Raw genomic sequence first — 288,358 nt, 5'->3', positions numbered from 1 at the left:
GCATTCTCTAAGAGCCAGGTGTTAGTTAGACCATGTGTAATAAGTCCCATGATATCCTAGTTTAAGTCTTCCAGGGTCTGCAGCGTACCAGGGACACAGGAGAAGGGATCTTTTGTTAGCCTTACTCTAACATATCATTATAATGCATGTAGCTGCAGCATATTGAGGAATCCGTTTCTTTCCTCTCTATTCAGCATATTCCCTACACAAGATGAAGTCACAGAAGAATGTTTGCTGCTTTATCCAGAATACAGTATCTGGAGAGCTTGTAAAAAGCATGGTACATAGGATTTCATCCAGTATGCCTGTCCTGCTGAATCTGTTACTCACTCCTCTTACAAAGGCAGGTAGGCTTACATGGGCTCTGGAGTAAAATCACTGCCAGAAAGATGGTTCATGCAATGTGTTTTTCATATGAAAGAGGAGTCATAGGTTAGGCAGGCACCAGAGGATCTCTCTGTCAGCATAGTTCAATCTTAAATCCACAACCGATGCCGACAGTTTTTGGAACTTGATGTTTAGCATCTTAAAATGGTATTGCTACAGTATATCCATGATTTTATTTCAGTGAGCATTCTCCAGTTACTACAAGCTTAAATCTCAGACCTTAAACCCACAAGTTTTGTTTGTCTAAAAGAGATTATTAAAGGGGCTGAAACTACTATGGACCAAAGCCATCTTTGCTGGTTCGCATCAGCAAAAATACTATCATATACTGCCAAGAATACTCCACAAACTATTTCACAGACTAATGTAAAAGCCTCTAATGATCAGGAAACGAGACTGCACAGTGACTGAGAGCAGAGTTAGCAAGAACTGCTTCAGATTGGCTCAGTGACCCTTTCCAAGGTTTGCACTGACCTTTTGATCTTTCCTTTCACTGCCATCCCCAAACACAATTTGAACTCAACCTGCTGGTATTTTCTTGCTTAAGCTTCTATGTTTAGTAGCTCTTACAAGCCTTTAAGGTACTTCAGCAACTCTAGGCACCTCTGAAGTGTTTAATGAGAGTGAATACCACCTGGCTTTTTCATAGAATCATAGAATCAGTCAGGGTTGGAAGGGACCACAAGGATCATCTAGTTCCAAGCCCCCTGCCATGGGCAGGGACACCTCACACTAGATCAGGCTGGCCAGAGCCTTATCCAGCCTCCAGGGATGGGGCCTCAAACACCTCCCTGGACAACCCATTCCAGGCTCTCACCACTCTCATGGTGAAGAACTTCTTCCTCACGTCCAGTCTGAACCTCCCCACTTCCAGCTTTATTCCATTCCCCCTGGTCCTATCACTACCTGATATCCTAAAAAGTCCCTCCCAAGCTTTCTTGTAGGTCCCCTTCAGATACTGGAAGGCCACAAGAAGGTCACCTCGGAGCCTTCTTTTCTCCAGACTTAACAGCCCCAACTCTTTCAGTCTCTCCTCTTAGGAGAGGTGCTCCAGCCCTCTGATCATCCTGGTGGCTCTTCTCTGGACACCTTCCAGCATGTCCATATCCCTCTTGTAATAGGGGCTCCAGAACTGGACGCAGTACTCCAGGTGGGGTCTCACCAGAGCAGAGTAGAGGGGGAGAATCACCTCCCTTGACCTGCTGGCCACACTTCTCTTGATTCAGCCCAGGATCTGGTTGGCTTTCTGGGCTGCAAGTGCATATTGGCATCTCGAATGAAAATCTAGGAAAGTATAAATAGAGAAGTTACTCTTTATGTAAAAGCACTGCTCCAAATCATAGGCTACGAAAGTGTTAGCATGGGTTGTCCCATATTTTACAGAGGAACTTTTGATAAAGAAAATGCAACGCATCTTGTAACCTGAAAAATAAAGAAGAAATTACTAGAAGTCAGGAATAAAGTCTAGGAAACATTGAAAGAAGATGATTTTATGATTAAAAGGGGTAAGGAACTTTGTAATTGAATTATAACATTTTAAGAGAAAGAAAAAAATGTGGTGTTTTTCAGACCTAAATATTTTTATGCAGTCAAACTAATTCCACACCCACCCCCCCCCCCCCCGCCATTTTAGTAAAAATACTGACAATGAAAGTTTCAAATGAAAACAATTTTGTGTACTTTTTCTTTTTACTGATCATCTCGATGGAATATGTCAATACTTGAGGCACACCCTGCCTCATTTTTATCAGATTTATAATCAACCAGATTTTCACCAATTTCATGTAGAACAGCCGGTAGGTGGCAGAATTGGATTATTTATTGTTAAACTGAGCCCAGCTGCTTTACAATCCCATAGAAAACGGTGTTTGGGCTATGATCAGCTGTGTAGGTCTGGCTGACTGCATGTGTCTGTTTCTATTGCTGTTATTTTCTTTTCCATTGTATTATTAAATGGTAAAATGCTAGCATGCAAGCTAGGGTTTGGGGATTTGTTTGTTGATTTCTTCAGTTGCAACATCAAGTACATCAGTGCTAAAGACTTAAAAATGTGAGGCAGAGCAATACTGATCCTTTGCAGCCTTAATGAAAATCTGTAAGAAAATCTCATTTTACCTGACTTTCAGCTTTACATATAACTGTAGTTCTTGTTGCCATACATTGTTTGAGTAGGTTTCTATCATATCTGGATTTTGGTATCTGGAAGCTGACCTGGTAACAAGGATCCTACTTCCAAAAGGAAAAATTATTGACTTTTTGAGACAATGCTTTTGTTCCTTCTACAAAGGGATAAAATCAAAGCTTCTGAAAGTTGTAAAGATAAATTAAAAAATGAGAAAGCAAGAAAGTAATCCTCTCATGGATATTAGCCTTAGAGATGAAACATAGCTTGTGGGGTAGGAAGTCCAAATACAATTTTTGTCTGACTTATACATGACCTCCATTTATGCTGCACTTTGTCTCATGCTTCCGTGTGAAATTCCAACCTCTCTATAAAAAGTATCAACAGTAGAAAATATCAAAATTGGTATAGGCCTGATATTACACTTTGTGCTTTGAAACTCCTGAAATGATTCTTACTATGCCATTGACTGAGGCCAATCTATGAAAAGATTCAGTGGCAAACTGAGAGAAGTCCTTTCTTTCTCCTATACCTCTGCTTTCTCTATCTCTGAGTTATTACCTGAACACTGCTGTGTTTTCCTGTTCCAAGGGACAGCAGCCAGCCTTTTTGCTTGTGATCCCAAAAATTCTGCCTTAAAAATACCATGCACTATAGCATTTAATCCTAGCAGAATGTTGTAGTGTGTTTATCCATTCATTGTGGAGAGAAAAATCTACCGCTAAAAACAGGATGTTTTATAGGAGCTCCTATTTTGACACTCATGAAATTTTGTTTTTTTTTATATTAGTGAGAGCAGCCCTGCGGAAAAGGACTTTGGGATACTGCTGGATGAGAAGCTGGACATGAGCCAGCAATGAGCAATTGCTGCCCAGAAGGCAAGCCATATCCTGGGCTGCTTCAAAAGAAGCAGGGACAGCAGATTGAGAGAGGTGATTCTGCCACTTCGCTCTGGTAACACCCCACTTGGTGTACTGTGTCTGGCTCTCCTACAAGGACAGGCTGAGAAAGTTGGATTTGTTCAGCCTGGAGAAGAGAAGGCTCCAGGGAGACCTTATAGTGGTCTTTCAATTCCTGAAGGGGCCTACAGGTAAGCTGGAGGAAGACCTTTTATAAGGGGATGTGGTGATAGGACAAGGGACAATGGTTTTAAACTAGAGCAGGGTAGATTTACATTAGATTTTTAAGAAGTTCTTTGCTATGAAGGTGATGAGGCACTGGGATGGGTTGCCAAGAGAAGCTGTGAATGCTCCATCCCTGGAAGTGGTTAAGAACAGGCTTGATGAGGCTTTGATCAACCTGATCTAGTGGGGTGTGTGCCCTGCCCATTACAGGAGGCTTGGAACTAGATGCTCTTCAAGGTCCCTTCCAACTGAAGCCGTTCTATGATTCTATGATTCTATGGTTGATTCTATGATATTTACTTTAACTATAGCTTTCTAGGATTGGTGAGGTACCAAGTACCTGGAGTTTGAAGCCATGATTTGGGCTGCAAAATTATGTGATTTAAGAAGCATTAAGTTGATGTTTATTTACAGATAATAAGTGAAAATTCTGATGTCCAGTATGCCAGGGCTATGAAAAGACAGGAAGACAGATTACAATCTCATTAAATAAAAATTTAAACCAGTTCTATTTCAATATTAAATAAGATACTGTGTTGTAATGCTGACTATCTGAGCACTTAATTAGAACTATACCAACATAATAGAAATTAAATCAGAAACTGTCTTCTTACAAAGTGTAAATAGACTCTGATGGTCTCCACTGGGCTCAAGAAGCACACTAGGTGCCAACATTTAACATAGGATATATTTAAAACCACAACATGCAGGAGCATCCTGAAAGCTGCATGGGAATGCCTCTGCAATCATACCTGCCATGTCTTGCACCTTTTCCTGTGGAGTGTGATTTGATGTACTCATGTGGCTTTTCTGTCTCACATAATAACTCAGTGTGAACACTGCAGCAGCAGTTGCTTAAAACAAAGTACAGAAATTTTGTGGACAGCAGGAAGGAGGACCTGGGTTTTCCTTGATGTTCTTTTCTTCCTTTATGTTCTTTTTTTTCCTATCTCTTGCCCTTTACTACTGCATTAATCATGATTTCATTTCTGTAAAAATAATTTCTTCAAGAGCTGTAAATACCAGCTCTATTAAGCAGAACAATTCTTGCTTAACTTGAAGAAGGACTTTTCTTAGGGCCTGAGAAGTCAGCATTCAACTTCCTTTGCATCTACAGATATACTTGTACAACTCTATAAAATTATGCAACATACTTATATAAAAGATTATTCCGTTAAGAAGAAATTAACAAAGAACAGAACATCTGTCAGGGCTGGATGATTCATTTAGTATGTTCTTGGATGGCAAGGCAAGGACAACAGGAGACCAGGGTCCAGAAGGCATTCTCCACCTCTGTATTAATAAATGAAACAATGTGTGAAACACTCTCAGTCAGTTATGTGGACAGTTAAACTGATAAAACAATTCCTACCACAGCTGTGGCCTGGGCATACTCATCGTGCCCAGAAACATACCCATGCACAGCTCAGAGATGTGAACATTTAAGGGGCCATTCTCAACAAGCAGCTTTCCTGCCTCCATGGGGCTTTGGATCCTAAAAGGTTTGTGAGCTTCAACATGAGCTCTAAGTTGACACAGCATCTGGAAATGTTCCTGGGTGTTGAATTCCCTAGCCTAGAGTAAACAAATTTCCTAGCTCTCAGTGATGCCAGGCCAAGAGGTGGGTCAATGGGTTCTTGGAACTGTTAGGTCTGCTGGTTTCTTGGGGATACATGGCTGTAGGCTGCCAGGCAGAGACACTTCATAAGGTTATGTTTGTGGTGCCCTTACACTGCCACAATTAGCAGCTGAGTAGGAATTTTAAGTGCTGTGACTTTTGACTGAGTGGCCAAGGGTTGACTTGTCTCCAACTTTAGGGTCCTCTACTGGGTCTGGCACTAGAATTTAGGATTCCCATTTGGCAATGAGAATTAGGCCATGACTGCAGCACATAGCAAAGTCTCAGTCCTGGTTTTCCAGTTAAATTTTTCCATTCTTCCTTCTTGTGTTTTCCTTGAGAGGAAAGGAAAAGACAAAACTGAGGGTCTGAGAGCACAGCTGCCAAGCCATAGGGGGTAAAGCTCAGAAGCTTTTGCTTTCCCTGGAGGAAGTACCCTTCATTGTCAGCAGATGGGAAGGGGAAGCTGTGAGTGGGGGCATACTTCTGAGAGTTGTGACCTGTTTGTTTGCTTTCTGCTTCCTGAACCCAAACCCAAAGAGCTGGAACCATCAGTTGTGTAAGAAGCACAACAGGATAGTTGACAGCAACCCACAGACAAGACAGCAGCAGATGTTGACAGTAGGAGTAGGTGGCATCAGCCTAGGACAAACAAGGGAAAACCTGAAAATATGAGACTGGGGAGTGAAACAGAGAGATAGGGAACTGTGGTGAGGTGGTAGGCATCTGTGGTGAGAGAGGGATAATAATATTATTATTATATACTATAATAGTGATATTGTATATATATATGATATATAATACGATATAATATAATACATATATTCTATCAGAAATTCAAAGGAAGGTATATTGAATGTCTGATACCTGAGCTATGGAAAGTACATGGCTATGATGCTCTAGACACTGCAAAAAAACCAAAAACAAACAAACAACAGAACTGAAAGGAAAGTTGCGTGAAACTTCTGTTGCATGAAAATGATTTTTCTCCAATGGAAAATGAGACAGCACCAGATGGCACTATTTCATTTTGTTAAAAACCTGGTAACCTGTTTGCAAAACAGGGGGTTATTTGGGATATCCATTCTCTTTCCTCTTTTTTTTTTTTCCTTTGTTTGTATGGTTGGTTTGTTTTTGTGGCATCTCCAGGCTTCCTAGAGAAAGATTGTCTAGTTTAAGAGAGAAATAACATTAAATGACTATTTTAGCTTGCATGGAGTTCAACATTAATAATTAGTGACACACAGGATTAAACATTAGGACCAATCCTGCAGTGCTTCTCAAGCAAAACATTGGTGAGCAATTGTATCTTTACGCTCAGGTGTCTCACAGTCAAATCTCAAAGACTTTTGACTAAGACCTGAAGTTTTGGGCCATTCCTCACACTTCACTGGTATTTGAGAAACTAATAGTTCCTGTTTACAGCTCATTATGAAATGATTAGCTATAAAGCTATAATTTAGATAATGACGCAGGCAATGAGATTGAGAACGGTTTCGAGCTACGCCAGGAGAGGTTTAGGTTGGATATTAGGAAATATTTCTTCCCAGAGAGGGTTATCATATATTGGAATGATCTGTCTAGGGCAGCAGCAGAGTCACTGTCTCTGGAGATGTTTAAGCAGTGTGTGGACCTGGAGCTTAGGGACATGGTTTAGTGTTGACCCTTCAGTGCTGGGCTGAAGGCTGGATTGGATGATCTTTGAGGTCTCTTCCAACCGGATGTTTTCTGTGACTCTGTGATTCTGGAATATGTGCATGGTGGAGCTATGCAGCTATGACAATGTTTTTGGTTATGATATTTTTACAGGAACACAGGACTTAAAATTAACAGGAACTCTGGATACCAGATGTAGATGCCTGACAGGGACCACTTACTGTGGCTTCTATTGTTCTGATGAATTCAGATGGTAAAATCACACAAAAAGTAGAATGGAATGGTTGAGGAAAGGAAACATAAACTTCTAGTGGGGTATGGGCCTATAAGGGAATTCACTCCCCCTTTCTTGCTGGTCATAAAGATGTTTAGCATGGTAACAAGCACCAAACACACATAACGGCCATGTCTGTCACCAGCACTGTATTTTCTTCTTTATATAGTGATTGTAAAATCAGGCTCATTGAACAAAGTAAAAAAATATATTTACAAAATTGTGACTACCTTTTAGACAGAAAAACAGATGGTGGGAAAAGATAAAAATTGTAATTTTTGTTTTAAATAAATATTTCACACACACACATAAAAAAGCCAAACCAAACCAAACCAAACCAAAACAAACAAAAAACCACACACATACAAAAACAAAACCCAAAAACAACCCCCCAGAACAACCCACAACCACAAAAACAACCCAAAGTACAAGCCATTAAACTCTTGTCCTTTTTCTCTTTGTCCAGAGTTAAAATAGAAGCAACTGAACAGTGGGTAACTGGACAGGACAGACTCTGTTTCTGCGCTCAGGGTGTTAAAAAATATCTCTTGGAGTCTCTCTGGCTGAGTCTTAACAGGAGAAGGGGAAGTTGTCTGCTCTTCTGACTTCAGTTTTAAGACATTTTAGTGTGCCTCTTGCCACCATGCTGCACTGAGTTTTGAGTGTGACTGAGCATCCTGGCTGCATGGATGTTATATTCCAGCTGTGTGCTTAAAATGGCACACATGCTCTAACTTACCATCTGGACCCCAGTCTTGTTTTCCATAGTCTGTCCACAGAAATCTGTGTGTCTGCATAATTTTTTGACCTCCAAATGTAAATTAATACTATGGACACCTTTAACAGCCTCCCTTTGCCTGTATTGTGACTTACCAGAATGTTTGAAGAAATATTATATTTTCTGTCCACACAGACATTAAGGAGGCCTTGCAGTTATATTATCTCATCTGTGGTTATTCAGCTGCAGAAAATCCCCTTTTCCATGATACAGTTGGAGCCCAATTTACCACATTCCAATTAACTAACTCTGTTAGTATTAGTTTTCATGTGGTCCATTGCTTTTACCTGTGACGGTCGTTGGCTTTTTTTTTCATCTTCAGCCAAGTGGTTAGCCAAGGTTCAAGAACTTACAGGTTTAGGAAAAATTATTATGGTGTGTATGTACAAACAAGTTATTCATAACTATTCCTCTAAACACAGTAAAAATGAAAAGCAGCCAGATTATTTTTGCAAAGTATGAGAGATGTCACACAGTATCAGAAACTTTCCTGCAAGTTGCTGAGACTTTTTCTGCTTCCTCTCAGAGTGACATTTCTGATTTTTTTGTCACTGAACTGGGGCTCTGCAACTGAACACCCAAACTTGGTCTATCCTACACTCAGTCCCTCCCACCTTGGTTGTGATATGACCTGTTTTACTTTATGCTGAATTTTCCTAGGATCCCTCAGGATCTCCCTACTAACAGTCTTTTGACTTATGCAACTTTCTGCATGTGGATCTAAGACAAAGCCAATGGCAGGAATGAACATAGTTAGTTCAGTGCAACATTCTTAAAAAACCTCAAACATCTCCTGTATTGATTTTTTTCCTGTCATAAACTAAGCATTACTGAAGAGGAAAAGAGGAATTCAGAAGGATATGGATAGAAAAGGTGAATGTGATATAGAAATGATCTCCTGGACACCTAGGATGATCCACTCTAAGTGTTGTGCTTTTGTAAAACTGCATATTGCCTTACTCTCTTTGTCTTGTAAGGCACTAGGTCAAATGAAGCTGATGTCTCATAAAATATGCTGTCTTGTTCTTATTCTCAGAATGGTTATGTTAGATATTACACTATTTTAAGTTTCTTCTTTTGTTTTTCTGAATTGTAGATAAGATGTCTGATGAAAACAGTGCACAAGAAGCTATATTAGCTTAATTTCCCTGTTCTGCCTGTTGAAACTGACAGTGTAGCTGTGAATAGTTAGCAATTTTCTGGCTGCTTCCCTTACTGCATGAATATTCATTTCACATCACCAAAAAGTCATGATACAGAAGATTTTCTGTACTACAAATTAGGTTCATGTCTACAAATAAGAGTGAGAAGAAATCACTGCCTCTTACACTCTTCGTACTGCAGTCCTATTAAAGATTAGTCTGTCCATGCCTCATGAAATTCACCCTTGTTCTGAAATCCTAATGATCCTGCCTGACAGTAGAAATTTAAGGATTTAGAAGATGCTTAGAACTCATACTTGTGTTTTGCACAGGAAATACATTGCATTGTGCTTTGCACAGGAAATACATTTCCAAAAGCAATCATATGGGACTTCAAGGCGCTGGGAAAACTGGTTGAGGGATCGGGGGCACAGGTAATGTTTTCATCAATACCCTTAGTTGCGAGAAGGAATACTGAAAGAAAAGGGAAAACAGGTATGATTAACAAGTGGCTCAGAGGCTGGTGCCACCAACAGAATTTTGGGGGTTGATCTTGGGGAGCTTTATATGGCACCATGTCTGCTAGCAATAGATGGAGTACGTCTGTCACAAAATGGGAGAAAGATCCTAGCACATGAGAACAACCTATCTCACAGGGGGAAGAGAGTTTTAAGAAGGGAGTTAGCAGGACTCATTGACAGGGGCTTTAAACTAGATTTGAAGGGGGAAGGGGTTGAAACCAGTCTCTCTTTAGACAGGAGGCTGAGAGTACAATAATGCACGCAGCATAGGTAACAAACAAGAGGAGCTGGAAGCCCTGGTGCTGCAAGAAAACTATGATATAGTCACCATCACAGAAACGTGGTGGGATGACTCGCATGACTGGAGTGCAGTAATTGATGGCTACAGGCTCTTCAGGAGAGACAGACGAGGGAGAAGGGGTGGAGGGGTAGCCCTGCACATTAGTGAGGCTCTAGATGACTTTGAACTAGAGATTAAGGATGATCAGGTCGAGTGCTTGTGGGCGAAGGCCAACAAGGCTGACATCCTGGTTGGAGTCTGTTATAGACCACCCAACTAGGATGAAGATGTTGATGAATTATTCTATAAGCAATTAGAGGCTATCTCAAGATCACCAGACCTTGTTCTTATGGGTGACTTTAACCTGCCAGATATCTGCTGGGAACTTAGCAGAGAGGAGGCAGTCTAGAAGGTTCTTGGAGTGTATGGAGGATAGCTTCTTATCACAGCTGCTGTGTGAGCCGACCAGGGGTAAGGCTTTGCTTGACCCTTTTACAAATAGAGAAGGGCTGGTGGGAGATGTGGTGGTCAGAGGCTGCCTGGGGTGCAGTGACCATGAAATAATTGAGTTTTCAATATGCAGTCAAGCTAAGAGAGGCATCTGGACTTCTGGAGGGTGGACTTCAGATTACTTAAGGAACTAACTCAGCAGGTACCTTGGGAAACCATCCTTAAAAACAAAGGGGTCCAGGAGGATTGGAACTACTGCAAGAAAGAAATCTTGAAGGTGCAGGAACAGGCTGTCCCAATGTGCCAGAAGATGAGCCAACTGGGTAGATGGCCTGCCCAGATGGGCAATGAACTTATGAACGAATTAAGGGGAAAAAAAAAGAGGGTACTGTATCACCTTTGGAAAAAAAAGGGAGGTAACCCAGGAAATGTTTAAGGATGTTGCTAGGTCATGTAGGAAAAAAAATTAGAGAGGCAAAAGCCCATTTAGAATTTAGTGTGGCCACTGCTGTGAAGGACAATAAAAAAATGTTTTTATAAATACATTAATGGCAAAAGGAGAGGCAAGGACAACCTCCACTTCGTAGTGGACATGGAGGGGAATATAGTAACAAAATACAAGGAAAAGGCAGAGGTACCTAATGCCTTCTTTGCTTTAATTTTCAATAGTAGGATAGGTTGTCTTCCAGACAACTGGCCTCCTGAGCTGACAGATGGAAACAGGGAGCAGTACAGTCCCCCTGTAATCCAGGAAGAAGCAATGAGAGACCTGCTGAGTCACTTGGATCCCCACAAGTCCATGGGACTGGATGGGATCCATCCCAGAGTAATGAGAGAACTGGCAGATGAGCTTGCTAAACTGCTCTCCATCATTTTCAACAGTCCTGGCTCACTGGTGAGGTCCCAGATGACTGGAAGCTGGCCAGTGTGATTCCCATCCACAAGAAGGGCTGGAAGGAGGAGCCAGGGAATCACAGGCCTGTCAGCCTGACCTCAGTGCCAGGCAAGACTATGGAGCAGGTCATCTTGAGTGCAATCACACAGCACCTACAGGATGGCCGAGGGATCAGGACCAGCCAGCATGGATTTAGGAGGGGCAGGTCCTGCCTGACCAACCTGATCTCCTTTTATGACCAGGTGACCCACCTGGTGGATGTGGGGAAGGCTGTGGATACAGTCTACGTGAACTTCAGCAAGGCCTTTGACATTGTCCCCCAGGGATGCTGTAGGGAGGCTGTAGTCACATAGGGCTTGGTCTCTTCTCCCAGGCAACCAGTGACAGAATGAGACAACACAGTCTCAAGCTGTGCCAGGGGAGGTTTAGGCTGCATGTTAGGAAGAAATTCTTTACACAAAGAGTGATTGGCCATTGGAATGGGCTCCCTAGGGTGGAGTCACCGTCCCTGGAAGTGTTTAAAAGAAGACTGGATGAGGCACTTAGTGCCATGGTTTATTTGATTAGATGGTGTTGGACTTGATGATCTCACGGGTCTTTTCCAACCTGGTTAATTCTATGATTCTGTGAACTAGTATAAGATTTTTTTTTTTTACAGTAGAATATAGTTTTAATAATTGACCTTTCAAATTGACCAACTCGCTCCACTTCAGCTGTCAATCATCCTCAGAACACAGTTATGTCATTGTATATAAAAGGCACGTGAGATAATTTCTTATTTAACCACAGTATTTTATGTCTGTTACAACTTCAGGAGACACAGTAGAATCTCTTTCTGCTCCTTTTCAGGTTCCAGTCTGTAATCAAGTGCCTGCTTGAGATATGGGATGTCAAAATGGTCCAACAGCTCACTTCTGCCCTGGGGAATTAATTTTCTTCTTTAATTTGTGATAGAGTAGTTGTTATGGTCACATATAGATTTTCAATTCTTCTGAAGCTGAATTTCAGTGGGTACAGTATTACATAATACACATATTCTGGATTAGTCAAGTCAAGTACTTTTAAAAATACCCCACACTTTCTTCCCATGCTACTCAATGAGTGTTTTCACAACCTTAATAGATCTTTAAAAAAATATTCTTTTTGTTAGATAGGATGACCACATATGGCTGTACTGGTATTGATGCTCAGTCCTGGTACAATAGAAATAAGAATTATTTCCAGGTACAATAACAATAATATGTCAAGGTAATGAGTTCATATTTACCTAGGGAAAATCAGAGACTGAAACAGAATACTGAGTGAAATCTAATTTCCATCTGATGCTAATGATTACACTTTTTTTATTGGTCCCATATTTTATTGTAATCAAAGTGTTTTCTTATTTTCTCAGTGGTAAGATTATTAAGATTATTTCAGTCATCAGTCATTTACTGTTTATTAAACAGAAACAAGTCATGAAAAACTAAGAATTCCAGAAAAAAAAAAAAAAAGAAAAGAAAAAAAGGTTTTAAAATACTTGGCAATTGATCAAATTCACATAAGGTGTCAGAAATCCTTTGTTCTATCCAAGTGACCTTCAGTGCTGAAACTGGAAAAGCCCAAATTTTGTTGTTTCATATCTTTCATCCATTTATATATCTTGTAGAGCATTTTGACATAAGAAGTAGTCCCCAATCATTCCTGAAGTTACTAAACATTTCCCTGAATGTTTCTCTGTCCATAATGCACTCATGTAACAAGCCGTGACCCCTCAAGATGAAGTTATGAAAAAATCAATTAAATATGTTATTATGAAGCATAAAAATTGATCTGAAAATATTGTGAGTTCCTTTCAACAACTGAGTTCAAACTTTGGTTGTTTTTAGCTTGCAGACAATGAAAACTCGTCTGCTGCCACATATTTTATATCAATGTGCAAAGAAGAATCTCACCCCTCCCTCACTTCAGTCATTATTTCTGCACTAGGAAACACACCTTCAAATCCAAATTCTAAAAGCCAAGTAACAGAGTAAGTTAACTTACTATTTTGCTTGAGAAAGTATGTCAAATCCAGCCACACCTCCCACTGAAAGCAAACAGTAGATTTCTGTATGTCACTATATGTGAAAAATGCTTAATATCAGCTTTCATGTATTAATATCCATGTAATATAAGCATTGCAAATGTTAAAACTCTGTGAATGTGAAGCTGGGAGGAACCAGATAATCCAAAACTCTGCCTGTCTTGTGTAATCTATATGTCTGTGACAGCAGGATCACACTTGCTAATCTTTAATATATTAATCCTCAAACATATCCATACAGGTGAAGGGAAATTAATTAATGGGCAGGAAGCATAGGGAGCACATTGGAGTGAGTTTCCTGTAGTCACAGATGTTTGAGACAGAGTAGGAACCAAGAGACATATTTCCCTAGCCTGGCTAGTCTTCCTACCACCAGATCACTCTCCCAGATCTTTGTGCAGACGTGACAGCAATTTTAAGATACAGTCTGTCATCATGCTGCTGAATGTTTTTACATGGCATCAGGTTTACATGAATGGATGATCTTGAAATAGGAGGACAGATTGTGATTCCCTAGTTCTGTCTTTACTACTCTAGTACACTAATACTGTAGCTTAGGATTTTTACTGTAGGCGTTTATCACAATCAGATTTCATAACTCCCACTCACTGTGAGAGATCCACTTACTAGCAGACATTGACCCACCAAATCAACCACAAATGCTGTGAAGCATCCTATATTTGCAGTGGCAGTCAGAGCTCAAAGTGAAATTTGAAATAAATAACATTTTTATGAATAAAACACCTTATAGATTCACAGAATGATTTGGATTGGAAGGGACCTTAAAGGTCATCTAGTTCCAACCCCTCCCCTGCCATGGGAAGGGACACCCTCCACTAGCCCAGATTGCTCAAGGCCTCATCCAGCCTGGCCTTGAACACCTCAAAAGAGAGGACATCCACAGCCTGTTCCAGTGTCTCACTGCCATTACTATAAAGAGTTTTCTTCTAATACCTAATCTAAATCTATCCCCCTTAAGCTTCATCTTCCCCCCTTGATACACTTCCATCACTTTGTTTTATTTGTGCAAGTTATTTTGCTTCCTCATTGTCGCTATTCTACTGTTCTCTTTAAGAAACAGAATACTAAAAAAATGCAGCAATTCATCCTTTCTTGTTCTCTGCCAGATAAATGGGCTCCTCCATTCCAGGTCTTAGAGTTTAGACATCATGAAGGGAGAGAAAGAAAGATTTTTTTTTTTTTTAATTACTGGGAACAGAAATGTGATACTGAAACTGCTGCTTTAGGGTGTTTTGAAACAGAGTGTCATCCAGGAACCTGTATAATAGCTGGGAAGTGTCACAGTGATAGATATGAGAGATCATAGGATATCGTATGCATTAAAGAAATTAAAGCTGCCTCATTTGATGATGGAGGGAAAAATGCATTGCACAGGTGAATGGAGGCAGTAGAAAGAACTAAAGGGAGGAAAGGGATAGACTAGAAGGAAAGCCTACTGGTTTTGACCGAGTAAGAGTTAATTTTCTTCCTAGTAGTTTATATGGGCCGGCGTTTTAGGTTTGCGCTGAAGACGGCTGTTGATAACAGAGATGTTACTTACACAGCACCAAGGTCTTTACTGCTTCCTACAGCACCCCACCACTGAGGGGGCTGGGGGTGGCCAAGAAGCTGGGAAAGGACACAGGTGGGACAGGAGGTCTCAACTGACCAAAGGGCCATATGACATCATGCTCAGCAGTGAAGCAGGGGAGTGGAGGCTGGTAGGGCCTGCTGTGGCTCAGAAGTGGCAGAGCATTGCAAGTGGTGAGCAACTTTTCTTTTGCATTAATTATTTTTCTTGATTTTACATTTGCCCCCCTCTCTCCCTCTCCTTTGTTGACTTTTTTTTCTCCCTTTTTTTTTTTTTTTAACTATTAAACTTCCTTTATCTCAGCCCATGAGATTTTTGGCTTTTATTCTTCCAGTTCTCTATGCCATCCCACAGAGGGCTGTGTGTGTGAGCAAGAGGCTGTGTGGTGCTTAGGTGGCTACTGGGGTTAAATCATGATATTTGGACAAAGGATTGAACACCGATGAATAGCAATGTGGTTAGGAGATCATATTCCCATCTCAGCCTTGTTATTTCCCTACTGTCAAAATGTTCACGATACCTAATGGAAAACCATGTTACCACTGTTCATCGATGACTTTGATATGCTATTGTGTCAATGGCTTAAGCATCAAGAATGCTCTGAATATAAGATGAATATTTCTTCTGTTCAGAATTGATGTGAAAGTCAGTGCAATGCTGGAAATAACTTTTTAATATATTAACTTCTTAATTTTTTTAAACCAAAGAAATTGTTTCACAGGAATTACTTGCTCCATCATGGCTATATAATGAAAGAAAGGCATCTTGAAAGCTTCCTTCTTTATCTGCTCAGAATCACAAGCTGGCAATCACCAAGATGGATCCAGTTCAGGCAGCTGGTGTTCTGGGCAAGAGTACTTACTCATGCCTCAAGTGGAAGCATCCAATGTGATCTCATAAATCAAAATAATGAGTGGTGGCCATCATTAGTACAGTTAGGCACTGTACATAAGTACGCTTACCTAAGAGTTACATTGGAAGACAAAGGTCTGTGCATTCCTGAATAATACTGTATATCAGCTGGAGCTGTTGAACACAGGAAATGCTACATAATGCATTAAAAATTAGGTCATAGATACCTCAAACTTGGCATCTGAAATTAATGAGTATTTCTGACTTTTGTGCAGTCTCATTTCCTTATATATGAAGAAAGGACAATATACACCATGCCTCAGGGAAGTTCTGAAAATACACAAAACATAATTTGTAATGTAATTGCATGGTTCAGAGTTATGAGCACATATAAAAGCTTAAGAGAACATAAATAATAGACACAGTGGGGAATAAAACCACCATTGAAATAGCTGCTATCCAAATAAGAACTGTCTGTTCTTTGCACTGGGTGGAAATAATGTTGTGGAGTCACAAAAAAGTATTAAAGGACAGTGACCAAAGGTGCTTTCTCTCACTTTGAAAATTTTTACTTTTCAACTTTATATTGATCTTTTAACAACACTGTGCTGTATGTACCACAACAAAATGGCCTTTAGTGTCATTTGTACTCTGAAGTGCATGATTATGTCATACAGCAAAAGGATTTTACAGTCATTCATACTAGATCAAAGGATTAATCCCAGGAAGGAAAGCCCTAAGTGAATTATGCAGATCACATCAAATAAATGGAAGTTAAACCTTTCCACTACACCACTCTTCACTTTCTGTACAACACACTGTATAGACTGCTTTTTAAACTCTTACACAAATGTGGTAATTCCCAATAAACTGTTTTTCAATCTCACAAAACCAAAGTAAGTTTTTCCTTTTTTTTTTTTTTTTTTTTGGTTTTTGTCTAACAAAATATTAAACCTTAGATGCTGTGATTTCATCTGGATGGGTGACTGGCATATGATCTAGTCTGTGGCCTGGATGAGAGCATCCAAAGCTTCACCTTAATTGTAAAGGCATCCCTGGGGTGCACACACCCATATCTGTGGCTAGGAATTTGATCAAAATGCCACATGTCTTATCCTGCATTAAGTCAAAATATTCTCTGTTTCTCTACTTTACTACACACTTAGAGCAGGTATTACAAAATACAATATATCCTATATAGTCAATCAGCATCAAAAATTCAAACATATGCAGATTAACACTTCAAGTCATCAGGTCCTCAAGCACAGGTATTTAGAAAGACAGCCATAATGTGTCCATGCTAGTCATCCTGGACTCTTTTAAGAGTCACAGAGGGTTTGCCCCATCTGTAGCCTAGCTTCTCCCTCATCCTCTTCAGCTTCTGCATCTAATCTGTAGGTCTCCCAGCACTCCCCATCATTTACCCAAACAGCCAAACACAATTAAGTTCATTCCAGGTAATATACGGCCCTGGGTGCCTTAAGATTACACCCTAGGATTCAAACAAGTCATTGTTATCCTTATAATGCAATAAGAGTGTTCAGGCTACAAAATTAAAGCAGTTTGAAAACAACTGAGAGCACCTGGGTTAGCTGATGCAGAACTAAGTAGAGCTCAGCTTCACGGGCAAACAAGAAACATTTTCCTGTCATGCCTACTCAGAACCAAAAGTTAAGACAATAGCTTCATGAAACATAAGCAGAATTGTCATTCTGACACCTGCAACTCATGAATGCTGCAAGGCTTAGGCTGATGCCTTGTTTTTCCCCTTCTCACTGTCTTTCTGTATTCTCAGGTTTACAATTACCATCATCAGGATATTAAAGCTCTGCAGGCATCATCTACATCTGTCTGCACCTGGCAAATCCTTCATTCTCCCCCTCACATAAATCCTACTGCTGAAAAGTTGGTTTATACATTCCATGCACTCAGGGTTAACCTTACCGTTTTTAAAAAGTCTTTGCCCATAAGCTATATAAAGGGAAATTAAAAATGAGAGGGAGGGAAAGTAGCAACAATTACACACACTAAAATTAATTAGTTTTTTTGAACTGTGCCAGTGACCTATGCCTGTTTCTAAACTCTTTCAGTGCTTTCATATAAGACACATTTTACAATTTCTCTGCTTTCTGTCTTGTGGGCCTTTTGGTCTTGAGTGAAGCCCTAGAGATATAGCAGTTTATTCCAGATAAGTATCCATAAGATTACTTGCTTATCTGAACCTTGTCCAGAGCTCTTTGTTTGAGAGATCAAATCATAAATCAACTTTTTGTGGTATTCCTAGGAATTATTTACTGTTGGCTAGGCTGAAGACACCGTAAAGCAATCTTTCTTGTGGTATTTTGGGACTTCAGATTGTAGCAAGATTACTGCAGGCTCCCAAAACAGAGATGGACACATACACAAAATAAACATAAAGGACCCACCACAAATCTCAAAGTCCTATGCTATTTGTGAAATGACCACCTCAGAAAGAGAAAGCTAAATTCAGTTCTCTCTTCTGGGATAAATCAGGAGCGATGCTCTTAACTTGTGGAGATATTCTGTAATTATTAATAATTAAACTGACATAATACCATAGTAAAAAATCTTCAACTAAAAGCATAGGTTGTGTCATCTTCTCTGCTGATGTGATTATCTGAAGGAATCTTCATGACGATGTAGAACTAAGTTTATTTTCCTTTACAGGAAACTAATCTGGATCCAGAAGTTCCCATTTCCTGTATCTCAAAACAGTCTCCTAATCATCTACATAGACTTTGAGGTCAATTGATGTCAAAGATTTTGTTAAAATGTGGTAGTTTTTTTCCAAGGTAATTGCATTCAGTCCTAGACTGAAACATTACCACTCTAAACACTCCGTGCATGAGAAGAACATTTCTCCCCAGAGAGAGTCTGATTGGAAGACTGTTTTCTTTTAGTGGTGGTAGTTGATTTGTAGTGGCTTGTACTGTGCATGTTTTTAGTGTCCACAAAACTCTGTAGATGATTATGATGTATTTACTTGTGTGGGATAATCTGAGATTTTTTGTTTTCTACTGTGGAAGGTGGTGAGCCAGTGGCACTGCAGAGTCTCCAAAGCCTACTTTTTATTTCTGTCTCTGTTTATTCAGAAAATAATATGATGTACTCTGGAAATAGTGTTTGCAGGAAAAGCAGTTGCAAACATAAAGAATCAAGAGAGTCCTTTGTGTAGCTCACTCACCAGACTTCAAAATCATAAATTTATAGACCTGGTACTAAGCTAATTGTTCACAAACGACTCAATGTTTCTTGTAAAAAGCAGAAATGACAGGGAAGTCAGGTGGAGTTGTGCAAAGGAGGTTTAGGTTGGATACCAAGAAAAAAAAAGTCACAGAAAGGGCATCAAGCATTGGAACAGGCTTCCAGGGGAGGTGGTGAAGTCACCATCCCTGGAGGTATTTGAAAGACGCGTGGTGTGCTTAGGGACATGGCTTTGTGATAAAGGCTTAGCAGTAGTGGTGGGATTGTGAGCTCAGGGATTCCAACCTCAGTAGTTCTATGGTTCTGTGATTCAGATGGGAATAATGAGAAGCCAGTTACTCCTGTCAACAGCCTTGTTACATCCTATCCATAAAAAACTAAGTCTGCTTCAGGAAAAGTATGCCAGGATTGAACCGTGTTCAAGAAGAGCTGAAGAACAACTGTTGACCATGCTCCACGCTCCAGCCAACAGCTGTACTTAATTACAAGAGGCATGAGCTAGAGTAACAAGCAAATAAAGACAGAAAGAGGGACACTGAACTGCTGGAGCCTGTCCAGAGGAGGGCCAAAAAGATGATCGGAGGGCTGGAGCACCTCCCCTATGAAGGCAGGCTGTGAGAGTTGGAGCTATTCAGCCTGGAGAAAATAAGGTTCCAGGGAGACTAGAGGTAATGTTTGAACATCAACCAGCTCTCTTGGGCCCCGCTTCCCTCCAGAACCATAGTCCACTGTATATGTCTGAGTCTTGAAGAGGGGAAAGTTGGTCCTTTTAAAGTCCAGGGTTGAAATTTTACTTATCACCCTGCTTCTTTGTCTATTGATATTAAACTCTAACATGTAGTGGTCACTGCAACCAAGATTACCCCCAACCTTGACATCTACAACCAGTCCTTTGTTTGTTAATATCAGGTCCAGCATTGCACTTCTCCTTGTTGGTTCTTCAACTACTTGCAGGAGACAGTTGTCATCAATGCACTGCAGTGACTGACTGACCAGTTCAGTGTCCCTAATGGGCATGTTCAGGAAGAGCATGGGAATTTTCTTCAGAGAAAGCAGCAGGTAGAGATCTGTGTGATCTCACAGGCAGAAGAGATGAAGAAAGGAAAGGAAACAAGAGCTACCAAAGACCCTGAAGTGGAACACACCTGCTATGCTCTGCTAACAATTTATGATGCTTGACTAATACAGCTAGATTAAGATGTCCTTTGAAAGCAAGAAAGTTAGAGTATGTACTTCACCCTCCATGATGTACTGAAAATTTCCCACTTCAAATTGCAGGCAAACCCATAAAACCAGCACTGATGTATAAAGTTCGTGAAACAGAAATACTGAGTGGATGTGCAGGGCAGATGATGCAGAGATGTGAACTTGATATCACCACTTTGTGAAGCTTCTGCTGTTTTAACAATATAACCATGGTCAGATCAAACACTTCTCTTTAATGTAGAGATAGGGTTTTTGGAAGGTTACTTTTAGTTTAGTTGCTCTAGGTGCCAGGACTAAAGCATCTTAAAAGCTGCCTTTTGGCTTCTATGAAATGTGCACTGGTTGCTGGGGGATGAGTAGTTTTAAGATACAGAGTTTGTGGCTCAACATATATTTGTTGGACTTGTGTCAAGCACAGACCTCAGTGAAATTGCAAACTCAAAGCCTTCCTCAGATGTCAGCCTTGCTGATGCAGCAATTGTAGCTTGCTGGATTGGTGCCATGGCGCAGGTTTGTAAACTGAGCATCTTTTTCTGGCTGATGTGAACTCATTCCTGAGCACTTCTTAATCTTCTCACACTTCCATATGTACTATTCTCCTGGGTGAGCTCACTGTGGCCTCAATGTTCTTTCTAATGCCTGTGCTGCACTTTTGCCATCTAATTCTTCAAATTCAGTGTCTTCCTCTGTGCAGACATTTTCTCTGTCCACTCTTCTCTCTCCGCCCTGGTTTAACTAATCAGAAACCTATTCCCTGTGCCATTTCTTTCACCACTATTGACATCTTCCCAGACACTCAGATTGACAACCATGAAACTATTTTTCACTCCTCACTTTCTAATATCCGAGTCCTCATAAAATTTTGTCTTCTTTGTCTCTATAATTTTCTAAACCTGCCTCTTTTTTTTCTTCTGTGTCACTCATCATTTTGACCTCATGGCTTACTTCAGCCTCCTTTTTTTTTGTGCAATCCCTGGTACTCAGCTTCCCTAATACAACCTACCCAATATTCATCAGTTCTTTACTATGAGGGTGGTGGAGGCCATATCCCTGGAGACATTCAAGGTCAAGCTTAATGGGGCTCTGGAAAACCTGATCGAGTTGGGGATGCCCCTGCTTCCTGCAGGGACATCGGGATAGATGGCCTTTGAAGGACGTTTTGAACCCAGTGTATGTTATGATTTTATGAAATAATTTCTTCTTCTACAGCTGGATCAGTCCTTTTTTAACTCTTACTCTTTCTACATTCAGTCCAAAAGCGCTGACAAATTTATTTCTGCTTTTCCCTCCTGTCTTTCATCCTGTCATGATTGTTTGCCTTTTCCACTCTTGTTTTGTTGTTGTATCCTCTCTTCACATCCTTGCATGTGGTTCTGGGTTGTACTTCTTCCAATGTGCAAAGCACCCATTTCTTCCATTTAAATGTATGCTGACATACTGCTTTTGTTGGTTTTGTACCTATTAATTTTCTCCTACTGTGGTGTTTACTGTTCCCCACAGGAACCATACATGCTTCTCCATATCAAAAGTCAGTGTTTGTGTACTTAGATCTCATTTAATATTGATGCTCAATATAATTCAGTTCTGTTTGTCTTGTATTTTTTTTCAGTTTAAATTGCATCTTCTTTCTCTGAAGAGGATTTTTTGGTACAGGAACTCTGTTTTGTCAGTTCATGGATATCAAGTACTGATGTGGCTAACCGCCAATCATTGCAAATGCCCCCAGAATCCTTAGTGAGGTAGTAAGAATAATAGCTATTTTTCTTCATCCTTCTGTGAGACCACAGCATCCAGAGTGACCCTTATCTCTTTCAAGCATGTTCCACTCCTCTGCTTTGTCAGGTTTCTAAGTGCATCCTTTGTTGAAAATATAGACAGAAATTTGGCAAGCACCTTTCTACAAGGCTTTTGAAAAATTTGCTGCCGTAGAAATTGTGCACCTTGCACAAAATTTTTGAGGGGGAATGTTACACAGAAAATACAGTGAATGATTAGTATTCACCTCTTACACCTTTCTCTTTTAATAACAATTTGCTATGAAAAATGCTAGTGCTTTCCCTTTCAAAAACACTCAGTATCAGATGTGTATAATTTTCAATTACACAGTTTGGGGAAACGTGTCAGTATTGAGCCTTTTCCACTGATGAACTGGTAGAGGTATTTGAGAATCTCATCACTACATTGGCTTAATTTAACAGCACTTGTTGAGTGAGAAATTAAAATAAATTATGCATTTAGTAGTATAAGTTGTTCCCACACAGTTGTAGCAAATGTAATTTTTAATAGCAGCAGCTACAGTCTCCGCAGTTCAAACAATTTTGTGATTGAGCTGATCTGTTTGTTTTAATTATAGAAATTATTACTAGTGATAGGTATATTACTTTAAAATAAACTTGTCAAAGAGAATTCTCTTTGTAGATGTTTTCATTAAGAGGTTTACTCTTTGTCCTAGTTTCACCTTCCCCCTCCTTCTTCCCTGGTAGGGAGAAGATAGACAGGGGAAGGTAAAAGGAGTAAATAAAAACACTTGCACAGAACTGGAAGCTAAAAAAGTAATATTAAAAAAAGCACAAGGTATTAAGGGAAAAGGAATACATATACAAAACCCAGTTTGCCAGATGGAAGTGGATTAGGCCCCACTGTGTAGCAAAGCAGCTCCCATCTAGCAAGAACCTCCCCACCAGCCAGCAAAGCAAGAGCAAGAGAGCTCTCTGGAAGTTCCTGACTCTTAAATAGAAGGAGGAAGGGAAGGGAAGGGAAGGGAAGGGAAGGGAAGGGAAGGGAAGGGAAGGGAAGGGAAGGGAAGGGAAGGGAAGGGAAAAACATGGTACATAATCTGGTCCCACCCCCTGGGTGGGGTTTTCTACCCTAGAGTTCAGCAGTTAACCCTTAACCTACAACAGTCTTGAAGCAAATAAAACTCCCTCCTGTCTAAAGAGGAAACATAGTCTGTGGGTAAGTATTACTTTGTGTCTGGGGTTAATAGAGCTTGGTCACAAGCCCCCTGCCACCTACACAGAGGGGAGGGAAAGTAACACAAAAAAAGCTTTAGGTTGAGATAAAGAGAATTTAATGAGATTACAAGATTCACAATTACCTCTGCCTATTTGCCAAAAAGTGGAGCAAAAAGCAGATGCAGAAGCCAGAGATAAAAGTTTCTCCCACTCAAACACACAGAAGCCAGTCCAGTGGAAAAGCCTAACACCCCAAACCCAGAAACCAGAATCAGCAAGGAGAACAGGAAGCCTCTCATGTTACAATCTGAACTTCAAGCCCCATGATACTTTGCTCCAGCCAGCACTTGTGTTTTGAAGCTGGCATGATGGAAGCATGGTATTGAATATCAGCAGCACACTCCAGCAGAGCAGAGCAGAGTGGCAGAATTATCTCGCAGTCTTCTGGTCACACTTCTTTTGATGCAGCCCAGGATGAGAGAGAAGGATGTTGTGGGGGACCACATCAAGGGCTTTGCAGAAGTCTGACGATACCAAACTTTGCTGACTATACCAAACTGGGAAGCTTGGCTGATACACCTGAAGATTGTGCAGCCATTCAGCAAGACGTGGACAGACTGGAGAGCTGGGCAGAGAGGGACCTGCTGAGGTTCAGCAAGGATAAGTGCAGAGTCCTGCATCTGGGAAGGAATAATAAACTCCACCAGTACAGGTTAGGATGTGGTCTGCTAGAGAGCAGCCCTGTGGAGAATGACCTGGAAGTCCTGGTGGACAACAAGTTATCCATAGGACAGCAACGTGCCCTTGTGCCCAAGAAGGCCAATGGGATCGAGTGTGTCCAGCTCAAGGGATGTTCTCCTCCCCTTCTACTCTGTCCTGGTAAGACCTCACCTGGAATATTGCATCTGGTTTTGAGTTCCCCAGTGCAGGAGGGACAGGAATCAACTGGAGAGAGTCCAACGGAGAGCTACCAGGATGATTAAGGGACTGAAGCATGTGCCCTATGAGGAGAGGCTGAGAGACCTGGGGCTTTTTAGTTTGGAGAAGACTGAGAGAGGATTTAATAAATGTTAAATATCTGAGGGCTGAGTGTCAAGGAGGGGACAGGCTCTTCTCCGTTGCACCCTGTGATAGGACAAGAGGCAGTGGCTATAAACTACAGCACAGGAGGTTCCACCTCAAGATGAAGAGGAACTTCTTTACTGTGAGGGTCACAGAGCACTGGAACAGGCTCCCCAAAAATGTTGTTGGGTCTCCTTCTCTGAAGACTTTCAAGACCTGTCTGGATATGTTCCTGTGCAGCCTGCAGTAGATTCTGTGGTCCAGCTCTGGCAGTGGGTTGGACCCAGTGATCTTCAGAGGTCCCTTCCAACCTGTGAATCCTGTGAATCCTGTGTAATAGATGATGTCCATTGCCCTTCCTTTGTCCACTGATTTAGTAATTCCATTGTAGATTGGTTGGCAGGGCTTGCTGTTAGTAAAGCCATGATATCTGTCTGAAATCACCTCCCTGTTCTTCAAGTGCCTTATGAGATTTTCTGGGAAGATCTGTTCCATGATATTCCCAGGCAAACAAGTGAGGCTGACAGGTTGGTAGTTCCCAGGATCATCCTTTCTACCCTTTTAAAAAATGGGTGTAACATTTCATTTCTTCCAGTCACCAAATATTTACAACCATGTGGGATGAGAGCAATCGTGATACAGCAGATGTAATGAAGAAAAATAATACATATGTGTATTTTTTAATTGTAGATTAAATGTTGTGTTTTCACAAAGAAAACTAGAAACAATATAAAAATAGATTTGTTATTTGTCTTGTAAAAATATTTGCTGAAGGAATAAACTCCTTAAAACCTAAATGTTTAAACAAAAACATCTTTAAGTCAACTTCTCTTCAAAGATTAATCCTGTGTGTGGGAATAGGAACTCTAGCAACAGGACCATCTTTGTTGGGCAGTTGTGATTTATACATAATTTGCAAGACAGGCTTGCCAAGTTTTTGTTCTCTATGAGATGCTGAAGGCCGAATCCTATTCTGGTGCCAGTCAACATAGATCCACTTTTTACAGACTTACCTAATAAAAACAAGCCATGCATGTCTCCCAGAGTTCCTGGAATAGCCCCTTCTATACTTTAGAGTTAATCCTCCAATGAGAAATTTGCCAGACTGGTACAAAGCCATGGCACTGACTAAGATGGAGTTTACTGCAACCTGTATGTTATTTATCACTATTAGTGTGGATGAGCCCATTTATGAACCCAGTTTAAAGAACCTGGATCTAGCAGGATGTAGTACATTTTTACATGAAATGCATGCAGCCATATGCCAAAAAGAAATATTATACAAATGCACAAGGTTATATTACTATCACCATCGACTGAAGTCAAATCTAAGGCAATTCCCAATCCATAGTCCTTGTGCTGTATTTACTGCTGTATTTCTGCCCTGGATCCATAAAATGTGCAGTTAATTTGAATGGTCAGTTCCACCTGAGGACAAGCTTCTGTTACCCTGATATGAAGGGTAAGTGGAGTTCAGAGATTTATTGAGGGCAGAATGGAATAATTTGTATCATGTCAACGCTACCCTAGGACTATCTTCTTATTCTTTCAGAAAGTAAGACATGACAAAATTACACATGCATGCAGCAAACATCAAGCTAACAACTGACGTGGTTTTAAAGGTGTGGTGAAGGCACCATATGCCCAGAATTTATGCCCCCAAATACCAGCCAACTTGTCCCAACAAGTTTTGGTAAATCCCCCCTTTCCACCCTCCTTTCCAGAGAGGAGGACAAAGGCCCAGGCACCAACCTGTCTCCTTAAGAGGTAAACAATTACATGCACCCATCAAATGGCATGCTCATGCCCTTTCCATCTAGGGGCATAATTCTAGCTTCACCCTTTCTATAGGTTTAAGCAGGTTGTTGACAAGTGTGCCCATTGGCCAGATCCAGCCTCAAGAAATCTATAAGTGTTGCCCTCTTGTTTACCAATTTGCTCTCTCCTTTTGCTTTCTCTCGCTTTGCTTGAGCTACGTAAGCTCGCAGCCCCTAAGTCTTCTCAATCCCACATGCAAGCATACTAGATGCCTCTGCAACAAGGAAAGAAGCCAGCATCTCGAGCTGCTTGAGGAACCAGCAAAGGAGATCCTTTCGCTGAAGCTATGAAAGCCAGCATCGTAAGCCCAGTTGTGTCTTCGAGAGGACTGGAACCCCGAGGGTAAGCTTTAGCCTGGAGGGGGAAGGACTAGCCTGAGCCAGGCAGTCCAGCTGACAAGCAGCAACTTGTCTTGCATGACCCCTGCTGTTCGCAGGAGATAAGCCACTGTTACCGCTCCTCAGCCCTGAGTCGTCAGGGTGTAGTGACCCAGGATTTCCCAAGAGAAAGAGAGAGAGATACCCTCTCCGTTGAGTTCAAACCAAGGACTGCATCATAACCTTAAATGGGAAGCAGTCGCCTAGATCGGCATAGTCAGCTCACTTTGAGTTGAGGGGAAGCGTTGCTTCACTGCACCCCTGCCCTGAAGCCCATCTCTAGGGTCAGAGATGGCTGACCCTGCCCACCGGGAACCATCACCCTGACCACGAAGGCCAACCCTGAAGGAACCAGCCCCTGCCGCACAGGACTACTCCCCGGACCGGCCATGCCGGGCCAACTCTGTTCAGGGAGCCGCACTGATCCTGCCAGACCCTGGTCGCCACAATTACACCATGGGACCACCCTGCCAAGAGAAGCCAGCAATCGGCGGAAAGTCAACCCTCCCATGGCCGCAGGAGGAGGAAGAAACTCGCCTCTCCTGCAGAGGCGTGAGGAGAAAGAGAATCACCATCCGGAGGCCAGCAATTCAGCTGCAACCTCAGCCCCGGGATTCTTCCCCTGCCCACACGGACCAGCCCCGTGCAGACAGACAGTGAGCAGCCAGAGTAACCCAGCAACTTGCTTTACTACAAAGAAAGATACAGTGTATCTTTTCACATGTGCAACACTTGGTAACATTAAATTCAAAGCACCTATGCCTAGCTGCATGATATTCCAGCTTAAATTGAGTCTGAATAACATTGTAAATGTCTCTGTACATAGTTACAGCTGCCAAGAGTCTTGTCGAGTCTCCATCTAGTTGACAAGAGGCAGAACTGCACCTTCTGTTCCCGTAATAGAAACTAATTATGTAAATAATCTAATCGGGTCAAAATTTATATATTAAACTAGTTATGGAATATATTTTCACAACCGTGCATTAGAATCAATATATAAAGGTCATTAATTGATTATTAATACTTTTAATAATTAATAAACAATAATTTTAATAAGTCATATTTCATAATTCATAAATTAATAACCCTCCTTCATCCTAATCACCACAAAGGAGCTTTCCATATGGAAGCCAGTCAGGATTTTTTTTTCACTTAACACCCTGAAATTGTTCATTTTTTGAAATTGTAAATTTTCAGGAAAATCTGTACTTTTATACATTTTTTTTGAGTAACAAAAAATGACCTTGAGATCAGCCATCTAAAATTCTAACTCCTCTTCCTACATTGCTACTGATCTTTTAAGGTCACCCTAGGGACTGTGTTATTTATGCAGTGGTTTAATTTTACTCTGTGGAAATGGGAGATAATGACATTATACTTTCTTTGTTGTCTTACATATTTTTCAGTTAAAAATACTATGTGGTTGCAATCTAGGGAGTGTTGACCTCAGCTGAAATCTTTCTTCTGTTTTGTCAGGCTAAGAGTAAATAGCTATTAAATGTTGCCAATATATTTTTTTAAAATCCTTTCAATCTGAAGTGAAAAGGTTCCAAATGCTGTTTGCTCCATTGGGACCTACAGATCTTTGGATAATTTTTTCTATTCATCATTTTCTAGCACCTAAAATTCTTTGGAATTTCTTGTTGTTACATTTTCACATTAGCCAGAATCTTCAAGTTGACCCTGGAAGCAAACTCCTGCAAATCTTCCAAAATTCAACAAAGGCCTCTAGGGCTCGGATTCTATTTAGCAGACAAGACTTGTGTGTGGTTTTAATTTTATAGCAGTTTCCCACAGTTCCACATTTATCATCTCTTAAAAATAATTTTAAAATAAGTGAAAGAGGGACAAATAGCCTAACAACATAACAAGGAGCCTGAAGAAGGTAAATAGTCTGTGATTGAAAACGTAGTACTGTAGTTTTAAATACCATATCAAATTGTTGAAAGCAAGCCAAACTTCAATCATATTTGCAGATTTGAATTGAAATAAACAGCTCTGTAGTAGCAAATGAAACATGCTCACTTCACTGTTTACATTTCATAAAAGCCAGCTCTGGAGGCCAACTCCGTGGTGAGGAATGGTTTCAGATTCATTTTGTTCTTTACCGGCTTTGCATTTGGACTTGTAGTCAGGTCAAATATATGACCTGAAATTCAGTATGTGCTGCCTGTCATGCTATATGACACAACTAGAGCAGCTTTCTGGAGAGAATTGTTGCTTTGACATGGCAATGTTTCTCCATAACTATGCAACATTCAGGGCATACTTACGTGGGCATCTCACTTTTTCACTTTCCCCTAGACCTCTATGCTATTGTTGCCTTCTGTATTAGAGAAGAGACCCAATGAAAAAATGGTCTGTTGGAACATTCATGGCTTAGGAGAGTTTGCCTGGTTCTGCACCACAGTATTGAAACTGTGTTTCTGCCTATATCTGAAAATACAGTTTAAAATGTTGCAGTTCAGGTATATAGTGGTTAACTAAAACTAAATACAGTGCTCACAAAACCTTAGCAGAAGGCCTCAGCAAAACAAGTATCTACCCACTATTTTCTGCAAAAATGTTTGTTGTTCTGCTAACTCTTTGCTAGAGCTATCTCTGATTTCCAAGTTGGTAAAACATATTTCAGCACCCTCTCAGTGAGCAGCCCATCACTTGCAATTGATGCCATATTTGGTGGTTTAGTGAACTTTTCCAGACCAAGGCCTAGGTCTGTAGATGTGTGTCCTGAATGGCATACTAGGAGAAGGCTTGCTCAGTATGCATGTATTTCTAACATACATTTCAGTAGCACCACAGAGTCATAAATAATCTCTTTTTTAGGAAGCCTAACTAACCAAGTCTTAAAATTACGTTTATGCTTTCAGGTGCCTTACATGTTTTGCTATATAAAGATCTTTTTCTGTTACAGCCTAAGGACCACAGTACTTACTGTACCTTATTATTAAGGTGAATAGATCAACTGCCCTAACAAGGAAGAAACTATCATTTAGATTTCATGTACTTTAGACTTCATGTTTACTAAATTATATTCAGTTTCAGACTATAGCCATTTACACTCATGATCATTTTTGTTTAAAACCATAGTCCTGAAAGAGTGAGAGATGAAATGATCATTTTATGCCCACATGAATATGCACAATCCTTTACACTGCTAGCCAGGCATTTTATGACATCCTATATTTTCAAGGAATCTTATCTTTCAACAAGATTTGTCATAGGCAGTTCAAGTCATACAGACACTCATACCCTTTCCCCTGACCTGGACAAATGCACTCTTGTCTGGTCAGAGCCTTTCAGAACGCTGTTTAAATGATCATTTTCTCATCTGTTGCTTTGATCTTGATGCTGCTTTCCCTGTGCTCATGATTGGCTCCTCGTGTCCCTCTCAAACAAAAGCAACTTTGCTCCAAGACCATTCATGCCTTTCTTCCATCTGTCCCTTATTCATTACTAAAACATCAGCCTTCTAATTGACCAATAATGTAACCTTTATAGATGTTTACTACGTTTTCAAGTGAGACAATTTTTGCACTTGCTTTCCAGTGGCTCTCACATTTAAGCAAGTCTTTTTAGCTGTGACAGTTATTTCATTTATTAGCGTTCTTTTGAATCCTTGCTGTAGCTCTCCTTTTCAAATATTATCTAAAAATGTTTTAATGCTGATGTGGTGCCAATGCCCTTTATGCCTGTCCCTAGTACATCTGTATACCTATCTTCTGCTTTGCCTTACAGATATCGTAGGTTATTTGTGCAGGTCCTGTGCTAGGCAGTTTTTTCCAGTATGGGATCCTAGAATACAATCAGAACATTTGAGTGATTCGATAACACAAACCAAAGTAATTTTCCTCCCAGAAGTATGCATTAAATTTTTCCATAACAACTAAATTAAAAATGTAGATATTTCACAAGCCCCTCAGGTGGTTTGTGCCTGTCCTACAAAGTTGCCCTGACATGACTACATTTTATTTTATATGAAAATCTCGCATGAGTCCTCCTCAAACTGATGGTCATATGCAAAAAAAATTATTGACATGAACATCACTATGTTGCCAGAAGGGAGTTCTAGTTGGCTTTGGTTAAGACTTTCATGAAGGTGGCTTAAGTACACCCACAAAACACTTTTCCAGTCAGCAAACAGTGCACTTGCATTGTATTTGAACTAAGGGATTTTATCAACACAAGTATGATAACAGAAACTCCACAGTGCAGAGAAAGGATGAAGGACAATTCACAAGCCTCTAAAATCCAAGCAGTGACTCCTCAGTTTCACTGATGTCCACGGGAATTTTGCCATTATAAAGAGTGAGGCTAGAATTTCACAAAAGACATTTATGAAGCATCATAAATGGAGGTCATAAAGTGGGAGCATACTATAACATTGAACTCTATAAATGCCACGAATCTGAATCCATGTTCTTTTAATGATGTTTCAGAGGTAGGTCAAAGTCAGAACTGATCTGAGTACTAAAAAAAGTATCTGTATTTAATTTTCAGTGATCTGTTTTTGATTTCTAACACTGAGGAAAGCTCAACTCCTTCCAAAGTATAGTAAAGAAATAGAGAAACACAATTTTCCTTAAAATTCAACTGACAGGTTGAAAAGGGAATTGTGGGGCTATTCAAACACAGCCACCTACCTCAACCAAAAAGCCTTAAGCTGCTTTAATGTTGTGGGTTTTTTTCAGATATCTAAAGTGGAAATCTATAAGACTATTTAACCCCTCAATCTGGTTTTCATGATAAAAGGTTAGAGCTAAAAATGGCCAGACCACAGGTTGCTCCTGAGGGGTGACCTGGGTATATGTGGGATAAAACTAGAAATAAGTTATCTGGTGACTCTAAGAAGTCTGTTTGAAACAAAAGTAATACACAGTTTTATTTAAATTGTAGGGAAATAACACAAGCTTGGTTTTATATGGATTGCAAGAAAATAAGGCAATTTTATGGGCCTTTTAAAAGAAGTTTTGCATGGGAACAGATGACTTCAGAAGAAAAATGAAAATGATTGTAGAAAATAAGGAAGGCAACTCAGTGATCCTTATTAAAGCAGTAATACTTTAAAAGATTCCTCTCTTAACTGAAGCATTTTGTTGTGTGCTTCATTTGCTCCAGTTTTACACATAAAACAGAAAGAAATCTGAGTCAGGATAGCAGGGGGGAAAACCTCACTGGAGTGAAAATAAAAATAGAATAATTTGTAATATTTCATGCTGACTTTTATTTAGCAATATGCCAGAAACAGGGGCTTCTGAAGACATTCCAAAAGAACGGCCTTTTAATTACCCTACTGTTGCTCCGTTATTATTCTTTTTGACAGAATAAGTGCAAAAAGCTAAGAAAACGTATTTATAATATTTTCCCTACTATCTTTGCTCTTTTGCTTCTCTCATGCATGTTTCTTTTTCCCCCCATGTTGGAGTAATATGCGTTGGCATCATGATAGGATGACACATTGAATGGTTCACTAATGAGCTGAGGGAACTGAAGGCAGAGACTTCATCCATCAGTAAGGGGTGTTTGCGATGGAGGAGACAATAAGAGTAACTCAAAAGCAGACGCAGTGCTAAATACACTCCGAGTCGGTGGGAGTTTTTTCAGTACGCATTCTCTTTTGCCTTCTGGGACAGTTATTTCAGTCAACAGAGCTGCAGTGCATGCACAGAGTACTGCACACATGGAAGGTAGTGCTTTTGCCACGCTTCAACAGTAGATCCATCTTGCATGCTAAGCGAAGCAGTTGTATGGGACACATTCCCTGGACCAGGGCACAAAGAGAGGATTACATATGCCCTGGTACTGCTACTGTACCCATCACCCACCACAGATGTTTTGCCTGCTCTGGATAGCTGAGCTGTGCTGGAGAGAAGTTTCAATTGACTGTGTTACACTGACTTCAGAGAATTGCTGGGTGTGTGGTGGCACCACAGGAAAAGATCAAGCTTAGGTTAACATACACATGTACTTCCCATTTATTCACAATGGAGACAAAATAACCTTACACTCTTCTCCTAAGACATTTCTTAACCTTATTCATGTTTGATTTCTACATACACACAGACATTGTGTTAGTGAATGAGCCTGCTGACCACAGCACTAGCTGGTACAATCATTTGAAAATTCTTTGGGAATATCCTTTGCATGGTTTAGGTGGCTATTCCAGAGATCAATGATTTCATTTTAAACTTTGAAATTGAATTGTTATCTTCTTAATCTAAAATTGCATCAGACAGTGATAGGATTATTTCAGAGAAAATTAAAAAAACCTACAGAAGGAAAAACTCTCATCTCTGAGAAGAACCACTTACATCAGTTAATTCTCATTCTTTTTCTGGGAGATGTCTTCATATTTTCTATCACTCAATAAAGTATAAATCAAGCATATTCAAATAGTTATTACAAAAATCCCTAAAATGCATTTAAATTAATAATGAGGGCTTGTCATCTTACCATTTCATAATGAGTGACAGGTAAAATGCTGGTGTTTCTCATCCAGTGACTTGTATTTTTCTTTATTGTCTGCTGGAATAGGACCATGAGCTTAGGACAATATATATGTGTAAATCTAGCATAAATTTGCATATCTATATGTAACAAAAGAAATCAAGCAAATATGCATTTATATTCAACACATATATTTCTCACAGTACTGTAGTTTTCTCAACAGGCTAATATTGACATCAGCATTATGCTTTATCAACCTGGATTTAGGAAAAATCTGAAGAGGATATAATTTCAAGTATTTGAAGTTATAAATTATAAATTATTTAAAACGTGTCTATAGCCTCTATTCAAAGGACAAAGATCCAGCATGTTATTACTTGAATCTCTCCTTCAGTGAATTCCCTTGCACTTTAAAACACCTAATGACCTTGCAAATATTTAAACACAAGCATGATCTTGACCTTATTTTTTGGTTTTTTTTTTGTATCATGTTTTATGTGTCAGTACAAGGTGGAGAATAAAAAATAACCCCCTTCCCTGAAGATCTGTCCTTTAGAAAGAACACCAGTGATTTGTTTCTGTTTTGTTTTATGGTAAGAAAACATTGCTTTTCTCTTTGCTTCTGTAAGCATGAGTGGAATCAGTTAGTTCATCTGTGCAGCCTGATACAGGCCCTTTGTTTTAGGTGTTTATCATCGTAGAATATATTTTTTCCAGTTTGCTTGACAGTAATTTGCATTCAAATTTTTCAGTGAAGAGACTACAAAGCAGTGAATAATTAGAGATCCTGACCAGATTCCCTCCTTGCCTTATATTGTGTCCACATCTCAGAGATGGGAAGTGTAAGCATTTTTGACAGAATCTAAAATACCTTTTGTGGTTTTTTTGTTTGTTTGAATTTTATTTATTTATTTGGGGGCTTTTGTTTTGTTTTGTTTGCTTGGTTTGGTTTGGGTGTTGGTTGGTTGGTTTTTTGTGTTTGTTTTGTTTTGTTTTTGATATTCTAAATTTCTGATGGGACCTGAATCATGAAGTTCACATAGTCTTTAGCTGCAATTTTCTTCCTATTTGTATTAGATAGAAGCTTTGGCCTAGGGGATGGGTATTAAAATGCTTGTAATTCTTCCAGTTCCTTTTTTCAGAGAGTCCTTTACAAACACTAGCACTTACTTTCTGGTTTTGCCTTTCTACAAAGATTGTCCAGGTATGAAGTTCTGAATCAAGGTTTTAATATAAGACATATTTTCTTTAGCCTTTTTTTTGCTTAAATAAGTCTGTGTTGAACCTACTGTAAACACTTCCATATAGTTCCCCAAGTTGTGAGGCTTGCTATTTTATCTTTATCAGTACAGATTTTATTGGCAAATTATATGCTTTATAAAATTTAACATAAATTTTCTCCTTTTGGTTTAAAAGAATGTTCAAAGCACTGTTCAACTTGACAAGTTACTTTGAAAGTTTCTGTAGGTGCTAAAAGCCTGTAAATAAAGATAGAATTTCTCTCTGAGAATCTTCTTGCAAAAATAATTGCTAAAGCTAGTTCTGATTCTGTTCCATTCACCTCTGGATCATCTTTGACAGGCCCTATTAGCCACTTTGGATAATATAAAAAGGCTCAGAAATCTGCACAAAGCCTTAAAAAATATTTTTCTCAAAATTTGTTTAATTCACATTTCTTGTCTACAGAGCTTGTTTTAATTTCATGGTCAGATGTCAAAGGTGAAAAAATAAAGAAGCAGCAGAAATTCAGAAGTAACTTTCTTGTGAGATTTTCATTTCAGCAACATGAAATCCTGGAGAAGCAACAATGATTCAGCAAGACTAAATCTCTGGCTGTTTTATGGTGCTTTCTTTATCTGCCTACTTCAGAAAGTTCTTAACTCTGATGAAGAAAGGCAAAGTATACATACAGTGCAGATACTAGTGCCCTTTAGTGTTTTGATATTGTGACTGTGAGGGTAGGGTATTGCCAGCATTATCTCATTTTTGAATGGTAGCTGGGAGACATCTAACAGCAAGATCCCAGTACCTGTGAAAAGATCGTTGACAAGATGGAGCCATCAATGAGTGGTGGAAGGATGAGAAATAACACACATCAGCTGAGAGATTCAGGCTAGAATAAAGGGAAAAAAAATTACACCGTGACTACTATCAAGAGACAGAGAAGGTTGCCCAGAAAATTTGCACTGTCTCCATTCTCAGACTTTTTCAAGATCTGACTGGCTACTGACAAGACTCTGAACAACCTGGTATGATTTCAGACTGTACTCTAAGCCAGAGTTTTAACTAGAGAACTTCTGAGGTCCTTTCCAACACAAATCAGCCTATGAGCCTAAACAGACTGGCTGTGAGATGAGTTGAGGATCATCTGGCCCAGTCCAGCCCATGGAAGGATGGATGCAAGACATGCTGCAAATACAAAATACGATAGATTCTCTTCTTCTGCCCCAGAAACATAGTAGAGGTGGTCACCCATGTGACAGCAGGCAGGATACAAATCTGTTGCAACACAAAAAATGGCAGAGTTAAAATCAGAGCAAATTGTTCCTTCTGGCATCATTTTCTATTAGACTTCCCAAGTGTCCAGATGTTTCCCTCTCCTTTCACCCTCTCTCACCCTGCTGCCCTTCTTCCCCTCCAGCTACAGTCCTTTCCATCATTCTCTATCCAAAGCAGATTCCTTTCAAGGAAAGAATTCTGCTTTTGAATACTGTTACTTTCCTCTCATTTCAAATAATTATAGCAATGTCTTTTCTTCCATCAGTGCTCTCCCTTAGGGGAATTTTTCTAGCCTTATTTCCCATACCACCCTCCTTCAAATAGCTTAAGGTTTAACACAAAAAACCTGTTTGTCAGCTCACGTCTCCAGTTACACTTATTTCTAGCCAGGATGTTTAGGAAGTCTTATGACTCCCTTTGCTGGTTGTAAAGTTGTGGGTTAGGCTTCCATTAAATACCCTCAGCATCATTTTTGCTTGCCTAGAACTCTTGATCAGTCCCCAATGAGTTTATCTTGGAAAACACCAAGCTGTGTTTCACACCTCTGAAGCCCTACAGTTACTTCTCTGAAGTTGTAATTGTGAAGATCATCATCCTGAACTATTTAATATCTGAGGCTTCTGTTTATGAATCCAGAGTGTTTTGGCTAAGACATGACTTCAAGGTCAGGCATTGCATTGAAATGAAATATTTTTTATTTATCTACTGTACGTATGGACGGGGATCAAAACACAAATTGCCCCTCTGGTGTCAGAAGAGTAGCCTCGTTTGTTTTTCACTCTTCATATTACTCTGTACTATACTATGCATCAAAAAGGCATGCATTACACATCTGTTGCTAGAAGCTGCCTTGAACCAAAATGAAATTCCAAAGGAAAAGGGCATTGTTATTGCTCAAAATCTATTCAATTATTTATTTCTATCCACGTATAAATATAAATCTATCCGGTGTATTGACAGTCAAATATTTTCTGACCAGTGCCAAACACAGTCAAATAAATTTTAACTCCTTTGATGCACTGTTTTACCAAAACTGAAGCCAGATGTTTCACATGTGACCTGACAGAATGCCATTACTTCCCAATTGCCATAAATAAAGGCAAAGCTGTCACAAAGAGTGTGCAAGGATATATCATTCCAACATTCTTGAAGATTTAACCCTTCCTGATCGGTCACAAACTGAACATCTGAAAGATGTTGCTGGGCTTGTTAATTAGACACAAGGATCTTTAGATTATTACTTCTCACTTTTGTCAATATATAGGTGCTTTGAAAGAGATATTTGAGGGGATTCCAGTCATTTCAGAAGCTATAGCCTTTACATGCAAAGAAGCAGACAGACCTGCAGCAGCACTTTGGAGCTATGAAGAAAGTACAGTTCTGACTCCTATCAGGCTCCACGAGAAGATAAATAGGTAGACTAGTGTGGTCCTTGGTACATTAGCAATAATTCCATATTTTCCAGTGCAGCTTTTTTTTCCCAAGTCACTGTTAGTGAACATTAAAAAAACACTAAGGGTTTTATGCTTTTGATTTCTCTCTGACATAAGCCAGGATGTACAAGTACTTTCCAAACCATCACGTCCGTCATGAGTCCATTCATTTAAGTGCACTGTGCTCATGGCATACACATTTCTGACAGTGTAGGTGATCTTGGTGTTCATGGTATAATACACAAAATTAAGCCTAACACTACTAGAAATAATATATTCTTCAAATATCAACCCTTACCATAGAATGGTGGACAAAAAGAGTATTTTCCAGAATCCACTAAATTAATGGATTCATTCTGACTTTCATGGACTTTCAATTAGATCCAAAAGTTTGAAGGAGCATCACATCCTAAAAGAACCTTGTGTGATGGTTACGCTGAACCAAATAGATGCAATGACAGAGTTTTTGGAGGATGAGGTCTGTACAAGCATTCACAAAGTGAAGAATGGGTGATAAAACAGTGCAATTATGTATCACTTTGGAAATTCTGAAATTCTGTTTAAGTAGCAAACAAGCAGGTTGAGAAGATTTCCAAACAGTATCTTCAGTTTATGTTTGAGATCCAGAGGACACTATTTGCTGACTAGTGTAGCATCTAGTAGGTGGAAAGTCACCTACTAACTAAGTTGATTCCATATGCAATGGATTTTTCAGCTTAGAGTCCCAAGGGCAACAGGTTCATAACTGCCACTTCAGATGCGTATACCAAACATCGCCACCAAGGAAAAGAAAAAAATCATTCCTTACTCTGAATGTACCAAAGTTCCCAAGGCCCTCCATAGCTATACTTTTCCTATTGGACACCAGGAGAACTGCATGTATCCTGAGGCCAGGAAGTTAAATGCCACAGATTCCACAACTGCCAAATAAAATTCCTGCCTACAATACTGTTTGGTTACTGTACTCAAAGGCCTATATAAGAAGTGAGATTAGGCATACCTAGACTCACAGCAGACACACCTAAAAGAGGACAATGCCCTCTTAACACACTAGATGTAAGAATAGCTGCCTTAAGTGTTGAAGTATCAAATATCCTTTTGTTCTGGAGAAAATTTAAACTTTGCATCCCTCAGCAACACAATCCAACCTAGGGTAATGGCTGTCTCCTCTGGAATTTGTTCTATTTTGAATGTATGTTTTTTGGCACAAGGATTTGATCTTCTGTGGCAGACACATCTGATGAGTTATCTAACACTAGGTTACCATATTGGTAACTTGTTCTTGATGTAGGTGAGTGAATATTTATACATTTTACAGAAAAGTGGCACAGTTTCAGCCAGCTGGATGAGGGAAAGCCATGCCACATGCATCAGTGTCCAACAAAACAGATGGTGAAAAATCTGGTTTCATGTCAAAAAGAGGAAGGGACTTTCTAGACTTAAGCACCCAAATGGTGATACTGGGGAGAATGGAATAATACCACCATTCTCTTTCCTGACCAAGAATGGTTTGTCCAGCCTTTCATTTTCTTCATTAGAATCATAGAACTGATTCAGCTGAAAAAGACCTTTAAGATCATCAAGCCTGTCAATCTAACACCACCATGGTCATTAAACCTTGTCCTGAAGTTCCATGTCTACACGCTTTGTAAACAGCTCCAGGGATGGTGACTCCACCACCTCCCTGGGGAGCCTATCCCAATGCCTGACTGCTCTTTCAGTAAAGAAATTTTTCCTAACGTTCAATCTAAACCTCCCTTGGTTTTTGAGACCAATTGAGAGCAATTTGAGACCATTTCTCCTCATTCTTTCTCATGATACTAGGGAGAAGACACCGATCCCCACCTCTCTTCAACCTCCTTTCAGGTAGTTGTAGAGAGCAATGAGGTTTCTCCTCAGCCTTCTCTTCTTCAGACTAAACAATTCTGTTTCCCTCAGTTGTTCCTCATAAGAATTGTTCTCTAGACACTTCACCAACTTCATTTCTCTTCCCTGGACATGCTTCAGCAATTCCATGTCCTTGGAGTGAGCAGCCTAAAACGGAACACAGTATTCAGAGTGTGGCCTCACCAGTGACAAGTACAGCGGCACAACCGTTTCCCTACTCTTGCTGGCCACAGGCCAGGGTGTTGTTGGCCTTCTTGGCCACCTGAGCACACTGATAGCTCATGTTCAGCCAGCTGTCAATCAACACCCTCAGGTCCTTTTTATCATGCAGCTTTCCAGCCACTCTGCCCCAGGCTTACAGCATTGCATGGGATTGTTGTGACCAGAGTATAGTAATCAGCCGTGTTAAAACTCATACAACTGACTTCAGCCCATTGATGCAGCCTGTCCAGATCCTTCTGCATGGCCTTCCTACCTTCAAGAAGGTAGGAGAAATTTCACAGCAATGAGCAAATGCAGGAACTTAACTTTCATAGGCAGAGGATGGAAGGTCTTCGGACTCGCATCTATCCTTGTTTTTTCTTACTGCTTTTTAGGCCTGTTGTTTTGTTGTTTGGTTTGATTGTTTTTTTCTTTTCTTTTTCTGGATCACTTTCTGCTCACCTGTAATTTTTAGAATACCTGGGTGAATAGATGCATTGCAGTGGCCAACAGTGTATAGATAACTATAAGCTAGGTACCGCTTTGGTGACTTCAGCCCCATATTAAACTGTAGTCATCCTTTATTAATGCTTACTCTATTGAACAGATCTGTAACTTCATGAATTATTATACCCACTTCTTCCAGTAAGTTTTTAATAAGTAGCTAAGAATAACTGGGGTTTTAGAAAGGAAATACAATAGAGCTATGCCATGGAAATGATCTAACCACCATAATTCCTGTGAATTGTAAGCAGAAGTGACCACTCTGTTCCCTACAAATACACAGGCATGAGTATGAACACAGACACTACTGTCTTTGAAAAAGCAACTTTTTGGCCTTGAAATATCACTATCTACTGCCATCATATTCCAGGAAAATGGGCCATTTGGAGCATATCGTTTAGCCTCAGGAAAGGTTTCTACCTTCCTATGTCTCCATTGAGATCCATTAGGCACAGAAGACAACGCACACATAGCCAGAAATACTCTGCCTAGGTTTATCAGGTATCAGTCATGAAACAGGAGACTCCTGTATGGCTTGTTAACAGCAAAGAGACAAGAACAGTCCAAGATTAGTTGCAACTATCTGAGCATAAAATCAAATAAACATAACAACAACAGCCATCACCTTCTGTTCAAGTCCAAGTGTTGTATAAGCTTCACAGACCTCTGCACTTTTTCAGTCACCAGATGGGGACAAAGAATCATGATGCTGAAGACTTAATTATATTTTAATTTGCCTAAACACACAAAACATTCATTTTACTGCCTTCTCAGATGATGGCTCATATTTCTGCTCCAAAGCAGTCTACTTCTTTCATTTTTTCTGGTTTGGTATATCCTCTTTTTTTATATCCTCTTTTTTTTAGGTGTTGTAACTTATAAAGACATATACTAGGTTGCAGGATAGCATAAAGTCATCAAAATAAAATCTTTCTGAAGAAACAAGACCTTGAGGTTTCCCCAGGTTCTTCTCACTAACATCAGTGATTGAGTGTTTCTGGATTGAAATATTGCTATCCAACTAGTCATACAACTCACACATGGCTTCCTGATACAGTCACTGACATTGCAGGAAACTTAGATGTTGCCAAAGATTTCCCTGAGTTTTACTGAACTCTTTCAATTCACTTTTGCTTTACCTGACCTTTCTTTTACATAATCTGAACTATGAAGCTGGTCTTCTTTCCTTATTTGGAATTTTGTGTAAAAGAAAAAAGAGTGCATAATGCTCCATTAGTATCATAGAATCATAGAATGTTAGAGATTGGGAGGGACCTTCAGAGATCACCGAGTCCAATGGCCCTGCCAAAAGCAGGATCATGCAGGATCACCTAGGGTGGTCTGCACAGGAATGTATTCAGGTGGGTTTTGAAAGTCTCCAGAGAAGGAGATTCCACAACCTCTCTGGGCAACCTGTTTCAGTGCTCCATTACTCTCACTGCAAAGAGGTTTCTCCTCATGTTGATGTGAAAACTTCTATATTCAAACTTGTACCTGTTGTTCCTTGTCTTATTACTGCACATCACTGAAAAGAGCCTCCTCCATTTGATGCCCACCTCTCAGATATTTATACACATTGATGAGATCCCCTCTCAGTATTCTCAAGACTAAACAGCCCCAGGTTTCTCAGTCTCTCTTCACAGGGGAAATGCTCAAGTGCCCTAATCATCCTCGTGGCTCTCTGTTGGACTCTCTCTAGCAGATTCCTGTCTTTCTTGAACTGGAAACTCAAAACTGGACACAGTACTCCAGGTATGGTCTCACCAGGGCAGAGGAGAGGGTGGGAAGAACCTCCTTAGACCTGCTGAACACACTTTTCTTGATGCACCCCAGGATACTATTGGCTGTCTTGGCCACAAGGGCACATTGTTGTTCCACGGAGAACTTGCTGTCCACCAGCACTCCAAGGTCTTTCTCTGTGGAGCTGCTTTCCAGCAGGGCAGCCCCTAACCTGTACTGATGCCTGCTGTTATTCCTCCCAGGTGCAGGACCTTGCACTTGTCTTTATTGGAGTTCATAAGATTTGCCTTCACCCAGCTCTCCAGCCTGTCTGGATCTTGTTGGATGGCTGCACAGCCTGACTGAATGTCAGCCAACCCCCCCAGTTTTGTATCATCAGTGAACTTGCTGAGGGTACTCTCAATTTTCTCATCCAGGTCGTTGATAAAGATACGGAACAAAACTGGACCCAGTACAGATCCCTGGGGGACACCTGTGGGGAACACTACAGGCCTCCAACTTGGCTCTGTGCCACTGATGACAACCCTCTGAATTCTGCTGTTGAACCAATTTTCAATCCACCTCACAGACCATCCATCTATGCCACATTTCCTGAGCTTTTCTATGAGGATGCTGTGGGAGACAGTATCAAAAGCCTTACTGAAGTCAAGATATATGACATTCATTGCTGTTCCTTCATCTATCCATTTGGTATCTGTTTATGGAGTTTCTGCTTATGGAGTTCCAAAGGAGATGAAAACGGTATTGGAATACTCCATTGACTGCAAAGAATATGCAAAAAACTCTATTCTTTTCCTCATGCAGAAAAACATCAAATGTATGTATCAATTTAGGACTTGTAATTGTGTAGTTCTTGGGAGCACAGTTTTGATAGAAACTTATAGATGCACCCTTAAGGATGGTGTTCTGATTCAAGAAAAATAAGGAAAAAAAGACACTCATTGAGAGGTTCTTAGCAGTTAAAAGTTGCTGCTGTTGTTGCTGCTCCTTTCGTATACCATTTCCATCCCCCTTTCAGTATACAGAGATCAGCTTTCCCCTCATTCTCATGTCCTTTTTTTCCCAGGTAGTGAAAAGCTGAGCTTCTAGAATATACAGAAGATGGCTCTGTCCAACCAAGTTTTGCTTTCCTTCATGAGCAGAAAATGATGGAAAGGTGATTATCCCATAAGAACTGTGCTTCACAGACATTTTTCTGTAGATTGAAACTTGTGATGATCTTGTTTGGTGTCATGGTCACATCACATGAGGACAAAGCCTGTCAAGTGTGCTTTTTGTCTTAGCCTATAGTTATCAGAAGGAAAAACAATATCATAATCTTGCCACATGCTACCTTCAGAGATCTGTCACGCCTGCTGCATAGTCTGGTATTTAGCATCATGAATCATTTGCTATGTCTTTTATTTGTATGTCATTACCTAAAGTACATGTATTAAATTCTCAGTGTTTTTCAGACTCTTAAAGATGCAATTTCATGCCTGACAACTCCGTAAAATATATTAGATATTTTCCTTTCTTTTAAATTTAAACCAGAAAGCTGGCTTCAGTGGATGTTTCAATTGGTTTTTTAAATCTTACCAAGCCTGTGACATTTGTAACTGTTCAGATGTTAACCCAAACCATTTACCCATTCACCTTGGTAACAGCATACTTTTGGTTTTATGTACTGGGCTGGACATCAAAGACATGTTTTTATTGCAGATTTTACTAGCCAAGTTTGGATTTGTAACAGACCCTGTTCTGTAACAGCTGAATTGTATAGACAGATCTTTTAGATAAAAACAGGTGAACTGTGATCAATCAAACCCCAAATTGAAACCTTCTCTCCATGTTTGTTCCCCACCCTGCTCTCTACTCAGCTTTTGGCCAAGCTGGGCTACTTTCTGGAAATAAATGCTTTATTTGGCATTACTCCTTGCCATAGGAAGCCTCAGTCCTCCTGCGGGAAGACCAACACATGCACACACACACGTGCACACTTAACAGTATCTTTTAAGTGTAGAAAATGAGAAGCTTTATAGCTATCTTATCCAAAAGGAACCCAGCTAATTATGACTGCATTCAATGATTATTTTTCTATGAGGGAAACAGATGCCTGTAGCACCTTGTGTTACATTGCGCTCCCAATTCTGTCCCCACAGAGCTCCTGGAGATTCACATATGTAGCTATGACCTGTCTTATACTTACTTGGAACAATATCTCCTTCTTCACTTCTTCCAGAAAATATCAGAAGAAAAATAATGGCTTATCCTTCTGTTCAGTCAAGCCCTCTTTCTCTGCAATCCACGCATAAATTTTCTACACATGAATATTAATGCTACTGTACAAGTAGGACTAAATATGTTACCTGATCTACATAGTAACTTCCACAAACACTTGATTTAATACAGTTAAGAGTTCTAGATGACTGGGCAAATATGAAACAGGATCTCAGAAATCATTTTGGCAACAGGTATCTGAACTGCATATTAAGAAACATAAAGAGGGTTCACTGTCATTTTCATTCATTGAGCTTCATACAAGAACACACTCTATTAAACAAGTCAGGGTATTAGATGTTTCGATAGATGTTATCAACCAGCTTTTGTGGTGAAGACTATTTCCAACTTATTTCCAAGAGAAAAAAGTGAACAGAAGATGATTCTGAATGAGAGTTTAATAGTAATGATATATAGTGTCTGCCATCCCAGAGCAATTTACAAATGATACTCATAAGAGTTACTGTGTCCATCCTTGAAATGCCTCCATTTCTCAGCTGGAGGTTGGAATCCAAGCAGACAATTCGCAAAAGGCAGAAAGAAGATCAGCAAGGGAAAGGGAATTTTGGCCAAAAATTCATAAACTTGGGAAACTGCATCTTTTATGGGGGGGGGGGGGGGGGGGGGGAATGTTTTTGGGAATTATCTACCAGTGAAAGATGAAAGACTAAAATCTGCCAGGTTGTGGGAATATTTTGCCAATAAGTCAAAGGTAGGCCATGCCTTCCAGGTTAAAGTACAAATTAGCATGTAATATGTACTTGAAAAGGCTTGCCATTGGTGTTTATGGATTTGTTCTTACTTGAATGTGTTGTCAATGCAGCACACACTGCTGTGTACCATGCTCACTTCTGCTATGACTACAGGCAATTACAAGGTATGTCAACAGGCTGCAGTGCCTGATCTGAAATCTGTGATGGAAATTCTCATAGAAATTCCTCCTCAAGCTGCCTCTATTGTTTGAAAGGAAAAAGCAGAACTATACTCCCCTGTTATGACAGCTATTCTTCATCATTGTTTTGGTGACTCAGGTAAGCTCTGAGTTGTTTGCAGCACAGCAGTGATTTACCCAAGAATTAGAGGAATTCTTTTTGTCACCTTTATGCTTCCCTCTAGTACATTAAAATACACATTTCATTTACCCAATGTTATGGGAGGTATAGAGTTTTGTTTGGATGTACAGTTCCTTCAGGTGTCATGCAGACCATTTACAAGACATGCTCTATACCTTGCTTCTCAGTTTCTCACCTCTGGTTTACATGATGTTTTATAAAATGCTAAAACACACTAATCTGAAGATGAAGCATAGTACACAACCATCTAACTGCCCTACAGTTTAATGAAAAATTACAATAGCACAAATGGACACTAGCAAGTGCCCCAATCCAGAGCATTAAACTACAAGAGGCCTTTAATTTTGTTTCAAGTCTGAATTTTTCCGCCTCCTTTACGCCTTAGTAGCTTTCCCAATGCAGAATTTTCCCACTAGCCATCTGGCTCTGGGAAACCATTTGAGAAAGAACAACGATAAGGGAATAATGATTTAAGAATAAAATATCTGCAGCAATAGAGAGAAAAGTCGTTGGTTTAGTGCTTGAGTATGTAAACTAGCTTGAGCTTTGAAGCAAACTTACTAGAGCAGGTTGACAGTCCAAATGACAAGTGAGGGAACTCCTCATAGGAACATTTCTCATGGTTAGAACAGGGCAGCAGGTTAACCCGTTACTGAAGGATTAACTGTTCATCAGTTGTGTGCTGACATGTCTGAAAAACATTTGGCCCCTTCGTCTATGATTCACTTCAATTCTGCCAGCCCTTTGTAACCCTGAAACGCCTAAGGTTTCTGTCTTCTCAGAGTTCTTCTGACATGACAGGTGGTTTGAGAAATACTGTTGCACTAAATTTCATTACAGAATTTATTGTGGTCTTTAGCAGAACAGCAGTCTGAAAAGTAAACTTTCTCTCAGTTTGTAAAAACAGCTCAATTTCACCTGTTATACTGAAGTATGTTCAGAGAGAGTGCTTCTGAAAAAGAGATGCCAGAGTCATCATGAACTAATGCAATCAGTGAGGAATTCACCCATTTGTACGATGAGTTGTGATGCAGGGAAGAAAAAGAAAATCATATATAAGTTTCTCTGTTTTAAAGTGGTTTGCAAGTTTGGTGGAGATCTCATTGCTACTCAGCCGTGCCATGGAGATGTAGATAGGAAAGTGGTACTATGCTCTTTTAATCACTTCTGAGTAGTTAATGACAGAGACAATTTTCTGTTCTTGCTCTTTTCTTCTCTAGTTTATTTTTCAAAGGGGAAATATTTGATAAAATGTCACAAATATGAATAAACTTTACTGAAAGATATCTCCAATAAAGATTGCAGAACAGACAGTAGTGGGAAAGTCACAGGATACAAGTTCTTTTTTATGAAGAGCTGGAATCTTCACAGATCTTCTGGACTGTACACTTAGAGCCCAGAAGGCAAATCACATCCTGGGCTACAAAAAAAGAAGCCAGGCCAGTGGATCAAGAGAGGTGAAGCCCTAGAGGGAAGGGGGGTGCAGGGCAGCTGGTCTTCAAGGATCACCTTTTCCATGTCCAGGAGCAAAGTATATTGACAAAGAGGAAGGCAGGAAAGAATGTTAGGAGACCCACCTGGATGAGTAAGGAGCTCCTAGACACACTGTCACACAAAAAGAAACTGTTCAAGGAGTCAAAGAAAGGGTGGCTAGAACAGGAGACATATAAGGCAGCTATCCGAGCAGCAAGAGACATGGTTAGAAAAGTCAAAGCTCAGTTAGAATTAAATCTAGTCAGAGAGATCAAGAGGAATAGCAAAAGTTTCTATAGGTATATTAATGGCAAAAGGAAGATTAGGGCAGGTGCAGGCCCCCTCAGAAAGGAAATGGGAGAACTGGTGACAAGTGATGGGGAGAAGGCCACAGTTCTCAATGAATTCTGTACCTTGGTCTTAACTGAACAGGGCTCCAGCCACACTTCTGAAGTCACAGAAAGTAATGTCAGGGGCTGAAAGAAGGAACTGCCCATTGTAAGTGAAGATCAGGTTTGTGACCACCTAAAGAACTTGAGAATGTACAAGCCCATGGAACCAAACAGGATACATCAACAAGTACTGAGGGAATTGGTGATGAGGTTACTAAACTGCTATTACAGTCTAAAAGCCGTGGCAGTCCAGTGAAGTTCCCACTGACTGGAAAAGGGGAAACATAACTCCCATTTTCAAAAAGTGAAAGAAAGATGACCCAGGGAACTATAGGCCAGTCAGTCTCACCTCTGTGCCCGGTAAGATCGTGGAGCAGATCCTCCTGGAGGCACTGTTGAGGCAGAATAACAACAAAGAGATGACTGGGTACAATCAACACAGCTTCACCAAGGGCAAATCCTGCCTGACAAACCTGGTGGCCTTGTATGACAAGATCACAACATCAATAGACAAGGGGAGAGCAGCCAATGCCATTTATCTGGACCTGAGCAAAGCCTTTGACACTGTCCCGCATGACATACTGGTGTCTAAACTGGTGACACATGGGTTTGATGGATGGACCATTCAGTGGATAAAGAACTGGCTTGATGGCCACACCCAAAGAGTGGCTGTCAATGGCTCCATGTCCAAGTGGAGGCCAGTGACAAGTGGAATCCCACAAGGATCAGTACTGGGACCAGCCTTGTTCAACATCTTTGTTGGTGACATGGACAGTGGCATTGAGTGCAGCCTCAGCAAGTTTGCTGATGACACCAAGCTGTGTGGTGCAGCAGACACAATGGAGGGAAGGGATGGCATCCAGAGGGACCTTGACAGGCTGGAGAGGTGGGCACATGACAACTTCATGAGGTTCAGCTATAGATGGATCTTACAAATTTGGTTAGTGCTAATGGGGAGGTTTGGAGGTGACATGGAACAACCTTACTTGCACTTTTTTTTTTTTTAGTTTCTTGTAATGGTTTAACCTCAGGCAGCAGTGAAGCACCATGCAACTGCTTGCTCGCTTCCCCACCAACAAGGGTGGGGGAAACAACTGGAAAAAAATAATAAAACTCATGGGTTTAGACAGAGTTTAATGGGCCAGAAAAGGAAGGGAAAATAATAACAACAATGGAATATACAAAAGAGGTGATGTACAATATAATTGTGCACCACCTACTGATGTCTGACCACCAATCAATGCTCAGCCAGTCTCTGACCGATAGCGTTCCCTGCCCAATTCCCCCAAGTTTATATACTGGACATGATGTTATATGGTATGGAATATCTCTTTGGCTTGTTCGAGTCAGCTGCCCTTGTTGTGATCCCTCCCAGCTCCTTGTGCACTCCTGGCCTTCACTGGCAGACAGTATGAGAAGTGGGAAAGTCGTTGACTTAGTATGAACACTGCTCAGTATTAACTAAAATGTCAGTGAATTATCAACATTATTCTCATCCTAAATCTGAAACATGGCACTATACCAGCTACTAGGAAAAAAAAATATTTTATTCAGGCAGAAACCAGGACACCTCTACACATCCTATGCCACTGAAAAACCTAATGGCATATATTTTTTCCTTCCAGGTTCCATATTATTCAGGTAATTTCCATTTCTTCACAGAATATAATTTTTCTCTGTTACATTTACTCTTGCCACCTACATATGGCTATGGGCTATATGAAGTTGCATAGAATTATCTAGACTTTTCCCACCTCCTCCACCCTTGGACATGTCTAAAACTTGTTTTCTTCATGACTGACTTTCAAAATACAATTTGCATCGCAATTCTAGAAATATCTTCTGTATATACTTAGGCCAATGTTCTTAACTAAGCATTCTCTTTCTTTAGTACGTTAGTGGGAAGAAAGTAAACATAGAGTAGCTATCTTAAAGCGATCTGCAGTTATTCATCAAAGCAGAGTTTTCTTGAAAACCTTAGTCATGAAAATCACAAACAGCTTCCATGCACTAAATGACACCAAATGCTAGCCCTGAAGCTTGAAGAAATCATGGAAACAGTTCTTCAGTGCATTTCCCTATATTGATCCATATGAATTTTCATGCTCACAATTCTGCATAATTCTCAGGTTGAAATGGATTCAGAGCACGCAATATGAAACTCAACCAAGCATTCTGCTTCCCATAATTGAAGCTCAAAACCATACATCAGCCTGACTTCTCTCAAAGTAGTTTTCACAAAAGGCATGCAAGCATTGACAAACCCCATGTTGAATTCCAAATTTATAATATGGCTTTGGTTTCATTGTAAACAGTTTGGATAGATTTGATTTTCTATATTAAAATGTTTTATGCAGTCTTCAGAAGAGCTTAAATGGGAAAAAACAAAATGAACTCTGGTGTTAATAGTCTGCAACTTCCCTCCTGGTCTTAGGAAACTGAAGTCGCAATGGCTCCTAGCCACTAAGGAACAGATTTTGAGGAATCTGCAGCTGACCTTCCAGGCTTCACAGGAGGCATTGCACATATCTTCCAGGAAAAAAACCCTATCTTCTAACACCATCAACATAACTAATCAACTCATAAATAGTTCTGCATTGCACTGCAGCATGGAACCTGCAGCTGCCTGAGTATTCATGCAGAAAATGTCTAGAGGAACACAGATTGGGTTAAGGACCTCTTGAAAGAAATCCTGATACTCAGACAATATGGATGTGAAAAAAACAGTATCACTCTTTATTTCAGAGATTTATAATCAAAACATCATTTGAGAGGCCATTCCTTTCCTGTTGTTTTAGCTAAGCTGCACAATCACTTGCACCTATACCTACAAGTATCCTAAAGAGCTCAGAACTTCCTAGACTACATTGGTTGTATCTGCCTTTTGCAACATTTTAGGAAAAAAAAAAAAAAAAAGATTATTTTCTTGGATGCATAAGAGGAACATTCTCAGTATCAGTTAAAGGGATCTTCTCAGCTGTATTTATGAGCATCCCCACATTTCTGAGATCAAATCAAAGAGATTTTTCTTGACCTCTCTTATTTTGCTTTGCAGTGAAAAGAATGAAGAATAAAGTCTCAGATAAAATTTCGACTGGTCTGAGAGGCTGTTTAAGTAAGTACTGTGTGTCAGCTACTGGAAATGGCTATGTTATTCAATCTATAGTTGCAGAATCATCAAAATGAGCTTCAGGTCAGGGCTTGCATATGTGTATTAGTATGGATAACTTCGTTACTTGAATTTCTGGAAAAGGTGAGTATAAGTATAGACCAGCATGAAATTCATGCACAATTATAAATTTGGTGCTGAATTATCCAAGGCTTTAGCTACAGCTTTAAGAAATTGAATACTAGCATTTCAAGAAGGAGGAAGACGATTTAGAGTATCCTGATAAAGGAGGACCTGTGATGTCAGAGGTGGCACGGTGTAACACCATCCTCAAGTGAACACTGGGCAGTTGGTAAAGCCTTGAATGCACTCAGAAGCTTCTGCAGCTTACAAAAGATGATTTTTTACAACCCTCAGCCTAGATTGATTCACAGTTGTTGTCAGAAGGCCACTGTCTAACTCAGTCCTGTGTAGTCCTGCCATGTAAGTGCTAACACATTTTTCATCTGTGCTTTGTTGCAGTTCTTCCTTCTGTAGAATGTATATTAAACTCTTCCATGGAAAAGGGATGATGTGAAATCTGATTGATATTTGTCCCAATGTTTTACTATTGATAAGTGGTGTCAAAGGAGTGTTAAGTGGAGCTAGGAGCTAGATACAACTTTTACCTCTTCAGAGATGGAGGTGTTTGGGTCTTGATGTCTCTAGCTATCCATTCACTCTTCAGTATTTATTCAAGACAGAGGTAATGACTCAAGATTTTAAAACAAACTTTGGAAGAGGAAGTTGAACTAAGACAAATAAGCCAATGTATTTAAAATTCCCAGAGTGAAGGTATTAAGAAAAAAAAATACTGTGAAGGAAGTCTTTCTCCCAGCTGTTCTTTCTCATGTCAGGTGAATTCACACTCTGGCTTGACTTTAAATGATCGTAAAACATCTCTAACATAAACAGTATAGTTAACAAAGATAGAAGTGGCCTCGTTAGAAGTGCAGTAGTTTCTCACAACTCCTCTGCTTTCAGGAATGAATGGTAACTTTGCAGTGGATGTGCTGCAGACACATTCCAACTCTCTGATGCTAGCAGCAGCCACACCAAGAGCTTCACTGTTGTACAGCTAATTAGCCAAAGCTTGTCAGATAAGGAAATACATTTATTTCAGCAACTATGAGTTATTGTCATCTAAAGAAAATCTTCCTGGGCTCTGATGTAAAGGTTCTGTAAAAATCTTGTTTCAGGATTCTCTTTACAAAAATTATGGTGACTTTTCTTCATATTTTTGAGGTACTATCAATATATCTATATAACTGAGAAGATTTTAGCCTAGAAGATTTACCTTTTTTGATTAACTTTTCTATAGGAAATTGCTCCTTCAGGAGTTGTGCAAAACTGCAGACCAAACTCTGTTCTGTTCTCTGACCAACTTTGCCCACACATTGATCATAAATATTTTCAGACTTTTCATTATTCAGTTATACAACCATTAGACATCCATGTATAAAAGTGCAGTAGGTTTTAGTGCTTTCTGTCAGATTCCCTGAGACACAAATTATTCTTCAAAGTGTTTTTGCTGTAAGACCTACCTGCCTACTGCTTGTTCTGAGCTTCTTCCAGACATCATCTTCTCTTTCACTCATTCCAGAATGAGGTAACTTGTGCCTTCTTTCAGCTGGTACCAAAGTAAACATCAGTCAACATGGCTCTGAGAACTAACTCCCAAACACCCCTTTCCCTCTTTCTGCTGTGTTAGACATGAGAATATTTAGCTGTTCTCTACCTTTGCCTGCTGTTCCTATGTCAGCTCTTACTCAAAATTGCTCGGTCTTGAAGGGCTGAACTCATCAGAGTTCTTATTTGAAACTCAAAAAACATTATGCAAAAGTAAAGGTAGATTTTGATTTTTGCAGGTTTGTGGTGGATTGAAATTACCCCCAAAATAAAATTTGCCAGACTAGCTCAGTTGAAAGCAAGTGAAGCTATATTTACAAGCACACTACAATCTAGAAATATGAAATGCAATTAATATGTATAAAATATACAATGAATGTGTATAAAATATACAATATTTACATGTATTTACAATAGTATTTACAATATATGAAAAACACAAGAACCCTCCTGGAAAAAAACAGGGGGTTCCCAACAGCTTCCCCCTCTCCCCACCCTTCTCTCCTGTACACAGGACAAGAGAAAAAAGGAGAAGAGCAGAGAGGAGCCTATTAGTACTTAGCCATAACAAAGAACTGCAGCCAAGGTCAGAAAGCCAGCAGAAGTACCAGTTAGTATCTGCTAGAGTGAAGAAGCAGAAAAGAGTTAGTTTACACCCTTTATGTTATTTTTCAGACCAATGGGATTATTTAGACCTTATCATTATTTTCCCTTTTATAGCCAGCGGTAATTTATTTACATTCTACCACTTTCCTACTCAATCTGTAGAAGATTTTCCTAGGCACAGCCTAAAACTACCACGAGGTTGAATGTAAGAATTCCACTACTAGTCCTTACTACCATATTTTTCTTTTTCTTTGCATCTTCATTGCCACAAATTGAATATTTTCATGACCCAGAGCGAAGGGACTCAATAGCAAATCTGAGATTCAGGCCCAACTCCTGTATGAACCAAGGCAAATCCCAGAGTTATGTGATATGTATATGACAATACTTGTAAACTCTCACTGCTTAGTGGGACTTGGTATTCCTAAATTCATGACTGCAAATAAGTTTCTTTAAAAACATTATTATAATAATTTCTGTTAAAAAAAACCCAGCAATTATAACCACTCTTCTATCCATCTTAGTTGCTCTGAGCAGGAAAAGTCTTTACAGCTGAGTTTGTTCAGTATGAAGCATGCTAGCTAATATTGAGTCATATGGGAGTGACAAAAAACCCCTGACACATCTCTTCAAGCATCACAGAATCACAGAATTGCCTAAATTGGAAAAAGCCTTTAAGATCATTGAGTCTAGTCTTTAGCCTAACACTGACAAGTCCTTGACTGAACTGTATCCCTAAGCACTATAACTACACAAGTGTTCCTGGGATGGAAGTACCTACAACACCTTGCTGGGCAAGCAGTTCCAATGCCTAATAACCCTTTCAGGGAAGAAATTCTTCCTTAATATCCAATCTACACTTCTCTTGTCACACCTTGAGGCCATTTTCCCTTGTTCTATCACTTGTCACTTGTTTGAACATGCACCTCCAACCCATAAACTGGTCCAAGAACTCTTTTGTAATACACTAAGATTATTGCACAAAGGTTTTTTGCTTAGACAGAGGTTGCACAGGTACCATGATGTGTTCAGTCAAGATTCTTCAACTGATTTCCAGAGCACTGAGAAACGCAACATAGTTTTGGGTAAATGATGCTAGAATCTGAGCAGATGTCTTGTAATTAAGTCTACTCATACATGCATAATTACCCTGCTTCATAAATGCAATGAGAGAAAATTAAATTTAAAATATGCAGGTGGCAAATAACTCTTACCATAACCTAATTTTTGTATGAATGTTGCCTTAGGCTAGGCATATGTACTCTGTAAAGACTGATATTTTCCTCTCTCTTTTTAATTATTCAACACTAAAGTATCTGCTTTTTGCTGTGATTTCACAACAAGGAAAGGAAAGGAAAGGAAAGGAAAGGAAAGGAAAGGAAAGGAAAGGAAAGGAAAGGAAAGGAAAGGAAAGGAAAGGAAAGGAAAGGAAAGGAAAGGAAAGGAAAGCAAAGGAAAGGAAAGGAAAAGGAAAAGGAAAAGGAAAAGTAAAAGGAAAAGGAAATGGAAAAGGAAAAGGAAAAGGAAAAGGAAAAGGAAATGGAAAAGGAAAAGGAAAAGGAAAAGGAAAAGGAAAAGGAAAAAGGAAAAGGAAAAAAAGGAAAAGGAAAAGGAAAAGGAAAAAGGAAAAGGAAAAGGAAAAGGAGAAAAGAAAAAGAAAAGAGAAAAGAAAAGAAAAGAGAAAAGAAAAGAAAAGAAGAAAAGAAAAGAAAAGAAAAAGAAAAGAAAAGAAAAAGAAAAGAAAAGAAAAAGAAAAGAAAAGAAAAGAAAAGAAAAGAAAAAGAAAAGAAAAGAAAAGAAAAGAAAAGAAAAGAAAAGAAAAGAAAAGAAAAGAAAAGAAAAGAAAAGAAAAGAAAAGAAAAGAAAAGAAAAGAAAAAAGAGTTTTAGTTCTGCAGGTTAAATAAAATTCCAGTTTTTATGAGTTATTTGACTATTACTTCTATAAAACTTCTCTGTTATGTTCTGAATTCACTGATACTGTTTTGTTTACTACTGAGCTCCTTTGAAACCTTTAGAGGTGTGTCAAAAATCTATGCTTTCCATACAAGCTTTGAAACCTTTAGAGATGTGTCAGAAAAATCTATGCTTTCCATACAAGCTGAGTGGCTCTTAAGTATGGCCTGTCTATGTAGATGCTGGAAAGGTTCCCTGTACTACAAAAATGTCAATTATGTGTTGTTTTTTTCTTTTTTTAATACAAAATAGGGGTGTTTAGTTCTACTTCATCAGGTATAAAATATGGCAAAGATCCTCTGTTTTAAGCAAAATATGATCTGTGTGTTGCTTTTGTTTAAATGAGACTTAAAAATAATTCTGGGACCTGACATAGTGTACATACCTTCACATCCAGAAAGAAGGGACTCTGCCGGAAAGGCTGGTGCCAGTGGGGCAGGTAATACACACCAAACAGAACACAGAGGGAACAGTGTCATGTAAATGATAAATGCTTTCTTGAAACATTAGTCATGAAGTCTCAAAAATTTAGCCAAAAGTATTGGTGCTCCCTTACGTTCTTCATGCACTGTGGTGCAGTGTGGCAAGTGGTACCAAGTGGTGAAATTTTTCCTTATTTTGAGGGCTGTGTTAATTAAAGTTAATAGAGAAAAAAAGACAACATCGATTCTATTTCAAAATATTAAAGTTTAAGGAGGAAAAGCATAAACCAGCTTTAAAAGGTTATATTTAGCTTTTTTTTAAAATAGTATGTTGTTTAGATATTTTTACCTTTTTTCTTAGTTGTTTTTTGTTTGGTTTTTTTTGTTTGTTTGTTTTATTTTGTTTTCTTTATCTGCTTCAAATTCCACTCATTTGGCACTTCCACTTCTCCTAAACTTACACTGTATCAAAATATGGGGTTCTTGTCTTGTCTTTTCTTTCAGGAAGATTTTATTGTCCATAAACAGAATCACAGAGTCACAAAGATTCACAGAGTCACACAATCAATCAGATTGGAAAAGACCTCAGATAGCATCAAGTCCAACCTATTACCTAATACCTAACACCATCCTGTAGGTGCTGTGTGATTGCACTCAAGATGACCTGTTCCGTAGTCTTGCCTGGCACTGAGGTCAGGCTGACAGGCCCGTAATTCCCTGACTCTTCCTTCCAGCCCTTCTTGTGGATGGGCATCACACTGGCCAGCTTCCAGTCATCTGGGACCTCTCCAGTGAGCCAGGTGCTGTGCCTGTTCCTGTGCCTTCAAGAGTTCCTGTTTGAAGTAGCCCCTGGAAGGCTCATGTAACAGCTGTGCCAAGAAGCTGTTCTCCATTCACTCCAAGAACCTTCTGGACTGCCTCCTCTCTGCTGTGTTATTTCCCAGCAGATATCTGGCAGGTTGAAGTCACCCACAAGAACAAGGGCTGGCTATCTTGAGATGACCTTCAGCTGCTTGTAGAATACTTCATCTACCTCTTCATCCTGGCTGGGTGGTCTATAACAGACTCCAACCAGGATGTCAGTTTTGTTATCCTTCCTCTGATTTTAACCCATAAGCACTCGATCTGTTCATCCTTAACCTCAAGTTCTGTGGCATCAAGAGATTCCCTAATATACAGGGCCACTCCTTCTCCTCTTCTCCCTCACCTGTCTCACCTAAAGAGCTTATAACCATCCAGTGCAGTGCTCCAGTTGTGTGAGTAATCCCACCCCATTTCTGTAATGGCAACTACATCATCGTTTTCCTGGTGTACCAAGGCTTCCAGTGTCTCTTGTTTGTTATCCATACTGCATGCATTGGTGTACATGCACTTCAGCTGGGCTGCTGATTTCACCACTGGCTCTAGTTTACTTTCCTTTGTCTCCACTCCGGAGAGACTGGTTTCCTCACCCTCCCCCTTCAATGTGGTTTCTCCTGTTCCATTCAGTATACACCCCTGCCACTGAGGGAACTGAGCAGACCACTTGCACCCCTGCCCCATCAATCAATTGAGTGAGAGCCTTGAATTCCTTTTTGATTGTCCTGGTGCCCTTCTTATCGAGCTCATCAATGCCAGCTTGGAGAAGTTTCAAATTAGACTGAAAGGAGGTTAAAAAAAAAAAAAGGCACAGCTGAAAACAAGCTTAGCTCATGTCTTTCTGTTATAGTTGGTGTTTATCAAGCTAAATTAACAGGGTGAGAGGACAAACAAAACTCTGAGAACCTGAGATAAACTGTAATTCAAACAGAATCACCTTTCAGTGTTTCAGTCAGTCCTAATCCCAGTACAGCAGATCCAAGATAAAAACAATCTGAACTCACAAACTTCAGCCTATTTTTCTCAAGAGACCCAGTTCTTCAGCAGCTCTGTTACAACAGGTTAAACCCTGACTGATTGCTAGCCTCCCAGAAAACATGTTTTCCAAGCAAAAGGATTCATGAGTGCTTTGATATTGAGATAGACATACAGTTTGTATCAGGACATATTTATATATTTATATTTATATTAAATATATATATATATGATTTTATATTATAATGAAAATACACAAAAGCAATTTGCTGGGTCTGGTTCTAGTCCATTTGAAGTCAGATTAACAGAAAAGCCTATGTATGATGAATGCTTTCTTTGCCATGACTACTTCCCTATGCCTGCCTGAGTGTGTGGCCTCAGGACAGAGGAAAGGGTTAATCTCAGACACTTCATTTCTAACAAGGTTCAGGCAAAAAATGGGTTGCTTGTATAAGGAGTATCCCTCTGTCTTGGAACTCAAATTCCTCCTGCCTCACTTGCATTTAGGAGTTGGAAATGTCAGAAACAGGAGAGAGGCCCTGGGTTTGGAAAAGTATCTGAAAAGCGACTGCCCTCCCTAAAGGGAGGGGCTGACCTGAATTTGTAAGATCCTGAGCCCCAGGCTTTTTGAGTCTGAAAACTAGCTTTTTGTACCTGTAACAAAAAGAAGACCAACCCATCACTGCAGGAACTGTCTTGTCTCTTTGTTTTACTACTATATTTCTACTTGGCAAAAGATTTCATATTCAAGTTCTGAAAAGACCATAGAGACTGGTTGGGATACTGTAATACCCAAATCCACTAAGCTCAATGTGCCCCAGATTTACCCTGCTGTAGGGCTCAGCCAGGACAGTCCCTCACTATCTGAGGTTGAACAAACACTTGTAAAGCAGCCCAGGTTCACACAGCAAGATCCTTAGGACACAAGGATCAGTGAAAAATTCAAGTTGACATTTTACTTCATCTGTCACTTCTTGTCCTGCTTTCTGTCACTCCAGTCCCTACTGGCCAGACTTAAAAATAAACTTTGTTGGCTCTGGAAAAATTAATTACATTCCTGTGTAAAGCAGGTTGGTTGAAAGAAGCACTATCAGGTCCAAGAAATAAACAGGAAAGTATTATTAAGAGAAAAATAATCTTTAAGAGAAACAGATCTAATGATTAACAGCTCTAATTTACCACAGGCAGAATTCTTGTGGTGATATATGGAAACCCTCTGGGACTCTCAGTTTTACTGGATAATCCATCCTGAATGTTAAAATACTGCTTTATCCCCTGCACATCACCTTTTGAACTATTCAGGCATTTTACTAATTGACCTTAGGAGTAACTGTGGCCCAGATTGTCAGAAGTATATGGCTGCCTGACTCCCAAGAATGAAATAAAAATTCAGTTATTTTAAGTCTTTTAAAAGTTTTTGGTTTAAGTTTGTCTTGGAGGCCTTGCTTAAAAGCAAAATAAAATCCAAACCTCTAAGAATCAATATCTGTGTACCATAAATATTCCATTATTCTTAAGTGTGATATTGCCCATTGTATCATGCATTTGCTTGGTCACATAATTACCACTTATTCATAGTGCATTCAATGCACAAGAATCAAAGGGAAAAAAACCCAACAGAAACAACAGACATTTTAAATAGTATTAATTGTTATTAATAACAAATGGTCCTTTATAGTCAAGGAAAAAAATATATTTTCTCCCAAATCCACCCTTTAGAAATAAGACTTTTACAATGGGAAGATTCATACAACTGTAGCCATGAAAGAACTTTACTGATATTTCTTGGCATAGCTCTTTTAAGATTTTCTTCACAGAAGTGAAAAGTGATGAAGCCTCCCTTCTAACCAGCCTAGATCAGCATCAAATTAGCCAGAGAAGAAGAGCTATAAAATGACTATAAAATAGCTGTCAATACTTATAAAAATAACTGTCTTATTTAAAGAGGTACATCAAAATCCTGGAACCTGTCAGGGAAAGACAAAATGTATCATTCACTCCCCTCCTAGAAGAGTAGGAATAAAATGCTGGCAGTTAGTTTTGTTAGTTACAGACAGAAAATTAAGCAAATATCCTCTCCTGTGTATAGCCCCAGTCACATTTTCACAGGTGAAGTTATCTAGACTCCTAGCACAACTGTGAGCCCAGCCTGGACCAATCACTACAGTGAGTGACACAGTAGAAAACCCCTGGGTCAATGAATTGGAGGAATAAAATACAGGAAGACAAAGAATCAAGAATAATCCAGATAATCTTTTGTTGTTGGTGTTGTTATTCATAATTCAGGTACAGGAGTCAACATTACTGATCAAAATCTTCACCAAGTTTTCAGAAAGCTCAGCAGTAACAAAACTAACAGAACTATCACCAGACTTATCTACTTCTTTTCTATATTTTTTCTATACTTCTTTTCCACTCTTCAAATTACACCTTTCAGGAAGTATGCAAATAAATCATAACTACATGGTGACACCACAGCACATGGTGGGTTTTTGTCCAGCAGAATAGGTCATGGCTGAACAGGACTGGTCAGGCAGTGGGATAGGTGCCACACAGGGTTGGTCAATATTACTAAGCCACACAACGTCTGTTTTGCTGCAGCTTATTATTTCCATCTGGTTTTTGTCTTGCACATGGTAAAGAAAATATGACATGAAAAAAGTAAGATGGATGGTGCTATTGCTAAGACTTTGTCGTATTTATTCACATCTTTGCCTGTAGCATTTTGGAAGACTGCCTTCTAAATTCCCATCAAACCACTTCTTATGACCTTATTTTTTTTGTTGTTTTCTTGTTTGGTTGGTTGGTTTGGTTTGGTTTTTTGTTTCTTTGTGTTTGCTTGATATTTATTTTTCTCCTGAACTCCCTGCAGGAGATTACCACTACACAAAGAAGCAAAGCAGTTAAAAAGAGAATGTCAAAGCTCTTATGTGTGCAGGAGAGTGAGCACAATGTGGCCAGAATGTGACCTGAAAAGATCTCATAGATGTGCAAACTTATACTTTTCTCCAACAGTTGGAGTGGTAAGTCACACTGATGTCTGATTGATGACTGTCATGAAAAATCAGTGACGTTCCTAATGGCCAAGTGCCAGCAAAATCATCAGCTCTCTGTGTAAGAACCCTTTGCAAGTAATATCAAACAACCTTAAAGAACCTAAGGAATGAATCAATAAGTGCTTTGGCCTGACCCTTAAACTTCAAAACTGATCTAGAACTGGGGCATTTAACCTGGAAGCCTGATACTCAGACAAAAGAGAGAAAAGGATGCTGTTTGATTTGCCTGCATTCCCACATGACAAAGGTCAGACATACAGAAGAACTTTCTGCTTGTATAGGAGGGTTCCTACCTATATGCATGCTGACAGGGACAAGAAAAGCCTGTCAGACCAAACTGCAGCTAATTATATCCTGCCTGGGAAAAGATTTGGAAGTGTGGGAAGAGTAAAGGAGGCTACAAAGGGAAGGCATTTTCTCAATTTAGTAGTTAGTCAAGTGTCCTTCACCAGAGTGTCTGCACAGCACCAAGCTGTTTTCAGCACAGAATATTGATCCTCTGGAGGGACATAACCATTTTACAGACTGTATTTTTAAATGTTTCTTCTAGGACACTGGAGGCTTCTGAGCTCTGGCTGCTCTTTTGTGGCTAAGAGATTTACATGTATGTGACTGCATGCCCACTGACTCATCTATGCTTCAAGCAAGCTGCTAACTTGTCAAAGAGAAACCCATGTGATTGCTAGTCTTCATGTACATTTTCCTCTCATTTCTGACAGGTATGTCTTGTCTATTTTGGGGTGCTATCTCCTTTTCAGAAGATGAAACAGGATGTGATCAGTGCAGTCTTCTTCATAATACAGCAGCCCTTAGAATGTCCCCCATCTTTGAGAATTTTTTTCCCCATTCATTCTTTCTCTTTGCCTTAAAAGAAAAAAAAACAACAAAACAAACAGGTGTATTGTAATCTTATGCTGGATAACTTCACATTCTGATTCAAACCAAATGGTCATATTTTAAGTGTTCCATGTTGGCAGTTGCATTTTGATTGATCCTACAAGGCACTGCAAAGGCAGTAGTCTAACCCTATGGAGCTGTGGCCTTCTCCAGCCTGTGTTGTTTGAGCAGGCTACTGTTCTAGGCTCCCTCAGCAGCTGCTCACTACCCCTGCTCTCTGATAAGTACAAAACAGCCAGCAAGACTTTCAGTTCAGATGCTGGCTACAGCAGATGAGGGGATCCTGAGATGACAATATCAGCTGAATATGTGTGGTGGTTTTAAGGGCAAAAAGAGGGAGTAAGAAAAGCTGATGAATTCGCCAACTGATATAATCAGTCTGAGAGAGTCCTTGTGCTGTTCAGGAGTAAGAAAACTGTGTGATTTTTGTTGTTCATTTAAACTGACTTTTTGGTCTTTCCTGGACAAAGTTATGGGAGTCCACTGCCATTGACATTCAATTAGCTGTGCATTTCTGCACACACTTATGGGCAATGCCTGCATGTTCAGTACAGAAATTCTTCCACATGCAACTGTAGATGTATGATTTCTAATAAAACTGCATTGAGTCTCTACCTTTGTTAAATGACATGTTTGTACTCTACCCTCAGCAGCCACATGAGGTGGCATCCTCTTTTCTTGCTGTGACCCTGTATGCTGGATAAACCCAAACACATATTGCAGCTCGATCCATAACCCTGCCTCTAATCCCAGAGTAAGAGTGAGTCTGTGTCTAATGTGATAAACCTGAGGCTAACGTGGGATTTTTCTTCAGAGCATGAATTTGATAAATCTGCTTGCCAATTCCAAGGTGTTAATCTGAGTTTTCACCATGCATGGAAAAAAAAAAAAATAACATTGGTTTTCTGGCTTTGTGATTCATTAGCAATCAAATTTTTAGATGCATAAACATATGCACAAAATGACATCCAGACAGGAGGGCATACTATCAGAGGCATAGAAATAAATCTTAGAAATCTTGAAACAAAAGTCATTAAGAATAGTTTTCCAGTTCAGCTAGATAGAGACAAATCCTGTATTCTACTGATAGACAGTGAGGAAAATTGTTCCATCTGAAGGAAGTCTTAGCAGAACAAATTGAAGCTAACTATCAAGACATGAAAATATGGATTTAGAGCATTTGGTTGTCTGTACCAGTGACCCCTGACTAAATGATTCTTTTAAAGTGTTAAGTGGAAGAGAAACCCTGCTAGGCATCAATGTGGCCTGGCCAAAAAACAGATTGTGTGACAAAGTATCTGATATAATTTGAAAAGAAAAATTGTGCTACGAATAAGTTGTTTGTTCCAAACAGAGAACCTGGTTATTAAGTGAAAGCAAATGTTCTCAGAGTAACAAGGCAAAATAATTTCATAATCCAAGTAATGAAATTTTGATCCAGACTGGAACCTTTACTGGCTAGAGCATTCAGATCACTGTTTTGTTTTTTTTTTTTGTTATAGAGGTGCTAATGTGTACAAGGACTCAACTTGTGCCTTAGAATGTTGATATTACATATGTGATAGAGGTTTGATGTATCACATTTTGACAGGGATTAAATATTTCATTTGATGTATCAGGTTCCAAACACTCAGGCATGAAGTTCCTAGTATGATCTATTTTCCAATCATTATAAGCTTACATTTTAACATGATCTTTTTCATTTTTTAAAGGACTAGTCACTGGACATACTGTGATTAAGAAAAGCCAAAGCATTTTTCTGCATTACTGAATCTGTTGAACTCTTTAATGTAAGCTGAGCAACTATATCTCAAAGAGAAAAGACTTCTTGCCTTTCAGTTAGAAGTTCAAAGTGTGTAGAGAGATTTCAAAATGTTTAGAGAGATTTCAAATGTCTATACACCCTGTCAAATGATAAATCAAATGGAATAACCTTATGTAAACATACTTTACAATCCTCAACAGCTTTCTGATCTCTTTCAAGATAAAGTCATAAAGCAAACAAAAGTTGCTTTCTCATCAGAGACACTTTCTAATTTGAAGAGTTTCAACTCTGAATTCTTTTAAACACCTGTCTCCTTCTCCCTGTAGTTACTCATACCTTGAAGGTAAAAATCTGCTTGCTGAAGTTTTGAGCAAACACTGAAATCTAAAGGACTATGAATGATGGTAAACTTTTATCAGATAAGGAAATTGTACAGGAATATAAAATACATTTCTGTTCCTTTTTATATTATTTAATTTATATGTCTAGGGAAAAGTTAATGGACATATATATTTATAATCTATTTTTTTGTTTTCTGTATACAGCAGTTCTGTATGAAGAAAATACCCACATTTTCCTTCTGTCTCATGAAGAGCTGTTGTTAAAGCTTTCTCCATAAAGCCAAATTTTTCCCCAGTTATCTCAGTGTAACATTTATTGATACCCTGATTTACTTCTTGCTCCATGTCTTTGGAGAGTTGTTTTCTATTTCACTTGTGTTCACCCAGGTACAGTATGACTTTCACCATGTATGAGAACAGTGTCACTACTAGTAGTCAGTATAAGTAACCACAATTTTAACTGCAATGGAAAGAACATCTTCTGCCAATGTGTCCATGCCTGGGCTAAGGGCAGGTTTCTGGTACTCCTGCATGCTCTGGGATAATGCCCTGCAGAGACATCTGACTATAATAATAATTTTTTTTTTAATCCCCAAACTTGTTTTGATTACTGCACACTGCAGGCTTGGGCATCGTTTTCTCAGGCACTGTTGCTTTCTTGTCCTGCTACTGTAGGGAGGAGATGGAGAAACCACCTACACCTGCACAGCAGTAGTCACCCAAGAGTTCATGTGCTTATCCCTACACTGGTGATGCTACTACCTCCCTGTATTCTTTGACCACTGTGCAGGATTTTGGGACTTCAGTGTGTACAGAAATCTGCTGGTACCCACACTGGAATTATCTGCAGAGTTGCAAGGCTACAGCAGGGCTGAGGAGAGAACAGAACGTCTCCAGACCACCTCTCCTTACCTCAGTGACATGATCATCTTAACACTGTAAAATGTATATATTACTTTAAGCAGTCTATATTTGCTTAAGTAAAATTTATAATATATGTTTTCCTGTCTCCAGTGTTTTCTTTGCAGATGCTAATGGATTTCAAGTCTGTGAATATAAAGAGTGCATAAATATGACATTCAGTCATGACTACAGAATTATGAGCAGTAATTTTATGATATCCTACATCAAATTTTAAATTGATTGGGCATTAACATAGTGTATCTCAATAAGGTTTGGCTGAACAGTTGATGAAAGCTGGTGTCTTTCCAACTCTGTTGGAGGCTTTGCTTTTTGAAGGTTATTTCCAGTCGTATATCACTTGTGTGAAAAGGCAAATGGCTTAAGCATAATTCAAGCAGGGAATATTCTGTCATAGAAAAAGGAAAGTTGTTTCAATCAACATGAAATAAGAATCCTGTAAGACTGAAATTAAATATTTCCACCTCTATGTCTTGTTCCAGTGTGCCAGCATCATGCAACAGCAGTACTGCTAACATGCCTGCTTAAACAGTAAAGAAATTTTAAAAATCAAATTTTCCCGTTTGGAAAATTGACCCTTGGGATTTTCAACTATGTCAAATGAATTTATTAAAAAAGATGTTCCAATAAAATAGATCTTTCTCATGGAAAAATAAAAACCTTAATGCCATTTTACCATCTAATATCTACTTCACTCCAAAAAGATAAAGGGTATGCAATTTAAAATGCCATCTGCAATGCAATCACAATTTGTCACTCTCAGCCTCATTCATCTTGTTATTATTAAATATCTTTACCTGGGGCAGACTCAACCTTGCCTGTTTGTATCAATCTGACATAATTTGGCAATGCAAACACTCTTTTTCTAATTTTATTTAATTATATTATTATAAAAACAAAAAATCTACTATTGCTCACATGCTTAACATTTCATTTTTCAAAAAAATAATGCTTGGAGACTGTTTAAAATTAATTTTCTATATAACTTTGGAAAGAGCCTTCTTAGCTCTTTCCACTTCTACAAAATGTAGAATAAAGAAACAAAACCAGCCCATGAACTGTAATATTAACGTTTCATGTGAAGGTTACCTGTGATATTTCCAACATGTGGGAAATAAAATTTGTTTCTGTATCAAATATCTGTGTTTAACTGGGGAAAAGTAAACATATATGAGAAAAGATGACAGAATTATAAAAGATGGCGTAACTTACAGATTTCAACATATAAACATTGTGGGGAAATTAAATAATCCACAAAATTATATTTAATGTGTTAAATGTGAAAATAAATTATATACAAAAATGTAAGAGAGGTGTTAAATATTTTGCTGTAACTCCAACCATCAACATATTTAAAAGACAATGCAACCTCTAGTAGAAGGACAAGAGGCCAGTGCTTGTCATCAAAGAATCATTTTCCATTGATTAAAGAAATTGAAAGACTGAACTGATTTGCATTGCATATATGATAGTCAGTCATAAAACACTCATCTATGAAAATGTGTATCTGGCCTCGTAATCATGTATGGCCTGTTATGCAGTCATCAAAGTCAGTTTTGATTGCAGTCATCAAAGTCAGTATCTACTGCCTAATCCCAAATAAGAGGCTAGTGGAACAGGACAAAGGCAGTGAGTGTTGTTAGGACTAGCAGAGATGTTGTTCAGTCATAAGAGTCAAAGGAAGAATACAGGAGAAATTTTAAGGGAGAAGTGTGGTGGGATACCACTCTTGGAATAGAATAGAATTACAGAATCAACCAGGTTGGAAGAGACCTCCAAGATCATCCAGTCCAACCGATCACCCAGCCCTAAGCAATCAACTAGACCATTGCACCAAGTGCCTCATCCAGTCTCTTCTTGAATGTCTCCAGCAATTGCGACTCCACCACCTCCCTGGGCAGCACATTCCAATGGGCAACCACTCTCTCTGTGAAGAACTTCCTCCTAACATCCAGCCTATACCTCCCCTGGCACAACTTGAGACTGTGTCCTCTTGTTCTGCTGCTGGTTGCCTGGGAGAAGAGACCAACCCCCACCTGCCTACAACCTCTCCTCAGGTAGTTGTAGACAGCAATGAGGTCACCCCTGAGCCTCCTCTTCTCCAGGCTAAACAACCCCAGCTCCCTCAGCCTCTCCTCATAGGGTTTGTGTTCCAGACCCCTCACCAGCTTTGTTGTCTTTCTCTGGACATGTTCCAGTACCTCAACCTCTCTCTTGAATTGAGGAGCCCAGAACTGGACACAGGACTCAAGGTGTGGCCTGACCAGTGGTGAGTACAGGGGAAGAATAACCTCCCTTGTCCTGCTGGCTACACTATTCCTGATACAATCCAGGATGCTGTTGGCCATTGTTACTGTTATTATTATTGCAGAGTTAGATTCTGGAGTCTGAGAAGGCAAGACTTCTGGCATATATTTCTTTTTTCAGGCCTGAAACAGAAGCTGTAAACCCCAGACTAAGCAGCACGCTAAATCGAAACGCTTCTGTCATTACTTAGGAGGTACTCAGCCAGACGTATGGGTGGTTTTTATACAAGTACAATAAAGGAGACATGGAAACATAAACTTCTCTCCCAAAGTGGAGCATTGTCTATTGCAGATGTGTCTCATTAGTTACAAGTACTGATAGCTGAAATTAATCAACATGGATCAAAAATTTGAAATCAATCTTTTACCTAAACTTCAAACCAAACGAGAACATTGACCACATTGGAGTACATTCACTGATTTCAGTGGAACTGTGCTGATTAACATAAGCTGACTTCTTGACCCAGGGTTCTTTTTCCTTATTTTAGGGTTGGCTTATTTTTAGGCATGAAGAAATATAGGCTACATTTCATGTGCCTTTCTCTTTGTAGGAAAACAAAAATTCATATTCTACAGATTTCAGTAATTTGTAGCAAACTTCTAACATGAATTAAAAAATCATACAGGGAAATTTCCCATTCTCCTGAGCCCAGTATTGTAGTTTATGACAGCATGACACAAATACAGTGTTATCACAAATAGCCACTAAATCAAAATGCTGTCTGCATGTTTATGCTTGCATATGTGCAAAGAATTTCTTAGATGAAGAATAAGTTTCTTTAAACAAACAAACAAAGCTTTGACTAGATGCTTGTGCCTTTGGTCAGTGAAAACTTGGTGAGTCGAATTATATTTTAGATTCATTTTTGTCAGGCATATCCTATTATGTGCCATAAAGAAACATAAGATTACTATAGCTGTCTGGAAGGATGCTGAATATCACTTGATGGATGGCAAACAGTTGTGATGTTTTTAAATTTAAAAAGTGGAATGTTTTTTAGGGTCTTTTTCATCCGAGAGGTTCTTCCCATATTTTCCCAGGAAATCCTACAGTACTTGAAGTGATGCAGCCAAAATTCCTCTTGAATTCAGACAGGACTGAGGACAGACTGTAGAAGCTGGATGAAAGTAATGATCATTAAGCAGCTATTACCAATGAAAGTATTTACCAGCCCCTTCCTAGTGGCTTGCAATTAGCAACATGCTGAGCAAAGAAAAGCACTAGGGTGTCAGCTGCCTCACAGGCAGGTACATACTGACTGCAGAGGAGCTTGCTAGATTTGTTTGAATTAGAGTAACAGTACTTTGGAAAGATGACCCTAATTTTTTCTTGTAGGCTCTTTTGATTTCCGTACAGATATGATGATCATCTTCTTTCTCTTGAAATTCCTTTTTTCATAATTTTTTTAATTATGTTTTTTGTTCTCAAAGATAAGAAAATTTAAGAGAACAGACATAGACTGTAAATTATTAATATACAAGTAGATTTTTTCAAGCTGAAGTATACTGCCTTTTTTACAAAGCAAAAGGAACTCACCACTACCTTTCAAATCATTACTCGAGGCCATCCCTTTTATTTGGCGGAAGTCACAGTCTGAAGATGCAAAGTGTAGAAACACGCTAAAAAAATATGCAAAACTATTTTAAACTGTCCTGAGACTAAGCAACCTTATTAAAAGAAGATGCAGATATGGAAGGGACTATGGTATCATTTCATGTGGGAATTCAGGAACTGCTATCAAAGATGAAAAATGCTCTGCTGCATCTATCAAACAGAGTTATTCACAAATATAAGATTTATGAGAGAAAGTGAGTTATGAAGCTTCTATATAATGCAGCTTTTTTAATGTATCCAAGTACCTTTCTTCATGCCTTTAATTATGTTCCATTAGCTACACAGTTTAAATTCCATATAGATTAGAAAAAAATTACAAGCTTTTTTTTTTTTTCTTTCTTGATTGAGTTTAAAACATTGAATGTTCTTTGTATAAGGCATTAGAGGTAGCCAATAGTGATATCTTTTCCAAAAGCAATGTAACAGTTCAATGTTTTTAAAAATAGTGTCATTCTCTTGACATGAATATTTCTGATGCTGTAATAACATTGTTTTTCATATACTGAGGCTCTGAGAACTTTGGCAGTTTCAAATCTCCATGGCTAAATATATTCCTTTATTTTATTTATTTTTTTTAACTCAAAGCAATTCTCCTCCATAATCATGAGTTTTCCATGGTTTGGAACAAAACTGTATACTTTCTGTGGATCTTGAGAGAGGATTAACTTGACAGTCAGTCTATATTTTGTAAATTCAGCTTGAGTGCATTTCAAGGATCGGAAAAAGTTGGAAAGTCTTTTTGACAAATCTGGGACAAATTGAGGATTATGAAAGCAACTCAAAACATACTTTTCTCAAAAAAGGCAAGTAATCCCTCCTGTTTTCCTTTGTCCCCCCAAAAGCCTCTGACTAACTAGTTGCTATAGAAAGAATAATATTCTATAGAATATCACAGGGCTGTGTACTCCATAAAAAAAAAAAAAAAATCCACAGTGCATTCATATGAGAAAGGCTTAATTATTCATATGATCTTTACAGTTTAACTGTTGCATCTGTCTTACATTTAGCTGATTTTTTTGTAATTTATGCCTCCTTAGATTAAAAGAAAATCAGGACTATAATTCAATGTCAATCAGCTTGTACAAAATCTCTCTCTCAAACAGATGGGCCTTTATTTTTTTTTCATGTCTGAAGGCACCTACGTACATTTGACCTCATCCAAGTAATTTTACATCTAAGTCTAGATCTTGAATAAATAACCTAAAAAAACCCAATGACAAAAAAAAAAAAAAAACAGAAAAAGAAATATCCAGTCTTTCATTATTTACATACTTAATGTTGCTTGATTCAGAAACCACACTACAAATATTTTCATTTTCAAAGGTCTGTAAGTACCAAGATATATATAAATATTCTACAAAACGCTCAGTGTGCTCTCAGCAAAAACAGATGTCTTGAAAATATTTGGCTTGTTTTTTAGAAAAACACCTAAATCATTTTTTGAGATCTAGCATCTATACATCCAAAGAGCAATTGCTTTCAAAAGAAACACTTCTAAAATGTATATTTACACATATTTCATACGTATTCATGAAACAGAAAGCCTTTACTTAACATTAAGCAATTCCACTGTGATGCAGGTGTACAGTACTTTCCAAAAAAATGGGAACAAGATGAATTTATCCAAATGACTTTTACAGCAAAGTTTATTCTGCTGTTCACAGCATTCCACAAGCACAGTGAATGCCTTCAAGTTCCTAGATCCTTCCAAGAAAGAAAGTATTTCCAAGCTCACACTGCCACTGGATGTGTACCCTTTAAGCCCAGGGGACAATGCTTGGGCTGCCTTCCCTGGCTCATCATCATCCTGGGCTTCTGGGCAGGGAGATCATTAAAACTGCAGCTTATCCTTCCACATCTAGTAGGGGCAGAAGCTGGATTTTTTTGCAGTGCTTGGCCAATATAGCAGGTGTCAGAAAAGAAAAGAATGCATACAAGTGAATCTTCTGTCTATACGGTTCAGCTGCTTGCTGAAGAAGTACGGACTTGAACTTGGCACCTGTCCTCAGAGTGGTGTGAGTCTATCCTGTGCAGATTTGCTTTTTAATAGGATAAAACATAGTTACAGTATTTCAGTAATTTATGTGTATGAATTGTTTTCTTCCTCTGGTTTATCTTTCTTTAGCTTCCTAGGTTTTTCACTGATCTAGACTATACTTATTTTCAAGGTAGCAATTTCAGGTCTCTTGTCTCTAAGTTACAGAAGAAGTAACTGGCCCTTATCCAGAAATATTCACTGAGTGAATTAGCAAATAAGGGCAAAAGTCACAACTAATCGTAAACAGATGAGGCAGGCTCCATCCCTCCCTAATTTGACAGGCTAAAATTTAGGTATCTGGCCTTCACTGGTCCATCTAAAATCCTTCTCTCATTAGAGGAGAAACTTAGCCTTCTCCAAATAACAGTTTGTTTCACCATAATTGGGTTGGGTAGCTAAAATACATGATCCTTAAGAGGTGGCTATGTCTCCCATTCAATTTTCTAAGCCTAAATAACAAACTGAAACTAGATGCCTCTTTTTGGTAGAATGAAGCCCACCATGTGTATCTGCGTCGAACATGAACCTGATACATTTGAAATTATTTAATTCAGGGTCTTTGTAACTCTGCAAGGAACAAACATTCTGAGATGGCTAACAGCAAGCAGCCCCCACTACACAGAAGTTTTCAGCATAGTTTGAGTTACTCTTCTCCTCAGCTCTTGTGAAATATATGGCTATACAATAGAGCAATTATAAAATCAATTTCATGTATAAAAAAATGTGTAAAGAAAAGATGTTAAACACAAAGACAAATGAATATATGATGAAGTAATTAGAAGCAGATTATGCTATAGTGCTCTTTGGAAAGACTTCCTTTTTCTTTTTTCCTTTTTTTTTTTTTCCCCTTGGTTCTATTGATGTGCTGAGACCCACAAAGCACTTAAACATGGGAGAAAATTTTTAGCACACAGTAAGTTTCAGAAAATAAACACATAATTTTAAAAATTCTTCCACTGCTGTTTTGATTCAGTAGAGTGTACTTTTTTCTGTATTTCTCCTAACAGATCAAATTACAAAATATAAACAATACATTTTACATAAAAACCTTGTGTATATGGAGAATTATTTTTATTGTGGAAGGCAATGTGCCAGTACTTTTAGTGTAAGATTCAGAAGGTTTTTCTTCTTGCTTTATTGGCAAAAGTAGTATCAGGCATGTACTAGGATTTAACCACATTAAGTTGAAATACTCTTTGACCCAACTGCACTAAAGTCAATGGAGATTATACTTCAGGTTCCTTGATATTCAAGGCCTTTCAATATTCCAGAGTACAGTTTGCCACTCAGATCTCCTTTTCCAGAAATCAAAATTATGTTTTGCTATTTCTCTCTTCAACAGGATAGCAAGTCCTGGATTCCCTTTTGTTAGCATTTAAGAATATGTGAGGCAGGACCCTCTGCAAGCAACTTTTTCTGTGGATGGTTTTTGCCCACTGTGCTTTATATTACATTGATTTCTAAATGTTACACAACAACGTACACTTAATTCCAGCTTTTGGGTAGAAGTCAAACATAAGAGTTTCTGGTCGGAAAACAGGCAGGATGGTTTCCTGACTATTTAATGCCATTTGGCTTTACAGTTAAACTTCATAATACACATAAAGACACTTTAGCAATCTTAATTGCATTCTTAGCAAGGAAAGAAAACAATATGAAATACTTGGATTAAATCCTGGAAATGGATGATCTTAGCAATATGTCATATAATCTCCCAAAATTGAGTGAGCTGTCAAACAGAACAGTGTAAACGTTACTGGGTTTTCTGGCCATGATCCTTTACCAGAATTTGTAATATGTTGCATGAAGAGCTCAAACCACATGGCACAAATCATCATTTGTAGAAAACTTTCCACCTCTTTGTGATCTAAAACTAATGGCTGGGTTGAATTCTCATGGATATCTGGAGGAAGAGACAGCTGACCACAGATTTGGCTCAGAGATCAACTTCCTTTTTACACAAAGGGCCATTATTTTCTAGAGGGCAAGTAAACATTTCACAGGCATGAATGGAACTGGACACAAGAATATCTGAGCCACCACTCAAAACTAAATTACCTTTGAAGTAAGATGTGAAAGAAAGAGAAACCTGTTTTTCTGATTGCTAATATTATGGTGCATTCTTGTAGAGTTGAAAGAATCTCATTGCACTAGAGAAAGATCATCTTGCAGAGAACTTACAAGCTAAGTGGCAAGAAAGACTGAGGGCAGAAAAAATGAGTTTACTCCCTAGTGTCAGCTGCAACAGGATGAGAAATGATGGTCTGTCAACAGGAAACCATTTTATATTGTGTGTGACTCGGGTGAAGTTATCAATTCATTCTGTTCATAAAAATTTTAAAAGGTCTTCTTATTTCTTGAGTCCAACCGTCTGCATCCATCATCCAAAAGAGAGCTTACTATAATCAGGAACTTGAGATGGAATAGCTGGGTTTACAGATCTTCAGGGGGGTTGCTAGTATCAATCTATTTAAAACAACATAGGTGTTTATACTGAAACCTTGTATGACATTAGATAGATAACAATTAGCTGAACTTTTAAAGTATTAACTCAATATTTTTATAAACATTGTGTACTATGTAGATATGCTTTCTTTAGACTTTACTGCCCCTTTTGGCAAGATTGGTCATTGAGAATTTTCTGTGTAAAATGAGTAACAGTTTTGACATTCCTAGTAGTTTGACATTCACATTCCCTGACCCAGGCATGCTCAGAAAATGTACTTCAGCACATCCTGTTGAACAGTCATTGTTGAATACTCATTTTGAAAATAATAGCAAAAGAAGCTATAAAAACATGAACTTTGTATTTATTTTCTTACTGAAGGTCCAAATGCTGCAGCCTTTAGATAATTTTGCATCTACATTAGAGGTAATTTTGACTTTACATTTCCAATAAGAAGAAACAAGGACTTTATCTGAGATTTGTAAAGTGTAGTATTAAAACATAAACATACTGCAAAAAGCAATCATCCTATATTTTAAACCAAATTCATATTTGGAAAAAAAAAAGGAGTTTCATGATTGTGTGTATGCGCTTCAGTCTTTAAGAGTTTTTAAAGCCACAGAATATTTTCAGTCTTTAAAAGTTTTTAAAGCCACAGAGTATTTTCATAACTTGTAAATTGAGTTGCTGATTTCAGTCAATTTTATCAGGACAGATTGTAGACTACTTCTGAAACTTTTGTAATCCACAGGTTCTATGAAAATTGCTGTCTTCAAGAATTTTTAATAAATCATTCATATAGCCAAGAGAGATTAATAAAAAGAAACAAAAAAAAAGATTAAGTAATGACAGTGATCCTCAAGATGGTATATAGATGTCGAATGGCCTGAATACCATGAAAATTACTGGGGCTTATTTGACCTGTCATGTGTAAGTTGAAAGCCAAGATGTGGCTTTAAATAGTCAGTTCTCTGATGCAGAGATCCTGACTTTATTGATGCCTGTCCCTCCGCATCATACCTGGAGTCACAGCTTGTTGTTTAACCAGTGTGAGGTTGCTTAAAGCAGCATTTTCCATCTCAGCAAAATGGAAAGAACTTAGTGCAGACCTAACAGCTCAGTAGGCTGTGATATGCTCATTTGATGGTAAGCATAAGGCAATTTTGCCTAACTTGTGTTTTTATTGAAGAAATGGCATCATCTGTGAGCACGGAAGGAGACAACATCAAGTTATAATGTTGTTTGAAAAATTCTCACTATCTGAGCTCAAATCTGCAAGCTTTACAGCTGATAGGAACCACCAGACTGAAGATGTGTGCTTAAAACACTCAGGAAAATGTCCTCTTCTTATACTACAAAGTTTACACAATTTCCCTCCCCCCTTGTCTGTGTGATTCAGACTCAGTTGCTGCTCTTACCAGCTGCCTTTATGGGTGGCATATCCATGAATTGCGTGGGAAACAATCCCACACAAACAGATACACAAAATGACCTTATATTTTTAGGCTTTTTTCTTCTAGCTGTGCTAGCTGACATCATTTGTGGTATGGCTCTCTGATTTCCAGACTATCTATATATGAGAGATAAATAAATAGAGAGAAATAAATGAATATGAGAGAGAAATAAAACATGTAGAAAACGTTTAATGGACAAAATACAAAAGCTAACAGTATCTGCAGTCTGCCTCCTTAGGCTCTCTTTGTAGCCCATGGGGATAGAGAAAGGCTCTGTTGGGGGTTATTTGAAGTACAGACATGTCCTCTGGAAGTGTCAGGCAGTGAATCTATGAAGATAACATTCCCAGGGCTAACATTGGGCTTCACAAATACCTTCCCTTAATTGTTGTTTTCAATTCTGTCAATACACAGGAGTATTTTAGTTCAAAGGAAATCATGAGTGTCTGGTCTTCAGAAGACTGCTGGTTGAAGGACTCTGGATGGTTGCAACCAGTGTGTCCTGAAGTTAGAATGTCTCTCTGGCAGACAAATGATGTGTATCTGTGGTAGTTTTAGTCTGTACCTTTAAAGTGTTCCACAGATCTTGAACAGAAAGTGGTAGAATGTAAATAAATCATTATCGGATGTAAACTGGAAAATAATGATAATTCTAAAAAATCCCATTGGAGAGATATCTACCGTAAGAATTAGTCTGGTAAACAATCTTTCTCTTTTTTTGGTTTTCTTGTTCTGGGAGAGACTAACTCGTTTCTGCTTGACCTTGTCTGCATTGTTTTGGCTAAGTCCTCACATCTCTCTGCTCTTTCACTTGTCTCTTTTGTGTCCAGGGGGGTAAGGGAGGGGAGCAGGGAGTGGAGAAGCTATTAGCTTCCCTTGTTTCTGGCCAGGGGGGTTCTTGTGCTGTTTATAAATTGTAAATACCTGTAGATATTTGTAAATACTGTGTATTTTGTGCATATTCATTGCATTTCATTGTACATTGCAGTTTCTCTTGTAAATACAGCTTCATTTGCTTCCAACTGGGCTGGCCTGACAAATTTAACGTTGGGAGGAAGTTCTAGGAACTTCCTAGAGCAACACACAGGAAACGCATGAAAATGCATTTTACCCTGTTGTAACAATTCAACTCAGCTGCTAGAAGTAACTACCTTCTACACAAGACTGTGGGAGATAGAGAATTGAAATCGCCCCCAGTCTCATGGGCAACTTCTTATTTCAGATCAGGAACATCATATACTATACAGGCTGGCCAACCTGGAGCCAGAGATAATCATCAGTTATAACTTTCTCATCATGGATTGAGTTGAATCTGCTGCTATTATTCATATCATGCTGCAGTCATGCCAGCTTCAAAAAAAGGACAGTATTATGGGGCTTGAAGTTCAGATTGCAGCATGGGGGGGGGGGGGCTTCCTCTTCCAGCTGCTGCTTCTGGATTCTGGGTTCTTGGGTGTTGGTCTTTTCCACTGGGCTGGTGGCAGGACAAGGAAGGGTGAGGGAGTAGTCTTATGGCTTGGGCTTTTGGCTCGCTTGCTTCTGCTCGCTGCTGCTTTGTGCCCTGCTTTTTCTGCAAATAGGCTAAGGTAATTGTGCATTTTGAACTATGTTTCTCTGATTTTGATCAGTAAACTCTAGTCTTATCTCACTTTTTTTTTTTCTCTCAATCCCGAGTTTTTGTGTGCTACTTTCCCCTCAGTACTGTTTTGGGAAAGTAGCCAGGTTAACTCACTGGTTTGATTTGACCCATTTTTTTCTGATTCAAACCATTACATTTATATAAAAGCTAATTGAGTTGACCAACCAATTCCTCCAGATGGTGCATGTAGACAGCTTCCAACATAATATTTTAGTCTTGTTAGGACAAAATGAGACTCTGGACAACTCTGAATGAAACTCCTCATCTTTAACTTACCCTATCACAACCCTGTGTAAGGTAGACCTTTTATTGCCTCAGCAAGCATGACAACAGAGAATCACAGAGGCATATATTTTGGTGTTTCATGCATACACATGTAAACTGAGCATCACAATATTAAAACCTCATCTTCTGACATGGAAGAAGAATTAAGCCTTACATAGATGTTTCAATTTTTATATATTCATGAAACATGCAGGCAAATTCATAGAACTGCATCCACGTATGTAGGTATCTGAGCATGTTTACTATGTGCAGCTTTCTCTTATCTGTGCTGGAAAGCTCAGAATAATAAACTTTTTTAAATAATAGCCATTCTTCCTACCATTTTGGGAAGAAATACTGGGGGGAAATAGGGTGACTCCTAGGAATACATCCTAGAGTACATATGAGCTCTTCAGGACTGGGAGAAACAAAAGGTCTTAACACAGTAAAAAATTAAACATTATTTTGGAATAAATGTCACTAGCTTTTTTGGGGTGGTGTGGAGTGAAAGTGTGCTTGCTTTGTTATTTTTCTCTAAATCCATCTCTTGGACAAATCAGCACAAATGTATTTTATGATCTGCACACTTTTGTCTTGTGTTTTGAATGCATATCTCTGTACCATGGCTTGCTTGAACAAGTACTCTTAACTGTAAACACTTTCAATTGTTTATACAGACTAAATGTCAGCCAGTGCTAAATGCATTTGCAACAACAAATACACCAAATCAAAATAATGACAGATATATCTCAAGCAATATTAAAGGATCTCAAACTGTAACATATCCAAGAACCAAAAAAAAAAAAAAAACCCTAAAAAAACACCCTGCATCAAATATAGAAACATATCTATTTAGTTAAGTGATGGCCTTAATTATTTATAGTAATTCATTACTTGCATACCCCACTTTAAATTTAGATTCAGACATTTTTCCATTTTCTAATTAAGATATATTCGTTTGTAAACAAGCTCAACGTTGACTTATCCACACACATTTACATTTTTTTAACCATGTAGCCTTAGAGAACAAGCCTTGCATGTTTTATGCATATTCATATTGCTGTACTCTTTGTTCCACCTGTAAACTGCAGCAATAGCTTGTTGATCAGTGATTTCTTTTATTAATTTTTTTCCCCACAAATAAGCTTCAAAAGGAATATGCCTAGCTGCAACCTTGTGTTATCTTTCTGGTGAGAAGATAGCTATTCTTTCTCATGCATCCCTTCCTCCAAATATCCAAGATGGAAATGTGTCTGGGTTATTATTTCCCTCCTCTTTTCCATATCATACCGGTGGTGGATGAAGCATGGAGAGATTTCAGCAGACAAATGAAATTTCCAAATAAAAGTTCCCATGTGACTGTGGCTAGCCACTGACATAAAAATCATCACGAATTTCATTAAGGGTTACACATTTGTGGAATTGGTCTTGTATTCAGTCATCTCTGGAATGATTTCTCTCAAGCACAGAATAGTGCAGGCTGAGCACATTCCTTCAGGTTTAACTCTTAAATGAACTAGATTAGACACAGAACACTTATTTGGTGGAGTGAATGTTACTGAGTCCCTCAAGATCACCTATTACAGGGCATAAAAAAGAGATTTAAGCATGTTGTCAGTTTCTCCCTTTATGTTATCTTAGTGCCCTTTTTTTAACAACCAGAAAAGTATTATCACGAATACCCGTGTTTTGGAGTGTCCCAGAAATGTGATTTATCATGTGCCAATTTACAGAGGAAAGTATTGAAAAACTTAAGTGACTGTTCTACAAGCTCTTGACTGCATTAAGGGCTCTGCAATATTCCATTACAAGAGTTACAACCGACAGAAGGTGATCCATTAAGGCTAATACTACATCTCATATGAAATTTCACAGTTACAAGCAAATATTGTAAGCAAATACATTTGGAGTGCTTTATAGTATTTTTCTCATTTAGTTTTATAAACCTCAAATTTAATCTCTTCACTTTTGCTGTAGAGTTACCTACATTTATGTGCACATTTTAGTATAATGGTGTATAAAGTATATCTATTGTTTAAACTACATCATTACATGCTACATCCTAATAAAAAGCTAAAATTTTGCTATTTAAAAAGTAACACTTATTTGGAAAAAACTGCTTTATCCTATGCTAAATCATATCTGCTCTTTTCTGTTTCTTAAATATAATCTTCATTACTGCCTACCAGTAACTATAATTAAGTCAGGTGGTATCTGGATATTACAGCCAAGCATTATCTGAACACAGTTAGAACTTCAAAAACTAATTCATTGACAATTACTGCATCATGTGCATATCAAAGTGATATAATCAGGTGGAGATAGTTTCCTAAATAAATTACATTTATTTATACCTGACCGCCACTCTCACTGGACTTACATAGTATTCAGAAAGTTGAAATCTGCAATTTAGATTCAGCTATTATGCTATTTTTGAACTATTCTGAGCAAGTAACTCTTTCCACACCATTACCACCTGTTCATGTAGCTCTTAAATTTTACCTAGTTCCGTCAATTTGCACTAAACATTTTCAAATCCAGATGTATGTATTCAGCTTGAGTAGGCTGTGAATATTGCTGTTCTCTAAATTTCACTTACAGAAGGCAGCCTTAGTTTATGAGATCAGAAAGAATCCAGGTTATAAGAAACTTACACATCCACATGGTGGGCATTTAATCTGAGTAGTCTCTTTAAAGTTTGCTTAAGGAATGGAAATGAAGTGACAAATTACATTTTACTAGCTTTGCTCAAAGTATTACCAAAGGCTCTTGGTAAGAAAAAGGGAGAGCCAAGGATAGTGTTTGTGGTTATCTTAGCATCAGGATCCGTGATGGGAACATTTAGCACATTTAAGTTTTGCAAGAGTTGAGGAGAGCTTTTAAAATCATAAAATTCAGAATGGGAGAAGAAAAAGCACTTAGCAGTCTGACAGTCATTAGAATAATTGTGAGCAGGATCCTGCTCCAACCTTTCAATAGATTTTTCAGGTCACTTATAAACTAGATTGGTTCATATCAAGCTATTGTGATTTGAAAATTAGTATCTACATCTGTGCTCCACCTAAGTCTTTCTTATCCTGTAAAGAAAAAAACACTTAAAATTGTCAGAATTGTCTTCAGACCACAGAAGGAACAGAGAGCAAATACTTGGGTTTTGGCTGTAGGAGAAAGTAAGCCTATCTATTGTTTAGAAAACTGCGTAAAAATGTGTGAATAAATAATATGTTTTTTAAAAGCCATTTAGATTTTTTGCCTTGTAGACACAGGTAATATTGACCTTCTATTTCTAAACAAAAGACAAAACACTTTTACCACCCGATGGCTATGATCAAAGTGAAAAGATGCCCATTATTTTTGCTAGCAGCTTTCATGTGCTTACCCCTGCTATCCAATTTTGACCCTATTTTTGGATGAAGATTCTGTCAACATCCACTTTTGAGTGAAGAAGTCAGAGCTATACTCACTGGGGAATGTTTTACAAGCTCCTTCATTTTTCAGTTTCTTCTGCTGATTTGAATGCATTTAAACAGGACATTATTGCATATTCATTTTCAGATGGCTGGTCTGTTCCATGTGTTCTAATAGAGGTATGTGATGATACTTTTAAACTTACTATGATCTTTCTATACATGTAACATACTTTCCCCATATTTCTTCTTTTTCCAAGCTAACATTTACCCTACAGGGGTTTTGTTTGTTTAAGGTGAGAAGTCTGGCTCCTCCAAAAGTTACTCTGAGCATCTGGTTTTGCTTTTTTTCCCATTTTTCTCCTGATCAAATAATCATGTGAATAGACCTGAGCGTGCTCTATACAATCAAAAATGTGTTTCATTTTCCAGAGAACCAATGGCAGTCTGAGGAACAGTGTCTCCTAACAGGAATAGAGAATGTGCTGAAATGGTTTTTTAAGGCACCTGCCAGAAACCTGCTGATGCATCTGTGGTGGGTTGAAATTACCCTTCAAAATAAAATTGCCAGACCAGCTCAGTTGGAAAGCAAATGAAGATGTATTTACAAGCACAACTATAATCTAAATAAATGAAATATAATGAATATGTACAAAATATACAATATTTACATATATTTACAATTTATAAACAGCACAAAGCAGGAGTTTACCAATAGCTTCCTCCTCTTCCCCCCTTCACCCCTGTACATGGGACAAGAGAAAGGGGAAAAAAAGCAGAGAGTAGCTTGCTATTACTTAGCCACAACAAGAATACAGCCAAGGTCAGCAACAGTCAAGCAAAAGCAACCAGCTAGTATCTGCTAGAGCAAGGAAACTGAAAAGAGAAAAGTTAGTTTATACAACTAACTTTATGTTAGTTCTCAGTCCAATGGGGTTATTTATACCTTATCATTATTTTCCCTTTACATCCAATGGTAATTTATTTACATTCTACCACTTTTCAACTCAATCTGTGGAAAACTTTTCTAGGCACAGCCTAAATCAGCCACAGCATCATATGTAGAAAAATATTTGACAACAGCCATTTCTTGGGTAGAGAAAAATGTTACACTTATATTCGTTAAATTTCTTTCCTTTGTCCATATTAAAAAAAAAAAAAAATCTCTTTTCTTTCTATCATGACCAGTACTTCTACCAGTACTTTGTCCAATAATTTCTGAAATGACCAGAAGAATTAGCTGAGTAGGTCTCATTTAAGTTTTCTCATTTATTTTGCCTCTGCTTAAAAACCCCACAACTCTTACGCAAGGCTCCTAGTAGCAATTGGTTTAGTAAACACTTTGCTGAAAGCTTCCTTAGTAACTCAAAGACATTCTGGCATTTTCTTGTTTTCTTTTCTTTCTCCTTTTAGTGAGTGTACTGCAGATAAATAGATAGTGAGTCTACCTGTAGATATTCTTCTTCATCAGAAGAATAAGTTATTAGCTCATTAATGGAGACCTCTCTGCCTAACAACTTACAGTGAAGACAAAACAAAACACGACGCCACAGAATGCTTCTTCAAGTAAGAACTTTCTATCCTGAAGAAGCATGACTTCTTAACACCAGTACAGATTGTGCAGGGAAACTTCTCAGCACACATTATACTACCTTCTCACCTGGCTGGTTGGACGTGCTGATAGCATCTGTCAGACTACGGCCATCTACTGCAACTTCCAGACAGTAGCTAACTATTGACCTGGGCCAACATCTCCTCTCCCTTCTATCCTATTTCAACTTAATGGAACGTGACAAGCATGGCCAACAGCAGAATATGTTGATCTGAGTGAAATATATGCGGGAACAGTAGCCAAATTATTGCATAATGTTCATCTCAGTTATCTCTCTCTGTAAATAAATTTAGCTTCACCCCCAAATGGGATCAGCTCTTTGGTCTATGCTAGGATATGGCTGGGATGTGTTTCTAAAATGATGTGATATCTTCTGCCATTTCAGGTAACAGAGAAAAGGTGAGAAAGGTTCAGAGGAGAATTATCAATCGATCCAAATAACGATGACATTTGCAATTACTAATGCTGGGAGAAAAGTCACAAAGGCCACTAATCCTCATGCTTCAAGACATAATTGAGCAACAGCTGGAGTCAAGAATAATTTTCCTCTATGACAGAGAATTGCACAATTTTATGTATTAGGCCATTTTTATGTCTAGATTTGAGATGGCTGGCACCAGCTCAGTTGAAGACAGAAGGTCAGATTAGATGGTTTGTTCTGCAGCAGTTATGTTTGTACACTGATACAGTAACAGTCCCAAGCTGTCTCAGGCGTCGTGTAGGCGTTAATGGATGCTGCTTCATTCTGTTTTCCATCTGCTTTGGATAACCCGGAAATTAATACCAGCTGAGACTGTGGTTAAATCTTGTACCAACAAGTAGCAAATTGAGAATATGGAAGTGCAAGAGACCATGCAACAAATAAACATCTTCCACATCAGCCTGATCTCCTTTACCAGTACTCACTAATTAACAAAGACCCTGTATTAAGACTCCTCTGAAAAAAAAATTATCAGGTTTCAGAGGCTTCTGTATCACTTCAGCACCTCACTATGAGCATCTATGTCTCTATGTATAGCTTTTGGTGAAATGCTAACAGGGCTTTCATGAACCACAAAATGGACATGATGGAGATGACAATTCAGATAAGAACGAGTGAGCAACTTAAACTTATCGGTTATGGAGGTTCAGTCCTGCACTCTACTTTTCTCCAAAGGAAACCTTGATGATATCGATTTTTCAGCTAATTAAGTACAGAACCTTGTGAGAGTCAGAAATGCAGATTTAGTCCTAGATGATTTGATTCATATTGATAATGCAAGGAAGACCTGGTCACCTAGGATAAGGAGAAGGCTGAAGTATTCAATGACTTTTTATCTCCATCTTCACCAACAAGGATTCTAACCATACTGCACAAGTTACAGGAGGTAAAAGAAAGAACTGTGAAAATAAAAAACTGCCCACTTTAAGTGTAGATCAAGTTCAAGACCACCTAAAGAATCTAAAAATTGCACATGTCCATGAAACCTCACAAGATCTGCAGGACCTGACAGAACAGGAGAATGCAGTTGCAAAACTGCTTTCCATCACATTTAAAAAGTCAACCTGGTGAAGCTCTTACCGACTGGAACACAGGAAATATAACCCACATTTTCAAAAAGGCAATTAAAGAAAACCCAGGAAAGTACAGACCACTCAGTCTCACCTCTGTGCCTGGCAAGATTATGGAGCAGATCCTTCCGGAAACTCTGCTAAGGCACATGAAAAACAAGGAGATGATTGGTGGCAGCAAGCATGGCTTCACCAAGAGCAAATTTAGCAGTCTGCTAAGATGAGGTAACAGCATTGATGGATAAGGAAAGAGGTAAATAAAGATTGAAGGGAACTGAGAAGCATAAAGGCACTGGAAGGGGCATGAAGTAGACAGTGGGCACATTATAAGTCAGAAATTAGAAGATTTGGAGCTATAGGAACAATCTTAATACATGGGAAGGGCATTCTGACTGAAGTCTTGCTGTTTCATGTCCACGCTGTCTTCCACAAAATGTTGCATATAGAAAGAAGTAAAGTCCAGCTTATAGCCCATTGATTCATTTTATTTTTGCTTATACCTTATCATTTACATATGTTGACTTTGTGGTACCACATTGAATAAGCCTCCAAAATCTCCATAGCTCTTGATTTGCTCCAAGAATGTTTTATTATCTCCCTGTAGTTTGTAATTACTAGTTTTTAATCACACAACTAAGTAGCATCTACTTAAATGGAGTTCTGATGAATAACTAACTGCATTAAGTGATAACAGCTGGTTTTGTTTAATTTATCTAAATGGTATCAGCCAGTTTTGTTTAATTTATCTACCACAGGCTTATTTTAGTGTTAAAAGATAGCTTCAGTAACTTGTATATAAAAAGCCAGGAGTTTTCGAGGAGGAAGATTAAAAATTTGCAATGTTCTCAGTGTTCTCAAGCTTTCAGAAAACTTTAAAGAAAACAATTTCCTGAAATATTCTGAAGTGGAAGTCAGAGAGCTATACTAATGCTTCAATGCCAGTTTCTCAGACTGAACAAGGGCAGGTCATTACATCCATAATTATTATCTTTAACCACTTGCATCACATTATTGATGCTAGTTGGAACACTCTGTAATTAACTCAGATAAAGTAAAAGATGTGTTGTTTGTGCAAATAACTGTCCTGCTTAAGGGAAATGAAAAAAGTAAACCAGGAGTAACAGAAAAGGAATTGCAGTTTAATTTTTTTAATCTATTTTAATTATTTTCAACACTATTAATTCCATTGGGTAAGCAGTTGAAACGAATTATGCCAGTTATACTGAAAATGTAACTTTCTTTTTAGTCCAACATTGAAATGTGTGTTGAAAATAGTTTGTAACTCTGAAGAAGCAGCCCTAGAGATAGACAGATAATATCCTTTTCCTTCTTCCTTTTGGCCTTGCTCAGTAACATATCAGCTATAAGGTTGACTCTTACCTAAACCATTGCCAAGACTTCGCTTTGTAATTCTTTCACTCAGATATAGCTTTTGATCATGGTAACACATGCCAATTACATCCACTGGAAAAATTCATCTGGCTTTAGAAGCTGCAAATCTTTCCTTCAGGAAGTGGAATTAGTGCTGTACTATGGCCAGAAAACTGTCTTGAAGGAATTTAGTGAAGAATTTTAAAATATTCATCCCAATGCACTGAAGGCTGTATATATCTACCTTTCCTCTTTTCCTAGGTCAGTAATTGCTATATTGCCTCCTCCTGATCTATAGTTTGGCTTCTTCTTAATCCTATGATCTGTATTCATGGCAGAGAAGGTAGCTCATTGTTAAAACCAGACAGCTCTTTTCTCTTGTGCCTTCAAGCCTACTTGGACTGGTTTGAGTAGATCGCTGATGACTGAGAGCTAGGGTATAAATCACTTAAGATGGTATTATTCTTCATCCTGCATATGAACCCCTTCATGAATTAATCCTAATGACTAAAAAAAAAAAAATCCCAAACTGAACAACAAAGTCATACAAACATATGGATCACATGATATTGCTAACTTAAAGCAGATTCAGAGCTAACCCAAAACACATAAACAAGATGTCTTTTGGAGCATGGTAAGTAAATAGAAAACCATAATATGGAAATTATTCATTCATGTGACATTGAACAATAGCCTTGTTTTATAGATGTGAGAGTTGTGTTAGGCCTCATTTATATTACAGAAAATCAATCAAAAAAATTGTAGTCTTCACAACAGAGATGGTTTGGCTTTCTGTGTGAAGAAGTCAGAAGTGTGCTTAAGGAGACTTTTGCTTGTTCTTGTTTGAACTAACACATGTAAAGCACACTAAGAAAATAACTTGAAATTAATTAATTCTGACTCAAACTGTATATGCCTCTTGAAAAAAAAAAAAAAAGACAAGTCTGAAAAAAATTGTATAAGGACAGTTTAATGAACTGTAACCTTTATTTCACAGCTTGCTGTATCTCTGTGGTCATGTCTATGCTGACAATTGTCCTTAAATGCTTGTCATTGAAACAGCATTTCTACAGCTGCCGTGCTGGTAGATGCAGTGGAGACATATAAAAGGCAACTGGATTTTCATCATCTCTTTATCTCATCCTACTCAGAACAAGACTGAATGACATGGGGAAGGGGGAAAAAAGATCACTGTTTTCATGTCTTTGCCAGTATCCTCACGATTACTTCCACAGGGAGTATTGTATTTCTAAATTGGAGAGAGAACTAAAACCAGACAAAGATGCTCAGGTGTCAGGGCCCTCTTGTTTGCTGGACTTCTGAGCTGGCTGTCCATAAACTGTTCCTGAACCTGAAGACTTATAGCCACATCACTGGCACTATTACATGAGCTGTCCTGCAGTTAGGCACTTACCACTGTGGCTGGAGCTTATATGCCCCAAATTTCTATACTTTATAGAAGATTTAATATACAAACCCAAATTTTGCTACAGAGCAGCCTGCTTTGATATCAATCAAATTCTTGACTCTGAATGTATTTTCTCAAAGAAAACTGAGACCTGGACTAATATTTTAGTCTTTCTGCAAGATCCATTTCTAATCTTTGCAAAAGAGACAGAAAAATGCATTATTTGATGAAAAGTAATTAGGTCCATTTATTTATGAGCCTCTGCTCTTAGGAATAGCATGCAATGTATGGAGGATTAAAATTGTGAACACATTGATTCTGAGTCATGGGACAAGAGAAAAAAAATAAATCAAAACTGTACTCTCTTTCACAACCAACTGGCATAAATTTCAGACTTTCCAAAAGCAATATAAGTAACTGATGCATAATCATATTGAGACTAGTCCGTGTTTTGTTTATTTCTGGTGGAATGATGAAAACCATTGAGTGAAGGCCAAGTATCAATCTTAGTTATCCACACTGTGGTGAAATAATTGCAGTTTCATTGATCTAACTCAGTCCATCAGTCACGTGTACTGTCCTGGTAATTAAGCATTTAACAGCGTTTGTTCTTGTGCCACAGAAGGCTGTGGTAAAGCAAAATTTGGATAAGAATAGAAACTGTTTTTATGATTATTTACACAAATGAATTCCATATTTTTTCAAAACTCAGTGAAGCAATTAATGATTTCTGTGCCACTGCCAAAAATGCAGAGCTTCATTTTCCTCTGTTCAGTGACTCTGTTTATTCTATGCAGGCATTTATAAGCTAGAATGTCTGCATAAAGGCTCTTTGTGTCTGTTCTGTCAAGGATTTGTTAGAAAATTAGAATATGTGTGGTTGGGGTATGATTATTACTGTGACAAGAATATGTGTTAACAATACAGTTTTCTCAGAGAATTGATGGAAAACCCAGCATTTAAGACCAAAAACCTAAGATGGAAATACAGCAAAAAATAGTCAAATAAGATCAACACTTCCATCTAGGTATGTGGGCTAGAAGGCAAAGAATATTTTTCATCAGTATTTTTATTTCAAGGAAATATTTCATAAAACTCCTTTTGAAAATATTCTTATTGAAAAGAGCTACTATAACCTCAGCAGAAAACTGGACTTTGCTTGCTTCCTTTGTGTTTCCTCTCTTTGTTTGTTGCCATTTCTATTAGAGAAAATAATGAAACAAAACCAAATGAAATTGGGAAGGGAAAGTGCTTCAAATGCATTCATATCTCCTGCAGATAGAAGCACCAAGATTTAGTTCTGTATATGAGTCCCATGTGAGCTCAAACCATTTGTTTCTTCAGGCTCCAGGTCAGTGTTCTACCAGCTGAAAGCTGTAAAAACACAAGGGAATTGTCCCCAGAAATAGCCCTTTTCTTTGTTTTCTTTGTTGTTGTTTGGTTGGTTTGGGTTTTTTTGTTTGTTTGCTTGTTTTGGGGGAGGGGTTTGCTTGGTTTGGGTTGGGTTTTTGTTGTTTTGTTTTGGGGGTTTTGGGGGTTTTTTTGCGCTTTGTTTGGTGGTTTTGTTTTTGGTTTGGTTTGGGTTTTTTTGGTCAAAACTATGAAGTATGTGTTCAAAATATCCTTCAGTACCAAGGACCTTTTTCTGTGAAGTAAAAAGAGATGAATGGCCAAGCAAATTGAGAGAGATTGGAAAGCTGAAAAGAATTGGGAAGAAGCTAAGACTAGATATCAAATTTCATATAAGGAAGAAACCAAGAAAATGTTACAAAATAGCCCTACAAAATGCTACAAGATAGTCATAGAAAGTGGGGAACATGAAAACTGTTTCCTTATTTGAAAAGGTTACAATGATGAGACAAAGATAAGCATATCCTGCATTTTAGCACTTTCATGCTATACAGGTTGTGATAGTATAAGTGCTAACATCTGGCTATGTGTTGATCTCCTTGCCAAGGAAGTAGTAAACCAGACCCTAAGAGTTTTTGAACAGCAAGCCTGGGAAAGTCAGAGCAAGTATCATCTGGAAGGGCATGAAATGCAGGTATATGCATCAAATCTCAGCAATGCCAGGTATGAAGCAACCCCAGAAAGCTGCTGCAGCGCAGCCTTCCTAGGTCAGGAACCAGAGAACACACAGACAATTTAAAGCTATTTTTGATTCCAATGGCCTGACCTGCAAGTTCCTTGCAGCACAGTATAGAAAGACACAAGATGAAGCACAGGGGTGGAGTATTTGCAGAATTATGTTAGCTAGCCAGATTTGTCAAATTCCATTGATTCAGTAAGTGTTTCTCTGGACTAAGATAACAAGGCGTATTTTAGTTGTGAGATCCAATTTTCCTTTTTTTTTTTTTTTTTTTGTTAGAATCAAATCTGTGCTAGTGGTTTGAACAGCACTGAATCTCCTTATGCTTAATTTGCTTTGCAAATACGTAAAAGAGATAGCAAGCTGTTCCATCAGTGGAGAGGAATCTTGTGTCAGTCACAAATTCACTGAAGTTCTAGATATTTCCCATTGACTGACTCCCATAATATTCAGGCAGAACCTATAACAATATAAACCTCTTCAGAATCCATGAGATAAAAGGAAGTAAGCAACCCAAATACTTAGCATATTTCTTTTTTTAGCAAAGAGTGGGTAGATAATGCCTCAGCTGTGATGCTGAAATTCAATGAAATACACATTTATCTCCATTTTCATTTCATGCAAAGAGAGCTAATTGCTTCATTCCTTTCTCCTGAAGCACAGAGAGATTTTGTTTACTGGATTGCTGAGTTGCAACGTTCTCTTCTACAGGCAGTACTGCGGGCAAAAGTTTTCACAGAAAGATACTCTATTCTGTGGGAATTAAATATGGAAACCACATTTAATCAGGACATTCCTAACTTTATCTTATACAGTATGTGTGGCAATATGGCACAATGTTAGTTTTCAGTTGCTATTGTAAAACAACCATTGTAAATAATTTTTTATAACTTTTTTGCCTATTTTACCACATCATCATAATCTGTCTACATATTGTATTTATATGAATGGATATTCATTTGTACTTAGGTATTCCAACACATTCATCAGTACACTACCACATTACTACTTATTCGGGGGAGTTGAATTTATGACACTTTCCATAAACCTAATTTTCAGAAAATGATGACTACTTAGCACTTAAACTTGCTAGTCACCTCTATAGATCTTAGCCATATATTAACAAAATAAAGGCTTTTCTGTTGTTTTGTGTTGTTTGGTTGGTTTTTTGTTTGTTTGTTGCATTTGTTTGGTGGGTTGTTTTTTGGTTTTTTTTTTTTTTTTTGTTTCCCTGAGTGTAGTCAGCTGTAAAAACACATTCCAGAGTGATTCCAAGGAGGAAATGGACACACTTCTGTTTTGAGAACATAAGGATGCGAAAACCGATACTTATGAAGGATTTTTTTGCAAAAGACTGAAATTTAGGAAATGATCAGAGTGTGTCTTACATAGTTAGGAAAGAAGTTTTTTGAAGGGTTGGAATTTTTTCAGAATAAGTGAATGTAGAAAGAAAAACATTGACATGTTGATTCACATATGCTTATGATATAGCTGTCATTGTTTTTCCCAGATTTTGGCCAAGTTGTGCATCTTGCTAAGAAAACTCAAGATACGGACTTCCAGGATTCAAGCATGAAATCAGAGTTCAAGCCCATCTCTTTTGTTTGCTTCTCTCCATCACGCTAGAGATTCAATCAGACTCATATATTTACAAGGTCCTTAAGCTTTAGTGAGGTTCTGTTTTATAGTTCTCACTCTTTCTGGAAGAACTTAAAACAAATTAATCCCTTCTCTTCCCTAGTTTTTGTTCTCTAAAATATACCATATTAAAAAACAAAACAAACACCAACCAACCAAAGCAAAAAAAAACCAAACAAAAAAACCCAAATAAACTTGGATACAAAGCATATCACCATTTCACCTTCTGTTAAACTCACAGCACATCCAGAGTTTCCTATACCTTAATCCTATATGTATTCTGTACAACCAGCCAGCTCTGGGAAGAGGCACTCCCATGATGTTAGCTGGATAAATTGTAACACCTGGTTTAAAACATCAGTGAGGTGATGGCAGCCAAAAATGCCCCAGTAGTCTCCCTCTAAGCACTTTCTTGCTGTTGGCTGCTACTCCTCCTGAGCCAACAGCATGCTGAGAAACAGCAATGGAGGTCCACAAAGGCAAAGGACCTGCCTGTGTTTGTCTTCCCACACAGCTTATCTGCCGCTTATTGAATTACATCTGCTACTTGGTTCCTTAGTTGCTGACATTGAAGAAATTGCAATGTGGCTTGATTTGGTCTAAGTAGGACGCTAGAAAAAGGAGAAGAGGGTTGACAGTAAGGCTGGTTTTGTATATGACTGGGAATATCTTTTCACCTACAGCAGGTATGTTCATTCTGTGTTTGTACCTGCTTACACGTTGACATCATCTACACACACACACACACACACACACACACACACACACAAAGCACTTTCAAAAGCAGCAGGAAGGGTAAGGCCATGGGACTGCTTGACTGGGTAGAGAAGAAGATAACAAATAAAGATCCTCTGCAATGAAAGATGGCAGGGTCGTGTTTTGTCCTGCTTTTATTTCACTTGTTCAGTGTTTATGGCAGGCAGGTGAGTTCCCTTAGGCTCACAGACCCCCGCACAGCCTTTTTATGGCTTTGAGAGTTTGATCTCAGACTGAATCATATCCCTTGTGTTCAGCCCCGGAGTTCAGCCCAAGTGTTGCAGGACAAAATGTGTAAAAGGAAATATTTAGCAGCTCAAGGCAGTTATGGGGATGCTTCTGAGCTCTTGAAAACTACCCACAGTTTTCCTCCGTGTATTGTATGTGCATCCTGATAAAACTGTATTACTGTTACTGCTTTAATGGCAGAACAGAGTATTACAACTACTACATGGTAGTCTTGAAAAACGTCTGCATGACTGTACATTACAGTAACAAATAGTTGACAGAATCTGTAGGAACAGATTGTACTGGGGCAAAGATTCCAATATATGGAGAGGAATGCATGAAAATGTACTTATTTCTGCACTTCATTTGTATATAACTCTTTTCAGGACTATCACAGGCTTTCAACTTTGGATTTAATTTGTGATCCACACATGACATTACTTACATATTAGTGAGTTGTAAACTAGAGAATTTCTTCAAGCAGCAATACCAGAGCATTCAAGTAGCTTCCTCTAGACTTTGTATCCAAAGCCAGTTCTTCTGTAGTTGGGTATGAATTAAATTAGAGGAACAATCTTCATCTCAGTTGTGTTTTTGCATAGTGTTTATGAATTCAGTAAAATACAGGGTAAAACCTGAGGGTTATTTAGTTGCTGCTCTTGCCATGCATTCTCTAGTGACGTTTTCACAGTGCATCCCCACATTCTATTTCTCTGCAATGAATCTTGTTTCCTTCAATCATTTGCAGCTACTGTTGTCCAAAGAGGTAGTCTATCAATGTTTTAAGGAAAAGTATGCACTGTATTTGAAAAGGAGGAGGATCATTGGCTTGAGCCACATGACAAAATTTCTTATATGGATATTAACAAACTGTCCTCAGAATGTCCTCAGGAACATTTATTAGAATTTTCAGGTCAAAAAAAAGCGATGGAAAAAAAATCTAAAGAGAAAAGTGAATTATTCTCACATTAGTCTGAAAAGCTATGCTAACCCAGCACCCAATGTCTCATAGACACAAACAGAATAAAATATAGAATAGCTCTATTGGGGTTTAATGCTACCAGTTTCAAAAGTGTCAAAGCACTTTTGAACAAGATCAGCTAATAGGAATAGTTTTGAGCAGAAGACTATGAATAATTGCGAATTGCTTAAGGATATTTTCATTTTTTAGTAAAGAAACTGCAATCCTGCAATCCAAAAGGAAGGCCTCAGTGATTAGAAAAACAGCCTGACTGAGAGTGAAAAATTAAAGCAGCTATTCAAAATATAGGTAAGCATTGGAAAATGAGGTAAATTGGAAGAAATTAATGTAAAACAGAAAGCAAGACTTAAAACTAAGTAGGGAAACTAAAGGCTGTAATGAATAAATAGAATCGTGGAAGCATTAATCCTTTTCTAATTGTCAGTGATAGATTTATTAATTGTAGTATGAAAAAGATAAGGACTATGCAATCAGAAAAAGCTTGAATAGAACATTATGAGGTTTAGGGTGACAGGTTGGACTCGATGATCTTTGAGGTCTCTTCCAGCCTTCTTGATTCTATGATTCTATGATTAAAATGAGAATTTCTACACTTTTCCATATTTAGTACGTAGTGGGAAAATAGAGGCTTAATTCATACTTTAGGCAGATCACAGAAAAATCATTGAAAAACATTCTGATGTGATTTTAAGAGGTTATCTCGTCCATTTCCTGACCCCCAAAACACCTTTGTGTTTGATGGCAGCTGCTTCTTTAATGTGTTTTTCCTTCACTGAAAATTCTACAGCCTCCTTTGGCAAACGGTTCTAGCATTCTACTATTCTTGGTTGTACAAAATAGTTTCCCATCTAACCTTTCCTGATATCTTTTATTTCTTGCTCCAGATTAAACCTACTGTTTATTGTCCACCATGGTCATTAAGAACAGATTATTCCTTTCATTCTTGCAAAACTTTTTTACACATTTGAGCTGATTTCAGTGTCCTTTTTGTTAGGAAAGACAAATCCGGTTATTTCCTTCTTTCATCATAGGTCATGTTTTCTAGACCTCTCATCATTTTCACCAGTCTTGTTTGGATCATCTCCAATATTTTCACATCTTTTTTGAAATTTGCTGCTCAAAACAGAATTCCAACTGAGACTATAACAATTCTAAGAGAAGCAGAAGGATTGTTTCATATGTCTTGTCTTGTTTATACATCCCACTGTGATGTTAGCTTTTCCATAACATCAGAACATTTCTGAATTTTGTTCAATTTATGATTCACTTAAACCCTGAGATGAGATTCTCAAAAGTGACTATCATCCTGGAGTTTTGGTGTTTGCTATTTTGGTCTTTGGTTTTTGGTTTGGTTTGGTTTGTTGGTTTGTTTTTTTTTTTTTCTTTGGGGGGGGGGGGAAGGTGTTTGTTTGGTTTTGTTTGGTTTTGTTTGGTTTTTCTGTCTTGTGTTTATGTGATTGATTTTTTCTTAGACTTGCTACAACTGAATTTTGTCGTGTCTTTTTTTTCCCCTGACAATTTCTTCAATTTGCTATCATTTTGATTTCTCCTCTTATTCTTCTAAACAGTAAATTGAATCTTGCCCTTTTTTCCTGCTGAAGGTCTGTTAGTCATGAAAATATTGAGCACATCTAAATCCAGGTCAGCATAGGACCAACATATAACCTGTTACTGACTGTGGACCACTGTTAACAACAGATTGAAACTGCTATCCATCCAATTTTGCATGCAGTTTCTAGTCAACACAAGACTTCTGAAGCATCTTCATAAGGTGGCCAAATATTTCATTAAGAAGAAGGTATCTATCTTCAGTATATTATCAGCTCTCTTACTATGCTAGAGAAAGAAATTAAGCATGATTTTGTTCTTGGCAAATCCCTCTTAGCTCTTAGTCTGATGAAATAGTTTCCACTTTGACAGAAGATACTAAAAAGTACTAAAACTTGACATTTCGACAGATGAATAGAGGTTAACTTGCATCCAAGATTTTAAAAAAGAACTGGTTGAGGTTTTTTGTGTGTGCGTGGTTTATTTTATTTTAATTTAATTGTTTTATTTTATTTAAATTGCTAATATTCTTTTCCAGCAAGTTTGGAAAGAGTGGGGAAGTTCCAAGAGAAGAGAGAATTCTGAATGTCATGCTAATATTAATAAAAGATAAATAAGATGAACCAGTTATAATCTTGGTCTTCACAAATATTAGTCCAGATATCTAAACAATTGATGAAGGAGTTCATTAATAAAGATTAAGAGAAGGGGATATAATAGAAGTCAATTATGATGTCCTCTATGAGAAGATTTATTTTCACAAAAGTCTGTATTTTAACCACAGCAACATTCTGATTGACAAAAATGCAAGAATATTGCCAAAACTTAAGAAAATGTTTCAGATGGTAATGGGTTCCACTTTATTAATAATAATAAAAAATTCAACAAAGGCCAAATCACAATGACAACAAAATAAGAAAACCACAATAGAAAACTAGTTGAGTAGTAACTGAAATGTAGTTAATCACAGGAAGTCAGCTCTGAGCAAATAGGTTCCTGTGGGGCTCCAGAGATAATGATCTGTCAGTAAATAGTTTTCCTCTTTTATGGTTTTCTGGAGAATCTTGTGAAGTAATTTCTGACCAATTTTCAGGTAACAAAATTATAATGGGAATGCTGATATGAAAGAAAGAATTTTCTATAAACTGAGTACAAAGAAAGCTTAGAAGTTTCAAAAGATACCACATATAAAATCATATAAAAAACATATCTCATTATGGGTAAGAATATTTTGAGATGAAATAAAGATTTTGGTTTTTTTCCTGTTCAAGGAATTCCTGCATTTCCCACAGTTCTAAAACAATATGTCTGATTCTGGTGATTACAAGGTTGGTTAATGCATTGGGGAAAAAAGTCTTGTTCTTAAAGACTCAGGGATTTCTGAGACTTATTTTTACAATCAGGTATGTAAGAAATCACTTGACTGAAGCAAAAATGTTTAAAAATTCCCACTTGCATACAATAGGGATTTTAGGATTGTTACAGTTACTATTCTCTGAACAACTTTGTCATGTTTCAGTGGTTGGAAAAGGCAGAAGGAAAAATGAAAATGCATAAACATATAGAGTGCAAATATGTAAATAGTGTGTCTGCATACTAAATGGAAACTGGCCAGTGCCCATAGGCCTACAAAATAAAAAAAGAAATACTCAGAAAATTAAAAACTTTACATTTCTTAAAGTTTTGTATTTTGCTATATAATGTGTAATAAGAAGTGCCTGATTTCCTGTCTCTGTAAAACAGAAATAACCTTCTTTTCCCCTCATTTTCTCTCCACGTTACCTCCACTTTTTAATTTTTTTTTCCCTAGAGGTTTCTGTTACAAATTCCTACTCTATTTCTGGTACTCACTTTTACTTTTCATGTAAGTCAATTAGCACAGATTATTATTTTTTTTGTTTGTTTGTTTCTCATATGTGACTGTAGAGAAATTGATAAAGCTGGCCAAGACAAAAGCTCATTGAGTGTATAATTTGAACATGACTAATAAATGTCTTGCACAATCTCTTATATGGTGAGCAATTGATCTGAAGTAGATTTTTTAAGCCCCTCACAAATGATTCATTTATCTGCCTGTGAAAAAATAACTGTGAGGATAAATAGTGATGGCATTTTTGCTCAACCTGTTAGCTCTTCCAGACAAGAATGAACAACAACACCATCTCTGATGAAACCACAAGTAGTGCAGCCCAGTTGTTTAAATATACCACAATAAGTCAGGCAGAGAAGTACATTCTTTGGAAACAAAAATGAGTGTGCGTTTTTTTCCTAACCTTTTGCAGACATAAACATTAGTCACATTAGGAGATTTTCCTGTAATCTGTTCTAATTATATGTATACAGTATATTTTCATCATTAAGAAAATGCAGTAAACTTCCATAAAGGGTTGTTTGTTTTTTTTTTCAAAACTGACAGTATTGAAAAAAAGCCACGCTGATGTAGTGTGAGTGTTCTTTGTTTTGAATTCTCCTTCAGTGTTCTGTTTATTGAGAGGCATATCCTTACCAACATTTACAACTTGTGCAGGATTTTTTTTGTTCATTGTGACATTTTCATTTTGACAATTTAGAAGGGTATAATTTATCACTTTTTAAATCTTCAATCTCATCAGTTTTCTTATATGATAAACTCAAAAGACACTTCTCTCATTTACAGAGAGCTTTAAAATCCATAGATGAAAACCACTGCTTCTCTTAGAACTCCCAAAGGCTGCTGAGTTGACTATAGTTCTGGGAACAAGAGATAGCATTGACTGATTAATCCAAAAGACCAGTGATGTATTTTCACAACAGAGATAATCCATTTCTGTGAAAGAGGTATTAGATTTTGGTTTCAAAGACAGCTGCAAAGAAGATGAAAGGAAAATGCAGGTATGGGCTGACTGACAAGATGACTGTATTTCCTATGCTGCTTGAATAGCAGCATCTCATAGCTGTGATGTTAATCTTGGGAGATGTCTCCAGTAATACATTCCCAGTGGAGATGATCAGAGTGCCACATACATATTTCAAGTTAGGCAAAGCCTGCTGAATGTAGTACTTTATGGTGTTTATTCTTAGCTGTTGATCATGCATTTAAAAAATCAAAATCCATCAGCACAGAAGTCCTAGAACATGTCTTCCTTTTCATCACAACCAGAAGCTAAAATTCACCACAAAGGAACAGAAAATGCTAAAAAAATCTGATGGTCTAGGCTTCAGCACATCTGACCTGTTAAAAAAAAAAGTAATTAAATTGAATGAACATATGCCCAGGTCATTTAAATGTACTTTTACATTCTGGTATACCATTTTGTGCACCAAAAGATGCCTGACTGGTTTAGGAAACAACATGCCACAGGGTATGTTTGCTGTTTGGGGAAATAGTGCATCTTTAATACATGCCTATCTTGGGACATTGCATCAGATTTTTTAAAAAAACCCAAAACCTACTGCTAGTAGGTCATGACTTAGGTTGAAATCTGAATGCTAGGAAGGCAGGAAAAAAAGTAGTTTTAAACATATTTGTGGAACTGAATTCCCTGAAGTGGTGCATGTGATGTTGTGATGTATTTAAAAATGTTGTGTAATGTGTATTTCCACAGCAATATTGCTAACTTAATAATGATGCTTTTGGTGCCTAGAGTGATACCCTCGCATTCTGCCATATAGATATATCACTTGTAGCTGCTGACCTATGAAAGTATTCGAGTTAGTATTTTTGAATGCTCATTCTCTTGTTGCTGCTGTGGCCTTAAAGATTTGTAAAACATAATTCTGTTACTGTGTTGCATTTTCTGGTAACGATCAGAACAAAAAGCATTTGGAGTTTAAGCTTCGTCTTAGAACCAGGTTAACAAATGTGAGTGGTAAGAGTGACACAGAGAACTTCTACCTCTGAGATATAACTTGACTACCTTAATCTGAGCCAGAAATACTCCCCCAAGTCCAGTGGCCATCAGACTCCAAACTTCACTTACGCCAGATGGTATGATGAGGTTATAACCCACATTCAATTCTTTAAGACCTTGCACTTGTCAGAGAAAGTTTTCTACTTTTTTAAAGAGAGAACTAGTAGTGTGTTATGGGGAAACATAAGACCAAATAGACTTTCCCTGCTTTCTTTTGTTCAATTAATTTACACATTCTTATTCATTCCTCTTCTTCTCCCTCTCCATCTCCCTCTCTGTCTCTCCTCTGTGTTTTGGTTTCTGAAGAAGACGACCTCTACTATTCTCTCTCACAAAATACAACAAAGGTTTGCCTTATGAGGAAAGAAATCATTTGCCTTTAACCACCCCCCTTTATTTCTGAAATATTGTGAAGCAGAGTAAACAATGAACAGATTTTACAAGAAGTCCTTTCACGCCTACTCAGTGGGCTAGACAGCTAGAACAAATTTGTCAGCATGGCATTGTAAAGTGCATTCCTGGAATATGTTGGTCCCCTAATCCCACCATTTAAAAGTACCAAAATGCAAGGCTGAAGGACTTGAATTAGTTTAAAATTGCAAGGTTTTAAATCACTAGAAACTGAAGTCCAACAACTGAAGAGAAAAAGAATCACCCAAAGCCCTTTTTCCCACTTACACGCTTCCTCATGCATATCTGTGGCTCTTATTCACTGTAATCTCCCCATCTGTTAAAAAGGTTTTCTGAAAATGTCTGTACCGAATTACTTTCTACTGAAGCAATAGATTGAAGAGTATTTCTCATTTGAAGTAATTGTATGCATGCATATTTCCTAGAATGAACTTAAATATTAACTATCAAAATGTTTCTGTTCAACCTTTTTTTTCCCTACACTTTTTACAAATAATAACACTATCCAGTACCTTCTCCTAACTGTAAAAGCTTAGCACTACTGGATCAAATTTAATTTGCAAATAAAATAATTACTTTTTAGGTGAGGAAAAAGGGGATGAGAGAGAGGTAAGGTCAGTATGAAAGCTGAAGAGTGGGAAGAGGGGAGGGAAAGATGTAAGTTTGAGATTGTCCTTGATTATTTCCCTTTCCTTTTGTTTGAGTATTTGATATTATAGCTGGGAAAGAAGTGCTGAAATGCCATGACCAACACAGAATTTGTGATATTTTTGCAAAGGGTGTAAATGGAAAGAATTAATAACCTTTCAAACCAGCCTTTTCCTCTTGATATTTTCAGCTTGACTTTGTAGTTCCAAGTTGCTGTATTCTTTGCAGATTAAAGATATTAAAGACTATTGAAATACTATTTGATATTGCAAGATAAAGCAGTGAAGTTTTACAGAGGAACAGTTTAAATGTTTATATTTTTATGTGCCAGGGAGATGTGTCTGTGGTGTGGCAAAGGTCCAAGTGGTTACATCTCAGCAATAATTTGAGAGCAGATGCCTGCAGAGAAATAGCCTTCAAGGACACATGCATAACATTTTTTTTGAGCACAACCCTCCCATACAGTGTGTTGAAGTCCAAAGCTGAGGTTCTAGCTTTCATACACTCCTTTTATACTCCTGGTCTCGATTTCTTGATTATCTTTGTCCTTACAACACTAGAGGGAATAATTCAGCTGCTGCGTTACCAGCCATTTTGCCCAAATCCCGATCTGATCTGACACAACCTGGCTTGGTATGTTTTGATGCATACAGATGAACAGAGATTTGAAGATCCTCCTCTTAACTGGACATGCAAAATATTTGTGGCGACATGTGTACTAAAAAAAGCTAAAAATAGCTAAGGCCCATGCTCTGGCCCTGAGACCTAACAGGTTAGATTAGCCACTCATATACTTCCAAAATGAGGCTGGCCACATCCAACCTGATTATTGCTAATGGCTGCTGGCCTGTGCTTGCCCTTGATTGTGTCTAGTTATGTCTCAGGAGCTGTTCTAACAATTTCACTGCACAGATAATCAAGGTTCAGATCTTGTGCCCATCTTTGCCTAGGCCTATTTGATCTACCCTGCAGAAAAGTATATTTGATGGTAATCAAAACATCTTCAACCGTAAATGTTGATATTTGCTATCTGGATGCAGTCATGTGATATATAGAACTTTGGGACAACCAAATAAATATTTAAGTATGTTTGGGGATAATGTTAGGGTGATTACTTGTTTCTTTGGGGTTTTATCCCCTGATAACATCAGAGTAAAAAGTTACCCCCACATATTTTTTCATTCTTATGGAAACAAAATACTTTTGCTTCTGGGCACACCTAGTGAAAGTCAAAGATACAAGCTGCAAAAAACCTGAAGCACTGCTTACAGAATAGGTGTGTTCTCTCTTCCTTCCTTATGTAGCCCCAGTTAAGGTGTTTCGGGTTAATCTTTCCTTGTTCTGTGACCAAGAGCAGTGATGTTGTTTAACTAAGGCTTGTCATGTGTTAATAAAGAGCTTTTATTCCAGGCTGCTGAAGATATTTCACTTTTGTAAAGCATTGAGATGTTTTGTTTAGGTCAGGATGACTATGATGAAATGTATTCTGGTTGTTAGGCTAGACTTTGCTGTTATGAAGACCTAATTTGGAGCCTTTGTTCCAACTGGACATTTGACATTTTAAAATGGTTGTTTAAAATAACCCTTTTAAAATGGATTACTAGTAATACTTCAATGCAACCAAACTAGCATTTGCATGAAATTACATTTCTTCTTATCCCAGTGTCAGCTGAAGATAGAGCCTTCAGTAAAAGACCTCCTGCTTGCTGTCTTAGAGACTGTATCTCCTCACTTTCTTGGTCACACAACATTCCTGAAATCACTGAAGCACTTGCTCATGTGAGAACCAATTTTGGTTTACTGAGATGAGTAAACAAGAATTGTGCCAGGCCTAGGCTTGAGGAGTCCAGGTGCCAAGTTATCAACATTGTGCACATATTTGTTCCAGGATTCCTGCCTGCTACTTTGCATCACTGATATAAACGTATGTGTAGCTATCTTCAATGCAGTGCTCCAGTGGCAAGCACTGGTTGTCAAGAACCTGAGCCAACAGCTCTCCACAGATGACTCCTAGGGCATGGACTGTAGTTTGGGAACAACTGAACAAGCCAATAATCACAAAGATCCCTGAGGAGGTAATTGCTATGTCATTGCTAAGTATTATTATTACTTTGCTAGCTAGGAAAACCCAAAAGATAATGATATGTTACATAATATATCATACCATATTGGAGACATACTTGTTGTTGGCTCTGGTTACAGACTTGTGGAATCAGAAATGGAGGAGAACCATATCTTTCACTGCCATAAAATGGGAACGGCATGAAGAGGGTTCAGATCTAATACACAAGTAGTAAAGAAACACACATGAAAATGTCAAGAGAAAGAACACTTGTGAACACTAACCATCCAAGATTTGGATTCTACTGACCCTTTCTTGTTCAGCACGAGCACAAGACCGGGGGTACCCCACTCACACTTCAGGAGAATAGCCATGCTGAGGGAAACACAGAATATCTGTCTCATCACATGGCTGCTCCTCACCCTGGAGAAAGTGACCGTCACATTTACCAGCATGTACTGGTGCAGACATTCTGTCAGTTAAGTTACTATCTGGATTTCTATTTGTATTCCCAGAGCTTTGTACCTGAATGCACCAGTGAACTATGTGAAACGAATTATCTGCATTCCTCATTTTGTGGAAGAAGAATTACATCACAGAAACAAGGGCCAGATATTCAAATTGGATTAGGTATCTCATTCTTTGCTGGATTCCATGGGATACTAGTTGCTTACACATATCTGAAACTTGAGTGATGGACTGAGAATCACATAGAAAGTCACTGGGACCCCTTGCAATAGTTCCCAACTTTCCTAAATCCAGATTAAACATTTTAAGCAGTGGGATATGTTCACTATACTCAGCTTCTGATCTTTAAATTTCTATTAGGAAGCTTGTATTTGCAAGCAGTAAGACCAAAGAACTCTCCAGTTTTAGATTTTACTGTAATTAGAGAGGTGCATGCCCCAAAGCTATAAGGGATACATTAAAAAAAAATAAAATAGTATGACCTGTGATGAAATTATTAGTGTTGGCTCTGTGGTGGATATACAGGGTAATACCAGAAATGTTGGTTAAATGTTGTTTGCATACTGTGCCCCTCCCTTAAGCATCAACCTCTAATAATATATCACAAGATGGCAGCTCAGCATACAGATGTCCAATTATCAGTTATTTTGTGCATTGTGCATTGCCTTGCTGAAAGTGGGTCCAGTTCCACACAGGCAACACTAAACCTTGCAAATACAGGCAGAATATATTTGCAGATAAAGGAAGAAGCAGTCAGTACCAGTTCAGGGTTTTATGATTATTTAAATACCCAGCAAAGCATCTGTAATCCCAGTCCTGCAGTTACTCTCACATGAATAGAATTCAGCAATAATGTCTCATTCTTAAAGAATACTTTCCCCCCGTGCATCCTAGGTGGCTTTACAAAGGGAGACACATATCTTTGCCCTTTTTTACAAGATGGAAAACAATGTATACAAAGATGCAATGTTACGAAATGAAAATCCAGTAGTTCAGACAGGAATAAATCTAAGGCAATCTGAGCTTGATATGCTCTTCTCCAGTGCATTGGGTGAGCTCTGAAGAACCATACAGGAGAGGAGTCATAGCTGCTTTCTTCAAATGCACCGCAAAACCCATTATATCCATAATCATTTCCTTCTGTACATCATATGAGCTCATTTGTATTACCAGGAATTGTCTTTCAACCAGCAGCTGTGAATCAAAATCTCCCTATGGAAGAAAACAACATTTAATTACAGAGACTCTGAAAGTGGAGAGACCTGAGTTATGCCTTCTCTTGATCTTAGGTCCTGATTATTCCCACATGAATAAACTCATACTTGAGGAGTCACAAGCGCTTTATTAGGGTATCTCATACTTCGAGCTACGTCATTGTATAAACGAGGAATATTATTCTTATAACTCTGCTTGTAACAACACTCAAGTATTTCTGAAGTGACTCAGAAAGTCAAGGGTGCAAGATCTACTGGAATTTGGAAGCTGCACATTAATGCTTTTCTGTCATTTGTGTGTAAACAAGCCACCCAGGATTGAGTACAAGGTGGAAAAGCATGAATCATTTATTGGAATGATGTTGTTTGGGGTAAGTAGAGTAGATACGATTTGTTTTGTGAAAGAGATTCTAAATAGTGACTTCTGACAACCACATTCCCCTCCACCACCCCACCCCAATGTTATTAGGATTTCTTCCAATTGTCATTGCAATGTCTGAACGCTCAGTCTGGTTGAAAAAATCCATTTAGTCTTGGCTGGGGTTTTCAATGGGAGGTGGGTGACTCAGACTCCGGGGGAAATCTAAGCTCTAATTAAAGTACTTAAAATGTAATCTTTTCCAGGACTCGGAAGCATCAGCTCTGATCCATTTCCCATGAAACTGAGCAGAGCTAGGTTTGTCTCTTACTTTCACAGTATCACCTGCTTATGTCATGTCTCTTCTCTGCCCAGTATTGTAGGCATAATGTTTTGGTGATGGGCACCTTTTCACATCTGGCTGCTTCTGTAGTATGGGTCAACTCACCCAACTCAGCTGTCATTCCACTTCACTCACCCCACTTCTCCTTCAGCCCTTTACATACCACACACTCCCAGCTGGAGATCACTGCTACATATAACCTGTTCCCCTGAGGTGTTTCAAAAGGAGTGATCTTTTCAAGGAAAAGGAATGGTTCAGGTTGAGGAGATGTACATAGCTTTTCTTTGTCAGTCCCAAAATTAAATAGGGCACAAGGCATTTACAGTGAGGCTGTCAGCACAACTGTGGAGCAATGAACTGAAGGCAGTAATATTTTGGCCTCCATAAAATCAACTACCGATCACTTTTCCCTTGATACCCCACTGGTCTGGTTGTCCAATTTTGTGTGTATATAGTTAACATATATGTAGTTTACATCACTGTACAAGTGTGTATCAAGTATATGCAAAATATATGTGTGTATATATGCACACACATATATTAAAAATATGAATCTTATCATTGTTGTGTTTTTTTTTTTCCCAGTCAGGAAAGTTATCCACCACAGAATTGCCTTTGCTTGATGAAAAGCGGGGGGAAAAAATGTTTAAAATTGCCAGGAAGAATGGAAAATGTTTTCAGAAGATAACAGAAGCACAGATCCCCAAATTAAAGAGTACATTGCCAGGAAAAATTACCTTTGAGCCAATGTAACAGTGACAGCAATATACAAAAGCCAGTAAGAAAAAAAAAATACAGAGAGAGTAAAAGAGAGACTCCAAAGACTCAGAAGGAACTGATGTGATAACTGTTACTTTGTAAAACTCTAAGCTGAATAATTTTAAAGGTAAAACTGCTAAAATCTGCAGATGTTTTACCATCAGTTCATTAACCTCTCTTTCTACATACTCTTACAAAAGGTACAGAACTGAACCTGGCTGCCTAAATAACGTGAATATCATCACTTTCACGGAGTGTCTTAGGAAGAAGCAGATAAGGAACAAACCTGTGATCATATCATAGAATCATAGAATTGTTTCATTTGGAAAAGACCTTGAAGATCATCAGTGTGTCATCACTGGTGGAGTCACAGCAGTGGCAGACAAGGAAAGAGCAACTGACATAATTTTCCAGGACTTGGGTAAAGTATTTGTCTTGGTCTCCCAGGAGACCTTGTACACAGTCTTCCAGTACCTGAAGAGGGCCTTCAGGAAAGCTGAAGATAGATTATTTATGTGGTGATAGAACAAGGGACAATGGTTTTAAACTAGATCAGGGCAGATATTGATTAGACATTAGGAAGAAATTCTTTACTACAAGGCTGGTGAGACACTGGAACAAATTGCCCAGAGCAATTGTGGATGCTGCATCCTTGGAAATGTTTAAGACCAGGCTGGATGAAACTTAGACCAAAGGGATGGAATTAGATGATCTTTAAGGTCCCTTCCATCCTATGATTCTATGATCAAGTCCAACCACCAACCCAACACCACCACAGCCATTAAACCATGTCCCAGAGTGCCATGTCTACACATTTTTAACACCTCTGGGGCTTGTACCCAGCTGGACACCGCAAACATCTTGCATTAGACATCTGAGCTTCAGTTCTAGTGGGAACTGAGGAACTGTTCTTGTAGAGATAAAAAAGTGACAATATTGGCAAAGAAATTAAGATCACTTCTTATCAGGGTGTGCTCCCTTTTTCCCACAGACAGGCTGCAGAGAGTTTGCCAAGTCTCCTTATTGGCATGCTAACTCGACAAGCATGCTCAGGCTGGCAAGATCCTGTATGCTCTAAAGGCTGTGTTTAAGACTCTCCTGCACAGACTGTGAGTCTGGCCAAGGTGATGCTAACCTATCCACAGTATATTCCTTTTTAAAATTTTTTTGTGCTGTTAAGCCTCCCCTGAGGGGCCACACAGAAGCTCAAAAGAGGTGCAGAAATACTAAGGGAATCTCCTGAAGTGTCAGAGAGACTCACCAGAGCCAGAGCTAGTGAGGTCAAGCAGATGCTGTCTTTCGCCACAGACCCCTGAGTTACAGCAATGACTCTTCTAGAATTTCTGTCTTCTTCTATGCTCCTAGAGAAAATTATTAAAGGGGCAGCCATTGAAACTTGCCCATAGTGGAGAATACAAAGTTTGGTATTGAAGAACTGTAGCGTTACCTGAAACTGCTCAAAAGTGTCTAACCCTTTTGTGTCTGCAGAAAGCTCATCATGTGTTTTTTCTTGAAAGCCTCAGGGATTTTTCCTTCCCTCAGGCCTGCATATAACATGATATTTCCTCACAAAACCCTTGCATGTGTTGAGTGCCTCTAAACCTCAATAGTTACTATTGGTTTGGGGCAAAATTCTTAGGGACGAAGGATAAAAACCCTCCAGTTTTCAGCCTGAATTATCTCCCCACCAAATCCAAACTTCCCACAGCCTTTGCTCATTCAGCCATCTGCTAAGTACAAGTTGCCTGCATCTATGGTCAGTTCACCCAGATTACTGTTATTTTCTGCTTTCCTTTTTTTGCAAGCTGATTTAGAGCCTCCCCTTGTTTTAATCATACAAGCAGACTCCTTTTCCTTTATGTTTTGGTTGGCAAGTGGTATGGAAATCCTACACACCCAGCTGCTTCTGAGCAAGCCTCCAGGATAGGCTGGCATTACCATTGGCATTTAACTGTCAGTAGCAAGTACTATGGTGATACCTGAGGGACAGTAAATAATTAATTTGGCATAAAACTTTACTCCAGGAAGTGCTTGACATTCTGGTCCCACTTAAATGCCTGTGTTTGTGCTCTGGTAGATGAATTCCCTGCAGAATTCTGTATTTTCTTTGGAGTCAGCTTTAGGAGGCATATCCAGCTCATAGGCTGGTCCTAAATTGTTTTCTAAAGTTAACTTCATGTCATTTGGAATACATTATTCAAAAAATCACTAGTTGGGAAGAAAGAGAGCCTGAAAATGATTAAATAGTTTAAATAAAAGACAATGTGAGAAACTACCACTAGCCTAAATTTTACTACCCAATACATTTCATGTTGTATGGTTTAACTAATGGATTTGTCTGCAGCTAGTTCCATCCAGAAAACATCATGCATTGCATTATTTATTATCTTATTGGTGTGGTTTCTCTGTTTTTATATTTTGTTTTGTTTAATTCTCTTCTGTACCTCCACCCCACTAAAGGAGAAGCATGATGTTCAAAGGCTGTTTATATTAAAAAACAACAACAAAGCAACAGACCAAAACACAGTCCTGTGCTCATCTATAGCTGACAGTTAATAGTAGAAAAACAAGGTCTAATAAAAGAAGAGTCTGCATGGCCACTTGCTCAAAACACAGATCAAGTCAGATTTGGAGGTTTGGAAAAGCTGAGTTGTTTATTCTCTTGAGCACACCTCTCAAGCTAATATAGTCACTAGGGAAGGGAAGTTACAAACCATGTTTTGTAATGAAGGTTATCCCATATGATTCTTGAATCAAACAGGCAAAAGTAGAACTGATAACCACTTACATGATTTTGCATTTATTATTAAATAAAAAATAATAATAATAATAAAAAAATCAGAAACAGCTAAATCATGTCTTGATTACAAATAGGTAATCTACTCAAATAAATTAAATGTATGAAGAATGAAATCTCCAAGGTCAATCTAATCACTTCCATCTGTTTGATGGTTGGTTGTTTTTTTTTTTCAGAATACATTATATTTTCATAAGAGAAACCTTGGAATAGGCCTACATAAAGTCTGAATACTGATTCAATTAAACTGGTCTAGAGTTTATATAAAAAAAGTGAATTGTATAGATATTGTATAATAACCTATTCTGGAATAATTTCCACTACAAATAAAATTCTGAAATAAAGTCTCCTAGTTTCACAATCATTTGGGTGCCGTGGAAGTGGAGGGTTTGTGCTACATTCCTGATTGCCAAAAAGTGCTTTAAGCCCTTACTTTTTAAGGCACAAGAGATATGAATTGAGAGAAGTGGTTTATTGCTGAAGATCCAGGACAGATTGTGAATGTCAGATAATTGCCTATACAAGTATCAAACTAATAAAAAACATGCCATGTTTTAATAGCTGTGGCTACATGGAGATGACATTGAGATGCAAATATACACTTCTCAGTCTTTAACACTGGGCCTAAACTCTTCACTCCTAACATAAAATTACAACAAGAGAGTCTCAGAGGTGCACATCCATAACAGGGAACAGCTTAAACTGTCTGCACCAACATAATTATAATTTAGGAAATATTTGTTCTATTGTCATTGCTCCTGACTTGCTCTTGATACTTCCACCCTTCAATCTTGGAGTTCATATTTCAGTTTTCCTGTTTCATAAAAATGTACTTAACTGTATGAAATGGTTTTAAATTACTATAGGAAAGATTGCATTAGGACAAGGTAGTCTATAATATAAGATCTTCTCTTAGTAATAACCTAGCCAAATGTCCTGAGAGTACTATAACTTTTTCTTATTATTACACAAGGGTGTTGGGAGGGAGCAAAGTGTTTCTTAGTCCTGCCTAACTCAGCATTTGTCTTTCGATGCTACCTTGAAACAAAACAAAGGTGGCTGTTTGCCCAGGGATAAACCAAACCAGACACAGACCATGGACAATAGGTCAAATTGTGTCAAAGTCCTGACAACAATAAATGCAGAGGAGAAGGAAAAGGATTTAATCTGCTCTAAAATATTTTACATTCTAACATTAGGCTTATACTCATTGGTGTCTGCAATGTGAACCACTGGAACCCATGCTCGTGTCACCTCTATCCACTATTTCCTGTTATTGCTGTGATTACCGAGATCGTTTCCTAATGATACAAGCCGCCACAGATATTAGGAAAGAAGAAAAAGAATATGCTCTGTCCTTCCCCATTAGATGGTCTTTCTATGGTCATTCTATGGAGGTACTACTTTACTATTAATTCACTTATATTTTCATGTACAGATGCCAAAGGACACACTTTTCTAGAAAACACCTTGATGAATTAATTGAAAAGTGATGCTGTGTGATGCACAGCATGTATTTAAACCTGGAAGCCCTAGGCTGTATATGAAGGAAAAATATCTTGTGTGTAGCTTTTGAGACAAAAGTACATTCAGTCTGCCCTTGTGCCTCAAGACTTCATTTGTCTTCAAGTCGTGAAAAATAGTGGTCAAAAATGCCACTACCATCTTTCACAGTCACACCAGAGCCATTCAGAGAAATTCAACAAAACAGTATAATTGTACTAAAAGATTGGGATATCTCAGGCTAAAAACTAGCAGGTTGTGCCAGGAAGGGAAAAATCTGAAAGGAAATGTCTTTTATGACATTTTAGAGTATCATATATCAAAATAAAACAACATTCAGAGGGCAGTATGGTTAATTTAAGATTATTAATCCATAAGAAGAGATACCACTTATGGAAATAAGAGGGAAGCAAACATGCTTTGGACAAACAACACTAATTTTGACTCTATTGAAATCAATAGCAAAAGCCTCATTGTCTTCTGTGGGCTTGCATTTCATCCAAAGTCTGCTAATAGGCAAACCACTTGGGCATGCAAAGAATGTTGAATTCGCAGCCTGTCTTTTAGCATTACAAAACTTACTGTCTTAATGAATGTAGAAGGCAGGTAAAGTGAGAGCAAATGCAGGTAATTTTTGAGGAGGGACTAGTTACAGGCAAATAGGGAGAAAAAAAAGGGCAAACTGGAAGAAGAATATTTAATTATGATTTAAGTAGGTAAGCAGCTCATGATAATGAAAAAAAAAGTGACTGCCAATAAAGTCTTCACTGGAAACAGAAACGTTGAGCATGTGCTCAAGTGAGCTGTTATTGAAGTGTTAGAATCCAGCACTTACAGTACCTGCTGTTCATAGTTTAAAACTAGTTTGTCCATGGCTCTTCTTTCACTATGTTAGATCAGAAAACCTCCTAAGTGGTATTTCTCAGCTGGCCCCAGAAGAACCACACTTTAACATTTAAGCCATCGTACAGGCTCCAGATTAAAAGGTGAGGATAGTGGTGGAAATTCTTGCGAGCCACATAAAAAAATGTGCCTATGTCAAACAGTTTTAAAAGTGGAGTGGGTTTGTGTCATCTGCAGGTGTCAAAATGCAATCAGATCTTTTCTGAGTCCTTTCTCCTGATATGCTTTAACATCTCATCAATACTAGCTGTAGCACAGACATTCTCTGTGCAGGGCAGGCATGGGGTTGAGCAGAAGTGGTGAAATGAATGTACCTGAGTAATTCTTATTAATCTTTAACATCAGAGAGCTGCCTTTGATGGAAATGTCCCAGTTCCCATACCAGTGGGTAATTCTGCCACTCACAGAGTAAAGCCAGCCAAGAGAGACAGACCTATTTTGTGTGAAGCTACAGTGCTGGCACAGTTTCTTTATTTCTGGATGAAATTTTCCCAGGAAATTTCACTGATGTGGACAAGTTCCCAAAACAGAAAGGTCACACATTAAAATACCCTCTGAAAAGTTAACACTGGGCAAAGGAAAGGAGAATAAAAATGAAACACTCCGATTCGTCCTGAATGTGTCCAAGGGTGGCTCTGGGGTTTTTTGTTTGTTTTGGGGAGGGTATTTTGTGGGAGGGGGAAGGATATGGAATGAATATTTTTATCTGTACAGAAAACCCCAACTATAATTCAAATGGCAAGTAAAAAGGCCCTAATTACAGTGGGTATTGGGATGAATGAAAAAGTTCTGTCTTTCCTGATTTTTTTTCATTGTTACTACTGATGGTTCATCTCCTCTCATAAGAGCTGTCACAGTTATTATGACAGGTTAAAATATGTGCAATGCTATCACAGTATGTTCAGAGGAAACAAGAATAGAAAAGGTGTGAAAGTTGTAGTCCCAGCTGGTGCTGTATCTACATTAGTACCACAATGATAGTACTATGTTTGGAAAGAAAAAAAAAATATTGGTATAAAAAGTCTTCTGCCTACATAACCTCTGAGAGAGTTCTGAAATATGACATTTAGATGTGGTTTTGTCAGCAATGCCAATTCTGGAATGGGACCATATGCCAACAGGCAACAAGCTGCAGAAGCTGGACACTGGGAGTGGAGTCAGATATGTTTGTTCAGTGGAAAAATAAAATTTTAAAAAAATGTCAGGAATCCTCAAAAGGTAAACTCTATCAATCTGAAAGACTGAAAAAAAAAAAAAAAGGAAAAAGAAAATTAATGGAATAGTAGAAAAAGAGGCTTAAAGGGGAACGCAAGATGATATTTGCTCCATCCCCTCACACAGAATGAGAATCACTCATTCCTGATTGTTGTCTGTACAATGTACAGCCTGCTCTTTCAGGCACCTGCCTCTCCTGCAATCTTTAGTACCTCAATGTCTTTACTACTGAAAGGCTTTTGTAGTGTCAGACCCAATCTTTCCTGCTACAGTTCAAACTCATAATTTCTGTTACTTTCTTAGGTGGAAGTCAAGAACAATGTTTTCCTCTGCAGCAACATTTTAAGTGTGTGAACATCATTGCATTGTCTTTCAGTTTCTTCTAGTATCACAGGCACTAAATATGCACAATGCTATCAATCTGGCAGTTACAATCTGATCACATTCATTTAAAGGAGCAATACGTAATTTCAGGTGCTAATCTGAGAGGTTATTTCTCTATTTTTTTGTTTTTGTTATGGTTTTACATTCATATTTGAAAAGTATTACAAGAATGCCAAACCCGTTTTCCATGTAGTTTGAAAGACCCACACAACCAAAAGAAAGACTATTCATTAAAAACCCCCAGTTCAGCTGACTCATATTGTTGAGATGTTGAAATGTGAGGGAAACTCTTTAAAATCCTTTTACACTGTTAACTGTTTCAAGTAGGCTTCAGACAGTGATTTCCCAGGTCTTTCAAGCACAAGACTGGACAGCTGTGGCGTTGTTTCCTCAAAGACTGCCCACGTTGCAATGGGCAGCCTGGTCACTGCCAAGCACAGTAGATGGAGATGTCCTTTCATGCTACTTTGACAGTACAAGTTAGAAATGCCTAGGGCAGTAGCATGAAATTTTGAACTTTGCAGTGGAGCAACGGGCTATGGGAAAAGAATGCTTCCACTGTGTTATTTAAACTGTCTGAGTCTCATACACTATTCTGATATCATATAAATTACTAAAATCTCTATTTCAGGCCTTTAAGAATCTATTTTTCAAAACCTGTTTTCTCCCTCAGGGTTCATATGTACCAAGACAGCAAAGCAAGTATGTGTATGACCTTTTACACTATTTTGTGGTTCTATTTCAAGCATCCTCATTCCCAGGTCTTTACAGGCTGCTTTTGCCACAAATATTCTGTTTCCCTTTAGAAACAAATATTGAACAACCTATGTTGGAAGGAATCTCAAAAGATCATCTGAACCAGCCTTTAAGTAACATTTCCTACTCCTCCCTTTAGCATTTATCATTTGACAAGTTGTCAAGTGATTACACAAATCCTGAAAACTCTCAAAATGAATTCTGAAGGCTTTGTGGTATTTTAAACAAGTAGTGGAAAATTTGTGGTAACATGACTATCTACCACTGTGCAAAAAGCAGTGACAATTCCAACTTTACTGATTGCTGCAGAAAAAATGGCCAAAAGCTTTCAAGTCCTCCAGCCCCTACTCCTATTACCCGAGTTGGCAGTTTGTTAACATAGCAGTCAGTTGAAGAACAGTTTCTGGCAAGTGCCAGTACCTTAGCTACAGCACAGTAATTGTGCTTACCAGTTCTCAAAATCACTTGGCTTTACAAACATCTGCCTCACTAAATGTCTATAATTTCTTTCTATTAGTTTGGGCTAAAACATATCTTTACACATAAATTGTGTCATCTCACATGACGGATTAGATTGCTACATCATGCTGGAGAGGACTTCATTTGGAAATAGCCTTTCCCACTGCGCTGTGCTTTGCACAGAGCCAATTTACAATGAAGTGGTCCCGAGAAAGCTCCTCTGTTAATCTCCCCAGCCCCTGTTCATTTCAATTAGACCTCCTGCAGGCAGTTAATAATTGCTCTTGTTTAATTTCCTTAGTCACTTCCAATGAAGCACACAACAAAGGTGACCATGCTGTGATCACCTTACTTGGCATCTAAGGAAAGACAATGTTAAGTGATCTGTGTTAATTTAGCGGTTTATGACAGCATAGTCTGGTCAGAAACATGCCTGAACACATCCTAAATTCAGTCTAAACCCCAAACATGAGCCAGTAGATACACAAATACTTACTTGGGTTTAGTTGAAATGAGGTAACAGTCCATACACTCTTGCTACCAAGATAAGATATTGCATAATATTTTTCATTTATTTCTAGTTCAGGGAAGACCTGTTTTAGACTGAATAGAAATCAAATTTAAACCGGAGCAGGACAGGAGATCCACAGATTGTTAGACCTCGCAATGCCAAAAGGTCACACTGCCTGACTGGGATCACACATTTTCAACAAAGAAATCGTATCTTTTGGAAAACTCACCCAGGAGTCATTTCAATTCTGCAAAAATAGAGAATATTGTACTACCTTGGGTTATACTAGGGGAAATCACTCTGTTAGAATGTGTCCTATTTCTCCCTGTCAGAGCCTTAAGGAGCCCTGACCTTAGTCCTTTATGTCTTTGCCCATCCCCTGGGGACTCTGCCAACACTGACCATAGCCCAGGACCCTTCTTCAGTCTCTGAGGCCATCAGCCCCTGCACCAAAGACTCTGCAGCAGGGATAGTCTCCAGTTCCCATCAGCCCTGCCTTGCCTAGGCGTGGGTCCTGCAGAGCTGCACCCGCCCAGAATCATACATCTTGGCCTAGCCTTGGCCCTGTCCCCAGGGCAGTGTCCAATGTCCCTGGTGGGGGTGCCCCAGTGCTCTTGGCTCCTGTCTAGGAGAGGAGCAGGCCCTGGCTGCTGAGCCCTGCTCTGACAGACCCCCATGGGCTGTACTCCTGGCCTTGCAGGGCCCTGATGCTGGCAGATTACAGAGAGTAGTGCTGAGCAATTTTTTCCCCAGGAAAGATACCCCATGTCAGTCAAATTGCTTCTTGTGTCTTCTGTTTGATCATCTAAGCATATTGTACTGTTGTTTTCCTTGCAAATTTTACAAGCATTCAGTTAAATCACTTTTCTGCATCTTCTCCAGTTCTAAAAAAGCCTTTTCAAAGCTTGTCAATACCCAAGCATAATCCTGGTTTCCTACAAGAATGCATATCAGAAACAAAGGTAACAGTAACTCTTTGCTCATTTTCACAGGTAAGAAGCTGAAGGTCTTTTTGGAAATGGCTTCACCCAGAGGCTCATATTTGCTTTTTAGATTGATGCAATCAATGTCCACTGTCATGTTCATGTATGAGTAATTTGGTTTGAAAGCCATACTGTTACTTAAAAAGGTGCCTTTTGCTGTGAAGACAAGGTCCAGACTTCCATTTTTGAGTTTCTTGTATTCTGATGATGCCTTTGTTAACTTTAATGGCCTGAGGCTCCCAGACCTGGCAAACATGACCAGCTTTTCATCTTTGTAATAATTAACTGTGATGGGCCACTGACATTTGCATTGTTTCTCAGCCCTAGTAAATGCTTTTGGATGTCTTTATTCACAAACTACTTCATATTTGTAAAGGAGCCTTTACAAAAACAAAGAGATGGAAAAACTGGGGGGAAATACCTATAATGCCAGCAGTAGCAGCAAACAGTGCAGTGAGTGAAAAGTGGCTGCAAAGTTCTCCATGGCGGGTCTGTTGCAACCCTCCATCCCACTGATACTGGCTTTTCTATATCAAGGACAATATTGCCAAGTAAAACAAAGTCTTTATCTTGCAGCTCTATTGCCAAAAGAAGTTGTCTGAAGTTTATTTCTGGAACAAAGTAGTCAAGAAACAAACAGGCCATCTGAGCTGTAGTAGACATTGTTTAAACGTCCTGAACTTCATGTAAAGGAGAGATGACCTGTTTCAAGAACATGATCTTTTTTCATATAGAGATACCTGAATATGCCATCCATAGTCTTCCAGTCTCCAATGAAGATTTGAAACACTGATACTGGCTTAGTTGAGTTTTTGTAGGGATGCTTTTCCATTTATTCTTCACTTTCCTGTAGACTGATGTCAGAGTGCTCCTGTCCAAGCCACAGGCTGACAGCTTGGACAGGAGTTTGCTATGGGGGATGGTGTTAAAGGCCTTGCTGAAGTCCAGGTAGACTACATCCATAACCTTCCCCAGATCCACCAGGTGGGTCACCTGATCATAGAAGGAGATCAGGTTGGTCAGGCAGGACCTGCCCTTCCTAAATCCATGCTGGCTGGGTCTGATCCCTTTGCCATCCTGTAGGTGCTGTGTGGTTGCACTCAAGATGACCTGTTCCATAATCTTGCCTGGCACTGAGGTCAGGCTGACAAGCTTGTAATTCCCTGGCTCCTCCTTCCAGCCCTTCTTGTGGATGGGCATCACATTGGCCAGCTTCCAGTCATCTGGGACCTCACCAGTAAGCCAGGACTGTCAAAAAATGAAATGATGGAGAGAGGCTTGACAAGCTCATCTGCCAGTTCCCTCATTACCCTGGGATGGATCCCATGCAGTCCCATAGACTTGTGGGGATCCAAGTGGCTCAGCAGGTCTCTCATTGCTTCCTTCTGGATTACAAGGGTACTATACTGCTCCCTGACTCCATCTGCCAGCTCAGGAGGCCAACCTATTTTACTACTGAAAATTGAGGCAAAGAAAGCGTTAAGTACCTCTGCCTTTTCCTTTTCTTTTGTTACTATATTCCCCTCCACATCTGATAAAGAATGCGGGGCATGGTGAGAGGGGAATAGTGTTGGTTTTTCCTGGTGGCACCGACTAATCTCTTTGCTTCATTCAAAAGAGGATATCATCTAACCTGTTTTACACAGAGGATTAAGGATGATTAGGCTCTTCCTCTACTTCGTCGCTATGATAAGATGTGGTGAAATCCTCTGAAAAGCAGGTTGATGCTCTAGTGAAGTTTTTCAAAATTCATGTTAACAGTCAAAATAGTTACGTGCAGAAAAAGAAATTTGTGTATGAAGAAGAAACTTGTTTATGAAGTTCTTGTCCAGAGAGAATTGGGTAGATGAAATGGGGAGAGGGAAAGAGTTAAACCTGTCTGAATGCGTTCCTGTGTGATCTGGTATAGGTGATCTTGCTCTGGCAGTGGGGTTGAACTAGATGATCTTTTGAAGTCCCTTCCAGCCCCTCATATTCTGTGATTCTGTGAAATACCCAGACTCCCTGAAGTCTATGTGTATTTTTAGGGCCATTTAGCAACAAAAGCGTTTTGCTGTCAGTGGAAGAAGACAAAAGATGTGTTACTCAAAGTTATGATGTTGGATTTTGGCCAAAAACATCAATGTCATTGTTGGGAAGTGTCATCTTGATGCCTTACTTTTGATGTTTCATTCGCTTTCATCATTGCTTGGCCAGATTAGGTCTCCCAGGTACACATCATACAGCATCCATCCCTTGTGCTGCAGCCTTCATATCAGCCAGAGAAAACCAAGGTACCTGAACCACCACATCCATGTGGCAATAACTCCAAACCTGACCTTGCTTTTTATTTTTTTTAATAGAAAGTTTATTCCTCACAAAACAGATGGTTTTGCTTCATCAATAATTCTTTTATTGTTGTTGCTATTTTGTTTAAATGTTTTAAAAAATAGTTCAAATAGAACATTTTCAGATATTCTTATGTTTATTCTTTTCTGGTAAATAACGCTAAACTGTGGGAAAATTCATGTGCCATTTCTTTTAATTTTGATTACTTTTTTTTTTTTATTCTGCATTCCTGCCCATAAAATGCCTCCAGTGGGGGATCTCACAAGAGGTTATAAAGCAAAATTAGTTATGTCAGTCATTTAAAATTTTGAATAGTTAAATCAGTACTACTAGAATTTGTTTTAATTCCTTTTAATGAAAATTAATCCCACTTATGGAAAATAAAACTGCTAAAACAAAACCAAACAGAATGAGTTGGAAAAACACTTCAAGAGACAAGAATAGAAATCATTATAACTATTTTTGTCTTAATGTTCTGTCAGTCAGCAAACCCCCCCACAACACACTGTTCAACACTGTTTCACATGGTAAGTTTTAGCCCACTACTGCTACCAACTGCTTGTTAATTAAAGTGGTTTAGGTTTATGTTGCAGATTGAAAAGCCTCATATTTTTTCTTCTTGTGCTATTCAAGTTGCATTCATCACACTTTTAGTAGATGAAAGTGTTGTTTTCAGTTTGCTTTTACTGAACAAAAAGGCAAATTAGGAGATCCATTTGAAGAAAACAAAACGTTCAAAGGTTATTGCACGTCAGTCCCAGTGCTTTGAGAATTGCTATCGTGACTTGATCATGGGATCAAACCGTGTCCTTCTGCACATACATGCACAATTACATGTTTTTATGTAACAACACACATGTTGCTTCTTGGAAATCTGTTTTTATCCACTGCAGAGACAGCAAAAGGAGAAAGAGTAAATTAAAAATGTAAATTATGTTTTTTGTATAATATATAAATATACTTTAAAGCACTGCTCTGGTACTCAGAGGAACTGGGTGATCTTTCTGGCAGTCTCACAAATATGCTGATCAACATGGCTATCATAATGTCAGCATGTGAGGATTGCAGAGTAACAGGTTGCATACCAACCTCAACCTCAGTATTTCCTGTTTTTTTGCAATCTGTACTGGTACTGATGCTTGGTATTTTTGCACGATTTTAGGGATAATGGGGAAAAGGGAAGTACATTGGGAGACAGAATTTTGGCAATAGTTGAGCAAAGTCAAATTCAGGAAGGTAAAAGTGAGAAGTTCTGGGCCCCACGGTATGTCAGATTGGGAATAAAGCACATTCATCTTACTCATACTGTCCCTTTTCTACTTATGAAACAAATGTCTTACCTCTAGCTGCATACTTTTTCTATTTGGGATTATAAATTATTGTCACGGTGTATGTTGGCTTAATATATTTTGGTTGCTCATGATGAAAAGAGTGCTTTTAAAGAAGCCCAGGTAATATTTCTCATGTTCACTATGTTCTTCTCCAATCTCTTTCCCAAGATGATAATATTTGTAATAGAACAGTTGTCACTCTGAGTTTTTCATTACTTCCCTTGAGAGACCTGTCAATGCAAACAGCCAAAATCATGTAGCAGAAACTGCACCACTGTTTTCCGAGAGATCGCAAGTTACTAGCATGTGGTTCTCATTTGGAAAGACTGAGAAGAAGTAGTGTTCTCCAAACAAAAAAACATTTACTTGAAACTGAAAAGTACAGTGAAAGTTAATATACTCAGGAATACTTTTTTTTTTAGTCAAAAGGGATACACAAAGATACATTCATTGCCAGTCTCAGTATCTGCCAAGATATGGTGAATGGTAACCTATATGTCCTTGATTAACTGAAGAAGCACAACAGAAAATGGAAGCATTTGTATCAGTGCATTATGGTGTCAGGTTGAATACATATCCTGATTCAAAATGTATTTAATGGTTGATAAATTCCAAAGCAAGGAATTGGAAGGAACCTTTGGAGATCATTGAGTCCAACCTCCTGCCTCCCCCTGCCGTCAAAGCAGAATCACCAAGGGCAAGCCACACAGGAACACATCCACAGAGATATGAGAAAGAGACTCCACAACCTCTCTGGGCAGCCTGTTTCAGTGCTCCATCTCCTTCCCAGTAAAGAAATTTTTCCTCTTGTTGAGGTAGAACTTTCTGAGTCAGCGTTCATCCTGTTACAGGCGACCACTGAAAAGAGACTGGCCTCATCCCTTTGGCAGCACCCTTCAGATAATTATAAACATTAATAAGATCCCATCTCAGCCTTCTCTCCTCCAGACTAAATAGCCCCAGGTCTCTCAGCCTTTCCTCATAAGACAGATGTTCCAGTCCCTTAGTCATTCTCATGACCCTCCATTGGACTTTGTCTAGCATTTCCCCACCTGTCTTGAATTGGGGAGCCCAGAACTGGACACAATACTGCAGATGTGGTTTCACTAGGGCATAAATTTTACCATTCCAATAGAATTGATTGTTTCTATTTGACCTTACTAGTTATATGTAAAACATCAGCCATAATTCTGAAACATCTGCATTGTTAGTGTTTAGTATAAATGCAAATTCAGTTAAATATAACTCTACTACAGAATATCATTCATACGAGGTTTATGTGTCTAACCCTTTCCTAGACTAACAAATATATATGTTCTGAGTTAAAAGGATTTTATTGGCCAACTTCAACATCTGAAAGACTCAGGTCCCAGGCCTAACTTATCCTTGATTTCCTCCTGAGGACTCAGAAAGTAGAAGCGGTCTGACAAAGCAAGAAAGTGGAGACATTTATATCATAGGTAACTCACCTTTAATATATATATATATAAAAAAAAATATATCTGTGACTATGAAGTCTGTTAGGGCTACATAAGTGGAAGTGTAGACCAGGACAGGAATCGTGGCAATTAGATTTACAACATGCTACACTTTTAAGCCTAGGCACTGGAATGTGTGAAAGAGAGAGTCTCATTAGACATCATATGATTTTCTGATAGCAAAAAGAAGAGTCAAGAAAATATTTATGAAGTAAAAGGAAATATTTATAATGCATGGCAAATAGTTTAGCGTCTTAATAAAAAAAAATGGACTATCTTGAAGTAAGTGGAAGCAAGTAACATTTTTTAAAAGAGGCAAATTTTCTGCCTTAAAAAAATTGGAAACTCCAAAAAGTCTAAGTTTTGTGAAGAAAGTTTGCATTTCTTAGGGGATGTCTCCTTCTGCAATGAAATTAGTTTTGGTTTTAATAAAGTTTTAATAATAATGCAAAATAAAAAATATCTGCCACGAATAACTTAATGAATTTTTCTTTTATTTTTTTCCTCAGTGACATTTCCCCTAGTTGGCCCAAACAAGGATAAGAGAGTTATAAAAAAACCTATAAAAGAAATTTGTTTACCATGCTGTTGGTCCTCTTCCATGTTTTTTATTTTTATTTGGGCACTTTTTAATTCTCTGATTATTCTTAAAAGGGACAAATTTCAGCTTGCACAGAGATCAGAGTCTGAGTGACCATGTTGTTATTTTTGCTAACAATATTGTTGATTACTCAACTGTTAATGCCTTTTGGCACTCTTATAGTTTTTTTTTTTTTTCCCAGGGTCAGAACCTGATGGGGAGTCAGAGAAAATATGCTGTATGGCAGCAGGTGGCAAATCTATTTATCTTGTGCAGAGTTCCTAAAAGCAGGGACAAAAAAAGTGTTTCTCAAAAGCTTTCCTGAACATGCTGAGGCAGGGTGCCCGTTCAAGGACATACCACACAAACAAAATTGTTTGGTCAGCCTTCCATTCTCACAGATATATGTGAAGAGGTCTGCTGGGAGTCAGGCACGAACAAGGAAAACAAGGCAGATGGTATGAAGAGCAGATCTGTAGGTACTCTGAATTAGCTAAAATAACTTTCTAAACACTACAGAATAACTGTGCAAGAGATAAATTATTTTGAAGATGAGAAAGTCCAGAATTTCACTCTTTAATGGATTCAGTACAGTATTTATTGGTCATTCAGGTAATTTTACTGTTCAGGAATGTTATAAACTATGATTAACATGCTAATAAAACATATTTTTATTATTGAACTATCTGTGTCTCAATAATGTAGTGTACAATCATGACTTTGTTATCTTTCTGACACTCCACGAGACAGTATAAATACAGTTACCCTAATGGCGTACAAGGATGGGCACAGAAGGCATGCTCAGACTACTAGGCAGGTATTCAGAAGAGATAAATGGGCAGAGGGAGAAAGTACACAGAATTAATTACAGTGATGATAGAAAGTCAACCTTCAGCAATAGGTTGCACTGGGAGGTAGAATAGGATGGGGTGAGAGTGGCAGCAGGGATTTCTGCCAGATGCGGAAAGCAGAGACAGTGCAATGATGGCTCACTGCAGGATGCCTGGTTCTTTCCTACCAGTTTTGAATGACTGCTGGGGAAAGAGAATACTCAAGAACATTGCTCTCTCAAGTGCCTGTGTTCCTGACAAGTACAAAATACAGACAGGAGGGCTTGGCTATACCTTCAAAAGGCTTGACTGTAATCTTACTGCTAGTAAAGAGGATTTTATCCAGTAGTTATCATGAAAAAAAATTTCTAGTTATTTTGTTTTGAGGTTTCCAGAAGAAAGACAGGATGTCAAATTAAGCTTTAAGGATTCCAAAAGTAATTTTTTTTTAATCTTTCGTGCCCAGTAAAATGTATGATGATTCTCCCCTTATCTTTTACTTTTTCTCCTTTTTCTATTTTTTTTCCTCTTTTTGTTTATTTCAATAGTTAAACCAGCAAGAGGAAATAATTCAAATTCCGGTCAGTCAGAGATTTTTTCCATCACTTTTCCATCACAAAAAACCTTCAGATTAGAAAATAATGATCCATTTTATTATTTGTAACATTTCAAACAGAATAAAAACAACTCCCTAAGAAGGCAATGCTCTAACTAGAATAAGAGGAGCCAGATTGTCTGACTCTTCCTAATATGTAGAGAAGCCCTCACAGGCTACCGGTGCTGTTATGCCATTGCCTTGAAGAAGGGACTAGAAAACAGCAGCTTTTTCTCTCTCACACTCCCGCCACCCATGGTGTAAAGTTAGACATCTTCAAAGAGAAAAGGTTCAGACAGAGGGACCATAAATCTCTCTGAAATTGTTCTCGTGGTGGTAGATTTTTAGCCTGCTGGCATGCCACTGGGTTTGCCTTTGTTTAACAACTTGGATTCTACAAAAAAATAAATCAAGCCTTTCATTTAGATGCTAACTGTGTGCCTTCAAGTTTCAATATTTTCATCCAAGATGTCTAGAGTGTACCCATTATTTTTGTAGATCACATAATCAGATAGTACTAATGACACTACCATCTAACTGGCTTTTCTTTTCATTAGAACGTATTAACCTAGTCAAGATATCAGGTCCAAATCCTAATTATAATAAAATATGTGTTGATTTTCACACAGGAATAAAATCAAAGAAACTTAAGTGCTACAATGGAATTTTCTTCCTGCTTAGGTACGACACTACTTATTCTGGCACAAGTTTGTGGAGTCTGAGTTCAATGCAATCTTAGACTTAACCTGCTGCAATTTCACCAGAGCAGCATTTTGCAAGTGACTGGCTTTTTCCTTTTGACAGCAAACTCAAAATCTGGATTCAACTCTCTGTGGATCTGGTTTCCGTGATTGTTGTATTAAATTGAGCCTGACTGTAGTGAAAAATTTTGGGTTCTGTGCTATATATGAATCATAGGTTTCAGATTATACTGGATGTCTATTCCTTTTCAGTAAGTATGTTGTGGTCTCCGTAACAGTATAACAGTTCTTAGCAGATTAGTAATTAAAAAACCCACATTGTGCATGAATCCCTCTCTAAATGTGTCCTGGGAGAAGACCTGGTAGTTAAGAACAAGCACACAATAGGAAAAGATTACCATTGATATAATACCAACACAGCTGGCATCTTTTCTTTGAGAGAATGCTATGCTTTGCAAAGCACAAATGCTAACAAACTCGGGCAGTTAACTTACTGTATTTCCAAAAAAAAAAAAAAATTGTCATGTCAGATTACAAAGGGAACAGTAACAGAAGAATTAGGGCAACTGATCAACACCAGGTATGGAAATGAAATATCAATGAAATCACTTGGAAGGAACAATTTTGTTGATTATCCTTCTGTTCCAATAGAAGAAAGCCAGCATAAAATTTCTTGAAACTTAATTTTTTTCTGGGACAGAATAATTGCATTGTGCTCTCCATAAGATGATTACGGTTTCAAATTAATTTTCATGTGTATACTGCACCCTAAGCAAATTGATTTACAGGAGTTAAACTAACCACATATAAAATTTATTCTTTAGAATTTGTTCAAGACTGAAGGGCAATGAGGCTCATGAAGAGCCTAGAGCACATGTCCTGCAAGGAGTGGCTGAGTGAGCTGCTGTTGTTTGGTCTGGAGAAAAGGAGACTGACAGGAGAACTTATCACTGTACACAACTACCTGAAGGGAGGTTGGACTGAGGAGAGAGACAACCACATCTCTCTGTTGGCAAGCAACAGGACTAGAGGAAATGGATGCAAGACGTGCCAGGGGAGGTTTAGGCTGGATGCTAGGCAATATTTCTTCACTGAAAGGGTTATAAAATATTGGAATGATCTGCCTGGGGTGGTGGTAGAAGTTGGAAGTTTTTAAATGGCATGTAGACCTGGTGCTTAGGAACATGGTTTAGTGGTGACCTTGCAGTGCTGGGTTGAAGGTTGGACTGGATGATCTTGAAAATCTCTTCCAACCAAAGATATTCTGTGCTTCTGTGAAGGTGATATTTTCTAGCTCCACTTAATTGTTGAAATGTTATAAACATAGGTATGTGGGAGGAAGTTAAAGTGGAAAAAGAAAGCCAGGCTTTCATTTCATGGTGTTATTCAGTGAGTGAATTCCATGACTAATTTTTCTTTGCTGCTATACAGACTGTAGCTATTCTTTTCATTTACTTCTGTTGAGGTGCTGCAGGGCTTAATTTGTTTTTAAATTAATTCAGATATTCTGAGGGCATTGCAGTATGGCATGCCTTAAATTCACTTTGGAAGTGCATATAAGAACATACTCATTTTATGTGTATTCAACTACCTTATGACTGAATGAAATTTGGGAGTGATGTGAACCCACATCTTAGCAGACTACACTTAAATTGTGCCAGTTAATGTCATGTCTGAATTTGGCCCACTACATGCAGAGACCTTCAGTAGATTTGCTTAATTATATTACAAATTCGTAAGAGTGTTCAGGTAGTACAATTAAAACTAAACCAAACCTCTCTCAGTAGGAGGTAAATCATGTTAAAGTTTAGATGAACATCTGAGTTCTGCTACCTTTCAGGGTGCAGAAGACAATGGAACATTTCATGTGAAAACATTTTTCATGTCACTGGCTCAGTACCTTTAACCAAAATTATGGTGGTATTGGGTGAATGTTTCATAAAACTTGACAGATTCCCTTCACTTTGGTTTGAAAAACATCTTCTTAGCTACTAGGAAAGTTAACTATGACAGCAATGTTCTAGAAATGCTATTATAGTCAAAAATTCTCATTGAGGTTTCAGCCCTGTGGGATGCTAGGAAAACAGTAATTTCTACTCACCTAACAAGATATAAGAAGAGATTATTATCCAGAATCATTTATGGCTTATTTATTACCTAGAATTATTATGGTTTATCAGAAATAAACGGAAGCTGCTCGTGTAATGTTGTGCCTGTACCACAAAACTGCCACATCCAACCAATTCCCTGGAGAGTTCATTTTATAATTAACATAGGCAGGATAAGAGGCTAGATCTCATTCCCACTGAAACCTGTGATAATTTTCTCTATCCAGAAAGACAATTAGCACAATATTAAGGCACAGCACACAAGATGAAACTCAGTTCTTTACAGGGTCAAATGAAAGTGATACATTTTAGTCTTTATTAAATCCTTATGGATTCTTATGATATCAAAGTTGCTCATTTATCTCCTGTCAATCCTCACTCTCTTGTAAATGTCTCTTGTAAATGTCAGCCAAAGACCTGGATTCATGAAATATAGGACAGTCAGGTATCTCATGCTCCTCATCACTTTACACAACATGACAGTAACAACTTAATGCTGCTGAGGTGGCTAATCCCTCTCCAGTGAAGCCCTGTGCCATGGCCCATCTCCTGCCATGGAAAGGGAATGGGATATTCCATCACATGTCTGTATATAAGGATATCCTTTCAAGTGATGTATGCAGAAAGTACACATCTAGGACACACTCAGCTTGGAAATGTTAACAGTGAAGAAACACATACTACTGATGGTTTCTCTATTTTTCTAATGGTAAAAAAGAGAAACACAAAGGCTCCAGAATGACTGTGCAATAAGTTTGTAGATATTGCATTGCACAAAGCCAGAAAGGGATGTTTTACCAGCCTAAACTGATCATTGTATGTCAGATGATAGAGAAGGAAAATAATAGAAAACAAACTCTTAGATTTTTTGTTTGTTTGTTTTGAAAGGTAAGACATAGTATGTCAAAATTGATTAGGAAACATGTATAGCCACTGGAGTAGCATATGATTGCTCCCAGCCAAAGACAATAATAAAGCTTTTCTTTGGAACAACATATTTCTTCCAGAACTGCTAAGTAAGCATTAGAAACACCCCTGAAATTCTAATGTTATAAAATGACAACATCCCAACCAGCTTGAACACAGATTGAATTCTAAAGAACTGCTGTGCTACTGTCCCACTACAGCACTAACAGTAAGCTCAGATACGGTGCACAAGTCAGCTCTCATTTATTAGTCCTGCTTGGGAAATTATGCTTAATATTAGTAAATGAAACCATAATCTAAATCAAAACAGACTTCTAGTTTCATTTTACACAATAAAAATTCTTTGTGAGCTAGTGATAGCATATTTTATAGACACTGGGACAGCGGTGGGAGGACAGATGCTTCATCTGGAAGAAAGCTTTGAAAGATGCTACGATCAGCACTCTTTGGCTAACTGAGCTTTGATAGCATGATATAAAACCGGTCAGTGAATGAAAGTTATGCTTTGGGTGAAATAATTTATATTTGTGGTCTCCTAAGTATATGTGACGTGTTTATGTGTATTCCTAACAATTTTTTAACTTCTCAGACAATTTCAGGACAAAGGAATGAGGAACTTCAAGATACTGATTCTTTAAACTTATATCTTGTTAGATACCAGAGAATTCATTCACACAAGTCAAACCATCAGAAATCAGTCCTTATCCATGGATCACTGAAATTTTTTTATAAGCCTTCTTTCACTACTCACCTGCTTATATGTCTATGCATATAATTAGCTTCATGAAACTTGTTCAAACTTCTCCGTACAATGCCAAGACCTCTTTACATTCCTGGTAAATGCATAAACAAGTTAACATGTGGGGTGAGATTTCCATCTAGATTCACATGGGTGACCACAGATGTAGGATCTCAACTGTTCAGATTTGAGAGCTATTTTCAGAATGTCTCACTTAGCAAGCATTTCAGTACATTTCTGTTATGTTTGCTGAGCTGCAGTGATGAATATCACTCCACAGGATTCAGGGCAACTTTACTTACAGACAGGGAGCAGGGGAATAAGTAAAAGTCCTTTGCCTAAGTCCATCTTTGTTGGTCAATGAGACCCAGTGCAGTCTCTCAAAACTTTCCTCCCAACGGTTGCATCTCGTTGCACAAAGGCAGGCTAAATGAAATGCACACCTAAGATTCATACTATCAATTGGAACAAGAATAGCAGTTGGTTTCCTTACTTCTAGATTTCAGCTGACAAGAAAAAAATTAATTGGGCTTTAGTAGGCCAAATGGCACGGTGTTGTGCAAAATGTTAATCTTTATTCACTTTAAAGAGAGTATGGAACAAACAAGAAATCTGAAGTTGCTTGCCTGAAACTAAACTTTGGAGGTAGCATTTCTCTCTGGAAAGCAAGCATCAGTAAAGATTAGTAGATACAAGTACTGCAAGTTAGTCTCACCTCTAATTAAAAGTTTTGTTAAAGATTTCATTTTAAATGAGTGGCATTAAGGGTTTTTCACCTTTCTTTCTCTCTATTGCATGTCTATTTTGAAATTCACATGCTGTGAAAGCCAAGAAGAACCATATGATCCACAGTCTGCCATTTGGATCTACGCAGACAGACCGCCTCTCAGTCATGACTACACCAGGCTCAGCATTCTGGCTGAGCCACTGAATATATTTAGGATACACAAACTGATTTAAGATGTGAAATTCTGTCCCTGAAGGAGCTTATGGAAAGTCTTCCCCATGTCCTGTGTATATAATTACTACCTAAATATTTGGCTATGACAAACTTTTAGCAGATATGAAGAAATACAGAGGAACCTGGTGATACTTGCTTGGCACATCTCTGTGTTTGGGATCTGCAGTGACATTATTTGATGAATGTAACTGGTCTTTAGAGCTCTGAGTAATTCTTCATTTTGTTACATGTGACCAGAGATAGACGGAGAATGACATTCAAGCACACTGTAATCTAGCCAATCAGCAGTGCTGCTACAGATACCAAACCACAAGTCAGCAAATTTATCAGGCTGCAGTATCAGTTAATTTGCAATCTGTGAAAATCAGGTTTTCCAGTAGACCTCATGACAGAACTGATTCTTTTCCAAGGTGTGAGAATAAACATTCACAGAGAAAAAAGAAGTTCTAGTGGATGTATTTTATAATTAATATTTCCTGGTAGTGCTATCTTCAAACACCACCCTAACTTGTTTACAAAATGTATTCACAGGTTCAATTACTTGGTTGTGGGTTTTACACTGTGCATATAAAGACAGTTATATGATGTAAGCACAGACCTAACACAGTGATTCGAATTGGAAATACAGGTGCTGTCATCTGTGGGTTTCCCACAAACGGGATTCAGTGGCAGATTAGTTGGGTACTCACAACTTGCTCCTCTGTCTGGTATCTTCCCAGATTCTGTGGCTATAATTCAAGCAGTCCTTGGTTTTGAGAGGGCTAAGGGGCTTCTCTCTTGCCGTGCCCAGTTCACAGTCTGGAGCTTGTCCTTGATTCAGAGAGGGCTAGAGGGGCCTCACTGGGCTGCAGCCTCTTCTGGGATTCAATTTCCTTGGAGATTTTCCCTTTTCTGCCTTGGTCCAGGTGCAAGGCCTTGGTGAAGTTGTTGGTCTGCTAGAGCAGATTCAACTGCTACTCGGGCAGCATTTGTCTCTTGTTGCTGTCTGGGTGAGAACAAGGCAAATTGCCTGACTTCTTGGCGGGTTTAAATATTGTCCCAAGACAACTAATGCGCTTTGGTAACACAGAAACCTGATAACTGGACCTGTAGAATGGGGCATATCCAAACATGGCCAGGGGCACACACAGTTCACAGCTGTGTTACAAAGTTAATTACATGTGCTGCATATTTATCTGGACCCCAGGAAGTGTCCAGGTTTGCACATCTACAGGTGCTCACAAGGATAATTTACATGTGCTACGCATTTGCCTTGACCATCTGGACCCCAGGAACTGTCCAGGTTAGCACATTTGCAGGTGCTTAGCCCATTGTGTGGGCTTGGGCATGTTTGGGGGTTTGATCCTTCAAGACAGTGGATTAATGTATAATATTATCCATACTACCAGGATTCTTTGGCTACAGTGGTTGACAAACTGTGATCTGTATCTGCTCATAGTCTATATACTATTTTGAAGAAATCCATGAAACAGTCAAGAAATAACTGCTGTCAATACCTTGTATTGACTCAACTAGAGAAAGCACCTCCTTTGAAGAAATATTTACAAACTGAAAAATGTTAATAACTACTGTTTTAGTAGACTGTTGCCCTGTCCCCTGCAATATCAAATTATTACGACGATTGACCCCCAAAAGATAAGACAAGCTGAGTTAGTGAAAAAAAAGAAAGATAAATTAATGTAGATCTGACAAAGAAATTTTTTAAATACTTGAATAAAAGGATTATGAAAAAAAATAGCATTTGTCCTAAGAATGTTGCAAGGAAATTAAATTTAATTTGCTGTTTTTCCATGAAGAATTGGACTGCTTGAGTCCATATTTGAGTTACCAGTATGGTGAGTTGCATGGAATTGCTTGTGATGAAAGGCACAAATATGTAGCATACTTTCACACCTGCTGCAGGAGGACACTAGGCTCCTATCTAGAGAATCCCCTGGGTAGTGTTGGAAGTGTTGGACTTAGTTACCACCATGGATTGAACCGAACCTGTGGCTCTTATTCATATCATGCTGCAGTCATGCCAGGTTCAAAATTGAAAGTGCTAACTGGAGCAAAGTATTATGGGGTGTGAAGTTCAAATTGCAACATGGGAGGCTTCCTCTTCTGGTTGCTGTTTCTGGGTTCCAGCTTCTTGGGTGTAGTTTCTTCAGGCACAGCAGCAGAAAGAGCAGCAGTCGGGTTGCTGCTGGTTTTGGTTTTCCCTTTTATGCTGGGTTTTTTTCCCTATATATTTCACTGCACATCTGCAAATCAGCTAAGGTAAAGTAATAATGTTTGATTTAAAAAAAAAAAAAAAGTTTGATTAGATTATTAGCTAAGGTAATTACACATTGTGCTTATGATGTTCCATTAAACTCTTCTCTCTTTATCTCAGCCCTGAGTTTTGTGTGTCACTGTTCCCCTCACTTCTGCACTGGGGGAGCAGGCAGTTTAGCCCTTGCGCTAAACCATTACAGTGATACCATTGCCCATGGATGGTGGTCCTAGGGACTTTAATAGGTGGACATTTCTATGTAGTGTATACCCTCACATTAGGAAGATAATCGATCAACACTGAGGGCATCAGTCACTTGTCCAGAACAATAGAATTGGCAGGTGTAACTTCTAAATCTGCAAAGAAAATGCATTTTCATTGCAAGGCCTCTCCTTCCTTTACTTTTTTCCATGTGTTGTATACACTCATAATCCCATTTGGAATAATTTCTGATGTTCTAGACAACTTCTCAGGTTTCACCCTACTTAGAACGTGCTGCTATACAACTTGTATTTCAGCGTCTCTCAGACAACAGGAGGAAGATACAACCAAACACAAACCCCCCATGTTTGTCAGGCACATAGAAAGCCGAAAACTTGCTTCAAGTCAGTTGAGAAGTTAATAATCTTCCATTTTTATTTTTTAGAAGTACAGTTTGCTGTCTTCTGGTGGCCAATGTTCTTTGTCAAACCTGACCAGAACTTAGCCACAGTTTTTAGGGCAATTTGCTATTTACCACAACTCTGTACAGCCAAAAAGCTTTACGGTGAAGCCTTCAGTCTCTCTACATTTTTGCTGAGAGTGAATCTGTTTCAGTATGAAACTGTTTTCACAGTAGCTAACTACATTAAACCTGAAAAATATATTATTTATTCTTTTTTTCCCCTTCAGAATAAGTGCCCAAGGGTTTCTAGAACATGTACTACTCAGTTTGTGATACAAACTGCAGATTTGCCATGCTGCTGGAAACAGATGTGTATATAGACTGGTCTGCCAACTTTGTTCTGCTACTGGAAACAGGTTCTCAGAAAACTTATACAACTACACTGAAACTCAAAGAGGATATAAAAATTGTATATAACTTCTGTAGGATAGATTTCATTTTTCGTTTTATTTTTTATTTTATTTTACTCAGCAGGATAGATTTTATCCACCTTGGAAACAGTGGATAAAACTAATTTTTTTGATTAAACCTTAAATTAGGTTATTCACTTGCTCCTAAGTCAAAGTTCATAAGATTCCTCACTTTAAAACTTAGAATTTGAGGACTTTTCATAATACATGATTCAATATTTTTTCATGTGATGAAGGCCTAAACCTGAACATCAGTGCAGATGTCCAGATTACACATTAGATACCTTGACCCTAACTACACCTATGAGAAAAAATTAATTTTAACTTAAAAAAAAAAATAGAACCAGCATTGCCTTTGTCTTGAACTTCCTATCTGGGAGCTTCTTATTACTCAGAAACTCAGTTAATAAGCACAAATCTATTCCTTTTGCATCTAGGGCCAACTCTACCCTACTCTGAGGTCTTAGTGTGAATTAAAGTTGAACTTAGTGATGGCAAATGACCATTTCTCCTCCCTGCTCATGGAAGTCAGTCCTTGTGCATTTCCACAACACTGAGTAGGTCACGTCTGTTTCTTCATGCCCATACTTATTCAGCCTGATGGAAAGGCTGCTTTGTGTCTGGCACCATTTGTGAGGATGGCTCATGCTGGGGCTTGTCCTGAGTATTGCTCAGTGCCTGAGCCCACAAAATCATAATTTGAAGCAACAGCTCTGGGGCCCTGCTTTGAAATGGACCCAGGCACCACATTTAAAATTGGCATCTAACCAGCTGTGCATTTAGTCCAATTAGCAGCATCGTCCTGACAGGATTTTAAGGCAAAGAGTTCCTCCTTAGGAACCCCATAGTGAATAAAGTATCACAGAGTAATATACTTGGTCCACTGTAGGCTGAGGTGAAAGGGAAAATGGCAGCAGCATTTGCAGACAGGTTAGCTCATGGCCTGCAGTCATTGCACTGTCAGCTCCTGCTTCCAGGCAACTAAATATATTTGTATTTCAGAGCACCTTAACTTACTGCCTGTGAGAGCATTGCATGTTGACTCTCACAGGAATAAGATGTGATAAAGTGATGCTTCCATTCCCCTCTCAAATCTGGCTTTTTATTTAAAATCCACACTATGCTCAGAGTCCCAGGCTCTGGTCTTGAACACTGGCTTAGTCATGAGGTTTAGGGTGACAGGTTGGACTCGATGATCTTTGAGGTCTCTTCCAACCTTCTTGATTCGATGATTCTATGATTCTTAGCATTCACAGCTCATCTGCACAGTGTTTTAGAGAAAGGCAGGGATCTTTATGTAGAAGCAGAAATTTGCCTGTGTGTCAGTTTGTCTGAATACACACAGGTTTTATTATGAAACACAGCACTTTTTATTGGAGGTAATTTACAAAGGATATTAGACAGAGGGCATCATTTTTATATGCAGAAACATCCCCATGCATTTTCCTGTAGCAAATGTATTAAATGTTCTCTAAAAACTGAGCTGAAAATTCATTGAAAAGCAATCTTAAGAGTAGCACAAGAAAGCGTTCTACATGTTTCCACATGTAGTTTTGCCTTTGCACTTCCACTTGGATCATTCATATTCATAGAATCATAGAATCAGTCAGGGTTGGAAAGGGACCACAAGGATCATCTAGTTCCAACCCCCCTGCCATGGGCAGGGACATCCCACACTAGATCCAGCCTAACCTTAAACACCTCTAGGGATGTGGCCTCAACCACCTCCTTGCTTTCTTTGAAACAAAGGCTGTCAGTTGCATCCAGTTATCTCATAGCTTTGTGATACACTACAAGCATGTGGGGGTTAGGATGAAAAAAGTCAGCTCCCTTATATTTACAGCAAACACTCAAGCTCTGGGAAATGAGAAATCCTACAGCATGGTAGAAACATTTAATAGATCATCATGAGCTGAATTTTGCTTATGGAAATATGTGCAAAATATTATAAACAGTAACAAACCTTGTGATACAATGCATTCCCCGGCTGAATTTAATTTTGCTTTTCCTGCATTTTTTTTTTCATTGTATAAGGAGTTAATACAACCTTCCTCCTCCAGCACCACCCCTCACCCCCCACCCAACAGGGAATAACAGAAGGGAGGTAGAGTTTTAGTTGAGATGTATGATGACTTACTACTCTGTTGCACAGATATCAGATCACACCAAAAGAGACATGGGAAAAATGAAAGAAAATGCTCAATCAAACTCATACAGGTACCTGACCCAAGCCCCAGCACGAAGTCGAAACCAGAAAAGAGAAAGCCCAGACTCTACCACAGAACAAGGAACTTTACAAACTACTTAACATCCTGTGAGCCTCACAAACCCTGGCAACGCCTACTTCTGTCATGCAGCAAGTATTGCTCAGAAGGGTGTAGGTTATGTATGGTTTGGCTCAAACCAATACACATTCTTTCTTATTTAAAAAGTAGCAATTAATGGAATCGTGCTGGAAGCTAATCTAAAATATCTGAAGAGTAAAATGTGAAAAGGGGAAAAGGGGAAACATTACTTCCATTTTCAAAAAGAGTAAGAAGGAAGAAGCAGGGAACTCCAGGCCAGTCAGTCTCACCTCTGTGCCTGGTAAGACCATGGAACAGATCCTCCTGGACACGCTACTGAGACAGAAGAATAGTGAAGAGGTGATTTGGTACAGTCAGCATGGGTTCACCAAGGGCAAATCCTGCCTGACAAACCTGGTGGCCTTCTATGAACAGGTGACAACATTAATAGATGAGGAGAGAGCAACTGATGTCATTTACCTTGACCTGAGCAAAGCCTTCAACACTGTCCCACACCACATCCTGGTCTCCAAACTGCTGACACATGGGTTTGATGGCTGGACCACAAGATGGATAAAGAACTGGCTTCATGGCCACACCCAAAGAGTGGCTGTCAATGGCTCCATGTCCCAGTGGAGGCCAGTGACAAGTGGAGTCCCCCAGGGATCAGTCCTGGGACCAGTCTTGTTCAACATCTTTGTTGGTGACATGGACAGAGGCATTGAGTGCATCCTCAGCAAGTTTGCTGATGACACCAAGCTGTGTGGTGCAGCAGACAGGCTGGAGGGAAGGGATGGCATCCAGAGGGACCTTGACAGGCCGGAGAGATGGGCACAAGCCAACCTCATGAGGTTCAACAAGACTAAGTGCAGGGTCCTGCCTCTGGGTCGAGGCAATCCCAAGCACAAATACAGGCTGGGCAGTGGCTGGAAAGCAGCCCTGAGGAGAGGGACTTGGGGGTGCTGGTGGACGAGAAGCTCAACATGAGCTGTCAATGTGCACTTGCAGCCCAGAAAGCCAACCAGATCCTGGGCTGCATCAAGAGAAGTGTGGCCAGCAGGTCAAGGGAGATGATTCTCCCCCTCTGCTCAGCTCTGGTGAGACCCCACCTGGAGTACTGCGTCCAGTTCTGGAGCCCCTATTACAAGAGGGATATGGAGGTGCTGGAACGTGTCCAGAGAAGGGCCACCAGGACGATCAGAGGGCTGGAGCACCTCTCCTATGAGGACAGACTGAAAGAGTTGGGGCTGTTCAGTCTGGAGAAGAGAAGGCTCTGAGGTGACCTTATTGTGGCCTTCCAGTATCTGAAGGGGGCCTACAAGAAAGCTGGGGAGGGACTTTTGAGGATATCAGGTAGTGATAGGACTAGGGGGAATGGAATAAAGCTGGAAGTGGGGAGATTCAGGCTGGACATGAGGAAGAAGTTCTTCACCATGAGAGTGATGAGACGCTGGAATGGGTTGTCCAGGGAGGTGGTTGAGGCCCCATCCCTGGAGGTGTTTAAGGCCAGGCTGGATGAGGCTCTGGCCAGCCTGATGTAGTGTGAGGTGTCCCTGCCCATGGCAGGGGGGTTGGAACTAGATGATCCTTGTGGTCCCTTCCAAACCTGATTCTATGAAAATATGAACAGCAAAACACTGTCACCAATAAACTGATGCTGTGTGATCTGACCTGTTACGGCTCTCTCAACTGTGTTTTCTGTTGTCCAGGAAATTGATAACACTACTTGACAGAGGCAGCAATTGGTACAAATGCAGTGTTCCATGGTGTGAAAGAGTGTTCCAAGCTCATAAGAAAACAAAAAAAACAAAAGCAAAAGTATAATGAAAGGTACACTAACAGTTGCAACCAACAAAGGCCACTAATGTACCCATTACTGGCTTCTCCCCTGTGACAAGGTCTATGTACTAGCAATACAGACTAAAGCAAGAACTGTAAGAGAAAATATCCCTGAAACCTGAAACTTGCTTCTTAATTTCTGTGACTCAGACTGTAATGACCAATTTCTTAAGCAAAATCATCAAAATTATGAAAATTAAAAGGGAGAAGCAGGATGTGTGTATGCTCTGGCATTCATTTCTGTGTTTAAGCATCTAGTTAAAATGAACAGTCAATGTTTGAGACTAAACAGCCATGACATTTGTACCATCTCTTCACAGAGACTCCTGGCTCATACTGGTGCCTTGATCCCTGTTTCTTACTGTGGAAATGATGCTGATCCCTGGGAAATTGAACATCATAGACTTCATAGACATACTGAGTCTTTCTTTCTATTGGAACATGTTGGCCAGAAACATTGAGGAGGCTCCAGCGTTGGAAGGGTACAGCGTCAGGTTGGATGGAGGTTTGAGCAACCTGGTCCAGTAAAAATTGTCCCTGCCTATGGCAGAAGGATTGGAACTAGATGATCTTTAAGGTTCCTTCCAACCCCAAATATTCTACAATTCTATGATTTTTAAAAGGTTAAAAGGAGCAGAGGCTCCAGAGTTTAAGACAATCTTTTTTTCACACATGCACACAACTTTCTGCATGCACTGCAAGCAACCAGAAAATTTGTGCCATGTGTTATTTTCTTGCATTTTATAGCTGTGCTGCTTGGCATAAAGTGAAATCCTTCCAGGCAGACATTGTCCTGAGAAGCACAGTATGGACTGGCTGTGCTGATTTCTGCCAAGACACAGGTTCTGGCCAGTCAAAATCCTCCGGAAGTTAAGCAGTGTAGGAGACACTGTTCATAAGACAGGTTGTCTGGGCAGTCTTAGTGTCAGCCTTCTCCTATTCCATCCTCCTCCAAGCTGTGTGTTGGCATGTAGCTGGATCTCTCCCTCTGTCCCAGCTGCAGCCAGGTGAAGCCACTTCCCAGACTCTCCTGAGAGCCCACTCAGCCTGTGTCAGTTAGCTATTTCCATTAGGACACCATGTGATTAACTTGTTCCTTTACCTTCCCTACTACACCACTGAAAATCTCAAGTGTGAGGCATTTCTTGTCATTAGCTATTTTTCAGCTGATTATTCAGGACTGCTGAAGCCAAACTACTTGTTAGGTCATTGCAACTCCTATTACCTTGAAAATAATTCTAGTTTGAACCTGAGATATTTTCTGCAGGCTCCAAAGTTTTCTTGAACACATTTCTTGCACTCTGTTTCTCTGCCTTTTTCTCTCACACAGAGATACAAACCTTAAAGATCAAAGACTTTTAGAAGTATTTAAGTAATTATTTAGCCACCCCAAGAGCGAACATAAAGGCAACCACAAAAAAAGACAATGAAAAGGCAGCACTCTCTTGTAATCCTTTGCATTAATGTGTTGATTAAAGAAAATGCTAAACTGTAGGGTATCAGCCAAGCCTGTAGATGATCTATTGGTACAATGAATGAAATAAAAATCATCAACAACAACAAACAAAAAAATCTAATTACACTTTGCTTGCATCTTTCCTGAGTAAGAAATACAAAAGGAAATTTATCTTTGTTGTGGTTCAGATTTCCTCATCCTGCTCAAATCTGCTCCTAATTTAGAAATATGCTGGTTTCTGCTTTCACATTTTCATTAAATGTTGCTTAGCCTTCCTGGATCCAAAGGAAGCCTTGGGATTGGCCATGAAAACAAATGTCTCCTGGAACAAAGTGCTGGAGCCACAGAGGACCAAATTCAGACCTTATGCATGGACAGGGAAGCAATCCAAGGTCAGACTGGACCTCTGGTATAAGTCAGGAAGTAATGGTGCATGAAAGAGATGCTGCTCTCAGGAAGAGGAAATTTGGGGTCTCTTCTTCACCAGTGTTTCTTATTTTTGTCTCCCAAGTCCCTCAGACTACTCCTCCTCATGGAATTCTTATGGGCAGCTCTGTTTCCTTCTGGGTTCACCATTTTGACCTTTGCCTTGTTTGCATTCTTCTTTCCTCTCATTCCTCCTGTTTTACCCTCTCCTCCCATTTCTATCATTATCTTTCCCTTACTTATTCTGTCTGTTTGCTCCTCCTTCAGTTTCACATGTGGGTTTATCATAGAGCTCTGGCCACTGGTCTCTCCAGGATCTTTCTTTCACTCCTCTCCACTCACTATTTCTCTCCTTCATTTTTCTTTCATCTGTTATTAGTCTTTTTTTAAGCTGCATATTCTTTTTCTTCCACTTCAGCGCACCATCCTTCATATATTTTGTTTTGAAAAATATTTCTTGAAATCTATAATAATGGAGCAACAGTACAATTCAGGGTCCTGGGATGATAATAGCAAGAGATGAGCTAGAGAACAAACTTTTCCCTCAGTGCAGGGCTTTCAACACAAAGAAATATGCTACAGATTGAGAGAAGCTCACCTCCCATCTGCAGAGCATTAAAAAGCTGATGTGTGCAGACACTGTTCCATCATATGGTGCTGAGCAGAAAGAGGAAATTTTTAGGTGGGATTTAACTGAGCACATGTGTCTCTGGAGAGATTCAGTTGAAGCACAACATTCTGTCACTCTGGCTACAGATTTGATGGGTTAAGAAGCAAAAAGTTAGAGTTGTATGGATGATACACAGCAGGAGTTTTTAGTGGATTACAGGCCATTGGGGTAAAAAATCTGAGCTATGGAGTAATATCCCATAATTTACAGAATCTGTCATTGTAGTTTTTCTTGTGTTCTTTGTGCTGGGTCTTGGTCCCACTGGTACCCCAGCCTGCATCTCAGAAGAGCGAACCCAAGCTGTGGTTTCAGTAAAACTACCTGGGGACCTACAGATAAACAGAATTAAAGTTGCCTCACAGGCAGTGGTCAAAGTGGGGTTTGGCATGCAGCAGCCTTTGAGAGAAATAACTGGTGAAAGATATGCTAGGATACTAGTTTAGGTTTGTGGGTGTTTGCACACAGTCCCATGGCAGACTCGTTTTCAAGGCTGGAAAAGTGCCCCATATATTTTTTCAGTCCACTAATTCACACTACTTGAACTGTGCTACTTATATACAAACTATATACCTTTATATGTATAAATACCCCTACCCATATTGACATTTTCATCATGTTCTATGTGCATACAGTGCTGAATCCATTCATGTTAAATGAGAATACAGTATTTTTGTTCCTCACACAGGGACAGCAAGGTGCTCAAAATCTGCAAAATGGGAGTCAGTTGAAGCACGGTAAATTAATTTTTGGAAACCTGCCTTCTTTCAAATAAATGTTCAAAAAGTTGGGTAAAGAGCAAGAATTCTGCTACCTTTCACAACATCTAATTTTGGGATAAAATTGCTGTCAAAATGACTCTTCAGTGTTGACAGTTCCTGTTTTTTAGATAAAGGAAAAGAAACTCCAAGAAAAAAAAAAAACTGCTAAATGAAAAAATACTTTTAAAAGTGAAATTCCATGGAAACCCTCAATCACATAAAATCAGTCATGGTTTAGTGAAAAAAAAAATCTTCTAAATGAAAAATTAATTCACCTCTTTCTTCCTTTTTCTTTCTTTCTTCCTTTTTTTTCCCTTTCTTTTTCTTTCTTCATTTTTCTTTTACTGCCTGCCTTCCTTCCTCCTTCCCTCCCTGCTGGACTGCCTGCCTCACTCCTTTTCCCTCCCAAATTACTGTTTAGAACAGAAAAAGGCATCTTCATGGATGTGTTTTAGGTACTATAAGAACTTCATAAGTCTTTATAAATGATAAATATTTGTCAGAGGACAAAGTGTATTACAAATTAGGGAAGATGAATTTGGAAAAGACAAAATATTTAATTTATTTCTATTGCTAATACACATAAAAGACAGGCTTCTCTTCATGTCACCCTCATAATTATATGTTCTAGAGAATTGTGTTGTTCTGAATGCTTTCTACATGAGTTTTTGTTTAATTAAAATAAAATGACATGTATTATTTATGCTTTTTAAACCAATGGCATATTTTCACTTACAAAATTTGAACTGAAGAAATTAAATGGGATAGAGTACAGTCTGTATCATTATTTGCTATAGTCCTTGTAATGTTTCTGACAGTAATAAATGCAGCTGGTTGATATTTAATGTCAAAATAATTACTTCAAAATGACACCAATTGCCACTCTAAAGAAAATAAAACTGATAAATTGTTCACTTTCTGCATTAATGACTCTTTGTCATTAGTTTATATAACCTAATTATATAATTTGCAAATATTCATCTTTAAAAAGGACAACTAAACTATCTTTGCCAGTGGAGATTTCTTAACCTCTATTACTAGTGTGAAAATAAAATTTATTTCTTCTGTAAAAGGAAAATATTAATTAAATCTCTCAAATCTTGTACTTCCTAGGAACACTTGCTTTTTTCATTGTCTTACAGCACTTATGAAGGACAAAAGCCTGGTCTGAATGAGAAAAGTACAATATTTTCCTTGATTCATATGCAGTGTTTAAGTCTTCTCCCTTACACTCATATGAGCTGATGCTTGTTGGTTTGGTTTTTTTCATTATCTGTAATAACCATCAAGAAAAGATTTAATTCTGAGCAATCATCTAGGTCCCAGTTCTGCAAAATGAGCATCTGAAAGCTAGGCATTTTGTTAGACTGGGAGCAGACTAAGAATAAAGTGATTTTGGTAAAGCTGAAGGTATGAAACTGGCTTACTTCTAAGGCTGGGAACAAGATGAGAAAGTTATCCAAAGTGTTGACAAAACACTCAACATTTCTCACTGTGTGGCCTGTTGACTAACAGATGTTGCAACAGGCTGGACAAATCATAGAACACAGACATTTTATAAACTTAATAATCTTCTGCTTATAGCTATATAAAAGATCTTAATAAATCTGTTCAGCAGTAGTTGGAACTAGAACAAATATTGGCCAATGAGAAGCAGAATATAAACTGGGTTTTCAATTGGAATTAAAATGGAAACTAAATTGTTGCACATCAAATAGAATAAAAACTAGAACTAATTAACTGTTGGAACTAAATAAACACTGGTACTGAGCCTAAGGGCATACCCACAGGGATTCCTTTTTGGTATCAAGGCCATGCTTGGTTCCAATTAGAAGGGGCAATGTTTGTCCAAGCTTAACTATCCTGTGGATATATGGGAAACAGAGGAACCCAAGGTGAATTTAGCAGCCTGTCCAGTGTGCTCCAGTATGGGATTTGGACTCTAACTGGAACTATAAGAACCCAGTACTGATTATAGCCAAGTGGTGTAACCGATGGAAATTAAAATGAAAATAAATGTGAAGATGCAGAAATGTGTACCAACCTGAAATACCTCATGTTTCAGTCATTACATGACTCTATGTTGTAGAAGTCTTTGGATAACTAAGAGAATTCCATTCAAGGCTGGCTGCCCATTGTATAATCAAGTGGCTACTCCACGTTTGCCTCCCCACGTGTCCTCCGGGATTTATGGGCCATCATTTCAATCCATGGACGTGGCAAAATATTTAGTTGTCTATCTTTATATTGTCTCCAAAGACCACAGTGATGGAATTAGATGACCTTACAAAACGTTGCTATTAACCATACTGTGCTCACCTAACCCAGTGATGAATATTCTCAGGGTTTGCTTCTCTCTCCTGATTGTTTCCAGTTAGGTTTGAAGTTGCCCAGCAGCTCACACTCACATGAAGGGAAAAAGGTGTGATCTCTATCTATGCCACATTGCACTTTGCCAAGAAGCAAGACACAAGGCGAATCATTATGGAGATAGTATCAGCAAAGGTTTTGGTCAAAAAATACCTGTTTTGAGAAGCAACAGTAAAAATAAGGTATGACCAATATTAGAAGAGTATTCAATAAAGGAGCAAGGAAGAAAATAAGGTGGAGCGAGTGTAAGATTGTGAGGTTTCTCGTAAATTCAATGCAGTGGTCAAGTCACCACAATGTATATCTGCTTCCAAACCATGTTTCAGAAGAGAAAACACCAGTCTAGTTTGTAACATACTGATCTTTAATCTATAAAGAAGATTAAATTCAAAGTTTAACAGTATAAGAGAATAACAAATACAAGATAGCATACAGTTGCATCTTGGTTCCTCCCACTGCCAAAGCTTAGCTTACACAATTTCTTGAGTAAGATTCCACTGTATACCATGTTTTCTATCACTTCAGCATATGTTGAAATTGAAATGAAAGTTTTTTATTTGCAAAAAAGCTTCTCCAGGTACAAGCCAGGGTGCTATTATGATTAGCTAGTCACATGTCAGATCCCACAAGTTATTTAAACAAAACAGAATGAAATCACTGTTGCAACATTCCTGCCTTTCTGTGCCAGCTCCTAGATGCCAGCAGTCCATCTATCATTGCATCAATCAACCCAGCTGCTTGTAACTCACAGTTGTTCAAGAGTTGAGCCTTTTACACCTGGGCCCCTTGCTTTAAATTCGCATCAGCAAGTTTTTATTCCCCTCAGGCACACAAACAAAGTATATGGGGAAAAAATGACAGAGAAGGTATGAAAACTTGTGAGAACTTCCAGACAGCAAGGAAAAAGCCTCAAGCAGGGGCAACATGAGTAGCCCTACCTGATGGCAATTGTTCATAATTTGTTCAGCTTTACCTCTAGTGAACCCTGAGGCAAACCAAAATGTTGATGAGGTCAGCCAGGTGTAGAGGAAGAAAAGGCTGAACAAACTGTTTAGCTTTCCCTGTCTCTTTATGGTGAAATTGATAATTCTGACCCATATAAACTCTGCTCCTGCTTTGCACTGACCACAGAAAAATGCTTTTAGAACCAGGCTGAACCAGACTGGAACAACATTACAATTCATCTTTTACAATTCATCTTGCTACTCCTTGTTGGTTTGTTGTTCAACTCAGGTGAAAAAAAACAGGAAAAAAATCCCACCAAAATATGTAATGCATGGCACCCCAAAAATGGATAAAAGGATACGTTTTTCTAAAAGTATCCTAACTCTGGAATAACTTTTAAAAAAAAATCCATTAGTAGTGGCATTTTCATTGCATCATTTTTGGAAAACATAATACTAACAATAAAAACAACGTGAAATACAATATAGCCACTAGTGAAAAATCTGTTCAGTTAAAAACAGAAAAACAAAGTAAAGAGCATTTTACACACTTCCCTCAGTCCTGCAAACCTGAAATATCCAACATTGCTTAGACAAAACTGAGAATACAGTAGACTTTTCAGTATAACTCTACTTAAATGACAGTATTAAGAAAAGCATACTATTGAAACCAAAATACAGAGAATCTGGTCTCTAAGCTACTGTTTGCCAGAAAGTTATTTTTTAAAAAATGGTTTAAATGCAAACTTTTACACCTCCAACATGTTTTACATATTTCAGACAACAAAAGAATGCACATACATTGTATGTGATAATTTTTCAAAACTAGCCATTACATTTTCACAGATTAAAAAAGTCTGTTTAAATATTTCATTTCTACAAAGTGAATTTACATTTTTAAGTACAAAGTGCAAATACTACAGTTGTTTTTATTGCCTTTTGGTGAGGAAATCTCCCACATGTCAAAGAGATCTGCCTTGGACTAGTAAGCTTTTCATCCTTGCTTCTTAGACACTTGCTGGAAGAAAGTTGGAAAAAACCTATGCATTATTAATGATGTTTTCACGTGATGAACTATAAATATTTCTCTCCATTTTTCAGCAGTGTCCACATTTCAGTATCAGAGCAAATGTTCTGCACAAATATTGATGAGGAATACAACAATCCTTTCCCTGTCGTCTTTCATGGCATCCATGAACAAGGCTATCAGCAAAATCTTTGCTATTTCTTTAAATCTATACCTGTCAAACCATTTTAACAACTTCCAGGGCCTCTCTCTGGTGCAGTACACCTTTTCATGGCATGTGACATGTAAGGAATGGGCTATTGGCCAAAGTCTTGTGACTCTATAGTTTCCTTGTAAGCATTTTGCTAGGCTGCAAAATGATCCTCTGGTCTCACTGACAGTATGTGTGCATGTACATGTATGTTGGACAGGGGGAAGCTGAGCAAGAGAAACATACCTGGGAGCTATCCCAGTTCTGTCAGATCCATCATGTATTTGACCTCTTTTAGAGCAATCACAGCCCAGGCTCAGTTAGCATACCAGTATGTGTATCTCTACCTGCTTTCTTTCAGTAAGCTTGCATGTGCATGCACACATACAGATGTGCACATAGGTTAAAAAAAAAAAAAAATCAAGAATATATCTGCCTAAGTACACACAAACATAATCTGTAACTGAATGTCTGCAATAAACTAGCAGAAAATGAGCTCTTGAATGCTCATTCCTGAGTGGTGCAAATCTGATCACTCCTTTCTAGATGGGTGGTTTTCCTCTGAGTAGCTCCAACCCAGCCCACTGCTCTTCCATAACTCCCTTTCAAGTGAAAACTTTTGTGATGAAAGCCACCTTCCAGATCCGCAGCCTTGTGTTATTTGAGTATGAAACTGCCAACAGATGGTTTGCTGAGCCAGACTGAATTCAAGGCTATCATTTGTCAGCAACAGCTTTTAAAATAATTGGTACTGAGTCAGCAATATTGTTGGACTAAATTAAAAAACATAGATGCTCTACGTCATTTTTATTACAGATTCTGCCAGTCAAGATCAGCTTACAAGAAAAGGGAGAGGGTTTGTCATGCTTCAAGTGTAATGCACGTGTGCCAGTAATTACCATTATATAATTAAAATAATCCCTTTGAATGTTTTTGAGTTCCGACAGAATAATTGTTTCCAGGCTGCCTTATTTAAAGTATAAGTGATTCACAGGGACATCTTGAAAAGTTAAGATCACAAACATTTGTTTAAACAAACAAAAACATATCACATCCCTCTAGCTGTGAGAATACTTTATATTTCATCAAAGATATGTAGGAAGTCTCTGTTACAACTCACAAACAATGTTGAGCTTTCCTCTTGGCTTGTGGGAACCTTGTGGGAAGGTTCAGTTTCTAACAGATTAATCTAGGTTTCTGATGGATAGGAAGGCATTGAACACAACTATGGTTTTGGGATATTTTTAGACAAATTCCTACTTTCCCAGCTGCAGGGTTACATCAAATATTCTTACAATATTCTTATATGAATATGTTTAAAACCAATTCATTATTTGCTGATTCTTTCACAGATACTAATCATTTAGTTCCTTTAATTAATATCGAAATGAGGCAAGAATGGTAGGAATATGATTCTTTTTTGCTAGACCATTCAGACCCATGCAAAAATGCTAGTTAGTTGTGCCTGTGTTGCCCAGAAAACTGAATGTTTAGGCTTAATTATTATAAAAATAGATATACAGAAATTAGAAGCTCTTTTTTAACCTCTTTTTCTGAGCTTCCACTTGAGTCTCTCCTTTTCAATGTGTACCCTTCTTTGATTTAAAAATTCTGCTTTTGTGTCTTTTGTAGCTCTGAATGCCTTGAGCAGCCACAATCCTATGAATGACATACACTGGTGTTATTTGGAACAAAGAAAATCAAAACTTTGCAGAAAATTGATGCAAAACCAAATCACTGATTATGTTATCAGGATGCTTGACATTTTATTTGTTACAATCACTCTGCGGACCTAATCTGTTTTAGTTTTAACATCCATCAGCAGAGTGATGCAAATCCTAAGTTCTCCAGCATCATTATGCTCAGCCAAGCAGAGGCATTTGAAAGTGACAGCTTCTTTTTCTACTCTAAGATTTTAAAAGGCATTTAAAGCCCTCATATAATAATCCAGTGGGGTTTGTGAAATGTGCATATTTTCATTTGGCAGGGAAATGCACAGCTTTCTTCATGAAGTAATCTCAATCAGTGTAAGTTTGTGTCTACAATGTGACACAGGAAAATTAATGGAATTCAGTTAAGGCAAAAGATAAAGCAGTGCACATTCAAAAGTGTATGGGAATGCTGTCATTCAGGAATGAAGAAGACTCATTTGAGAGCTCAGTTACACTCATCTAATCATTGTATTACCTATACACTAATTTACACTGTATTAGGAATATCCACATGCAGGCCTAATTCACTTTGCATTTATGTACATTTACTCTGTGCCTGTAGCTGACAGGCTCAGCGTTCCAATCATAGTCAAAATTTATTAATCAGGATCCTGCTCTACATTTTCCTGGTAAGTCTGCAGAAAGGCAGAAGAATGCAGTCTGAAGCAGCAATTATAACTTTTAAAATCCTATGAAGCAAAGCTGGAAAAGGCAGAAATGGAGACCCTTGCTCTCCTCAGTACTCACCTGCTTGCTGGATGAAGTACTTTCAGTGTTGGTTTTAGGGGCTGCTAAAGGAAGGGAAAGAAAACATTATAAATGTGATTTGCAAGTTATACGTAGTGTCCCCAAGAACCGAAGACCTCATTCAGAAAAGGTATTATTCAAAAAAAAAAAAAAAAGAGAGAGAGAAAATATTTCCTATCTTTCATGGAATCATGGAAACATCCACTTTTTTCTTTCCTCTGTACAGATGTTGCTTCTTTCATGGAAAGTTCAATGGCAGCAGTTCAATGCTAGCTAATACGTGACCCGGAAAGGTGACAGAGCAGCTCATGCTGAAGGTCATCTCTAAGCACACGGAAGTAAGAGAAGGTTATCAGGAGCAGCCAGCATAGATTTGCCAAAGGGAAATCATGTTTGAACAATCTGCTAGCCTTCTATGATGGTGTGACTGAATGGGTAGATAGAGGGAGAGCAGTGGATGTTGTTTACCTTCACTTTATCAAGACTTTTGACCTTGTCTCCCATAACATCCTCTTAGGCAAGCTCAGCAAGTCTGGGTTAGAGGAGTGGATGGTGAGATGGATCGTGAACTGGCTAAACAACAGAGCTCAGTGCAGTTGAAGACCTGTAATTTGTGGCATTCCCCAGAGGTCAGTACTGGCTGCAGTCTTATTCAGCATCTACATTAACAATATGGATGAGGGGACAGAGTGTACCCTCAGCAAGTTTGCTGGTGATACCAAACTGGGAGGATTGGCTGATACACCAGAAGGTTGTGCTGCCATTCAGTGAGACCTGGACAGGCTGGAGAGTTCTGCAAAGGGCAACTTAATGAGATTCAACAAGAATAAGTGTAGAGTCCTGCACCTGGGGAGGAATAACATCACACACCAGTACAGATTAGGAGCTGACCTGTTTGAAAGCAGCTCTATGGAGAAAACATTGTAGTCCTGGTGGACAGGAAGTTACCTATGGGGACAGCAATGTGCCCTGGTGGCTGAGAAGGCAAATGGTATCCTGAGGTGCATTAAGAAGTGTGGCCAGTGGGTCAAAGGATGCTCTTGTCCCCGTGTACTCTGCCCTTGTGTGACCACACCTTTGTGTCCAGTTCTGGGCTCCCCAATTCAAGAGGGACATACTAGACAGTGTCCAACAGAAGGCTACGAGGATGATTAAGGGACTAGAACATGTGTCTTATGAGGAAAGGCTGAGAGACCTGAGGCTGTTTATTGTGGAGAAGACCGAGAGGGCATCTTATTAATATTTACAGATGTCTGAATAGTGGGCTTCAAGAAGGTACTAGTCCCTTTTCAATGGTGTTCTGTGACTGGACAAGGGGCAATGGATGCAAACTAGAATTCAAGAAGTTCCACATCAACATAAGGAAAGAATTCTTTACTGTAAGGGTGATGGATCACTAGAACCGGCACTAGAACAGGCTGCCCAGAGATGTTGTGAAGTCTCCTTTTAGAACAAGAAGACTTGTCTGTATGTGTTTCTGTGTTACCTGCAGTAGGTGATCTTGCTTTGGCAGGGAAGTTGGACTCAATGATCTTCAGAGGTACCTTCCAACCCTTAACATTCTACAGTTCTATGATTGTATGATTCATGATTTGCTTAGAACAAATTGCATCTAGTTAACGTCAATCATTCTGAAGTTACTAAATCTTAAGTAATACATATAGCCTATTATACCTGGAGAGAATCAAGCATGGACAAGCAGATTGTCTGGAAAGGATTCACTTTGCTTAAAATATTGCACAGGAACAGCTCTATGAGCCAAAGACATTGTCCTCATTTAATCTGTAAAACACTAAGATTATCAGTGTCTCTCACAAGACACTTGGGACTCACACAGAATGATGCAAAGACACCTTATCTCTCACACCTCATGTGACAGGAACTCCTCTATCCCTAGAAATACACCTCTACTTGTAGTGAAGTGGCTATTGATTTATTTTGTGCAAGTGAAAGGATTATCAGAAAGGAAATCTTAATTATCAAGCCTGAGAAACAAAACAGAATGCTGATATTCCAACAAAAACAATTTTTACTGTCTTGTCTTTAGAAGTCTATATATCTAGGAAAGCAACCAAATGACATTCTTTAGTACTTTTTTCCAACTGGATGCCATCAGTTTTTCAATGTAAAAATACTTAAGTCTTTCCAGGAATGAATGTTCTCATCATTGACTACACTGTTTTTCAGAAGCTCTGTTGAAAATCTCCATTTAGTTTAGTTAAATTTCTGTGTGATCTTAATATAATTTCATGTATTTTACAACTTTCTTTTCCCAAACAGGCAGTTTATCTTAATCTTAACTTTTTTTTTTTTTTTTTTTTTTAAACTGGGAAAACTGGGTTATCCTTTAAGTCTAACTATAGCCTCCCTTTATGTCATGGGGCAATGATTTCAGATCCAAAGTTCATCTACAACGAGAGACCAAGGAGTGTCAGATGCAGCAGGACACAAGTAATTTGCAAATGATGTTAACAGATGAAGTGACCATGATGGCCTCCATATTAAAACACTAGTCTGCCAAACAGTGTAAATGAAAAAGGTGTTACATTCCTATTTCCACATTTATAGCAATTTTTAACCTCCGTCATGTAAGTGAAAATTGCAAAAAACACAGATGAAAAAACGTTGGATTTGATATATTTGTTTTGAGAGATCTGTTGCTGTGAGTCATAGACAATTTACTTTACCAGTGCAATGTCGATTTATTCCATTTTTCTTTAGTATTCCCTTTCTCGAGTTGAATTTTGTGGAATTAATTATATTTCTGACTTCATTTCCCACTTGACTTGCTCTCCATTTCTGTGATCCCTGGCTTCATTTTAAAAAGTCCCAGACCAAAAAAAATCAAACCAAACCAAAAGCAAACAAACACACAAAACCCCACACAAAACAAAAACAAAACCCCAACAATAACAAAAACCAAAAAGAAAACAAATAAACCAAAACAACCCAACCTAACCAAACAAACAAAACCCCAAAAACCAAGCAAAAACCCTGCAAAAAAAACCCCAAAAACAGAAAAACAAACCAACCAACTAAACCAATCAACCAACCAAAAAGAACCAAACCAAAACAAACCCCACCAATTTGTCTGTATTCTTTTTCCACAACCTTGTAAACTCTAAGAATCTATGCTTGATGTTTGCAATTTTTTACTTTTGTTTTTTTTTTTTTTTCATTTTCAGGAATTGTGTGATTGAACTCTGCAGAGGCCATTACACACCATAGTTAGTTGCTTCCCTATCTACCAGTTTGGCAGTGAGGAAAGGTGTTTGTGTACCAGTGATTGTTCCACTTGCTTGGCAGATGACCACATTCCTCACTGTGTCTCTAAAACACATTTGATAAATGAGAAGACTTTAGAAAACTGAATAATGTTCTTCCTTTCCAACAGGAATAATAAAACAAAAAAAACCAGAGGTGTGATACTTCCACTCATTTAGGGCATAATTTCACTTACTGAGGACATAGTAGTGTAATAGTATTACACTGATTTTTCAATGACTGGCAATGTTACTGTATCCTTAGGTCTCCAACTGTAACACATTTAATGGTCAGAATTAACAGGAAGTTTTTGATTCTACCATAGCAAAGTAATTATTTCATAGAATCACAGAATCATAGAATGTCCAGGGCTGGAAGGGACCTCAAAAGGTCATCTACTCCAACCCCCCTGCCAGAACAGATCACTTATACCAGATCACACAGGAATGCATCCAGGAGGGTTTTGAATATATCCAGAGAGGGAGACTCCACAACCCTGCTGGGCAGCCTGTTCCAGTGTTCTGTCACCCTCACAGGAAAACATTTTTCCTCCTCTTTCCGTGGAACTTCCTATGCCTCAACTTCCACCCATTGCCCCTTGTCCTGTCATTGGGCATCACCAGAAGAGCTTGGCTCCATCCTCTTGGCACTCACCCTTTACGTATTTATAAACATTAATGAGGCCATCCCTTAGCCTCCTCTTCTCCAAGCTGAAGAGATCCAGGCTCCCTCAGTCTCTCCTTGTAAGTAAGATGTTCCACTGCCTGAATCATTTTGCTCTGCGCTGGAATCTCTCTAGTAGCTCCCTGTCCCTCTTGAACTGAGGGGCCCAGAACTGGACACAATATTCCAGATGTAGCCCCTCACCAGGGCAGAGTAGAGGGTAAGGAGAACCTCTCTCGACCTACTAACCACACCCCTTCTAATACACCCCAGAATGGCATTGGCCTTCTTGGTACAAGAGCACATTGCTGGCTCATGGTCATCCTTCCATCCACTAGGACCCCCAAGTCCTTTTCCTCTTCACTACTCTCCAGCAGGTCAGTCCCCAGCCTATACTGATCCATGGGGTTGTTCTTTCCCAGGTGCAAGACTCTACCCTTGCCCTTGTTGAATTTCATTAAATTTCTCCCTGCCCAACTCTCAGCCTGTCTAAGTCTCACTGAATGGCAGCACAACCCTCTGGAGTGTCAGCCACTCCACCCAGTTTGGTGTCCTCAGCAAACTTGCTGACACTGCACTCTGTGCCCTCATCCAGGTTATTGATGAATATATTGAACAGCACTGGTCCCAGTACCAACCCCTGAGGGACTCCACTAGATACAGGCCTCCAACTAGACTCCGTCCCATTGACCACAACTCTCTGACTTCTTTCCTTCAGCCAGTTCCCAATCCACCTCACTGCCTGAGCATCCAGAGCACTCTACCTCAGTTTAGCTGCAAAGATGCTGGGCAGATGGTGTCAAATGCTTTACTGAAATCAAGATGAACCCCATTCACTGCTCTACCATCATCTATCCACCAGGTTATGTCCTCATACAAGGCTATCAGGTTGGTCAAACATGACTTCCCCTTGGTAAAACCTCACTGACTGCTCCTAATTTGCCTACACAAAAGGAGCTTTCCTGCCACTTGCCCTAAGCAAGAGCTGCCCTAGCTACATAGAGGTGTACTCATTCATTCATTTTCTATTCTTCTGGCATATACAATATCAGACTTCATGAGCTTTGAATACTCTAATCAAAAAGTAAGAAAAGGTTCTTACTATGGTGTTTCTTTGTTTCTGCTTTACCTTCTTCTTTTGATACTCCCAAGCAGCCCATTAATTCTTGAACTGACAAGGACTTATCGTTATTCACATCACAGTATTCCACAAACTTCTTCACACATTTTTTGGGTTTTGATTTCTTTCTTAGGAATCTTTTAAATGGCTTGATTTCTTTCTTGCCAATGTCACCACTGGAATTTTTATCTAGCTGTTTGAAATACCAGTGGACCACTCTCTCCTCCAAAGTATGATTTGGATCAGGCTCTGAAACCCTGAAACAGAAAACAAGAGTTTAATCTTAATTCTGATACATGAACCTCAGTTTACATCTTCATTTCAGATTTGTTTAAGCACTATTAGATGCTTTGCTACAACAACTTCCCTGCTTTTGGCCACTAGTTTCTTGTAATGAATCCCCACATTTGGACCAACTGTGTCTTAAATTTTATACTAAGTGCTGGAATGTGCTTTCTGCAGGTCTGTACCATAATCAGAAAACAGTGCTTTCCTTTTCATTTCCTGAAACAGAGGAGAGTGAACATAGAAATACAAGAGAAAAAAAGTTTCATAGATGTCAGACAAATGAAATGCATAATACACCTAACTGAAGCAGGTCAACAATCAGCACTGCCAAATACCTAGGCTTCAATGACAACCCATGATGGATGCTCTTGGAGATAAAACACCTAAATACATTGAATTACAAAGTAAGATATATACAACAAATGAGACCTCCTCTTCAGATGGTGAACATCTGAGCTGCAGACTATGCATTTTTAATTCTACCTGTGACTGTTTTGTTTTACAAGCAACTAGGCAAAATATGAATCAGGAAGGTAGCACACATTCATCAACTAAAGCCTGTGTAGCAGCTACACATAAACTCTAAGCTCTGCTGCTGCTGAGAATTCAGCCATAATCTGTTCATCACTGTTTAGTGAACATAGTCCACAGTAGTAGCATGAAGTAATCTCTTCTAGATAGGTTCTAGGAAATTTACCCTTTGTGAAGGCAGAAGAAGAATTACTTCTCAAAGGCCTGCACAATTAATTCACCACTGCCAGAATCCTTTTAAAGACACATTAAAAGGATCTGAAACCTACCGGCTAGAAGACAATGATGGATCAGAGACTGCGTGCACCATATCTGTGGACAATGCATCCAAAACACTAGTTAGGAACTCATTCTTCTTGGCCCCAGGACAACCTAGAAAAATAGATATTTTTCTTTTCTCATTTTCTCTTTTTACCACATTTGTATTCCAGTAGTTCAATAGTTCAAACTTAAGAGATAGATGTGAATCTCTGTACAAAAATTCCCAGAAATTGTGCCCAAGTTCATAACATAATTCAAAGACAAATGTCTAAATTCAGGTACTTATCTATAACACAAAGCAGCAATAGAAAAGATCTTTTTGAACTCATACAAGTGGAAATCTGTTTTGCATACCTTGGGTTCCTTTATTTCAGTTTTAGGCATAATTTTTCCTTTTATAAGATATTTTTTACAATGAGTGTCACATTTTAAGAACGGTTTGAAACAACAGAACTTTGTACATGATACAGAACATTTGAATCATGATATAAAAGTCCTCAGCACAACAATTCTTTCAGGTTTCCACTTTTGCTCCTCTGAACTACCATTAGTTTTCTTGATACACATTCTCTCTGTGCATTGGTTTTCCTCTCTGCAAAACGACAATCAGTTCCTTGCCTCTCTCCCTTTTCCCTTGGACAGGGCTTAACTCCCACTCCATGGCACCTAGTCCACTTGGATGCTGTTAGCTGGTATTTTGTTTCACACTGTGAGATCCTATCATCATGCTAGATCGTTCTCCTAATTACATTTCCCATGTCACAAAGCTCTTCTCTGAAAGAAACTGACTGCACATTTCAGACACATAACATGTTAAATAAATATGTATTGAAAGATCTGCTCTTAGAGCAGTGCAGCTGCAGCAGATAAATTCATAAAGCCCATGGATGTTGACACATGGAGGTTTGCTTATATAATACACCTGCTTCCTCTCCTGCTCCCTAGAGCCCTAAGCCAAACATCAGGTCTTCCTCTAGCCCTGTAATATCTCAGTTAAACTCTAGGATGATTCATGAGCAGTAACACAGAGATCACATGTTAGTAGCTGGAGCCCACAGCAGGACTTTCACAGACAATTCTGTGCTGGAGGCCTGCTTACCTCCAGCTCTGTTCTAGTGCAAAAACAGTTTGAAGTGTTATGGAAAAGGAAAGTTAGTCAATCAGTGGGAATTCATTATTTCATTACACTTCTCAGTGACCCCTGGAGCAAGCAGAAGGATTATCTGAGTTTGAAAACCTCACCTTTCCCAGCAAATTATTTTTTAATACATCCCATGTTGATCGAAGAACATGAACCTGTGTTATATTAGTCCTTAGCTGCGCTGCAGTAAGAATAGCTCAGCTATTACATATAGCAGCATCACCCACTAAATACTGTTGACTAGCACACTCATGCAGTTATGAGTTCCTCATCTCTTATATGTCTTATATGCCTGCCTTCTGCACCAGGATCATTTTATTCCAGTAACTGCAAAAGGCATGTAACAGGAATTCACTGAAGCAAGTTTCACTGCATTAAGAGTATGCACCTGAAAGCAACTGTCACTCTCCTACATATGTTACTCTTCCCCTAGCCTTTGCCCATTTTTTTGATTTCCTGTTACAATTGTGAAAAAAGTTTAAAAAAGAAAAAGAGAAAAAAACCCACAACAACAAACAAAATAAACCAAACAGCTATGACTATAATCTTGAGCTTTAGTTCAATGTGACAAGCACTTGAGCTTTCTCTGTAAGGCACAGAAACAAGAAGGGTGGCAAGAGACTGGCAAGGAGGGACAGAAGACTTTACCAACAGGTTCCTAGCAGCATTCAGCACATAATTCAAAGGCATATTCTTTAGAGCAAAGAGCTTGCTGGGAAGTAGGGCTCAGAAACTGAGATCATGCATGTAAATTGTGCACTGTAATTTAAATGAAACCATATAACTTTGCAAGCCATAAAAGCATGTTTGCCCAGAGATGAGCAGGCAGAGCCCGAGAAGTTCCCATGCAGAACTTGCATTCATCTGTGTGAGCATGGCAACCTGCCTGAATCAAGCAACTAAATCTCCAAGCAACCTACTAAGCACAGCACTACATCTTGCTAGCAAGGATACTTGGCCTGTGCAGCAGAGCTGGTTCTCTTCAAGGGACAGGCAAAAAGAGGTCTGCCTGAGGCTCACTGTGCAGACCTATATCAAATGATACAAGCTTTCTTCATTTCATGCTGGGGTTGTGCCACTGTCACCCAGGCAGAAGCCTGAATCCTGCTCCAAACATGAACTGTGAATTAATACAGGGCTTGTAGAAAATGCAGAGAATAATAACTCAGCATATAGCGATGCAGAGCATATGGAGATTACAAACTGTTTTTTTTATTTTCTTTTTTATATATATAATAACATTAATATCTAATTTGATTTAGGGGCTCCATCAGAATTTTTCATGTTACTTATGAGTGTATTCTTGAAACATCTGGAAGAAACAAAAATGTGTGCTTTAGATAGTTTTCAGTGCTGTCCAGGGAGCTGCTGAGTGTACACGTGCTACAGCTGTAGAGCTCAAAATCATGACTAAGTTTTCTATTTATGAGGTAAAGCTAGGTAAGGGAATGCATCAACTTCTAAATTCACAAGAAAACACGGGGAAAAAAAATCGCAGTTTAAAATCTGTCTCTGACAGATTTCCCTAAGATTAGGAAAGGTTTCTAAATACGTATTTTATAAAGTTACAATAGCAGTAACAGAAATCAAAATCTCATAGAAATCTTGCTGTTAAACCACACACAATTGGTTGCTGTGAAGCAGTCTAAGTTATAACTCTAATACTTAATGTAAAATGACACTCCACAAAATCCTCACCAGTTAAATACAGAGAAAATATTCAGTTTCTTGCAATTATAACTTTTGCTGATGTGTTGGCAATAACACAGCAATTCACCTCACAGTGAAACCTCTGTCCTTCACAGGTGTTATTAACTCAGAATAATTCTCTAGAGGCTTCATGCTGAGCTTGAATTTTCAACAAATCTGCAGATGAAATGGCAAAGCTGGCAGAGTTTTACCTTGATTGTAATGAACAATTCACTCTTACTGGACTAAACACAGAAAGCGAAAGACTAGTCTCTTATGGAAGCTTTATGCTTCTCACTATGTGATTCTCTTCTGCAGCTGCTTGTCCTGTGTGGATTTGACAGTTTACATAAATAATAATTTGTTGTTAAAGGTTTGAAGTTAAAACCACATGTAGTTAACCTGCAAGTTCAGAGATGTAACATAGAGCTGAATGTATGCTTTAAGGATAGTTTTACCTAGAGTAGAACTTAGACCAACAAATACATACCAAAATGATGGGAATATACAAGCACCTAATTTCAGCTATAATTTAGAGGCAAAGAATCATCATTAGACATTATATATCTCATATGTACATGTGACTCTCTATAAATATGTCTATATTTAGTACTGTGGATGGATTTTTTGAGTTAAATCTGTGGGTCAGTTTTCTATAATACTTCTAAGATATGCACCCAAGTGCCTTGGAGCTCCCTCCTTTGTTGATACTAATCTACTACTGCCATTCTTCAAAGATAATATTTTACAGCATATCTGAAGTCACAGCTAGAAAAGTATTTTGTTCATTTCTGTGAAAATATGAATACAATAGATAAGATTAATCGCTTTAAAATGGAGTTCACATTAATCTTCCTGCAAGAGAGAAAACTGTCTTGAGTCAGTCACTCAAGTAATTAAAGGCATGACAACTCCCAATTAGCAAATCTAGAGCTTCGTTTTTATTCTTTATTTGTTAATGAGAATATCAGGTTTAGTAGTGCACTCAAATATAATAGCCAATACTTCCAAAGAGTATAAATAAATTTTGATATTCCAAAAATCAGAATGATCAGAACTATTAATGTGTTATACAGGAGAAAAGAATTTAAGTTTGTTAGTGCTACTGGTTGTCCTGGTAGAGTAGACAATACAGGGAAAATATGTTTTTTCTTGGACTTTTATTCTATACACACATACATGTGCAGTTTGTGAGTTTATTTCTGTTTATCCACATAAATCACAAGTGTGTGTTTGTCTAGACATGCTGAGGGTCCACTTCACTTTTTGGAAGACTTCCTGAGCTCTTTATGAGCACTACTGCAACCAAAAAATCCCTTCAAGAGATGAGTCTGGGAACTCATGGCCAGTGGTTTATAGCTCATTGCAGTTTCTCCCTCAGTGCATCTTCTGGTAACCTCTCACAAATATTAATTACCTACCTCATAGTTTCTATCCTAGAGAGGCTGAGGAAATTATCATAGAATGGTTTGGTTTGGAAGGGACCTTAAAGATCTAGTTCCAACCTCCCTGCCTTAGACAGAGACAACTTCCACCAGACCATATTGCTTAAGAGTCTGTCCAACCAAACCCTGAAGAGTTCCATGGAGAGTGCATCATCCACAGCTTCCCTGGGCAACCTGTTCCAGTGTCTTAATTCATGTTAATATACCTCAGATATTGCCCCTTATTTATTATTTTTATTTTCTCCCAAATACTTTTACGAATGAACTTACTTAAAGTCAGTGCCAAATTCTCTTTTATCTGTTCAGAAATAATACAGTAGAACTGATGTTAGTTAGAAAGGATCTATGCTTCGTAGCCTCAGATGTCTATCTCTCACATGGAAGAAGTCCTCTTTCTGGAAAAGGGCTGGAAGAATATTTCAGGTCTCCACATATCACATTTCAGGTCTCCACATATCACAGAATCACAGAATTTTGAGGCTGGAATAGACCTCTGAGATCAAGTCCAGCCTACGACCTAACTCCACCATATCGACTAGACCATGTCACTAAGTGCCACATCCAATCGTTCCCTAAACACCTCCAGGGACAGTGACTACCACCTCCTTAGGCATTCTATTCCAGTGCCTCATTACCTTTTCCATGAAGAAATGCTTCCTAACATCCAACCTAAACCTCCCCTGGTGCAGCTTCATGCCATGCCTTCTCGTCTTGTCACAAGTTCTAACTTCAAGTGGGGGGAAAAAAAAGAGAGTTAACAAAGGATGCTCTCTCAAGGCCCTAACCTTCAGTCACAGGAATTCATATCAATCAAAAGTGCATTGAGTGGGATTTGTTGAACTTGAGCTGAAATGTTTCACTTATAACAGCCATTTAAGCTCAGTATAAAGGAATATATTCAGAAGGAATTAATTTCAACTACCTTAGACTTTTTCTTAGAATAGGACAGGATGCCTCTTAAAATGTATCTCTTCTCATTATTAAGTACTGAGGAACTCCAGAGAGCTAACTCGCAACCCCAGGTGGCATAAAACTGTGACTAATTCTCTATATATCTGTTTTGTAAATTGATTTAGGCTCAGACTACTCTGTTATTCTTTGGGTAAATGTGGTGGAAAGAAGGGAAAATGTTCAAGGCAGAAACAAATATGATCCTACAAGCAGTTTTCACAGGCAATTCACAGGCTAGGGCATTTTCTGATAGGAAAAGCAATTCCATACACGTCTTTCAGTTTTGTAATACTGTTGTTAAACAATAAAAGGAGACTCATCACAGTATAACACAGGCCATGTGAAATTAATAACTTTTGATTACCACTTTTCAGTTTATTTTTCCCTCCATCAGACTTTGACAGGCTTTTGAGAAATTGAGTGAATCTAGAACACTGTAAGCTCTCAGATGCCATCCAAAGGATTGAGAAGGCCTGCAGACCTTGTTTGCCTTTCTAGTTTCAACAAGGAAAAGGAAGAAGGCCTGATAAGGAGGTCTTGCTTCTTTACTGCCTAAATGGCACATGGCAGTTAATGTTTTTATTAGGTAGTCACTACCTACACAATATCTACCTCAGGTTTGAAGGCCAAAGACTTTTTGGTATGTTGTGAAGAATGTGCAATTCTGAGCATTTAGGTTCCGCCTAAATGCAAACTCTTCACCTTCAGGGGCTTGTTGCATTACCTTTAACATGACCTGCAACATAGCCATGAAAGTCCAGCTCCAGTGTGAAAAACACAACATATTTGACTGAAGTGTCGGGAGAATGACACAAGTCAATCAGCCCACTGATTAAGACACAGAGAAGGAGAGTTTCAGTATTAGAAAGGAGCCCAGAAAAGGTGAAGAGAAAAGCAACTGGATCCAATTTTCAAAAGGTTATACTTCTGCTTTAAATGCTGTATTTCATGATCGCCTCTCTGAGATATACAGCTGGTATTTCAGACTGCAGTAACACTTTCAAAACATCTTACAAAATTGAAATATTTTGGGATTTGATTTTATATAGTACAGCAGGCATCTGAATCTCCAATTTGTCACCCTGAGAGCCTTAACAATTAACAACCAATATTACTTAAGGAGTCAAAATGCAGTCCTTTTTAGTAGACATTGGCTACTTCCAGCCCACTGGTATTTTCATCATGCTGTTATGTTTCCTCTCAGGAGATGAGTATGAAATAACCCTATTTTATTACCTCCATTTAAATATCCATTAAAAAGGAAAAGCTATTACAAAATAATATATGTTGCTGCAATTATGGAAGTGACCTCAGAAATAAGGTGCATAATTCTGGTCTCCTGCTGGAAAAATTGAACTATGGGGACTTGCTAGTGGGGATGCTTTTTACATTACTTAATTAATCTAAGCAGCATGCTCCTTGGAAAAGTGCATGAAAAACAGTATTTTCTACAAAGTGATGCTGGTTTTAATCTTTCTGGATACCTCTTATTGAGACTTTTACCACTGGAAGCATCAGTTGAAAATCCCCAAAGCATCTACTCTCAGCTAAAGCCACAAAACCAGCTCTCTATTCAGATACTAAGAACATCAGAGCATAAAGATGAAGGAAATTCAGCTGAGTTAGAAACTGTCAGGCTGGCCAGCAGCATATATGTATGTGAGAGCTATATTCAGAGAGTCCCTATCCACAGAGCAGTACCAGATTTTCAGAGACAAGAGGAGAACCTGTGTGCCAGTCTGTGGTTCTTACAGTTATAATGCAGTATGGATGGAGATGTAAGGTCAGCACTTCTTAAAGATACCTTTCAGTCATCCGAAGAGTGTTTAACATATAAATGATGGATTTTTTCTAATGCACCTTTGAATTACTGTGTTCTTGGTTTTTTTTAAATTCAAATGTAAATGACACAGTACACCTCCAACCTGTGCCACACAAATGGAGTGTCCCAGAGATGCAGTGACTTGATGTCTCTTTACTCTGAAAATGAGAGCAGTGGCAGAATCACCTATTACAAACCTAGTTCAAGGGCACAAAGCATATTGTTGGATGGTGTAGGATGAGCTGGAAAAGGAGGTGAAGAGGGGAAGGGCAAGAAAGGAGGCAGAAGATCTAGTTATATTGTAGGCAGTCAAGTGAAGTATCAGAATAGTTACCCATGCATTATTTTCCTTATACAGATAGCTGCGAGTACTGAATTTGAATTAGGAGACAAATTTTTATCAATATTATCGTATGATTTCTATTCCCTCCCTCCCATAACTGGCAAATTAATGACTTAGAAATCATATTTCTAACATGGGAGCTGGGAATAAGGCAAGCATGGTTATTTTTTGGAACATAAGTATATACTGAATTTTAACTCAGAATGATTTTTTACAGCAGTGATTAAAAGAGGTTTATAAAATGGAAATACTGGAAGTAACTGAAGTGAAACAAGAGTCAGAAAGAACCAGTAAAGCATTACTTGAACACTATGGAATGAAACAGACCTTGGAAACCTGGCATCACAAAAATGTCTCTTTACATAGTATTTAATTTGGGAATGGCAGTTGTGTTAACTTTCTGGAAACTTTCCATTAAATGTGACAGATTCCTCAGAAAATACCATTTGAAATCTCGCTATCTCATTCTTTGTTAAATGAAAATGCTGTAAGATTACTAATACCAAAGCACAAATACAGCCAGTATGAAACTTTTACAAGGTATATTAGAATGAAATGCCCCTAGTTCCTGCTGAAGGAAGTGGGCATATTACAACAGATTATTAAGGCTCAGGCCTTAATAACTAGACAATATTAATTTGATTTAAAAATAAGGGCACACTCCTAATTCACCTTTACCCACCTCACTTCTCAAGGGTTGACAGAGAGAGATATCTCTGTAGCTAGAGCAGGTTTACAAACCAACTTTCTTTGCAAATTGACACATATTTGGAATAGATCCCTCAAGCCAAATACACCACGTTAAACCAGAACAAACTTATGCCCAGGTAATGCTGAGCTTGACTTCATCCTATAAAAAGCAGGGCGATTCAGAGATAATTATGCCACTTTTAATTTGCAATTGACAATAAGTACAGAGAAAAAGAACACACAGTGCTTGGAAGCAAATACCCTGCAATAACTGAAGCACAACTGAGAAAATTGAAGATGAAGATACATGCCAGGAAGTATGCAATGTAGCTGACTTCATGCAAAATAATTTATAGTGTGTAGTTTGATTACAAAGTGCCTCCGATCATTTCAGGGCAGGGAGATCCAATTACACGATAGCACTCCATTATGGATTATGAGGACAATTTCCTCAGTGGCCCACTACACTACACTGTATGCTAACTTCATTTGTGTGCTGCACAACTTGTTGGTCAGGAACACAACTAGGAACAGCCTGCACCCTGCCAAAGCCTGGATTTCCTTGTATTTGTGCAGGAGCCCACACTGTTCACTTCAGCAGAGGCTGTGGTGTTTAATGCTAATCAGGTGGCCTTGAGTCATTTACTTGATATTAACAGATAATACATGATAGGGCTGAGGAGAGAGTCTATGGGAAAGTGGAAACCATCTCAGGCTTACTGACCACGGGACTCAAGAGAAAACAGAGATAAAGAAGTATTGTATCACACCCTCCAACAGTCTTCCTTGGTCTGCAAAAAAAGAATCGTGACCCCGTTTTACACAGAGGCTGGCATGTCATGGACTGCTGAATGACAAACCATGTGTACACAATCACAGGAGCATCTATGTCCTATTTCTGGAGCAGGCCATGAAATCTCATTTGTTAGCAACACATGAAGGAGGTTCTCATGCATCTTGCTGTCTGCTGGTGCATAAATGGAGAAAGATGGAAACAAGCCCTCACATTATATCTTTGTGCCCTGGGCACTGAAGGGTATAGTGAAAAATACAACCAGTGTAGAACAGCAGCATCTGAAGTGATCATACACAGCAAAACTGAGTCCCTCTTGTGCATGTATAAAAACCTACTTTCCAGACATGCATTTTGCAACAGAAAGTGCTTGCCTATTGGTGAATGGAACTGGAATAATGATTCTGATAATAATTCACACATGCCCCATTTCCAGTCTAAGTCTCCTGTGAGTACCTCTTTGGTATAAGTATGAATACTCTAATATTGACCTATTAGTAAACGGTGGTCATTTTCCATCCATCTCATTCAAATGAATGAATGTAAAGCACTCTTATTTCAAATTAGAGGTCCTCACTCCAGACTGGGAGATACCAAACACTGCAAATTCCAACAGATACAGATACTGATTTTCAGCCAACAAACTTTATATGACTAAAGTAAAATAAGCCTTCTGCAGATGTCGATAGATGGGTTCACATGCCGGATTGTCAAAAATCCACAGATGGTCTACTGCTGATTAAAATAAAAAAAATGAAGAGAAAGTAATGTGAAAAAAAAAAAAAATCCTTAAATCTTTAAAGAAGCCTGGGATCAGATTAAGAATTTCAATGTGTGTGCAAGGATAAGATAAACAGTTAAATCCCACCCATTTCTTTCAAATTATATAAGCACACTTACAGAGGATTTTGCAGCAGGGTTCATCTATTTGTAGCATTGCAAAGATCAATGTTTAAGCCAGACCAATTTCTTTATGGGAAGCAGAAGGACATGAATATATGTTAAGGGTAGAGAAAGGAGACAAGCATGGATCACAGAATCACAGAATGTTAGAGGTTGGAAGGGACCTCCAGAGATCACTGAGTCCAACCCCCCCTTCCAAAAGCAGGATCACCTAGGGTAGTCTGCACAGGAACGCATCCAGGTGGGTTTTGAAAGCCTCCACAGAAAAAGACTCCACAACCTTTCTGGGCAGCCTGTGCCAGTGCAATACAAATACAAAAGAACCAAAGCCAAGCCAAGGGAAAGAAGAGAAGCATGGTAACCAGCAGGCAAAAAAACCTGCTTGAAGTTCCAAGTGAACTCACATGGTCAGCCTGTGCTCCAACACAGACATCTCCAGCAACACTTACAGAATATTAATCTTCCTCCCCCATTCTACTCCAAACAAAACTGTACTTCTCTGAGATAGCTCTGGCATTCACACAAATAGGCTTCTGGTAGTTTTATTTTCTCTGCTTCTGCCAAAGCCATGTGGATAACATGGCTAAATCTCTGCATCTTTAGTTGCATTCGTCAAGACAGAGAGGATTTTATGTCTTCCTATTGCTTTTGGTTCACTTGGTATGAGATGACAATGAAGCAGCTCACTCTAGCCCTGGCCAGGAACCAAAAACTCTATGATGTGGAAAATGTCAGGACAGGGTAATCTAGATTTTACTCTGGTGCAGAATGGCTTTCCTTTTTTTTTCTTTTTTTTTTTCCTAATTAAAAAAAAACACTCCATCCCATCTTGGCCAAATAGCTTGGTGATGAGGGCACACAAGCTGAAATGAGGGAGACAGAGATTCAAATCCTTGATGCAAACCAGACAGAGTAGGGAGTTGAAACCTGGCTTGCTGTTATCCCAGTGGAGTACCCTAATCTCTGACACTGGAGAATCAGGTTCAGTTCCCTGTTTTGTCTGGTTTGGATCAGGGATTTGAACCTAGCTCCTTTCCTCTTCAACTGAGAATCCTAATCATCAAGTTATTGTGTGTTCACAGAAGGGTTCCTTTTGTTGTGAGCAAACTCTTCAGAATAGTGTCAGAAACCACTTCTATTGATACATTAAAACGGTTTTTTTTAGAAAATAACAGCGGTGTCAGACTGAATAGCATGTTCTTTAAGTTAGGGCTTAATCCTGCATGATATAGAAAAATACAACTAACATTTTCCATATAGTCTGGCAAGTATGTCAACAGAGTGCTCCCATTAAATCAAATTTATTCATGAGTTTAAATAAAATCATGGATTCTGTGCTTTGATGTATCAAGACCGCTGCACTGTGCAGGGCTGAAGTTTTCTGCCATGCATGTTTTGGACTCAAGGCTTTCTAACTTTCAAAACAATAGAGTTGTGGGAACTAATGCTTAAGCAGTACTTTATCATTCTGCCATGTTATAAGCCACTGTTTAAGTTTTTTTCAGCAGTGCATATACACTAGAGAAGCCTTTTGTCTGATATAGGAACTCATTAAGTCTGTTGGATTTTATTTTTAACTTTAAATCCATTCTATTTAAAATTGAGTCGTTGACTTGTCTATTATTCAAGATAAATGTTTCACTCAGGAGACATAGAGGGTAGACAATACAGCTTCCAATGGGATAAAGCCGAATTCAAAGAGCAGTGGAAAAAACCAGGGGAGATGGAGGGAATCGAATGTTCAAACATCATGGGAAAGGGCAATAAGAAGGAAAGATTATTCATAGGGGCCACTAAAAGCATGGAGTACTTTGTTGGTTTTATCTCATTTTGATATTCACAACAGAGTCTTCAAGCTTCATTTTAGTAATCTTTCTTCCTTTCTATGAAAAAAGAAGTTTCAGTCAGTTGTCTATATTTTAAATGGAAAGAAAACTTGGGGGTCTCACACAGCACCTTCAGAAACATCACAAAACTTTATGCTTAATGACATGACTTAGTGTAGCACCTGGAATTGTCTGTAGTATCAAGTGTATCTTGAAGTGTTACAATGCTTGTGATCTGCTGGAGCAGAATCAATACAATCTATGAATTTTGTGGTTGTATAAAAAATAGAAGCATCTATCAAGGCCATGAGACAAGATGAGAGTTCTAGTTCAAGTTTGACAATAATTTTTTAGTGACTTTTAGTTTTTCTGTTTCCTGGGTTTTCTGCATGAAAAGGATCCCTTTTCATCTCTCAAGTATTTGAGAGATTCCATTAATGCTACTGATGTGTTTTGAAATGGTTACCAGGAAACACTGAAAAAGAATATAACTGCCTAGCTATCAAAGCATGTTTTAAAAATAAATTGCTCTTCTTTTATGACAAGCATTTATCTGTAGCCTCTGCTGAAAATATAATGAGTATAGAATGTCCTCACTTTATCTGTCCTGTGCAGCAGCATTCTGCTTTATCTGTAAACAAAGATAAATCACAAAGAAGGCAGCTGTGGGGTAGAGGGGTTGGGGAATGAATCTTTTGCTTTTGAAGGAAACAGTTCAAATTTTGGTTGGCTACAAGCAAATTAACCCAGTTAATTCCTACTTGTCTCCAAATTAAAAGTGTTACTGAGGGATAGAGAAAATTAATCTGTAAGGGGAAACTTCTCTTGAGCCTATGCACAGTTATGAATATTTAATATAAAATACCTTTTAAAATAATTACTTTAAAAGAAATATTCCTCAGTATTAGGACTTAAAGTGACCCCCACTTACAAGTGCCCTCTGAGATATAAAGCATACAAATTACCCTTCTTTTTCTGTGCACTTGAACAGTTTTTGAAATTCAGTGTTGAAGGAGCTCACTTTCTACATATCAGCCATATCTTCCTGAATTAAGAAAATTGCATAACATTACAGTTAAAGTAGTATCTAGTGGGTCTAATGTGATTGTTTTACCCTTGATCCAGAAGACTACGTTTGATTTGGAACAAGGAGTCCAAGCTTAATAAACTCATTCAGGTAGTAGTTTTATGATAAGAAAAGCATGCCTTTCCTCTTACATAAACCAGAGTTTTCTGACCTGCTTCCCAGGGTGACTTTCCTTTGACTGATTGCAAAGAATCAGTGTATTGGTTGACATTCCTCCTTCCGGCAGCTTTCCGTATGAAGTTACTATCAAATGAAGCCTGCCCACAAGATACCCCACAGACAAATATGAACGAGAGCTAGCAACAACAAAGCATTTGCTGGCATGCTTAGCTAGGTCTCCAAGCTTAAAGCTGAAGCAGCTGAGGAATTTGACAAAACAAGGCTTCACTGTGGAATAAACCATACAGTTTTTGCTCTCCCAGAAGAGTCTTGCTTTCACAAATAACCCTCATTTCATTAAGCCACCTGCCTATGTCAGGGAAATTAACAAACTTCAAAAATAAAACCAGCTTGTGATGAACAGTGAGCCCTGTTTCAAGCATTGGAAGTGACAGCATCACAGCACTGTACCTTCTGTACAAAGCAGTGTACCTTCTTTTTTACCAATCCATATAGAGAGCTGTAAATTAAAGCCTGATTCTTGAACCTTGAATATTTAGCCACTGCACTGAACATTAATCTCTTTCCTTGGTTCATTTGCCAAGTTTGCAATAAGGTTTTGTGATGCATGCATTGAACCACGAGCTTGGATCTAAGAGAACTGTGCACCCTATTAATACTGGGGTCAAAATACCTGTTTTAAGAAATCACAGTTTTATAGGAACTTCAAATGAGTAAACTTTCATAATCCCTACTGGATTAAACTTTTCCTATTGACAAACACATACAGTGAAAAAACCACTATGGATAAATCCTGCACAGCTCACAGAATTAATGAAAAGGGCTTGTATACATGCAAGACAGATGTGGCTTTCTTGAAGCAAGACACAAGAACAAGGGGAAAAGAAACACGGAAGATGAAGGATGAAATCAGCATTGTGACAAAGAAAGTGGACGATCAAAACAGGGAATATGATTGCTGATTGTAAACAGGTCATAAGAGATCAACAAGAAAGCTCAACTTGCAGTAGAAAAGCATTGGATTTTCATGAAAAACGTAGCAAAAATTAAACTACACAGGAAACAAAGTAATCTTCTGTTTATGTGAGTCTAGCTTCCTTTGATTCAGTAGGAACCAGACTAAGTTCAGAGAAACATGCTTCCTGTCAAAATTTGACATCAGGATTGTGTATTTAATATTAATTATTTCCATACATGACTTTGGTTCAGATCAATATGACAATGTCAATGACATCTGGAGCACAAACTCTCTGTAGGTGCTGTTTATGTAGTTTAGATAATCCCAAACTCTATAACCCAGCTGTCATTTTAATTATGTTGAAGAATGCTTTGCACAAGCAGATAGGAGAACTTGGATTCCACTAAATTATTAAGAAGAGAGATATTTACCACAAAATTCTTAATTAACTAAGTATCCTGACTTGCCAGGGGGAAAAGCCTCACATTTGTTATGGAAAGTAGTCCTTTGAGATATATATATAGAGATATATATACACACACACACATATATATATATATCACAAAATGTATCAATTGCGTCTTCACAATCAGTCTTCCTGCTTTTCTCAGAGAAAAGATGCTGAGACGCAATTGTAGCAGCTGGAAAGTTACATTTTCTCTCATGCTTAAGCAGACTCCAATTTGTTAATAGGTCTGCATAAGAAATCTGAAAGTATGCAAAGCAGTGAAAAATGTGCCATTTCTAGTTCTGTGCCTCGTAACCTGTGACTTGGTAGCTTTGAAATGCATGGAAATCATTGATAATTACAGAGTGTGGATATGCTCACATTGTATGTGCAGCAAACCTGATACTGCCTAAGGTGGTTGTGCTCATCAACACAGCACAGAGCAAATCTCTCTTGGAAGAATATGTCACACAACAACCTGTAGGCAGGTACATACATGTGCCTACAGGAAAAGTGGGCTGGCCTGAGCAGTTCATCCCACTTCTGGTAAAAAAATAGTTCAAAACCCCTCCTAGATCTCACTGACAGGAAGAGATACAAAGAGCTCATTCATCACATCTTGCCGCCAGTCCAGACTCATGTCTGAACAAGCTGTCTCCTTCCACATGTGGAAGGAGTTGATTGTCTCAACTTATCTCAGCACAGGGATGAACACAGCTGGTGTCACCCCAGCCTCACCTCCTGCAGCCCTTCCAGACTCTGGTGTCTGAGCTGCCTCACTCCAGAGCAGGAGTAATAAACATGCACTCAGATGCTTGGAGAGCAGAATACAACATCTACACTCAGGTCCCAGCACTGCTCTTCAGGGGAAGTTAGTATTTGTGAGAGATACCTAGACTATAACACTGACACTTCTAGAAACCATCTCACAACCCTTGTTACTGAAACTCATTTCTTCCCTTCTCTGAAATAAAAACACTAATGAAAATATCAGAATTCTCTGCTTCAAACTTCTTTGCAGGAACTGGTAGGCATACTGCTCTGATTATCAGTGTCATTTGTACCACTTTAAACCCTAACAGGATGGGTTACGGTGACGTTTTTAATCTTTTTTTCCATTTAAAGCAATGAACTAGAAGTAGAATTTGAACCATAGTTTTACAGTTTAAATAACACAAAAATATTCTTTAAAGCAAGCAACTGCTAAGCATACCAATAAACTATTACTTACAAAGTTAAGTACAAAGCTACTTTCCATCAATTACCTGTATAACCATCTAGGTTATATCAGCTAATGTTAGAGGAAGTATTGACGTAATACTTTTGACATTCATGTATTTACTTTTTTTTTTTAATTATTATTCTTCATGAGATGACACTTAAATTTTTAAAATTTGGGATAGCAAAATCAGTTTTCTTAAATTTTAATCATGCAATCAGCTTGAGGGAGGCCAATGAAAATTGTAATTTGTTTTTCTAAAGTGGCACAATGGTTCATTACAAACAGCAGAGATAGGCTACAGCTCACAGAATGGGTTCACTTCAATTCAAGGCATGAGAAAGCTTTTTATTGAGATGGCTTCAGTAGAAACTGTTTTAAGACCCTTTCATAGGAGGGTGAGTTGAAAGGCATAAGAGGATCTCTGTGTATACACATGTGTATGCTAGTATAAACACAGATTTAAATTTAGGGCTATGTAAGATCTCATATAAGAGCTTTTAATCTGCATAAATCAGAAACACATTATTCCTGCATGGTGAAATTACAAGCGCACATCACCTCAAACAAATGCCAATAGAAACTATACCACAGCACCCCTTCACATACTCTGGACAAGCACGTGTTATTTGGGGAAAAAAGGAATCCAGTGTTTTACAACATTACATTAGGAATGGGGTTTTTTTTTGCATCTTTCCAGTTCTTTACTTGATACTGTGAATTCAACTATTCAGATCTCAAAGGGAGATAAAAATTCTAACTAATGAAATACTTCTCTAAATAATTTAAAATTTACTTTCTGCATTCAGAGCCTAATGGATCAAGTACCAGATAGATGAAAAAATTTCCAAGGCTGAAAATATGTGCTACATATCTTAATGGAAATGCCCAGAATCTTCTCTTTTCAGTGGTTCAGAGATATTCTTTTTCTCCAAGTTGAAATTAAAGGGATGGAAATCTCTAGCATATAGGAAGGACTAACTTTTATCAGGCACTGGTGATTATTTGGATGCACACACATACACAACTACTGGAGCTTCTTATGATGCCTTCCTGCTTGAAATGTTGAAAATGAGAGACATGTAGGAATAATGGCAAGACTGTAGAACTGAAAGTCAAATTCTATTTATGTGGTGAATCCAAAATGTGGTATATTCTTTTACTACAAGATATATATATATATATATATATATATATATATAATGCAGCCAACTACATAGTTAAATCATAGAATCATAGAATCAAGAAGGCTGGAAGAGACCTCAAAGATCATCGAGTCCAACCTGTCACCCTAAACCTCATGACTATCTAAACCATGGCACCAAGTGCCACGTCCAATCCCCTCTTGAACACCTCCAGGGATGGTGACTCCACCACCTCCCTGGGCAGCCCATTCCAATGGCCAACCACTCTCTCTGTGAAGAACTTTCTCCTCACCTCCAGCCTAAACCTCCCCTGGCACAGCTTGAGACTGTGTCCTCTTGTTCTGGTGCTGGTTGCCTGGGAGAAGAGACCAACCCCCTGCTGGCTACAACCTCCCTTCAGGTAGTTGTAGACAGCAATGAGGTCACCCCTGAGCCTCCTCTTCTCCAGGCTAAACAGTCCCAGCTCCCTCAGCCTCTCCTCATAGGGCTTGTGCTCAAGGCCTCTCACCAGCCTCGTTGCCCTTCTCTGGACATGCTCCAGCAATTCAACATCTTTCCTAAACTGAGGGGCCCAGAACTGGACACAGTACTCAAGGTGTGGCCTAACCAGTGCTGTGTACAGGGGTACAATGACCTCCCTGTTCCTGCTGGCCACACTATTTCTGATGCAGGCCAGGATGCCATTGGCTCTCTTGGCCACCTGGGCACACTGCTGGCTCATGTTCAGGCGCCTGTCAACCAGTACCCCCAGGTCCCTTTCTGTCTGGCTGCTCTCCAGCCACTCACATCCCAGCCTGTAGTTCTGCATGGGGTTGTTGTGGCCAAAGTGCAGCACCCGGCACTTGGATTTGTTGAATGCCATCATGTTGGACTCTGCCCATCTGTTCAGCCTGTCAAGATCCCTCTGCAGAGCCCTTCTACCTTCTAACAGATCAACACCTGCTCCCAGCTTGGTGTCATCTGCAAATTTACTGATGATGGACTCAATCCCCTCATCCAGATCATCAATAAAGATATTGAACAGGATGGGGCCCAGCACTGATCCCTGGGGGACACCACTAGTGACTGGCCTCCAGCTGGCAGTGGCACCATTCACCACCACTCTCTGGGCTCAGCCCTCCAGCCAGTTCCTAACCCAGCGCAGAGTGCTGCTGTCCAAGCCATGGGCTGACAGCTTGGCCAGGAGTTTGCTGTGGGGGACAGTGTCAAAGGCCTTGCTGAAGTCCAGGTAGACTACATCCACAGCCTTCCCACATCCACCAGGCTGGTCACCTGATCATAGAAGGAGATCAGGTTGGTGAGGCAGGACCTGCCCTTCCTAAATCCATGTTGGCTGGGCCTGATTCCTTGGCCATCCTTCAGGTGCGCAGTGATTGCCCCCAAGACAATCTGCTCCATGATTTTCCCAGTCAATAGCTATGCCTAGATTCTGCTTTTCTCTTCAGAGAGCTGCTAAATATTTTTAACTCCAGGTTTATTTTCTGTGAAGAAATGTGTCCAGCTCCAGTAGACATTTTCTGTTATAACTGTGGGTGGCTACAAAACTTAGGAACTATTTGTTTATTGATACTTTTCCCCATTATAAAGTTCACAGCACAAAAGAGTCTGCAGTGATGCATGTCATAAAAAATTCTGATGAATACTCACTGATTCTTAAATGAATTTGATTCAGTTACATTTGTTTTGCATTTAACTGTGTTCCAAAGCTAATTTCAGGTTGGATCACTACCAGCAAATCTGGATTATCCACTCAAAGAACTCAAAATTCAAACTCGTAAGGGTGGATGCTCTAACTCTCTAGTTAGGGAGTAGGAGTAGTGTTGTGGTACTGAAAAACCCTGACTTCCCAGTGGTTCTGAGTGCCTGCACCTTATTTAACAGAGACTACATAGCATGTAGACTATCAAGGGTTATGGAACAAACCTATACATTCATCCTACATTATGCCATAGCTTAACTTTACAACCATATGCAAAGGCTCCTTTGATTTTAATGGAGCTAATCACAGGAAGAATGTGGGTAAGTGCTTGCAGGATGAGGGTTCAGGGGGTCATGAACTGTATTTTAGAAATATTTACAATGGATGGCTTTGTGGATGACTTACAGAGCAGGAGGATTTACCACAGGATATTTCTAGATAGTGAATAAATTCAGGAATTTCACAAGCATAAACGGCAAAAATTGTGAATAATTTATTTCCCAAAAATTATTCATGAATTTTTGCCATATGCTAGCATCAGGAATCTATGAACAGCAGTACTCCAGCTGAGCAATAGAGAAGCAAATTTCTGAATCTTGCAAAGCATTCTGAATCCTTTGTAAGAATTCCCAGATGTCTGAATAACTTCATTTCCTCCTCAAAGGCTTTCACTTCTGGAGACCTACAATTTGTAATTGAACCCAAGGAACAACATCAGTCTATACATGATCATCTTTATGAACAAGATGACTTGTTCTACATCTCATCACTGAGCCCAAAGAAACACATTTGTCTAAATACCTGATGCAAAAAAGGACCTGGAGCAAAGCAGGCATAAGCTCAGCCAGTGTGTAATGGAGGTGTCCCATGTTGGCATACTGAAGCCCTCTGAGGAACTTTTATAGCCTCTTCAGTTGATGCCATCTGTCCACGCATTGTCGAAGTGGTCTTGCCATCAGTAGACAGCAAATTTTCCAGACATCATCTTGTTATTCTGTGTTTGCACAGTGCCCAGAACACTAGGATCCCAGAATATACAACTACAAATTATCGTGATATGAACCATTAACTAGACTAAGCGTGGAGACTTCCCAAACACATCTCTGCTCTCAGCTTCTCCATACTAACAGTAATAGGTATGCTGCCCTTTATCTGTGGCTGCACCAAGGTTGCAGCAATTCCTTACCAAGGCATAGCATGTATGTCATCTTTTTTTGATCCCTCATGACTAGAGGGGAAATAACCTGGCATTACCTTTGGCCCTCATCTGGAAACACTGCTCAATACCGATATTTTACTTTCTAAAATTAAACCAATTTCAGTGAGAGTTTTGCCTCTTACACTGTTGACAGTTCTACCGGTCCTCTCAAGCGATCCATGCTAGTATCTAGACAAGAACACTGAATATACTCCTTCTTGTCAGAGACATTTTTTTTCTCAAAAGTAATCGTGCAGAAATATTAATATAGGCTAAAATCAAAATATTTTCTTCCTACTGATTTGAGATCAAAGTATGAATGATTTTGACTAAATCTTGTTCATTTTTCTTGACAAGTGAGCTAATCTCATTGCTTAACACTTTAATACTCATGAATCAAAACTGATGTTATTTTCTCTGTTATATGTTAACTTACTCAAAATGTTAGAAGTCTTGCACTGGCTTCATTTTTCACAAGCCCTAACCTCATAACTCTGCCTGTATTTAAAAAAGTCACTTTTTGATACAAAACACAAATTTACTAGGGTAGTTTATTATCAGTACAAGGTATTTTCAAAGTTGCTGAGAACTGAAAATCGCACTGAACTGACAGTTCTCATTTTATTTAAAAAATGAAACACTTCTCACGCATACAATAAACTGTTCTTGCTACCTCTTGAAAATATAGCTGCAGATGTATGCTCATTGAGAATCTAAAATTTATTTTTTCCCTGTTCACAGATTAAACATGAGAGCAGTTTCTGGCACAAAATAAACGAAAACTTGTATCCAAGAAAACACAAGATATCTGTTTTGCAGGGAATCAATGATATGTTTTTACTCACCTTATATTCTATCAGATTAAAAAAAAAAAACCCAACAAAAAAAAAGCCTCATACCATGCACCTGAGAAGAAATAGTGTCTTATTATACAACTTCTATTCACTGCCATCATAAGATTCAGGTGTCATTTTTCATTATGATTACAGCCCTGGCAAACTAGAAGGTTTTCACCTTTCCATTCAGTTATATGAGTTTTTTCTGCAATCTTTCAGATTGTCAGATGACAATGATTGAAGGCATTCTGGTAGAAAACCCACTTTGTTCTACATCAATCTTCCCCTCCTCTGTTGTTTTTAATACTCCTCACTCAAGAACTAGAATCCAGGTATTAAATACCTCTCTCATGTCTTCACCATAACAGAAATTATTTCAAGATTTTTAAAATTCATTTCTTGAAGCCTGGTAGCTTTAGGAATACAACATCAAAGTTTGCTCAGTAAGGGAAAATATTTTAATCCCTTTCAGGTTCCAATGTGATTAAAGTTTCACTCTGCTTATGACAGCATTTTTTACTAGGCACAAATACCTCAGTAGGTATAGTCATGCACTTACAAGCAGCTATTTTTAAAGGGTCTGAGGTATTTTCACTGCAAGTTTCAGACTTTTTTAAAATAGATAATCAGTATCCTTATTTTATCAATACTCATATATTTTCTGCAGAACTATTGCTAAAAGAAACAAAGTTGTTTCACATGCACTGTTTTTCACTGTCTTTTGGGTTTCCCGTTTAGGCTAATCTCTGCACCAAAGCATTTCTTAGAGTTTCTTTTCATTCTTCATATTTTTTGGTATTAGAAAGAAAAAATATAAAAGGAGAGTAAATATAGTGCTCAGTAGAAAGGAAGAGCTCTCAGCTCTCAATTCTAGAATTCATTTTGTCTCTGAAAAGGTCTCAGTGCTACATGCTTTTGAGTCGCTGAATACTGACCAGTGGAAAATACTTCAATTATAGTGTGCTAGTTCATGCACAGAGGCTTGGAGCTTGTCAGAGTAAGCAGGGCTGAGCAGCCTGTATGAAGTGCTAGTTTAAGGAGAATGAAATTTAAGATATCATTAGAATAAACTGGTTTTAGGGAGCCATTAATCATTCCTCTCCCTGCCCTCTGAGTGATATCCACAGTGTAGGCAATCTTCCAAATACTTGAGTGACATAAAGAAGTATCTGAAAAAACACCATTTTTCAAACAGATACCCTACTAGTATTGTACGATTTATTTCCTTGTTAAAAGCACTTCAGACTGGAACAGTGCAAGAAAAAATGCTGTGTGATCCAGTCTCAGGTGAATACCATCATCCACAGCAGAGAAAAGGATGCATTGTATCTTACTTCTTGTGGAATACCACAGCTGTAGATTTGCATGATCTGTTCAGTTAAAGTGGCAATTACACAATTTAACTTGAGCCATCAAATACATTCAAGTACAACCACTGCTGTTAGCCATACTTACTCCTTCTACAGTCAATGGAAACAGTCAGTTCCAGAAAGAGATTCAATCTAGAACAGGTGCCAGTGGGACACAGAGACATGATTTTAGCATAAGGATATGAATTCATTGAATATTTATATATGATAATCTCTGTTCTACCTTTAGATATTTGAAAAATTACCATTTACTTAAAGAGGTAAGAATGAATGCTTTGTTGTTTTTTTCCCTCTTTGGTGTGATGACAAACCTAAGACAGATTTTCCTGTTCTGTTGAGTGTGGTTTGACTAGTAATGCTCTCTGTGCTTCACCCAACAGGGTTGTGTATTACAACTTGTTGCTACAGGCTAATCTGCCATGACATTACAAAGTTTGGCCAAACTTCCCGTCTTGCATGATCACATATGCTTTTAGGTAAGAAGGTCTCTATACTGATCATTGCCAATGGGTGTGCTCCTTTCTATAAGCAGCTCAGAAATATCCAAGCAAAATTAAACCATGTGGAGGTAGGAAACTGCTAAATATAAGCATGTATTTATGAAGTAATTAGAACTTTTTCAGTAAAAGACAAAAAAATATTAAACCTCTCTAAATCGGCTCCATGAATTAATAATACTCCTGATAATGAGATTGTTATCCATGATGCTGTTCTGTATTTTAAAAGGAAAAGGAAAATAAATATGTTCAGCCAAAGCTTTTCCATTTCTGAATATAGAATACTGTATGTATTAAATTATGGATTAAATATTTGGATTAAAATATATAGAGAAATTAAAGGTAAGAATTAAAATATCTTTCTGAGATGTCTTTTTTTTTTTTAGATTTACTGAAGTCTTACGATGGAACAAGCTTCACTTTGTTTATTTTTTATTATTGAGGGGAAAACAAATATTTTGTATGGATGTGTATTTATACACATATACATATAGAATCATAGAATCATGGAATCATTAAGGTTGGAAGTGACCTTTAAGATCATCAAGTCCAACCGTAACCCAGCTACCATGACCTGCTGCATACTGAAGTGCCACATCAACACACTTTTTGAATACCTTCAGGGATGGCAACTCCACCACTTCCCTGGACAGTCTGTTCCAACAGCTCGCCAAAAATTTCAGTAAAGAAATTTTTCCTAATATGCAATCTAAACTTCCCCTGACACAACTTAAATCCATTTTCTCTTGTGCTGTTGTTAGTTACCCGGGAGAAGAGACCAACAACAGCCTCACTACAACCTCCTTTCAGGTAGCTGCAGAGAGCAGTAAGATCTCCCCTCAGCCTGTTCCTCTGAACAACCCCAACTCCCTCAGCTAGGGTTGTACAACATGCCCTCCAAACCCCTCACCAGCTCTTCTCTGGACACCCTCCAGGATCTCAATGTCTTTCTTACAGTGTGGAATCCAGAACTGAACACAGTACTCAAGCTGTTTATGTATGTATGTATGCCTATATACAGTAGTTCCAAAATAACCATTTCCCTAGAGAAAATGGACCAAAAGGGTCCATCTTTGTCAGAATCAATGGTAAAATAAGTGCAACATTTGTCTACATATTTACATTATCTATGGATAAACCAACAGGTTCCTAAGAGTCAGTGGAACCTTTTCTGACTTCCACTCACACTTAGAAAAAGCATTTCTTGGGGAAAGCTTTCTCTCATTTAATCATTCTTTGGCCCAGAAGGCAAAAGTCACCAACTCATTTGGAGAAGGCTGGTGCAGACAGTAACTGTACAGCTGCTGGGTGACAACTCCTTAGGAAGCCACCCAGACACAGGAGAACATTCTCCCTTTCTTGGCATGTGTCTCCTGGAGATGTCCCACTGCTCCCGCTGAGAGCAGAACCCAATGGTACAAGAGCACCACATCAGGCAAGGCTGCTCTGCTGAACAATAGATATGTCTGGAAAGAGAGGGCAGCAACAAATGAGGTAACAGAATTTATGTTCTTTGGCATAGATTCCAGCACTTTATTTAGTGCTGAGAAGCAAAGGAAGTAAGGAAGTGTTTATTAGTCCTAATACAACTTCTAAAATAAATATAAAATTATAAGTTAACATGAAATAAAGCTATTAATGGAATGCTATGGCTGAGCCAGTAGCAGCATCTTTAATTAACCATCTTTTCTCCTTCGCTAGCTGTGACACAGCTCTCTCTTTCATTGGCACTTTACTAGTAGCTCAGATGATGTCACTGCAATTCATTTTAGACAAATTCACACATAGCTTGAGCATTTGTTGTTGTTTCAGATAGTAATATCTCTGTTTCAGTTTTTGGGGAAAATATTGTCTTGTTAAGAAATTACTATAAATTGAAACAAACAAAGCAATATGAAAAACTGTGACCAAACCATTAGCAATTAAAGACAGCATAGGAAGATGGACAGAAGAGTGTGTGCAGGAAATAAGTGCTATTGATGAAGTAATTAAAAATAACTTGCAGGCCTGCCTTCCCCTGGAACAAAACTGGCTGCTGGGAGACTACAATATAAGCATGCAGCCCAGATTACAACATAATAATATGGAAGCTACTAAATCCAAAAGCTCAAGCAAACTGTGTAGATTCAAGAGACAGGGTCCTGTCTGGGGGTTCAGCCATAGTAGTGGCCTCAGGACATACTTCTGCAGACCTCCCTCTTTATACAGAGGTTTGACCAGCAGACCTATGTAGTCATGAGTACTCCCTTAGCCCAATGTCCTCTCCAGGCCACCACTGCTCAGTATTCTAGTAAGCTTTTGTGTTACAGCATGGGCACTCTGACTGAGCCAGTGCTTGCAATACCAGCCTGTGTGCTGTGTGCACACCTCTTCCCATCTTCCAAGCATGCTGGCATTGCATTAACCTTATTGCACTGTGGACACACATTGCTTCTTTGGTGACCACATCGTTGCCTGGTCACCATCCCCCTGCTTCCCCAGGATAATTGTAGTGGATGTAACATGCAGAAAGGGCTCTTCATTAAGCTGTCACTAACCTACACGTAGCCTATGATATTGGAAAGACATCCAGCTGCTCAAGATATCAGAGAGCTGAAAAAAAATCAGGCTTCTTCCTGCAATCCCACATATGACAAGAGACAGTTACTTGCTTTGGAAGGCAAAGCAGTCATTCCTCTGGAGCTTCCCCCAGCACTGTGCAACAGAGAAGGAGAAAGCCTAGCCCTCCAGCACCCCTTTGCACCTCACTGTTGAAGCTCATCCCTTCCATCCTCCCTTTAGGCCATGCCAGGCTCCAGGTGCGGCCCCTCTTTAATCCTTGCCATGCAGCTGTTCAGTTCTGCCATCATTGCTGTGAAGATTATCACTGTCTTTACACTGACATTTCCTATCATAGTTCAATTACTTAACTAGGCAAGTCAGCTCCACAGAGCATAGAGCATTTTTGCCAAGTAACTCAATTAAATAAAGTAGTAGAGGACTCAGAACAACAGTTAACAGGTTCAATTCAAAACATCAGCAACTTCAAATGATTGTTTGATGACTCAGAGTATTAAAATTCGATAGCAGAAAGGGATATTTGAAATATTAGATCATGCAGCCAAAACACTAGTTACATCATAAAAATATAATCCTTTTAAATCACAGCTCTGTGGACAAAGTTACATGCCAACTGGACTAACAATTTGAACCTCATGTATACAATCTGCATTATGATAAGAAACAGTCAATGACTTAATGGGTATCTTTAACAGTAAACAAAGTTTTAGTCATTCAAATATTTAAGAATTTGTAGTAAGATAAGATTATTTTCTGCTCCATGCCAATATTGGACTACACAGAGGAAACAAACAACTGTGTGAAACTACAGACCAGTGGTGATATCTCAGCATTTTAGCAGAGAAATAGTCTGGTACCTTATGAAATCTAACATGCTCATGGTCAAAAGCAAAGCATCTGTAAAAGTGTAGTGGAACATACCTCAAAAGGAAAAAGCAGTTAAACCTCTATCACCATCTTTTTGAAAAAAAAAAAGATGTCTTTGAAGTAAGACACTTTATATGATGGCTGTTTGGCTATGGATCTTGCATCACTGTGGTTTGACCATATCTTATTATTTCTCTTTAGCTTCAGAAAAAGAAGCATTGCCAACAACCAAAAGCAAACTGTACTTATCCACACATAATTCACCCACAACTTAAATCACAAGTTTTGCTCCACAAAATGCCAGCTGTTCAGGGTCAGTGCAGGACTACCCCATCAGAAACACAGTAAATAAAACCATTGTGATAAAGTAACACAAACAAGTCAGTCAAATAGTGGTAATGCATGGTTTTCAGAAGAAAACATTAACTACTTGAATGACAAGATTAAACTAAGATTATGAAGACAAAGGACAAAACAATAGCTAAGAACAGAGTCATGGTAGGGTGAGAAACCAGAAAACAACGTGTAGTTCAACATAATAATATTTAAGGAAGAGTTTAAAGGGAAATTTTTATCAAGTAATTTGATTGACTATACAAGGAGCATGCATTAAGACATTCCAATTAAGTAATATTTTAACATTCCCGGCTGTAGACCAAACCACAGTACTAACACAACAATGAGCAGTGCTGTGCTAAAGTTAGAATTCAAAATTGGTCTCATAGAGGCTGAGCAAAGATGCCATTTTTTCCTGATTTTGATCCTTCTTGTGTCACTGAATAAACTCGAGACACTAGAAATGGAAACTCCAGATACATATTAATTCAGTGTTATAAAAAATCTGAAATGCTCATATGTTTGGAGAAATGCTCTAGGTTTGGATCATAATGAGAAGCTTCTGAAGTGAGGCTTTTCAGGAAGATGAGGGATTGTCAGGAAGGATGAAAAACCAGAGTGAACGGATGATCTTTTTTCACAAGTAGAAATCTACAGTAACCTAATGCCTTTGATGCATTCTACTGGATTCCAGCTGAGTTAAATGAGATCAACATCTCAGGAAAAGGGAATATTTAGCAGCTGAAAGCTGTGCTATTTTTGAGAACATAGAAGGAATATAAAGGATTATCCCAGGATTATCCAGCCCGCATAAACAACAGAGCCTAAAACAGCTTTCTTGCATTTGAGGCATACTTTTTAAATAAGAAAAAGATTAGCCTTGAGGCAAATTAGCTGAATGGTCTGGCACTGCCTCAGTATGCTGCCATGTCTTAGTCTTTTATATATGCAAGGCCCTTTCTTGCTTAGAGGTTGCTTAGAGCCAAGACTAATCAGCTTATCCAAGTAGCTAAGCCAAGACAGGTAGCTTACCCATTATGTAAGGCACTGGTCTCCAAAATGGAGTGCACAGAGAAGGCACAAGACAATGAGCTGGACTGCAGGAAGAAACTATATTTTCCACTACTAATAAATTACTTTTTTAATATAAAATTGTGTTTATTTAATCCTTATTTAGTTTTTTAAAAATTCTATATTTGGGTATGTTTTACAATGTACTTAAGGTATAAGTACAGTAGCAAACTTCATGATTTATAAATAAATATCTATTGAGGGTGTGTGCTGAAAAATATTTTACTGATTATTGAAAACTGATGAATACAAGTAATGCTTGAAAATATTTTCACACAGGCTGAAAAAAATACAGTTACAGGAACTGTAACATTTCTTTACCTTGGCTGAATTTTAGCTATTATCACACATGACTTTAGGAAAATGAAGAGGCCCCTAGACCTCATTGCTTCATACTATAAGTTTAGTTATAATGTTTTAAATACTCTTGACCAGGTGTGTAGAAAATTGAATTTCTGTCTAACACATCAGTTATTCCAAAGCCTGAAATAAGCCATTCAAGACTCTTTACACAGTATGTCAGTTCATCACAGGGCTTGCACATGTGTATAATATGGAGAAGATCAAAAGGTCAAAATACCAACATTTGAAAACTGACTGTGAGAAAACTAAAAAAACCTTATGTGACTTTAATTATGCTTTTTTGGGTTCATTTTTATTATCTCAGAATAACTAGTTTCTGAGAAGGATCAAAACCACAAGTAACCTCAGAAAAACACCTTGACTTTAAAAAAATGGACTAGAAATCTAATGGGAAGAATTATTATTGCGTAACTTCCAGCCCAATCTTACAAATACAGGTGTCTTGGATCATTCTTACAAACATTAGATTAACCTTCAATTTCAGATGCTTTATATTAAGTTACTCTTAGGATGTGAGGATATATTCTTAGCTCAGTTTAGATCAATGGGAATTTTGCCACAGACTTCAAGGTGCCCTTACTTTTAACAATTTTCCCTTAACAAGATATCAGTGCCAAAACCAGCATTTCGATTTATTTGCAAATTATTGCTAAAAATATTTGGCTTAAAATGTAGTGGGTTCAAATTTTCAGGTGGTATTAATCTGTGTAGCTGCAGAACTCCACCTGAGGATGTACCAGTGGGTTTTGCCCTATTTAAGATCATTCACAGTAGTGAAGTAATTGTTTTTAAATCTTCCTTGCTTGACATGGCAGGCAGTCACATTGGTTTCACCAGGGTTACTGCATTTTTGTGGGTATAAGCTACAAATCAAACAAATCTATCCTTTCAGAAATATATTATTTCTTGAAGTTAAGTACACAATTAACCTACATTTTTTTGTTCAGTCCTGGCATCTCTCAGCAATCAGATCCTATATTTATATATGCAAAGGTCTTTGCAACACTGCTTACAACAGAGGAACTTCTAGTAACAGTGGTTCAGTTATACTAAAATTTGATTCATATTAGTCAGTTGTGCAAATTCACATGTTACTTATTAACAACCAGCTACAGTGTACAAGACCCTCTTTCAACCTCCTTAAAAAAAAAAAACAAAAAAAAAAAAACAAACACAAAAAAACCCTCAACCAGATTCATTTTTACTTGATGTAGTGATAAAACAGAAATTTCCCAGTTAAAGACCTGGACATTTAATAGATTAGTTGAGAGTGAGAAACAAGAATGCTTTAACATAGAAAAAAGAAAATTAAACACCTTAACACAACTGCATCTCTGAAGTAACCTCTTATACCTGTTACTTCTGTAGTACCTTTCTACTCCATGTTTCTACAGAATAGAACAGGAAGCTTCCTCTAGATAACCTACAAGTATCTATCAGTATTTTCCTTATTTTAAAATTATATAAACCATTGGAAAGTCAAAGATTAAGCAATGAAGCAAATTCATGTCATGTTGATAATTATGAGCTCACACTGCTGCAGGTGTTTGTCAAACTAAAGCTCACATAATGCAAAATACCAAAAAGTAGTAAAAGAAAAATTAAAATACCATTGCCTAACTTAATGAAAATTAATTTATCAGGTAGGAGCTTACAACACAGGAAGTTCTTGTTAATTATTTCCCTTGAAAAGTATCTTGACTTGTCCTGTTCCTGTCTGTCCCATCATACTTAGCTAGACATGTTTTTGAGTCCCACTTGCCATTTTTATGGCCACAGTAACTGGACATCTCAGTTAGTTATTCCTGCGAACATAGAAGTGTAATAATAGATCATTCATATCTCTTCTTGGTTTTATTATACTTTGTCATTAAATTTGTTTCATGACAGAGACTATTGAAATGTGCATTTCAACACTTAGGGGCAAGTTTAGTTCAGAATTATTGACAACATGTTTGGGTGGTTAAACAAATATTTTACAGGACACATAAAATCTGCACACATTGTTTGCCTGTTTCTGTTTTTTTACAATAGCTGACAGTGATTCATAATTTCTTCATATTATATTTGCATTATCACTAAACCTGCTACACTTCAAGTTATTCAAAAGGCCATTTCAAAAATTAAGCAAGTTTTAGTGACTTCTGTGTAGATCAACTATCCAGAGATCTCCTGCACACTTAAAAAATCTGTGAAAATTTTGAAAAACTTAATAAAAAACAAAGTTTGTGCCTACAAGAGGAAATAATAAAATACCATTATTCTGAGTAAACTGACAAGGAGATTCTTGGAGAAAATTAAGCAGATGATAAAGTTTTTAGACTTATTTGAAGGCACAGGCAAATTTCCCACAGATTTTGCTAGAACAAGGATTCTGGACATATTTGCTAACTTCTCTAGTATGACAATAACAGGGAGTAATTACAGTATGTAAATGTGACTGCCTTTAAACTACAGAGAAAAAATGAGGCTTACTTTCTCTGACAACATCCCAAGGTCCATATTTACATACACTGTTCCAAAGTCAAAGGCTTTAGTCATTGACAAATCAATACAGCTATATCTAAATTATACATTGTTTTGATATAGAGTAAGAAATTACTTTCTGATTAATTCCAGTGAATAAACAAAACACTGGAATCTGTTGAACCAATTTTTTTCTGTTTCACTGACCTTGAAGCTGGCGTCCTTTGTACAAATCCTTTGTTTTCGTTGGGTGAGCTCTGGCACCATTATCACACTTAGGTTGTTCATACCTAAAGAATAAAGAGTGAGAATAAATCCAGACAAGATTAATTTGATAACAAGTTGAAAAACTGTTATTTATTCCAAAGTCCATTCTATAGGGAGAAGACTGTAAAGAATCACTATAAAACAATAGATAATAAAAAAAAATTTTGAAAAACAATAAAAAACCCTACAAACCCCAAACCAACATCAGGCTCTTCTCCCACCTAATGAATCAAAAAGCCATAAACAGTATGACAAATTCTGACATCTGACACAGTATTTACATTGAGAGACACAATTTCAATATCATGGTAAGGCAGGTGCTGTAGTTAGGTACTACTGGGGCTCTAAAGCCACATGCTACTGTATGCTCTCCAATAAAAAGTGTTAGCTTACATAGAAGGCCTAACCATGAATAGTTAACATCTTGAACATGAGCAAAGAACTGATAGAGTTTCCAGAAGGAAGGGAACTGAGCTGGAACTGCTTGAAATGAGTTGTGAAAAAGACTGCATCTCCATCTGCTACTTGAATATTGTGGTTCCTCTATGCTTTCTGAGTTTACTTAAACTCACTTTGTTAGTCCAGCTGTTGAGGAGAAACTCTGTGCTATTTGTATTTCCAACAAACACTGACTTATGCAACGCCACTAAGAGCGTGGTGCAAGACTGGAAGGCGTGGGAGCATCTGCTGACGGTTCTCTTCTTTTTTCTTATGTCCTGCTATTGATGCATGGTGGTTTTTAACTCAGCTTAACAGAATCTCTTTCTGAGAAATTTTACTTTCTCATTTTCTGAAAACAGCTTTGAAGCTGCAGAATCTGGTGTCTGGCATTTCAGAGAAAGTTTCACTTCACAACTAAACATGCTAAGTAAAATGATTTGTGTCCACATACATGTGTGCACATGTTCAATGTTCTCTGAATCTAGGTTCTTTCATATTTTATATAACTGCTCATATTTCTTCAGAAATTCCCTTATTCTAAGTTCCCCAAAATTACATTTACAGAGCAGCATACTAAAATGACTAACCAAAATATACAAATCCAAATTTATTGAACAAAATACTATTTTTAAGAAACATAAAATGGTGGTTATGTCGAAGAAAACGTAAGTATTCTGATCTTCATTATTAGACAGAATGAAAAAAAAATCCAGTATTGACTTTCCTTTGAGTGCTTAATTTATTTCCACATCACCTGATGAAGTTGCCCACTTGTCTATCAAATTTTGGCTGCTGCAAGAAGGTACAGTGATGTTTTCATAGACATGGGGGAGCTACAAGCACTTTTTTCCCCTGAAGAACTGCAGGAATAGAAGCTGCTTTGATAGCATGAATTGGATTTAGATACCTGATACAGTGATAGAGTGAAAGGGGAGTCTCTGAGCAGTATTAATGCAGTATCTGGCAACTAGCCTGGTCCCCAATTAATCTGATACCTGACTCTGCATCCCCTCCATCCTCTTCTGTTATTGTTATTGCTCTGTGCTTACACTTTCTTTTATGGCCTCTAATCTTCTACCCATTTGGCTTATATTTTTGTTAAATACATGTTAATCATCATTTAAAAACTAAATCTATTAAAGCTCAGTAGGTGTTAAAATGCTGCAATGTGAAAAGTTGACATTTAACTCTTTGAGGCAGCCGAGAAATAAAATCAATCATTAGAAATCTACCATACAGTAACAGCCATGAAAGAACTGATAACAAAACCATGCTTCCTTTTTCAAGGAGAAACCGCTGGAAAGGGATAGCATGGAGCACTATCAGGTCAAAAATAACACCATCAAAAGACACTCCAAGTTACTTTTTTTAATTTTAAAGGGGAAAAAATCCCTAGCAGTAAATATATACCTAGAGTTGGCAAAGGCTTATGAAGACAGCTTTATAATTCTAGCAGCCTGATGTGGAGCTCTGAGATTTACTGAGATATACTAAGCAGCAGAGGATGGAGGCATTAACAGGGATTCTGCAGTGTGGGTAGCCTCATGTAGCAGCTGATTTATATTTTTTTTTTAAGCTTAAAGTCTCTAGTGCAAGTGGATTGGGAATTACTTTGCCCATGATCCTAGTTGCTAAAATGTTTCATGTGAAAACACAGACTCGTGGCCTCACTGAGCAAAGGGGCACACTGTGATACCCAAGAAGTATTGGGAGCCAGCTGGTGAGGATCATATTGATAGATTTTTAGGGGAATGGCTGTTTGTACCCTTTAAATGCATTGCCTGCTTTTATTTAAATGGATACTTCCTCTTGGCTTTCATTCTTCCCTATTTCTTGTGAGTTTTACTGCCTTAAAAGTCCAAGGGTGTTTTTTCATTCACATGTATTTATTTTAACTCTAGAACGTGATACTTTTTTCTGTAATACTTCCCAATGATAAATAATTTATCTTTTTTTCTAATAATTTCCCTTCATTTTAATTTATTCAGAGCCTGGGGATATGATCAATTTCATCCTCACTATCAACAGAGACTAGGGGATGAGGTGTTAGAAAGCAGCCCTGTGGAAAAGGACTTGGAGGTGCTGGGAGATGAGAAGCTGGACATGAGCAGGCAGTGTGAGCTTGCAGCCCAGAAGGCAAATCACATCCTGGGCTGCATTGAAAGATGTGTTGCCAGCAGAGGTGATTCTGCCACTTTACTCTGCTTTGTTGAGACCTCACTTGCAGTATTGTGTCCAGCCCTGGAGACCTCAATACAGAAAGAACACAGACCTGATGGAGTGGGTCCAGAGAATGATCAGGGGGTTGGAGCACCTCTGCTACAAAGACAGACTGAGGGAGCTGGGGTTGTTCAGCCTTGAAAAGAGGAGGCTCCAGGGAGACCTAATAGTGGCCTTCCAGTACCTGAAGGGGGCCTACAAAAAAGTATGGAGAGACACTGTTTACAAAGGCCTGTAGTGATAGGACAAGAAGTAATGGCTTCAAACTAGAGAAGAGCAGATTTAGATCAGATGTTAGGAACAAGTTCTTTACTTGAGGGTGGTGGAACACTGGAACAGCTTGCCCAGGGAGGTGGTTGAGGTCCCTTCCCTGGAGATATCCAAAGTGAGGCTTGACAGGGCTCTGGGCAACCTGATCTAGTTGAGGATGCCCCTGCTGACTGCAGAGGAGGTTGGACTAGAGGTCCCTTTGGAGGTCCCTTCCAACCCAAACCATTCTAAGATTCTATGATTCCATGATCCTATCATCTGTATGAACGTATTCAAAACTAACATCATCCAAAATGCTAAGCTCTTCTGGCAACAGTTTCCTAGATCTGTCTGTCCTTTCACTGTTGTTGCCTAGTGATTTAATTTGCAGAACAGAAATTCTAAGATGTTATGCATCCACCTTGCTACCAGGAGTACTAATGCTATCAGTTCCTGCAGCAGTGTTTTAACAGCCACTCTTCTAATGTGAATTTTGCAACAGAAAGCTGGAAGATAGCATACACCATGTTGCATGAGTCCCTGGTTCTTTAAACTAGGTAAGACTCACATGTTCCATTCTATAAGGAAGAATTACAAAGAGACAAGTGCATATTTCTCACCATATTCTGATCCTCCTTTACTTCCCCTCTACTAGAGGGAAAAAAAAATATCTATCGATATAGGAAGGAAAAATTATCTATCAATATAGGAGGGAAAAAAAAAAGAAGGAAGAAGTAATTAATGGAATTCCAGACCAACTAAATCTTTCTCAGAAATGTGGTCTAGACATTCCTCTTTTTAACTCCAAGCAGTAACCCACCTTCTTGTTTACCATAACTGTAGATTCCTAAATACACCAGTCATTCTTTATTTAGTATGAAACTCCTAAAACTGAGTACCCTACTTACCTCTCTGTGCTGGCAAATATCCTCTCCAGGGATATTACTAAATAGGATTTCCTCAGAGCTCCATTGAGAAGTGTCCATAAGTCCATCAAAGCTGAACAAACTAGAAATGGTCAAGATTACAGCAGCTGATCTTTTGAGTATCAGTCATCAGTAAGAGCACTCATCGAACAAGAGGAAGATTTTTGTCTAAGCAGAATCACAGAATCTGGGGGGTAGGGGGAAGTGTGGGTTAGAAGTGACCTCTGGGGGTCAGAGAGTCCAAACTATATAGATGATTGACTCAATGTGCCAGCCTTCCAAATTTGGAGGCCTGCAGCACAGTGAAAGACCTCCCTTCCACCTCTTCTCCCACAGCTGAGTGACTGTGTAGCTGCCAAACACAAGAGACCAGCAGACCAAACAGCAAACAGGAAAAAAACAGAAGACCAAGACTGAGTCTAGATCTACAGGTGATCCACCAAGCAGCTGGGAAGACCTGAAATTCCAGTATGCATGACAGTAGAAGCCAAAATCATACACACTGCAAGTACACTATGCATATGAATAAGAAAGTGAGATGGTTGATTTTCAGAGATCACCACCTCCAGCTTCATGGATCATCCCAATGTGCAGGAAGTGACAGGAAGCTTGCAGATGAACAAGGAGCATCTAACAAATTCAGTCTTATAAGGGTAACACATGAAGGCTGGGAACAGGGTCAGGTGATACAGACACTGTCCAAGTGCTCGGAGTTAGGAAAGTCAAAGACCCCTGAAGTGAAATCTCATAAAGGACATGAAAGGCAACAGGAAGGGCTTCTTACATGTCTGTCAGCAGCAAAAAGATTAGGGTAAAGGCGTGCCTGCTGCTGAATGGGATAGGTGATCTTGTAACAAAGGATATAGAAAAAGCTAAAGTGTTCAATGCTACCTTCTCCTTGTTCTTTACTTGTGAGACCAGGAATCCCAGGCTGTACTAGAGAATCTTCAGAAGTCCACATCAGTCCCAACTAATCTGTGATTCTATAATAAAATGATACTTGTAAAGAAGAGCCAAAAAAAAAAAAAAGGCAGAAGACCCATTGCTTGACAATCACAAGAGGATGATATGAATTCAAATTAGAGAATAGAAACTGTGGCTCAATAAAATTATTTAAACTATAGTTCAAAGAGGGATTAGAACTAAAAACAAAACAGAGAACAAACCTAGGGGTGGAGAACAGAGGAAGAGCAAAATAAAGACTCTCTAGAGGATATCTCTAGGTCCTCACACAGTATGTGCACTGTTCTTACAGTTTCAGGACCGAATTTGGGCTATTTTGTTTTGACAGTTTATGAATCTCAACTTGCCAGCAGATCAGCAGTAATTTTAAGTCATGATCACTTTAGCCAGTACTGCAATTGGCTTGGCATAGACTATGCTGTAAACAGCTATCAGTAAATAGCACTTGATGAATATGTAAAACAAATCATGAAGAAGGGCTTGTAGTGATAGGACAAGAGGGAATGACTTTAAGTTCAAGGGGGGTAGAATTAGACTAGATATTAGGAACAAATTTTTTACAGTTAGGGTGATGAGACACTAGGGCTGGGAGCCCAGGGAGGCTGTGAATGTCCCCTTCCCTGGAAGTGTTCAAGGCCAGGTTGGATGAGGTCTTGAGCAACCTGGTCTAGAGGAAGGTGTCCCTACCCATAGCAGTGGGGTTGGAACTAGATGATCTTTAAGGTTTCTTCCAATCAAAATCATTCTATGAATCTATGGATACAATATTTGACAGCAAGTTGATTATAATGTTTTTCACAAGCCTTATGCAAATGATAAAAAATTATTTTTTCTTTAAGCTTGATAACATTTGTTATTGCATGAAGATATCCACACTGCCTGCCAGTGCACTATGAGCTTCTATAGTGCTCCTACAAGGACCAAACCTCAATAACCTGTCTACATAGAATCCTTTGTAACCTTATACTCGCCTTGCCCACATCTGCACAATGTGGCTTACAACACTTTACCATGTGTCCAGCAAAGCTGGGATGATTGAACTCCAAGCTTCTATTACTAACACAGTAAAATGGTATTTCCTCTCTATGAGTTTCCAAGCACTTGTTCCATCAAAGCCAGTTCTATGAGATAGCTGAGGAGGTTGCTGAAAAAAATAACTGAATTTTTCTGAAGCTGGACATGGTTCCTGTCATAGACCATATTACTTGGTTCTTCTATCTTCAGGCTAAGGTGTCTGAGGTTTCTTCTGGGGATATTCATTACCTGCTCCAATCTTTGGCTTCCCAGCATAAAAGAGAGGACTAGAGAAGGAAACTGCCTGTGACATTGCAGTGAAAGAGTTTGTGGCCATTTGGCTTTAACTTTTGATGTCTCTTAGAAACATATCACAGTGGAAGAAACACATAACACAGTTTCACCAGCAATAGAAATCTACATGCTAGTAAAGGCACACTGAGGCATCTTACCACTGCAGCCTTTGAGCACTGAACATGTGTTCCCTTACCTGGTTGATGTACCAGGGATAGGACGTCCTGTATCCACCAGAACACACCAGCAGTAGCCCGTGGAAGGGTGGCACTGCACAGGTTTGTAGAGGCCACCCTGAGCACACTCTGGAATGAATACATTGTCTTTCTGGGGCTGTTTAGCCTCCTCCAGGGCTGACTGCAGTTCTTGATCACATGATGATGCTTTTGGAAGGAAAACAAAAAACACTGAAGAAGCTATACTGAAAACGCCGTTAAGAACTGTGTCCCAGATGTATTCCAGACATGAGAAAAGCTTGTATGACTACCAATTTTTAGCCTATGAACCAGGGGGCAAAGAGCAGAGAAACCTCAGTGCCTGAGACTGTCAGTCAGTTCACACCAATTGGTAAAAAAACACCTCTGCTGAGAAATTTTGATCAATACTTAAACTGGTATGTGTGGCACTGCAGAGATAATAAATTAGACAATTTGCTCAAGCCATTTTTTCTCCAGGAACTTTAAAATCAGCTTCTTATCATGTGAAATTTAGATGATTAATAAAACAGCTTCTGCATAATTCCCAAACTAATCCAGGGAACAAAAATGAAATATTTAAAAACCAAGAGTGTTAAGCATTCTGAAAACACTGAAATTACTGACAGAAAAATTACTAGAAAAGTTACTAGAATTGGAATCAATAAAAGATTTGCTTCAGTTAAACAAAAAAAAAAAATTGGTGGGTAATATTTGCTCGTGACACATTCTGTGTCTGTGTATTTACTAGATTTTTCACAGTTCAGCCCACAGCACAACTGGATTTTCTAGTGCATCTGTAATGAGTTTCAGCTTCAGTTTAATCTCATTTACTCCTATCCACAGGGTCCAGAAAATACTTTGCAAATTGTTGGCAAAAACTGACAGAAAGTCACTAGCTGTGTCCAGAATGCTCCTGCTCCTTGCCAGCTTCTTGCAAATGCAGATGACCAAAATTAGTAAGACTTCTGTTGTAGGGGAAAAAGTAGCAGGAATTTAAACAGCTTCCTACTTCAAATGGCATACTGTTCCATCAATACAATGACTTGGTTTCCGAAACAGTGTTTTGTTCCAATCAATACAAAAGGTTTAAAAAACAGTCACTTGCTAACTTAATTACAAGGCATAGATAGAGTGAATTTTTTCAGCTATTTGGTTGATTTAAATGTTTGGGGTTTTTTTGCCTCTTGTTTCATAAAATAGTTGAGCAGGACATCTAGATAAATTAGATAAATTGATTGATTTTCCATGTTTTTGTCTTGATGTACCCACTGACATAATCAGAGACAGAATAGCTCTCGAAGCGACAGTGTTTAGATAACAAACTACACTTAGAAAATCAATGTGTGAGGATAGACAGGTTCCTTTAACACAGGGACATTGCTAATTATTTGCATGATTTTCTATGTGTCAACAAAAAATGGACCAAAGAAAAAAAAAAAGCAGCATTCATATTAAATGAAAAGGTAAAATCATGTAACTTGGAGGACTCTAGTGACAAAATAGCTACGGTTTCACAAATTAGAAATCTGTCACCAGCATCTTCTTAGAGCAGCCAAAATAATTTTTTTCTTCAGTGAATCTGGATTAAGATGACTATCAAATTACAAGATACAATAACCCTGGAAAATTCATCGTTTACCCTAGTTGTTAATTTATTTTTTGTATGTAATCAAGCAAAAAGGAGCAAACGGGGTGAAGCAGTGAGAGGGAGGAAATCATTACTTCTCTTTAAACTCCACTAAATTCTTTGCTCTTTCATAATGATAAACCTTGGGACCATTCCATTAGCTACTGTGACCTTCTCTCATTCTACATTCTTGCAACTAGCAACACAGTCTGGCAGATCTGTGGTTATTATTATCTCTTGCAAACCCAAGGGAGCAATATATTTTCGTTCTCTTAGCTTTGCTTAGAAAATGCATTGGTGTATACAGAATATAAAGTCGGGTCATCCAGATAAACAAAATGTAACAGCATGGAAAGCCTGCAATGGAGAAGTCACCATGCAGACAGAGATATGGGGGCCTTCAGATGTGAGCATAAGACCCTCCACGCAGTTTCTGGGTGTTTAGTTTCTCTAGTTTCCACCAATTGAAACAGCTAGCAAAGGACTGCACTGCTGACTCAAAACTATGGGAATCACAGGCTAAAGCAGTCACTGGCATTGTGGTGAGTTAGGAGCAGGCATTACAGACCTAAGTAAGTGGTCTCTATTCCCCTAATTGACTTGCTGAGACAAAGCTGCTTCTCAAGGTAGAAATTGGTCTCTTTTGCACTAGGTCAGATTTGTTCTGCGTCCCTTTTCTTCCTTACGCATGGGTTGAAGTCTCAGAGGTACAGAGAAGCAGTAGTAGAGAAGTGAGGTCAAAGGAGATCTGCAGATGTGGGTTGTGGCTCTAGCAGAGAGTCAGAGGACTGGTGGAACTTAGCCTTCCAAGTGAGACCGGAAACAAGGTAGACAGTGAGCGAAATCAAAGGAAGGTTTAAAGATAAAAAGGAACATTCTTAATGGCAGAAGTTGATGAAAAATGGACAAAAAAAGCAGAATTCATACCAGATGCAAAGGTAAAATCATGTAACTGGGAGGACTTTAGGGCTGAAAAGTCTGCCTTTGCAGAGCAGCATCAGCACAGACATTCAAGACAAAAATACATACAAAAGAAACTAAGGTTTTTTTGTAAGGACTTTCACTTTCTTGGAAACTTAATTTCTTACTCTTCTCCCATGGCTGAGAAAACATAAAAAGAAGAGGAATTTATAATTAGTCCTAAATTAGTTGTAAGATAAAATGTAGATTATTTTTGACAAATTGGAAAAAATATAAATTAGTATGATGGCCACTATGTCTGTCAGTTCTTTGTACGTCAAGTGACTGAGCCATATTACAAATCTGATGAACCCAGTCCATTTGTTGTATTGACTAAAAGTGCAGAGCGTTTTAATATTTTCTTCCCTTACTCACTATCTAATGAGCATCGGCTACTGGACAATCTGCTTAGTGACTGCACAAGAGAGCAATTTGAACAGAGTCCAAAGCTTTTGTACGCTTTTGACATGACCACTTGTGCCACCATTACTACTTCCCTGTTTGTTTTGCCCATGAAAACACTGTTTTTAAGTAAAGGAAAACTTTTCTAAAGTGCTTACCAATAATCCTGCCTGCTCTTCCCAGAACCAGAATAGTAGTCCTCTGTGTAATTTCCTCTCTGAGAGAAAAATTCATTCCCTTTCACACTTCACCTACAACAGGATTACTGGAAATATGCAATTGTAGCCTTGTGATGACTAAGAGCTCTTATCACAGAACTACCATAATGCTGCAAATAATTACCTTTGTAATGTCAGAAGAGTCATGATCAACAAATGTTCATTTGCCAGAAGAACCAGTGATAAAGGTCAATAACTTAGAAAACGCCTGACAGTTTATCCAAACAAGCTGACAACAACTATGATCTGGAGGTATAACAGATGGATGCCAGAAGTTCATAAAGTGAACAGTACAGAAAAAGATATGTGTCACAGTAAAAGCAGGATAAATACCATCAAGCTTTTTATGGAATGTGTTACTGCAATAACATTCCTTCTGGGAAGAGAAAAGCACTGACAGTCCAGCTTCTTCTCTTTAGAGAATAGGCTTAAACTGTTGTTCTTTCACATAGCTCCTTTAGTTTTGCTTCCTGGAACAAAGGTATGCTTTTCCAAGCATCTTAATAAAATACATTAGTTAGACATGGCTGAAAAAATCCTTTCCACTTTGTCTGCCACATGGTAGCTCAGTTGGAGTCCTTAACTTCGAATTGATAAACCTCCCTGCAGTTTCTGCCCAAAAATCTCTTTAGATTCATACGCATTAGTGATTCAACACAAAAAATTCAGTCATGTAAGGAAACAGACTTTCTTTCCCAGTTCTACACCAAAAGCCTTAGTATGACCCAGCGACCATCTGCTCACCCTGAAAAAGCAATTTTGGAATCATGAAGTAAAACTCTTGCTCACCACCAAGAATGAGATTTAAAACCTGTTTTAAATGTAATATATGTTGCTTTTCCTGTGTCATATTACTTTTCCATTTCTTCCCTTTTTACTTTATATTTTAGTTACTACACTTCTGTTCTGGTTCAAGATGCCTTTATAGTCCATAACAACCAACCAGCTGTAATGCTGCATCTTTGGTCAATGAGAAAGGTACTCCAGCTAATGGGAAATTCTGTAGATAGGTTTCATGTTTTGAATAAAATCTTCAGTCAATTCTTGTTGCCAATTATCCCTAAGAGAACAGTCTGTATTTCAATGAATCAAGTCAATTTAGATGAGCAGACTAAAACCTCAATAGTAGTAGGATAGAACACTGTTATTTACAAAAGACACCATTTATTCACCTCTTAAGGGATACTTAAACAGTTAATTAATGTTTAATAGAGAATCCTAGAGATAAAAAAGAAGTGGCTTTTCTGGCAAAATCATCTTAAACGAACTATGTAACTGCATTTGTCTTTAGCAGATCTAAAACACCAAACACTGCATTATGTAAGTTTTGATAACTGTCTTGTTAGTCTTGTAATGGGAGATGTTTTATTCCCTCGTTTCAGAAATTCTGGAAGTTGTGCTGTGTCTTATCACAGTTACTTCTAATGTGTGGAAGTTCATGAATACAACTTTTGGGTTTTTTTTAAATTGCTCTATTTACACCTAAATTTCAGTGTATTTTGCACAAACGAGTTGCCAAACCTGCAGAAAATTACAAAGGCATCCAAATGCTATTTTAACATTTCCTGCCACTATGCCAACATTTCCTTTTAATTTTTTTAACCCTGCAATAAGTGTACAAGAAGCAGTATCTATTCCAATAAATTAAGTTTTCAGTTGGTTCCTTCTCCATCCTTTTCTTGTTACCATAATGGGCCATGAAAGGACATGGCAGCCTGGTTTCCAGAGTACAAGGATCTTTTATTAGGACTTGAAGATCAATGTCCTTTATAGAAAACAGATAACAAGAAACCTGTGAACAAAAGTACTCTGAAAAGTGATATGCATGCTCTGGAGGAATTCAGTGTAACATTAGAGACAGTTTATGTTGCAGAATATAGACAGAATATATTCATGTCCAAATTTTGTGTACAGAGACTTAAATTGTATGACAATTTCTGCTAATCAAAATGTTATGCAAATCACCTGTCTTTGCTAATTAATTTAGGCACCCATTTAGAACACTTCAATTATTTATTTACACCACTTTTTGCTATTTTATTTTTAAATCGTAACAAGAAGCATGGATAAGCAATTATGATATTGACACCAATACAGCCCTTCAACAATTTCACATCTCATGAGGATAAGAACTTGATCCATTTGTTTGTGATGAACTCTCCTGAACCAGTGAAGTTAACAGACCCTGAGGAAACTGATTAAAATGTGGTTTTGCATTTTCAACTAGTTTTCATAGTCCTCAGATTACATTGAATAGATTTCCATTTACACTACACCAAATTTTATTTCCACATATGACCAAAGTGTTCACTTTAGAAATGCAGTGGGAAGTAGGATAATTTCTATTCAAGCTATGCTCTCCCTGCAGACGAATTTACATTGACTGGATGGCAAAATGATCCATTACAGCAGTGACTCTGTTATTGCTATCTCCATTTAACATGCATCTTAAAGGTAAACTAGCAGGTTCTTTGCTTGCTACTGAAAAATCTTATTACACAGAATCCGTCATGTCTATTCTTGCTATAAACCCAGCTAAAACAGATTACAAAAGTTCCCTAAATTATTTATTTCCAGTGAAGAAAAGGCCTAACTCCATGGCTTCATACTCCTTCAGGATTGCCTTCACTGAAGTGGTAGATGAGGTGGTATAATGTGGTTTAAGATGTGAACTACATACCCTTTATGTACACACTTATTTCTATATTCCTCATGGCCAGGGTATGGGCACTTCCCATCAGTCTTTCTTAAATAAGATCTGTTATTACAAGAATCTGTCTGCCTGCCCTCTCTTGATGGTTTCCAATAAACTCAGCTCTATCAGAAATCAAGTGCAGCTCCACGTTACAAACAAATGCAGAAATCAATTTGTTCATGATACCAGTTTCTTATAAAGACCAAGATCAAAGATCAAATGAAGAGTATTTACATGTTCCAATCTTCCCCCAGCAGAATCCCATGGAAAAATACCCACCAAATTCAATGGATGGTACATGAGGCCTCTGCTAAATAGATTCACATAAATGTATGTTTCCAGTTAAGCCTAATGTTTGCTCATGGACAAAGTACTGACTGTAAGAAACATGTAACAATAATAAACACTCAGCCTGAGACCCAGCATCTAGATGGCAACCAAAAGCTAAGAGTAAATTACAGTACTAATATGGCATCACATGTTTTGATTTAAGTTAGGTTCAGATATGCATCAGCATAAGGGTTCTCAAGGCCTGAAGAAAGTTGGCAACATTCCTTCCCATATTTTTTCTTGTTTGTGACAATTTGTGGGAACCAAATATTTCAGGCTCCTTATGTGCACTAGCAGAGATCTCCCAATGCACAGCTGATCACTATTTTGCACTTTTGGAGCCTGGGTAGATGATTGTAACTAAACACATAAAACCCTAAAGATTAATTTATGTACCTTACTCTTCTGAACTCCCTGAAAGATGAATTATGGATAGATTCTCTTATTTAGCTATGCGGTTTCATATGCAAAGCAACTGTAAAACATAAGGAGAATCATCTGGAAATGCACTCAGCTCACTGAAATGAAGATCTGAAACAGAGAGACCAGCCTCCATTTAGCTTTACCTGAAAAGAGGATCACAGCAAATCTAATCTATCTGTATATACCAGGATTTTTTCAACTATTTATTTAACCAAAATCTGCTGGAATTTGTTTTAAGAGATTCTCGATTCAGGAATGTTCTGCAATTCCTTATTTTTCTTATAATCTGAAATGCTAGGAATACTGTGAGAAAGACTGTAACCACAACACTGTAAAAGAAAAATAACTGTTCTGCCACCAAAAGCCTGCTATTTCAGCATTTTGCTGTTTGTTTAATTTTTAGCCCAACTTCTTGGTTAATGAGATGAGACATATTACTCAAGTGTGCAAATTTCTCCTCTTACAGTATTATAACTACTCATTTATGCATTCATAATCCCTTTTTTCCACTGAGTTATCAGACTGCGATTGTGTAGATTATAAGGGGTCAAACTAGCTACCTATTTTTAAACAAAATATAATTCAATGTTTTGTCATTGCTATTTGGACTGGTAAAACAGTAGTGTGAGATTTGTCTACTGACGTGATGAGAAGCTAGTCTTCACTTACAAGCATGACAGAATCTGGCTATAAATATTTAAATATTAGTATTTACTCCTGCTGTAGAGGAATGACGGAGAACCATGGAGTTAGCTTACATTAGATTATAAATCTGAGTTATTTCAAACATGCACTTCACCTTAGAGGCAAAATGTATACCCTGAACATTCTGAGCCAAACATTTATTATGCCATCTATGAAATGTGAGACTGAAGTAAACAAAGAGTAGCACATTTTTGGTAAATGCTTTACCAATAACATGGGAAAAAGATAGCAAACCTTTGCAAAGCGGGTTGCATTGGGCAGGCTTGATTCAAGGACTGTTTACACCCTACCCTCTATAATGGATCTTTGAAGGCAACCTTTACACAAACCAAAAATTCTTTTAAGCCACACAGCACCAGGCTTCATGAGGAGAGTGCAAGTTCTTCGGGTCTTCTGAGGAGGTGCTTAATGAGTTGAAGACATTCACTCAACTACAAGACTAGAGAGAGGATGGGTTATCATCTCCAGACACTCTTGCTTGATTTTGTTAATTTGGCTGCCCTAAAATGAGGAACACTGTGAAAATACTGTCCCAGCCTTTAGGGATATACCTGAATGCAGTTATTTGCCAAATGGGATGAAAACTGATCTTCCTACATAAGAGAAAATATCGGTTCCTATTATTGCTAGGTATGACTGCCTCACCCTGCTGAAGCAGAGCAGCACCATAGAGTTCAAGCTGCAAAACAAACAAAAAAGCCACCACCCAAAATTACAGCAAATTAAAATCACTGACTTTTCCAAAACACAGCAGCTAGCTGGCCAGTTTGCAATCTAAAGGCTCATTCATTACACAAGATTGCGCAAAGCTACCATTCTTGCTTTATGAGTATATTGACCAGCAAATGTTAGTCTTCTGCCAGTGGAAAAAAATCTCTCATTTTCAAAGAAGTATTTGAAGTGAAAATAAATCTGGTTCACTTTTTCCACAGAGCTGTGAAAATTAAAGTTCTTGCCAGGTAAGCTGAGGGTAAGTATTTGTTTGAATAGCTATGCTAAAAATTACAAAACAAAATGTGCAAGCTGTGCTGCCTAAATCATACTTCGGCACTTCAATAAGCCAGCCAGCTTCCAGGAATGTTTATCAACTCAGTGCTTCCCCCTCAGTGAAACAGGAGTTTGGGAAACTGAGATACATCAGTGCAAGGATGTGATTCTGGATATCTGATCCTAGGCCCCTAAGTAATTTTTATTTCAGAGGTGTACAGTGGCATCTCTAGCTGCAGTTTGTGCCATTCCTCATCACTGCTAATGCTGTTGGCACCATGCAGTGTTTTCCAGCCTTGCTGCTTAGCTCCTGTCTAGGTAGCTGCACTTCTACTTCCACTTTATTTTCCAACTCTGACTACTGTCACAGAAGCCACCAGGAGCCAGGGGGACTTCTGGCTGTTTTGTGGGAATGTGATCTGAGGTGTGCATCTTAAAAACATGCAGATATATTTTAAAAAAAGGAGAAAAATATTTCACATTTACATAGTTTTCCTTTACTTGTTTCAGAGTGTCTTACAAAATGATCAACATAACATGCATTTCTATCTAGTTCAGAGAAGTCTGGATGGGAATTACAGAATAGCAAGGATTTGACAATCTGACACTGAACAGGAATACAGAGATTAATAGACTGTTGAAGCAGAAATTCTTTCTTCCTCATGTTGCAGGCAGAGTTACTTTGAGAGCCACAGTGCAAAAGTTTATACTACCATTGTTGCCCCTGCTTTTTCTGTAGCTAAGCAGTATGATTTCACCTCCAAGACTCTCAGATATGTATTCTTCAAACCTTGATTTAGCATCCCCCCCAGCAACATTTAAAAATTGTACTAAGGCTGAGACTATAATTGCACCCTTAAACAATTAATTAGTAACATTTGCATCAAAATTGGCCTCTTCTGACTTGCTCTTCACTTTCTGAAAGAGAAGGCAAGAAGCAGGTGGAAAATGAGCACGTATATTATTGCTCACGTCTCTAATTACAATAACTATGTTGTTCAGTGAAAAGTCTTTTAACAGAACAGGAAGTGAATTCTGTAAAGTACTGCAGAGTCACCCTGCTCCCAGAATGCATTAACTCTTGTCCTCAGTGTGGGATTCCACAAGTAACATGAATATGAAGTCTGTTTAAGAGGCAATTGCACTGCTTTAAGCCTGCACAAATCTGAAGGCTCATCTTACATTAAATGCTCTACAGGTATTTTGCCCTAGCACACTAGGGCAAACCCACACTATTTATATAGCATATAAGAAGTCGGTACTTGTAACAGGAGAGGTACAGGATGCAGATAGGCTGTCAGCTGATTGCAGCCAAGTTTTGCATGGAATAAGGAGGATGAGCCAAAGAAGAGTAATAGCCAGTAAGAATATTCTAATACTGTTTTTTTGTCTTCAACAACTTTTTAATATGGTCTCATGTAGTTATTTCCCTTTTTTATATTCTTTCCTTATATGGCCACGGTTAAAGAGCTCAGTTTACGCTCTCATTTCAAGAGCAAAGCCGAATCTTTGGCTTGGCTTTACCTTCAAGATTTGGAGAAAAACAAGGGCAATCTGAACTAAAAATAAAAGTGCTAATTTCAACCCACCTTCATTTCTATTTTCAGAAGAAAATAGTTCCTGAAGTGTAGACAATGATAAATATGTTGTGCAAAATGACACATCCCTATGTTTTTGAAGAATGGAAGACCTCCCAACATATTGAAAATCCCAGGCCACAATTTCTGCTCCTGAAAACTGTAATTCCACTGTACATAGTAAGGATCAACAAGGAAGTTGGTCTCTAGCATACCCAGAGAAATTGAAAAGGCTTCTTAGGTGATGTGTAGTAGCAAAGTCTTTATTTTGTTGTTGTTTTGTTTAACCAGCAAAATTAGTTTTAAAGTGTGACTAATGATCCTTAAGCCTTTGCAACCTATGCTTACTTTAAGTGCTCAGAAGATTATTGGTTCTAAGCATTTAATGCACCATACAAATGACCTGTATCAATGTAATAAGACTCACATAAACACTTCCCAAAAATCCAGTGTGTCAGAGAGTAACAAAAAGGTTTCAGAAAATGTTACTTTTTCAAACTGTTTGTTTAACTTGTTTCCCACAAATATTTTCAATCCTTTCAAATTTGCTCCAATCCTACCTCCCCCCCACACACACATCTACTTCAAGCCTTATTTACTTTGAAGCTCTCTTAGACCAAGAGAGACAATCCAAAGGACTGTTCTTGCCAAAACTGTTCAGATAAGATAGAGTCTAGATATTCAAATTTTCCAGACAAGAAGCATCACAGGAAACAGTAATTCTGCCATTCTGATATCTAATAAGGAAACATTTTTATTATTGCTTATATGAAGACAGTTCTGTTATCCTTTCTACACATTATACATTGTTTGTTTTGTTTTCTTTTTATTTGGCAAGATTAAAGACTGTTTGATGTCTTGAAAATAATGCATGATGCTCTCAGGAGATGGTGAAGCTGTTGCAGCTGGAGCTGTTGCTGATTAATTCTTTCTATTGTTAATGAAGCTTTCTGGGCCGAACCAATCAACTACTGGAATAATTAATGAACTCCACAATGGCCTCTAGTGGGAATTGTTTCCATCAATCAGGAAGAAGAAACACAGGCAAGACGAGTGGGAAAGCCTGTGTAACTACAAACCTGCTTGCCTTGGGTCACACTTGTAAATAACTACAGTAAATCTCATAGCAAGTACCACTAAAAACTAGAAATTTTGCCTTATACATGTAGGCTCACTTAGAGAAAGACGGCATGGAGGCGAAGACATAGGCTCTTCCTTGCACAAAAATCATGGGCATCTTTTTGCTTCTGTTCTACATACGTATTTATTGCAGCAACAAAATGGCAGGTACAGACTGCAGATAGGAGGAGTTGGAAAAGAATGAAAATCAATTGTCATGATTTACATGTCTGAAATAGAAATTAACAAACAAAACAAAATACAAAGCCTAGATGGAAATTGAAATTGAAAGAAAGGGTCTAAGCTGTGCCTTTTCATTTAGAAAAATGCAACTATTTCAATCAGTCAGTACAACAGCTTTTTCTTCACTTCCACCTCCTATACTATATAAGTCTGAAAAGATACTTATCATATGCAATAGTTCTGCACTGGACACAATCTCTCTGCTAAAACCTTTGCTTCTGCTTGCATTGATCTATACTGCAGTAGCCCTCACAAAAGAAGAGCCCTTGTTAGAGGCCTGGAATCCTGCCTAGATGCCCCAAATGTAAGTGATGAAGCCACACTATCTCACTGCTACTAGCTGACATCAGATGCTTTTGCACACAATAGGCTACTTAAGTCTCCCCAGTGACATCCTGAGGAAGTAAAATTGGCACAGACTATAACCCACGATTCACTGTCCATTCAGACTAATAGTGTGGATGTTATGACACTTGCATTGAGTTTTACTTGAAAAATACAAATGAGTTTCCACAAAAAACTTGCAGCCTTGAGTAAAGAAACATTCTTACTTAGAAAAGCACTGGATTAGCACTGAAAATATACTCCACTAGTTTTAAGATCAAATAGGTAGCTGCTGCAGCAGTTTGGTATCCTACAGTATGGATACAATTGAAGAAGGTATCCCTGAAACAGTGTCTGAAATCTTTCACAGATAGGTAATGACAGCTTTTTCTTAGGTTATTTTCCTCATAAAACTTTCCATTTATACCTTTGCCTGCAATAGTCTAAAAGAAATGGACGAATAGACAGATGAGAAATCAGCCTTCCAACAAAAGCCCAATACTGCAGCATCTGAGATTGAGGAATGATACCTAGGCATTCTGACCCACAAACCTTTTTGCTTAATTACAGAAAGGACAAAAAGAGCCAAAGAAAGGTATGTTCCCGCTAGCCTTGCTGTGGGCAGGAGATGTTCCATATAAAAGACACAGAGGATCATTTTGACAAATGTGTTGGAAAAGTACCTACACTGTGACATCCTTGGGGATAACACTATGGTTAGTTATGTGACATTTTATGCTCAGACATGCATATTAATAAATAATCAGTGTTTTGGGATATGAATGTGCTTCAGTGTGCAAAACACAACATAATCTGGAGAGAAAGAAGTTGAACAGAGAGGAAATAAAGAGAAAATACTTTGTTCTCTTTTTGAACTGTAGCTGAGCCCTTGCACTGACAGTACATTCATTAAAGAGGGATTCCAGCTGTGCAATAGGAGCAGGATTGAGGTAGACTGTCCTATAATCACTCATCCAGCAGACAGATATACCATGTACTATCTAGTTAAAGAAATGAGCACGCTGTGTTTCCAAGCAAGGCAATAACACCTTAATGAGTTCTGTATCACTAATGTCTTCATTTAGAGGAAAATAAACTAAAACAAACAAACAAAAAACCCCAAAACAAACAACCCTCCCCCCCCTCCAAATCTGATTATCTTCTCTCCTTGTAAAGCTTCAGTGGCATTACCTTTCTAACTGCAATGAAAACATTCCTATTTACTCTGCACCGAGTAAAATGAGGCTTCATATTTGCTGAAACTAAATCACCTTCCCCTACAGCCCCTTGCTATTATTATACTGGGCAGAATGTGACTACATTAGAAGCCACTGTTTCCTACTTAAGATTTTGGTAGGAAGAATGGGATAAATTACTTTCAAACCACTGACATCTAAACTGTTATTTTTAGCTTTGCTGCTTCTCTGTTGTATTACTAAACATCAAGTCCTAAAAGTGATTTTAAATCTGATTAGAAACTATAATACTAAAGTTATGTCACTGAAGATAAATGGGATGTATCCTTTATTCAGCCAAACAGAAGAACGATGAGAATAATGATTCTCTTATTACCTTCAGCAGGTAACAGCTATTGGGATTATCACTTTAGCTACATATTGAAAGTTTTGGGAAAGTCAGAGAAGAAACATCCAAAATCAGAAATTACTACATGTCTGCTCCCCAAACCAATTATGTAAATGTAAACCAACAGAAAGGGTCCCTACTTTCTTGCCAGCCACAAAAACTGGTCACAGTTTGTGAAAAAAGGGTGATAGGCACCATGACAGAGTGACAGTCATGAACCTCTGCAAGTAATCATATCCTTGTCTCTTAAGAGCCTCCATTTCAACAGAGTCTGTGGATGAATTCTCTAAATGACAAGTAAACAGACAGGATCAGCCCTTGTCAGCCCTTACATGGATGGGACTTTACCTCAATATAGACCTGAAAAACAATACAGAGCCAAAAATTTGGCCTAATGACTGAGGGAGACACTCAACTTTTCCTATGATTTGAACCTGAGCAGATCATGCAGTCCTGACCTACTTTCTACTTTCTTGTCAAAACTGTATCTCAGCATAAAATCCAAGATAACTACAAGTTTCCTGAAAAAAAGAAGGTACTAATGAAGTTTCAGAATTACAGCTCTCACAAAGCATTAAAATAACCGATCAAGATTTTTAGTTTTGACCCAAAACTATTCCACTTTTTGAAGAGTTGTTTGGTTTGAGTTTGGTTTATTTTTTATTCTTTGATTCTTGAAGAATCTGAATTTTTAGCTGAAACTGCATAGAGTTTCAGAAGAAAAAAAAATCCCTAAGAAGCCAATGTTTTCCTTGTAAGGCTACATTTTCAACCAATTTGGTATATTAAGCATTGCCCTCTTTTCTCTTGTGTTTTGTAACGCACCAAGAGAATTTAACATCTGAAATTTAATTTACAGCCTTAATCTTATTTAAACATAGTTTTATTTGTGGTTGAATACAGATACTTGGCCTGCTGTTCTTAAACTAAAACAGGTATTAAAAATATCTTAATGAAAAACAGTGGTCTGTCTCTCCAACCACTGCTTCTTCTGCAGTAACATAGAAATCTAGTGCATTATGACAACAATAGTTAATGTTATTTCTAGCCAGTGTGGAGTGCAGGGAAAACACAGCATCTATCATTTATCTGGAACAGTCTGCTATGAGAGAAGACAGAGCGTGATAGACAGGGTGAAGTGGAAAGCAAGCCAGCAATAATACAGTACTTGGGGTATATGCAGCATTTTGCAGATAAAAAGATTTCAGATCAGCTCACAGCTGGAGATATAAGAAGTTCTTAACCTTGCAAAATGTAGGAGAGAGTTTAGTAGATATACTTGGAGTGACAGAATAACTTTCTTCACCAAAGAAGAAAAATAGGATTTCTTTTTCTTCAGGAGTATAACCACCAATTTGCTGAAGGTTTGATAATATGTCTCAGATCTTTCTGACATTGTAGGTATTTCTTTTCTTTTGTAATATAGCTTGACCTCAGGAGTTGTATTGTTTTTTTTTTTAGTATTTCAGAGAAAATGAGGACAGTTGCATAGATGTCAGTTTGCAAATTCAGATTTTATTTGTTCACACTTGAGCCTCCAGCCCAAGAAAGTGCATCATAATCAAGAAAAAATTTTGCCTTTACTATATTGATAAAGATATGCCATTTTCTACCTAAGTTCATTGCTTTTAAGATTGTTTACTGAAAAGGGATGGGCAGGGAAGGGAAGGTACCTCAGCATGGAACAAACTATCAGGTCATTAGCATGATGATGGGAGGTCTGGCAGCTCTTACTGTTGACCTTGCTGGACTTCTAACTGCCTGCAAAATTTGGAAGACCTGTCCTCTATAGACCACCCAGTATTCACAGTATAGCTACAGCCAGATTGAGAGTATCCTGATTGATTGACATATTTTTCAGAAAGATTACATCTTTAGATATAATCCACTTCAATGTATTTCTGTGTATTAACATGATTTACCTGATTATTTTTGCATCTGTCATTAAAATACAGACTGTTAGCCTGATATCCCTATTAGGATTTATGAAGCCTATTGCTGCTTTTTTTGATTATACAATCTGGCACCTGGTAAACTGGAAAGCTGCAAGTAGGTAGAGGAGTGCATGTTTAAAAACTAAAGAGCAACATCAAGAAAGTTGTTGTAGTATTTACTTGCTGCAGAAATTAATGTGATATAATTAAAAATAGTCAGGAAAGATTACTATCTTTTGGCATCAAATGCTAACACGTGCAATAAAATACAAATTATAAACCTTGCATAAACCAGATCTTTTTTTTTTTCTCTTTTTTATTATTCCTTCCTCCCCACACTCACCCAGTAGGAGTCCAATAAAACCCTAGAACATCCTAAGCATAAAGAACATCAATTGGATGTAAAACAGAGCTCTGGTTTTTTAGTGGTTTAGGATGGGAGGATCTTCCCCTGCAGTGGGAGGCAAACAGTGGAAATGTCAGCGCCTGATCTTTATAAAAATATTTTGAACTAATATGTAAAGTTAAAATGAAGAGAAATGGAAAAGATTGTTAAAGATAGAACAGTACTATAAGAAGCATGATCCAGTGGACTGAAAATAAAGGATGCACCATAATATACAAGCGCTGTGAGGAGGTCTGGAAAGTTTTATCTTCTTGGAAGAGGCTGAAAGAACTGAAAGGAAACTCTAATTTTCCTTTACCAATTTAGGCAGGGCAAGGCAAGGGGACCGAGAAGGATAAAAAGCAATTTTCTTCACAGGTGAAGAGGATGAAGAGCACTGTTCTCTTCTTTGTGTAATAGTTAAATCAAGACTAGGACAGAAATATAAATAGGTACTGAAAAGTTAAGACAAAGTTCTCCATTAGGAACTGTCATGGTAGGGCCATGACATGGCCCAGTCTAAACCCAGACAGGCCTGAAGATATCTAGACAAGGTCCCTTTCTCTCACCTCCTCCTTCCTGCAGAAAGGCAGGGCTACGTGGGAAAAAGAACAAAGGGGACAGGACTCCTGCTTGTCTGGTAAACAAGTTGTTTATCTGGGTGAGAGCATGTAAGCTGACCACTGCTACCCCAGATACAAGGTCTTTGTTTCTGCCTTTTATGGTTACAGCCTGGCAGAATGCTTTCCATTGGGCAGCTACATGTTAGCTTCAGTGCCCAGTGGACCAATTGATCACTGGCCAGATATATATACAGGTTGACTGGGTAGTTGCCTTTGCCTTGCTTCAAGCCTTGCTTTCAAGCTTTGCTCTTGAACCTACTTGGACCCGTCTTGTATGAAGCTGCCTCAAGTGCCAGGTCCAGAGCCTGGGATAAAGCCACGAGCCATACACAGCAAGCCGGAGAAGCTATGAGCCTAGAAGCCGGATCTGCCTGGCCTGCTTCCCCTTGCCATTAGAATCGTGCCATGCCTCAGTTTACCCAGGAACCAAGCAAGCGCCCATCGCGAGAAGCGTTGTTAAGTGCCCACTGAAGCCAGATCAGCCTGGGACCACACGGTAAACTCTCCTTGCCAGCAACCTGCAGTGCCAGCGCCGTGTGAGAGCGCCCCAAAGCTCCATTGTTAACACAGCATCCCCCTTGTGCGTAAAACAAGCTGTGAGTAATTAACTCATTGTCCTTTTTGGTGTAATGGTCCTTACCGAGTCTCCCCCCACTGTGACTGAGCACTATCTGCTCTCAGGGACATTCCCTTTCCAAGTTATTGCCTCCTAATTTACAGGTAGTGACAGGACTAGGGGGAATGGAATAAAGCTGGAAGTGGGGAGATCCAGACTGGACATGAGGAAGAAGTTCTTCACCATGAGAGTGGTGAGAGCCTGGAATGGGTTGTCCAGGGAGGTGGTTGAGGCCCCGTCCCTGGAGGTGTTTAAGGCCAGGCTGGATGAGGCTCTGGCCAGTCTGATCTACTGTGAGGTGTCCCTGTCCATGGCAGAGGGGTTAGAACTAGATGATCCTTGTGGTCCCTTCCAACCCTGACTGATTCTATGATTCTGCGATTCCAAACATACAACGATCTTATTTAACAAGATTTGGCAATTTTCATTAATAAAGGGTTACTAATATTTTTATTAATACCTGTTTGCCATATCATTTATTATTATTATTGTAAGGGTAATTAATAATCCCCTTCATGACAGGAACTTAGTCAATCATTATTTACTGGTCCTAATAGTGTGAACAATCAGTAGTTTCATACTACTTCAGTATTCTAAAAGAATATTACTCTGAAATTATTCTGATTCATAACAGAAACATTAAAAAATGGAAGACAAGAAAACAGAATTACCTCTTACTCTTCAAAATATTTAAAAGTAAACCAGTAGAGGACATAACAAGATGTGACAGTTACAACAAGTATATAACAACAAGTGCCAGAGCCTCATACATCTCCCCTCTCAACAATTACTTAGCAATGCTAGTTTTACAATAAAATTCAAATCACAAATTATAGTTCACTCCAAATATTTGAATTCATTGAAGAACGCTAAAGGGGACATTTAATGAGCTAGCAACCGGAGCCAATACAAAGAGTCTGAGAAGGCCTGGAAGGTCTGTGGGCCTGGAAGCTTCCAGTACTTCTCTGTATCAGTTGTTTGGGATTTTTTGTGGGGTTTTGTTTGGTTTTTTTCACTTCTTCACAGTGTTTTGCTCTTTATCTTCAACACACATCTTGTTGAGACAACAGGCCAAACAAAAATTTTTTACTTCAGCACCGACAAATTTTGCAAGACCCAAAAGCCAGACCTCTGGCTACCACAAAACACTCAAGACTTCAGCTGTAGATGTCATACAAAAATGCCAGTGCCTTTTCTTGTGTAAGAAATTGACCTGAAGATGAGCATAAGCTATAAAGTTCACGATAATAATATCTGGATTTAAACCAGTTACAGAATCACAGAATCATTATGATTGGAAAACACTTTTAACATCGAGTCCAACCATAACCCAACTACCATGACCACTAAACTATACCCTGATGTGCCATATCCACATGGTTTTTAAACATTTCCAGGGATGTCGACTGCACCACCTCCCTTGGCAGCCTGTTCCAATGCCTCAACAGGCCTTTGGTAAGGAAGTTTTTCCTAATATCCAGTCTAAATCTTCCCTGGAACACCATCAAACCATTTCCTCTTGTCTGTTGCTAGTTACTTGGGAGAAGAAACCAACATCAGCCTCTCTATAGGTACAGCCTCTCTCCTTTCAGGTAATTGTAGAGAGCAATAAGATCTCCCCTCAGCCTTTTCTTCTCCAAACTAAACAACCCTAGTTCCCCAAGCTGCTCCTCATATGACATATGATCCAAACCCCTCACCAGCCTTGGACATGCTCCAGAACCTCAATGTCTTTCCCATACTGTGGTGCCCAGAACTGGACACAGTACCCAAGCCGTGGCCTCACCAGGGCTGAGTACAGGGGCACAATCACTTCCCTACTCCTGCTGCACACACTGTTCTTGACACAGGCCAGGATGCTGTTGGCCTTCTTGGCCTCTGGGCACACTGCTGGCTCATGTTCAGCTGGCTGGCCACCAGCACCCTCAGATCCTTTTCCACCAGGCTGCTTTCCAGCCACTCTTCCCCAAGCCTGTAGTGCTATATGGGGGTTGTTGTGACCAAAGTGCAGGACCTGGCACTTGGTCTTGTTAAACCTCCTTATGTTGACCTCAGCACATTGATTTAATCTGTCCAGATCTCTCTGCAGTACTTTCCTACCCTCAAGTAGATCAAGGTTCCTGTTCAACTTAGTGCATACTTGCTGATGGTGCCCTCAATTCCCTCATCCAAATCAGTAATAAAGACATTAAACAGGACTGGCCCCAGTAATGAGTCCTGGGGGACATTGCTTGTTACGGGCCACCAGCTGGACTTAACTCTGCTTTCACAACTCTTTGGGCCCAGCCACCCAGACAGATTTTAACCTAGCAAGGAGTCCACCTGTCTATGTCATGGGCCACGACTTTGTCAAGGAGAATGCTGTAGGAGAGAGTCTCGAAGGCTTTAACAAATTCCAGGTAGGCAATGTCCACAGCCTTTCCCTCATCCACTAGGTGGGTCACCTGGTCCCAGAAGGAGATGAGATTGCTCAAGCAGGACCTGCCTTTCACAAACCCATGCTGGCTGGGCCTGACCCCACCGTGATCCTGCACCTGCCTTGAGTGAACTGCTCCATAATCTTCCTCAGTACTGAGGTCAGGCTGAAAGGCCTGGAGTTTCCCAGATGCTCCTTACAGCCCTTTTTGTAGATGAGTGTCATGTTGGCAAACCTCCAATCATCTGGCACCTCCCCTGTTAACCAGGACTGCTAATAGATGAGAGCAGCTTGGCAATCTCCTCTGCCAGCTTTCTCAACACTCTTGGGTGAATCCCATTTAGGCCCATAGACTCATGGCATAACAGGTTCTTAACTCCTTCCTCTTGGATTAGGGGGGTAGACAAGATTCCTGTATTTCAACGACTTATTCCCATTCCCTTGGTTCCTCCAGCTACAGCCAATGTCTGCATTTACAACACAAGTTTGGGAATACAAATTCCACCTTTGAGTGTGGCTAATACCTCATCAATTGTTGGAAGGAAACACTGTCTTTAGGGCTGAAATGAGGTAATAACAGCGGTTTCAGTGGTTTCTAGCTAATGAATCTCTCCTACTCAGGCTATTTTCCTATGCAAAACTACTTTATATATTAATTTAAACTCAGTTTTTGAGTGCCCAATACAGGCATAAGAAATTCAGTGAGTAAGACTCTTTGGACATATGTATATATTCTGTTCTTAAAGTCCTCACCTGCCTCTCTTTTAATTTTAAGCAAATTTGATAATGGAAGACTGGCCAGAATTCTTCTGGCCGACATATAACTCACAAGGAATTGCTGCCAAAAAAAATGAAGGCACAAACTTTTAGAACACTTTCATCCCCATCTTCCCTGTGTTCTTTTCTCAGTTTGCTATGATATCCATTTGGTTTCCTTCTGTTTTAACTGGTTTAATATTTCAAACTTTCACATTGCTAAATAAGTCTAATTCAAAATAGTTTTAGAAAGTGTCTAATTAATTTGTAATAAACATGTAACTGGGGCATGCAACTGTATCTTATATTTTCTTGCAGCTCTCAACTTTAATCACACGTAATTTATCTTCAGTCCATATTAAAAGCAACATCTGGAAAATGCAAGAATTCAAGAGAATAAATACAATGTCACTGAGCTGTTACTCATTTTTCTGTCTCTAAGTTATTAATTTTCCTATGCTTGGGCTATTAGAATTGATGTGATTGGGCAAACACAAAAACTCTTACATTTATTTCCTTTGAAAGCAAATGTTTTGTTTTTTTCATGCAGGCTTTTTTAACTTCAGGGCTGAAATTTGCCAGGATTGTCATAGCAGAAGAACACTAGCCAGGTTCAGTTTGGAATGAACATGAGCTTTGGACTGTGGAACAAGGTTTGTCTTGGTCCTTTGTAAGAAGGTGACATTCAGGGAATGATCTGTGCACAGTGATCCCACTGGAGCAATTGCCTCTGAGAAACAAAACAGAGCAAGCTAAGAAAACAGAAACCTCACTAACAACCAACATAGTTTCCATGTGAGAAAAGCTCATAAGTACAAATGCTTTAAAGCAGTCAGATGACAAGGCAATAAAAACTGCATTCAAATCTTAGAATGTCACTCTGTCATATTAGTCAGTCTCACTGGCAGACTTTGCAAACAGATTCAGTCTATATAGAGAGATAAATGCAAGCGCTGCTATTTGGTATAGATACAGACACGTGACTGGTACTTAAAATATCACTTTAAAGTCCTATTTTAGTCTTTTAAGAAAGTATTCACAGCAGATGTTATACTGCTTGCATTTGTATTTGCAACCAGTCTGTACTACATTACTGTATGTGCACTTCAGTGTTCTCCTGGATGGTGTTGGATCATGTCCTCTGGGGCTAATTGATACAACCTTGTAACAGATTTTTAAAGCCCTGAAAATGATGGTTTGTAGCAAAATGGCAGAAATAAAACACTACTCCATTGTGTCCAAAAAATTAAATAAAAAGCTACGCATTCCTTTTAAGTATGCACAGGCAAAGTAAAAAAACATACTGAAGATCATTCTACATTATAAGAATATCCAAGTACACTGTCTGAAATCTGCTTTGAGGAAACAATGAATTCTGATTTAGGATTCTTCACTCTGAATGGAAATTGTCATAATCACTACTTTTTGCATGGATGTGTTAAGAATTTTGACAGCCTGGCCCTTCCTCAGCAGGCTTTATGCCAGAGCAACGTTTCTACTGAGCTGACCCTATTTTATGCTGGATCATGTATGACTCGTTCTCTAGCACCTGCTTAAAGCATAAAGCTGGCAGAAAGCATGAAGCTGGCACAAGCACCACATCACGTGCCTGTGCCTGATCCAGATGAAACACCAACTGCTGGGTGAACTACTAGCATGTAGTGAGAGTATGAATGGTTGTTCAAATGCTGTCTGGGAGTTCTGCCATTGACTATCAGGGGCCCTAAATTTCTACCCACTCACACATGAATCAAAGACAAGTTCAGGAAAGTACAAAAGTGTGAAAATTTCTTACTGCCCTCTATTTTGCCAGTCATATCAGATTATCTGCAAAACAAATGTTAATTTTTCAACCGCTTTACAATGTTCATTAAATTACACAGCTGATCAATGAACATACAAACCATTAGTGCTAATAATGCCATACTATTCAATCTTTAAGGAAACAGAATACAAAAGTTAATAACAGAAGAACAAAACTAAATAATAAATATGTGAAACTGGACTGTGTCTTAGTTAACCATATGTTGTTTAACCCTGGATCTTTTAATTTGAATTACATTATCACCAGAATATCTGCAGACCTTAAGTACATATGTATGGATATTGGAAATTATGGATAACTTTTGCATCTCGTGTTTGCAAAATTAATGAAATGTTACACTATTATCTATTCTCATTTGTGTGGTGTAGAGATTGCACATAGAAATCACTCAGTACTTTAAGAATACATTAACAGTATTATCAGTTAACCTCACCCTTTTCACAGAAATGCTCCCAACAACAGAATATTTTAAAGAATTGGCTCTTAAATTCAAGCTAGCAAAATGAATCCTAACCTTCACTGGCCATAGTGAAACGGATTACGTTACCCTTCCTTTGCCTATACACAAATGAGGGCATACATTCTCTGAAAAATGTCACACTTGGTTTCCCAATATCCCATAGGGATATAGACTGCAGATAGAGCAGAGGTGTGATGGTTTTAAGGCTACACCTTTAATTTTTTCTCACAGAGTTCAAGCACAAAAGTGAAAGTATGTAAATAAATCACTGTTGGGTGTAAGAAAGCAAAATAATGATTATTCTAAACACTTCCATTGGAGAGAGAGAAACGTTAAAGAGTCAGTACTCAAAACAAGGCACGGGAAGTCTGCTCTGCATTTCTCCTTTTGGCTGGATAACACACACACCTGCACATTGACCTTGACGAGTGAAGTTTAACAAACCTCTCTACTTCTTGGTTTTCTTCCCTTTTGCCTGCTCTGGGAAGGGGTGGGGGAAAAGAAGCAGGGCCCCTCAGGGTAGGGGGGCATGTGGTTTTGTTGTGTTTTTCTGTTAATTGTACATGTTAGTAAATGTTGTGAATAGTGTATATTTGTACATATTCATTGCATTTCATTATAGATTGTGGTTTTGCCTGAAAATACAGCTTCATTTGCTTCAGAAATGAGTTAGCCTGGTTATTGTTAATGTGGGAAGGGGATTTCAGCCCACCACATTGTAATAATTAATATTTAGGTATCAAGGAGAACCTAAGAAATTTCAGCTGTCCTCAGGGAACTGCATTTTTCCCTGTTAGGTGATGGGAAAATATCTGCACTGTCATGTAGTGACATACAAGACCACTCTAAACAGTTATTGTTACTAGATCTGATGTAGGCTGGGGTTTTGCTATCACCACCATTTTGTCATCAAGACTTAATACATTAAGTACCACTTTAAAAATGCTTTTAGTGAGCAGCAAAGGCCTATGTCTTTAAGCCAACAAAAAGAATATGCAGTATAAATCATTAGAGAGCATGGGTATGTAATCCAGTAATTTCACGCCCTGCTTCTGTAAGTTTCCCAAATGCCATTATTCTGTGCTAAATTAATTTAGGCTGATTTAATCAAATGAGTGCACTGGGTAACTAATATAAACTAGAATTTCCTGAGCCATTATTTTTTATCTTCCAAATCCTAAAATCTTAACCTCATTTAACTGGGTAATTGGAATTGTCAGGTTTTTTCAGAGTAGCAAAACCAAACCACTTTAGGATGAGTACAATAAATTTAAGGTATTTGAGATTAGTTAACTCATAAAACCATTCCCATACAGAGATTTACTTCTCATTTAAAGACAAGTTTCTTTATGATCATGACTTGCTCACCATGACATATTAGAATATAAGTTCAGATAAAAACTACATAAAAATAAAAGCAATACAGACTAAAACAGTCAGCCCTTAAATAGCATATAGGGATTTTACCTGAAATTTTTAGCATTATCATTTTTCTTGAGTTATTTCCTACAGGCCATAGGTCATAGTGTTATTTGCACCTGAAGAATTTATTCAAAAGCATTTAGGTTACTATAGAATAACAATGGAAAATTTTGCCTTTATGAATGGGTTTCATATTTTGTTTTATAAACACAGTTCATACGCAGACAGAAATTGATCATAGAATCATGATTCTCCTGACTTTACTCAGATAAGTACATTTCAGTAAGCTTTCAGGTGTCTGTATGACTAAATCTGAATCAGTTTACCAATCAAACTGAGTAAAGACTATAGTTGCATTTATCCCTTATATTGAAGTGCGGGTGCCCAAAGCTGGCTAATTTACAACCCAGTGGATTCAGTCATGAGGCCTTTCCTTGTCTGTGCACATGGCAGCTCGGACCTTAGTCTCTGTGATGTTCCCAAAAACTCTGGCACCACTCTGAAAGGTAATAATAAAGTCTAACCTCTTTTTTTTTTTTTTTTTCAAGGACTAAAAAGATCTTTTTACTGACACTATCAGTGAGGCTCATACTCAAAATAACTTCTAAATAGACAGCAACTGACACACATTATGCTTTGGATTCTGGAAGAGATGCTGCCAGAACAACTGATGGACACTATTTTTAGCACCTAGTGTCATCTTGATAGGATATGTATATTATACATACAAGAGAAGCTACAACAGAGAGAGCACTTGTCCTTTCTAGCACAGTGGGTATGCCTACAAATTAAAGCAAAGGAGATCACATCATGTTTGCTGATTTACTTCTGCTAGTCCAGGTATGGTATCGCAGACTAGCATTTGCTAGCCCTCCAGAGATCCTCTGTACAATTGTGACAAAGTCCTTTTTGTTAGCAAATCCTACTTTTGATGCTAATGCACCATTGGCTAGCAATCACAAGGCAAGTAGACTACAGTTCTGGTTTCACGTCCTTTGTAACTACACCTGTAGTAATAAAGACAGTTACAGTAATAAACCTAACTTCTCTTGGGTGTTTTTCTAAGGCTTCAAGCAACTGCACTGTAAGCTCAAGAATTCTTACTTTAGAGCTAGTCTCTAGCACTGTAAAAATTAAGTAAACGCTCCTAAAAGTGACATATTTCTATACATGCATTTTACACAATAGAAATCCCAAAAGAATTCTGTTCTTGCTAACACTGGCTAAAGAATTAACAGAATAAGTATCCAACATGAGAAGTGTTTGCTTAAAATTCTTGTCTACATTCCATTTAAGGTCTTTTCCTTAAGTGTTTATGGGAAAATCAAGGAGATGAAAAAGTATTATTAATCATTGTTTTGATGTTAGAAATAGCTTCTATAAAATAATTTGCACACCTCTTAGACTATGTCTTTTTTATGATGATTGCTTGTCTTTTTAAATACTTTTGAGCCTCAGTTCAGTAGTATATTGAAGCTCAGTATTTAATGTCAAGAACAACCTCAGTTTCTACTGGATCTGAAGTGTGCTTTTGGGTGACTTGCTGAATCATAACCTGTATCATTAATGTTTCCTTTCAAATTAAACATTTTTCCAAAGACAAAGATGCTAGAATACTCATGAAGATTCCCTAAAGTTTAATCCACTAAGAGGAATGAACAATGAGGAAGGCATCAAAACCTCAGAGTCCACCAAAGCACCGAATGTGCCTCAGTATTAGACTTCAGTCTGAAGACATTCACCTGACATTCTTAGTCCAGGTTTATAAAGCTCAATTCTGAACAGTGGTGAAAAAAAGTAAAGTCAAAATCCGACAATAATATAAAAAGTAACATAATTAATTCATACTAAACTGGTGATCAACCTGTAAGTAGCAGGTGAATGCTGTAGCAAAAAAAAACATAGAAAAAAAAAGCAGGTAACACTGTCTTTGCAAATTCCTGTTAATGGACAACTGGCTTCTTAAAGGAGTTTGCTTCTTTTCAGGTTTCCCTCCTAATATTTACCACCAAAAGTATGTAACTCACACTGTCATTTTCCAAGCACCACTACACATCACCCTCCAACGAAAAGAAAAAAAAAGAAATTACAAGTAGATGCAGAGAATTAAAGAAGATGTGAAAAATAAATGTCAACACTACAAAGAGATGAGAACAGATGTGAGAGACTTTAGTGAGGTCATAGCAATTCACATCCAGTAAAGCCTGGCCAAAAATAGTTCCATATAAAGCAAACATATGATGCATCATTAATCATTAAGTTATTATCACAGATGAGAGTGGAAGCACAATAATCATTCAAATGGCTTTTGCAGTTTTAACAAAGCAGACTTAATTCACATCTTCACAGGAGCTCTGTGAAGTAAGGACAACATATATCTTACCTGAGCTTTTATTGGTTTTGTTTTGTCTACTTTTTACTTGTTCAGTCCATAAGGTGGGGTAACGAGAAGCTATGTCTAGAAAACAAACAAGTAAACAAACAACAAAAAACACCCCAGAAAATAATTTCTAACAAGTGAATAGTAAGTGGCTACTTTTAAGGATATATGGATCTAAAAAAGAAAAGAGCACACTGGTTTTTCTTAGGACAGTTCCTTCGTTATCCCATTCATGAGAAAAACCCTAAGAAATAACTTTTGACTAAAAACCTGTTTAATCAGAATAAAAATCTCCCAAAACGTGTAATAGAGTCAGATCAGATTGTGTAAGATTTGCAGTGAGTGAGAAGGCAGGCACAATATACGACCATCGTTGTATGTAAACCTTTACAGACCATTAAATCTCCCCACGGGCAAATTAACCTGACAAAGCCTCATCTTTAATATTATTAAACAATATGTTGAGGATAGAATTTATCTTTTAACTTCCTTATTTGGCTATACAGTTTTAATTTGCACTCTGCCTCAGGTTTTAAACCTCTCTCTTGTCTGAGTACTAACAATTACAATTGTTAATGTCAGACTTCATAGCTCTGGCATCATTTCAAACTTTCACATGAAATTCACTGCTTGTAAGTAAAAGACTCTGTGTTTGCTGTCTTTATCTGGAAAAAAGGCACAATGGTTTCAATTCCTTGCAACTTCCTTCATCTGTCCCAGTAGCTACCCTAAGGTAGCTTAAGGTAGCATTTGATGCTGTTGTATACAGTCCATAATGCATAGTTTAATACCACACTTTTAAGTTCCTGTTGACGCTCACCTTCTTCATCACCTTGAGGCTGAGTCTCTAGTGCAGGAACTGAGGCATCATCTGAATTCAGAATGGAAAAGATTTGCAAGGAGACTACAATTAGGAGAGTAAGCTAAGTAAGTGTACATACATGATGATACTAAAGATTTGCACATAGCCCCGGCCAGTAAACAAACAATAAGTTAAACATTATTAAACATATGTACTTCCAGCATACATACATTAAATCTACAGACTACAGATTATAAATGGATGGGTTTTTAAGTTATGGCTAGTGAAATGATTGCAGGGTCTTTGATGAGGCATGAAGTGATCAGGTTGCTTCCTGGAGAGTAATTCTTCGGTTTTAATGCTGCACATTGATACCTACAGATTATACCTGATCAAATCAGCATTTCTAAAGAAGCAACTAAATAAGTGCATAGAAGGAGTAAGGCTTGCAAAAGCGAAAGCAGTTTGAGGTGAATGAGTGGCTGTACCAGGTCGACACCTTAAAATGAAAGTTTCTTTTGGCAGAGCAATAGCTGTTTAACAGTCAAGCTCATCTTATAAGCAAGATCCACAGATTAAAGAACCAGAATATTGTTTGTATAATTCTTGTGATCCAGTCAGCCATCTCCATCCAGTCAGCCATCTCCATCCATCCACTAGCAACCATTACTACAAGAAATGAGGGAGGAAAATTTACAGAAATGGTAAGATACTGTGTGAAATTTTAGTTTCAGTAAAGCACAGTGGAAGTAGTGCTGTAGAAGAAACATTCAATACAAGAAATTATTTAAGTTAATATTCTATGAGAAAAGAGAGATATCCAAAGACCCATTCTTTGTTATTTTTAGTTATTGCAGATATTGGGTAAACATGACTTACTAGGCCTTGCTAGTACATATTTTCCAGTCATTGCTTTTTTCTGTAGCATGGAGCTAAATCCAAAACCAAGATGCAGTAAATAGCACCTTCCACCCAAGGCTTTTATTAGCATTTTTGTCAGTTTCACCACTGGATCTTAGAACAATATTATTTCCTGGGGGTTTTTGTTTGTTTGTTTCGTTTTTTTTTTCCCCAGGCATTTTCATGGATGTTAGAATCAAAGCTAACTGAGAGGCTTTCTTTTGCAGGTAGCACTACCATGGTAACATTGAGTAACAGCTTTAAGGCTAACACGTCGTTTCTATTTCTTCTTGCTGCTGCAATTCAGAACAGCCTCCTCCTTTTTTTTTTTTTTTTTGTTGTCATCATCACAGATTTTTTGTAAATCGATATTACCTTTACGAAATCATGCAGAGGATTTGGAGACACTGATCTGTTCTTCTGGAGGCCACAGCCTAGCTCATTACAAGCGCAGATATCAAGTAAATACTAATAGCAGGTAAAACCATATTTGCAGCCATGGAACACAAACATCCATGTTTTTCACAGAACCAAAGTGGCAGCAATAGAAACTTATTTTCACTGCAAAACATTTTAACCAAAGCATAAGGTTTCTTCTAAGAATGCCTGTTTTTCATGTCCATGCAATGACAGAATACTTTGCTCCAACTCCATAACAGACTATCACTTCTCCTTCGTTTTGTTGGTATTTTTGTGCTGTCCTCTGGGTGGTGGAATAAGACCATTGATAAATTTTATAGAGGCCATCAAGTATTCTAGCATATTGACAATTCAGACATATTTAGATCATCAATAGGTATGTGATTCAGAAAAGTCAGAGGTTCAGAGGGCAGCTTATAGTAGGAAAATACTACAGAGAGCCTATTCAGAAACTTTGAGTTTAAATGACATTTTTCTAATGATCTTTTGAGACACAATTTTGGTTTGAACCATATTTGGTCTTAAGTTACTACCTGAAACACAGATATAATGCTAGAATTTTAGTGATTTATCAGCTCAGTCATAATTCGCCCCTTGAACTTTGTTTAAGCAACATTTGAGACTATTTAACATTTAAAGAGTTGAGGTTTTTTTAAAACTAAACGGCAGTTTAGTGATTGACTTAAAAGTGGCCTCAGGTCCCTCTAACTCAAAGGAAAGAAACAGCTTTGCTCTTGATCGTCAATGAACCAACATTAGGTACAAGATATCTGTATAATCTGAAAGGTATTCACTTCAGAACTGGAACAGCTACAAGAAGTCCTGAAGTACCCTTTATCTGCAGGAAGACCCTCTCATTAATTTTCTGTTTGCACTCTGTTACAAAATCCTTTTGTGATAAGATGTTGTGGTGGGTTGAAACTACCACAAACACGTATGGCGTTTCGTTTTTCAAAACATCATTCAATAGAGAATCACAACCATGAAGCAGTTCATCTTCACATTAATTAGTTATCTCAAAGGCTAATTCCATAGGTCTTCCTGGCTGGCACATGCACATCAGTCCATATGTGCATACATTTAAACAGAAACAATTCTGTTTCTTGTCAGAGTTTAGTTACCAAGAATGTAGTCCTGCAGTCAGCTAAGAATTACATAAAAGGGATGTGAGTCCATCTCTGACACCTGTACTTTTCAGTCCGATTATTTCCCTTGGACAGAAGAGGGGATGGTGGGGCTGAGGAAGATACTTCAGGAATTATCTTTTAAACTTTATTCCTGTTTGCTTTAGTGTGTAAATTTGCAAACAGAGCTCCTGATCTCCAAAATCTGCAGCTGGAAATTTTATTTCAGTGTTGGAATACCTGGAGAAGTGAGATACTGCAACAGGTATGACCCACCATGCATAGACATCTTCCTCATTTAAATCTACCAGCAATGTTGGAGTCACATCAGATTTTATCCTGGTAACCAGATATACACCATGATGTATTGCTAACAACAATAATCATCTGGCCATGAACGTGAGCCATCAGATGAATTAATCACCATACAAAATGCTGGGTCCAAGATGACTCAAGTAATGATTGCTGTGGAAATAAAGTGAGGCTTTTGGGCCCTGAGATTTTGGGACTCCAGAATGCTGCCTTTATCAACAGACAGAATAATCTGTCCTCCAGGACAAGGAAAGTGTATGGGAAAATATTTCAGAGTATGGCTATGTGAGGAAAAAAAAAAAATCTTACAAACAGCACAGAATAGCTACATCTGTAGGCCTGAGACTAGAAAAATATAATGCCTATGCATATACAGAAAAATACATTAAAACATACATACATATGTATATATTTATACTTAGGAATTTATTCAGTATCTACAATGCTGACATAAATTGAATAGCATGTATATATGTATGCTTATTATATGAGCAGATGTATTACATGATTAATATACACTGATATTTTAAACCTATGGAAAATCAGAGTGATATATCCCACAGCTATTTTAATTTCTATTTCAAGGCTAACTAAGATATTTACCTGTTTTTCCTGCACCTTCTCGTTGTGGCAGCTTCTCACTCACTGAACCTGCAATTAGAAAAATGAATTAACCAGAGAAATATTGTACTTACTTTTAATATATTTTCTAAGAAACACGGTTCTGTTTTAATGATTCATTTCTGTTTATTACAGCAATAAATGCAAGCAAATTCTTCCTTTGCAAACAAAGATTATAACTTTGCCTGACTTCTGCATTTGCATATGACCAATTTGCTGTCAGGTGTTACTTCTTGCACACCAAAGGATGTGAGAAAAAAGTAATATTAAACACTACATAGACACAAGTGCAAGAAATTCTTATGTGCTGCAGAGTCAATGCTCCCCTTCCCCACTGAGCCAGCAAGGACATGTCCTGCAGTGAGATGTATTGCCCTAGCACTACTTCTTCATGGTCCCTTGTGCAGAGCAGCACCCTTACTATAGAGAATCTTGCCCATGCACCTCTGCTGCTCTGAGGGTTTTCATGAGCTTCTAGCACAACCCTGGCTCAAATGAAAAAAAAAAATCCCTTTCTGCTTTAAATGCTTCATGCAAAGTCCTTCAGAAACCCTCTGCTGGCATGGTCTGTTGAGGAAGGTAGGGCCAAGTGCCTTATCTTGTGTTTGAGCTCAGAAGATGTCCCTAGATCTATGATCCTTAGGAAAGGAGACAGTAACAGTGGGAAGGGAGTTAAGAAGTTTGAAGGAGATGGGGTTTTAACAGATGATCCTACCAGCCTGCACTCCAACCAGACCCAGCATCCAATCTTGATTTCAAGTAAGCAAGAAATGGAGAAGCTATTAATTTTCTTAGTAGTTTTTACAGGAGGCAGCTGTCTGCAGGGTTTAAAAATCTCATGTCTTGCTACATCTCATTATTAGAACCACTGGTGGTTGTGTATTTTTATGGTATTAATTCAGCCAGGAAAAGTGGCAGGAAAATACCCAAGAGAGTTCAGGGTAGCTAGGTCTGAACAGAGTGCAATAGTAACCCGTGTTTTTCACTCTGAAGAGAAGACATGTTCTTGTATTTATGCTAGCTGAAACAAGAAGATTTTAATTTTTTTTTTTTTTTTTTGGTGCTTGGCTTGAATTTGATAAGAGGCTCAGCTTGAACTCAAATAAGATGTTCCAGTTTTAGGAAGTACTGCATACAAAATTACAGGCTTTTCTAATCACTCTAAATACCCATGATCCCATCTTTCCTCAAATTTCATACAGTTACCATTAACTCTATACAGTCTCAATGTAATTTTAATATTGGGATATAATTATGATTCTCCTGCAAATACTGAGATTTTGTATCTGGCTCTCATCCACACTGAAGCATTTTACACCAAATTGTGAGTAGAAATCAGGTGTCAGAACAGGCAATATGTGAGATGAACTGCCACTGATAGCCCTTTTGTGGTAAAAAGGGTGTCAAGTAAGGTCTGGTAACACGCGTGTTGTCCCTCTGTGTATATTCAGAACACTATTATAAACTGAACTTAAAATTCAGTTTATACCTGAGTAATTAAACACATGACTGAAATGTATATATTATTCGACAATTTAAAACAAAAGGAGAAAAGTTGTTCAGATTTAATTAACACCAAGATGTCTTCAAATTACTGTAACTCGATGTGAAATAGTGAGAAATAACAACTATATATTTATGTACATTTAGGCAGAACTGAACTATTTTTTCTATGTTTTGCTTGTTTTTTTTCTTTTAATTTAGATGGAAAATCAGTGAATAGAGGAATAAAGTGGCATTCACATAATAATTTTATCATAGTGGAGCTAATTTCACTATGAAATTAGATGAATGTTGGGAAAAATAGGTTCACTTGGCTTAGATTAATGTTTTTATTACTCTTAGGAAGCTTACAAAAATATTCACAGAATTTCCTACAAAGAAATCTGCACTCTTCACATAGTTTCACAGCAAATTTTCAGTTTATACAGCAGAAAGATCTCTTCTTGTCTCCAAGTTAGGGGTGAAGAGAGGTTATTGAGCTTGTATCAGGTTTTTCTTATCATTTGCTGAATATATTTAAGATAGAAGTACTTCTAGCTTAAATGATGATAGTAAGTTGCATTTGCAAGTTTCTCAGAAATTATATCTTCAGCACTCCTGATGAATGCTCACATTTTCATAAATAGTAACTTATAACTTCTCTAAAAGTTAGACCGTACAATTAACTTCAAAGTTTTTGGTCCAATGCAAGCAATCCAATCACCACATAAACATACTTATGGAAGAGGAGAGGATATGGAGGATTCAGCAGCATTATTTTAACAAGAATTTAGTACCATTCTAGCCTGTACATTTGCTTACCCATCTATCCACTTATGAGTCTTAAAAAAAAAAAAATCATGCCTTAGTTTCACCTAGTCATATCTAGATTCACTATAATAATTTCTGAGGCATGAAAATTTTGCAAGGAACGTGATGTGAGTTTTGTGGTTTGTGTTTTTAACATGTCTATTTTCTATAGTTGTAATCATATGTGACTAGGCTTTAAAAGAAAAGGTGAAAGTCTGTTATTATCTAGCTTAGACAATAATTTCTGATCTGCTAAAGAATATTTGATATGTAATAATTGAACATGGATAGAAATGAACACAAACTTCCCATGCTGTTCTTTATCTCACATAAGTGTGTGTCTGTATGTATAGGGAAAGTGTTATGCATAGGGACAGATGATCTAGATGACTCAAGGGTGGATTTTTTTTCCATATAAAGAATCAATATAATGTATTTTTAAAAGTCCACTGACTTCCAAAATATATTTATATTCATCATACTACTTAATGATACAGACAGGAAGAGTGTTGAATTTCTCAGTATATTTTGGCCTTCACAGATCATGCCATCTCAACTGTAGGGAACTTCACAGGCTAATAAAATAAAACATGTCTTCATACTTCTTCAATCTCACTGCAGAAGCCCAAAATCATTAATAGGGCATAAAAGCGCTACTATAGTGAGCATCATATTTTCCTATGTTAATTTAACACCTGCTTCTCAAATTCTGGAGCATTTCCTAGGACTTAGCATGTATGGAATTTCTTCAGTTCCCTGCAGTGCTGATAACAGAGATGGGGAATTGTAAAATGTCGTCTTTAAATCTGGTGTTCTTTAGTGAATGTGTTGGGGGACATTCATCATTTTTAAGGGGCTTTCTTTTTAATGCTGTCATGGGAATGTGTTTGATTTACTCTCCTTCCCACCACTGCTCCTGCAACACAAGGAGGATTATTTCCATGGACTGGAATGGTATTCTGAGATTTATCATGTGTGTTTTAGTAGTACCAAGTGCCGGTGTGGGAATAACTGGAAAGGACAAAAGAAGAGCCTCTTTCAGGTAAAAATGTAGTAATTAAAGCAAAAGTTTTACACAAATCAATTGACAGTCTTGTTTTTTTCAATGGGCTTGTAACTGTCATGCTTCCACACCTTGTGCCTCAAGCAAATAAGACAGCTTCAGCAAGAGCAACCAGAAAAACATAATGTGCAAAAAAATGGCTCATACATCTACTTTAGATACATAAAAATACATGTGACACTTTTCTGTCCAAGGACCTGAGACAGCTTCAGAAAGCATCAAGATACGCAGCTAACCAATATTAACAGTTTATCTAAACTTAGAGTGTTTCATCTGTCAAATATCACACTAAATGTGAAACACAAATAGGTATGGAATCAAAACTAAATTCATAACTGCCCATCCAAAATTCTGCCCTGTATTTCATTTATTTAAATTCAAAACCTTCTAGGCTGCCATGCTCTTCTTTCCTATTTCTGGATAGTCAAAGTCAAAGGTAGTTCTACTAGGAGAAAATGAAAGGCAAGAAATTATCCCATAATTTAGGAACAGCACAATTGGCTAAATTTAAACCTTATTTGAAGTTACTGTAAAAAAAAATTCCTATGAGAAAATCATTACAAAAGCATGTTCACAATTGACTTGACTTGCCATTTGATTGTCTGTTTATATTCTCCTCTAAAGGGAAAAGGTGGCACAGGTGATCTTGGGATTTATCATGCCTTGTACATGCAAAGTGAGAAATATGCATATGTCTTTGAAATAGCTATAACATCATGCCTGCAGAATACACAGAAGCAAGTGAAAACATGTAAACATGCTGGTGTCAGGATTGCACCGTTACAGCAGATCTGCCTGCCATATTAACAAATAGCAAGGCACCACCTGTAACACAGCTAGCAACAGCAGCGTATCAGACTGACTAGGGACAGTAGCATTAGCAGAAATTACATTCCTGAAATACTCATTAACACAGGAGTACCTCTACTCAACTTGAGTATATCCACTAATATTTTGATTGTAATTCCCATGCATAGTGGGACTAAAGAAAAAGTATTAAAAAAAACATCAACAGTCCATTTTGGGGAAAAAACACCTGCTATGCTAAATAGATGGAAATTTTGATCATACACTGGGAAGTGGGAGAAGGGTGCAATTGTGCTTTCATTCTGCATTATAAGGGCAAAGTTTTGCCTTACTATACCACATATCTTTCCGATAAAATCTACAGCTGCCTTCTCTGCTGAATGAGAAGGTTTCTCTGGACCTTCTAAGACTGAGCTCTTAGCCACTACCACTGCAAAATCCCCTAGCATTTCAAATCTATTTACAATCTCTGCTGTAACCAGACTGCTATCATGAGGGACAAAGGAGAAAGTGGTGAGCAATGAACTATGAGAACACTGACACAAGCATGGGAGGAAATGTGCAGAGATAATACCAGAGGGTCACATGACATTCGGAAAATTACCCATGATATTCCATGGAGTAAAATCAGACTTCACACTCACCTGGAGTCTGGAGCAGTCTATTTATCTCTGATCTATTAAATCAAAATTGATTGCTACTATCACCTGCTCTGAAGCATTTCTGCAAAAATCTCTTCCCACCCTCATAAACTGAGCTGAAACAGTCTAGAAGTTTATCTGCTAGACACAGGAATACAACTCTGAAGGAACAAAGGGTTTGTTTCCTGTAAAAATAGGATAGTTCTTGTACTCTCACTGCAGCTTTTCCTCAATAATACTGAATACAAATAGAAAAAGTGAAAGTAGACTACCTCAGCAATATTCTGAACCAAACCCAATGCCATATATTATGACACAGCTGACCAAAAAATACTTTCTGATCATTCAGTGTAACCCCTTTTTCACTGACATCAGTGAAAGGGAGAAAGCTACAAACTGATACTGCAGAGAAAGCAATCAAGGCACTTTCAAAAAAAGCCTGGGCTGTGGACATGCAAAAGTACATCAACAGGAATACAGTGACACACAAAAATACTGCCCTTGCCTTGTACCTTCTGAAGATGTGATCCAGTTACAAATAGTAATTATATTAACATGAAGGTACATTTTCCTCAATTTTAAAGCTTCTGAACATTTGATATATAATTTTTCACAATTTACTGTCATTCTATAGTGACTTTTCAGGTTGGATCAAAAAGATTAGTCTGAAGAGTACTCTTTCTGCTAAAGTTCACCAACAGGCAATATGCATGGAAGGTTCCGCAAATCATTTGCAAAAAAACAGACCTTAAAATTGGAATTAACATTTTATAATCTTGGAAATTTTCTCAGAGGCCTTTTCTTTCCTCTGTTTATTTATTTGGAACATTAATACATAGAACATTAGTATGCCTGAATGATTGAAGTAGATCAGACCAGCTGAATTTCCTCAAAGGTCCTAATACACTTTTTCCCCCCTTCAGATTCATTTACCTTAGAGAGTTAGCTTTTTAAAGATAATTCGTCTGCTGTCTGACAGAGGATGGTGTTGCAGTACAAGCAGAAAAGTAATACACAGACCTCAAGTATTTTTAGAGTTATTTCTGTGCAATTCTGTCAGCCTCAAGAAAGGTGAATAGTAATTCTGGCAACTGTTCACACACAGAGGATTTATACTATCAGTGTCAAAGAAATAGGGCCAGAAGCAAATTCCTAGAAACAGTGAACCTGTTAATTATCCTGGTGAAAGACAAATGGCATTGCAAATGGCAATAAGCTTGTTTTGCCAATTAATTTCCATAGATAGTGATTTTATTATTTTCTTAATGCTTCATTTTCTGTTTCTCCTCTGGTTTTAGTTATTCACGGGATTTGCTGTGGGAGTTCTTTCACTGGATTATGTTATAAATCAGGGCATTCAGACTATGTTTTTGGAGGCATGGAGGTTTATTTTATATTCCTCATATTTAAAATATCAAAAAGGTAAAGCCCCCTGAAATTTAATACACATAAATATCATACAAATATTCACTGCAGAAAAAACCTTCAATAGCTAGATTATAGTACAAATAAAGTAGATGGATAACAGTCACAGGGATGCCTAGGGTGGCAGTGAACACAGACATCATGCAGAGCTAACTTAAAGGCAATGCCAACTTTCTCAGAGCCTCATCCAGTTGTGTTTTGCAAATCACTTAGGAAAGGGCACCCACAGCTTCTGCCAGCACCTATTTCTGGGCTGAACCACTCTTCCAGGGGAGATAATTTTTTCCTGAAATCTATCAAATACCACAGATAAACACCTGGCCAGCCACATAAGTCTTACCTGGGCACCGAGGAGTTTTGTGGGCCACAGCAGTACCACTGATGGGACGGCCATTGGGAGTGACACACCAGCAGTATCCAGTGTAACTATGGCACTGAACCTGTCAGAAACAACATGACCCACATGCAGTTTGTCAGAGACATCTGTGATCCCTCAGCATACACGACATGTCAGTATCACAGACAAGTCCAGAAAAGTGTATGGACAAAACATAAAACAACAACAACCTAGAATGACTTCATCTCAGTCCTACACATGGTTCTTCAGCAAAAAAAAAAAAAAACAGAGTTTCTCCAAACAAAGTGTGGTGGCTCCTTCAGAATCCAATAGAAGGGAAAACTATTGAAATATGTTGTTGTTTATACCCTGTTTCAGAAGAGCAAGGTGCAGGTGTTATTAAAACCTCCCATTAAAGTTTCTCAAGGGACACATAAGCTGTTTCTGAAGCAAGCAATCTCATGTGTTTTTCCACACAGAACATATTGTTCCACCCGCTGAAGGAGCAGGCTACAGTGATTTTGCCAGCATTATTCATATCCCAAGCTGTCAGAAAGGAAACTCGGAATTCCTCTTCAAAATCAATTTCACTATTTCCTGAGGGTCAATATCACTTCCTTCACCATCCTTAAAATGAAAAGATTGCCTTCTTCACAACTCAAATGCATTATAGAGGTGGCAGAAGATGATCTTGATTGGAATACATAGCACAGAGTAAACTTCTAACTTAGTCCCTTCTGAATTCCATGATCTAACCTAAGTAAATCAGCCTCAGACCATATGCTTGTGCAGAAATTCAGATGAGAATGGGGAAAAAATCATGTATGATTCACGCTTTAGGACTAAAATATGGACTGTGGTCACAAGAGCTATAATTCCAGCCAGGAAGAGTTCAGAAATTCCAAGCATTTTACTATCTGATGAGTATTCAGGGGGCTACAAATATGACTCAACTGCCTCAGACTAGAAGAACAGGGAGTGTATCACATGAATAATGATAATATTTGGCTCTTTTGCTGTCCAACTCTTAAAGAAAGAACAAGGACTTGGCACAAAACACGAAATTTCATTCAATTTTCTAACATCAGTGTTAGCACAAAACATACTTAATTTTGAAACTACATTTCCCTTCATTATATTTGTTGTCTTTTCTTCATCCTCTGCAAACATATATTCTGATTCCCAGTCATGCAAGATACTGAATGAAAAAATTTCAACCTGACTGTATGTGCCATCATCATTGCATTCTGGGATAAACACTTGTTGAAATTCCTTGCGAGCTTGTTCCTGGGTGTACTTCCTCTCAGCCACACATCTGGAAACATCTAGAGAAAGGAAGAAGAGAAGTCAGTTGGATGACAAAATATGAAGAAAAGATAGATGATAACCTAAACTAAGGAAAATGAAGAAGGCTTTGAGACTCAAGAGAATCACAATTATAATCCATTAAAATGCACAATCACTTTGCATCTTTTTTAAGAAAATAAAACAATGGAAGACAATTTTGGGACAATAATCTGGAAATGGGAAATGAGATGGAGAGGTGTTTGGAAAGATAACCTTGCTGCTGCATCTACTGCCAAAGGGCATAGGCATGAAGAGATCTTCTCCCATGACAGGGGCGAAGCTTCTACAGGAATAGCTGCCACATCATGCTTCACAATGCTGGCAGCGGCACCAGCTTTCTAGTGCTTCAGGAAAGGCAAAGCAGGCATCAGGAGTATAGCTGCCTTGCATCTCCTACTGTGAGCTTACACATCATTTACTGCAGTTAGGCAACAGTCTCACACTCTAGGTGTGCCTATCAGGCTGGTAAAAAAAGGATAAAATAAAAAATACACTGTACAGCATAGGTGCTTATTGGGAAGGTGATTCAATATTAATTTTGGACATGTTTAATTCATATTATTAATTTAGTGAACAGTTCATGATTTAGACATGGCACAAGTCAAACCTACTGCATGGTCCCTTTTTTGTCCACTCTCTGGTTTCTTGCACCATCTCCGTTACCTGGTACCGGTCTCCCTTCAAGACAAGGTAGCAAAACAAGGCAGCTTTAATTCAGTAGAGTTTCTATTGCCTAGTAAATTGTATAGTCTACTAAGTAGACTTTATTTCAATTAAGCAGCCCAGAGCTGAGAAAAGTTATACATAATATAAGCTCTTACACTTTTTTTTCCTGTTGTTGTTTAAAGCCACTACAAACTTTACCATGATGTTGATGCAGAAACAATGCTTCAGGATCTGCTCAAGCTAAGCAGTATCTGGAGAAACTAAAATATTAGGCAAGATTAAGGTAGTATTAATGATTTCAAGATGTGACTGCAACATCTGAATTACTGTTATCTTGAGCATGCCAGCAGAAAAAAATGCAACTTTTGATCCCTGTTTTGTTTAAATACTGTTTGACAGCAACTGTCTAGTTCCCTTTTAGAGGTAAAAGTGTCCAGTGATTACCTGTGATACAAGGGTGTTGTGGTGATTTGTAAATGTTTGTGCTGTTACTAGAAGGGGCAAATGCTTTCTAGTCCACGCAAGTTGCGTGTTGAACAGTGAAGCAACGACTTTGACTTTCCCATTTAGTATCAGCATACCTTGACATGGTTTTGTCATCTAACAGTCTCCAGGTGAATCAGTTAAGTTATCAGTCCCCCAGACCCTCTCTCTGTGCCAGTATCATCCAGAAATACATGCACAGGATCAGTATGGAAGCCTAGTGCAACCGCAAAAGTCCTTCGTACAGGATGAATCCTTCACTGGTCATCTCCATCCAGCTTTGGACAATATATCTGGAAACATTCTCATCAAAAATTCCCTTCAAGTCCAAGGCAATCTGATGTGGAAAATTAGTATAATGAGAGAAACTGATCCTCAGCATCTGCATCCTGAAAACAAAATTTGGGCTCCTAAATTTTGATCTTTGTATTTATTTCCTTTCTGGTCTTGTGTACTAGTTTACCCTTCTCACAGAACCACGAAAGTTCATGTTGGTAAAAATGCCAAAAATACAAGTTGTTTGACTTGTTTCAGTAAAAAAAAAAAAAAAAAGTTTCAGTCTTAACAACCATAACTACATTATGCTGTTTCAGAAGGGAAATTCACAGAGATGAAGTGTTCCTTAAAATGGCCAGAAAAGCTCAGCCATCCAGGTATGTGAGAAAAACAATGAGCAACTGAATTAACTTATACTCTGGTACTTTAATTTTTCCCTTAATGAAACAAATTATTACAGTCAATATACTGTGCAGCTCAAGTAGAGTCTCTTAATATATGCACTGCCAAAGATTTTGGGAGAAAAAAAAAGAAAAGATTTTAATCAAGCCTTGGTGTCATAAGCCTACTTTTGAGTATGGTTTGGTTATACGGTACTTAATAACATGTGGTTTTAATGTATCCAGCATTTTAACTGAAAATAAATCACTCCTTTGTTGGACCTCTGTCCTCGTTTTTCCAGAATGACATGTGGTTTAAATGTCTAAAAGGAAAAGTCATATAAATTCTGTCACATAAGGTCTCTCGTCTAGTACCAGCTGGGTTGTAAATTATCTCCGATATTTGAATTATCATAAAAACATGACGAGGAGAAAAGAAGTTCTCTGAAACTGTCCACCACTTGTTCTTCAACAGCCTGATGCTCTAAGGGTCTCCTATTTGTGGATGAATTAATATGCATTGAAATCTACAATGTCCAAATTTAGGGTAAAACTTAACTTATGTTTGAAAGCTTATTTTTTTAATATATAACCACAGAAACATTTTAAAGCTTTTGGGTATTACTGCCCTTCACCCCCAAAAAAAAAATTAAACAAAAACAACCATGAGAAAGATCTCTTATTGAGTTAGGTATCTGAAACTCCATAGAGTCAGATTTTTTTTTTTAAATTCACCAAGGTATTACCACAGGGGATTAACCATGACAATGAGATGTGGTCCAAACCTTATAAAAGAAACGTAGTAGGGTGAACAATAAAAAAAGATGACATATAAAAACCTTCCTTAGAATACTAATGAACATTACATTATTAATTTAGCAGAGCTAGGCTGCTTCCAAATAAAGTATCACTGAATTCAATAGAAGTTATAATATTTTTAATAATTTTGAAAGATTGCACCATTTGAACATCTGACCCTGTGTCCTTGTTGCATACCTTCTAAATATGCTTCATAATTTTAAGCAATTTTTCAAAAGAAGAATTCAAGAGATCCAAGTGCTAGACATTTATGTAAATGAAAAAGAATGAGAAAATTAATTCTTGCCATGAATAAAGGCAGAAACACAAGCTCACATCAAAGTATCAGGTAAGAGATAGATGTATGGAAAACTTGAATCTCCTAACATGCAGAAGTCAGTAATGGGTGAAATCCTAATCCACAGGGAAATAAACCCTCCATGTGGCTATTGCTCATGCTGGCTCAGCAAAGCCGAATCTGGGACTTGCTGTGCAAAGTCCTGTGAATGCAACCAGACTATGTCTGTGGTCTACCTCTATGGTGCACCTTGAATAAGTGTAGCTAAGGAATATGACTCACATGAATCTCAAATTAGTAGGGATGAGTCTAAGCAAAAGTGGCTGGGGATAAGGATGTTTATAGGAATATTGACATCTAAAGGGATATCAGTGAAGTTTCTCTACATACATCCTGATCTGAGTTTTTCTTGTTCTTGACTCTGTATCTTAATTATTTTGAAATGAAGACTGAGAATGAAAAGTGAAGCGACTTCATGATACCTTTATACTGATTACTCAGCCCACAGTGTGGCTTTTTATCGTCATGGACCCTGACCAAAGTAGATAAAACTCTTTTGGGGTGACAGACATCACATTGGTGACAAATGACTCAGTATCAGAGGAGACTTCAAGTCTGCAAGGTGTTGGAAGGATGAAAAGCACTGTGCAACACTGTGCGCTTTCATCACTGCCACAAGTCAGCCTTGCTTCACTGTCATTATATTGGATTTATAGAAGATTTTGTTGTTTTGTTTTTAAATCTGTTTTTGTTTAAACTTTTGAAATCATCTAATGGAAAAATACGGGGCTTGAAACTGTTACTGTTTCTCACTAGACTTCACACTTTATTTTTCTCCCAAGCTTAAGTATTAATAAGGCAGCCAGCAAAAGCAAGTTGGACTCTGATGTTATGAACTAGTGAAAAGGCCATTTGGTTCTAAGACATGTATAAGGCTGTCTGAAATGAGGCTTTATCTGCCTATATCCAGACAGTTCAAAAAAAGTAATTTGGCAGATGTGTACCCATATGACAATGACTCAGTGAGACTATCTTCTCATCTCCAGGCAAATGGGCTTTTACATCCAAAAGTCTGTTGGGGGAAAAAAAAAAAATCTCCTTGTATAGAAACTGACCATTAAAGATGCATGAGTTTACATTAAATTTAAAAAAAAAAATGGTATAGGGAATGGACAAAAATACACAGAACTGAGGAGATTACAGAGTTGTAGCTGTTTGGGCAGGTCTTTCAGAATTACCACAGTGATAATTCTGGCTTCCAAAGGAGATTAGTGCCCAGAAGATACAGCTGAAATGTAATGCCGCCTTACTTCTGTCCTAAGTTTCTACATGCAACAGGGAAGGCTTTGACCTGTGAAGTGAAGCGGTGCCAGTACATCACTGCAGGATCCAAAGTCAGATTCTGTCATGCATAACATCTGGGAGAACAGGATTTCCTGAGGTAGCCCTGAAGTCAATAGGAAATTGCAATACCCAAGGAAAATCAGGAAACAGAATTGCCCTCACAAAGCACAGGACTGACTTGAACTAATCTCATTTTATGCCTTATTTCCAATAGTACAGCACATACCCATCAACTTCAACTCTGCTGGCTAATCCTTGAATATATCACATACAAGTTTATTAATGCAAAGTATACATTTATCTTTAAAACAATGACACAAACTCATTAAGGGTGTAAACATCATCTCTAAAGTGTCATTTAATACAATTTACAGCAACTTCGGGGCTCCACAGGGATCTCTAACCCAGATTCTCTCACAGAAAAGTAAACAGCTTGTCAAAAGAATAGGTAAATCTCCTGCAAAGGTTTTGACTGAGTTCAAACAGCTTGTCAAAAGAATAGGTAAATCTCCTGCAAAGGTTTTGACTGAGTTCATCCAATAATTCTTTGTTTACTCTATTTTTCAGTAAAAATACAGGTAACTTCCCCAGTCCCAATACAACAAGCAGACTTTGCTTGCTTTCAAAGAGTTGCAGACTTGTTATGTATTTATGCACACATTACATTTCATCATCTATTTAGCTGTTTTATTATAGATGGAATATCCTGCTGAACAGATCAGAAACATTTACCACTTTGTTAAAACTACTTATAAAGTGGTTTCCACGGGCACCTAGATCTTACACTAAGGATAAAACTCTTCTAAAGCCACATAGATGTGAACAAGCAGATCTAGCACAGATACACATAACCCAAAGAGCTCCCACTATTTCTCTTATTGCCCCTCCATTATGTCAGACCATCTGTACATACTTACTTGAAGTTAAATCTATAAATTTACAGTGCAAAAAGATGTTTAAAGTTAGCTATCTACCTAAGCACTTTTTTGAATTGTTCTAATAATGAAACAGATTTTTTCCCTTTTAGTGTATTTCATTTGCTCAGCTATATGCTTTTGCTAACTGTCAGGGATATAAGTCAAATGGGTTTAATTTGAAGTTAATTTAGCACAAAAATGTTTTATGTTTTATTCAGAGCACAAGACACCATTTGATTTATATGGCATAAACTACTTATAACATGAACATTTTCTATGATATTTGACCTAAGTCAATGTGTATTCCAAAGAACTGGTCAGATCTACCAACAAAGCATAAGTAGCTGGTACCTGTAGTGCTAGGAAATATATCATGCTCAAAGTTTCAGTTTCAAAGGTGCAGAGATTAGAAATCTCTTGCATTGGAAAGGTTGGCAGCACAGACATTGAGCCTGACACTGTCATAAAGACTTGCTGCTTTGTGACAAGAGCTGAATGACCCCCTTTCACTATTTGTATTGCTGCATTCTGGGTTCAAGCAAAACAGCCTAAACTCTCCTTTTGACACCTAGCAGAAGTAGGCAGTGTGGGGTTTCTTTGCTGGCGCTTTTTTTTTTTTTTTTAATTTTGTAACCATCCAGCAATTTAGGTAGCTAAGCTCCAAGATAAGGAATCCAGCACAGCATTCCTTATTTTATTGGAACAATAATATTTCTCTCAATTTTCTAAGAGTCATATTTGGAGAGATACAGTTGAACTAGAACTGAATCAAGCGTTTTAGAGAAAACCTAAAGCTATAGCTTTCTGATTTTCTACATACCAAAGGCCAGACTAGGCTTTCTGAGCAGAACAGACATTTGACAAGTAGTTTGGAGAAATATAATATGGCCAATTTATAATTCTTGCACTGAAAATCTGAAAATGCTTGCAACTATCTGTGGTTCCTACTCTTCAGTGCAGCTTGGACAGGAGCACTCTGTGCTGGGTTAGGAACTCACTGGAAGGCTGAGCCCAGAGAGTGGTGGTGAATGGTGCCACATCCAGCTGGAGGCCAGTCACTAGTGGTGTCCCCCAGGAATCAGTTCTGGGCCACACCCTGTTCAATATCTTTATTGATGATCTGGATGAGGGGATTGAGTCAGTCACCAGTAAATTTGCAGACGACACCAAGTTGGGAGCAGGTGTTGATCAGTTAGAGGGTAGGAGGGCTCTGCAGAGGGACCTTGACAGACTGGACATGATGGGCAGAGTCCAACAGGATGGCATTCAACAAATCCAAGTGCTGGGTGCTGCACTTCAGCCACAACAACCCCATGCAGAACTACAGGCTGGGGTCGGAGTGGCTGGAGAGCAGCCAGACAGAAAGGGACCTGGGGGTACTGATTGACAGGAGGCTGAACATGAGCCAGCAGTGTGCCCAGGTGGCCAAGAGAGCCAATGGCATCCTGGCCTGCATCAGGAATAGTGTGGCCAGTAGGAACAGGGAAGTCATTCTGCCCCTGTAGTCAGCACTGGTCAGGCCACTACCTTGAGTAGTGTGTCCAGTTCTGGGCTCCTCAATTTAAGAAGGGCATTAAGACACTTGAACATGTCCAGAAAAGGGCAACAAGGCTGGTGAAAGGCCTTGAACACAAGCCCTAGGAGGAGAGGCTGAAGGAGCTGGGATTGTTTAGCCTGGAGAAGAGGAGGCTCAGGGGTGACCTCATTGCTGTCTACAACTACCTGAAGGGAGGTTGTAACCAGGAGGGGTTTGGTCTCTTCTCCCAGGCAACCAGCACCAGAACAAGAAGACACAGTTTCAAGCTGTGCCAGGGGAAGTTTAGGCTCGAGGTGAGGAGAAAGTTCTTCATGGAGAGATTTGTTAGATGTTGGAATGTGCTGCCCAGGGAGGTGGTGGAGTCACCATCCCTGGAGGTGTTCAAGAGGGGATTGGACGTGGCACTTGGTGACATGGGTTAGTAGTCATGAGATCTTGGATAACAGGTTGGACTTTGATGATTCTTGAGGTCTTTTCCAACCTTATTGATTCTGTGAGTCTGTGATTATTGTTTTAGCACAAGTAGTTTCTGCTTTACTTGTTATAAACTGTAGTAGTGAATACTTAATTCCAAAAAAAAAAAAAAAAGACAGCTTTTTTGGTGATAAAAACGCTCTTATATGTTTTTATTCTGTGCGGTCTGGCTTTGGCAAATTCTGCTTGGAGAAATATTATCAAGAAAAATTGAATATTCTGAAAAAAGACAAATTCAACCTCCAGCAAATTGTGGGTGCTATTTCAGTTTTATTTGTCCTGTGTACCACTAAACGCACTTAAAAGAGCAAAAGATATTCCACAATAAATATTTCAAACATACTTACAACTTCATGCATACTCATTAAATACCTATTAGAAAGCATAATGAGAAACCAACTCCTCTTGCTTTCAGAGAATACATGTAACATGTATATAGATATTTTGTGTTCAGTAAGATACTGGATATTTTGTTTCCCAAATTAACACTTTTACTCCAGTGGCTCAATACATAATAGTTGGACACATAACATGAATGAAGACTCAAAAATGAAATGAGGTTGAGGCTGAACTTCCTCAGTGTATATTTCCCTCATAAGGAAAGATCTCAGAAGCATATTCTGTCTCCCATATGCATCCCCAGGACTGCCTACCAGGCAGCAGGTACACTGGTCGAGTCAATGTCTGTGCTCACATGTTGACCTAAGGGATGGGATTAGCTTGGCATGTGGTGGCAGTGGCTAACACCTGGCTCAGACAAACCTGAGCCTGACGGGAGTCTCTGTGGGAAGGTGTGTACTCAGAAACCATGTCCAACGTTTACAACCCAGTTCTTCAGCTAAGAAGCAACAGTAATATTTCCCCAAAGGATGCTTACATTCTTGAATTATGGGACAGTGATTAATTTAGGAGCAGTAAACAATTAATGCCCAGTGATGTCTTTCTCTTCACAAAGGAAAATCATATCAGCATGTTTATCCAAGGACAGGACATGTAACATCTCAAATCATTCAATCATAGAATCAACCAGGTTGGAAGAGACCTCCAAGATCATCCAGTCCAATTAATCACCCAGGCCTATCCAATCAGCTAGACCATGGCACTAAGCGCCTCATCCAGGCTTTTCTTGAAGATCTCCAGGGATGGCAACTCTACCATCTCCCTGGGCAGCCCACTCCAATGGGCAATCACTCTCTCTGTGAGGAACTTCCTCCTAATATCCAGCCTATACCTCCTCTGGCACAACTTCAGACTGTATCTCCTTGTTCTGCTGTTGATTGCCTGGGAGAAGAGACCAACCCCCACCTGGCTACAACCTCCCTTCAGGTAGTTGTAGACAGCAATAAGGTCTCCTCTCTTCTCCAGGCTAAACAACCCCAGCTCTCTCAGCCTCTCCTCATATTAAAAATAAATAAATAAATAAATAAAAGCTAAGAGGGAGCTTGGAAGCCAAGGATGTGGGGGAGGGAAGGTGTTGGATGAGGATGGAGGTCTGTACTACCTTTTCCTGCTGGACAGCCAGTCTTCCTGAGGTAATGCAGTTCTGCAGGAGCTGGTGAAGGCAAACATGAATGGGTTCTGTAATGCTTCAGTTGGCTTCTCTGGTGTTAGAGCTTTTGCTCAGGACAATTACAGCCTTTTAGCTACTTGTCAGGAAGATCACTTTCATCTACTTTACTGTAACGCTTACATGTCCAGCACCCTTGTGAGTCAGGGAGGGAAAGACAAGAACTTGATTCTGCACTTAAAGTCTGGGCCCAAGGCTGGGGGGCTGGCAGGAGCTTGACTCTGTCACTCACAGCATAGAGCTTAACCATCAAATGTTCAATATCAAGCAATGATTATGAAGACTGCAGCTCAGACTAATGCAGCTGTTTGAATCCATAGACAGTTTCCCAAGTAGTAGCATGAAACCAATTTAACTTCCCCTTCATCTTCCCAAAGCACCTCCTGCTCCCTCTACACCATCCTCTAGCCTGCCTAAACAGCTCCTGCTCCACTGCTACTACCCATTTTGCACCCATCCCAGAACCAGGGGCAAGAACCTCAACCAGCCAAGACACCACACAGGGGAGCTCACCCCCAATAAGGAGGCAAGCCAACACCTGCAGGTGATATCAGAGAAGTTGTCAATTCTCTTCTTATGTAACTGGGGGGGTGGGGGGGCCACGAGGCCCCCCAGCCTTTGTCCCCCATCACCCAGTGCACACCATGTGGACTCACCAGCAATGAGAGGAGGATTCCTCAGCCCAAATGGGCGCAGCTTAGAGCTTCAGCCTTTCCTGGTGGGGATTAAAAAAGGGAGCGGGTGGGGAGGACAAAGTGGCCACACCTGGGGTGGGAGGAGACTCCAACATAGCCCAGGTGCTCTGGGATTTGAGGGGAAAAAGGAGGAAAATGGGGCAGGTGGCATGGAAAAGGGGCAGATATGGTGGGAAAGGGGAGATGGTGGTGAAAGAAGAGGATTTAAAAATAACTTTATTTTCCATAAATCTTCCATAATGCACAACTGCAGTTCATGGCTTGCTTTGTCTCCATGCAAAGAGAACAAACCCATTAAAACTTCATAAACCAAAGCACAGTGTTGGCTATTATAATGAAAGCTTTCCATAAGTATCATTTGGCTTGGTTGGAAAATCTGTGCTTTTCAGATCAAAATAACAAGTTTTAACAAGAACAACAAAAAAGTTCTCCAAGGGTGAATTTTCTCCCTGGATATCAGCAGAAAACACCAGGATGATGAAGGGACTGCAGCACATGCCTTATGAGGGGAGGCTGAGAGCTCTGGGGCTTTTGAGTCTGGAGAGGATATAACTGGGAGGGGATTTAATGGATGTTTATGAATATCCGAGAGCTGGGGGTCAGGGGGGAGAGGACAGGCTCTACTCGGTTGCACTCTGTGATAGGACAAGGTGCAGTGGATATAAACTACAGCACAGGAGGTTCCACCTCAACATGAGGAGGAACTTCTTCACTGTGAGGGTCACCAGAGCACTGGAACAGGCTGCCTAGGGAGGTTGTGGAGTCTCCTTCTCTGAAGACTTTCAAGCCCTGTCTGGATGTGTTCCTGTGTGACCTGTGCTAGATTCTATGGTCCTGCTCTGGCAGAAGGGGTTGGACTTGATGATCTTCAAAGGTCCCTTCCAACCCCTAACATCCTGTGATCCTATGATCCTATGAACTTAAGTATCTGTATGAAGCTCCTTATATTGCCAAGTATAGACCACTCAGAGATGTGTCCCAAGTCTAGTTTAGCATTTACCTGTAAAGCCAGATTTCTGATGGCAATGAAATAGAACAGTTCCATTTTACAGTGACTAACAATTATATCAAACCTCCATTCATTACATTCTCATTTTAGCGAAGTATTGGTAGAGAAGCCAAGAAGCCCAAGCACCTCAGCTAGTGCATTTCAAGAAGTCGAGGTTAGGGAAGAGGTATGTTGACATGACTGTACTTGTGAAACTGGTTTCCCTTTGAACCAGTTGTAGAATATCAAATATTATCACTGAGCCAGTTGTTTAATACATTCAGCATACCAGTCTCCAATGACTGGTATGACACACCTAGTACATTCACTCTAGAAAAAACAAAACCAAAACCAACCAGCAAAAAAAACCCAAAAAACTGAGGAAGGAGAGAAGTATTCTTAATGTTATTTGAAGAATAAGAAGGGGAAATGAAGGTATTTCTGAGTGCATTATCCTTCAATGATTGCATTCTGCCTCCCTATGTGACATCCAGAGCTGTCTAGTCCCACCAGTTGCAGTGAGGGGAACAAGGCTGAGTATGAAAGGACTTGTGCCTGAGTTTGTATTAGTCATAGGAGCAGATTTACCCCGGAATGTATCAGAACAGTCCTCTAAGAGCAACTAGGATAGATTTGCAGGTTGGAAGCCTTAAAGCCCTGAAAAAGAGGTGGCTCTGTGCATTCTGTCTTCTGAGAGCAATCCATGGCACAACAAACCCCATGAGCCATGTACATACAGTCCTTGTGAACGTGTCAGCTAGCCTGTGCTCAGGGAGCACTCTACCAGTGTAGGCAGATATACTGTGTCCTGGCTCTGGGTAATGAATTACTGTAGACAGCCTCTGTGTCTTTCTGACCAGTTTAAAAGCAATAATATTGCTTTTCCACTTCTTGTATGTTTTGTTTCTTTGGCTGGGCTGTGCCAGATTTACTGCGAAGCATTTGTGCATACATGTAGTGGATTCCCATCACAGGTGATATTTTAACAGTCCCCCTAACACAAATAATATTTCTCAGCTGTCAACATACATTTTTTTATTAGATTCATAATCCTGTTGCACAGTAAGCATCTGTGTCAAGCAAGTGGCAAATCTCCAGAATTTCACAGTTTATATTTTCCTTGGAAAAGTATCCAGAAATATAGATGTTCATCTACAGTGTGCTCAGATTATTTGAGACTCTAGAAACTGCAAAAGCAGGCTGTAAGTTTTATGAGATTGTAACTTCTTATACAATTTCCAAACTTAGCAATGGACTCCAGCACTGTCTGGAAGCGGACTGGAAAAAAAAATCTTTTCAATGTCTTCATAAAAAGCCACTCTCAGAACAGTCTGTTTTCGTATTACTTTGTCATAGGTTAGTTGTTTTTCAGAACCTAGGGGAAGGTTCAGAGTTCATTCATATTCACATTTATTTAAACTGTTTTAACCTCTGATGCAACCATCAGGAACTAGAAGGATGGGAGTGCAAGAGAAAGAAAAATGGTTTAGAGAAAGAAAAATGGTTTAAAGAAAGAAAAATGGTTTAAATCAGCCATCAGCCCAGAGGTCACCAAAACTCCCTTATCTGTGTGAATAGAAATCACAGTTATGAATGCGTAAATAAGAAAGGACTCAAACTGTGAAGATGTTCAGATTTCTAGTGAATAGGCTAAACTGAACAAAAAGCATGTTTTCAACTAATAGAATTAGTACCTGGAAGTATTTCATTTTCAGACAAGATTTTTGTTATGTGAACAGAGATTTTCACCCAAGAAGAAAACTGGAGAAGACAGATACTGACTTCATACTGTCTTTTCTGATCAATGAATGGATGAATATCAAACACAGATTTGACACTGTGAATCCTATGCCAGGAATCATAACTTCCACATGCAAATATGTTTGTTTCCGTACCATTTTCTTGCAGTAGCAACATCAAAACTTGCTTCAAAACCAATGTTTTAATGGAGATATCTGGGCTTTTAGGGGGACAGATGAACACTTCCAAAAGGATTTGCTTTCATTCCGACACAGAATTAAAGCAAATTCTGAAACCTTTAAGGTTGCCCTGGAATGGAACCATTACTTTTTAGTTAGCCCTACTGAAACAACCCTCTGCTCTTTGGTCAAGCATCACCTACAACAACAAATTTCACCACTCAAAACCAACTGGTTCGAAAGAAGTCTTAATCTGAGAACTTCCTTAGCTTTTTCAGAAGAATGTTTCATGGGACTATCAAAAGTAAAAAAAAGATAAAACTGAAACTGCAGCTAGGCAAACAAATCATCTTTTTCTGCTCTAAAACTTATTTCCATAGCTTTAAATATTTCTGACAATTGTATCCATGGGTAAGAAAAAAGACATTGGTCAATTCAGACTTGAATACTACCTAATATTTAAAAGAGTACTGATGTCAATGATATAGACTAAGTGTATTATTTGCAATCATGTGCTTATTGCCAAACAAAGGGGAAAAAATATAAACATTAGAGTGATGTTTGCATTTATTTAACTGAAAGATTAAAAGCATCTGATTGCTGAGTGTGTGATATATACTTGCTATTATCAATACTTAGATGCCTAAGGTGTCTAATTCCGTCTACGATTGCACTGACACACTATTCATTCATAACACTATTCATTAATAAACAGCAAGTGAGCTCTTCTCCAAGTTGCAGTAGCTGACTGCAGAAAAATTTGCCAGCATCACTGAAGACATCTCCAATAGGCCAATTCAATTCATCTTTACAGAAAAAATTTCTTGCAGATGACATTGTCAATATGGTAACAGAAAAAAATTTTAAAAAGAAAGAAAGAAAAATACTCTCAACCATTTTACAGAAAAGTGTATAATGCTCCAGTTTATAAAATTAACAAATATAAGGGGCACAATAAATCTCTCTGTTGTTCACAAGTGTAACAAAAGCTTTGGCTCAGGTAGCTTCATTTATCTATCCTTGTTCACAAAAGTAAATAGATCCATCAGCTAATACAATGGCTTATAAAGAAAGAGCTGAAGAATGAGTATATTGTTTCACCTAGGCAGAAGATGAGATAGAATGTCTCTTTGAAGCAGTCTTGATGCTTCAGAGGTTTTCTGGAGCTAATGGAGGGAGATGATGTGGAAAATTGCCTCCAAGAGATTGAATTGGTGTGATCCCAGGGGTTTTCTCCCTTCCCCTCACCCCTCTCTTTTGGACAGAGCAAGGGAAAGTAAATCTTTACAGCCACTGCTATTCTTACATTTAGAAAGAAGAGCACTGTGTTGGGAATCAGCTTACACTTCATCAAGAAGCTGTGCTCTCTAGCACTAGACAACTCTAAAAGTGAAAGGATTTAACTGAATAGTTTATATGTATTGGAACTGAAGTGCTAGGGCTGCATGTTGCAGTTTCTCTAACCAGGGATCAGAAGTAAAACAGGGGATGGTGTAGGTAAGATAGGCTTCTGATGGATCAAAATATTACATATTTGTTTAATTTCTTTTTTTTCCCCTCTTATTTTTTTTCATCACTAAAAGAATGGTTGCAGTTAGGAAGCACAAGACTAAATTTGACCACCTCTGGGTCAAAATAGCAAATTGTAGTAGACAAAAGACAGCAAGAGATAACAAATTTTTTAATTACTCTCCACCTGCTAATGATATGGTCCTTCAGAACAAGGACCTAACCTTACAATTTCCTTAATAGTGACTTACTGTAGTGTAAATGTGTGGGGAGTAATATTTTTGCATACGATAATAGATAAATGTTATCTTTATGTAGCATATTATTATAGAATTAACAAGATGGATTTCAGGCTACATGCTTTCAGAAAACTCTTCATGTATATCACTCTTAGTTTTCAATACACAGACATTTAAGTCTATTATTTTTCATTAAAGTCAAGAGAAACCGATTTGTTTACCTTTGCAGTTTCCCCGGTAGGCAATTTCCAACTGAGGGTCTTTGCATTTTGCTCGTTGAAATTCACACCGTGATAGAAAAGTTCTTCCATCAGATGCACAGAGTGATTTCTGTGGGGAACCTGCACAGTCCAGGCTGCATTCTCTGTCTTTGTCTTGGTCAACTCTCAAAAACTAGAAAAAAAAAATTAATTATATAGGAATGCTATTCCCACGTGGAAAGTGTTCTGTGATCCCCTTCCCCAGGAAAGATATACAAGTATTACCTAAAACTGAAAAGAAAACTCTTTCTTTTTAGCCTGTTCAGATACGAGCTGATTCATTACATCTGGGGTTATTCAGCTGCTGCTTTGTAACAGTAGTGATTACAACATTTCTGTAAAATACACTAAATCCACCACCACAATTAGGACACCTCTGAATCTTCTTCAACCATTATGAAGCTGAAAACAGTGGCTTGGGCTCTTTAGAGCAAAAATGGTGATGGCAGAAATGTTCTTCACAGCAAAATTGAGATGGCAATGGAAACCTGTCTATTATATTAGCTATGCGTTAACTAGTTTATAATAAAATGCTGAAAAGTCTGTTCTAAGATCCAAATAGGATTTTTAACACTGAAACTCATCTAAAATTATAACCATATCTCCAATGGCCTCAGCATAAGAGATCTGAAGAGAAAATGAGCAAGGAGAATCTGGTGAAGCACCTTATGAAACACAACAGATGGTTTATTCTTGCAACACTGATATTCAAAAACTAAACACTCCTCAAAAAAACCAGACATTTTAGATATATTTAATAAAAATATTTATATTTGTGCATATGCTTGCCCATAAAAATACATGCCAATATTGAAGAGGAATATGTTATAAGCTTGCAGTTTTTCCATTGGGACTATTTTTATAACACAGAGTTCTACGCTTGGGTCATAACAATCCCATGCAACAGTAGAGGCTTGGGGAAGACTGATTGGAAAGTCGCCCCACAGAAAAGGACCTGGGGATGTTGGTTGCTAGCTGACAGAATATGAGTCAATAGTGTTCCCAGGTGGCTAAGAACACCAACAGCATCCTGGCTTCTACCAGAAGTAATGTGGCCAGCAGGACTAGGGAACTGATTATCCCCTGTAATCTGTACTGATGTGGACGCATCCCAAATACTGTGTTCAGTTTTGGGCCCCTCACCAATTGGACCACATTGAGGCGCTGGAGTGTGTCCAGAGAAAGGCAAGAGAATTGAAGCAAGTCTTATGAGAAGTGTCCAAGGGAACTGAGGTCGTTCAGCCTAGAGAAAAGGATGCTGATGGGAGGCCTTATGACTGTCTACAGATACCTGAAAGGAGGTTGTTGTGAGGTCTCCTTTCTAGTTCTGCCATGAAGTTACATTGAACCTGGTCTAATTGTTCATCCCTCCACTTCCAATACTGCAGGCAAAGCTCATGCATTCAGCATTGTCCTTGGCACAGTGGAAAGCAGGAACCATTCACCCTGAAACAAGTTGACAAAAACTAACTGGTTCTGATGCTGCTGCATGCCAGCCAAAACCAGTCTAACCCAAAAACACTACTTTATCTTCTGAGCTCCTGAAAAGAAGGTACTAGTGAGAAGGTGAAATCAAATTACTTCCTCTATCCTTCTGGTGTCTCTGAATAAGCATAAAACTAAGCAAGGCATACAGCTGCTGAGAGATAATCCTTCTCCTAAGCATTAGAAGACATTTGAGAAAAGGTCACCACCAAACCAAAGCACTGGTTTCATTATTGCTACTTCATAATCATAAATCTCAGGTACAGAAGATTTTGAACTTCGGATTAGAAACTGAGGCTACTAGGAGGAAAATCACAAGAAAGAAAAAAAGGAGGAAGAGTAGTGTCTGAGCATCAAAGAGTTGTACAAGCTAAAAAAAGTCAGGAAACATTTGCTATATATACATACCCTGAATTTTATTACACACACCAAAAAAAAAAAAAAGTGTATAAAAAGAGTCATAAATCTCCATAATCTTCATACTTAAACTGTGGTCCATTTGCATTTCCTATCCCTTAATGTGAGGAAATACATATGTCTTTCTGGAAAGTGTGCCTGAAAATGGAGACACAATCTTAGAGGTGTCACTTTAAAATAATAGTCATATAGTTGAATTTTGACCAGAATTTTTACATTTTAGTGGCATAGCAACATAAAAAAGAAAGAATCATTTTCTTGACATTTTAAAATAATTTTTCGTTTTAAACAATAATTAGCTTCAGAAGCAAATTGCTCACAAATTACACACAAACCCCAAGCCTTTCTTCCTGGAATTTAGCAATATAGCTCTAAAGTGGAAAAGAGAGGTTCCTTTTATCCCCATTTTAGCATTATTTTACAGATCCTTCTGCAATTAATAATCAGCTGAGCTGTGAGTGGGAAGGGATAAAAAATGAAATCATGTCCCTTTACCTGCAAAATGAGCAACAATGAAGAAAGTCTGCCATGATTCTAATCAATTTCCAAATTATGCTGTACCCAGGGCCTGCTTGGGTGTCCTTACAAGCTGCAGTGCAGGGCACCCAGGTAGGGTATTCTGAGCCCCCTTTTTTTCCTGGGAGGCACCTGTGGGACTCTGGCTTTAGGCATAGGTAGGACTTTTTAAAAGGACTTTTCAAAAGGACTTTTCTAGGATAAATGGATCATACGGGGCCTCTGATATAAAAACTGGACCCAGTCCCCTATTTTGCCTCAGACTTCACTTTTGGATTTGGTGCTGGCAAGTCAAGTGGTCTCCCTCTTCCTAATCTGTGAAGTAAGGATTTGAGGGAAGCCTTTTTACATGGATGAGACTTCATAATGGCTAGGTGCTTTGCTACCTTTAATTTATCCTCAGCAACATCCCTGTTGAGCAGAGAATTGTTTTTCAAAAGCTCAGAAAGGCCCTGTGACCCACAGAAACTCATGCAGGAGATCAAGAAATTAAATCCAGGCACGAGAAAAAAATTACACACAGCAACAGTTTAGGCTCTGTCCCATTCTTCTCCCAGGCTTCTCTCATCTTTTCTGTTTTCAGTTGTTAAGACGGGTATGCCAGACCACAGTGGACAAACCACAGTAACACAGTGGACAGAAAACTCCCTTAATCATCTGAGGAATAAAATCCATTCTCTTGAGAGCATGATAGTTCACAGATTAAATTACATTTTAAAGGGCATTTATCCAAAGAGTTTTCTTAAAGAATTTTATTATTTCAAAGCCTTAGAGGAGATTAGGGTAAATTACAGGTTCGAGGATCTTCAAGCAACCTGAAAAAGTAGAGGAAGAAGACATACCCAGGAGACAAAACCACTTGAATAGCTTATTGGTTAGCCAAACCTCAATGGAGAATTTGGGTTGCACATTTAAACCATCTCTACCATTCTTGTGTAACTGAGGGATTTAAGAGCAGGAAGGACAAAAAGGCAAGCAACTGTGAATGAGATAGCATAAAGAGAGATTAGCAAATGTACTTTTAAAAAAAGATAGAAAGTGTGATTGACGTTTGGAAAATACCCTACTGTTATCTTTTACTGTAGCAGCATAAGATGATATAAGCCCAAATCAACACTGCTTGCTCCCACATAGCCAAGCAAATTGATAAGTATGTCAAAACAGAAATGGTGAAACAAGCAAGTGCTTTGGGATTTCTTATGGAATTTTCTTTCTGTTTAAACAGGAACAAGCTGAGTCAGTTACACAAAACCTGGGATCATACTGATGCACATCTTAAAGCTGTACTTTCCTGTGAAATATTCTTTTCCTTTAAAGCAGCATGGTATATTGTTCTAGATGGACCAGAAGGTGACCCATGCTGAATACTGGCTCACCTGTTTCTGTCTTTAAGTTCATTTAAGAAATAAATCTGTTATTCTACAAACAAGTGATTCACTGGAAGACAAGCTTAAAGCAGCATTTCTGTCAAATGCTTTTAGCAACTGAGATTAAGCCAACAATAGCTGATCAACCTGAGGTGGAAGTATTTTGAAGAACCAGCAAAAACTGGACAATTATGGTGAAACCCTATTTAAAAACCAACCACTTTTAACAGAGAGGTGCTCCTGCCCCTAATAACATAGAAACTAGCCTAATCAAGTTTAGAAAATAATTTTCAATTACAAATTTGAATTTATGCTACAGATTAACAGGCATGACTGCTGAACTGGAGTTGTTCAACTTATCTTTATATTTTAATACAAAGAAAAACGTTTATAAACTTACTTCAGCATTCACAATGCATTATAATTTACAACACTTGATTTCCAAGGGGCCTACTATTCCATACTAGGTCCTGATTTCAGTTCTCATGTACTATTTCTGAGAAGAAAGAAGCATAAATGGACTAGAGAAAAAAAATTATTATTAAGTCTACTTCAGTTGATAATACCAAGGTCACTATAAACTGCATGTTCCCACTTGACAGATACAGTTACTGATTAAATGTTATTTACTGTCATGTGTTTCAGACATCATCAAATTCCAGTACTTTTCTTCATCATCTCACACACCAAGGCCTCTTAACTCTGGTTGAAATGTGTCTCTCTATATTGCTGGCAGTCCTAGTGATCTTTCATCCCTCTGTTGCTGGAGTTTGGTAGCAGATGTATTGTCAGAGTACATAGTAGTAAATACCTGAAACCTTGCCTGTACTGGGAAAAATTATTTCTGCTCTTTTTTCCACTCTGTTTTTATCTTTCAGCATTGTTTTTGTCACTGGTCCCACATTTGAGCTATGAACAGGCAGGATGCTTATTTCCTCAACCATAAGTATCATGTTGCAGTTCATGAGAAAGTTTTTCCAGTACCTCAAGAGTAAACATTTGATGGTTTCTTTACTGTGCTATTAAACCACATAACATGTTCATAAACTTGTTCACTGTTCTGGCATAACATGTATCTTCTCTTTACCTTCTCCTTACTCTTCATTCTCATGCAGGGATTCAGTGTCATGCTTTCTGGTCTACATCCTGCCATCACATGCTTTTTCACACCCAGGCAAGAAAAGGTCTTCAGATTAAACCATCTGTGAAACCACATTCACATCTATGTATTTCCAATGAACAAATCTGTGACCCCATCATCTATAGTGGAGATCAACTTTCATTACACTTAAGCAGATCACAGAGTATACTAGGAGAAAATAGTGCCTGACTAGAGAATCAACAACTGGATACATCTACACACAAAATTGTCCATGCGAGAGAGGAGAAGAGTTGACACCACAGTTACAGTCTGGTCATGGGGAGTGCAGACTTCTCTCTCCATTGGAGAAAAAGCTGACAGCAGATGCATTTATGAAGAGGCATAAAGTTTAGTTTATTGAATCTGGCTCACAGCCTTTTAAACAGAAATAGAAAACTCTACATTTCACAATATAGTGCACAGCTGTGGATTGTCTTTGGTCAGAGGCCACTCTCTGGCTAATCTGAGCAAGGCAGAGGAGTATTCTGCAACTTCTTGTTTTATTATCTTTGTATAATTTGGTTCATCTTAAATCTAAGAAAATTTACTTGAAGTCTTGTAGAGATATTATTCACACAAACAGGCTGCACACAAAGCATAACTCATAACTATCCTGAACTTATGTTTACTTGGTCTAATGTAAGTTTTCCTTCTACAGCTGAAAACCCAGATACTGCTTCTTTTCTGCCTGTGGAGACAAGCTCCACCCTCCTCTATGAGATTAGTTTGGAGTCCATGCACTATGAAATCATAAGAAATTCAGGTTCACGGATTAGGATTGTTCATGAGAAATTTTTGACCTATCTTCAGTTTCCACTGGACCTGTATAGCCTCCACTGACACAAAGTATTTAAACATACTGACAACAGGTTTTTATTCTATCACTTTTTGCAGATCTCTTACAACTGATATAAATACTTTCCCTCTGACCAAGTGGAATTACCGCTTCAGAATCTAAAGTGAAGTTCAAGTCTGCTTGTATAACAGGAGAATAATACCTGCTGTTTGGAGGCTTAGGGTCAAAACAAGCTGGAAAAACAAGCAGCAAAGACGTATGCTAGACATCACTGTTTTGCTTTGAAAAGCCTAGTGCAGACCATAGTTTTGAAAGGCAATTTCTTTATCCTGCATACTGATACTGAATACAATGGTCTGACTTCCCTGCTGCTGGTATAGGTGATCTGCTAACAAACTATGAAGCAGCATGCTCTAACGTGGCTCTGTGCTTAGGGCTTTGCACTGTTGAAAAATGTGTTGAATTACAGTGATTTATGTGTCTATGCTGTTTCTGTATGACACCTGCCTGAAGGGCAGATGTGGAAACCTCCAAGCCAGAAATATTTTGTCCTCTCTGTGCTAGCCTACCACAAAAAATGAGTTAGACAATAGTAATACATATGTGTGTGTGTATATCTATCCACACATACAGGCTATAATCACAGAATCACAGAACCACAGAATGTTGGGGTTTGGAAGGGACATTCTGACATTATCAAGTTCAATTGCACTGACAAAGCAGGATCACCTAGGGCTAGCCACTCAGAAACACATCCAAGCTAGTTTTGAGAGTCTTCAGAGAAGGAGGCTCCACAACCTCTCTAGGAAGTCTGTTCCAGTGCTCTGTCACCATCACCATAAAGAAGTGTCTCCTCATGTTGAGATGAAACCTCCTGTGTTCTTGCTTGTACCTGTTGTTTCTTGCCCTAGCACTGGAAACCACTGAAAAGAGACTAGCACCCTTATCTGGACACCCACCCCTCAGATATATATAGACATTGATAAGACCTCCTCTCAGCCTTCTCTTCTCAAGACTAAACTGCCCCAGGGATCTCAGTCATTCTTCATAGGAGAAATGTTCAAGTCCCACAATCATCCTTGTAACTCTCTGTTGGACTTTATCCATCAGATCTCTGTCTCTCTTGAACTGGGGAGCCCAAAACTGGACATGGTATTCCAGGTGTGGTCTCACCAGGGCATAGTACAGGGGGAGGAGAACTTCCCTAACCTGCTGGACACACTTTTTTAAATGCACCCCAGGATACTGTTGGTCCTCTTAGCTACAAGGGAACATTGTTGTCCCATGGATAACTTGCTGTCCACTAGGACTCCAAAGTCTTTCTCTGTGGAGCTGCTTTCCAGCTGGATAACCCCTTGTCTGTACTGCTGCCTGGTGTTATTCAATGATGCGTAAATATCGACATGCTACAGGCTGTTTAGAAAGCATTCTAATCAGCTAATCCGTCTCAGTTAATCTGCTCCGCTATTTCATTACTTTTCTACCTAGGAATGAAACAGAAGGTATGTTTACAGAACAAACTCTACTCTCATCCCAATGCCACAGAAAAGCACTCAACCCTAGTGCTGAAATGTATAGAAAATTAAGTTCTCCTCATCTTTACCATTGAGTGATTTAAGACAGTGCCAGAATATACCTTGAAATTGGCAAGTCTGTATAATTGCATTAACAGATTGGTTCACCTTGTGCTTTCCCACTGAAGAAAAGCAGTCCTTCATGACAGCTCCAGGACAATCCCAGAGCTGCCTTCTTCAAATTATGACCTCCTTCTTTGTCTAGATATACAGGACATCATCATTAAGGTTAGGCTTGCATAGAGGAATTTACACAGAAAGCCATCACACAAAGAACTAATCAGATGCTATTCTGATGAGATAGAACGTGTGCATGCCTGCTGTTAGAGTAGGCAAGGCCATTTGCACTTACAACAAAGAATCTCATCAAAATATTTCTGTGCCTCTTCTCAATGGTAAAGGTTCTTGGTGTAAATCAGAATCTTTCCATTATTATATTCCACTGCCACACAAGTAAGTAGTCAGGTGAGGTCTTCTACAAGGTTAACTCAGATATCTAAAAATGAACATTTGTTCTTGAAAATTCATTTTTCCCTGTTCACACACACAAAAAATCAGTATCCCAGGGACATACTACAGCACTCTCCAGAGCATCAAGCCATGATCAGGATTTCATAATGTGGAGCTAGTTGTCTAGACTAAGGAAAGTAGAATTTGGCACCATTAGAGTAATATTCACCTGACTTAGGATAAGATTAATCACATCCTAGAAATATCCTTTTCATTTTATGGACTGGAGAATCTGATCAGCTAGCTCTCCTGAAAACAGTTGAATTCCTATGAGATTAACCCAGCCTGTAGTGTCAAAGAAAAACAAAAGGGAAGAAACATTCAAAGTCCCAGTGTGATGGTTTGATCCAGACAACTAAAACAGATGGAGAGTCTCCATTTCAAAAACAACTTATCAACAGTCTCCAGTAGGTGTCTGCATCTGCAAGGAGACACAGAGTGGAAAATGGTCTCTAATGCCTGCTGAAACATCGTTTTATTCAAAAGGATCCTGTAAAACCTCTGAACACATGCACCCTTTGTCTCCTTATATTCCATGAAACACTAGTTCATGTGTAACTTATGACATCAGACCTCTTTCCACAAAAACTTTAGCCATCATGGTTGAAAGAAACAGCTAGTGTATGCAGCACAAGCAGGAAGGTGAAGTTTAGGGCTGTTGTTGAATTTGTTGTAGTTGTGGTGGTGCTTGGATTATTGATTTTTTTCAGTTATTGTTGAGTCAGTATCCAAAGTCAGATCCAAATTACCTATCCATTAAGACAGCATGCTTTATTCCCTCAGTGCTTTGAGTGCTGTGGAGGTCTTGGAGACTCTTAAAACTACACTATCATCCTGTTACGATCAGCACAGAAAATTTACTGTTAAACAGGGTTGTTCTTTGATATGTATTGTTTTGGAATTATTTTCTTTTTGGTGCTTATTGCTCTATCAGGTGTTTTTGTAAGTGATCACCACTTTGCTTCATTGATGGAAGGATGGCAGAGCTGAGTGCAAGCACATGTATCACTTCGTTTTGCTGCTGCTTCACGAATTACTCAAAAAAGCAAAATATATCACATGTTCTTTCCTCCTTTGAAGAAAGGGTAGATAACAACTTATTACATCTGCTATCCCAAGTTTCATCATTATCATATCACAAAAAGTGTTCCTCCCAACAGCTCACCAACTTAAGGAGGTTTCAGGTGATTTGGTGGTGCAATAGTATTCCAGTATTTCTAATCTACAATAGGTGATTTACTCTGGGGGCTTGGGAGGCAGGAAACCATGACTAATTCAGAGAAGGGTTGGAAGGTTGGGAGAAAACAGACTCTGTAATGGGTTCAAAGGTTCCAGCTGAGCAGATTTTTATTCTATTTATCACAGTTTTAATCAAAAATGAACTGAATTCCTTTGGTCTTTGGAGGTACAGCGAAAGGTACAGTAAAAGAGCATTCTGTGCTGTTTAAGCATCCTGAGTGTAGAGTACCAGGAAACACTACAAGAACAAGGGGTGCAAACCTCTTTTTTCTCTCCATTTGGCTTTGTCTTGAAAAGAAACTTCAAAGTAGCGCAATCATAGCTCTTGAAGGGCTATTCTTTTGAACAGCTTCATTCTAGGATCTTATTCCATCCCTACTAAGGTGAATACAATACAGTATTTGGAAGCGAAAGCACTTCACTATAAATGAGTCATACCAGAAGCTGTGAAGTCTAAGCACCAGAAACAATGCATAAAGATTTTGTTGGCATTGATTTCACATAGCTAAAAATGAACTAATGGTCTTGATTTTCAAGACATGATAAACACTGTCAGTGACACTAAAACACCTGTTATCTGACTACATTCATTCACTTCCAGGACTAGGAGTCCTCCATATTTCACAAAACCACCCATTTTTGCACGCATAGTGTATTCACTATAGACATTTAAGGAGGCAATAGAAGTGCACCACAGCAAGGGCAAATAGACTACAACATTTTCTTCCTTCCAAAACATATTTTACTTGGCTTTTCAGGGATCAAAAATTCTTCCTATAATTTTTATTATAGTTATTTTTAAATTCATCTTAACATAAACAGATGGCTTCTTTCATTTTGCACCAAGGAAGTTAAATGGTACCCAAACTAGTGGATCAGCTTGCTGCACGTGTCACCTGAAAACTGAACTGTAGATTGGGATAGAAAGCATGACAGTCAAGTATAGCCCTGAAAGCAGCACTTCTTTTCTTATCAGGAAGAGGGTATCCTTTGCACAACTGCTAATAGGAAAGATCTCAGCCATTTTATTTGTTCAGTAAATATGTAGCTTTTCTTTCTCTTTGTCCAATGGCATTACTTCTCTTGGTTTCTACTCTTTGCTAGTATTACCAGCAAAGTATAGGGATTCACCAGAGTCAAAAAACACCTACAGATAAAAGGCCCTTGGGTTACCAGAGACAAAACAATCTATAATAAATTTAGAGTGAAACTCAAATTGAAAAGGTTTCTAATCTTAAGGTATTCTGTTCTGCATGTACTCTAATCCACTTAGTTTCATGTGTCATGCACCCAGTGTTCTTCATTTTTCCCCAGTTACTGGTAACCTTATGCCTTTCGTTCTTGTGGTATTGTTATTCATAATCTTTTCTTTGGCGGGTTGCTGTCATTTATAACGTTTCTTCTCGGTTGCCAGAAGTCACACAGAGAGAAAACAAACAAAGAAACAGTGGGATGCATTGTCTATGTATTGAATGATCCTCTAGTTTACTTAAGCTTTTCATGAGTACTGACCCAACTTTCAGAATACAAGTGGGCTAGCACAACTCTCTTGTTAGCCAGCTTCCTCACACACAGATAATCTGCCTGGTTGGTGATTTTACTAACCACAGTTATGGTCTGGGAAAATAGACATGCTTTACTTTTTAATCTTGTTCAAAGGCTGCTCGCATAAAAAATATTTTGGCTTCTAAGATGGTGAAAAGCTATTTTAAAATGTAAATAAAATCTAAACCAGGTCAATATTTCTGTATTTGAGGGTTTTATTTTAGGATTAAAGGATATCAACACACACCCTTAAAGTATCTGAGGTAGCTTAAAACAATAACTCTTAGAGGACTGACTTACTCAAAGTAAGAAGCATTAGGTTGAGCCTCTGTCATGAAGGCTAGAAACCCTTTCAGCCCCTGATACAGCACATAGGATGTGCAAAACCCTGAAAATGAGCTTCTAGATAGTCTCCAACAGTCATCTCCAGGGTCAGGTATTGCCAATCATGTTGTTCCCTGGAATCATGAAAGGCTGACCTTTCCAGCTCAGCTCTGCTCTTTATCCTGACACATATTCAAACAGCCACCAGCTCTCCATATCAATCTAGCAGTAATTACATCAGGGGATGTAAAAAGACAACTTGATAAAAAGATGTCATGGGTTTGACCAATTGAATCTGCTGATGAGTATTCAATACCATCCTGATGTTATGCCAGCTTTAACACAAAAATGCTGTCTTGAGAAAGCATCATGGGGCTTGTAGTTCAGATTGTTTCCAGTAGCTGCTTCCAGTTTCCAGTTTTGGGGTCTTGGCCTTTTCCACATGCCTGGCTGCAGGCTTGGGGTTTAGGGGAGTCATTTTATCACTGCCTTCTGCTGCTGCTGCTTTTGCTGTTTTTCTGAGAAACAGGCTAAGGTAGTTGTACATTGTATTATCTGCATTAAACTCTTTCTTTATCTCAACCCAGGGCTTTTTGTGTTACTTTCCCTCTTCATCTTTGGGGACAGAGGTTAGGGGGGAAGGGGCTTGCTTGTTAGAGCAGATTGTGTTAAACCAAGACAGAAGCTCTTACCTCAATGAAAAGGAAATAATTTATTCAAGGAATAAGGGGACCCCCTCAAAAGCTGAAGTGAAACAGTACTTGATGTGTTGCAGACTTGTATGGAACAATCTCTCTTTGTGGGGGGGACAGAAAGGCTCAACCAAAGAGGGCTTTTCTATATCTGAGTTTCTATGCAGCTCTATTTAATGCCTATCATGATCAGCCGACAACTGGCCACTCTCCATATGGCTGGTTGCCTGCTCTTCCTGGGGAACTAAAGAACACGGAGGGCATCTCAAATGACGAAGACACAGTATGAGAAAATATCACAACAGAACATTTCTTTTTATAATTTACATCAAGTAAGCAACTGATTCACGCAGGGCAGAAATTCGATAAGACATCAAAGGTCTAATCCCCAAGCCATAAAGCTAACTTGCTGACAATAACTGCAGAGCTCCAACTCTCTTACATTTATCACTGCCATCAGCTTCTTCAGAACAAAGTATTTGGGAAGAAAGGCAGGCAGCTGAGTCTGGGAGGCAGATTTTGCTCTTGTTAAACTGTTGCATTTAAAACAACATGTTGCTAGGTTTAAATACTGTCATCTTTAAAAAGACAACTCATGCTAAAAGCAAACAGCTAAACAGTACACATTTGGAATACACAAGCATTTAATAAGTCCGTCTAATGAGAAAAAAAAAAAAAACAACAAACAAAACCAAAACACTTTCCATAGGGACACAAGATCCTGGTTGTGGTTTTCTGAAATCACCGGTATTTTGACTTCCTCCCAGCTTTGGAGTTCCATGGCACTCTTGTATGTTTGTTTGTATGTTGGGCAAAACCATTTTTGTCTTAATTTAAACCATTGTTTTTCAAGGAAACAAAAGTCATTAGGAAGTTATTTATCTGTAATCATTATGAGGACTTTTGCAAAAGAAAACCTTTGAATATGAAAACCAAAATTTTGTGTGCATCTAGAAGTGGGTGGGACCAGTCAGCAATCCATGATGAAAATCAGGCAACTTATCAGGAAAAAAAAATCCAAATTTTGTATCAGATTTTAAGTGTCCTTTGTGCTCTTTGCAGCAGAACACATTTTTCTTGCTGTTCTTTGCCTTCTACACACTAGCTGATCAGTAATTCTTAACTCTGTTGTAAATGATTACCCAGTAATACTAAAGAAGTGTCTTACTAGAAGTACAACCTATTAATTCCTTTCCACTGTGCACCACTATGTGTGACATTTTGCCAATAAAGAAAACAATTGTTAGGAAGGAGAAACCTAACAGAGCAGAACTCGCTGAGTTCCCATTTGAGTTCAGTGAGTAAAGACCCCACCACATCAGGCATTACACCAGAAAAGGGTAATGATGGTCACATATACTACATTGTGGCTGAAGAGTCAACAAGGGAAGAGACTACTGCAATCCAGAAGCACAAAAAGCCAATGTTGTTTCTAAACTGAAAACATGCAAAACAAGATTATGCCAGTTAATTTGGATTCTTTAATAAAAATAAACTGTATGACACATTTTTTTGAAATAGGATGTAATTGGGACCAATTCTTACACACTTGAAGCCTAGACATTCTGTAGTAATAAGAAAACTCTTCCAGTACTTTGAAAATACAACAGATGAAAACTCCAGAGTTCTAAAGAGCAGGTACTTAATTTTAATCAGACTTTCTTGTACCCCTTGAAATGGAAGAACTGAGGCCCATGAAGTTCTGGCTCATACCAGGAACTTGTCTAAGGACCATATTTCTACAACCCAAGAGTGAAGATTTCTGAGGTTCAAAGCCTCTGACACAATATCTTGTATTTGTGGCTGCATCATTTTTTATTTGTGTATTCTAGTCATACTAGAAAAATCAGGGAATCATATAATTATGTCACGTTACAGATATTGGTTATATGCAGTGGAACTGACTTATATTATATGGACAGGGGTGACACCTATGACATATTTTCCTCTTTCACTGTGGAAAATAGCTCCCTCATATGGTTTTGCACAGATTGCTGCATTTGGAAGAATATTTAACAGAGACCATCCCCTTCTAACAGGCACACCCATCACACTGATTCCACATCCTCTTTCTCCCAGGTGTACAAGTTTTTGTCTTTCTTGGATTCTGGGACCTGGGTCTTGCAAATTATCTTTTTTTTTTTTTTTTCATTTTTGTGCTTGTGAGCTCAAGCAGAACAACTGTAGCCACAGCTTTGTTTCTCTGTTGTGTGTAGTGGCCTGGAAAACAAGCAGCAAGATTGCTAATTTCAACAAAATTTCATTGGCATGGGAGAAAGAAAATAAATAGTGAAGCAATTTTTTTTTTTTCTTAAAGCTTAGTCTTTGCTCCCTGCCCTCTGTTTCAAAGAGAGGAGGAAAAGAAGATGGTACACAGACGATGAGGCATTCTCACCTCCCCTTGTGCTGCTGCCTGAGGAAAAGAAGCATTAGGTGACCATCCTAAGGGTAATTGCTCAGTCACCTCCTTCCCTGCAGGAAGAGGTTCACTCAGCATCTAAGCACAATTACAAGCTGCCCACCACAAGTCACTGATGCTGTCTGTGGACAGTGCTTGACCACATTCAAAAGCAATCTAGGTAACTATGACAGAAGTAATTCTAAACACATTCAGCTATGAAAATGGCTTGGACTAGATGAACAAGATTTTTCAGGTTCCTTGTCTCGGATATCTGGACTAAGTTATTCTTCTGTCCTTGTGCAGTCTGCTACTTGACCTTTTGGATGTCATGCATTGGGCTGATAACCCTCGCCACCTCTCACTGGGGGCGAGGCCAACTCCTACCAGCCATGTCAGAGCTCTAGCTACAACTTCTTCAGAGCAGTATTGTTAGCTGATTCTGACATATTTGCCATAGCTTTTGCTGGCTTAGACTCATGCTCCTATGTAGGGAAGTATGCTCAGCTGTGAAGCTGTTTGACGGAAAGAGGTGCCAAAGTACCACAGATTGCTGATACAAATAACTCCAATTACTTTGTGGCACAAAGTAATTGTGGCATTTTCCCCCTATTGAGGCAATACATAGAAAATTGCTACATCTTTAAATAATTGTTTGGATTCACATGTTTTAGAAAGTTAAAAATCTAAGTCCTCTGCAGCTGCAGTTGATATCTAAATACACCTCCCACAACTTGCCTCTAAAGAAGAGAAATTCCACTGGAATCAGTTTACAACCAGTGAATTTAATCACAGAGATGTGGTGGCTAGTCCAAAGTCACAGAGGAAGTCTGTGGCAATGCTGGGAACTAAACCCAAAACTCCAGAAACTCATTCCTGTTTTTTAACCACATGCATCATCCTTCCAAATGTTCTTTTCTACAAAAAATTTAAGTCATGGCTGAAAAAGGCTCAACTCATTAACAAATTAAGGACATGGCAACAGAAACTGTATGAATCCTTCAAAACTGATACACGGATTTTTCGTTAAAAACATGCAAGGATGTTCTGTAAACTAAATTATGACCTTCTTTGCTTCCATTAAAAAAAAAAAAAAAGTCTTTTCTGAAGGTAATTTTTAGTGGGATCTAGGATCATATTCCAAGAGGAAAGTATGGGCTGAGCTGTTTTGGCTCTGCATGCCATTGATTCTCTCAAGTTTTGAAAAACATTGCCCTGAGTTTAAGGTCTCACAATTTTCCTCACTTTTGAGCCTAAAGGAATAGAGGAAAGCAATAATACATTTAGTTTGTAAGAAGATATACCTCAAATATTTCTTCCTTAAAAGAACCAGACCTATCTGAAAAAAATCAAGGCTACATTTGGAGTCAGGATTTCATCCTTTACACCTACAGTGACCTGATTAAATCATAGACAAGCCATTTTATCTCTTGGTGCTTCTTTAGTCCTCACTCAAAAAATCAAACTACTACTACTTGTATGTGTAATGCATTTCATAAACAATAAATGAAAAATGCAATATAATAGCAAAACATTAAATAAGTACCAAAGCCACAAGAACTGAAAACAGACACAAATTTGAGTTTCACTTATTTATTGCTGAGCATGGATTACTTGGATGTTCTGTGACAGATTTCTGAGCACAGCTTTCATTTAGTTATGCATTTTCAGGTTTAGGAACTCTTCAGTGTTTATATTCTTTGAAATCACTGTCAGACATTTAAATAAAAATGACAGGATTCTTAACATGTCTATCAAAAACAAAATAGATATGATACCTTAATATTTCTATAAACTGATACTTTTAAGGCAGAGAGATATTTTTCAAGGGTTCTCTAAACATTGCTTCTTACCATGTTTAAAAGCTATGCCATAGTGTTTCTCAGCAGAAATCTTTCACTGAAATTACAAGTTTACCTGAGAAAAGTAGAAAATACTCTAACCAAGATGGATATGTTCGTTAGCATGGCCTCCATACCCGAGTATTTCAATCTTCTCCCAGCTGGAAAAGCAGAGACAATTAGCCCAACAAGGAGTTGATATCATGATTTATCTGCTGCATGCCATGCTTTTAATACCACAGCATCTATCAGATCATCAAAATAAATGACAGTGGAAAGTCTTGAACATAGAGAATGCAAGATTTATGTTTGTTAGCTGTTCTAAGCGGAATGAAGATGTAAATTTGCTAAATTCTTTGCCCTCTTTTCACTAAAAGTTTTATTAAGGAAACTGGACTCTGCTTGAAGTTCAGAATGTTTTGTTTCTGTAAAATATTGTTGAACTACAAGAGGATCCAAGCTAACTAAATATGGAGCAAGAGATGTTTTTGTATAGCAGCCCAAAATATTCTGTTACTGATTCATTGGTAATTTATGACTGGTTTGGACATAATCTTAACCAACCATCGTTGGTTTTGGGAGGTGAACTGACATGAGTCAACCAAAATTAATATGATAAAGAACAGTTCACTCTTACTGTTTATGCAAGTCCAGTCAAAATTTGCTTCTTGCAACAGTGTTCCAGTTGCAGCCTTTGAGAAAAGGCAAACACGAAGAGGCACAGCAAGCTCCATTTATCATATGATTCCTTTCTCCTTAGCTCAAAAGCATAACAGCCTTGTGCAGATGGAAATGAAACACAATGCCACGTTTTCATGTCCACAGAACACCCAGAGAAACGGCAAACAAATCTAGAGAGTTTTCATATGGTACCTGTATTGCATATGCAGCCTCAAAAATAATTTCTTTCCATCACTAAGTAGCCATCATTCTTGTACCCATTTCTAAGCCTAAAAATCTTGTCAGCTCTTTCAGTAAGGTTGACATAACCCTGCACAAGCATACAATTAAGAACTTGTTCTTCATTTATAGTAAAGTCACAGTCAGAAAATATTAAAACTTAAACTTTGGAAGTGATAGAGAACTGTTTATATTGGAGAAAAATGCTATTAATAAATTGATCCAGTGAATTTTAAGACTATATCTTACAATCCCTGCACAAATACTACGAACAGGTATGAAGTTTTAAGCTGAATCTTAGGCTTGAGATAAAGAAGCAGGTGACCTGGTGCTGCCAGTAGAAAAGAGATGGATTCAAGAAACTATCTACTGTTATGCATATATAAAATTCCAGTTGAGACATTGAGACATTGAGTGGTAACTCTAGGGGAAATATGATTCTCAGCAACGAACACTTATAATTTAAACATTTTTAAGCCCTAACTTGGATTGCCTTAGTTGTTGATATGAGAGAATATACAGTTTGAATATGATCCACTTCTAAGGAATCATATGTGACATATTGTGGATATGATAAAAAATAGCCGAAACAAACTTGCTTTTTCTATATTTGTTTAAGCAGCTTTAAGAGGTGAAAGAAGAACTGATAACTGCTACAGAATTTTACTTATGTTCTCAGAAGTCTTTAACTAGTCATGTCATTTACATACACAAAAAGAAGATCCTTGTACACAGAAAGAAGTTCTTTAAAGGATTTACACTGTCTGCAAGCTTTGAAATACTGCTGTTCTCAAGGGGAGATGATCTATGATTGCTCCTCTTTGCCTCACTCAAAAACTTGAATGGTAACTTAAAAGGAAGTATCAGGATTTGCATGTTCCTTAGCTAAGACGTAATACTTTGCTGAAGAGCTTGTAGATCTAATTATCTTCTTGCCCAGAGCTTCCTGAAGTACCACTTTCTTCTAGCTGATAGAGCATACATGGGCCTCACTGTTCTCTCTCTTGCTCCCTTAGTGGATTATATTATTTATTACATAGATCTTACCCTTGATTCACCCTGGTTTACGTTTTCTTGGCTAGAAGAGGTAAGAATGAACAAGCTCCAGGGGAACTGCAGCTGTGCTGAGACTACATGTCATCTTTGGAAAATAAAAATCTGTAAGGTTGTTGCTCTTTGCTGGCATAATATGGTGCAAGTCAGACCACTTTCACAGGTAAGTCCCCTCCTTTGATGAAACAAAAATAAGAATTGACTCCTAATTAAGACACAAATAAAGGAATGGTAATTTATTTTCATCCAGTGTGAATCTGAAAACACACCCAGACTAGTTTCAGCAAGCCTGAAAAACTGCACAGGAACACTCGACAAAAGGATTTTGCAGCAATGCTTACAGGAATTCCTGCTTATGGCCAGGACAAGAAATACCACAAGAACAGCTGCAGTTTAATCCAGAACCAGATATACATGCAAGAAGAGTGAAGAAGGAGGGGAAAGAAATGACAGACACAAAAACACAAGACTTTGCAAGCTCTGTCTGACCTAAAGAAAACCTTGGGTTTTTTTACAGCTCACGTTCAGTTGTAATCTTTATGTAATTCAGTATAAAAGGCTAAAGTGGAAATCAACACTTGACACAGCTCTAATAATCTATTTACCTCACATACTTGTATAAGGTTGGTTCCTAATTGCTGATGGGCCAAATCCTTAAAGGTGAGAGGCAAATGACACAATACAAACCCAGTGGCCTGACAGGGGGCAGGACCTGGTTATAGAAATTGTGAAGAGAAGGCATTGGTGGTAGCAGTCTGGGTGAAACCAACAAGGTAAAGGAAAGACAGGAAGGAAGATACAGCAATGACACTAAGACCTACCTTAAAAGAAAGGTCTCAAGTGGCCATTGTAGCAAGCTGCCATTCCAACTCCTTCATATTTTCTGTTTGCTAACATATCTATATGATGTTCGTGCACATGCAAAGAGTTGCAGACCATCTTTTTTCCCAAAGCTGATCCAAAGAATACATGTAATATCTGTATTACTAGCATATAGAGACATAATAAGGAAAGCAAAGACCTTTCCTTACACACCATTTACTGGCATCAGTTGCACTGACTTCAGGAACAGATGGGACAGTTTAGACACATGAAATAGTGTTTGTAACACCACATGATTAAAGAAAAAAACCACAGAGTTTAGATCTAAATCCAAAGCTTCCCCAAGTTCATTGTGTTTCAGATCCATGATTTTGATTCAGACCATTGTCTATAAAAATTGCAGCAATTCACACCTTACTGTGATTTTAACCAATGTATCATACTGAATAGATCAGCACCTACTTTGGATTTCACAGGCTTTGTGGTAACTGGTAAATGAAGTTGTGGAACACAAACAGTAATGAGTACTAGTCTAGAATAAAAGAAAAACATGGGAACACATAAACAGGCAAGTGTCAGCTTGATGTTCAATTGAAATTATAATTCTCATTATGCATGACTCAGATCTAAACATAAAATTGCAGTATCAGCAAATATGTGATAATTAGAAGAACTCACTGTAGTTAAGCAGTAGGGATAACTATGAGAGAATCCAACAACTCCAGCACGAAAAAGTTGTTATGGTTCCAAAACCAGTTTCTGCTTTTAAGTTAGAACTTTATTTCTATGAAGATTATCCACCAACCTCAGCTGTTTCTTTGCTCAAATATTTGTAGGAGGGTTTGAACTCTTTTAATGCTATTAACAGCAGAAATCTCATTTCCTTCCACAGTACAAGTAGTTGATCACTTTACAGATTAGAAAGCAGAACTTCACTATTCTGAAAACATTTGAAATGCAAACTTTACACAAAGTATTAAATAAGCAAAATACCTTGCTCTTTCAAGGGGTCTGCCTTAACCTCCAGCAAAAGCAAAAATCTTGAAGCTGAAGTTGAAAAAAATCAAAACAGAAATAAGATTCAGCTTTTTAAAAGGAGGGTAGCTCACCAGATGTACTAACATAGCCATTAGTATGAATGAGAACAGATGTGACCCATTTATGAATATGTACATACTTTGTAATTCCCTAACAGCTTCATATTTTCCTGACTTTGAAAGTGGGCATTTTTAAAAAGTATACACTGAAACTGGTTGTATAAGAAGCAACTAACTCTAATAAAATGAACCCATCTTCCAGTTCATGAGAATCAGTGTCTAAACAAAGCTATGTCAACTGTGCAGTTAGTTGAGAGAAAGAGGTTTCTTTCCTAGAGTCTAGGCAGGGAATCCCAGCTTTGAGAAAGTGTTTCCAAATTAAGTTGAAGGTCTACTGGCTTCAATCACAGATATCTGCTCTCAGAGGTGGTATATACTGACAACCAAGTTGACAATTCAAAAATATCAGGAATATGCAAAATATGCTTTTATTGCCCCTTTCATTTTAAACTACAACAACCTAGTCATTTGAAAAGTTTTCACAGTAGTTTAGACAGCTTCAGATACTCTTCTTCAGGAAACAGCACTGAAGAACAAAAATGCAAAACTGAAGATTTATGCTGGATGTTAGTACTTAGAGTGCTTACAGTACATGCCAGTCTTTTCCTTAACAAAATATTTTCACACCTAATCAATATTTAATAATTTATATTTAATATTTTATTATCTATATTTAATAATTTATTAATTTAATAATTCCTTGCCCACATGCTCTCACCCAGTTACATTATTCCCCTGCATTTCCCTGGGGTAGCAAAAAGAACAAGTGTCTGGGGATAAGACAGCAACCTTCGAAGCCGATATCAGATCCTTAACTTCATACCAGCCAGAAAAACAGCATCATTTAGAAGGACATGAGCTGATTTTGTCAGTCCCAACTGCACAATATTCTATGACAAAGCTGCAACTTTTAATTAAAACCAAGTAGTGCTATGCCTCTTACTGTCATCAGAGAACTAAACGTGAAGATGAACAGAAATATGGTTCCTTAAATCTCCATGTCAACAATGCCCCCATTCATTGCTTCCAAACACCCATAAATTAACTCCAATGACTCAGAGTGATCCATAGTGAAACATCTGCCACATTCAAATGTTTTGGTTTATTTGTTGGGGGTTTTTTGTTTGTTTATTTTAGTAGCAGGAAATTCAGTGCTTTCAACAGTTGGGAAAACTGTTTTGGTGGTTTTCTTTAAACAGAAGATTTTGCTGCATCGGTCTGTGCATATACCTGCATGCTTATCTACCCCTTCAGAGTTAGCTTACATGTGAAATCAGAACGTTTTTGGCATTTGTGTAATATCTGGTCTTACATGGATCATATGCCCTGCTACAGTCACCTTTCTGAGTACCTCACCAAAAAAATGATCTTGGGAAGATTTGGGTACTGAACTATTTCAATTAAAGAGTATGCAAGTCAAGGTCACATTGCCAGAGAAGTGCATAGGAAATTTGCTTTATGTCTTCTCACATCACCATTTTTATACTAAATACAAAAAGCATACAAAGTCACATTTACTGAAAATAAAAAATAGATTACTTCAGTGACTTAGGTATTGTTCAGTTCCAGTAAGCAATAGATTGTTTACTATGGGAGCAGAGAGGGAAGGTACTGTTTTACGCAGAGAGCTCATTCAGTAAACTCAATTGTCATTATCTTTCCTCAAAACAGGTGGTTAGAAAATAGAAAGCAACCTTTTTATTTTCCTACTGGGCAAGAGTGGGAAAATTCACCTATATTGATTCATAGCTGCAAGTAATAATTAGAGGTTGATTACTGACATCAAGTCAATATTGAATTAAGTGGGAAAATACCAACTATTCTAAGAAGATGGGGTGACTTTTGTTAGCCCAGCTGTATTATAAGAGAATACACACACAAAATCCAGGCCTCTGGAAGTAGTTGATATTGCTTTTTCTAACCTCTGGTTGCTTGGAATTTTCCTTCCACATTTAAGCATTCATTGTGAAACACCAATCAAGTTTGCATGATTCTTCACTTTGGCACAGACAGAAGACTCTTAACTGCTTTTCTGTGAATAAAACTACGGTGATGAATTCACACACTAACAGTAGCCAGCTCAACAAAAGTTTCTATTATCTTCTGTTGTGGCTCAGAGGATAAGGGAACCAGAGTCCCAGCTATATCTGTGACTTCTGGGCACTAAACAGTTTTTCCAGAACTGTCAGCATGCCATCTGCAAAAATACAACTGTGAAGTGAAATAGTTGATCTGTGTTACACTGCATGAAGAAGAGTTTTATACACTGCAGCTGCCTGTTAGACTCTGAGGACCCCATCTGTATCTCAAGGTCAGTGATCTTTCTGGATATTTGTCATTAGACAAGGCAACTTGCCTAAGTGAAAGAATTTAACACGAATGGAAAATATTTTTCAAACTAGATGATTAATTTCAGTCTTTCTGTTAATTCTGGTTTCTGGATTCTGTATCAACCCATTGTAAACTACATTGGCATATGCAGCTATTGCCTTTTTTTACCAAGTTACACTATTTTGATCAGCAGCACTTAAAATGCTCAGGGTTCAGAGAGTTATTTTCCTCTATCAATATGACAAGCTTCTCTATGCAGTTGTTTCACTGGAAATGTAACTATCTACCAGATACAGTTAGAGAGATTTACAGCTTGTGTTTTAAACTCATTTGACTCCCTGAACTATAAATCATTAGTTAGAGTAATCAGGACATTTGTGGGACACATTAATTGGGATAAACAAACATCCCTTTTCCATCACTATTAACTCAATCATACAATCATAGAATACCAAGTTGGAAGGGACCTCAAGGATCATTTGGTCCAACCTACCTTGGGAAATGCACAGTCTTGATAAGATGACCTAGCACCCTGACCAGCTGAAATGTTCAATGCTGGGGACTCCACCACTTCTTCTCTAGAGAGATTATTTCAGTGGCTGACTGTTCTTGTTACGAAAAATCCTCTCTGCCTTTATTTTAAAATGTGATATTTCTAAAAGCAAGGCATCACCTGGGATATTTATGAATTTTAATCCTACTCAGGGAAGTTATTAATTACTTAAACTACTCTACTGTATTTCAATTGGTGCGATTTAGGGCTTTTAATAGAATTTGTGCTGAAAATGCTCAGCTTCAGGAATTTTCCTAGTATCCTGAAAGGTTAAGAACAATTTACTGCTTTATCCTGTAATTTATCCTTTTAGATTCTATTAACATAAAAGCTCCTAGGTCTTAATCTCAGGGGTTTTTTAACTAGTCAACTCCATCCAGTTTACAAGAGTCAGTAAAGTGCTGCTGACAATAGTGCCTTTCTTCTCAATAGGTAAGATTCTCATGCTTTCAGAAGCCCTTTGGATGTGGATCTCCTCTGTTACTAAGAGACAAGAAAACTGAAGAGGCTGATTAACTTTTACCGGGATCCATTTGTATTACAACCTTCAGTAGGGTTTATTGCCTCAATCCTAAAATGAGCACAGACCAGAAAGTGTTATCTGCCTTTTTCTTTGAGGAAAGGTGCATGTTTCATCCACAGCCACCCTAGAATATTACATATTTTTTCCTACAGTGGAAGTCCCTATTCAATACAGGGTCTTCTAGGGTGTTTTCATTATTTTACCTTCATCTTTATACATGAATGTTTGACTACTAGCTGAATAATACAGGCACATCAAGAATCACTTAGGAATGTTGCCTGTCCTCACTAAACACAGCAGCATCTCACAGAAGACAAAATAAATAGCTGATGTCACTAAGCCATCACTGTGATCCTATTTGTAAATATCATATATTAAACTCTTCCAAGTTGCTGCTGTGCAACCACTTCCATTTGAAGGGAATAATTTTCATCATATTATTTAATGTACATATTCAGCAGCTGTTATCACAGGAGTAAAATAAAAAGGTGAAGGGCTTGAGGGAGGATGTAGGAGGGCTGGCGTTTGGCAGAATTCCCCGGATTTCCCTTCTGGGAGATGTGCTGAAAATTCACTGGTATATTTGCCCCTGTATTCAAAAAGAACTATGTAACTTAAACACACAGCAGTTAGCTTAAGCTAAAAATATTGGCAATGTGTCCACATCAATTTTGTGTGAACTCACAAAAAAATATACACAGGGGATATAATGGCTTGAGTTGTAACTCTTCCTTTTTTCATTGTTTCTATTATGTGGTTTAGGGAACAACTTTTCAGCATTCTTCACATACTCCCCTTCCCACCATCCCAAGAAAGGGGAGTGACATTTAGTCCTCCAACCATGAAGTTGTGAAATGAATTCTACACAATACTAGTGGAAGAAAATTCCATCTTCTGAAAGTGGCCACAAAACTCTGAGCACCAAGATCACATTATGTCATGCAATCTGGCATCAAATTCATCCTAAAGTGCAGCTCCATGGTCTTTTTCACATTACCACCATATAAGATTTTCCTGATGGTTCCTCAAATTAACTGACATGATTACCTGTTTAACAAATCCTCTCCACCATCCCACTGATCCCTGAGGGAAGATCACATGGACATTAGAGCTTATCCCCAGATTATCTAAATTAAAAAGATGAGATTGAAAAGTTTGAAAATTATGGACAAAGAGGTGAAGAATTTCTCAGCTGCTCTTGTCAGAGAGCCACAAACTTCTGCTGCCCCTGGGCCAAGATGGATTGACGTTGCCATTTAGTTTGGCAGTTCCTGACAGGACATCTCTCAGCTTTTCTTTTCATCTAATTCGTATCTCCACCAAGTCCCACAAGCAGGATTTCAACAGTGCCCCTCAATATGTTAAACTAGATGAAGCAACACAGCAGATCGGCATCCTTGTGTCATGGTACGGCCAAACGGGGCCAGCACAAACCCAGACAGGCCCTGATGTGTCTAGTCATGGTCCCCCTCTATCCCTCCCTCTGCAGGAGTTGGGGCAATGAGGGAAAAGGGGAAAAAGAAAGGCCCCAACCTGCCTGGACAAATAAGTTTCCTTCTGGGGATCGATCAGGTGTACTGTCCACTGCTTCTCCCTGACCAGGACTCTGTTTCTGCGTTTTATGGCCACAGCCTGGCAGAGTCCCTTTTCATTGGGTAACTATTTGCTGGCTTCAGTTGCCTTCTTGGCCCAAATGAATCTCAGGCAAGATATATATACAGGCCAATTTCTAGTCACTTTTCCCTTGCCTTTGCTTGCCTGCTTGGACCTGCCTTGCTTGAACCTGCCTCGAGTTGCCCGGTCCAGAACCTGGGATGGAAGCCACGAGCCTATTCACTTCAAGCTGGAGAAACCATGAGCTTAGGAGCCAGAGCCTAGCCTTGCTTCCCCTTGTAACTAGAAGTTTTCTGTGCCTCAGTTTACCCAGGAAGATGCAAGTGCCTGTCGTGAGAAGCGTCATAAACTGCCCGCTGTCCTGCTGACACCAGACCACCCTGAGACCACGTGGTACTCCTGCCAGCAAACTGCCATGCCTGGCACACGAGAGCCTCAACAGCTAATACGCGGCAGCAGCACCTCCCCGCTTGGGTGGAATCAGCTCTGAGTAATTAACTCATTGCCTCTTTGGTTTAACAGTTCTTATCGAGTCTCCCCCCCTGTGGTCAAGCACCATATTGCTCCAGGGATTCTCTCCCTCCCTGTTATTCCTACCGGTTTCTTAAAACTGTTAAAATCATTATATTTGCCTTGCTATTGTACGGTCTCACTGTAAATATATATTCTAACCATACATCGAACCTACTTCGTTGTTTTGGCAATTTGCCATATTAATAAAAAGTTATTGATATTTGCCATATCTTAATTATAAATTCAATAAATTCCTTAACACCTTGACACCACTGCCGTTACAGAACACCTCACAACAGCAGTTCCAGAAGTTTCACAGGAATTCACAACCTCTCTCATATACACAGAGGTGTTTGCCCTGAAGACAATAAATGTGAAGAGCAGAGAGCATGGAGACAGCTGCAAGTGTTCTGTAGAGGAATATACCCACATCTGAAACCTCACACCATGGAAGGGCTGTTCCTCTAAGTAGGGCAATGCAAGAAGGGCTAAGGCTGCAGCCACATACTCAAATAGCTATGCAATACTTATAGAGTAATGGGAGCAAAGAAGAAATTGAAGCCACCAAAACTGGTGTTCTCCTCAGTGAGACCATGGCATGATAAAGGGCATCAGGAAAAGAAAGAGTTTAATTCCCAGACAGGATGTGAATCTATATTTTCAAAGCTTCTATGAGATAGAAATATTATGCTTTTCTGACCTTCCAAAATTCCCTCCCTGTTGTCACTGCCTTCAGCTGATGAGTTAAAGAGTTTCCTAAATTACAGTTTGCTAATGCTGTATAACAGGTCATAGACAGCAGCTCCAGAAGGCAAAGTATAGGAGACTACTTCTATTCAGAGCTGCAGTACCCAGGTTGCTTCCACCTCTGGAAGGTAGAGGTGGGCATATGTTCCTTTCTTAATAAGCAAAGAGCCTTGAGAAGAGCCTCCACCTTAAGAACCACTTTTACCAAATATGGTCTTTCCACTGGGTTTCATTTCTAGTCTGAACATTTAGTTCAAATCAGAGCACATAAGTATTATTTTGATTATTTAGGTAACAAGCACTACCCACTTTTCCCTTCCCTCACTGAATCCATATCATCACTCCATTAGATACGCTACCCAAAAGTATATGGTGATAAAACAGTACAGCTCTGACTACATCATATTAAAAGACAAGGCTACTGAAATGACTGACAAAATCTGCACTACTTAAGGAGAATTTCAGTGGGGAACTGGATGCACTAAATGCACTATCTCAAAGTTAGTGCATTTGTTGTGAAGGCAGATAGGACTTACTGATGCACTACCCAAATTTGTACTCTTACCAAGTAGCTCCTGTATAAAACCTTTAAGCATTTCATGAGCTAATGTCTGTTCCCAGGAAAGACATCAGAGCAGGTCAAACAAGCCTTCTGCATCAAAAATATTCAGTTAATCATGAAAATTTCCAAGGCATCTCTAAGATATCTTCCTATCATTTTAGCCATTCAAGTTGATTACAGAGATCAGCTGTGAAATTAAAACTTGGTACAAATCTTGGAACTGAGTTTGGTTTAGTGTCTTCTTTTATGGGCAGATACGACAGTAACTCAAATTACTTTGCAGATTCTTTCAATGTAAAGGTTTCTCCTAAAGTAAAAAAAATAAATTAAAAAATAAAAATAAAGGAAATCCAACAACAAACTGATATGGTGAAGTAAGAATGAAAAAGTATAATTTCTATTGGAGAAAGAAATGAGGAATGGATACTTATTTCTTTATTTTTCTTGAGAAGGGAGAATGTATCTTTCAGAGTTTTCTTGTGGTCTCAGAAAAGTTGATGCTGGCAAGCACCTTTTGTTTTATAACTGCAAATACAAGGAATGAAATTTGATCTTTTGTCAACAAGAAATCAGTTCTTGTGGTTCCACAGCTATTTCTGACCAGACCTTGCAAGATAATAGGAACTGATTTCACTAAGGTATTTCTGGGCTGAATGTTTAAAAGTGATTATTATGTTAGTTAGCTGCAATTTGCTTATTCAGTTTAGTCTTCTGTAATTTGAAAACATTAAAAAACCTGTCTGATGATTACAAGCGTAGCGATCTACAGCAACTCTTCACTGCCTGGTGGAGAATTGCACTGCCACATTAGTGTTGATGTAGGTGGGTATGTTTATTCAATGATGCATGGCTCTGAAAGCCATAGCAGCTTGGGCACTGTGCCACTGTAAAGTTACACTGAACTATGTGGTCTCTTACAATGCAGCATCATTTGCACAATACTTAAATGTGCAGTGGAGAAACAGTTACAAAGCAGCCATCCTGCCTCATAGTCATACAGACAGACTTGGATATGTCCCCTCTGCAGCTTCTATCTTTGGCAGCCTGCTCACTCTTTCACAAGATTTACTTGCATTTCTTGGTTTATATGGTGTGGAAAGCATGGAAAGCAATTTATTAATTTTCTGTTATAGCTTACTCCAGCTCACACCCAAGGAGAGTGTAGATGGGGGGCCTGATACAGAATGACTCAGTATTCAACAAGGACTCTATAACTTAAATATATAGCAGTATCCTAAGCTAAGAATATTGGCACTGTGTCCTGCCATATCTGCATGCTGGCTGTGTCAGATACATTAACATGAGTAGTCAACAGCCTAGTAACTGCTGTCTTGCAAAAAATATTCAATATGATGTGGGAAACTACAAAGACTAGGGCTCCCTAGACATACTGGGTGATTAGCTGAAAGACTGATGGACACACATTGCCTCCACAGTCTGTCTGAGACAGTCCTCTGCGCAGATGATTGCATTTTTATACAGTTTTTCCCACATTCTTCTTCCAGTCTGGTCTCTATTTTCATGACTTAGGGAATTGTGAGCTCTCTAAGTCAGGTATTGTGCTATCTTCTTGTTTGCAATTCTCCTTTTTCAAGGGAAAAGTCTTCACTCACATATAAGCAACTTCAGCATAACGTATGTGATCAAATCCAAGGTTTATTTTCTCTATTGCCTGTATATTTCATAACAATTTAAAGCTATGAAATCTGTATTATACAAAGTGCTACACATCTTCAACTAGAATGCAGAGGTGGTTTACTGCAGTTCTTACACTGCCACCAGCCAGTCAAGTTTCTGTCCTCTAAAACTGGAGAAAACAGCTTGGCCTTTCTTGCCTTAAACTGGTTTCTGTTGCCTTTCCCAGATCAAAAATTTGGTCCCTAGGATTTTTCATTGGAAGAGTTACTTCACAGACTATGCAGCTTTTTTTAGGGTACATTCTGGATTTTAGTACTCAAACATGATGTTGGATCTCCATTTACAGTTCCTGAGAGAATGTTCTTCATAAAGTCCAGGCTGCTAGGCTCAGGGTCAACAGAGAGCCAGCACAGCTGCAAGCAGCCTCTTTCCCTTGGTCTTCCTGGGGGAGAGGCTCTTAGGCAATGCTGCAGAGAGGACAATCCAACTGGGGCTTGCCCTCATCCACTGGAGCTGCTTTTCTTGCTGCTCGACTTCTGCCTGATCCACTCTTTCTGCCACATCACAGCTTCCACTCATCCATACCCAGACTACAGGTGACTTCTCCCCTTAACACCAGCCCATTCCTAGAAAGTTGATCGATGCCTGTGACTGGGGCTACCCCAGGCCTCCACAATTGTCCTGCTGCTAAGGAGTGAGTTGGGATCTAGCTGCCCATGGGGAACCCCTGTTGCTTCCACAATCTGGACCTTGCAGCACTTGACACTCTAATGTAAAAACTTGCCTTATAAATTACAACTTTTTTTTTTTTTTTACCATATTAAGAGGTTTTTGGCAGTTGTAGTGGTTCAAATACAAAGAAATCAGTCCCCCAAGAAGAATGTGTAATGATTTGCTTTGGACTGAAAAAAATGAATTTATATTTAGTTGAATAACATGAGAAAGAAAGCCTTCTATGTGATAATCTGTTGGATTCAGATGTATTTAGATTGAGTTACAGAGTTGTTTTGACATTGAGTAATTACAGTAATTAGAGAAGACAGCTGTAAGAGTGGACTAATTTAACACTAAAGGTCACTGTGATACTAAGATCATACAAATTATATAAATATATCTGTGCTTACCCAATGAACTAAGCAGCCAAAAAAGTAATTCTGTATTTAGCAACGAAGATACCTTTAAAAATACATGGATGAAACAGTGTGTGACTCTTCAAAGGCACGTTTGAAGAATGGATCTTTGGAGTCACATCTTTAAATTTTTATAGATGACCTTATCTGCCATGCATAGAATACTGTGAGTATAAAACAGATTTTAAAAACTTGCAAGAAAAAAAATTAACACTTTTATTTTATAAAAGTTTGTCTTTCATGATAGTTATATAAGGATATTATTTTTTCCCCCAGTTTCTGCTTGTGAACATTTTCATATACCTGGTTAGAAATAGCAAAAGTAAAAATCAATGACTTGACCTATTTTATCTAAGCCTCTTGTCATGCTAAATAATGGTTCAAAACATCAATTTTGCTCATAGTTCAGAGGTATCTGTGAGATTTTCCTGTGTTGACACATCAAACAGTATTCATTACACCTTCAAATGTTTCATGAATAGAGCCTGGTTTTATAGGCTATTTCAAGGCTGAAAAATATTCTGCAAACTCCTTGGACAATTTTGTCATTCTGTATTGAAGTTATGAATCTATGAACAGAGAGTTTGATACACTGTTTTTAAATAAGCCACATGTTTCATATATGCCAAATCTTTTATCAGGAATGTATATTCTCATATGAAAAATAGTAGAGGAACTTTCAAAGGGAGAAAGGGTAATCACAAAAAAGCAACACTAAGTACTGCTATATCGTCTTCAATATTGAAATAAGATGCTGCAACCATTAACAAGGGGCTAAGAAAGAGAAGTTGAAGAGCTTGAAAATTTTAAAGAATACCTCTCAGGTTAGAAAAGGTTCACAGAAGTGGACTCAGTTCACAAAACTTTTAAAACTGTGTTAGGTCCTGTTTAGTTGATATATTGTTACAGTTCAAAATGCAATATACGACCATAGCCACCTGTAGCTGCATCCATGGTACACTATGTGTGAAATACTATACAGCTGTTTGAAGTTTCTTACAATTAAAACCTGCTTCTACTTTAAAATTGCTACATTTCCTGCACTTGTATTTTTGTCAGCTCTTTTAGAAAACAAATCTCCTCTTCATTACTAGAAGAGGAATTTCTAGAATACAATATGACTACTTCTCCATCTCTAAGAACATCAGAACTATAAACCTAGGGTCTCAATAAAATCCACAAAGTTTACAGAAAACTTTCAAACAAAAGAGCTGTTTGTTAATATTCTCTTTCAAAATGCAACAGTTCATAGGCAAACTGCCTTAAAAAAAAAAAAACACACAGAAAATTTGCCCAAATTTCTCTGTTCCTTCTCTCTTTATGCCCATACCATTTTAAATCATTTGTAGCTTTGCCCACATAAGTCGTATCACAAAAGAAAACATTTAACCATGCAGCTAATCAGATTGGCTAGCAAGGGTTTCCCTTGCTTTGTTATTGATAACAATTATTTTTGAACCTCAGACAATGAAAAGCTATCTATCCATTAAAAAAAAAATCAATTAAAAACAAAAGAAACAAAGGAGTCAATACATGCATGTGTATGTCTTGGGCAAGAGGGAAGCATTTTCACTAGACTGCCTGGAGCTAGATGGCTATCTTATACATCACATTGATTAAAACATTCTTCTCTTGGACAATTGTAACTGTCTTATGTGTGCACTTGTTCTTAGACTTAGGCTTCAATTAGAAATACAGCAATGATCTGCCAGTCACATAGATTTACCTTTTTTTTTCTTTGTTTTTTTAACCAGTCCTCTCTCCACTGGTTCTGAGAGGCATTGTAGGCACACTGGTCCAGATCTGGCTATTATCAGTACTTCAGAACTAGCTCCCAAGCCCTCATATATGCTTTCCAGGAGTAAGGGATCCCCAGACAAATTCCAAAATGACCAACTATGTACACTGGAATTGCACTTCTCCAACAGAGAGATTTGCCACCTTCCACATATTAAGGGAAGTATCCACAAGGATGCTGAGTGCCACTGATAAATTATCCCTAGGGTTACAAAGTACTGGGAATGTATTTTATTAGACGATGAGTAGAAGAAGGACAACATCTGGATTCACAATCCATTAGGCTAAATCTGCCAAGTGTTCAAGTAGAGTTACAGAGTATTTGAACAACACCATAACAGTTAAAATAGATTCCCATGGCAAAGATCCTAATGCAGCTTGGAAAATGAAATATCAATAGTGCAGTAGTGTTCACCTTTGACATGAAAAGTGTGACGAAGAAAAAAGTCCATCTGAGAAGCAACATATAGTCAACAGCTGTTTGAGAAAGCAAAACAGTAAGCAGTAATCTCTGGGCTAGAAAAAGCTTAAAGCCTTCATCAGTGTGCTGCAATAACAATGCGAGTGACCTGTACACTGAAAGACCAACCCTTCATTTCACAGCACCATTCACAGCTTCAAGTTAATGGACCTGAGGGAGTAGTGGCCACATTAACTGAAATAACAGCATTAACTAGTTTCATACATCATACAGTTAGCAAGACAGAGGATGCAGAAGGAGTTTTAATAAACTGCACAAACACTTCTGAAAAACAACATTGCAGCAGATTAACAGCAGGAGCCTCACATTAGGTATGGCAATCAAGCTTGGCCAGGATTCAAGGCCAGGGGGTCATGGGGAGGTTTGAGCTTGGAAAACAAAGTGTATTGTGAAATCATTGCACATTGAATAGGTTTGCCTATATGATGCAGTCAAAATAAAGAACAGTTATCTTGGCATTCCCAGCTCCAGGAGCTTTTCTTAATTATTATGTTGACAAATAAGACATGCATATGGCCTTAGCTCTAATTTAACAGAGTTTATGTGCAGATAAACAACGTGACTATGTAATATGAAAGCTTAGGAGATAGCATTTTAGCTTGACTGTAAGAAAAGAACTTCATAAAAAGTAAGTCCATTTTTTTATAGCCCATTATACTTTGGAACAAACATATCAGTTTTGAAAGAGGAAAGAAAAAAAAAAAAGAAGAGAGAAGAAGAAAAGATACTGAGACTCAAAGCTTTTTCTTCCTATACTTCTAGCATAAGTACATCTCCCCATTCTGTTGACCTTGATTACTGTCTCTGCCAGGTTCTGCTTACTTCTGTTTCATACTGTGCCAGCATCTCTACCACTTTCAGCTATTTGAAGCCAACCTTGTCTTCCAGAACATTCTTTGAACCCTTCAAATAGCACACCATTTAAGAAGCCATGATTATCCCATACACCAAAAAAAAATGAAGACACTGAGTTACATTTACCCTTCAGAGTAAAAGGCAGGATTTTAACAAGTTTCATGCCACAAAGTAGGGCCTGTTTCAGTGGAACTGTAAGTTCTGTAGCCACATGCATTTGGAAGAAATATGAATATGATGATGACAAGGTTGATTCAAAAAAGTAAATACCACTCAGCAGCAACAGAGAGGAAATGAGGTGATTTTGTGCCATTTCTCTGGACAGTATATGCCCAGTGGCATCCTTCTCTTGATGACAAAGTTAGAGTGAGGTGGATGTTGGTCTCTTCTCCCCAGCATCAAGTACTAGAACAAGAGGAAATGGCTTCAAATTGCATCAGGGAAAGTTTAGAATGAATAAGAGAAAAAAATTATTTACTGAAAGGGTGGTTGTGCATCAGAATAGGTTGCCCAGGTAGGTGGTGGAGTCATTGTTCATGGAGGTGTTAAAAAAATGTAGACATGGTACTTCAGGACATGGTTTAATGACCACGGTGATGTTAAGTCAATGGTTAGACTCAATGATCTTAGAGGTCTTTTCCAACCAAAACAATTACATGATTGTATGACCTTCAACCTGTATGTAAAAAAGCAGACAACAGGTTTCTGTTATATTTTAGGAGGCAGGGTTATTAAGAGGCACATCACCCAGATACATACAGACTGACAGACCTGAGGCTTCACATCTGAACATGCTCATTGGCAGTGTCAGTTTCAGGTACTGTCACCATCTCCAAGCTCCTTTGCTTGCTCCTGCCCTTATAGAGGGGAGACCCACAGTCAAATTTATTCTCCTTTATTCCTTTCAGGAGAGCAAGTCAAGAGGACAGACATAGGTCCAACATTTATTTGCTCAAAGCCCCACTTCCCACTAGACTCAGGAGGATGTAGTGGAGAAGGTTGGACACATTCATTACGAAGAGTGTGAACTATGTGAATTGCTGTCATACAAATTCTCTGGCAAACAGCTCATGTATCAACAATATACATGACGTGATCAGAGATCTCCAAACTTGCTTCTGTTGAGTGCCTGTCTCCGGTATTTCTGTTCTCCAAGTCATGTGAAGGTGTACAAAAGCAAGCCAAAATTCCAGAGGGCCAGGACAGAAGCTGCAGTTGTGATCCCCTTCTTTACTGGGAAGGACTGGGCAGCATGCTCAGATGGCCAACAGCATCCTGGCCTGTATCAGGAATGGCATGGACAGCAGAAGTAGGGAAGAGATCATGCTCCTGTACATGACAATGGTGAGGCCACACCCTTAATACTGTGTTCAACTTTGGGCCACTCACTACAAGAAAGACACTGAGTTGCTCAAGCATGTCCAGGTGAAGGGCCTGGAGAATCAGCCTTATGAAGAGCAGCTGAGAGAACTGGGAATGTTTAGTTTGGAGGGGACAAGGCTGAGAGGAGGCCTCATTGTTTTCTACAACTACCTAAAATGAGGTTACAGTGAGGCGGAGGTTGGCCTCCTCTCCCTAGTATCAAGTGATATAAAAAGAGGAAACAGCCTCAAGTCACACCAGGGGAGGTTTAGATTGGATATTAGCAAAAAATTTCTTCACTGAAAGAGTGGTTAGGCATTGGAATAGGCTGCCCAGGGAGGTGCTAGAGGGGCTCAAAAAACATGTAGACATGGCACTTCAAGACATGGTTTAATGGCCATGGTGGTGCTATGTGGATGAATAGATTCAATGATCTTAGAGGTCTTTTCCAACCAAAACAATTCCATGATTCTATTATTCTATAATAAGGGATAATAATTTCTGACTTTCAGAACAGTGTACTAGGGGGGCAAACTGTCTGAATTCCCTTCACCCACACTGTTCCACTATTTGAACTGCCTTGCAGACACGTGGCACACATCCCACCACTTTTTAAACAATGCAGAACACAGAATGCGTGCATATGACACGTGCAGCCCTCAGGCCATTTACAGTCACAAAGAACTAATAAGAAATTAAGTAATCAGCTCCAATTATACTTTGGTTAACAAATTCTACATGTCACTCCACTAAACAGTAGTGTTCTAGCAAATTAGAAACATTTTTAAAAGTCACAAAGTTTTAAAAGACGTTGACCTATATTCAAGCAAGAAATATCAGGCCCGAGAAATAGGAAACATCTATTTCTGCCTCTCACAGACACCCACACACACCTGCTTTGCTGTTGTTGACAGCAGATAGCTGCAAGGGTTTTCCTGAGAGAGATCCTGCATACCACAAAATGGCTGTAGGATATGAGCTGTGACCTCCTTCAGCTTTGATAGACTTGTCATTTCTGTCAAGCTTTTCCATCCATCATGTACACTATTTCTAAGGTTTAAGTCATTTATATGATCTCCTGAGGGAATTGCATTGCATCTCTGACATCGCTTTAATTACTGTCAGGTGGAAATAGTGAGTTTTCACATGTGATTAGTCCTATCTGTAACCACCTAATTTCATTAAACATTTCTGGCTGCTTCTTACTTGTGTTAAATGAGTGTAATTTCCTGACCTGGTCATAAACATGAATCTAGCTTTGGAGTTTCCGCATTCTCAGGTGTGCAGAGAAGACTCAGAACAGCAATTTTAAAAAATAATTTACCTTTGTGTCAAGGAGACACACAGTGTCATTTTTTGTCAGAATAAGCAATTCAAGAAGTAAAAGCATTCTTATCATTTATGATGATAGTCAAGAGAGCTACTAAAATAAAACCAACTGTATAGTCCACCCCTGCATATACATATATGACTGACATAGGTAGTCTTAAGATCAGAAGTGGCAATATAGGGAATGTATTGCAGCTGATGGATAACATTTTGAAGACCCAGGTAGCCTATAGGAGGAAGGTCTGTGCTGCTTGACTATGTCACCTCTTTGAGGTTGCAAAGAAAGCCTTTTTGACAGGTTTCCCTGATGCTGCTATAGAAGAGAATATGCTCAAGAATTGCTCTCAGCATTTTGATATGCATCCACAGGATGGAAGGATCCTGCACCCAGACCCATCTTCTTTTCTCTCTGAAGAGAAGGTAGGAAAGGGCAGTAGTTAAAGAAGCTTCCAGCTACATGCTGAGCTACACACAAAAAAATAGGAAGAAGCATCTAAATATTCCATTTGACCAGGCTGCATTGTCAGGCGTTTTTTTCCTCTTTAAGGGAGAAAGGGGTTTGTGCCATGAAAAAAAAAACACACATACCACAGCCTGAGAACCCCAGCTTTAGGGCAATGATAAGGTTGAGACACTAAGCTCTCAAAAGTCAGGAAATACCAAGTAGATGACACTTGAGCCTCTGCACTATGCAGATCCTCTTGGCTGGCAGCATGACAAGACCAGAGAAGACCCTTCTGCTCATCTCTTGCTGTACTGTTCAATGGGTTGTTCCAGTTCTTTACAAAAGGCAGACTAGGTTAGATAGCAAACAAACAAAACCATGCACACACACACACATAAAAACAAAACAAAAAACACACCACAGACACACACAAAAAAAACCCCAACACACCAACCAAACAATCAAACAAACAAAATCACCCTCACCACCTTTGTCTATACAAAGCAGCCATCTTGGGTAATCTGCAGAGCATGCAGAGGATGTTAACACCAGGATGTGGCCTTAACTGCCTCATTAACTCCACTATTTGCATACCCTCCATTATCTGTGTTCACCTCATCCGAAAGCAGGTGTCATTTAAGATTTACTTCTAATTATTATTGAACTTGATAACCATGGTAGACCAAGAGGGTCAATCAAGAATAAGGCTTTTTTGCCCAAACCATGGAACAAACCCAAAGAGCTTACAGTCTATAAATAGGCAAGGCCTATAAGCACTGGGGGAAAAGACATACCAAGAAAAGAATATCAACCATATGGGGAAGGAGAATCTGCAGAAGCCAGAGGCAGCCCAGTCAAAATCGTGAGTCACAAAGAATGTCAGCTTCAAGCTCCTCTGGACTTGCTCCTACCAACAGAGTTTCTGCTAGTTCTTTTCTTTGGTTTTACCTCAACACTGCAATCTGTGATTATCTCACCAGTTACTCTATCAAACCAACAGTGCTGTGTCCACTGTGCTTCTGCTTCTGTGGGTTTGTCATGAGCAACTCAGATGCATAAAGAAATTTCTGCCAGCCTGGTATCAGATCTGGCTTTGCCATCTAGTAGGAAATACTCTGACACTCATTGCCTTGCATCTCTCCTGGTCTTGTGTCTAATGAATGTAAATGCTGACACTTTGAAACAGCAGCACTGTATACCCACTTTGCATTGGATAAAATTGCTCCACTAGGAGCACAAAAACAGATCTTTGAGCTCTGCTTTTTGCTGTTTTTCCTTCAGAAAGAAATCAATTTACAGTGCATGAATATTGCCTTGTAATTTTATTGCAAACTAATGGAAGTCCATCACCAAGCAATGACAGAACCTTTGCTCAGGGAGTCATTCAGCATCTGGAAAGGGGAAACTTAAACAGAAGAGCAATTTACCAATGAACACTTCTTTCAAAAAATCTTTCCCTTTCTCTCAGAAATACAATTTATGGCACCTTTCAAGAAGGAAACAAGATTGAAAGATAAAACCTCCTGTTCAAAGTTCAGATTTGCAACTAAATCCACTTAGGCTGAAAGCTATCAAAAATCTGACATGCTTGAAAACTGCCTTCCCAGGAGGACACGGTCTGAAACATAATCCCATTAACTACAGTGTGCAAAATAAGTTGTCCACTTTGTTTTGTCTTGCTTAACAGAATTCATGTAATTCTGCAAAAAGAAACAATATGGATAAATGCAATGAAATGAACAAGACATACTCTTTGGGAAGGCTGAACCCCTCCTTCTGTCCCACAGTCAAGACTAGATCATATACTAGACCATATTTTTTTATCTTGTCCGCACCACCCTAATCCAAGTTCTCATTAATGTTAGTAGTTAACTGATGTCAAGGCAAGCCATGTCATTGAAGACATTTTCTTTTTACAGAACTGTATTCTACCTTTCATCAGTTTCTCTTGAGATTTTTTTTTCCATTTGAGATTTTTCTTATTTGAAGGCCTCTCTGATGGTCAGCTGAGTGGCAAGCACTAAAAACTGAAAGTTCCCAGTTTTCTTCCTATTCCTCTGCAGACTTACATAGTGGGGTAGAGAAATAAGGTTGCCCATACTTGCAGTACTTCCCAGAAGGGATGGAGCAGACCGTGCTGTTCTTGAACTCCCTCCCGTGGTGGATTCCTAAAGTATCATAGAAGAAGACAGGTGACCTCCTTGCCTCTGAGGCTGCTAGACAAGTGATGCCACCAAGCTGTATTTGCAAGGGAATGCAGAGGAGGAGAAACAAAGAAAGATCTCTACAGACACCACACTCCACTTACCTTATGTCTCTGAAGTCTTTGATGGTTGTCTCATAAAAGTAAGTCATCCTAGAGACAAGAGATAATTTCCTAAACAAAAAAATGTATGATCAAATCAAGGTCTTCTTTAGTTTCTTTGTTGCTAGACTTTTGCTTTTCTGTGTCATCTTGTGAGGATAAAGGTTGCTTTAGAGTATGTGCTATCCTCTACTACAACATAACGTACTGGGGACCAGGTTTCCCTTATTTGATTTATTTAATAGATAAGTAACTTATTAGTCACTTTTTAAGTGACATTTGCCACAGTGATTTTTCACTCTAACAGGCACATCAGTCCACATGATGTCTACTCTCTGGATTCGAGCAGTGATATACAGCACCATTGCCATAAAAAGATGTCACACAGTGACTACAGCAGTTGACAAATATGACAGTTTGGGTCACCTTCACTGGCACCTCTTTGTCTTCACTAAGTGACATCAAGGTAGGAACTCAAGTGAATGAAAACTGATTCAAACACTGGTTAAATACATTAAGTTATTCTTCAACTACACAAGTGGCGATGAGGACAAATGCATTAACTGGGGCATCTGAACCAGAGCCAATTCAGAATCCATGTTCAACTTGTCCTTACAATACTTGCCTCTCATAGCAACTCGCCTTTTAATACCGTTCACTTCATCCTCCCAAATAGGAATCGATGTGTTTGGATGTCTACAGAAATTCAGGATGAAGGCAAGCACACCACAGCCACTATGGCACACAGTTACCAGCCTCTCTAGGAAGAGGTGCTCACATTTTAATATCACAAAAGCCTTTCTGATAGGCTGACACTCACCCTGCATTCTCTGGAAGGGGGTCCCAGACCCTAAGTTCTACCATTAGCAGAAATATGTCCCTGTAAAGAGCAACACTTAGAAAAGAAACAGGTTGGGAATCAGTTCTGTAGATTGCATGATCTAGATCCCAGAGAGATCAAACACTTTGTGCTCTATGATACTTTAGGAACTATGGTCTGGTTTAACAGCATTTCTGTTCATGTAGTCATGTTATGGTTAAAATATGGTTAAACAGTTTATGTGTCCACCAAAATGTGACCGTCCCTTCCCCCTCTCCTTCAAAGTATTAATGAGACTCAACAGCAGACTTTTACTCAAGACAAAACTCAACCACTCCTCCAGATAAGAGCAAGAGAAAGATAATGAAACTGAGTCATTGCTTTAGATCCCTGACATCCACACGTCTGCAATCTGCAAGTTTTGTCCGTACTGCAGCTTGTTACATGGCTAATAGTGAGTTCATCCTGATTTCAGTTCAAATGATTCTTTATTTGACACTACTTCTGTTTCAAAAAATGTACAGACTTCTCCTGAGCCCTTATATTGTTAACAAAATCTTTTGCTTCAGTACTAAACAAAGGTCAGAATATTGATAAATGTATGATAAATCTAGCCCAAACAAAGGACTGTGATAGCAGTAGTTGTACCCTAGAAGTCTGTAAAACACAGCATGAAGTTATAGCATAAATAAAGAACGCTTTTCAGAGCAATGGATTTTTCCTTTGTTTTCAAGTACACTTCATATGCTCTAGGACAGAGAGGTAAAGGTTTATAGCATATGTATGACAGCTCATTTGTATATAGTTTATAAATTAAAATCTAAAAGACAGGAAAGTATACTGTTGCATCCTCAGAACAAATTCAAGGTAATACAAAAGAAAAAATATTTTTACTCAGTGACTTAGAGGATGACAGAACAAGCAGCCTGAAGTCAATGAAGAAAAAAAAACTAAGTTTTGGATAGGTATGAGATAAACATTCTTGAGTGAGTTTTCTAGCAACACACTGAGCAAGCCAGGGAAAGAGCTGGAAATGATTGCCTTCAGGAAATGTTTTCTCTTTCCATCCTGACAAGAACTCTAGGATGTATTCTCTATTAGCCTAAATTTTAAGCAGCTGATGAAATACTTAGTGGTCATTTTTAAAAGCTGATGCATTAAAAAGGGGGAGAAAAAATATCACTGAAGTGCAGTTACCAACTCATTAAGACAAATTTTTATTCTGCAACAACTGGCTAAAATTTCAGTTTGAGGAACTGACTCCACATAAACTTACTCCACAGGTTCTGTGATAAGACATGACACTACATTAACTTTGCTTCTTTGAAGGCCATAATTCGTTGAAGTAATGTTGAGAAACCTTCTGATACTAAGTGTATCACACCAACCTAAATAAATACCAGTCCACACACTTTTTAGGCAGCTTTCACCTTTCTGTAACGAGTTTGTATCCTTACATCCTATGCACAACACTGCATTACCATGTAATTGTGGCTGTAACTCAGATCAGTTCCATATGTAGATGGGACACCTAGGTAAAGATCGAAAAACTGCAGGAAAAAAAATGCAGTCATTTATGCTATACTTGCACTTCTCTGCCCAGTTCTTGCTTATTTCCAACTTCTTGTGAAGTTATCCTTCCCTTCCCTTTAAAATAGTCTATGTAATATCAGCATATTGCAAACTGTACGCTTTTTCTTGAAGCATTTCCATTTTCAGACTCACAACCAGTGTTGTACTGAAAAGCGTTTTATCTACCACTGTAGATAAATATGAAGGCAGTGGTTATCAATTAATAGCTAAAAGCAGATAGAGAAATGTCAACAGGAGCATAACTTGAGAGACTACAGGGGGGCATTGTAATGAAAATGACCGGCATCACCAGAATTTTGTTGAAGATGGCAGAGGGTCAGAGGATGGGAGGACAGGCAAGGACATAGTTGAAAACTGTCTTGACTGTATTTTTTCTGAAGAAGCATTCCAACTTTTCTCTGTGAAATAAGCTTCATTGTGAATCTTTCATCTGAGCTTTTTAAAAATCTACCTCAACACACAAAAATGAATCAAGCAGAAAATTAAGAAGCATTTAAGGTTTCATACCAAAGAAAATACAAATATTTTTGGAAATCTGTAAGTCCTTTGCAAAATTTAGCCTCTGTTCATTCTGCAGCTTCCCCAAGAACATAGGAATTTGTTGAGATAAAAGATGCCACTCCTGAACCAAACTCAGATGTCATTTGCCATTCAAATATAGGCCTTTGATCACAGCTCTTTCTTATTCAGTTTTTAATTTTCAGGTGCCTCTGCACTTCCTAATCTCAGGCCTCACAGGAAATGGAAGTACCAAAATACCATGAAAATGGTTCTGCCTGTGGTGACACTGGCCTGGCTGAAGAAATGGAGACACTAGGGAAGTCCTGAGTGAGGCAGATATTAAAAAGTTTCATAGCCAAATTTACAAACCAACAGGATTCAGATAGCTTTTGGATAGCTGCTAAACCTTTGGAGGCTTCTCAAAATGAACCAAACCTTGAACTTTGCCAGCTGTCAAGGAATATACACAGCTGTTCCTTGAGGTATTCAGTGGGCAATAGGAGATGGATGAAAGCATCACAACTGGCCAAAATATGCATGATCTACTTCTTTTTTTTTTTTTTTATCTATGTCCTGCTCTTACCTCCCCATCCACGTTCACTTCTACGCTTCACTTCCGGTTTTAAAATCTTATGGGTGTGCAGTCAGCCTGACATCTCCATTACATCTTCCACATTTTAAGGTACAGTTTTGTGTTGTCTGCATGCAAGAAAATTACTTCTAAACCTTGGTCAAACGTTTTACTGACTCTTTCATTAATAACTCTCACAGGTTTTGATTTTTTTTTTCTTTAATGAGAAGTGTCTTGAGAGTTTATTGCAAGGAAGCATTGTTAAAAGTGTTTTATTTTCAGAGCTGATGTACCCTTGGTTGTACCAATGCCCATTTGCAGTAACAATGCTGTTAGGATCTGGAGCCACTTACAGTTTTATTTACAGTCTTGGTTTTTCAGTCACAATTAGAGTAAATTTTCCAAATGTTTGGGTTTGCAGGCGCCATCCAAGCGGGTCCTAAACTCGGAAAACTTTGACTGTGTTTAGCTTCCCTTTACTGAACTACCTTAGTGGTCCATCTTATATTGATGAGTGTTGTGGAAGCCATCCAGCACATTAAATGCTATTGAATACTCACAAAGCATATGCCAAGAGAGAAAAAGAAAACAATTGTTGCCTGAAATATCCAGCCTCTGATGAAAGAAATTTTTAACAGGCAGAGGTGTTCATTTCAAGAAGCCATTTCAAGCAAACCTTCCTTCTTTGTAAGATCTAAGATCAATATTGTACTGAGAAGGACACATGGCCCAGCAAGGCTTTGAAAGAATAAAATAAATAGCTTGTGGTATAAGTCATCAAGATTTTAAAGTAAGAAACACTTGTGTCGTATTATTTGTACAAGCACATGCACACACACAGCACCAAGACTGATGGTTCCAAAAGCACAGCATAAACAATGCCAAAGCATGGTGGTAAGTGCAGTGATAATAAACTCATTTATTAGAAGAACAAAACATCATGTTTCAAAACAAAAGTACCTACATCCTCAAGATACGACTATTACCCTAACACAATATAACAATAAAACTGAGCTCTCACTGGTTTCATACATGCAAAAAAAAAGGGTGCATTTTGCAGAGTAGAATAAAAATGCAAAATTGCAAAAACATTCCAATGTGTTATAAGAATTGCAAATTACCTGCCTTTCCATAAACAAGGTAAAAAGACAAGGCTACTTAAGATATTTTCTGGAATGTAAGCATGTTTTACATTACTATTTGACACAAGGGGAGGAAAAACAAGGAGAAGCCAAATTGGCTACAGTCCCTCCAGATCTCATGGTTTCTTATGAGACAGTTCTCAGCTTACCTTCCCAGAATGAAAGTCATTGTTCTGTTGCCAATGTTTGTTTATTTGAAATAACAATAAATATAGTACTAAATAATGCTTTCCTCCCTCATGCAACCCTGTGGCTCAGTTAGAAATTCAGAACTGGAATATTATGTTTCCGCTCACTTTGTCTATTATTGCAACATGCTTCTACTCAGAAGACAAGAGTCCAGGAGTAACTATAGAAAAGACTGGTTTTGCTGACAAGAAGCCAAGATTGCTACAAACTCAAACTAGCTTTGGCCTATCTCTAAAACAGTGAATGCACAAGAACTTGGGAACTTTCAGACCCTGGTGTACATGCTGGCTTCGCAATACAAATTCAGATGTGTATCTGACCACTCCCCAGGTCCTTCCTTTACCCTGGTACACAGAAAGGAACCTAAGTGAGTTATGACTGAGCCCACAGTTTGGGTAGAGAAGGACATATTACAATACTCATACATTCACTTTAGACATAGCCATGTAGGCTGTGGGACCAGACTCTCAATTGCCTGATGCATCTCAACTACCTGTTGACTACACCTGCCAGAAATTGTGCTGATGGGTATTACCAATATTGTAGGAAGTCATATACTCATCAGTACCTGCAGATATGCACTGGCATAGGACTATCATGCAGTCAGAAATCTCATGGAGGTGTTTGTATGAAAACTGTAATTTCTTGCAGCCAGACTACCGCAAACCTTCTAAGATTTGAAAATCGTGTATTCACCTGAACTATAGAACTATAGACATGCATGGGTTTTTTTGGGTATTCCTGCCCACAGGAAAAGCAAAAATATTATTCCTAATTAAATGGTGATACAGCCCTACAAACTACTGGAAGTCTTCTCTGAAAGAGATATAAGCTATAGTTCTCAAACTAGCAAAGACATAAAGTGAAAACGGTCCAAGAATCTCTTTAGACAAATTAAAAACATAAAGACAGGTGCTGATATTCCTCTCCTTACCCAGCCATCATCCAGTTTGCCACTTAGAACCCAGAGCTGTTCAACATCTGGTGCATGCAGTCACCTTTCGGAAAATAGCCTTAACTTTAGGGCTGCTTTTGTTACCACATCATTATTAATGTTCATCTTATGGCAGCTTTACCACAATGGCTAAGAAAACTGTCCCCCTTGATAGTGCTACCCCCTAGCAACCTGCATATATGCTTGACAGTGTGATACCATCACAGATGTGAACACTTTCCCCATAATCACCCCAGTTTTCATGAAACTCAGGTCCACAGTAAAATATGCTCTATCCCAATGGCCTCTGGTTATTACTAAAATATCAATCTTTCTTTGTCATTCTTCCAACCACAAACAAAAATAAAGTCTTTATCTGACATGTAGAAATGAATGGTAGTTCTCTGTCATCACACACTGGCACAGCAGGTTAAAAAAAAGTCATGCATTTTCTTGGTCTTTCTACACAGCCTGGGTTTGGTTTTCCTTATAATTATGCGGATACTAACCATGAATATTTGAGAAAGGTACATGTGGGAAGGGGCTATACAGTCTGCGAGCTACAAACAAAATGACTGCAGGAGTAAAGAATGAATTTGTGCTGTGGTATTTGCTGTTGTAATAGCATTGGGTTTCTGTTGTTGTTTAAATAAGGAAGTATACAAATAGTAGAAATGAGCCTGCCTCATTCAAAGTTTAGTTTAGATGTAAAAAGTATGTGTGCATGAGTTCGTGTGTCAGTTTTCTTCCTACTGGTGTCTGGATGTTAATCACTCATTTTATGGAAGGATTTCTAATGTGGTGTAGTATTCACATGGGCTAGCTATCTCTCTAAGAGCACTCTTAGATGAGCACAGGCAGCAGGGAAAATTACGCGGGCTCACTATCTACTGCTAGCTACTCCTACCAAAATGTTCATCTTTAATTCAGTCAGCTTAAAATCTCCAAAGCCATTACTGTTTTGGTAGTAGACGGTGGAGATTCCACCAGGATTAACTTCTGTGGTCATGGTTCATAAAGATTCATACCACTATAAAGTACAGAACTGAACATCATATACTCTGGATGGGTGAAAGAGAAAACAGGGACTTCAGACATCTCTTAGCTAAAAGTGAAGTTAAATACATCTGCACAAACCTATAACATTTAATTTTCAAGGAGTTTGCCCAAGTGCCCCCAACAGATTTTTCTTCTCTTCTGTGAGGCAGGCAGCCACTCACTGAATGACAGTTACATTCAGCAGTGATTTATGCACATCTGCTAAAAGGCTTTGGTATCATTTGAGTCATGTACCATTTAAAGATACTACAGCAGTTACTGTCACTATTATTTTGTATTTGGACATTTTAAGTTTTAGTATCATTTTTTGTTTACTTCCATGGCAATAGTTAGAACTTTTCACAGGATCACAGGATGTTAGGGGTTGGAAGGGACCTCTGGAGATCATCGAGTCCAACCCCTTGCCTGAGCAGGACCATAGAATATAGCACAGGTAGCAGAGGAACACATCCAGATGGAGCTTGAAAGTCTCCAGAGATGCAGCCTCTCTGGGGAGCCTGGATTCAGGAGGAGAAGCTTCTGGAAAGAACATATAATCTCTTGCAAATTCTGATCAGACAAATTCTGATTTGTGAAACTGAAATTGTAATTAAATCGTAGTGTTAACCTATTAACTAGAATAGTATATATATATATTATCTGACAGTTCAAGACTTCTTCCAATGAGGTTCTTAAGAAGTAAAAGACAAAACTCACTTTACTCTTTCTGTCTTACACTTTCAAATTATACCCACTATAAAATTCATTTGGAGCAAACTTATTCTTTCCAGGTTTTCAATTGGCAACTCCTAATCTATAAATCATTTAAAGAAAACAAAGGTCAAGAAGGCAAAACTTTCTCTGAAGAATTTCAGATATGAACAGCCTAGCCATTCCCCACTGCCATTTCTCTTTGAGCTGTACCTATCCCCCGTTATTCAAAAAGTAATGAGAGAAAAAAGAGAGAAATAGAGGGGTAGAGAGGGGGAGAGAGGGAGACAGAGGGGGAGAAAGGGAAAGAGAGGGGGAGAGAGGGGAAGAGAGCGGGAAAGAGAGGCGGAGAGAGGGGGAGAGAGAAGGAGAGAGAAGGAGAGAGACAGAAAGGGAAAGAGAGGGAGAGGGAAAGAGACAGAGAGGAGAGAGGAGAGAAAGAGAGAGGAGAGAAAGAGAGAAAAAGAGAGGAAAGGAGAGAAAAAGAGAGAAAGAAAGAGAAAAAGAGAGAGAAAAAAGAGAGAGAGAAAAAGAAGACACCCCCCCCCCCCCCAACTCAGTATTTTATAGAAATGTTCTCAAAGACTGCAACAAAACCAGGGTCTATTTGCAACTGCCTGTAACTTTAGCATAGTAAACTCTAAGGGGCACGTTCCTCACCAAAATACTTAGAAACAGCTTGAAAGGGGTACTCACTGCCCGTTATGTTTACTCAAGCACTTGTTTAAAAACACATTTAAGGAAAATGTTTTTATTTCTACAGATTGCATTAATTATAGCTGTGCAAACACTGCAAGCTCTACAAGAACATGAACTAAGCTATTAGCTGCAAACCTCAGATCTGGTCTATAGAAGTGGTTATGGCTTATTTAGCAAGCCTAATGAATTGGCTCACCCATCTCTACACAGAGTTCCATGTTTGGCATCCTAGAGCCTGGAACAGCGAAACAGGCTTGTTTCTCGTTTCTTTATAATTAAAGTAAAAGTGGGCAGTCCAAGACGGTTCAAACGCAGACCTCACTGCAGCATTACTCTTTTTAGAGAAAATAAAAGCATTAACATTGGCCAGAGCTCTGCGGAGACCCACAGTAAACTTAAAATTCACTGCCACTGGCCGTGGTCTGCCCTGCAGAAACGCGACGGGGCGGAGGTGCCGGCTGCTCACCCCGCTGCGCCCGCGTTACCGGACACGCCGCGGTAGAGCTGCCCTCCTCAATCGTGGGCTCCATCCGTCGCCCAGATCTCACTTGCCCTTTTCCCGGCAGCTGAGCCGGGGGCAGCGCATCAGCCCGCTCAGGTGCGCCACGGAGAACCGACCCGCCGAGCGCTCAGCGCCCAGCGGCAGGGCGGCCTTACCGTGAGGGCGGAGAGCTTCTGGGCTGGCACGGCGGGGAGCAGCTCCGGCAGCAGCAGCAGCAACGGCACCCACATCCTGAGGCGGCGGAGGCGCCGGACACACTGCGGCTTCAGGAAGCGGAGGAGGGGGACTCTCCTTGGGATGTCGCTCCCCGCTTCGACGCCTGTTTTGGCTCCTTTCCAACGGCTCCCACTGGGAGGTCCCAGCGTAGGCCCTCAGTTTTCTTTTTCCCCACCCCCTGAAATTTGGTGACAGGAGTATAGCAGAGAGGTGGCAGTTTCTCCCTCTCTCTGTGTCCCTCCCTCTATCGTGGAGAGTCAGTCCCGAGTCGGAGATGCTTCACAGCCTGTCCTCTTCCAGCGCCCTCCTGCCCCACAGGCACTGCCGTGGGAGATTCACTGGACCCTGCCGCCTCCCTCGGGTAGCTGCCCTTCCCTCCGCCTTGGACAGGCTGCTGCTTAGCTCTGGGGATCCCTTTCTTTCCTCCACAGACTCGACTTTCCCTGGCGGAGGAAGCGGGGGGGAAAGACTGAAACTGGAAGCGAGGACCCTTCACACCACTCCTCCAGTGTCCGCCGACAGCTAGGAGCCGCGGGAAAGGCACTGCCGCGGCTGCGGAGGCTGGCGGTGTGCAACCGAGCCGAGCCGCTCTTCCCCTTTTCCTCTTATCCTCCCCACTCCCCAGGCCGGCCTCCTCTTTCTCCTCCCAGACCCAAAGAGCCTCGACGATTAACCCTCCTCGGTTCTCCCGAGGGGACGTGGGCTTGCTTCCCCGTAGGGCTCATTCCAACACTACCCTCCTTCCCCCCGCCTTCTGATGAATCAACATGTAGAAATACTGGCAGGTCCTGGTATGGGAGGGTGAGAGGCGCCCCAGCCTTCGGTCTGGTACATCCCGACCCCTCCCGCCCCGGTGCGCCCCGACCGTGGCCCTGTCGCCCGCCTGGTGCGCTGCTCCGCCCGCCGCGCACCGCACGGGGCAGGGAGCAAGGGCCGAGGCAGTCAGAATTCTGGCGCAGGCTAAAGGAGGGCAGCTGCAGGGCAGAGGGTCGTGGTCGGGGGTAACTGGGGACTGTCAGACCCTCTGGCACGGCGGGGCACGGGGACTGCTTCCCTGGGAGATGCAGGTCTCTGCGAGGGTGCTGCAACCCGTGCCGTAAATGCCAGGTGAAACCTTCCTTCAGACGGTTTGGCGCTTTTCTCACCTAGCTTTTAGGAGCCAAGTAGAGATATTTTGCTATTTCCTTACTGTGAACCACCAGAGGATCTCCTCCCTCTGCTGCTTGAAAGAAACTTTTATTGCAGTTTTGTCAATGGAGAGGTCCTCTGCTCCTCTGAGACCTGCTGCCAGCCTGCAGAGATCAGGGTCAGTGGTGCTACCAGGGAGTCTGAAGCTCTCAGGGCTTGCTTTATTCATAGAGTGTGCGCATCTGTGGGAGAGGACCCACAGATACACGTGAAGGGATTGTAGGGAGGCTACACGTTCCCAGCATGCAAGTGACATTTTTTCCCAAACGTACGGATCTGACCTTGCAGGCTCATCACACCCTGATAGTCACGCACGGCCTCATCCAAAACTCGGGATGGAGCACACTCACTGAAGCAGTATCTGTATGCACGGTGAGCCAAGGCTGAGAGAACTAGAGCTGAATGCCCTATTTGAGACATCTACTGCTGACTTTTCCAGATCCCACAATGTTCAAGGCAGGCAGCCAACAAAGTCACAGCTTCTCCAGGTCTCAGCTGAGCACCCAGAGTTACAAGAATTTGGAAAGCTCTTTTTTTTTCAAGAGTGTTTTTTTTTTTAAACAACTCAAATATGACACAACATATGTGCATGCATGTGTGAGTGGCCTGTAGTATCTCCTGGGGGAAGGGGGGTTAATGTAAAAGAAAAGGGGGGGGGGGGGGGGGGGGGAAGAAAGAAGGCTATCATATAGCATTGTCCAGATCAAAACATGGTTTAGATACATCTCCATCAGTACCAGACTAACAACATCTCACACAGAGACAGCAGGCTGCTCTTCTCTGCAGTAGGCAGCACAGGACATTTTGCCAGGATCGGCTTCACAGCCCTTTCCACTCAATGAGGAGATGGTGCACCTTGGCAATATTGATGTCTCTTTTAGAGCCTGAAGGACCTTTGTTCTTGTGGTGGTGACTCCAGCCTCTTTCATACTTCAGAGTTACTCTCCATATGTTCCTGGTCCCATTTTCCCCTCATCAAGCCTCTCATTCCCATTGCCTTATCAATGCAGACAGTTTCACCTCTCCAGAACCATATTCCCAGTTTTCTTCCATCTCCACCAGCCTATCTTCCAGTTCAAGTTTAGGTCCCCCTTCATCACAATGCAGCCCTTCAGCCTTCCATGCCTAATTTTCCTACTGGTAGCTTGCTATCCCCACGGCTCCTTCACCTACAGCTCAGCATCCTCCTGTGCACTGCTGCATGCATCTGAACAAAGATGATTCACAGTGGGCAGTCCTTTTGCTCTCAGTTTATCTGTCAGAATAAACCCTCACAGCAGTTTGAATTTGACACTGCAAGAAAAATTCCATGCTCAGAACAGATGAGAAATTAAGCTAATAATAAGCAAATGGCATTTTTTTGAGAGTTTATAATTTAGTCAAATTTGAGTGGATTTCCACAGAGTTTAGCAATAACCAAAAGGACAGAACTCTGGGGTAAAAAAAAAAAAAAAAAAAAAAAAAAAAAAAAAGCCTAGAGTCCAGAACTGGTGGCATTTTGGTTTCAAAATAAAGTTGCCTTGATGAAATATACACTGTTCTTTTGTCTACTGTTGTTTCCCTGGCTTTTTTTTCTCAAAAGGGACTTGACTGTACTGCTTAAAATTTCTTCTTCCTTTTCTTTGCCCTGTATCCCAGAAGATAGTTTGGCCTAACATAAATGTTTTTAAAGGAAATGTGAGACCAAGGGATAAAAACTTTAGAAAGGGGACAGAGTACAAAAGTCAAATCAAAATTGTGGAGGAACAGACTTCTGTGTGGCTGGTTGACCTTGGGAAAAGCAGATAACTTTGAGAAGTGTCATCATAGAATCATAGAACGTTAGAGGTTGGAAGGGACCTCCAGACATCAAGTCCAACCCCCATGCCAAAGCAGGATCACCTCATCCTTCAATTAGACTTTCCAGTTTCAGCATGTTGCATTTTTCTTGATTAGAGCTTACTGTGTGGAGTTTTATCACACTTTAGTGAGCAGCCAGTATGAGGAAGAGGACTTAATCCTTCAGGGCAACAACATCTTGGGTGAGACCAGAGACCTGCTCTGCTATGCTTTCCTCCATCACCCAATACCAGGATATTCTTTAGGCTTCTCAGAAGACTGCTTGATGCAATGCATTGAGATGCTTTGCTGCTCACTCACTAACTCACCTCGCATTAAATAACCCTCCAGGATCACCATAGCTCTGTGGCCAGAAGTGTTCTCTTTCACCCAAGTGTAGAACTTGGGATAGTGTGGTTGGCATCAGAACCAAACACAGAAGAAATATCTGGCTCCTGAGCTGAAGAAACACTTGTGATGGTAAGAAGGATGTGAGCACAGATATAGAAAAGAAGAAAAAAAAATAGCCTTTTGGAAAATTTGCTGAAAAACTCAGTCTGCTGCTTTGATCATCTGGAAACAACCACAGGATTCTGCATGATTCTTGGAGCCTTAGAAACAAATCATGGTGTGGAGAATGTCATCAGGAAAAGACATGTCTGGGGAGGGATAAAGTCATCCTCAATGCTTATAACAAGATTTACACCAATTATGAAAATCTTGCAGGAAAACAGCTATTACATGAAGTGAAATACTGGGTACAAAATGCTTTTCTGACAGCCAGTGGAGTAGCTGAAGTGATATAGAATGCAGTAGAAAATCAGAACACAACACCAGAGGGTGTAAATTATAAAATAGCTTTGAAATCTTTGGGCACACGAGTATAATATGCTTATCTCCTATTTTTATTTTTCCCTTTCCTTGACTAAAAGTATTTTGCTATCGCTACCTGCATCCTCTGTCTTCCAGAGAAAGTTCTTTATTATTTGCAAATAAAAGAAGGAGCAAACAGTTTGAATGTTAAGACACAGAAATTCTTCTTATTGGGAAGATCCTGGGCAGCTATTGGGGACTTCAGCATCCCATGTGCACTGATTCTTGGAATAGGAAGAGGCTTGTTTCGGAGTTAAATGAAAATGCTTTCACAGGAAAAGTATGGCATTATAGCAGTGAAAATTTCCTTCAGTTCTAAATGTGGAATAAAAAGATAGGTACACTGCATGAGTATTTCTTATTTCCAGTCAATGGAATTGACATTTATATTGTGCTATTTCAGATTTTTAAACCCGTAGTAACCCAAACCCCATTACATTCCCATGACTCTTCCTCAGCCCCATGTAAAGCTAGCTCTGTGGTCCCAAGTTAGACACCTGTGGATATGGGATGTTTGCAAAGCTTTCACCACACTGATCAATCTCAGCCCAGATGCCAATGCCTAAAAGAGCTCAGTGCCAGAGCCATGCCAGAGCCTCAGCATCACCACAAACAGAGATCAACATAGGACAGCATCAGTTCAAAGCTGCCTGAGCAGGCTAGGCATCCACCCTTGTCCCTTCCCATGCTGTTCCTGCCTCGTGCCAGATAATGGCTTCAGTCTCCAGGGATGCACAGAGATGCCTTTTAAGAAAACAGAAAGTAGAAAGTAATCAGGCACAGAGTAGTTGTTCTCCACCCATTGTCATATTCCTTCCTACCCTCTTGTGCCACCAGTTTTTTGGGTTTTTTTGTTGGTTTGCTTGGTTTTGTTTGGGGTTGTTTGTTGTTTGGTATTTTTTTAATGACTTATAAACTAATTAACAATCATAAATTTTGGAGAATGTTGATAAGTGCCAAGGTGTCTTCAAAACTCTTTTTAAATACTGTGTTGCAATGTCACTAACTCATTTGGGCATGTGTTGCTTCACCACTTCAGAGAAAAGATAATATTTTTTTGTTTATTTTAAAGTGAAGCAAAAAGCAGCAAGTTTTATGGGGTTTGACAAGCTGGTCTTTGTTGCTAGCATTCCCCCTCAGGGTAAGATCGTGATGAGCTGAAGGCTCAGCATGTCTCTGAGTCATACCAAGGTACAGTGCAAAGAGGGTGGCAATGAGACAAATTTATAGCAAGAACTAAGTGGAAAGACATCACGAACAATTGAATAAGGACCTGTCTGCTTAGATAAACAACCTGCCAAGGCTTTTTCAGTGTAGGGCTGACATCTGATGAAAAGTTCATTTCTCAGAGCTGAAGAAATCCTTTCTTTCTCATCGTGGTTTTAAATCTCTGACAGGCTCCATAAACATTAATCCATAAGGTGCTTAAAATGTTGTGCCTCAGCA

General features: G+C 38.7%; 1 protein-coding gene across 1 annotated transcript; it reads right to left on the bottom strand.

The window, feature by feature from the left end:
* Positions 1-138,541: 138,541 nt before the first annotated feature.
* SMOC2 (SPARC related modular calcium binding 2) lies at positions 138,542-283,047 on the bottom strand. Its single transcript, XM_054395906.1, has 13 exons — positions 282,973-283,047; positions 236,177-236,348; positions 221,737-221,843; positions 220,522-220,621; positions 213,936-213,983; positions 210,595-210,678; positions 209,778-209,852; positions 183,763-183,949; positions 177,400-177,482; positions 147,359-147,461; positions 146,253-146,527; positions 141,224-141,267; positions 138,542-138,565 (listed from the first exon to the last, which is right to left on the bottom strand). The coding sequence occupies exons 1-13, from the start codon at positions 283,045-283,047 to the stop codon at positions 138,542-138,544; spliced, it is 1,377 nt and encodes a 458-aa protein (XP_054251881.1).
* Positions 283,048-288,358: the final 5,311 nt, after the last annotated feature.

Source organism: Indicator indicator, chromosome 2 (assembly GCF_027791375.1).
Source record: "Indicator indicator isolate 239-I01 chromosome 2, UM_Iind_1.1, whole genome shotgun sequence".
Lineage (NCBI taxonomy): Eukaryota > Metazoa > Chordata > Aves > Piciformes > Indicatoridae > Indicator > Indicator indicator.
The sequence above is the reverse complement of the archived record's forward strand: the minus strand, read 5'-3'. Positions and strand labels throughout refer to the sequence as shown.

What these genes read in the sequence shown, in the direction of transcription:
- SMOC2 (XM_054395906.1), bottom strand. Translation starts at nt 283,047, where the DNA reads ATGTGGGTGCCGTTGCTGCTGCTGCTGCCGGAGCTGCTCCCCGCCGTG. An exon ending in CAAAACCAATAAAAGCTCAG is followed by an intron (nt 183,950 to 209,777) that starts GTAAGATATATG and finishes TCCTTCCAAAAG; the next exon opens with CATCATCATGTGATCAAGAA. An exon ending in CAAAGGACGCCAGCTTCAAG is followed by an intron (nt 147,462 to 177,399) that starts GTCAGTGAAACA and finishes CTATTTTTCTAG; the next exon opens with GTTGTCCTGGGGCCAAGAAG.